This window comes from Ischnura elegans, chromosome 8 (assembly GCF_921293095.1).
Source record: "Ischnura elegans chromosome 8, ioIscEleg1.1, whole genome shotgun sequence".
NCBI lineage: Eukaryota > Metazoa > Arthropoda > Insecta > Odonata > Coenagrionidae > Ischnura > Ischnura elegans.
Genome location: NC_060253.1, coordinates 65,064,185 through 65,352,542, shown reverse-complemented (window position 1 = coordinate 65,352,542; position 288,358 = coordinate 65,064,185).

Genomic DNA, 288,358 nt, shown 5'->3' with positions numbered 1-288,358 from the left:
AACTTCGATATAAATTTTCTTTTCTACACCTCGTGAATTGAAATCTACCTCTCGGGCATTGAGAAAAAAACCAAAGAATAGGTAACATTTAATTTTAAAAAGCTATTTTTAATGCGAAGATGTCTTTCTCTCTACAAAAAATACAATCTTATGCACCAATAGAATATTTTTTTGCCAGTGATGAGATGAAGAAGACGACCGTTTCGCCATGCTCATAGTTTTTCGCGTGTTTCTCTTCACTATTTCGACCGTAGAAGCTAAAAGTTTACGTTTAAACACTGCACCCATATTTTACCAGCGTGCGTTTAAACACACGCCGAGTATGCGGAAATTAAAAAAATAATTTCTAGCCACTCTTGAGAGACAACTATTTTCTAATTACTTTGACTCATTCTTTGAAACTTATGAAGGTTCATTGCATCTTGCATTACAGCCTACTATCCCCAGGTTGGCCACCATTGGAAAGAAATATTACCACCGCATTGACTCATTGTTGTAGTGAAATAAAAAATGAGTAAAGAGATATATGACACCACCCTAAGGAGCTTTGGCACCCTAAGGAGCTTTTAAGTTCTGCGTTTGACCTTTTTTGCGCCAATAGTAGTGTTTTATTACTCAAATAGAGTTAAAAAAATTGTTTATGATATAATAATAATTGATATTAATGTATAAAAATTGTTTATTGACTTCGTGCATTGAAAATGCACTGAGGAAAAGTAATAGATACTGTAAACACTGTTAGTTTTTTCTACGAAGTTACGCGGAATATTATTGAACATGCACGAGAAAAAGTTCACTTGGGCAGAATATACAAGTTCACTCTGGCTGTCTCCGCTAATGGAGGCTATTAGGTCGAAGACTGCGGCAATGACCGTAAAAAAAAGTGGAGTAAATGTTCCTCACAGTCGGCATTAAATCAGAGTCATTTAAAATTAAGAAAAAGGATGGAATGTTTCATGGTGAAGCAAGAAACTGACTTATGAACCTCCAAAAAAGAAAGAAGACTTTGTTAATCAAACAGATACGCGGCGCTTGTATAAAAAAGGCGCTCATAATGCAGACATATCTCCCACTTAACCATCTACGTAGATGGATCATATAGCACCAAGTGTCTTTTTAGACAGTATCATTCCTTCATCCGGACATCGGAGCATTTTATTTTTGCAAAAACATATCCATTTCATTATACAGGCACAGTTATATCGCAACATACCCTTTGGGGCCGAAACTTGTCTCATTCAACTAGAGAAATCATATCACCGAAACTGAAGAACCAGTTTTGACAGAAAATTTGAACCAGATACGGAGGGACGAATGGTAGTTGGGTAGTAAAACATCCAACGCCAAATAATTTAATTTAAAAATAGATCCGTTTACTCATCAAGTAGGTATGAACATCATAAAGGACCAGCTATGAGAAAAACATGGTAAAAATGAAATCGGGATAAATTACAATTAAACTGTCGTGTTTGGAATTTCTTAAAATTTCAAATTGCTCTTTGAAATAGAAATCAGTAGGATTAGAATTACGATTTCAATTACATTAAAATTTTCTCCTGTACATGCTGTGGTCGCTGCTTACAATTTTTCAAACAGGAAATACATGCTAACAAACTTTTTAATTACGAGGGCCGTTTTTTTTTCAAGCTCCGATAGCACATAAACAGAAGACGAATTGATCTATTTAAAATTATTTCATAGCTAAATATTGAGCACACTAATGATGTAATTTCGTCATTATCGCCTCGGCGATAGTGCCTTGAGACAAGATTTACTATACCTTATTCATAGGATGTTGCCACCATTCCCCAATGACTTCCAATGAATTTTGAATTGCCCTAAATCGCTTGTTTTAAAATGCTTCCCTACTATTAAAATCTTCATTTAAGCTCAAAGATCGCACTAGGTTGACATTGTACGGCGGGTGATCGAAAATGCCCCATTGAAATTGCTCAAAGAGCTTATTAATTAACTAGAGCAATCATATCACTGAAACTGAAGAACCTTTTTTAGCAGTAAATTTGAACAAGGTACGGAGGGACGAATTACATCAGGCACAAACTTAGTAAAACATCCAACGCCAAATAATTCAATTTAAAAAGAAATCCGTTTACCCGTCAAGTTAAGGCTGCATCGGCGCCAAGATGACGGGCGTTGCCATGGATCAGAACACTTCCAGAAGTCAGTATGTCTCTTATTTTGTTTTGAATGGGAATGGGTGTAATGTTTCACACTGATGCGCTGCATTAGCGCAAAAATTCTCTTCGATCGGCATAAAAGTGAAGACATGTCAATGCTGAAGCTATTCGGCGAGTTTTTTGACTGTCACTCCGCGGTACTCACTTAACAAGAGAATCAATTGAGGCAGTGTAGTTAATGAGATGAGCAGTACCCTCCTGTCGCTTGTGTGGTGTTTTTGCCGAGCGATCGGAGGTTGAAAAAAAAATCCGCACTCGTAATATTTAATTTGATTGCACGTAGTAAAGATAATTGACTTAGCCACTTAAGGCATAAATAAATATACTCTTCCAAAACATTACACGTGTACATGAAGTCTTTCTGCCCATCGATCAGCGTGCATGTGATCAGAATATTTGAGCATAATCAAACGAGAGCTTTGAGCGAGCATCCACGATACAATTGCGCAATCTCACCCATTTTAAGATTTCTTTTTTCAGACAAATGATAATCGTAAATTTTCGTCCAACCATAATTATTTTATGCCCTTAAAATCCAGAGCATTAAATAAAATGTCGGAAAGGCTGGATACTCAAGAAAAGCCGTATTCACGGTAACTACGAAGTGCATTACAAATGTTTACGTTGCCATAGCTGAGTAACTAAGGAGTTCCGACCACATATTTATGGACGAAAAATGCTTACAATTATCTCCCCTTCCACCTCCTGAAGTATTGTAGAATTCTCATGACAAAACGTGTATATTAGATTTTAGCCAAATTCCGGCTTCTCCAACCGCGTTTGTCGTTTGTGATTGACGTCAGTTTCAAAACACATCCTGCTTTCGTCTTCAGGCCGGAGGTGTGACGCCTTGATTTTTCGCCGCCTTACAGCTGGGGCAGAAGGAAAGTGTAATTTTCTTTCTTCAAACACTGTCCTTTGCTTTAAGGTTACACTAGCAGCCACCTTGGAGTTATTCCATTTTCTAGAATTAGAATGTGGTTTCACATATCTGATGACTGCTAGGCTTAACCAGGATGCGTTGGAGGTATCTCATGTCCAAATAAATAACTGTTATGTATGAAATTTTTTAATAATAATGGAGGCGGATTATTTTTATAATGGTTCCATTTTCTTTTTGAGAGGTTCTTTGGCATGATAAGATCGGCCTACGGCTGCAATGACCATCCGGACTCAAATTTGGCTTTAAAAGTAAAAATTTACACTGGCCGTCTTTCCCCTGGGCGCTGATTGGCCAGTACTCTCTTCCACAAGTAGCTGATTGTGTATCAATTGTTTCTGTATATATTATGTGTTTTGTGAATTTTTAAGGCTTCCCTAATGTGTCTTGGATAATAGCGGCTCTGTTTTGCCACTATCTTCGCACTTTCGAAATAAATTTTGCGGCCTTCCCCACTCAAAGCATGTTCTGCAATGGTTGAAAAGTGGAGTATTCCTGATTTCTTCATCTTACATACTCCTCCATCCTTGTTACTATTCCTCGGCATGTTTCTGCAACATATGATCTTCCGCAGGTGCATGGCACTTAATAATCGTCCTCGCACAGATCCTACGGGATTTTCCTTTTTGGTCCAGATCCAATGTCTTGGATCTTGGTCACGCAATTGAACCTAGTGATCTCAAGATCCTTGCAATACTTGCTGGATGGCTTTTAAAAACTGCAATGTCAATCACAAACGACATACGCGGAATTTGGCAGTCATCATGAGTATCGCCGCAGAAGCCTACGCACGCATTTAACCTGTATATTTATTCTCAGGGTGAGAACAACCGTGGTTAAGCAACGGCCACAAAAATTTTAATGTGTAAACACGTACGTATAGCTAGAGAACGTGAGTCTGCTAACTGTTGCTTAAATGTAATCGGAGGAGTGAGGATTTTCAGTTTTGAGTTTGCTCACCCGAAAACGTTCGACGCCCCCGTTCGTGGGGGAAATTTCCTTTCACCTTAGCACACATCACCTACGTCCCACGCAGAAAACCTTAGGTGAGTAAATCAAGGCGGCGTGGGTGAGACAGAGAGAGAGAGGATTGGAGGCAAATGCGACGGGGGACGGAAAGTAGAAGTTTTGAACGACAAGAGGGGAGAGAAGGGAATGCCGGAGACAAGGGGCAAGTTCCCTAATTTGTGCTGCCGGGAGGAAAACAATCACGGGCCGAGCTTTTCCCTTGTTTCGGATGTGCACGACCACCGGTTCCAGGCCTTCTCCCGGAGATGCCTAACAAATGCATGCTTCGATGAGTGCCTCGTCTTCCACGAGAAATTTGAGAGGCTCGGCGATACACGGTTGTTAACCTCGGGACCCTTGCTAAAAAAATGTACCAAAATGTTAAAGAAAGAACTACAAACATTGGATAAAATTCGAAGATTCAAGCGTGGTGGAGTGGAGTTTTTCCATATTAAAATAAATACTTGCAATTTTTTTCAAGATTATGAAATTTCGCCCGAGGGTGCCTATAGCACTGTAGGTGATTCGTGACCATGAAAATCACAACGCGGACGGGTGGGTCAAACCTAATGCGAGCCTGAACGCCGCGAAAACCTACATCAGATTAAAGAATTTATTACGACCGAGGTTTAAATATTACTTACACGTTGAAGATGATGAAGTAATAAAATTGAATTTTGAGGGCTTTATAAACGTATATTTTTTTAATTTGGTGTTTCTTGTTTCTTTTTTGCTTTGGTCTTCGTATATTATTGTGTAAAAATGGATTTTGGGGGCAATGTAAATGTAGACATGTATTGTTTTTTGCTGATTTGGTGCTATGTGCATGGGGATATATATTGTGTAAAAAATGGTATTTTGAGGGCTTTTAAATTTTTTTTTGCACATAGTATTTTGTTTTGTATTTTGGTTTATGTATATTTTTGTGTGTGATGTAACCTATCAACCAGGCTGGTACTTTACATTATATATTTTTGTGTTATTGTAGTTCTGAGGCTATGTTACCACCCGACTTCATGGTCGACTTGTAACAATTTATCTAATAATAATAAAAACATTGTAACCTAGGTCGCACTAAATTTTATCATCGCGGAAAATTGCATAAACTTATTTCGATATGCAAACATTGGGTTTCATTATCGTAGGGGAGTGTTTTTATATCAATGTGCAAAAATTGTGTTTAATTATCATTGGGAAGTGGCGTTAGTTTCTAAGACGGTGGTGTTATTTTATGAAGACAATCGTCGAGGATTAAGTAGATGGCAAGAACGAAAAAAAAGACCTCGAATAAAATATATGGAACAGGTAAAGAAGGACGTGAAAGAGACGAAATAGGCAGGCGTGAAAAGATTACCTGATTGAAGAATTTGCAGAAGAGCTGCGTCAAATCAATCTTAGGATTGTTGACCGGTGATTTTGATGACATTTTTTGCTTGGAAAATAGGGTTATCATATTGGAAAGTGGTATTGTTTCATTAATAATCACTTAAAAATAAAATATTACTCAACAAAGTTATTCTAGAGTTTTCCGCGTTTAATAATAACCCGTTAGACAAAAGAAAAATACAATAGGGTGCAATGTGTTGACTTTTCTGCCTATTGCATTTCAAAACGTGACCTGATTAATAAGAGAGAGTTCTACTCATAGAGAGAAAGGAAAAATGAGTAACATGCAACACATTAGGCAATAAACACAAAATATTGGGATACACATATCTACTACGAATTTCGATGTTAAGATTTTCAATGTGAAAATCGCCAAGTTGTCTTCCCGTAAGTGTGTTTTTCTATCCGTGATACGATTCCACCACGATGAAACAAATCCTTAAAGTCAATGATTCAAGAGGCTCTATAGAGCAACCATGGTGTGTACATGAAGCAACGAGAGCATACAAGCGACAAAGAGTGGCAGGATGTTTATCCCTATTTTTCTACGTAATTAATATTGTACAAATGTACTTTGATATTGGATGATCCACGTAATTTTTACTTTTTAAAAATAATATCAATTTTGACTAATAAAATACTGTAATAGTCGGAATGACATGCATTGTGGGAAAATCAGTAAATACGTCAGTTAAATCAATGGATAAAGGCCAAATTTCAAAGAAATTATTACATTCATAAAAGGAAAAACACATTAATAAAACACTCCTGATACCAGGATTGGCTGCCAATAAGCCTACGCGGCGACCAATCACGTGCCACCAGCGTGTTTATTATCGTCACCATTACGGTCGCTAACTCAAGTTTGCGGAGAAAATAGAGACTGTCACCACGATTTTTGCATTTTCCATCCCCTGATGACCAGCTAACGTCAGCTGTATCCAACCCATAGCGACGAACGACGACGACCTCCAGCTGTGCGAGGGTATATAAGGCGATCAGAAATCAGTGGCATCTCAGTTCGATACTCGTGTGTTCTGATGACGGCACGTGATTCGCATACTGACACGTTGGACATGAATAACTTGACCCAATGGAGAACCCGAGATGGACTCCTTAAAACACCTAACTTTCCATGCAATTCCACTTCATAAAATAAAACTTATTTTAAACTTATATTTATTTTATCAAAGCCGATGCATGATGTTTTATACACATAGACGGTAGCGGTAAATCCAGGGTTCATACAGGAAATACCCAAGTGTACCATCTTTAAAAGATACATTATCATTTAAGTCTACTCCATTTGACTAAACTTTGCGTTATTATGGATTTAAAAACTCAAAAATAGCGTCTGTTGGTTGCCAAAACAACTTAAGATGGTATTCTTTGACTGGGGATTGTCATTATTCGAGGCAAGCTCCAATAGCTCTGCTCAATACATATGATTAATCAATAAACACCCATTACATAAAAGAGTTTTGTTTTTTGTTGAGAAAAAGACACTGTTTATAATCCTTTTGAATTGATTTTACGATTTATTCGCGGTTTTTGCTGTGACTGACAATGAGTGAATTAATTGGTCTGAATGATAGAAAGTAAAGCAACGCCAAGTTGTTGTGAAAGAAGCATAAAACCCGGGTAGTTAGAAATTTTGTATTCTGTTAAATATCGTATGCGTTATGCCTTCAATGAGATTTTGTTAACGATTTCTCAGAAAATTTATGGCTTTACATGAACAAGAATGTTAGGTTATTCCAGCAAAAGGATGGATACCCTTTGTAAACTTTGAGATGTCGAAGAGAACGATTGATAACTTCACAAACTCGGCTGTTCCAACTTCAATTGGACACGAATCAAAAGCCACGGGGCAGAATATCAAATACATCTCTTCTCTGCCTTGCTATCACTCGCACCTAATCGAGATAGCGAACTTTTAAGACCTATGATTTACATATCTCAGTGAATAACGGCTGCGTGGGTTATATCCGAAATGATGTACGAAGAACTTGTATTTGAAACAGTTTCGGTCGACATATCTGAGGTCCTAAGGCAAACTCGACGATTGAAATACAGGATGAGGAAGTTTCTTCCATCGCTGTAAGTTAAAGTCAAGAAATATCCTCTCAAAATTAGTATTCAGGGCATCAAATTATTCCTTGAAAATGAAATTGTTAGGGAGAGAATCGGAAAATGTAATGGGATAAAGTTTAATACGAAGAATATTTAGAGATAAAATATAAAATTATTGGGATAGGGAATACGTAACACGAAAGCTCAAAAATTTACCATTGGTAATTAACATTGGTAATATACCCATATTGATCATCTTGGGGCCGCTTTCTTGCAGTATTTTGATCCTAGGGTTGCATATAACAGATGAGGGTAGAACTCTCCCCGATCTACACTAATGACTACTAACACAACTCAGAGGGGAGTAAGCTTCTTTCTATGAAACATCAAAGATTTTCCGCGAAATTCATAGCGATCATTCTCTTTCGCCGTAAAGGATCTAAGAGTTATTTAAGATAGTTGAGATATACCATTAAATTTCATACCAACAAGGGCGAGTGCGGAAAATTCCTTTCCATCGACCACTAACGATTCTTCACGACGTCCTAACTAACAAAAATTCACTCCACGAGGATATTTGTGTTGAAGGTATCTCGAGATTTCACTCAGGTTTAATCTTGAGCCCTCCAAACTGAATCACAAAGTTTAGCATGTAATCCTTTACATTTCCAATGAAGGAGACGTAAATATGAATATGCCAAGGTTCGAATGCTACATCATAAAAAAACACATCTCTTATGCCACGAAGGAAATAAGGTTTCATTCAATTGTTCTATTGTAAAAAAATTGACTTTGTACAACATGATATATTTTATTAGATGAACCTTTGAACTACTTTTAACGCTTTCCGGAATATCCTATCACAAATTGTATTTTTACTTAACATGAAAATAATAGGTGCTACAAATTTAAACTACTAATTGTACCTTAAGATACCGCGAAGGAGTATAAATGTTAGTAGTTGTTTAAAATATATGCTGTGGAATAACAGCAAGTATTGAGCGTGGAGGTTTTCGGGGCAAGCTATCTATATACTACTATATACACTACTATATACACTACTATAGCAAGTGTTTATTTAGTCGTACATTTAATCATAGAGATGAAAAGTTACATTTTTGTCATATTTTTTCACTGCGCAACTTAATGACGTAACTACTTCGAACTTTTCCGCTTGGACAACCATAACAGATTAACATTTCACGGGGGGGAATTGCAGCTTTGGAACCATTTTGCCGCATTCGGGCCGAAATTTAGAATCCCCAGTAAGCGCTGATTCGTAGGGATTCGCGCTCCAGATTAACGACGTCGTGCTCAGAATTCATGGCCTATTTCATTCCGTCGTCTTTTCCCCTACCAGCAGCGGGATGGGGTCTAAAAAAGGGTCTTTGAAAAAAATAATAAAATTAATTCGGGCGCTCTCCTGCGCAAAATTTCACTTTCACTTCGGTGGTAGAGGGGAGGGGGAAGGGTGGACCCGGCAGAGGGCAACAATCTCCTTTCACCGATTCCCTCTCGATATCACTCTCTAGACACGAAGTGGGGTCCAACCGGAGTTCTCTAGATTGCCTTACAATAACTAAAAAAGTGGAGTCGTCGCGGTCCACCATTTTTTTGGCTTATCAATAATGGCGGAATATGTTCAAGCGTAGGCATCGATGTGTGTGGAGTTCTTTCATTGTCAATTTACTATTGGGAACTTGAAAAACTCCACACGGACTAATTCGACTGCAATAATCATTTCTTAGTAATCCATTTATGATTTTTCACTATTTATTTCCGACGTTGCCATAAATTTTTACTTAATTATCTATTTATATCAATAGGGAAGTGCACTAATTTTTTTTATTGCTGAATTCGAAAGTTTAGCCTTAAAAAGAAACATTAGTATAGTCACTTTTATTTCCTGCATCTGGGGTATGCACTTTAAAACGTTTTGAAAGTCGGAAAATTTCATGTTGCGCTGAAACACAGTGCTTCCATCTTGATTGAGATGTGACGTCACAAGGCAGTAGTCACCAGTGGAGTATCGCTGTATTCCGTCGCCTTTAGCGCGGCGTGAGTTTCCGGGAATCGGTGGAGTTTGCTTCCTAAAAATGTCGGCTAGTACGGAAAACATATATTCAAAAAAGAATTATAAATGATTTTTTGTTCCAAATTTCATCTCGACGTCGAAATAAAAGCCTGGTGAAGATATTCATTCCCGTGCCTTAAGAACAAGCCATACGGAATAAATGGTTCAAGGCTGCTCCTGACTCTTACCTATCGATGATATTCTGTTTTGAAGATAATTTGAAGGTATTGTAAGATCAAATTCATATTTATATTATAATAATTTACTTAATAGGTACCTCAGTCACATCAGAAAGTGTGTTGAGTCATCTTCCGCTTGACCTACGTAATTTATAAACTGAAAGTAGTTTGGTTAAAGAATTATGGCGCGACTGTTATTTTACACGATCGGGAAGAATGCGTACTTTGCCCATGATATGTGCATATATGATAACAAACGACTTTTGTTAAAGTTAATGTATATATGTTGAAATTAGTACATTCATAGGTGATACAGATATAAAGGTACACGGCAGGTCGCGCGGCGTAATTTATACTCCACCGGTGACGGGTTCATCTTGCTGATCTAAAAAAATTAGCTACAATGCCTCGAACTTTGAAAACTCGCAATATAGGCAGTCAAAGTACATTGTAGGAATACACGAGACTATTCTAGCCCAGAATGCACGTACAATGTTGAAATCCTTGGTTTTCAAAGATAGACGTATTTTATACGCCAGCGCGCCCGGTTCAGGGTTATCAACTTTTATTTCATCCTATTTGTTAATTGAAATTATATTTCGGAATGGTTCTTTTAACACTGCCCCTGAGGTAAACTGGTAGGTACTTCGAGTACAAAGTACTGAGGTAGGTACTGAGTAAATAAACTCCCTTTGGAGTAATGTGAATTAAAAGTGTTCGAGAAATATGGCATTTTATATTCGTTTTGTGTTCTTATTAATTATGTCTGTACGCATATTGTTGCTTGCCGCGAGCCTTTAATGGTATGTGCTCTTGCAAGAGTGGTTTTCATTTTTAATGTGGAAGTTGGTCAGTATAAGCAAAGAAAAAATTAACATTTTAGCGCACACCAACCCTTGTAGTCGTCGCATCTCTGCGTTTGTAATGACACTGCTAAAATACCTAAACGCCATTATGATGATAAAAAATTTGTTTCATGTCAATGATTGCTGCCATTAAAATTAATGATAAACTTGACGCCGTATGATCAAAATGAAGACAAAAAAATATATTGCCATAGCAAGGTCTCGAACCCCTATCCTCCTGGTGGAAATTGCACACGCTACCACTACCCCAACCAACGCGTCATATATACAATGATATTTTAAGTTCATATATATAACTTGTGAAAAGTAACGCATGAAAATTAATTAATTACAGCCTAACTAAGGCCCTAATTGAAAAAGACGGAGCAAAGTACGTGGTCTCCCCTTGTTAGCCTTAAAGCCTCGCATTTCTATGGAGCGTTGAACCTGTCCTCCTTTTTCAAAAATTCAGTGACCGTAAATGCATCAAAGTTTGATATACCATTTATAAATCGTTGGAATTTTCCTTCTCCCAACCAAGATTAACTTTTCTTGAACCCACCCTGGACAGCGAACCATTGCAACAACCAGCCAGCACGGAAATAAGGCTAACATCCCATGATTCTAGTTGCGAAGGGCGAACGTTCCGGCCGGCGTGAATACATACGCAACGAATAAGTCTTGCAGCAAACGTCTAAAATAGGTTTATTAGTTTGACTCAGTTCTTACAAAAAAGTTTTGGCATGATTAACGGCATTGTGCCAGAATATACCCAGCGAAAAATAAATACCATTATCTATTTATTAAAGATTCAATGTGCTATTCGCACTACTCTTTCTAAACTTGAAGTTGACACGTAAATGAATATTAATATATTACGCAATTTTGAAGTCATTTACTCAAAAGAGAAGCAGCCACAATTATATTCTGAAGATATTTTATGACAGCGAAAAACGGATACCCTCAAATTCTGCAATTCTTCTATGCAATAATAGTGGTAGAAGTAAACGGCGTAGAAGCTGCCTTCTGCTACTGCCTTGTGACGTCACGGCCAATATTCAACATGGACACCCGTTTTAGCGGCCTTTGAATTTTTCCATATTTCGGACGGTCATCTCGAATCAAGTATTCACTTTTAGGGTTTAAACTGTGGTTTTACGACATTATGTTATTCTGAACTGTAATTTTAAAAATGTCTTTGGTGCATTTGAAACACTAGTGTACTTCCCTATTACCCCCGAAAACAGCACAAGACCTTTACATCGGGAGTTTTATTTATTTATTTTCATCTCCCCGAAAACAGCTCATTTAAGGCCTTTACATCGGGAGAAATAACATCACACACAACCATTCCCTAGGTAGGGGAAACCTACCCATGCGGGACTCGAACCCGCGACCTTCGGTTTGGCTGGCGAGGACTTAACCCCGCTGCCACCGAGGCCGACAACAAATAAACAATCAACCACAGAAGATCACACACACCCATTTCCTGGAAGGGGCAACCTATCCAGGTGACCTTCGGTATGGTAGGCGAGGACTTACCCCCACCGCCACCAGGGCCGACAAAAGTTTTAGCAGAGCGTGGTTACGATCCACGGACTTCTGGGTTATGGGCCTTGCACGCTTCCACTGCTCATGTATTCCACATGCGCTTTATGTCGCGATGCATGATTTTGTTTTTTTTCCCGGCGTAAGATACCGGTGATCCCTTCTTGAGTTTTCTACCGGGTGCATTGATTATAGGCCGACGTTTCGATGCCCGCATCTACGATTGCTCTCAGTGCATAAGGAAGATGGGAGAGGCAGCCGTCGAAACGTCGCACAGTGGCTGAAATCGAAAAAAGCTGGACAAAACCTTGAAAATGGTTTTCTTGAGTATGGAAGTTGAAACTTTGCACAGTTGTTGCCAACACATTAGTGCATTTTTTGACGCAAAATGTTTTTCGTAGGTTAATTTTTTATATAAAATACATAGCCTCAAAGTTGAACAAATTTGACGCAAATCGCCCGCTTTGAATTTTTTTCGAAACTCAGCATGTTTAAACTAATGTCACACCTTTAGTAGTAATTCAGTAGCAACAGAAATTTACAAAATTGTTAAACGGTTTGTTAGCATTGAAGACCATGAACTTTCACGACTTATTTGTTGTATTTGTGACCAATACGATACAAAATGGCGGACCCTGTTTTTCGCGACGTTTCGATGCCCGCATCTGCGATTGCCCTCAGTGCATAAGGAAGGTGGGAGAGGCAGCCGTCGAAACGTCGGCCAACTAGAAACTCACCTGTTGGAAAACCCGAAAAGATTTAATCACCATTATAATGACATTTGAAATGTTTGTAATTTGGTTCTATCATGCCCCGGAAAACATATCGTCTCTTCTTGAAAATCTTCATACGTTCAATAAACCTTAAAAATAACATGACATTTACCAGTTTGCCCATTTGACTCCAGGAGCCCTATCCAGTATGCCTTGTTCAGATTACGATTGTTCCAGCAATCGTTGGGACTATCGTGCATCATAAAACGATGGTTAAGACCTATGCTGCCCTCTAGTGCTGACATCTAAAGTGAACGAGAAATTGACGGTTAGCAAAGCAGTTGAGGTATGCACGGTCAAGATATTACTGTGTTCGACGTGTATTTAACGAATAATTTGTCTTCCACCCATATTCTTCCTTGCTTGGACACATCCATGAATGAAATAGAGCGAAGGGAGCTTCACGAACTTTTCGTCTTTCTCTTGTCGCTTCCTCTTCCGGTCTCCCAGCGCCTAACCATCATAAAGTGGCAACGTTAGAAATTACGTGAATTATTGTCCAGGCATGCATTCCCACAGCTAGTTCTGCCAACTATCGTTAGGACGATCGCTCGGACAATCGTAATCTAAACGGGGCATAACTACGTCTCCTCGTTTCCGAGATTTCGGAATCGAACTTACTGTTTCCGTCTCCGATTCCATTTCCTTCTCTCGGAACTGCTTTTCTGCTATCCACTATACTAAATGTACTACATTGTTAAAAAGCGTTAATGCTTTTAAAGGCATTGAATCTTTCTATCGGTTTCACCTGTAAATTCATTTAATTCCTAACTCCGTATATAATCATTAGGGAGGGTTAAGCTCCCACCCTATTAAGTACCATAAAAATCCATAGGTGATCTTGCGTGAGACCAAAAGTGAATCGAATTTATTGCTGGCCATTTATAGTGAAGCTACAACACTTCAGCTACAGAAATCCTCTTTACATTATTCTCATAGATCATTTACAAAAATATTCATTCAACATTGCTACTTTCCAAAAATATAGCATATTTTACGGCATAACTTACAGTTTGACTTCTAAACACAAAATGAGATTTTCGGGACCAATGTTTATTGAAGAGGTTATTTAAAGGACGTTTTGATGAGAAAGGAAGCTGTATCATGCCAACTAGAAGGAAATGTAATAACGCTTAGCATGTTTTATAAAAAAATGTTCTCCTATATAGATTCTTGGCTTTGCAAATCGATTGTATACCTGCACACCTAAATGCCCGGTTAAATGCGATCCAAATGTTTCAGAGTATAATCACTCGAGACATGAATGAACGTCAGATCGAGGTATAGCACGCTCACCAAAACGCACTTGAGCCCTCCTCTGCCAATAGTAAATTAATTCCGAAGAGGTAATTCATCTTCTTGCAATACAGCTGCGCTTCTGCTGAGCCCTTGAGCTAGGATGATTACTTTGCTGTCACAGCAACATGACGTTTTGCAACGACTGCCGTCTTAACACAAGCCCTTTAGCGATTCAGAGGAAAAATATGAGCGCATATCCCCAGCAAAACCATTTGACGCGCTTCACATTGAACATGAAAGGTGGTTCATTAGGACAGCCATTTGAAAATTAAAGCAGTTTCGGTATTTCAAAGATATGTTTCCGTCGTTTCAGTTCCAAAGTTACCCACAAAGACTGACAGTACTTCAAGAGAGCTCTTGCCATTAATATTTTAAACTAGACTTTGATGTGACGAGTAATACTCAGATAGTAATGCTTATTTAATTTATGAAGGAATAAATGGAATGATATCGGAAAAAAGAGGTAGGTATTGGAGACAAAGTTATCTTTCAAACGATGTTTTCACTAGCAAAAAAACCACGTAGCATCAAATAAATTTCCTAGCCTGTAAAAATAAATAATTTCACCATATTTTTTAATTAAAACGCATCTATTCAGAAAAATAGTTTTTTCTCATATCTCAAAATAGCCAAACTTGAAAGCAGAAATTGGATTTGAATAGAAAACGTTGTTCTAGAAAATAACCAATTACATTGAATTACGCGTACGGATATGGCTAATAGATCATCATGAATAAAAACTGAACATCGTAACGAACACACCCAAATTACCCAGTGGGAAATCTGAGGTAACAAAAGAATAACTATGGCTGCATATTAAAGTGGACAAATATATCATCGACGGAAAATTCAATTAATCACATAGGTTCCTGAAATACGTTACATTTTTCCGATCACATTCAAGCAATTTGTACTGACAGGTAAATCGATTAGAATAGCAGGCAAGGTGGGAGAGAAAATATTTATTCGCCTAAATTGGAGCGCATGTCCAACAGAGGGCTTCAATTAACCTATTAAGCTGTGGCAGTAACAGCGAGACGTATAGGACTCCATCAACTCAATAACCCCTTCGTCCAATTATTGATAAATGAAGTCGCCCCGCAGTGTCGATCATATGCAGCGGATCGCAAATTGGTCCAGGGTTGACGCGGAAAGTTTTTCGTCATTAATTTCACAGCGCTAAAAAAAAACAGATTTTCACCATGACACACTATGACCGCGGGTAACATCATTCTACCCTCAACTTGGGCCGTATAGATATTCCTGGCGCTACAAATAAGCGAGGGTTTCAATTTTACAACACGTTCACGCCCAAACTTATAATTTAAAGTTCCTTAGAACTTGATAAATATTTTAAAAGAATATTATCACTTTATGATCAGAAAAATAATTTTCTTCTGAAGACTTCATCATATTTCATGGTATGAATTTCGTAAGTTAAATATTCCGTGTAATTTAAATTCTATAATTCGCTGAAACGACTAAAATCTATGAAAGAAACGATAAATAGCGGATGTTTGAAAATGAATCGCGGGGTATGAACGCTTTACAATATTTATTGCAGTTAATTTACAGTCCATCAAATGAAAGAACAACTCAAACAGTTTTGTTTGATGACAACAATGCGCTCCAATTTTTCCACAGCCATATTTTGGAAAGCGCTAGCAAAAATAACTCGAGATACACAAGCAACGTTGGGAACAAATCGAATATCACGTTGACGTGTACCGTGTGACGAAGGCAAACGTAGGCTGTTATGAAAAATATTTTGAGTTGATATTTTATTTAATGTATGATTTATAGCCGCAAGTTAGGATTTATAAATTTTAAAAAGCGTTAAAAACCTGCTATTTTTTTGCCATTTTGCCATTTTCACACACCTGGTAAAATTTGAAAATTTGCCATAATTCATCGACTCTCGGGGATATCTGGTGTTTCCATGGTAAAGTTTAATATGCACCATAAAAAATCAAATACCAAAATGTATTTCACCAATTAACTCTGTTTTTTTTTAAGAATATAGGATTTGACTACTACGACTTTGACTACAGAACTACTTCTGAAAATAAAAATGAAAAGATTTCTCTGAGAATACGGAAATTTCCTCTGTAAACGCTTTATCTCCTGATATGTGCATGCAAGATTATTTTCCGTTGACGCCATGGCTAAGGGAATTTCCCTCTCAAATTACTCCTTCATTTGGGAGAGAGTTTCTTTCTTCAGATTACCATTTACCCTGAACTATCCCCAACGGCGCAAACGATCTTGATTGTGGACCGTCTTCACAAAACAACCAACCACCGAAGAAGTGAAGACGGATAGCGGATCGTGGACGGCAGGGAAGGAAAAAGAAAGTGGGAGGTGTACAATTAAGAAATAAAAAAAGGCGAGGAAAGATAGTGTGGACGGATGAGGAAAGAAGCTCGTTAATCTTCTCGCGGTCTTCCTGACAGCAAGGGAAGGGTGAGTGCAGCGGTTAGGAAGACTGTAATGGCAAAGAAGAAGAACCAACGAAAAATTTAGAAAATAATAGAGAGAAGAAAAAAAGGGAATAAAATACGGTGAAGTTTGAGTTAGTAAATGAGGAGTTAACCGCAACATCATCACGTACTTCGGGCTCTGCAAATCAACAAATAAGCAAGTTACGTTAGTATTTAGATCTAAATCGTACATACTATCCCAGAAACCCCCACATAGACTTGTGGCGGGAGGTGCAAGGAATTTCTGTCTTCTGACAAAGAATTGTTGGGTTTTTGTTACTATGGATGAGACAACAACAAGATCAGGTTCTGCAGGTGAGCAACCAAGCCAGTTTTTAAAATATTTAAATCAAAATCTTAAATGATATTCCGTAAGCTTCCTTATAGGCGTATGGCAGAAGGTGTATGAAATTTCTGTTTTCTAAAAGAGAATATCAAATAATTGTTTGGTTTCGTTACTAAGGAGAAGACCACAACAGGATCACGTACTCTAGTTTCTGGCTTCTGCAGGTCAAAAAACAAGAAATTTTCGTTATTATTTAAATGTAACTATTTATCTTAATCTTACATGCTATTCCAAAAGCCTCTTTATAGGCGTATAGTGGGACGTGTACGATATTTATTTTTTTCCGAAAGAGAGTATCAAAGAATTGTTTGGTTTCGTTACCAAGGAGAATACCACAACAGGATCACGAACTTTTAAGTTCTACAGGTCAACAAACATACAAGGTCCATTAATATATAAATATATCAAAATATTACATGCTATTCCGCAAGCATTTCTATTTTCCGAAAGATGATACCAAAGCATTTAGAATCAAGTTGTGAGGGATTTGACGGCTAAAGTTCAAACGCTCGAGTGAAATTATTCGTACTATTTTTGATTAACTATAAATAAAACAAATCTTCTCTAGCGATCGTTTCTTCCCTGATGGGTACATCTCTCAAAAATTTCCACCCGGGAAATTTTAAGCAAGCAGTATGGGGGGTCAGAAGTTGAAAGCCTAATTTTAACCCACCAACTCATTTGCAAGGACCTATATCCTTTGGATTCCAACTATACATGTCCTCCACAGCTTATCCTCGCAGGCTGATTTAAATACTTATCCTAGGACTATGAGTGAAGTCAAATTTTTCGAGAGAGAGATCGAAGATCAGCATAGAGGAAAACATAAAGATATCGTCTAGTGTGCACATTTTTATTTCAGAAACATACTTGCAGCTTGCAGTCATCATCAGTTAAAGAATTATTTCATCTCCAGACATATGTGTATATGATTATAGATCTATATCTTTCTCAAGAGAGGATTCCTGTTCCTCTTTAGAGAGATGGGCTGCATCCCATGGAAAATAAGAGTACAATCTCCCCCGTTCACTCCATCTTTTTATTCTTGTTTATCTTTTACAATATGTTTTTGTGTGCCTACCTTAAGGCAAGAAGAAGAAGCTGTATATGTGTATACATGAAAATCTCTGTACCTGATGACGACTGAAAGCCTGTTGCAGCATGCTTAGTAGAGTTTCTCAAATAAAACAATTAAAATCAGTAGACAGTACGATATATTTTTGTATTTTTTTCACCAGTATTGTAATACTTAGTATGCATGCATACTCCCGTGGAGAACAGTAGCCATTACCTGCTGCTACACCAGGCCATGGCTTGCGAGAATGCCTATAAGGATAATGCGCCCGCTGAGATGCATAGCGTGGCTTTGTGTGAGGGAGAAGAGGAAGGTGGTTGATGATGGAGGAAGTGTGGAAACCTCGAGTTGATGAAGGAAGCCGGGGGTCGTTAGGGGAGAAGGCATGCGGCTCCTTCCAGCATCCCACTTTTCTCCAGAGAAGAATCCGAGCTCTCCGGGGAGCAGGTCAAGAGGATTAGGCTCTCTTCATATCAGTCGACTATGATTAATACCCTCCTCGAAATCTCTATGAGATAGCGCATGGAGCACGTGGGTCTGGCGGTGAACAAGCACATTTATCAGCCGGGAGAGAGAAAGAGTCCTGCGGGAGGACGGCTGAGCACGTTAAGGTATTGGAATTTCGTGCTAATTCTTCCGAGAGGTTTCTTTATAGAGGAAGCTTGATAGAGTTTTTTTAGTACGCACACCCCCTCAAAGATCCCAAGCAAATTCGTGATAATCTACGTTCTCCACTATATCGAATATCTCCTATAATTATTGATGTGGGACGGGTAGACACCCACTGGTGTGCTTCCATTAAATTGATATTTACCCTGGTGGCATGTAATGATTAGTATTTCTTTTGCTGAATATACGGCCAACCAACACTTGGAATGGGATAGAACAACTAACTTTCAGTTTACCACACTAATATATGTTCACAGAACTAGGATAGCCAGAATATTTCTCAGATTATAAAGATTTAAAAACCTTTGTCCCATTAGGGACATCAGGAATTGAACAATAATGAAAAATCGGCAGAAAAAAATATTTCTTCAACACAAACTTCAAGATAAAGCTTTAAATTGCTACCCTTGGACTATTCTGATCAATATGGATCTGCAGCGGTTGTGAATACAAACATTTAATGGGCGCTTTTCTATTATTATCATAAATAATATCAAAATAAATTCATTTTGAATCATACAGGGTAATTTCTGGCACCCAGTGCATACTCAAAGGGAAATGTAGAATAAAATGCATTCCATTATTTCCTTTTAAAAATATAATTTAGTGAGTTAACAGTGAGTGACGCTTAAGTTATGAGAAAAAATGTTGATATTCCTGATGATGCTAAAGTTATGTGCAAAATGCTGACACGCTACATACATTTTTAATGTGGAAGAAGTGCAAAGTATTCCTTTCTACATTAACAATGGCATTCCACAAAATAATGCCCTCCTCCAGTGACGCAACTATGGGAGTGATAGATCCCCCAAATGATTCAGAGAAATAAAAAATATTTAAAAATATTGATTAGTTTTGGTATATAATAACTGCATCTGCTGGAAGTTAAATTTTAGGTGCCAAAATGATGTAAAATGTAATTCCAGGTATGTTATTTTTCAAAATCTGCCCCGGAACCCCCTTACCAGGGGAGGTATCTCTCCCTAACCTCTCCATTCCCCTCCCAAAGGCATATTCCTGGTTATGCCACTGCCCTCAACATTAATTTCACGCATTTAAGTGATTTGAAATGACGCTAGTTATAAATAATGGGGTACACCTCCAAACGCAATGGCATTTAATTTCATAAAAAATTAGTATGTGTAAACATTGACGAATCTCCCTTTATCACTGCAAATTTTTGTTCGTACATGTGCCTAACTTCGCTGTATATAAATCAATTCAATTTAAAAACCGAAAAAATAGTTTGAATGAGTATTTCACAAGGTAAGATAAAACATTCAATAAGTATTAACAACCGCTACAGTCACATTGACCAGAATAGTCCGACCTTGTTAATATATATATATTAAAATCTAAAAAAAATTAACATGAGACCATATGGTGAAACAGAAACATTTACAAAAAAACAAGAGACTTATGAACAATTGATGGATAGTACTGGATGAATTGAAAGGTGACTGTGTGAAGCCACATTTAGCCTGACTTTTTACAACTTAAATTACATTCCCTTCACCGATGCTCACCGAAATCAACTGTAATTTTACATTTTAAAATAGGTAGCAATTGAAAATTACTTTTTCAAATTCTTGTCCCATCTTATATACATTATATTAATGTATGCGTGTCTGTTCCGAGGTTACCGATTCAATTTAAAAATGAAGATCAAAATTATAGATTTGATGCAGGGAGAGAATTAGTGAACGCAAATTGATTAAGCCATATCTATGATAAAACATAAACAACAAATGTAAATTTCCACACTTGAACATATAAATCCACTACCGACCATGTAATCGACACTTTATGTTATTTTCAAATTAAATATCCTCAGTAATTTTCAGAGTAAATGCCTTAAAATTACAAAGAGCGCTGAAACCGTGACCATTAGTGGAGTTAAATATATTTACAATTTACTATTTTTTGCTTGTATTTTGTTATATATGCATCTTATTCCCACCACGCCAAGCCTGAAACGATTTAATACCGATTTAGCTATTATAAACTCGATAGATTCACTAAATGTGGTGAATAAAGGAAGTAGCAGTGGATAATAAGAGCATTTTTCCTTCGCCAACGAACTTAAAGACGACCGTCCGCTCCCTCGGCTGCCGAAGAGGGCGCTTCTAATTAAAAGCCCACGGCTGCCGCATTGCAGTTTTTACGTGTGACACCTCCCATCCATTTCGGCGGAGGAGGTGGAATGGCCCGGCGGATGCCTACTCCAAATCCCTCGCGCGGTCGTGCGAACGGATAGGGGCCACATGTGACCGCCGAAAGGTTTTTGGAGGACCGAGTGATCAAAGTGTAGAACTTTATTGCCATCGTCGCACCGGGAAGATGAAGACAAAACAACAACGAAAAACGACTCGCAGCGATCGAAACTTGTTGATAATCCCTAGCTGGTATAGCCGGCAGCAAATACCAGGTTAATACTCATGATGGAAGATTCACCGCGGACTGACGGCTGACTACTACATCGAAATGTCGCGTCGCGGAATTATTTATTTTCTTTGATGTCAACATTGACTAAAACCTTCCGCTATTCCTCATCTTCTCGCAAACGCTGAATGAAATTGATATTACGACTCTTTTTGTCTGAACTACATACCGTTAATTTCGCGTAGATGCTAGCAATAGAACGATTGGTCTCGCCTACCAACTTAAAGCGTTTAATCCGATAATTTTGACCGCAGCTCATGTATCATTAGAAAACGAGTTCATTTTGTGCTTGTTAAAAATATTAGCTAATCGATACCCTGAAGAAAACTTCGTAGCCACAAGGGTTATTTCTTTTTACAAATATGAAATAGTTGCTACTATTAGCGAAACATTTATAGCTATACACAAAGGAAATTCAACTTCAATGCCACACACGATGATCATAGAGGTCCTGGCTTTTGAATAAACGTTGTTAATTGATTTTTAACAGAAAAAAACATCATGAGACCATACTATGAAAATTCCATCGTTCATTTTCCATTCACACACGTCATTCCCACGTCAAAGCATAAAAGATTCCCTCAATGGTTCATATTTCTCGCGTTCATACATTCAGACATTAACCCGTACGTGTTAATGCATCGTGTAACCAGGCCTTTATAGTATATATTTCTTTTTAAAAATTTTCGAATTTGTCGTATAAAACAGATTTTTTTACACTAATGATAAATTTTAATATGTGCGCCATTCCCAATTTTTCAAACGATATTCAACTTCTGTCAAAAAATTAGGCAACATTACTTCGTCATTGGTTATCATTTCTTCATTAATGTTGTTAATTAAGTGGTATAGATCGCGAATTTTCTATCCATTAACAACACTTTTGATGTACTCCAGAAGAGAAAAATCTCAAACAATAAAACTAATCTTTATTCCACGCATAATTACAATTTTTATTGGTACATTTATATTCTGGAACATAGGTACCCCATCAGAATTAAGACTCCGTTTTGGGGTTACCGACTCCGTACATTTAGAATTTTTTGGCTGTGTTGCAACTTATTTGAATATAAGTTATATCAATGCCGGCAGTCACGAAAGAAATCCACGTGTTAAAGAAACAAATTTGAATTTTCAATTGAATATTATATATGAAAGCACGAAACTAGGAAATTTGACTTTACACCGATCTACCTCGTTCCATACACTATCTACACAAATATGATGCATAATTAAAAGTAAAAAATCAATGTCTTACACTTTTGCAATACCTATATTCATTCTATGTATCAGTTATAAATTTAGGCAACGCACAATATATTTTGAATCCTAAGAATTGGAAACTTAAAAAAATTCTGTTCTACGATGGGGCACTCCAAGACTAATGGGCATAAATTTCCTGACACCACAATTCTTACTCTGTGCACTTCCAACTGATAGTGTGCATAGACAGATCCTTTCCACTTCTATTAAAATTTATTTGAACGCGATACCGTTCGTGGCGAGGTGACTGCAGTACTTCTATAAGATGGCGGATGCACTTATGCCCGTCAAATGCAACGCTTTGTATTTGAGTTCCTTTGCTGTGAGAATGAGATGGTCGGAAACATTCACGAAAGGTTCAAGAGGGGGTATAGAGATGATGATGTCGATCGTAGTACAGTTATTAAGTGGAGACAATGACTATCTGGTAAGAAATGGCACGTCAATGTTGCAGATCGAGGACGCAGCGGTAGATCGAAGAAGACTGCATAGAGGAGGCCCAACCATCCCAAAAAAGGCTGATTTCTGTTGCCAATTCGGTCGCTTTTTAATCGGTTTTCAAAATCCCAGTTTAGACGAATGTTAATGGTCACTTTAATCTCATTTGAAAAAGGCCAGATTGGCGCCCATGCGATGCCACTCCACGTGTCGTAACAGGGAGCTAGATGATATACGAGTAGTAAGGAGTTTTACGTCGCCTGAGATTACCAACGCGTGCATGTGGCACAGAATTCAGGGAAAAACCTCCTAATAATCATCTATTAAAATTGCCTACGGTCGGAAAGTTTCCTTCGTCTGATAGGGTATTAATAATCCCAATTAAAGTCAAGCACTACATGCTAGCAGCCTTTTTCGTAGCAGCGGCGCTCATAGCCTCGCCCCAAGGTGGCCTGACACAGCGGCAGCCGGAACCAGAATGACGTCACAAGAGCTTTTCCCAGCATTCATACTTAGCTGTCGCGGGCGCTTGAAAATTTTCACTTTTCATTTGATCGCGAAAAATAGATAGCGTCATTTAAAAATCTAAAAGCGTGAAATACGTACTCCAGGAGTAATGATATTTCGATTTAGACAATAAAAAAAGGAAATTCTCTTCTAAAGGATTCCGAGCCGTCAAGCCATAAAAACGCACCGCACCGCACACGCTCATCGAGATATATCGAGGAGAAGACGCATCCTAAAACCCTTCAAGAGGAAAACCCCTTCCACCCAAAGCACGCAAAATTAATTTCTCCGCAGGCGCCGACGACGACGCAACTCGCTCGCCTTACTTGACGACATTAACTTGCTGCCGTCGCCTGATACCGAGAATAAAGGGAGCTGGGTTTGGGCGTGAGGCCTCCACTGGCTACACGAACTTAAGCTTGGAGACAATCTTCCCCCTTTCTCCTTCGGAGCACGCATTATTTAAGGTAGGGGTGGGGGAGTATGTGGAGGAGTGCAAGTGGCATGCCGATGGATGGGACGCCGCATGAGACACAGTTGGGGAGACTTGAAAGCCTCCAGAGGAGGTTTTAGGGTTTATGTTGGAGGCCAGGAGGTCTATGTAAGAGCTAGGATACGAACAGTGACATCCGCTGGAACAATGTTACTGCAAAATATGTAGGTTTTTTGGATTTTAGACACAACTTTTCTACTGATTATTCAAGCATGTATTCTAAGTAGATTCTTTTAATTACTCAAATGTATACATTGAGTTTTTTTCGACCCAACAACCCACCACTACAGATAACTATTAAATTATGCCACTCAATCTTCCGGGTTTTCGCCGCGTTGGCTGTCAAATGTTGACGACAGTTTATGCGGGATTCTACCAGGCGTCTTTAGGCCCAAAAAAAACGACATAAAGTTTGACACAGCCAAAAAACATCGCCAAGGAAGAGGAAAATACTATCTCGGTCTGATAAGGGAGTCAATTGAGATCTCCAAAACGCGAAGAAACTTCTACAGGAAAGAGGGATAACATATGACTAACGCATGGAAGATAGCGTTGCTGATAGCGAAGATAGCATTAAGGGTTACTGTAAATATGTGAAGGTCGATTTAACGCCACACTACGTAATAGGCATGTGAGCCTCCGGAGGAGGTCATAGGGTTATTCTTGGACGCTTGAAGGTCTATACAAGACCAAGGATACGAGCACTGATATTCGCAGGAACAGTGATAAATTGTGAAGGTTACTTAAATATAATAACACCTAAAAAACTGGTAATAGTCTTTCAATTCACTTCTCAATAACCTTAAGCAGTCACTTTTAAACCGCTACATAGACATTTCCTTCTAAGTATTATCTAAAACAGGGTGTAAAGCAAGGTAAAACTTATGTTAAAAATAATCAGGGAAAAAATTCTATACTTCAATGTAAATGTCAATGGAAAAATTTTGCTTGATAATTGATTTGAAATTTCTTCTCTCCACCAACGTTGTTATAGCACCATGTCTACCTATCGAATACTGTAGTACCAGAATATAGCTTGCTCCTGAATACAGTAAAACTCGGTTATAACGAAATCCCGCCAATAACAAGGCAAGTTTCAAGTCCCTTGGACTTTTCTATGATTGCCAATGTTAATTTCCCCACATGTAACGAGTACGGATGATACGAAATCCCCGATATTTTGAACTATTCTTTGGTCCCTTGGGGAATTATTTCCTCTTTTAGAAAGAAATTACGTCCATCTTCGCTACATGACCGTTCTATACCTTAACATCAGTTGTTCTTAGGTGTGCCCATCTCCATGTAGTTCTACTATTGATCTAAAAATCTTTCCCTTAGCAGCTGTTTGATGGAAAGAGCGGGATTAACTGTTAGGATGGAGGGGATGGTTCAATTTTACGGATTTTTTGGCTTAAAAAATTACGATTTACGCAATATTAGCCGACAATCCTTTGATTTATGGTATCATGTCAATACGAAAACGGCTATTTCGTGACCAACATCTCGCAATCGACATGTCGTAAATGAACAGTTCGCAGCCATGACATCTCGTAACCGCGACAATTGGTAACCAGAAAAATCGTTATTGACTATTTCGTTAACCCGAGAGTTGGCATAAAGACGATCCGTAACCGGAAATGATGCAATCATCTCATGGAGGGTATGAGAAATATTGATACTCAAACAACGAAGTGTGCAATTACACGTTTTTGATAGCGTTTATAACTTTATTCTTATCTTAGATGCTGCCTTACACCTGAAAGATTATACCTAAAATGTTTCCAATGTATTTCCAATCATGATAATGCTCCTGTGCTCGTCGGGGATGGAAAAGCAAAGAGTTAGATAAAATCAGATTGAAAAGGAGATATGTAAGAGGATGAATCCGATATGCTTAACGCAGGGGGAAGAATCCTTATACCATTCAAGCTGGACGGGAAGGAAAGGGATCAGGAAACTGGATAGGAATGGCTTTATTCACTCCAGCAGAGGAAATAGGGGGTGAGAGATATAGATAGGGAGATACATTTGGATGAAAGGACAGGGTACGGGAGGTCGGAACGAAGGTTGCCGAAGTTTCCAGTTACGGCTGAAAGTGACAGATTACGCCGAGATCGATACGTAATTACCAAAGTCTGAATGTCAAGCTCTCTTGCCGGTCCAAAAGTTTCGAACTGGCTGCCTGCAAGTGCGCGAGTTTAAACGCGAATATTTTGATTCACTCGCGCACTTTACCGTTTTTAACCCTTTCTAACCCAGAGCTGCTTCAGGGAGAAATCAAATTTCAAGATTTTTCATTTCGAAAACTTGAAAATTTTGCACTCAATCGTAATTATCGTGGCTGCTAAATATTTTGGTCTGAATGTTTACACCACTAAATAATGCTTAGTTTATATATTTCCTAAATAGTGCAGAAAATCTATACATTTTTGATGTTGCTTATAAGCAACATTGGGTTATAATGGGTTAAAAGGTGTCTTGATCTCAGGGTAAATTTATTCATTAATTTAGTTTTTTTAACGTCACCGAGCCTAAAACAGCGCATAAAAAGGCCTTTACAGCCGGGGAAGCCAACAAATAACGAAATTGAAACATTAAAAATATCCGTAACTTACCCAGGTGGTACTCGATCTCGTGACCTTTGGTTAGGCCAGGCGAGAACTTTACCGCAAACATATGAAAGGACAATAATTGGCTACAGCGCATAATACCAAGACTGAAATGGATGTATCCGAGATCACGTGATGAATATAATGGGTCTTACTGGCTGACTACGGTGGTATCGATTGTTTAAATTTTGTTTATTTGGAGTGGAAAATTTATTCCCCTTAAAATTAACGATCACAGAAAAGAAAACGACCATGATTTATGAATAAACCTTTTTATGGGTATTACATTAGCTGAAGTTTCCCATTTCCTAAAATAACAACCGAAGTTGGGATTACTATGTTACCTACCGGTCGGCTTGGATTACTGCGTAGCCACTTTGAGCGCTCCAGTATGTATATTTTAGGTTATAAGCGATAATTACACATGAACTTTTACGATATATTCCGTAAAATATATAGGAATTTACATACAAGAGTAAGTTCACATTACGAAGCATAATTAGAGACTGGAATAAAGTTCAATAAGGTATGAAAACTTTAATCTCAAACAGCGTAAGAAGAATTAAAACTAAGTTCCCAGGTATACGATGCGTTCACCAAAGGTTAAAAGCATGGTGGCAATTTTACTCAAATTTCGATGAAAACATTTACATTTCAAAATCACGTAACACAGTATGTGCCCATTTAATTACCTTTTTTCAACCAGTAGCACGAGAGGCATTGCGCCATATGAAGACAATAACTTCCAAAAAATGTGAGTCATTAAAAAGGAAAAAGAAATACAACAATTAATCATAAAAATCTTCATTAAATTTACATTAAAAATCATAACAATCGTCATTAAATTTACATTAAATATCATCAGCAGTCTTTTAAAGTATCCAGGGTATATGAAAAACGTCTAAAGTAAAATACGAGAATCTGAACTGAATAAAGATGAGATATTAGAAGTAAAGGGTAATAAAATTTGGATATATAATAAATCCAGAAATTATTTGCGGAATTTTAGGAAATTGTAGTAAGGGTATCGCACAAAGTTTTTACACAAGGTAATATTTATAATACCACCAAGCACATTTACAGAGCGGCCGTATTCTCTTTTTTGTAAACAGTGGAGTAGCTGCTTCCACAAATAAAATGCGCAGTTACATAAGAGAAGGAAAAATATATTTTAAAGTTTTTCAAAAGAATTTAGGGTGGAAATGGAAACCAAACCGTATGTATCTAGATTATATTTCAATTGAGAAGTGCCTACATAAAAAAGAAAAATATAACAAAAAAAACCAATATCACCACTATTTTGGTTTCTCGCAGACCGGAAAACACAAATAAATAGTTAAAGGAAGGTTAAACACATTCTTGCACAAATGATAATGTGCAAACAAAATATTTGCTCACCATTATACCACCTGAATACCTCTGGATCTCAAAGGACATCGGCCGTACCAAAGCACTCCCCCTGAGTTGAAGATGCTCCACGCAAGGAAATAGTAGACAAGACGGAACGCAAAAAAGTCACGTGCTTATAAACGCAAGGAAGAAACAGGAACAACACTCCAATGGGGACAAAAATAGGTATAATAAATGATGATAATAAAAAATGAAGGAAGAGCTCGGCCGTGAAGTGAGTCAAGAAATGAATTTTTGTTCCTTGTATGGAATTGAATGAATGCACGGAGACATTAGTTAAACAGATAATGCTCAATGAATTTAAAATTATGAAGCTAAGCTATAACAACGATTTCAAATTAGGGCTGTCTTGCGAATGGCGCAGGAAGAGCAATTACTAACCTCATTCCCAACAAATTGCCTGGAAATAATTTCATATACGTAACCCAGAAACGCAATTAGCACTTGATGAGCAAATTATTCAAAGAAATTTCACCAATTACCTTTACCAGGATACAAATTAAAAGGTAAGCCTTTCTAAGTAAACCTGAGTCGACATAAAAACCAAGTCTTTATACCCACCCTAACTATATCCAAAGAGATCACAATTAGAGAGACGAAAACCACTTTGCGGAAGATTCACACTTTTTGATCACCACTACTGCTCTTCTGCGCATCAAAAGTTACTGGAAAGAAAAGAGCGGAAAGTAAGAGTAGCTCGGCCATAAAAAGAAAAATAGTTGCTACATTTATGCAGTTCAAAATTCGCAATTTGCGCAATTCGTAGATCACAATTAAATAGATGAAAATCACTTTTTGGATCTTTCTCACATTTAGATGACCACTGCTATTCTTTTGCGCCCCTAAGTGACCAGAAACAAAAGACCGGAGGGGAAAAGTAGCTCGGCCATAAAAAGACGCAAAATTAGTCGCTGGATTTGCGCAAATGTTTCCGCATAGTTAGGAGGGTGTGTGGGTTGGCTTTGTGGCGGAGGTTAGCAAACATTCTCGACCGCTAACTCGTGTGTAGAGCTGGCGGTATATGAAGAGGGCGGAAGTGGGGCGGTAAATTCCATTCTCGCACGAGTAATATCAACCATGGGAGAAAGCGGAGAGGAAAACTGTGAACTCATAAATTTGGAGGAACGCCGCTTTGAACTCACGCACCTTCCACCGCACGTCTTGCTTTCCGCGCCACAAAAATGCGCGCTATGCGTTAATTAGAATTGTAAAGAACGGATTACACACAATGGTATCCCATTGCAGACTAGGAAGAAAACTATTACGGGAAAAGGAAAAATTTAGCAGAAGATATATTAATCAGTAGATGTTGGCGGCGGGGTAAAGTCCTCGACTTCCAAAACAGAAGGTTGCGGGTTCGAGTCCCGCTTGGGAGAGTTGCCACTGTCATGGGTATGGACATTTGTGATTGTCCACAGATTTCATTTAATGATTAGGGATTTTAGGTGGTATTAGCCGTTCTTGGGGAGTAGACTTCACAATTTCCATGCATTTTTTAGATAACACCTTTTACAGCTATTTGATTCGACCGTAGCGATAATTTGATCATTGATTGTGATTCGGCATTAAGTTTTGTTATTCATTGTCAACCCCTCTGGTGGAAAGGCCTCATTGTGCTGTTTTCGTGTCTTATGGACATTAATCAATTAATTTGGTGTACATCTACATAATACCCCGCAAGCCGCCTAAAAGGCATGTGGCAGGGGGTGTTAGGACACCGTCTACATTTAAAGAGCATATGCCCAAACAAAATTACGACTCGCATTTATTAAAGTGCTTTATGGTTCGGGGGAGAGACGCATTCCCATATCTATCCGTTGGGTAAAAATCTCTCTTAATTTATCGCTTCTGCCGGACCTGGATGTATAGTGGGGTTCTAATATAATTTTTTCCGCGTGGCTCCTAAAGATATCTATTCTCAATTCTTCAAGCAATCTAAGCCTAGTGCGCAACCTCCGAGTCTCCAGCGGTTCCCAGCCGAATTCGCTTAACATCTGAGTGACGTTGAATGTACGCCCGCAGCAGATTTTGACAAATAGTGCAGTTTTCCTTTGTATTTCATTCAGTTCACGGATTAAGTCTTTCTGCAAACGTGCAGCCATACCAGAAAGGGGGGAGAGATCCAAAAAATATACTATTTCACGAGAGTCAAAATATTATTTATACTGCTGGTATGGTATGATATTAGGAGGAGGCGACCGACAGCTTAGGTCATTTGCGCCATGATGGAAGGGCAAGGAAGGACGTGTTGAGAGAAACCCAGCATCGGCATCAGCCTGCTCTTAACGAAAGGCGCCAAGGGGACCACGGCTTAACGTCCCATCCGAAGTACGGAGTACTACACTTGAAGTACCCTCCACACAACATTCAACCAGTCTATGAAAATTCGCTGCTACCGCCGCGATTGGAATCCGAGCCTACGGGGTGGAAAGCCAACACTCCAGCCACCTCATCAACCCGATCCCATACACTCCAGTGGTGAATCTAGGATACAAATACAATTATGCGTTCAGCAACGTTTAGCCATGACAGAAACGTGTGAGTGACCTACAAACAAATACTTTCCCAATAATCAAAATTAGTGATGGGTCGATTCCAAAATTTTATCGATTCCGATCCCGATTCTGACATTTCGATTCCGATTCTACCGATACCGATTCCATCGATTCTGATACCATGGGCTCCAAGAAAAATATCTCTTAATTCCAGGCAACAAGAAAACCACTTTAAAAAATATTACTCAGTGAAAGAGTCAGTCAAACAAAAGCATCTTACATATCATCGCTATCTAATTACAAAATAATAACTAAATTTCAAAACAGAACATACCTGAAAAGTGGTGTTACATGATAGGTATTACTTTAGAATATTAGCACTCATGTTTAAATGTAAAATAAAAGTATCTCCTTTAATATCTATCTTTTATTTAAAATATCTTATCATTATCAATAATGTCTCAAAAATTTAGTCTCCTTTTACAGACTTTAAATTTTTGCTCAGAAAGCAAAGCATCTTCACTCTGTCAGGATAAAGCCTGTTGCATTTTACATCTCATATTTTTCCTGCAGAACTAAATGTCTTTCACTTAACACAGTGGATGGCGGTATGGCAATAAACCTCTTGCTAATATTTTCAGCCTTGGGTAGGAGATATAAGTCTTCCAGTATTTCCCAGGGAAGGAATTATGTGGTGCATTCATCTCTGATAAATAAGCTTCCACTTCAGCTTCAACAGTGTTTGCTATGGTGACTTTGGGTACTTTTCCAAATGCATCACTGTATCTTGACCACATACCTGTTACAAGCTCCCTAGTCTGCATTTGCTCCTTCGGAATATAAAAGGGATTTCCAAGTAGCACTTTTTGATCTCGAGTCGAGTTGAAAAGTACTCGCAAGTATCGAGTCGAGTATGATAATTTCTGAACCAGGCAATACAGCAATGCATACTACAATATATTCTACTCCAATTTTCTATGATGAATGTCTAGCCTAATGTAAGAAGGAATATATAATGAGGATCGTTGATGGTTAATGCCAGAAGTAGGAGATGAATCAAAATTGATGTGTCTTCAATAGCTCCATAGGCACAGTTGAAATTAATTAACCCCAGTTAATATGTCGACCATTTAAGTCATATTTGTATCAAAACTACAAGGGAGAGCCCTGAGTATTGTAATTTTCACAGCTATAATAAAGATTACATACTAAGTATATGAATCATGTAATATTTGGCCCTTTCCAATTCTCAAGCAGAAAATCCAATTATTCTACATGTTCAGCCAGAAGGTTTTGACATCTCCATGTTACAGTATTACTGTCTGCAGGAAATTGGCTTTCGCTACACACTTGTGTGACTGGGCAAGTACTTTCCTACCAAAATTGCAAGATTTTTGAGACTTTGGAATATTTATTAAAAATTATATCGACGATTTTTTTTTGGATCTTCATGGAATTCAAGTGGACGAAGCGAACGAACTATAGAACTAAACTTTAGTTTTGTGGAGCCAAAATATTCTATACTTCTCACGTCATTTTATCAACCTTATAATCTCTTGCTTTTTTAAGTTCAAAAAAGAAACTAAACGCTACAAATGAATATCACATTGGACGGACGCAGTAATAAAAAAGGCTAAAAGATGCCTTGTGATATGAAAACTCCCCCTTCCGCGCAACTCACCTCGGCGAAGGTGGAAAGGGAAAAAGGGTATCAGTTGTTGCCTTTCTTGGAAACAGTTCATTTTTCTATCTCTTAAGCATGCTGACTTAATGTCTTCCCTTTAATTCAATACCCGAGCCATATTTCTTATGCGTGGGATGGTTCCGAAAAATATCCAGTCCTTAGTATTTTCACTCGAGTAATGCGGTAAATGGTCTAGTCGATCTATACATAATCCTTTTCAACATCCTCAGTTTAGTGTTTTAAGTCAATGAAGACGATTATCCATGCTTTAAATGACGATATTCAAGACTGATGTTTTAAAAAACTTGAAAAATCGGCCTCAGTTACCGAGCCTCAGAGGTCCGCGGCGCGTAGGTCAGCCTTGACGAGCGAATGAAAAATCGCTCTTATTTCCTTCGTCGCAAAGTTTTTTTTCCAATATTTCTATTTATTACTCTTTAAAAATCGCTACTTTATATTGTGGTTCAAATTTTCCGAGTTATATTTTTCGTAAACGAAAGATAATGTCTACTTTATGTCAAATTTCACGTGAAAAACGGGTCGACCATTTTGCGATGTAAAACCAGATAGATGAAAGCCAAAATCTACAAAAGTCATTGGAAACATAGGCAAAGCACCAGGTCAAAGGAATATTGCGTTTTTTATTCCATAAAACTCATACCAACGCAAAACCACCTGGAAAAATTCAAAGATTTTTTAAGGAAAAACGATATCTCGCGTGGCATTGAAAAATTGGGCATGTTTGGGCCACTGGATCTCACTAAAGGGTCGTATTTATGTAAAACGGCATATAAATCTATATTTGGTAATAAGTTATGGGTATTTACGCTAAGTTTCAAGTTTCTATCCCCAAAAAGGTCATTTTGGACTTTATTCCAGCTTTTTCCGATTTCGGACCAGTGTGCGCAGGGGAGGAAGACGATCGGCCGCTGCGGCTGGCTTAAATGCATTCGGCGCCCACGTCGACAACTATAGTGTATTCGGCTAGCTGAAACTACCAGGCCAAGGCATTAGATGGCTTATCGGCTTTAAAAACTGCATTATTACATGAGTTTCATTATGGCGCTTCCTGTCGGCAGATCGCTGGACCTACTAGCCTCGAAAGCTCTGTAACCTTAACTACTCGACTCGACATTCGTAATGCTACTTGAAAAGCTCGAGTCGAGTACCAACTACTCGACTCGGCTTTAATTTTCGAGTACTCTCACATCCCTAGAAGATATGAGTTTTGTTATTACGAGTACGTGGCGCGAAAATTCAAATGACTGTTGGAAACGCGGTCGTATTTTTGTGGTTTGAAGTACTACTGGAATCGGAATCGATTTTTTACCTTGGCAAGTACTCGTTTTCGATTCCGGTTCTTGGTCTAGAATCGAGGAATCGAACCGACCCATCACTAATCAAAATACATGTCTTCGATTAGTGATTGCACTACCCAAGTGCAATTCTGCGTTCACTAATGTGGCCCCCCTCAGCGATTGAGAAAAATCTTACACTGTTTCCCGTATTTTTAAAGTAAGCTAGTATAATAATGACCATTTAAAATATTTTTTAACGAAAAGAGCATGTTTCTCTCAGGAAGCTCGGACGTTGACAGCAGCAGGGAAGACAAGAGAGGAAACATTCGAAATGTAGTGCCACCGATGTATGGTGACGATGAAAATGGATCGAACGAAAGGTAATGAAGAAAAGCTAAGAAGAGTGGGAGAAAAGAGAATTCTTCTTATAGCCTTAAGGAGAGAACAGGAAAGGTTATTTGGCCACATTACAAGAAATGATGGCCTGGTGAAAACTATGATACAAGGACAGGTGGAAGGGAAGAAGGGCAAGGGGCGAATGATTAAAAGAGTGAGAGACATACGGGTGTATTCCGCGAGACATAGTGGAGATTCCCCGAAATTTCATAGGGGAAACGGGACGAACGGTCAAAACTCGACTAGAAAAGCATAAGCGGGCCATTCGACTGGGTTATTCTTCGAAGTCAGCCGTAGCCGAAGCCACCGGACACACGATCGATTTCGAAAACTCAAGAGTCATCCTGAGGGTAAAGCATCTCAAAGTCCGACTCATCCGCGAAGCCATAGAGATAAAGAAGAACAAGAATAATTATAAATGAGATACCGGATTGAGAATTAGCAGTAAATGGAACCCAGTCATCCGCAACATTTGGTCATCTTCCCCCTCCAGTCCTCACTCCTCACCCCCTTCGCCCACCTGAAATAAAAAGCCAGCAAAAACCAAATCCCAGCATCATTCCCTTGAAGAAGTGACCAGCAGTCGGTCGCGAAACGTCGCGAAACCTCCACCACGTAACGCGGCATACACCCGTTTGAATCTCTCTTTTAATCACCATAAGCCGTGAAAGCTTAAATCAAGAAAAAAGGGACAGATGAGTTACATAGTTTACAATAGATGTAAAAGAGAAGAAATACGTCAATATGAAAAGTCTAGTGGAGAGGAGAGCGGAATAATGAGCTGCGTAAAAGCATCATTAGGATTGTTGATTTATGATGACGATGAGCGAATGTACATGAATGTGAATTATTAAATGAGTACAGTACAGAATACAGTAAATGAGAACAGTAGCTCTTCTAGGCTTCATGTAATTTTGCCGCGTAAGTTCACGAGCGATTGGGTTTTCCTGTAAAACCGCTTCGTTACCACTGGCTGGAAAAGAGGTGAAGCTCTAACTTCCGTTGATTCACCATAATGCCTCATTTATGCATTAAAGGAAGCATACGAGCTATGTTATGGTATACGGAGGAGGCGACCGACAGCTGAGGTCATCTTCGCCATGTGGTCAGGGTGGAGAGAACCCGACCTAAAGGATGGAGAGAAACAGGCGGACGTAGTGCCTTCCACAAGGGAGAAGTGCTTTCCATAAGGGAAAGTTTATCCACAAATTCATGGGAAGAAAACCCGAAGGAAATAAAAAATGGAAGAGGACAAAGGGAGAAGTTTAGAATAACGTATTTCAGGAGTACACTCATTATTCGTCACATAAGGCCGGTCTCAATGCTATCCCAAGAATTCAATAGCTAAAGAGAAAAATAACTTATGAGACAAAACGAAAAAAGAAAAATAACGATAAAGAGAAAAATAACGTATAAGACAAAACGATGGTGGCTTTTTATAATCCATTGACACTAGGTAAGTTATTGTTTAACTCAAAAGACGCATATTGTAATGATAATAAAAGTGGAGTGTATGAACTGATTTGTGAAGATTGTGAAACCAAATATATTGGCCTGACAGGGAGGAGTTTTAAAACGAGAGTGAGAGAACAGACTCATCAGGAATTGCAAGACGTTTGAATGACGAACACCACTGATGCAAATTTGATGCAAAAATTTTACATGTAGGTACATACATGACAAGAGGCGGAAACTGGATTTCTTAGAACAGTTTGAAATTGTTAATTACCCCGCTAATTTTAAATTATGTAACGGCCACATGTTCCCATTCCACTCACCCCTCCTGATCATTACCCTACCTCCCACCCATCGCCCAATGACGTCATCATTAACCTTGGAATAAAAACACCCCAATAACCCCCCCCTCCTGAAAAACTCTACCAAAATAAAAAGGCTGTCACCCAAGGCTATGTACCTTGATAATGGTACGATTTGCCGAAACCATGGTCGGTTTAAATAAAAGTGTGTGGAAACAGACAAGTGGTTTTACTAAGCTGAAGAAAAGTAACTACTTCCACGCTTAGTTCATGCAGAACAGCAAGTGATATCCATGTGACGAGCACAGATGTAAGACATGCATTAAAACTGACAAATATTTCATTGAATATAATGAAAAGCACCCCCTTGGAATTTTTGGAACGCCTTTGTTTCTCCAATGCAACGCGTGCCAGTGTAATTTAATCATTGAATATCTACGCATACTCGTAAAGTACTGCAACCAACTTTCTTCCTTCTATAACCAGTCCATCTATACAATTGTACCTTCTTCCTGCTAAGATCTCCTCTAGGTATTCTTTCCTTGGTCTATCTCTTGGGCTATCTCTTCGTTTACCACTCCTTCCATTATGACTGTGGTCCAATTAGAGTGACGTAGGTGGGCAATTAATGAGTTTCTTCTTCTATAAACTCAATTTGGGTTGTTTTAGTCACACCCCAATTCTTCTGTGCACGTCGGAATCGGTAACACTTTCTCCCAATGTTAATTTTTATAGTCTTTTAGAGCACCAAATTTTAAAGGAATCGAGTTTTTTTCCTCACTTTCTTTCTCACAGTCCAAGTTTCTGAGCCGTAGGAGCAAATACTGTGAACATATATTGATAAGGAGAGATTGTTTGATACCAAGAGAGTTTTTTTTCTCGATATAAGCTTGTTTTGTTTGTGCCATTATTCTTGTCACATCCGCTAGTACCAACCATCTGGTAAGATATGGCTACCCATATATTTTAATGTAATGACTAGCGAGTTTATCTTTTCAATCTCAACAGGCATTTACCAGAAAAAAGAAACTCGTGTCCCATATCATGCGCATTGTTTGGATGATAACACTGTAAGAATAGTTTCGGCGAGATAAATTGGCAATTTTTAGCCGCTGAACAATAAATATGCGCCATTAAGGTCCAAATAAGAAACTAAAAATAGGAATAGTACCTGTTCTTAAAAATATGTTAAAAAAGATAATTCAAAGTAATAGCCAATTGATAAACCTTAAAGAGACATGCATGGCAAAATTGTACGATTGTAATCGTAATTAATCTCTCTATTGTACATCTGAACAAAATGATAAGGACAGCTAGCCTTCAAGGAAACGTACATAGGATAATTCACATCTAAAAACAAAAAATCACCGTGAAAAAATGTACTACATAGCATACGTCAACCTGAATTTAGAAATCGTTATGTGAACAGATAGTCTCCACAAAAGACTGTGAGGTCATCTGTAGAAGATTCTCAGCAAACTAGGGCTCATTGGAGGCTCTGTTAACTAAAGCTTAGTATACAAATTTTTGTATAAAAATTGAGTAGTAGCAGTTGGTGCTAACTCGAAAAATACTCAATATTTGACACAATTTATATTACAATACTATAATTAATTATAAAGTAATATATTATAATATAATATTACTTTATATAAGAAGAGCAATACAAATATTGCATGCTGGTGCCCTAATTAGCTGCTACAAGTATTTAATTGACTCCGAAGAGATTTATTCTCTCAGGGAAAAGCTGACCTAGTTCCGTAAAAGATGAAAGACGTATTCTACACTCACGCCAATTTAGGTCTTCGTGAATGCTTAAAGTAGGTACGAATTACGAAGATTAAAGCTTGGAAACCAGAAAAAAATTCGGAGTGGGAATAAGCACGGCCGAAAATGATAATCTAGAAAGGTCGTGTCGACGACATTTCCTGACTTCTTGAGCTAATGTGAGACGAGGCGATAAAGACGTCGACTGAAAATTCATTAACTTCTAAATATTAAAAAATAAACATGCATAAAGGAACTTTGTTCATTCTAGAAAACATGTAAGAGGTTATTGGCACTCATTTAGGCTATTCTTAAGAATGCGCACTGCTTCATGGGATTTTTGAAAAAATAGGATTGGAAAGAAACCGCGCCTTGTCGTTTATGAACGGAAAACAGAGGACAACAGATAAATTTTTGACCAAATTGCACGTTACGTCACCGATAGATCAGGTACTACATGAACATATTGCATTTTAAGTGTTAAATAAATGATAACCAGGGATAGAGGGCTTCTCCGGTTGAATACCAATCCATATGGGATTCTCGTCACGTCGAAACTCTTCTTTGATGTGAAACAATATTTTTCAATTCCATCTAAAAAAAGATGAACTTACATTTTGAGTATGCTTCTATACGGAAACTAGGTATGACAAATGACAGCCGCGGAGAAATCAAGGATAGAGCCTTTAGAAATGTGGCGCTACAGAAGAATCATGAGGATCAAATAGATGAAGAATGATGTGTATGGACCAAATAAGTAATGAGGAACTCCTAAGAAGTGTAGGAGAGAGGAGAAGCCTCATGAAAATCTTAATAAGACGACGGAACAACCCTATAGGCCACATCTTGAGACATGATGGCCTGATGAAGACATTCGTCGAGGGACGAGTAGATGGCAAAAACGGAAAAGGAAGACCACGAACAAAATATATGGAACAGGAAAAGAAGGATGTGAAAGAGAAGAAATACGTCGGTATGAAAAGATTAGCCTTCTTTTATCCTATTCTAGATTAGCCTACTTATTCTGATAGGAGAATTGAATGGAGAGCAGCGTCAAACCAATCTTAAGATTGATGACCAATAATCCTCATGATGTGAATGTAAGGATTAGAGTTCTACAGCCTTGAGTAGAAATTGTAAGATGAAGCGCTCCAAAAGATGTAAGGCATTCTAATTGCCCGTTTTACACTTACCCAGATATTGCTATACTGGTTTGCGGGGATAGATTAAAGACCGCAGGGACAAAAGACAGCCCTCAACCGGCAAGCATTGACAATCACTAACTCACACAAAGACACATATGCTAAAAATACCAGGAGAATAATAATACGCACCAGCTCAAGATGAACGGGTTGATATGTGTAATGAGACAAGATAGGTGCGAATAGCGCAATTGATGATGATGATGTACAAAAATTATTTGTTTTGAATCGTGTAAATGCAAGTACACATCGTCAATATGCGTCGCATTAACAAATACCGCATAAGTCGAACGAAAGGCTAAGGTTACCTCGTGCTATATGCACTGAGCTATCCCTTTTTAGGCGTAGCGTCTGTAGGCTAATCTCGGATTTGAATGTTTTCGCATTTCCATCAAGTGCAAAAATTCACGGAGGTGAGCCGTCCCCAATTTTAACACTCTCTCTCCTGTGGGCAAACTCTTCTCGGGATTCCAACCGGGTTAAATTTTCCATTTCAGTCAACGTTTCAAGCTTCAACTCGGGGTTCATCCTCTGAGCTGCTGAATGTTGTTTTATAAAAAATTCTATTCTTAGTTAATTATTTAATAAAACGACATTTACGAGCACTGAGGATAAGCCACGAGTCGGATCTGGAAACGTTGGCTACTATGGATAATTGAACCCACTGGGAATCCCGAGAGGAGTTTACCCTCATTATTCGCCGGGAAAGCATCAAATCATATGACACCTACCTGTTTTCGCATTTCCATCAGGTCAAAATTCACGACGGTGAACAGTCCCCAGTTTCAACACTCTCTCTTTTGGGTAAACTCTTCTCGGGATTCCTACAGGATTAAAGCCTGCATTTCAGCCAAAGTTTCAAGCTCTGACTCGGCGCTCAACCTCAGCGCTACAGAGTGTTGTTTTATTAAAATTCAATTATTAGTTAATTATTTAATAAAACGACATTCGGGAGCACTGAGGATGAGCCACGAGTCGGAGCTCGAAACCTTGGCTAATATGTATAACCATGAGAATAAAATAAAATGGTAAACTTTCACACAATTTTATTTACAAAGTACCGACTCGGTTTCGACACGCAGGTGATAAACCTTGATAATGACACTACGTGTCGAAACCGGGTCGGTACGTTGTAAATAAAATTGTGTGGAGGTTTACCATTTTATTTTATTCTCATGGATATAAAACATTTCCACCAGATATCACCGGACACTGTGAATTAATATGTATAATTTAACCCTGTGGGAATCCCGAGAAGAGAATCCTTTTAGCAGCCACTTCACCGGGAAAGCATCAAATCATATGACACCTTATCTGTTTTTGCATTTCCACCAGGTGCAAAAATTCACTAGGTGAACAAGTCCCAAATTTTAAATCACTCTCTCTCTAGGTTTAATTTACTTCTCCCTAGGCTCCGCATTAATTACTAGCGGGACGTGTGCACTGGGATGCACTGGAATGAATCGATTTTGGAGGAACTTCGGGGGAACTACAATGATTATGCATGACCCAAGTGGCGACGTAAGGGTGAAATCGGCTCGAAGGCGATTAAAACTTTGGTGCCGTCTCTCTCCCTTGGAGGAGGAGCGAGACAAATCCTTTTAGCAGTCACTTCCACGAAGGCCTGGGATCTCTAGGGATTTCTGCACCGAGAGAGAGCAGGCGTGTGCCTTCCAGTGCGGCAAACCGTGAGTCCGAGAGTCTTCCACGGGCAACGAGTGCGTCCCAACTCTATTCTCTCCTTCTTCGGAGTTTCCCGAGTGGATTTACGAGCCTCGCGTGGAGATGCTAACCCCTTGACCAACACCGTGTCGGCGGGTTGATTCTTGTTCGGGCAAGCCGTCTTGTCACTGTCTCCCCCATTGCACCTCGTTCACGGTTTAAGAAGGTAGGTTGGCGTAACTAAGTATGTACGGATCATTCCCATGAAAATATCAAAATATGTTCACCCAATTGTTCCTCATTGAATGTCACAAATATAGGCTTTCCCTCTTTTTCATACTAAATATATATTTGAAAATCTATATTTTTACACCGGCTTTTATTTTTATACATGCCTAAGCACTAGATATATATTAATCAATGTTACAATTCAATTTAAATGCCACATTTTCACAAAAAACTGACGTAATTTTCGCCTTACCATCACTCAATCAACGTTGCAACCATAGGTTGGTTAGGGTAGACGAGGATGGAGTTCACCCCTGACTCAACCACAGGGGTGCGAATGTCAAGCTGTGGGGTGGTCTTTCCTTGGTCAACAAGAACCTCGATGATTTTATTTGAGGATGCCCAAAGCTTCAATCGTGATTTGTTCCCGGGACTCTATCCCTATCATCATCCAATCGGTCTACCCAGTAGGCCTAACCATTAGGATGGTAACAAATTAAAACCGCAGCTCGCCACTTGACTACTTTTAAATTTTTACGAATGCTCTAATTCAAATCAAATCACGTTAATTAAATGAAAATGGCACTATTACCGGCTCAAGTAGATGGTGAAAGTGTTAGCTAAAAACATAAGGATTAAATTATCAATATTATCTCAGTACTTATTGCTTTCCATCCATGATAAATGTTTTCTATAATGGAATATAATTTTTTGACATTCGTAAAAAGCAATTGAGTATCGCAGTCAAGGTACTACCCTCTATGAAAAAATTGTATAAACCTGAATAACACTTGTATTATTTCTTATGCAGTTTCATGACAATTATATAAAAATGTATACAAATTTTATACAGGTTTATACAATTATTTCATAGGGGACCTCCTTACAGCGTAGCAGAGAGGTACAAAAAGATTAATTTGATTTACAGGGTATCATACTTGAAAATTTTCAAACGACAGCGGATGGGAAGAATTCTTGAGATTTGTTCCATTCACCAACAGTTTTCCCGGAAATGGTAACTGCACAAGAGTGAATACAGTGTCTACAGCGATAGCGAATACATACTATTACGTGCTTGGGTGTAAAAACAATTATTCCTATTTCCGAAACGCTTTAAACACATTCATGTCCCTAAAACTACATACACAATAACATTTAAATAAAGTAGTTCCCAAGCAAACAATTTATCGAATCTCCTTGCTGATTCTTCTTGCCACCGTCAATGACCACCGTTGCCAAGGCTCTCGATAATCCCTCCGCTAGAATACTATCACGTGTAAAATAGGCCATTTTTTATGATTTTGACTGATATTATCGAAGTTAAATGGAATTTTTGGGACGTGGTTTAAAAGAATATAATTTCAAAACAGTATAAACATGAAATATTATTAAAATAATTGTTTCCAAAATAATGTGGCCGTAACAGCGCTTGAAATGAGATGCTTGAACATAAAAGATAAACCGTAAGTCGAGAGTCTTCCCATGGCAACGAGCGAGTCCCTCCTACCAGCTTACACACCATCCCCCTATCCAACCAACCCGCTGTCTCTTGAGTGGATTTACGGCCCCCAACGGAGAGAGCCGTCGAGTCTTATCCATTGACCAACACAGTGCCCGGAGAGGCCCTACTTTGGTCGAGCAGTCTTCTTGTAACACAATACCCCCCGTGGCACCTCGTTGGAGACTTTATATCTTGAAAGCGGCGCTGTTTAACCCCTCAAGCGTGACTTTAAATGCCCGTGGTCGTTCTCTCAGCGTGTGCGACACAGCATTTGTGTCGTCCGATTGCCATGCCTCAAGCGTGTGCGACGCACCCTATGCGTCCGAATGTTTCATTAGGCATTCCTATCTCTTAAGCTTCCATATATGTACTTTTAGTGAGTATATATGTGAGACACATCTGCCTGCTATCGTTCTGTGCCCCTGTGTGGTCTGTGTTTGCGTTCTCGTATTTTTTAGAATATTTTTTTCTAGCTGATGTCAGGAAAGAAACGCTTCCTCTAGGGTCAGCGTCTGGTTGATGCTAATGAAAGATATCCTTCCACTCAAGCTCTGGTTATGTACTTTCTTAGCGATTGTGTGTGACGTGTGGGGATGCTGAATGCTTTCGTCTCGGGTTCGTTATCATCTGCTTCTCTGCCTCATCGTTTCCTTTCTCTTTCATCGAGGCAATGATAGTGAAGGCATGGTCCGTCCAGGCATTGTCACTCAACGCCTCACGGAGCCTCGAAGACCGGCCAGCATCCCCGCATCTTGGTATCTTATTTACGACGTTGAGGCTAAGGGTTGGGGTGTTTTCATCCCTACGCTTGCTTTGGTTTTTTTTATTTTTTTTTCGGCCTTGAATCCACTCCATATCTGTGCCCCTCTTTAGTTGACCATGGCTTCTAGCTCGCGTGAGTTGTGCGATGAGCAAGTGCTTGACGCTTTGGAAGAAGAGAGCGCAGGATGCTCGGATACTACTTCGGAAATTTCAATTGGATACTCTCTGGATTCCAGTTCCGAAGAGAGCGAAGGACCTTCTCATTTTTCTGTGAATCTTCAAGAAAATAATTGGCAAGAGATCGACAGTGCTGACCCTCCTCAACCTTTTGCGTGTGAATTAGTGGGAAAACAAATATTGCCTGTTCCGTGTATAGATGATCCCATGGCATATTTTGAGTTATTTTTTGATGATGAAATAATTTCAATTATAGTGACTGAGACAAACCGCTACGCAGCACAGTTTCTTGCTCGTGAGAAAGAGAAAATTACGAAGCAAAAAAAGTCGCGCTTCCAAAAGTGGGTCCCCACAACTCTGGGGGAAATAAGGGTGTATTTAGGTTTACTGATGTTGATGGGAATAATTCAGAAACCAAGCCTCAGAATGTATTTTAGCAGAAAGCATTTATTAGAGACTCCATTTTTTCCCAATGTAATGAGTGAGCAAAGATTTTCATTGCTCACCAAATTTCTCCATTTTGTAGATAATACCGATGAGGAATTGGTAAAAAAGGATTCAAAACTGTATAAAATTTTACCAATTAGTGAATATTTGAAAAATAAGTTCCAAAAAGTGTATATACCCGGTAAGGAAATCAGTGTAGATGAGTCTTTGTTGTTGTGGAAAGGTAGACTGTCGTGGAAACAGTATATTCCCATGAAAGCTTCCCGGTTTGGGATAAAATTGTTTGAACTTTGTGACTCCGCAGGGTATTTATGGAATTTTATTATTTACTGTGGCTCAGGGACAAAATTGGGCTGTGAAATCACAAAGGACACAGATCTTTTTTCAACTAAAGTTGTTCTAAGTTTGTGTGAGAAACTATTAGACTCTGGTAGATGTGTTTATATGGACAATTTTTACAGTAGTCCCGATCTTTTCCATAGGTTAGTTCAGAGGACAACAGATGCTGTTGGAACCGTGAAAATCACGCGTAAAGGTATGCCAGTAAATCTCAAAAAGAAACTAAAGAGAGGAGAAGTTGTTAGTGCAAAGTGTGGGAAATTGGTTGCTTTGAAGTGGAAGGATAAACGCGATGTTGCATTGCTGACTACAAAGCATTCAGACCAAATGCAACCCGTAAGTCGAAAGGGCGGGCTAGAATGTGTAAACAAGCCTATGTGTGTAACAGAATATAATAAATATATGGGCGGTGTAGATTTAAAAGATCAACTTTTAGAATCGTTCCTGCTGGAAAGAAAAAGGACAAAAGTGTGGTACAAGAAATTATTCAATCACTTAGTTAATACGGCTGTGTTGAACGCGTACATTTTATACCGTAAGGCTGGTAATAGCAAAGATCACCTATCATTCAGAATGAGCTTAGTGAACAAAATAATTGCTAAGTATCATGGGCAGAATTTAGAACAGCGCAAAGGACGGCCCTCGGATATCGATACGGAATGTACGCGATTGACCGGGCAGCATTTTGTTCAACAAAACCCGAAAACTGAGACATTTAAGGTTGGAAGAAGAAAGTGTGTTGTGTGCGCATAAAACGGAAAGAGAAAAGAGACAAGATATAGATGCAAAAACTGCCCAGGAACACCCTCACTCTGCTTAGAACCCTGTTTTGAGCAGTATCACACGCAGGTCAGCTATTAACCACCGGATAAGAGGAGCAGGAAAAAGTTAATGGGTCTGAAAATTGTAAGTACGTGTTCATTATGATAAAATTTAAACAATTATTTATATAATATATTTTTTTGGATTTTTTTTGCATTATGATAAGATTCAAAAAAATATTTTACTTCATGTCTGCACAAAATCTGAAGTGCCTCTAAATTAAAGCACCCTGGGTGGTTTAAATGCCTACGATTAAAGCACCGTATAGGGACGGAATAGCGAGGACGCATATGCTGTGTCGCACACGCTTGAGGGGTTAAGTAACGTATTCATTATGTAAAATATAAATTATTTGTGGCGTGACTACCAAGGGAAGTCCCTCAAGTGTTTCCACCAGATCTCGTTCAAATGTTACTTGGTGATAGGAAATAGAATCCCATGAGGTATATTTTTTTTGTTTCAGCCACCAACGCTAAACACTTTTTGAGATATTAGCGACGAAAAGTACCAGGAAAACGCCTGAAAGTATGCAACCCAAATCACAACAAAACACCATCAGTGCTCTTCGTCCTGGCAACAGAGTATAAGGGCCTATTGTTGTGCTGTGGGTTGCATATATGTAGGCGTCTTCCTTGTAATTTCCGTCGCTAAAATCTCGAAACATATTGAGCATTGGCGGGTAAAACAAAAACTACAACTCATGGGTATCCATTTACAATCACCTTGCAAAATATGAACGAGATCTAGTGGTGAAACTCGAGGGAATTTCCCTGTATGTAAAATAACACATACGGAATAGATTACGCGCTTAGATTTCCAACAATATACGCCATTCATTGACTAAAACCTCATTTACAAATTTTTACGGTGAAAATTCGATGGCGGAATTCCCAACGGAAAAGAACACATAATATTGGAACTACCGTCACTGAACATGTTTGGTTAAAATGGGAAGTGGAGCAGGAATAGCCATATTGTTTGTAAATTCAAAAGCTTGACCAGGAGGTAAATTTTTTTTCTGACTATAAACGAGTCCTCAGTGCGTCTACCAGTAGAGCTGCAAAGGAATAAAATTTTACCCAAAAAATGTTCAGTTATTTAAATCTCCACTTAAAAGGAGGTATAGGCTTCTGTACATATGAGGCCATGAATTCCGAAGCGTGAGTTTGTGCGAATTGCATCCAATTTCCGATGCTAAAGCCAGACTATGAGCACTGCGGCGTTCGTAGTAGATATGCTTTAGGAAATAAACGGGGACTAGTAAGTAACTCACCATTACGGAGTCACTCGCAAGCGCACACAAGGTTCGGGAAATAGGCTTTGACCTAGAATCCTACCAGAATCAGCCAAATTTGAGTCAATAGCTCCAAACAATAAAACTAACATGACATTATCTCCCCCAGCAGATATAATTGGTAGCTCTATTTCTCTATTTGAACATTAATCGCATTTTGTATTCGGAAAACACGTGCGGCTCGAAAAGAAATAGGTACCTACACTCATTTTTTAAGCAAAGAAGACCGTCATTATGAAAAAAGTTTGAACTTCGTTTTTACAATAGTAAGAATTTACAAATAAAAATGGAATTGTTTTTAATATTCCTTTCTTACTTTCAACTCTTAAGCTCCGGGCGCTAGCTCATTACTATTTAAAATCGTATGCATCGTAAAATCGTATTCGAAGGAAGCCAAACCTCCCGAGGGTAGACCAAGAAGACTACCCTTTAGCAATCTCCACCCGATCCTTTGAGCGAAGTTCTGCGGGAAATACCTTACCGTAAAGTGACAGGTTAATGGATATTCAAAACATATGATCAAATATTTTAGCAGGCACATAACTATGGAACAATTATTTTATGAGTTGTTTTCATCATTTCATGCTTGATTCGAAAATAAACGCCAAGATAATGCGCTAACATTAAAATCATATAAAACAATAAATATGCAAACTCAAGTAAGACGACCAGAGCGCATAGAAGATAATTGGAAGAAAGGTTCTCACCCCGTCGCAATGAAATTGGCCACCGAGGGTGAGTAAGAGAGGTGCTTTTCTGAAAGGAAAGCCACTATGCCCATACCATACTGATTTTGCTGGAAGTGGGGATCGCATTTTTGATTTCCAGTGCGTTTGCACTTTTCAGAAAAAAATGGCGCCCCACTGGAAAGTTCTAGAACGCACGGAGGGGGGGGGGGGTGGCGGCGGTCGGATGCCACGATTCCTTAAAAACTACACGCATCATTCATTCGAGGTCATTTCGTCAAGAGTCGGGAGCCCACAGGGCCGAGGAAGAGAAGCTCTACGATTGACCCGGAGTACCCGAGGGAGGAGATCACTCTTGTTCAACAACCAACAGTCTCAAAATACAATCTAGCGATTTGTTCGATGGATTTTTCTTCCTCATAGGAAAACCCACTAAAATCGCTGGCACATTAATTGCGTAAGCTTGGTTTCGTTAGTAGTAGGACCCGCCCGCCTTTGTGACGGTGCGGGATTCCTCGTCCCTTCCCTTCCTTTCCTATCCTTCCCCTGGAGGTGTCGTCGGGCTCTCATCGCGGCGATGCCTCCCATCCTTATCCTTCCTCTGTCCTCCCCCTCTCGAGGTGGCACGGGCGTATAAGTCTCGGACTTGGTTCCCGGCCCTCGAGAGCGTATCCATTGCGGGGCCCGCCCTGGGACCCCCGAATCCACTGTCTCAAAATACAATCTAGCAATCGTTGGATTATTCTTCCTCATAGGATATCCTCTAAAATCGCTGGCACATTAATGGCTTTGCCTGCTTTCGCAATTTAGTTGAGACCTTTTCGCTTCTATAGCGTTAATGTGTTTTTCCCATCCCATCCCTTTCAACCCTTTCCCTACCCCAGAGGCGTCGTCGGGCTCCTGTCGCGGCGGCGCCTCTTTCCTTTTCCCCTTCTCTCCTGCCCTTCCCCGGGTGATTGGTAGTATAAGTCTCTGACTTGGGTCCCGGCTCCGGTGTGTTGTATCCTCGAAGGGCTTCCATTGAGCCCTCATTCTCTCTTTGTCTCAGAATACACTCCTTGTGGCAAACTCCGTATCTTTCATTTCTCACCGATATTGTTCCTCCGAGAGGACCACCTTCGCAGTCCGGAATCCCTCAGCGTCAGTCAATGTCCCAAGTCTAAGTCGCCCCTTGTCCAGCTGTCAACGAGAGGACACGACAATATTTAACTGGAATACCCCGATTCTGCTTGCCTACCTGCCTAAATGCAGTACCTTTTATGATCTCCTGATGGTATATCGAGAGCATCTAATGAATTTGATTTAAAAAATAAGCCATGCTCACCCACTCACCCAGTTGTAAAACCCATAGATTGATTTGGATAGCTAAGGGAGGGATGACCCCGCACATTCTTCGTACGGCTTGACACGTAAGCTAAGAAATGCCAACGGAAGACCTCATCGTTTCAAATTTTCCATAAAACCCAAAAATCAATTCAAATTTTATCAAAATTATCAATCAATCCTGTGGAAATTCGCGGGATATTCTTCGATCTGTATTTACTAATGTAAGAAATAAAAAATGTACGTTGCTTAGCCTGATAAAATGAGGATCATACATGGCGACGATTGTTCACGACGAACTGCTGCACCTAACGAGATTGATATGATGCTAAACCATTATTGATTCGATGTTACGTTTTTTAATCTACAATATCTACACGAATCTAGGTCGCATATGAAGCCATGCTCATGTCCAAGCATAAAAGATTCGCTCACTACTTTATATGCAATCTAATATGGAGAGAACCACCACGACAATGGGCGACAATTCCAGCTAATTTATCTGACGACTTAGTACTATATCCATCTCATGACTCTTGGTGTTACACTAACCATTCAGACGAACGAAACGAATATTATACATTTGGGGATGAATGATCACCGCGAACCACTGCATCTTACGACACCAATCTCATGCAAAAATAGGATTTAATCCATCAAATGGTTATTTATCTACAGTACCGACATGAATGTAGGTCGAAAATGAAGCCATTTAAAGGCAAGTATTAGCATTATACGACTTCATTTTTGTTCATTTTCGCGTCGTAAAGAAGAATTCATGTCCATTATTATTTGACTCCCATTATTCCATCCAGTGGCGCAGAGGGGGGTTTAACCCCCCTCCCAGAGCTCAGAGAAATTTTTAAGTTTAATCCATTTTACTTAATTGGATTGATATTACTTATAGAATGGTGTAGGGATTAATAAAATATCCCTCACAAAGCCGTAAAACTCACAATTTTGAACCATATGTCTTAAAATTCCGCAATTTACTAATCTCGCACCTACCGCTTATCCTGGTGGGTATCCCATACCATCACACACCCCAGTATTAGTTGCACCTTAACCCCCCCCCCCAGCCTTAATTCCTAGCTGCGCCCCTGATTCCATCATCATACGTTTTGGCATGGGGTCACGAACGGTCACCGCGAACAACTGCACCTTGCGAGACTGATATCATTCTCAACTAGGATTTAATCCATCAAATTCCTATTTATCTACAGTACCGACATGAATCTAGGTCGAAAATGAAGCCGCGCCCATGTACAAGCATAAAAGATTCGCTCACTAATTTATACGCAACTTTCCTGGAGGGGGCCACCACGTCAATGGGCGACAATTCCAGCACGTTCCTTCAGCACTTTGGCATGCAGATGTCGAGAGAGAGAGGAGTGTTTGTCGTGTTGGCGAGACCGTCGAGGGTTACAACAGGGGTGACGAGTAAACCCTCGCCCCGCCCATGAATTTTCCCGACCCTGTCGTATGGGAAAACGGCCGCCATCCTCCTCCTTTCCTCCTTCTCACACAGCAGGGCTGTTTGCCAAAGGCAGCTCCGGGAGGAGGATTAAAAACAGAAACGGACCCCCGTAGTGTCCACACATGCTGATAAACATTCAATTTCTTCCCCTTTGCGCAGGAAGGAAGAGAAGGCGGTCGCCTTGGAGGAGGGTCCAACGCATAGTAGGGTTGTTTTTTAAACTCTCGAGAATATTCTGAGAGAAATAAACTTTCAATCTGAATGGTATTTTTATATGCATATGATACTCTTCGATCAATCTACATATCGATATCTAAGTTCTAACAACACGTATCTCAAAAATAGCAACTTTTCAGGAGAGAGAAAAAAAACGATTAATTTGTTTTACTTGTACGCTGAAATCAAAAATCAAAAGTTCATAAAACTGAAAAAGAAGCATTCATTGCCATCAAATAGCTGTTTATTGCTTATATTTTATTAAAAAAAATGTTATTACACTTTGTTTAAGATACTTGTCTCAAACCGGCTGAATTTGAGATAGGTGTTGTTAGAACTTAGCCATAGATTTATATGCCATAGCCATATAGCCATAGCCATAGATATGAAAAAAAGATCTGTCTGTTTGTCTGTCCGCTATGCGTTTCCATACGGCAGCACGGATTACGACCAAAGTTAGTATGTAGGAGCATCTCATGCTCCCAAAGCCCATTTTGCTACTTTCGGTTGCGTCGACGTGTCCTTTGCGTAGTTTTCTAATTACCGTTTGTTACGACATGTCATACAACTTCTGCGGTTGGACATACTTCCAGGTAGGCATGCCTCTTGTCATGCTCAAAGAGAAAAGACAAAATTCCTGTCATGTGATTATGAATTCCAACTTCCAAGTTTCCCACTTCTGTGGATACTATCCTTCCACAGCAAAGCCGGGTGGCCTGCTAGTTCCTAATAAATTAATAGGAGTAATTGCTCTAGTAATTTATCTTGCTATTTTAATTATAATACTAGTATATCAAAGTAAATTTCGAGTATTACAATTTTATTAAATTAACCAAATATTTTAATGATTAAAAGAAAGTACATAAATATTTTTAACATGGATTCTTTCATGATAAACCAGTACTTTGCAGACTGCAGAGCGAATAATGTGTTATATCTCCAGCGAATTACTTTGCTAATGTGGTTGATTCATTTGGCAATTTTATTGCTGAATTAAATCGAAATTTTGAAATTAAGACTTCTCCTTACATTTGTATGCTAATGTCCCTCTTTCAAAACGAGTTATTTATCGGTATAAATTATCTCAAGATCATATTCCCCAGGAGTACGGAATGGCAATGTCGTAGCTAGGTTTTCCGTGGCATCGAGACAGAAAAAAGGAAATCAAATCCTCCTCTTATTCTCATAAATTAAGTAATATAGCCCATTAAAGAAATCGCAATAGAATTTATTGCCAAGCGGATTGTCTTGGGATTTTCAAACACATGCTGTCGCACATACAATACCTAAGTCTGATGTAGGCACCTCAACATTTAGATACATATAGCAAGTTCTCGATCCCTCAATTACATGTTACTCTAAAGGCACCAAAGGAAAATAATTAAATATAATGAAAAAAAAGCCAGAAAAGAATTTTTGCGCTGGCTAAAATTTAGAGGTGAATAATTGCTGTAATAGATAGGAAGTTAGTTTTCGTGTAAACAAAATATAAATAAAAAGTTCTTCCCTAATTGTACCAATTATTCCCATATTTTACTGATGGCGACAGAAGATATATGGCGATGTGACACATTTTAATTATACATTCTAATGCGTATTCGATTCTTTTGTGATATCTTTTTGAACTAAAAACAACTATTCAGTTATGGATACAAAATCAACATAATGTTTGAAAGCTAAACCACTTAAAGGCTGGAGAAAGTTTCCCTTCTATAATAATTTATGCCTTGTTCCACCACAGGGCTGGACCCAAGTTAGGCCGGAAACAGTGTAAACTCCAGGATCACTTCTCACATTTCGAGACGGCGAGACCTTGGATCTCAGAGGGTCGGTCACCCTCTGCCCGTCTTTCGCCGAGGCAATTGACGCCGTGCTCGAAAACGGTGGGAATTACAATTTAGCCAGGAAAACTTTAAGCGCGAGATGGGCACGTGGCCTCGCCAGATGGTCTGCTACGTGTTGGCGGATACCGTCCGGAAGTAAAACCCTAATAGTTCTTCCACCACACCCTACTTCAGAACAAGACCCATTTTTGAAAAAGGCTTGCTCTCGTGTTTAACACGTTGCGTACCGGGGTATTTAAATTCCTAGGAAAGCCGAGATTGGAAATATGTGCCTATTAGGGCGTAATGCATTTGGTTTAAACATGGTTAAAAAGATAATGTTTAGAATATTACTTTACCCAATCAAACGTTATGACGCATCAATTCATCTTGAATAACGAACAACAACTGAAAACGTACTAACGAATACGTATTGTGTCCTTTAAAATTGTTTAGGTTGACGCGCCTAAATGACGAGAATCTTCGTCATCCGTCCGGAACGTTTGGGAAAAAAATGACGAGAATTCTCGCCATCCGTACGCAACGTGTTTGTACCCTGGCTTAAAGCCATAACAGATTTAGATATTTGAAATAAAAGTAAAACCATAATTAAGTTGTCCCTAGATTATAGATTTGAAATTGTGATGGAGCAACTAAATTCCTCAAGGTTTGGCACCTTTTATTTGCCGCTCATATTGAGAGAAAATTTCGATTGCTTTTTAATGATGGTCAAGGTTGATTGCAACGGAATTTCCAAGTAATCAAAATTTCATGTTTGACTTTTAATGCATTATATTGGGGAGACTATGCAGTACGGAAAATGTATTTTCTAATTCGACTTTAGGTATGCTTTGACATTTAGGAAGACACAAATGACAAAGCCGTGGGTGGGCGTCGATATTACAAACTGGTAAACTGCCAACCTTTGCCAAAGTATATACTCCCTCATTCTTTTCCACCACAAAAATTTATTCTATCGATTTTGTGTGATCAATATCTGCAATTTACATAATTTGTCAACACGCAGAGAAAGTGCGGTAGGTTAGTGATTACTAAATGCAAAAGTATCGGTTAATGTAATACTAAAAAATTCTCATTAAAATTGCTTAGCAGAAATCAATAAGCTTCCTTAATGAAGATAAACAATGAGCGGTGCAAATGACCCTAAAACGCATTTCTATTAATACTGAAAAACTCACATTCAAATGCTATGCACAGGGTTGGTGGTGCTGCACATCAATCACTCATTACCAATGAAATCCTTCAAAACACTGAAATGCTGGCGGTTCGATGGAACATAAAAGTAAAAAAAAACAACGGAATGAGCCTTGATACACCAAAAGTTTGTACATATTATTCACACGAGACATGTGAAAGTTTTTCCGCCAACTTTCGCTTCTTTTTTTCCCCATTCGAGGAAGAGAAAGTTTCTTTTCCATCCTTTTTCCTCGGTTCCCGACCGCCGGTATCGCTGCAGCGGCAACATAATGTGGCTCATGGCAACCTGATAATCTATTATTCACGTCCCTCTTTTGATGAGTGATTCAGGCAACGGCTTATAAGAGAGACAGAGACAACATTATAGCGGCGCCCACCCACCCGTAGCCCTCGATGCATTCACTCATGGCGTCCTATCTCTGGGAGCACCTATCTCTACGACCGCGTAGCCGTGAGTGCACATACCGAGGCCGTTCACAAGCTTCGCTCCTGTGTGCAGGGTACACTTGCGAGAACAAGCATGCGTGGATGTGAATATACCGCTTCCTTTCTCTCCTCGCAATGGACGAGTTGAATGCACACACATTTATGCGAGGTATAAAATTATTGGGCCATCCAGTCTTATCCATTGGCCAACACCGTAATTGGAGCGGTTTGGTTTTTTTACGATACTTTACTCTATGAATCTATGTAATAACCACTAAGTTTGAGGCACTTTTATTACCTAAGCCATTCAGTACTCAATAATAAACCTTTTCCGGCCACATTTTGATGATTCCCATTCGAGCAAAGCACAATGTTTTAATGTATTTAATTACAATGGAGAATGAATAAAGTAGTTCTAATTTGGCCCAGCAGTGTTCTTGTAAAAGTGCGTACTTCGTCGCAACTCGTTTGAAACTTAACATTTTGAACGCGGAAACATAGATAAATAAAGTATTCATTAGATTAAAAATGAATTATTTTTATCGTGACCCAGTAAATAATACGTATAGATAAGATTACGTAATTAGGATTACGTAACTACATAAACCATTCAGTGACTGAAGTCTTATTTAGGAAATTTGAAAATGAAAATACGATGTTGGATTTCCGACGGAAAAGAACACCGAATATTGGAACTGCCTTCAGCCCAAATTGAACATGTTGAGGTGAGAGAGAACCTGAGGGTTGAATTGGATAGATTAAAACTTACCTTGGACTTCGGCCGCACGGGAGTGCAATTTACATATCGATGGTAGAGGGGACTTTCATTTCCTCAGGATCTCCATCACAGCGAGGACTTTAATTTGGTGGGTGCTAAATGAATTTAATCCGATGTGAAACCCTAGTGCCAGCGGAATGGTCTCCAATATGAGCCCCAGCGCTCCCTTAATACGACGAGGTACTTGAAAATTCCTACCTTACGAGCAGAAATTTTATTGAATGACTTTAAAAGAGAATAATTTACAATATGTAATAACCACTTAAGTTTAGGTTATTTTCGTACCCAAGCCTTTGACAACTCAATTTATCCGGCCACCCTTTGATAATTCCCATTCGGTAGAAAGTGGGGCATAATCTTGCTCGGAACAAGACTTTAGTCTTGCTCCAGCAAGATTACGGAACCTGTGATTCGTTGCTATTCTTATTAATACGTATACAAATGTAAACACGAGAAAATGCAGAGTTCCTTCACTTTTTTTCCTTCAAGGTGTCTGCCCACCCTAAATTAACATAAAAAAGAAAGGTGCCAACCATCTTCTTCAATTGATGACATATTTTTAAATATTTGTGCACTTAAATTACCGCCTGAAATTGATAAACATTATATATATATTTCCTCCATTAAACAATAGCAATTTTATTGATAAATATCGCATCGGACAATTGATTTCAAGCATTGAAATCCTAGCGTTAAGATTAATATTAAAACTATGGCACAAAGTTTTCTTCATCTCATCTTTGAAAAGCACGGAGGATTTTTATGCTGCCGCTAAAGCGGGTGAGAGGAAAGACAAACTCAAGAGGAACTCAAAGCATACAGTAGGAAAGAGGAGGGAACACGGAAGCGGTGGCGTTGCATATGTTGACCACTCTATCCGTCCGCTTCCTCGTTAAAAAAAAAAACGCAAACATGGGGATACCTATGCAAACGTGAAGCAAAAGCGGGATGAGAAGTCGTGGGGGTCACAGAGAAAGAAAAGCACTTGAAAAGCCTTCGCACCTTTTGTTTGCCTTTCCCTTCCTTCGTCTTACTTGCACAGTTTCCATTTTCTTTCAACCCCACTCCAGACGTCTTTACCCGTGCACCTCATCCCGCATCCCACCCCTGAGGCTTGAATCTAGCTAAGTTATTAACCTTTCGTCAGGCGCAATATTGGAATTGCTGAGTTCAGGCGCAATGTTCCTAACAGGCACAGATGTAAAATAACGTAATTAACTCTTAGCACGGCTCAGTGGTGCACCTTTAAACTTTAAAGCACCATTATTAGTGAAGTATATCACATAAGTTATTTCTTATCTGCTATATATGTACACATATACACACCGTCAACCTACCCCGGACCGATCCAGCAAGGTGCGATTTAATCTGCTCTTTAGGCTATTAAGTATTATTATAGGTGATGAATTTTAGCATGTGAATTCTATATGATTAGAGTTTATTATTTTTCTATATTATATATATCCAATAATGCTTTTATTTCGCTTTATTTTACCATTATTTTCCTCTACTATGCTAAATAATTCGCCACTGATCTGTCGGCATGGATGCGAAAAGCGAAAGGCTGCATATAGCGTGCCAAAACAAGCATGTAGTATGAAAATGTTAGTCATTACGGTTACAGTTTTTACTCTGACCTTGAGATACAAATTGACCTTTATCAACTAACGAGTGGTAGGAATTGGTAGCGCAGACAGTTTTATATCGGAAAAGACAGACAAAGAGAGTGTGTAATGCAAAGGATTCTTCGTTAAAACTTTCGCGGGTGCTCGTCATTATGATCATCAGTCAGTGGACAATCCCTTGAAAAAGCGACCAGCATCGGTCGGGAAACGTTGGGGCCACCCAAGAATTGACGCGGCGACATAGCCCAAAAGTTTTTAATCATAAAGGGATATCTTAGTTTGTCATTGTATTCAGTTGTTAGGATACTGCATATTAATAGATAATAGACTCAAAGACTAGACAGGAAAAACCTACCGCCTTCAAAATGCTGCGCATGGAGAGTATGGGCACGGTACCAGGTTAGGCAAAGACCCGCAAATATAATGTATACATTTTTAATATTTTAACTTACAAAAGGTCATTCCTTTCGTAGTTGAAGGTACACTTGTGCTTCCCAAAATTCTTGATCCCAATTCTTTCGCTCTCCCTTCGTTTTCCCCTGAGGAGACCAAACATTCTCGTTCACCCCCGCACGCTATTCCGACACCACGCCCTTCTGCGGCAACTCGTGAGAGAGCTTCCGAAAAACCCTTCCGGAAGACGTCGACGAGGAGAAAGAAGGGTGGAGGGCGATGGATAACGGGGAGGGACCAGTGGGAAATGTACGTCAGGGGATGGACAGAGGAACCCTTAGAAAGAGAGAATAAAGGAGAGAAGTTTTTTCCCACCATGACTATGGAGAAAGAAACGCTTCCATTCCTGCCAACCCTCTTCGTAACGCTGTGACCAAATTCCTGTAGTGCCTGTACGGCAAAGCATGACGGACAACACTCCAAAATCTCTATCATCTCAGGCTCAACTTTGTTGCTTTTTTAAACGATAAAATGAAAAAAAACTTAATTTTACTCCACCAATTTTTTGAATGGCAACTATAATAATATCCAACAATAAGATTGGTGGAATAAAACAAAGTTTTTTTCATTTTATAATTAATCCAACATGTTATTAATATTTTTGTGCACGATACCTTCATTACCACATGTTGTGTGTAACTTTCATGCCAGATAAACTATAACCAATATATGATGGATCCAATGCATAGTAGGAAGAAATAATAAGAGCATTCTTTCGCAGTTGAAGGGGCACAATCTCCACCATTTGAGGAATTGGTGTTGAAACTGAAATAACAGCATGTAGCACTAGCAAACAATACTTTCTCAAGCATAGAATGAAAAGTAATGTTTTATTCGAGTTTTTTTTAAGGCAATAACCGCATATATGTACCTCATTTTGGAACAAAATGTCAGTGGGAATATTCTTATCATTTTTGTTACATGCACACGAGTATACAGATTTACTCTCGATTGCCAGGTTATTCTTTTAAGGGTTCTCTTATCTACATCGAGCTCGCACTCTAGATGAAGATCTCTTCAAAATGATCAGGATCCTCTAAATTATCGCCCCTTACAATGTAGGCAAATTTTACCACGTGGTCGAATTTCCGAAAATTTTATACACAACAATTATCAGCTGTTACATAAGCCCTAAATGAGTCTATGGTTATTGAGAATACAATCGAGCAGATATGGAACATAAATATAGTACGGTGGAGTATTTTTGATGAATCTATTATCAGATCAACACAAAAAACTTTTTTGATTATTTACAATGAGGGTAAAATAGATATAATTTTTTAATGGAAATGTTAAGACATGCCGCGGCGGCACAACATATCTTACTGTTTTATACATTTACAATAAGGTAATCCTTTCCAAAACTCACTTTCGTTGATCATCTTGAAACCGCGATAGCTGAATTTGGAATTGTCCAGGGTCAGGTCTTCAGCATTAATAACATCAACGAACTGAACGCCTCACCAAAGAACGTCGAGATATAATTCAAGAATCTCAAGCAAAATATCATTTTGTACAATAGGAAGTTAGACGGTAATTTTCCTCCATATTATTATTCTTCAGTGAACTGCTTAAAAAACACTTATAAATCGGTAGTTCGAAGAATGACTTTGTGAAATCGTTTCATGGTAAAACAAAAACCTTCGTTAATTTCACGTAGATATCTGTAATATGAACCTGTTTCGTCGCTAGGCGAAATCGTCAGGGACAACTACAGGAAAGGCATGACCTTAAATACACCGCGTCCCTAACTTTAGATGCCATCGCTTCAACTACGGCGTAGAAAAATAAAATGAATGTTCAGCCGAACGCATAATTGTTAACAGTACATCATTTACATCATTTATTTAATTCCTTTCTAATTTTAAATAATATGCATAATGAGGTTCACTCATAATTATGGAAATACATCAGATGAGTTAAATGAAGCCATTCCATTAAGTTTAATGCAGCGAAATAAAAATGTAATCACATATTCCATCCCTAAATCAGCCTTCAATAATTATATTCGAACTCATTACGCAAATTACGCATTTATACAAATATGCATTACCGGAATCACATTGTAAACCCTGGTAATCAGATGCCAAACTTTAATTAACTCGCAGCCGTGCATGAACTCGCAACATTATCCAAATTGCATCCAATTTTTATAATTTATATTCGATGAGGATAAAAAAAAACTCAGGACAATATAAATTAATCTCAGAGGAATGCGTCCAAAACTGCGCAAAACTAATTGCACTATTTCATTCGCTGAAAGGGTAAAAATGTGTCCATAGATAATATTCTAGTAAAATAAAAACATGATAGAACTATACCGTACACATTCAAGGGATATTTCACAAATATTATACAAATTTTGTAACAATAAATAGTAATATAGAGTATTATTAAAATACTATAGTGTACTACACTCATTTTTAGGTTTTAGGAACGATTTACCCACCAAAGAGAAATTAAAGTCCATGGGACGCGTGTGTATCAGGATTTTAGACTAGCTCAATATAAATTGATATTGACTAGTATACGTACGAAACAAAAAGGTTGGGAAACGGTCCATTAATCTGACTAAACCTGAAGACAGTGTAATCCGTCGGCCAGTTAAGTCAACGTCACACCAAGAGCTTTTATAATGGAGCTCCTAGAGAGATTAATATAAAGCCAGGATTCGTGATTTATAGGTGCACTTAAATAATTAGAGAATGGAATACTTGTATCCTTTGCACTGGTTACAGAGGGAAATAATAAAAATGCATGAATTGATTTGAAACAAGGACTTAGCCGCTTGCATGATGGACGATGGCCACATCGACCAACAATTGTATTCACAGATGCTTCCAGAGAGTGTGTCAGGTTATCTGAACCAGCAATTTTTAGCAAGAAAAGAGACCATGGATAACAAAACGGATTGACAGAGCAGGTCTGAAGCGTGATCGGGAAAAGTGAAAAGCAGGGATCACGAACATTGGGGGCAATACCTCATCATTACATGCCACATACCTAAACATACGACTGCGTGGTATTGTCTGGCGGAGAACCCGAATACCTTATACTAATTACACATATGAGTCTTCTATTTCTCAATGCATCAGGGATATAAACAGATGGAGCGTATCTTCAGTGGTAAGCCTGAAAGGTATTTCATTGACGGAAGAAACGCACAAAAGAAAAACCTTCACACAACTGCTAATAATGTAGTGTTTATGATTTTGGAGTATAGGTACTGACCTATACTCCAAAATCATAAACACTACATTGTTGTAATAATAAGGAAGGTCAGGAGAAGAAACTGTATACAACTGCTAATGATATGCAGGATAGTCTGACGGAGAACATAAATACCTTTAAACACAAGGAGAAAAAAATTCCTTTCACTAACGATGCACATGACAGTGTTATTTGCACTACGATCTAATATAATACATTTATTATAGGTGTTTAAAAGACATGGCATGAAAATGGCAGAGAATACTGATGTTTTGTAATTAGGTGTTAGATAAGTAATTATTGAGCAGGATTAATGATAAACTTGGAGACTGTGATTGAAATAAAAGTGATGAAGTAATTATTTGAATCAATGATTAAACTAACGACGCTGATCAAGATAAAGAGGAATAAATATGATAAAAAAATATTTGCTAATGCGTCAAATTGAAATATATATAAAGATCAAATGGTAAAATGCAATTTAGGGTACCAAATGAAGAAAATGTGATATCATGGAATAAGGAAACCTGAACTTATATAATAATATAATTATATACGGATCCAAAAATGTCCAAAACAATTATTAAGCTAAGATTTCACTAGCTCTACCTAATAATTTGTAATCTACAATTAGAATGAAGCTAGGGAATGATTCTAACTACAACAATCGATATGGCTCTTCCTTTTCTCGATGAAATTTCTTCTTATGTGGGCGTTTTCCTGCAGTGGGTTTTTTCCAATAAGGACGACAGTCAATATCCGTAGGGTTTTCCCACGTTTACTAACATCTTTTTGCACTTGGTAAATTGTAACTTTAACTTATAATTTTATTTTTTGATTGAAAATGGAACTTCTATGTCTCTTTATGTTATTTCTCTGCATGTAATTTTCATGAGCAACTTCATTTTGTATTAAACTGCATATATTTCTTGTTTGACGAGGGGTTGGGTGGAAGATGGGACTTTCTAGTCCCAATCTCGCCCAATAAAGACGTGTTATCATCATTATTATTATTGTGAAATAAGGATATGAAAATATGGAGCGTCGTTTATCAAAATCAGTTCTCTTCCGCTGGTAGGCCTGATGGGTATTTCATTGAGGGATGGAATGCATAAAAGAAATACTTCCACACAACTGCTATCAATGTGCAGGATCACACGGTGGAGAGCCCTGGCATATTTCACTAACGATGCATGTACCTCTCTTTATTCTCTAGGCACCGCGGATACAGACATCTGGAGCGTCGTTACTGTGGCCTCTTCCGTACATCTTTCATGGCCGCCTCTCCCCACACCACACACGGAGCCAATTTCGTCCTGGCCCTGGGCGCCGGAGTCGTAAAGGCCACCTCTCGCGCCCCAATTCGAACAAAAGATTGCTATCGGAGTGTTTCCATCTCTTCCCATCGCCCTTCGAACTCTCGGGTTTTGCCAACTCGAAAGAATTACCGATGGGAACAGCTGCAATTCTGCGTTCTCTGGACGAGAAACAAGGAACCGGAAGTCACGACCACAAAGATTTCGTCGCACACTTTATAAATCCTGGCAGAAGTCGACTGTATTAAATAAAAAAACGAGTTAAATGGGAATGAGTACTTTCATAAAGGAGTCTTTCTTCAACGAGATGATTTCACATTCTTTAAAGCGCAGCACATAACGCATGACATTGAAAATTCTATATTTGAGTTATAAAATCAAAAGATAGCTGATAAAAGATGATTGTTTGACCCATCGAAGCAGAAGTACTCTAAAATATTGAATACAGAATATTTTGATCATGATCGTAATGCTAAAAATCTAATTAACGCATAATTAACCTTAGCGAGGTCAGGCACGATGAAAAATTGTACTTGGGCAGTTTTTCTTCCTTTAAATTATTAGGAAAGCGCAATTTCAGAGAGAGCCAATGAACAATGAGCATGTCTTAAAATTAAAATGATCGTCGGACTTTGAGAAAATGATGGAGTCTATTTTAAACAAAATACTGTTTTTTCACAAACTTTTTTAAATACAGATTTACACATTTTGTCATATGCCAAATAAAGAATATAACTATTTCTAAGTACTTATCCGTAAGAAATTTAAATTCTTCACATTTTAATAATGTTTCCAAGAAAAGATTTTTTATGCCTCATTTGACATAAGGAAAATACATCTAATACAACTAAAAAGGATAAATTTACTGAAAAAGAGTAATTTAGGGAGAGAGAAAGGGAGAGCTATGTCCATCGTAATATTAGTATTTGAACCTTGGATATATTTCCTCTTCACAACTTAGTTTATACTATAAACATTTTGTTAAACTCAAAGTTATTACTCTTTAACTTAAATATCATTATGTAACTAACGTATTGTATTTTTAATTTCAGGTAAGTGCATTTCATCTGCCTTCACCACTGGCTGAGGATTCCATTACCTGAGAGGTTAGTCAATTTTTTGAGTGAAACCAGGCATCTGGTCATGAATAGGTAAGAATAAAAATTGTAATGTCTTAATGTATTAAGATACATAAGATCTCCGATGAAAATGTTTCTTGCACAAAAAGAATCCTTCGGACCCCCTTCGATTACTAGATGGCACTGCACGAGGTGTATTACTGCTTGAGATTCTTTCTCCATGTGTTTCATGATAAATGTAAGGTAATTTAGAGTTAGAAAAAGCTTAGGTCAAACAGTGAGAGATGCCTAAAATCCTAATAGAGGCTCAATGGAAAAAAAATATTTCAAACGCATTACCATAGAGATACGCGCTCAACATTACTAACCTGGACTAACTATTAGTGGCTACTGTGGAGCCATATTCGAGAGAAAAGACTTTAGCCATGAAGGCAGAGAAATTATCTCCAACATGATATTTGCCTCCTGAATTTAATCAAGATCGTTGAATATTCCACTAAAATCACTTGAAACGGCTGAAAAACAACGGGAATACAATTGCCTACTACTACTAGTTTTCTACAATATAATTGCCAAAAGTCGATTGGGGAAACATCAACAATACTGGAAAGGCCTGCGTAGAGAAATCGATGTATGAGTGTTGGAGTTGTTTTCCAGCCAATGGCCTTTCGGTAATTCTCGTTACTCATCATCCATTTGGAAAACAAGTAGCTATGATGCACGAAGCCGTTTTTTGCGGCAAATTACATGAATCTTCCCGGGGTAATCCTCCCAACCAGGATTACCGAATGTTTTTTTCAGCATGCTCAATGGTCCTGGGTACATCGATGTAGCGTGAAAGTTGAGTGTAAGTCAGGCTCTGAAATCCAGGAAGTGCAACCATTATTACACAAATGGAAGACCAAATACGCGTCGTTCATCAGTGATTTTTTCAAGAGAAAGATAGAACAAATATAAGAAGTTGCGAGATAAAAGATATCCAGCAACTTGAGAGAGAAATAGGATAATGAAAACAGGTAGAAAAAATTCAAGCGATACGTATGAACTATGAGGGGAATGGCGCAATGCAGTAAGTAGTAAGCGACTCCGTATGGGAAATCCGCAATTAAAAGATTTAATATTGAACGGTCATGGAAAAGATAATCGTAAAAAAAGGAACAATATTAAAATATACTGGCAACACTGTTATCTCGGTTATTATCAATATGAATATGGACATTTCCTCGGAAAAAATATGCTGGTCCATAGAACGCGAAATAGGAGGACTTGCGTGCAGCAGATGCTCCTATAAAAGGGCTATATTTCATTACAGTCTTCCACTAACAGCAGCATCTTCAGAATAATGCTTAACTAAAACCGATTTTTAAAACTCTGCCAATCCACAACAGCAGAAGACTAATGAAAATAAATGGCAAGTAATCGTGGTGTTAATGGCTAACAGTAAATAGCAATCTCTCACACCATTCCGTTGAATAACACCCGATATATCTAATTTCATCTCATTAACCTTAGGGCTTAGAGTAAGATAGAGGCAACGTCATATGAAAAAAAACCTCGAGTCATTGAGAAGAGAAACTCGAGAGAATTATAACAGGCGGCTATTTTGTATTACAACAAGACTTATAACAAGGCATTATTAATGCCATCATTACCATGTATTTGTAAATAACGTACAAGCAAATATCACCAAATTTGAACATACCTAGAATTAAAAAGTAATAAATAAAAATCATAAATAGTTAATCTGTTAAAAGTGCTTAGACACTAATTAGCATGACTAAAGGCGAGACGATTAATCCCTTAATCTTCAAATATTTCCCATATTTTCTGTTTCACCTTTGCCTTCCAATTACCGCCATTTATAACTGACCTTTTCTTCGCTTAAATTCAGTGTTATAAATCTGACGTTATTATCAATTAAGCTTTTGCCCTGGTTAATATCTGTAAAACAATTGAAATTCTCAAATTCCTGTGTTTTATGACCATTATAAAAGGTTCTTACAGAACCTAGGAAATAATAAGTCACCATATCACTGATAAAGGTATGTTCAGAGACCGTACCATTATTTTCATCCTTTTGTAAACAATTGTACCACAAAATTGCCAATCCAGGCTTAAAGAATCTTATATTCACGGGAGAATTGTGAAAATGAAGGTATAAATAGTCGTAATTCAACAAGTTATTCGCTTAGTGAGCCCCAAAACGGTAAAATATGATATGAAGTTGTTTACAGGCCATTAATTAGTATTAGTTACACAAGCATGCATGGTGAACATGGAGAAAAGGAAACAAACAAACAATTTTTACTCATACAAGCATAAAATGTACTGGGTGGTAATTACGATACATGATGATTTAACAAAACAGAACCGGAGTTCGGTATTTCAGGATGATTACCATTGTAAACGAAATGAAGGCTCTCCATAATGTTTGTCTTTCAGCGACGCGGTGATTCCGAGGATTCTAATGACCACGAACTGAGGATAAACCTGTGAGTAAAATATCATATGAGTCCGATAAAATAACCAATAAAATACAATGGGATCTCAGGTTTACGATAACAATTCTAACGACCTGTAATATCTCTTAGGGAAGGAAACGAGCAAATTAGTGAAATGAAACGGCGCCATTTTACGAATTTTAACGAGTAAAAAAGAGAGGAAAATAGGAGTGAATGGGAAAACCAATGGTCTATACTGGCCGGTTTCTGCCCAGAGAGAAATTTAGATTCGCGCATAAAAACACAATACCTTTCATGCAAATGGTAATGTACTTTTTCTTGCGGACATATTTCCTCAGTAAGTTTTCAATGACAATTATCCTCATCTATTGATATGTGATAAAATATTCTAAATTAATTTTATTTTACGATAATCTAAATTGATATAATTTAAATTTCCGGTCAACGCGTACTTTTAATCTTGATCAGTGCAACATAGATCGTCCGGCTCATAACAAACAAGGCCGTCAGAAGTTAACAAATTTTCTGACAATCTTTTGCATCGTAATAAGAGCTAGTGAGAAGATAAATCAATGGCATATAAATATTTAGTGTAAAGTTTTTTTTAAGGAAATGAAGAAGTAAAAATTAGATAAAATTTCCTAGACGTATTCTACACCCAAGGTTGCAAATACTCAATTAATTGGTGGATTTATAAAATTATTAGATTTCACACAGCACAATTTTTATTTTTCATCTCAGCCTTTCATAGGCACTGAAAATATTTATATCAACAACACACCGACTTTTTCTTATGCTGACGCTCGCGCGCCCTTGACAATGCGCTCGCAAACGCAAAGAATCACAGAGTCGAAAAAAAAGCGATGAAGCGCCTGCAAACAAAATAAAAAAGAAAACTCTTTCCCCAATAGTTTTCGGAAGGCGTCTCCTGAAAAGGTGAGGGTGGTAAAAGGTTGGAAGGAGCTCTTGAAAAGGGAAATGGATAGGAATCCGTGGACAAGAAAGGAATGTAACGGAGAGGAGTTTTTTTTTCTCTCCCTCTCTCTCTCCCCGGCAACAAAGGCAAGAGAGGTGAGAGGGCGAAAAAATCTCTCTCTCTCTCTCGCCGAGTGCATTTATAATTTAGAGAAAGAGTCGGGGAGGAGAGGATTGTGCACAGGTGGGAGGCCGTTACAGGTGACAGGCAGAAGAGATGGCTGGACTGAGGGGTAAAGGAGAGGAAACTCGGAATGAACAGGAATCGCGTGTTTTACGAGAAGGCCCATTGTGGAATGCCGCGCACGTGTGTGTACGAAATACTGAAATGAGATAGGGACCTTAGTTGGGTTGAGAGAGGAAAATAGGGCAACGGTAGAAAGAAAAAGGTTTATAACAAGATAAGAGACCTACCTACGTACGCACCTCGTCGGCAGACCCTTAACGCGAGGCTTTAAGAGGGGAGCGCAGGTACTATAATACTCGAATAAGTGGTAGGCCGCACGCTGAGTTTGCGCAATAAACTCCTGCATTTACCCAAGGCAAACAGTTCGATATCAGCGATCACAAATGCAGGGAAGAGGAGGCAAGTATGTACACGACCAGAGAAGGGTAGCAAGGCTGGGAAACTCGTTGAATCCCCGCTTGACGAACGATACGGTAGCAACATAATTTTTTTTCTATCCGCTCAAGAAAAAGGAAGAGGCGCTTGAGTTCAACAATCTAACTCAATTTCTGGCATTCAGGACTATTGAAACGTAAAAAGAAATAAAAAAAAGAGCAGGATTCTTCTCTCTAGTCACCAATAATAGTGGTAGGAAATTTACCTTTTTCTTATAAATGAATGAATCCCAACCACATTCCGAAAAACGTTTTTGAAAATCAATACGTAGGTACTATTAATTCTAAAATAGATTTTAAAATCATTTCCATTGTTAAAATAATTTAAATCTTTCGGACGGAGCACATTTAGAACTTTAAATTGACGAAAAAACACCGAATTAAATGACTCGTGAATTACAGGAATAGAAGGCTCAACAACTTTGCTATTTCCACATAGTAATTTATTGACACCGACCATGGTTTCGTTACAGAGTAATGATAATGTTACTCTGTAACGAAACCATGGTCGGTGTCAATAAATTACTATGTGGAAATAGCAAAGTTCTTGATCCTTCTATTCCTGCGATGATGGATTTCCACCAAGTTACGTCCGCTACTATTAATTACTCGTGAATTAAGCCATACATCTGCAGCAGTTAATTACTAACGTATTTAGAAAATTAGATGTCAGAACCAAGTTATCAGGGTTTGGTCGCGGACACGATGTCTAGAGGAAAATTAGGAGGATGAATGTTCAGGAGGCAGTTAAAAAATAAAACTAAGAAGGACCCGAGACTGTTTCGGAGAGATAAGATGAGGAAAGAATTTTACTGAGTCCTCGCTGATAATTTGAGATTCAGTGGACGAGGACTATTCGTCCATTGAAGGTGGAGGGGTGTCGGAGCGGAGATAATTATTTAAAGAAAATGCAGACAATCTTTGCAAAACTTTGTGATGATTATCATATCCTGAGAGGCCAAGAAAATATAATCGAACAACCAGGCATATCAATTAGAATCATTAAACGTTAAACACTAATGTATTAAATTAAATCTGCTAGGGTCTGGCATCGGGTAAAGCTGTTAAAGGCGACAGAGACTAGTGGGGTAACAGAAGAAAATACGACAACAGTATAAAAATTTTATAACAAGATTTATAACAAGATAAAAGGGGCATCTATGTACGCAATAGTCGGCAGGCCTTTAACATGAGGCCTTTGAGGGGACCTAAAACAGCCTCACCCGCTGCCAAATCCTAGAAGATTTTATCTATCGTATTCGCCGGGAAAGCCTGCTATCTTTCACCAACTTCTTCGGCCTAAAAATAAGACTAATTCGAAGCAATAAAGAGAAAGCACAAAACATTTATTTATAAAATTTAAATTTTTTAGGCATGTTAGATTTATGTGATAAAATCAAGCCGTTAATTATCCCTCATTTACTCGGAGGAAGCGCTCTACGCTTAGATCCTTGAACAATTAAGAATAGATATCTTTAGGAACGACACTGAGAACATCATCTTTGTGCTCCACTATATTTCCAGGTCAGACAGAAGCGATAAATTAAGAGAGATATTTCGCCGAACGGTTAGATACGGGAATTCGTTTTTTCCCCTAACCATAAAGGAATTTAATAAATGATAGTCGTATTTTTTTAAATTTGCTTTAATGCGTAGATGGCTGGTTTCCTAACACCCCGTGCCACACACCTTTTTAGGCGGCTTGCGGGGCACTATGTAGATGTAGATTATTAATATGGTTAGATGATCTCGGTGAACAGTTGACGAGGTGAAAGTATGACGATGCAACGACTGAGATCAGGTAGGTAAGATTCTTTTGTTTCCCAATATATCCTATAGGGACGTTTCGAAGGAGTGAAGTGACATGGGAACCCCAACGCGTGGCGGCCAATAAACGTCAACGTGAGACGGAACAGAGAACCTCTCCCAAAACGGGACAGTGACAAGGTTAAATCACCTCGACAGTGACTTTCCCGGCCATTCACCCCATAAGCCACCGCTACATCTTCAAGTGAGAGTTTCCGAATGCCCTTCAAACGTTCTATCAAAAATCCACGATGATATCAACTTGACAGTTAAAACAGTAAACTCACTCAGTGCGTCAACCCGAAAACGAATGAATGTGTCAAGAGAACTACATATGAATAAGAGAATACGATACCTCCTCTGCAAAAACACTCAACAATGGCCCACCGAATCAAATCCGCTCATCTAGTAGCCCAACAGTACGAATTCGCTCAGCTGGCAGTGTCTGGAGCATAAACTCTCACCTCCAAGCTTGGAGAATAGGAGATGAGCGTTTATTCTTCGGACACTGCTAGCTGAGTGGATTCGTATTGTTAGGCTACTAGATGAGCGGATTTGATTCGGTGGGCAATTGTTGAGCGTTTTTACAGTGGAAGTATCGGATATAGAAATACTAATTTATCAACTACAAGACGTTTCTAATCTGCAAATTGTATCAATTAAGCACTCCATGTAAATACGAGAGAAACAACGCTATTTTCAACCGTATGATCTTAGGTTTTCCCGGCGCATCAGGTGCAGAAAAGTTTCTCGGGTTTCCCACCGGTTGATGCTCTCCATGTCTCATTGTGACATTTAACAGTGCTCAAGCAGTGCTGCGGTATGAATATGATAGGATAGAGCTCAGCCCATACAAACCCACAAGCGTGTGGATTTAACACATTCAGGGAAGGGTTCTGGCGTACTCACCTAAAGCATTTTTGTTTAGGGATGTCCGAAGGCTGAAATTGAGTTATGTCCGGGTGACCGAGAGACTGATGTTTCGGCTATGTAGTTCTTCCCGCAGGTTGGTTTATCAAGGAATGCGGTAGACCCCTTCAACTTGCGGTACCCCTTGGTCCTCAACGCGTTTTACTAGATGTTTTATCTGCCAGTGAAACGAAAAATATACCCTTGCATAGAATTTTCTAAGAATATATTTATAGGATATAGAAATAAATTGTAAAAGTAACTATTCCTAAACTGGGCTAAGTACATTTCTTATATCTATAGAAGGAAATACCAGGAAATATCATTCAGAGTTCATTTCATCTTCCATAAACGAAGAGAAATTTTTATTTCAACGAAATAATTGCTGTATCAATATTAGAGATGACATAATAAAGGTCATATAGCCAATTCTCTCACGAATCCATCAAATCAATTATTAATGAAAGGAAGAACAACATTCATTCTATCTTTCTTTCGTGCTCTTATATATAAATTCAGAGGTAACACAACACCGTTGTCCTCGTCCTTTTTCTATTATATGTTCCTATCCCTTTCTTTTCTTACCTCTGAATTTATTTGAATGTTTACGCTTAAGGCGTCGTGTGAATGAATGAAGTATTATATATAATTAGTTGTTTTTTTAATTGTGAACGATGTATTATATATGAATGAAGAAGAAACTATCCCTACCGTATATTTTCTTCGCATGTGCGAGCATATTTCAAAGTAAAACACATTTACCGTAATAAGTTTCCACCGCGTTAACGGAAAGTGAACGCATTTTCTGTATCATTCATTTGCATTGATGAGACAAAAAAGCTGGCTGGGAATATGGGTTAAGCATGAAATGACACTTATGCGTACTCGGAAACAAACAAGTACCGGATACGAGAGCCTTAAGCCAACACTGAAACCCTCCATTCTCGTCCGCCACAGAATGCAATACTGAGAGGCTGGGGGCAAGAAATGGAGACGATTATCGGCTTCATCCCTTTTTAGCTCACATGCCCTCGAGTATGGGGGCTTGATGCCTCGTACTCCGACCCTCTACCATGTGGAGAATATTTCCTGGGGTCGCAATTCAATAGGCAAAGGAAGAAAAGCCACGTCGACATAAGGCCCACTGTCCTTACAAAGGATATTGGCTCCAACCCTTTGGTGCGACCATATTGTTAAAGGCCGTTTTTCGGGACTCTTAAGTCGGTATTGAAAATCGAACCTGCGTCAGTATTCGGACAGCTGAAATTCTCGAATGATCTCACAGACCCAAATCCTTGATTAAATGACTTTAAGACCGATGCCCAACTTGCGGCAGATGATTAGCTGTGTGTTTGAGGCGGAAATCAAGAAATTAATCCTAATAGTACAAGTATCGAGATTCAGCCAAGAAATATGACACGGAATATTACATACATTTTCAGTTAAAATAACATACGCTAAGCAAGTAGGACAATTACTTCAGCTGGCAGAGATATTTTGGACGTTAAATCGAATTAAGTCATAGAAATTGGCAAACATAATTCATTGTTAAACCAATGAAGGTTAATAGTAAACATTTAAAGCCACTGAAGTCATAAGTAAAAATGCTGTTGAGAAAAACTTCGCTCCCACTTATTCGAGTAAAAAAAATTTTCTGTGATTAAATAGAGAAATTCAATGAAGGATATGCTAACGAAGTCACTTAAGTAGCCTTTCTAAGTTGATGAAAAACCTATGAATTATTCGCAGAGGAAAGTAAATATTGCAGTGTGTAACCTCCAATTGATTATATTTTTATACTAAAACATATTTTTTTCAGCAAACTTACTCTCTCGGGAGAGATACCTCTATCCTCAACTAATTTTTACTTTAATAAGAATTTCTATCATTCCAAGCCATCGGCTTTACACATGACCATGTCACCTTTATTACCTACTTTGAGTAATGAATACAGATATCAAGTTAATTTTTCAAAATGTTATTCACTTGAAGCTTTTCTTCCCTTTAACTAGAGTTCCACACAGTTTATGTCGTAATAGGATCTTTAAAATTCAACTTTATTATTATAGAGCTAGTTTTGGAGTCACAGAGCTTGTGATGAACACAAGAAAATAAAATAGGTTAATATGGCGTGCATATTATCTTATTCGGGGCGAAATGCGGCAGGGTTTTCCACGAGTATCTATAAAATACGTGCATCTCCAACAAGTAGCCCAAGATCTACTTTTCGTGTAGGCCTTCACCCAAATTCCAGCTCACGATCTCTGGGTGACGCCGAGCACGGTACAATCCCCCTTGTCCTATTTTCTTGCAAGCATTATCCTCTTTTCCACGTTGTATAACACAGGCTTTCTTGTTTTTCCTTCCGGGCAAAATCTTGCAACCCAAATTTTGACCACTACCTGATTAGGAAGAGCGCTTAAATTTTCAGGATAGCTCAGAACTGGATGACAATGCAATGTTATTACACAGTGAAAATGGGATGCTACAATAAAATTAATATTCAGATTTGTGTCCTAGGGAAAGCGAATATAATATTACATACGCACCACGTTTTTCGTTTTTGATAGCTGAAATGGTCTTCTACAACTTATTTTAACTTTCTCATCGATCATATTTGAATTTTTCAATAATTTAAGGGGCAGTAGTAGGCCGTTATTTTCTTCTTTCAAATAAAACGTGGTTTTATAAAAACATTATTTTTGACTCCATCGTTTTTACTCTCCTCCTTGAGGCATTATTACTTCTCGGCACTTTTTCCTACCTCCACTCCGCCTTTCACTTAACCCTTTCTAACCCAGAGCTGCTTCTGGGAGAAATCAAATTTCACGATTTTTAATTTTCAAAACTTGAAAATTTTGCACTCAATCATAACTATGGTGGCAGCTAAATATTTCGCCATTACTATTTACATTTAATAATATTTCTTGGAGTTTAGGTCAATGTAAAACAAGTTATAGCCAACGTTTCGATTTATTTAAAATCATCCTCAGGGCTATGAAAGAGAAAACATGAACAATATAAAATACAAAGATGACTACGATATACAATATTTTTACATAAAAATGTAACGATCGTGTTTTTTATACAGTAATATAATTTAAAATATACACATATATATACACACATATATATATATATATATATAAGAACAGAATAGAATACACAAAAAATTTTGACATACCTCTTAACTTTGTACATATTTATTGATGTTGTGTTACTAAGGTATTGCCACACCTAGTTACCATTAATTTTGATTGAACTATTTACTCCACAAAATAATGAGTATTTTAGAGATTTCCGAAAAAGAACAGAAAATTTATACATTTTCGAAGATTCGATTTAATCCATTATACGTAATCCAATATTGTTTAGAAGCAACATTGGGTTATAATGGGTTATATAACTTACAAGGGAATTCCCCCTAGTGTCACCGCCAGAACTCGTTTAAATTTTGCTAGGTGATAGGAAATGAATACCTATGAGGTATAAATTTTTTTCAATCTTCTACGCTTAATATTTTTCTAGGTATTAGCGACGGAATGTACTAGGAAAATGCCTGAATACATGCAACCCGAAGTGTAACAATAGGTCGTTTCAAACTCCGTTGCTAGGATGAAGAGAACTGACGGTATATTTTAATTCTCTCTTCAATGTCCCCACCTCAGAGACGAATTTCAAACACTTAGTAGAATACACGACTCAAATACAAGGGAAAATGAAAAACTCGTTATACGTCACCACCGGACAGTCAGATTCAATAAATCGTTCATTGTTACTGCATGCCGCGAATGGAACAACATTGACCTACCACTACGTAAATCATCATCACTCGCCTCCTTCAAAAAGGCACTACACGTAAAACTTCTTCGAGAACAACAACGAGACATGTAACATCACGGGAACAGTACGAAAGATTCATCAATTTTCCTTTTCTTTGCAGGTACTGGGTGACATTTTCCATGTAATTCATTGTATTTGTATACTCAGGTTACATATACATTAGCTCTCTCAGTAGGTTTTCGCTGGTTTTTCACGCCCCCCTTCTTGTGTGGGCGTTTTCCTGCAGTGGGTTTTTTTCAATAAGGACGACAGTCAATATCATTAGGTTTTTTCCACGTTCACTAACATCTTTTTACACTTGGTCAATAGTAACTTTGTTGACTTAAAATCCTAATTGTTGATTGAAAATGGAACTTCTACTTATTTTTATGTAATTTCTCTGCATGTAATTTCACGAGCAACTTGACAATGTATTTAACTGCATATACTTTTGACGAGGGGTTAGATGGAAGATGGGACTATCTAGTCCCAATCTCACCCAACAAAGACGTATTATTATTATTATCATATTAAAAATAATAATGGAAGTTTTAATAAAAGTCCCTCATTGTAGTACCAATAAACATTGATGGCCAATATGTTCACACTTATCATACAGCCAACCGTACTGTCAATCTCTCTGGATTTTTTAAATGGACAAACCTCATGAACCCAATAGCTTCGTCTGTAGAGACAAATGTGGACGTGACTACCAAGGAAAGTCCGTCAAGTGTCACCACCAGATTTCGTTAGGTGATAAAAAAGGGATACCAATGAGGTGTATTTTTTGTTTCAACCGCCAAAGATCAATAGTTGAGACTACGTGATTGGCTAGTATATCAAGGGCAATTATGAAGAGAGGCAGGAGGAATAACACCCTAGAACTTTACTATTTTTCCAGGTCCCCCAGGAACAGTAAAAAAGATAATTTTCCGGAGGGACATGCATAAGAATTCGTTTTTACCCTAAATAAAAAACAACAACAATAAATACTAGGCCGAACTGAAAAAAGTGCGCCTCTTCTCACATTATTTTGTGTTATCTCACAGGTAAACGGCTAGTGACATGACACCTCCTGCCAAATGCCAATTGAGATTAGTATATCAAGGTCAATTATGAAGAGAGGCAGGAGAAATAACACCCTAGAACTTTACTATTTTTCCAGGTCCCCCAGGAACAGTAAAAAAGATAATTTTCCGGAGGGATATGCATAAGAATTCGTTTTTACCCTAAATAAAAAACAACAACAATAAATACTAGGCCGAACTGAAAAAAGTGCGCCTCTTCTCACATTATTTTGTGTTATCTCACAGGTAAACGGCTAGTGACATGACACCTACTGCCATATGCCAATTGAGATTAGTATATCAAGGGCAATTATGAAGAGAGGCAGGAGGAAAAACATCCTAGAACTTTACTATTTTTCCAGGTCCCTCAGGAACAGTAAGAAAGATAATTTTCCGAAGGGGCATGCATAAGAATTCGTTTTTACCCTAAATAAAAAAACAACAACAATAAATACTAGGTCCAACTGAAAAAAGTGCGCCTCTTTTTACATTATTTTTGTGTTATCTCACAGGTAAACGGCTAGTGACTTGACACCTACTGCCATACGCCAATTGAGATGGCTTACGGGGTAAAACATATATGCAGATGGCTGACATTAGTACTAGAGCCACTTAGCCCAAAGGTTGCTTCCCTTGTGGGGAGAATGCATCCTCCTCTAGTTGTGTCAGAGCGAATGATATGCATGCCCTCGCTTGAATAGATACGGCCGGTTTCCTTGTGTTACTAGCCCACCCTACGGCTGGATGAGGGCGTTGTTACCCGTCTCGGACCCTTATTCCCTGAGAAGCAGCGGGATAGATGGCCACTAACGTCACCTCTTGTAGCTCATGTCCATCCCCCCTGGGGACTAGAATATTAACCTCTCTCTCCCATCCCAAAATCCCTGCTTCAATTCCCACTCCCTTGGACCCGGCCACCGTGTTTGCATGCGCCTGAACGTAACGTCCTCAGCACGCAGTTGTACAACTACCTACATCCAACTGCGCCTCGGAAGCTAATGAAATATTCCGGCGCAGGTCACCATCTTGAGCTCTCACTCGCTCTACTACATGTACGGAAGCTTGCACTAGTCATAATGAAAAAAATAAAGGAAAATGAATAGTACGGCATAATAGCAAGGCAATGATAACCTAACAACTTCATCCTGTGTGAAGGTCAAAATAGATGTTTAAAAAAAATTCCGGTTTCGATGGCGGCGGGGGTAAGTCCTTGCTATACGTAAAGTCGCGGGTTCGACTCCCTCCTGAATAGGTTGCCCCTATTCAAAGGCATGAGTGTATGTGATCGTTTAGTGTTAGCTGTTGTTGAAACTCCCGATGTGAAGACCTCATTGTGCTGTTTTCGGGGGTGATTGTGATAAGTAAAAAATGTAGAACATAGGACTGAGCGCGACAATGCGACAATGTGGTCGTTAGCAACTTTTCTTGTCGACAAAAACAACATTCCACAGTTCTGCCAACAGTCGATTTCAAAGGAGACTTAAAAAGAAAAACACCCTTATATGACAGTTTTTCGATCTGTCGCCTAATTCTCGGGCTATTCGCGGCGAAAAATCGGTTTTAATCCTCTCGCAGTTGACGACGTCATTTAACCCAGTCGAGCGGATCTCGGCGTCTCAGCTACTCTTCTTACGCCTCGCGTGGTTCATTCACTCTCGAGAACGATTCCTCCCCTCAATGAGCGCATCGAGTAAAAAGGCGAAAACTTTAATGACGTCACCAACTCATGTGAAGTGGGAGTAAAAGTTTGCATCACCTTATTTTAAAATTTTGACGGAATGGCTGGATGTGGGAGATTTAATGGGGGTTTAATCGTGGTTTTCAATAAGAATTTTCTTAATGCAAACATAAAAAACGATGTTTGTGGGGCGTACTCACACTAATCACTCTAGTGTCTAGACGCAGCTTGAAGGCCTAAAGACGCCTGCCGGAACGCCGGCAAAACTACCGCAGGGAGATGAATCGACGTGGAGGACAACCCGGAAGTTAAGCTGCGCCGAATAAACCACTCCGCGGAAGCCATCCATCAACTATATTGTCTATCTTACAAGATTTGATAAAACATACCGAACTGATTTTATAACGTGTTTGTTTCGGCGGATGCAGTTCAATTGAACTTGTCACCATCAAAGTACATGCCTCGGCTGACAATACACCCTTGCCAACATTTCTTCCAGCTCTCGAACCCTGCCTTGGAAGCCGCCATCGGAAACCCTTTCAGGTTCGCCGCTTGATGAGTTTTAATTTTCGCAGTAGATCTGAATCGGTGCCCTTTCAAGGTTGATTTTAGCTTTGGAAAGAAAAACTAATTCTGGAGAGTAGGGTGTCTGCGGGATCACGGAAGTTCTGGTTTTGGCGAAAAACTATGTTGCCTTTGCTAACGTTTCTTCCAGCTCACAAACCCTACCTGGTAAGCCGCCTTCGGGATCCTCTTCAGGTTAGCCGTACAATTACTTTTTAATGTCCGAAATTGAGTCGAATCATTGCCCTTCAAAGGTTGAATTTAACTTTGGAAACTAAAAAGAAATCTGATGGAGTCTCGTCTTGTAAGTGAGGTGGATGCGGGATCATGAAAGTTCTGGTTTTGACCAAAAACTCTATCACGATCAGCGTGTGAGCCGGCGAATTATCGTGGTGGAAACGCCATCACGAGGGACGAATTTTGATGCGCCGCGCGTCATGCCCAAAATGTCTATCAAATTGACTGACAGGATCCAAAACTAACGTTCAATTCTTTGTCTACCTCCCTAACATTTAAGAGGCAATTTCCATGCACCAAATCGTTCAGCAATTTGACACGATTAGTGTCTGACGGTGTGGATGTTCGCGAATTTTCATCTGTCGAGGTTCTGTCCGATTTAAAACAACTGTACTGGCAAAACATTGGCAACGACTCATAGCTTCTTTTGTTTCCAAATAGGCTTCCGCGGAGATTATGACGATATTTAGTGATTTTCCAGGTATTCTTCCGCGTTTACCCATTTTTTAGGACAATATTAAATAGGATAAACGCGGAAGAATACCTGGAAAAATCACTAAATATGACTCATAGCTTAACAAAGGTTTAATGAATCATTCCAAATGTCTCCGTAACACTTTTGCCAAGTTTTAAACAGAATTTCACGTACACACGCAGTTCCTCTAATTCCTTTCATTGCTACCGTTGCACGCGTTAGGTTAAGAGACGTACCACTGCTTCCGCGTAACCACTCGACGTAAAAAAACGCGACGCCTCTCGTTAATGATATCAGATACGTTTTAAGATGGCGCACTTTGTTTCGTTTCGATCCGTCCAACGATTTGCGCAGAATGAAGTCAGTCGGGTCTTTTTTGATCATACCTCGTTAAGTACCGAAAATTTAATCTTTGTAACTCCTATTTTCTTCAATGAATTAAGATCTACGGACTGAGTGAACGACCAAATTCCAACTTCCTTGGCCCAGACTACCGTGTTTGGCTCGAGTATACCGCCCTCAGCAACCAGAGCTACTACATCTCACTGCCCTACGAACGCTTATGAAATATTTCGGTGAAGCTCTTTGTTTTGAACCCTCACTCGCCCTACTACGCGTACTTGCTTCGGTTATTACGAATAAGGGTCGAGAAAGAAATATTAACGGAGCGCTTGCTAAAAACTGAAATAGCCATTCTGTTTAAATGTTAAATTATCCGTTTTCCGAATTCATAGGGTTCGTAAATTGAGAAAAAATATATCAATGTTCGCATAAAAGTGCATAGAATATGAGGTGTTCCGTAGTCATAGTGTTCATGCAACTTTTGAGATATGAAGAACTAGATTAAATGATATGCGACGTAATTATAAAAATATTAAATATAGAAAATAAAATGACCAATTTACCTAATTTACGAGCGGACAATTTACAAAAAAAAATTAAATGTATAAGTAATATTTCAAAGTTTTAAAGAATTCCTAATTCCACCCAAATTCAAGGACATCAAATTAAAGTTGTTTACAGGAAATTTAAATGAACTATTTCGGTACTTAGAGAGAGAGAGTAGAGGGATAATTGAGAAATTATCCCCTACACTGGTACGAAAGTCATTGATTTTGTCAGCATTAAGATAATCTTTGTTAACGACTAAAAATAAAGCCGTATTAATTGAAAAGCACATTAAATCTAATGCCGCAGAAGGTACATTTTAAAATACAGGAGTCAGCTGTATTTGTTAGGGACAGTGGAAAACTCGTCTGCCGCTGAATAAATTCCTAAAATATTTCAATCAACCATGTATTGAGTTTGATTCGTAATCGATAAAAATATTCGTATTGACCTTGTGTATTTACGGCATGCGTCGATAGAATGTCAAGTGTCTCGAGAATAGATTAACTAGATTTTATCAATACATGCTTTTAATAAGTGATAAAATACCAAAAAATCATTTGGCTGGCAGTTACTTTAACAGTATTAATCGAGATGTTATGCTACGCGTTATAAAAAATATAAATATACCATAAATTACGTAAAATATTATCGCATATATCCAGTTGAGCTCAGTAATCTTTTATATTAAAATGATTACAGGTGCTCCCCCCAAAAAATTATGTAAATTTACATTATTATTACTCCTAGATTTCCAGGTTTCCTATGGGGATGAATTTTTTTCATTGGTTCTATCCATTTCTAAAATTTATTTTTGCAAAAATTTGGTCATGGGTATAAATGAATGACCACAAAAACAATTGACCAGTTCTCATGCTGTAAGTTAAAGCAATAATATAATAAGAAAAATACTATACAAGAACCTACGAAACTAGAAGCACTAGGGAGGATTATCAAGGTTGACGTACATTTGTTATAATTTCATAAGATTAATAAACATCGAGAATTTGCGTACATTTAACAAAGGTCTCCAATAAGTACTGGGTAGAATTCAGAGAGCCAGATCACCTATAACGCTCAACTACTTTTTTTTTTAGTATTCTCGCCCGTGTAAATGGGTGGTGTCCTAACACCTCCTACCATACGCTTGTTGAGGTGGCTTCCGGTGTAGTATGTAAATGTAGGATATAATTTCATAAGATAAATAAACATCGAGAATTTGCGTACAGTCAACAAAGGTCTCCAATAAGTACTAGGTAGAATTCAGAGATTCAGATCACCCATAACGCGCAACTATTTTTTATGGCATTCTCGCCCGTGTAAATGGGTGGTGTCCTAACACCTTTTACCATACGCTTGCGGTGTAGTATGTAGATGTAGAATATGCGTCGTGTCTGGACCAGGGAACGGACGAGTCGAAATTTTTTGTGTACCGCTCGGAATTCCAGGTAATTTCCCCTCGTTCTGCATTCCGGTGGCGCAGCTTCTTCAAAATCGATTGTCGGGGTTGGGGGTGGCTCACGTCCATCGCCTCGGCCGCTGTCGACGGCGTTCCCGGCATTCTGCAGTGGTCGTTCCAAAAATCGGCCTTCCTCAAAAGCGTCGCATCAGTGAAGGGGATGGGGGTGCGCTTTTCTCCCGCCCCACCTTTCCCCCAACCACTGCCTCGTGAATTCGTCCGCAATGTTATATCGATTACCTTCAATGTCGCTTGCAATAAGTAATAAGGGAAAACGGATCGAAATTAGCCCTGAAGAGGTCCCCGGCAGATAGGAAGAATCGACGACTTTTAATCCACTAGACGCGGGTTAACCAAAAGTTTTATCAATTGACGAAGAACGAAAGTTTTTACAAGATCTTAGATTCTTTCCGGCGTATCAGGAGCAGAAAATATTATCGGATTCTTCACCGAGTAATAGGGTAGTTTCCTATTATTTTTTTATTACCTAAATCGAAAGATTATTACTCCTGGAGTACTTATTTCACGCTTTTAGATTTTTAAATGACGATATCTATTTTTCGCGATTAAATGAAAAGTGAAAATTTTCAAGCGCGCGAAAACGCGACGGCTAAGTATTAATGCTGGGAAAAACCCGTGTGACGTCTTTTCTGGTCCCGGCTGCTGCCGTGTGAGCCCACCTTGGTGCGAAGCTATGAGCACCGCTATGATTCAGGCTGCTAGCAGGTGGCAGAGTACCCAGCTAGCAGGTAGCGCTTGGCTTAAATAAGGGTTATTAATACCCTATCAAAGGAAGGAAACTTTCCAACCTTAGGCAATTTGAATAGGTGAATATTAAGAGATGATTCCTTGAGCTCTGTGCCTCATGCATGCATTGGTAATCTCAGACGATGTAAAACTCCCAACTACTTGTATAGCATCTAGGTCCCTGTGATGTCACGTGGAGTGGCATCGCATGGACGCCAATCTGGCCTTTTTCAAATACGGTTAAATTGACCATTGCCATTCGTCTGAACTGGGATTTCTAAAACCAAATAATTTGTGTATTATGAATACACTAATGGTGGGGAAGGAATCGCAATCAATGCCTTTCGTTTTCTTTGATGAAGGAAACTACTCTATTGACTTCATGTCTCGCCACGTTTTGGAGAACGACATGTACTTCTTTCTCAAGCGATCTTCTGAATGATCCCCATGTGGGAATCTTTCAATGAACTGAAAGAAGAATATAGAATTAGAAACAAGTCACTCCTCAACAGGATGGGAGATATGCAGCCAATTACCCGGTTAAGAACCCGATAAAACTTTTTGCGCACGAAAAATTTTGTCAGACACGAGGGTAAATAACATGAATTCCGAGATATACGCAAAAAATGTCGACTCGTCTATTCCCCGGTACAGATACGCTGCATAGTCTACATAAACATACTACCCTGCATCTCAACTCAACAAGCGTTTCGTGGGAGACATTGACACACCATTCATTTACCTGGGCGTGATTATTTAAAGAAAATTATTTTACACGTCATGGGTGATCTCACACGCTGAACTTGACGCAGCAATTATCGAAGGCCTTTACTTATTGTACCCTATTATTATCGGTGTATATTTATCCATAAGAATATTTTTACACTCGTATTAAGAAATAATAATATATGATGAGCGTATACGATCACTTCAATTATAATCACTAGTACTACTTCTAATTTCGTAGGTTAATGCGTTGTCTTTAAGCACTAGTACTCAACTGAGCATATGCGATAGTGTTTTTATATTATCCCGTATGTTTTGTCTGGTGTTTCAAAACATCTCACTTAATACCTTCGAATTTACTCCTAGCCTTATGTTTTTCTTGCATTTTATCTCTGCATACGCTGAATTCTTTTTTACGGTAAATAGTCTATATCTACGTACTACCCCACAATAGGCGTGTGGTAAGGGATGATAGTACACCGTCCATTTACCTGGGTAAAAATAAAAAAATCTCAGTTTCGCGTTATAGGGTGACCTGTCACCCCGAATTCAACTCAGCATTTATTGAAGTCCTTTATTGTTCCGGGGAAAAACGAATTCCCATAGCTAACCGTTGGAAAAAAATCTCTACAACTTTATCATTTCCATCGGATTTGGAAATAGTGCGGGAGTCACGCTGGAGAAATTTGACCTCAGAGTATGCAGCCAACGGGTAACACAGGTAAATAAGAGCTAGGTCACTCAGTCGACGAGTTCGAAGAAAATTTCGTACACATACAAGGCATAATAATCGTGAAAATAGAGGATTTGAAAAGGGAATACTTATAAGAGCGAAGATTAACACGCGTTTTAGCCCAGCACATGAAAGAGAGAGGGTGTTAATGTTGGTACTCACAATGAATATTTGTCGATGTATCAATTTTATCTAAAATAATCACAAATAGAAATTGTGAAACGATTGAATACGCTCGAACTTTGTTAAATAAAAATGTTACCTAAGGAAATTTTTTGTGAGTGTTCTACCCTAGAATTTAACAAAGGACAACCTTATATTACTCTTCAACGACTAACAAGCGCGAATTAATATTGAGCATTAAGATGATCCATAGAGACAGGTATCTATCTTATTGAGGCTAGATTTAATAAGAAACTATGATTAACGTCTTTTCTTCCGTCTGCTACGCAAAGAATCCTGCAAAGCTTCTGCCGTAAATGATCACAAGTTAATGTGAAATTGTTGCATAAAATGCAGATAAAATTTGCAAAAGTAAAAATAATTAACCAAAAAAATCACATCTCTAAATAAGTCAATAAAATTATCTCATCCTAAGAACCTAAACCGTAACTTCATAAAAATAACTGGTATATCTTTCCAACAAGTCATTAGTTACTTTGATATTAATAAGATATTCCGGATGTTGCAAACTCTTGACCTAATTAAGTTCATAAAATTTCTAAGCCTTCAAACTTTAATATTTCCCCCGTATTTTCTCTCAACGATATTCTCCTATTCAGGTTGTGTAAGGAAATTCTGATTCCAGCTCGCGAAATATTACAGTGTTGAGTTTAAATGAAACTTCTAAAGCAGATGAATTTTAAATCAACGCCGAACTCATTAATAAGACATTTTTTAAATCCCTATCTGCTTCAAAAATTCCAATTCAACATTTATGAGAAGGATTCACATAAAATATTTTAAAGTGTCACACAATTGCGGAAAGTGTTAATATTCATTTGCTATTTGGTAGTTGGGTTCCCTAAGGTTCATTATGTGAAATGCAGATGGCAAAATGATCCTGCAACTCCGAATTCTTCTGCATTTTTCAGCCGTGTATTACCCTAGGTTATATGTGCGGGTATTCCTATTTTGTTCACTACGAGTGTCTTGGTTTTGGTCCTGCTTAACTTTAGATTGTATCTATCCAACGTGACTTCCATCTCCCTAAGCACTTCCTGTAGTTGGTCTTCACTTTATACCAAGACTGTTAAGTCGCCTGCGAAACATAGCTTATATATTCTCTGCCCATGGACCTTAATTCCTGCTTCCGGTAATTTGTTCTCTGCCTCGTCCAGTGCTCATTGTAGGTAAAAGTTTAATAGCGCAGGTGACAATGAACATCCCTGTCTCACTCCTTTTCTAATATGGGCCTGCTGTTCATATTGTCCACATCTTAGCACTGCAATTTCTTCTCTATAGAGACTCCAAATAATTCTCCTGTCTTTGTAATTTATCTTCGCTTCTTTCATTATCGTAAAGAGCTGCATCAACGCTGTCAAAAGCTTTTCCAAGATCGACAAAAGCTATGTGTTCTTGTCTTAACTCAGTCTTTTTTCTTGTATTGTTCCAATGGCAAGTACTGCATCTCTGATCCCTCGACCTTTTCTAAATCCAAATTGGTCTTCGCTGAGGAGGGTTTCAACCTTATCTTCAATCCGGCTTAGTACAATGTTAGTCATATTTAAGAGGCATGTGAGACAAGGCTCAATGGGCGGTATTGCTCACATCTGTTGGCTGATGTTTTCTTTGGGATTGGTATCATTATACACCTTAGGTAGTCTGGGGGAATGTCACCTGTTTCGTAAATCTCACTCACTAGTTGATATAGTGATGTAGTGAACTTAAAAGCTGCCAAGCAGAAATGATAATGTTGACAAAAGAGTTGCGGCACATCTCATCACCGGAACCAAAGGAATTCCGCACTCAACAGTTTGCCAGGAAAATCATGCCTAATCTTTCATGGAATGAAGAGAGGGTAGTTTTAGAGTATTAAATGAAAGAGGGAATGACATCAACTATTATAATTACTATTATTATTAGTCGTGTATGATGAAAAATCATCTACACCTTGCAATTAGGAGTAAATATCGAGTACTGTTAACTTCTGAAGCAATGCTACAGCATAACAACTCTCAACCGCATGCAGGTTAAACAGTTAAGAGAATATTAAATGTTAACGAATTATTCATCAACTTTACTCACTAGACATCGCTCCTAGTGACTTTCATGAGTTCATTGCACACAAAGACGCAATGAGATACACGGATGACGAATAGGTGAAAGCACGTGGTATCTATGCACTCCCAAAGCGTAGGAAAACTTTTCTTGAATATCAGAGAGACAATGTAAAAAATGCAGTTGTATGTTGCTCCTCGTTGAAACAATAAATGATATTTCAGTTTCAACTCTTTGCGGTCCAACATCGAGGCTAGCTCGCGAGGCCTATCGCTAGCATCAGGTTTAACGTCAAGTTGAGCTCTACATCATAAGGTGCTGCGATTACACAAGGGCAAAGATGTAAGAGATATCGCCCATTGAAAATAATCCAAAGAATAAACTCCTTGATTGAACATGCATAATATTTAAACAATTGTATTTTTACTTTAAAAAATAAAATGAGAACATTTAAAAGGTCAGCAATCAATCCTGTCAATTATTTCTTTTTTCCTAAAAATAATAATTTGGACCTGAATGAAAATAAATGGATCACAAAAGGGTTAAGATTTTCAATCGAATCGAACTCATATTTTATTCATGACCTGTTCATCAAATGATTATATTATTTAACAATAGAGTAATTTTTTGCTATCACATTCAATTGGTGGAAATAAAATTTTAAATGGTAGCTCAGAGAACGCACATCCTTAGGATATCGGAAATTGGCCTCTTGGTATAAAAAAATCTGTAAGTAGCTACTTTACGGTCTATCATTACGCCTTTCGATGTTTCGGTCAGTTGAAATAATGATAATTTATATTATTATAACCAAATTCTTGAATGCAGTAAACAGCAATAATTGAAATTAATAGGCATTAAAATACATTATATATCCTTTTTAATGTGACTTTTTCACTACCATAAAAAAACATTCAGTACAAACGTAAAATTAATTTTAAATAACTGCATGAATTTTGAAAGATTGCGTGGAAGAATAAATAAAGAGTATTAAGTCACAGTAAAACGTATTGAACGTATTCTCGCCGCTTTAATATCTGAAGCATTCTAACTCGAAAAGCTTCCACTTGGTCGCTTACAAATTGAGCAATCTTTTGCGCCGAGTTTTAAGGTCAAACTGCTCGGCCCAATTTTCCAGTCAAGACGACAGAGTAAACTTCGAGGATGAAAAAAAATATTGCCGGACCTTACTCTTAATTAAAAGAGTTTCTCAAGAAATCGAGATAGAACCTGGCCGAAAAATTGCGAAAGATCAAATGAAGCCATGATTATTCCAGTACGTGCCCGTCAGAGGGAAGTGCACTCTTATTTTCCTTGGAAAAAAATTAAAACGTTTATTAAAACATGTAAAAAAAGAAAAAAACCTTTATTTCCATCGAAGCAAAGTTTGGTCTTCAAAACATCTTGAATTCTTTTCATGTGACGACTATAAATAAGAGCCGATGAATTTAACCCGAAAAAGTATCGTATATAGAGCGATATGTTTTCTTAATTCCAGCAAAATTTCTAATCATTCCCACCTAAATGAGCAAGGAACGTGCCTTAAGTGCAATGATAAACTAATTAAGCGAGTTCTATATCGAAGCGAAGTGAATTTTCTCCCTGTGAAATTGCATAAATCTATCCATATAGCCATTTCTCGCTGTAGATTTTTTGGTCAGATGAAACAATGATAATTTACATTATTACAGCCTATCAAAACCTTGAACGCAATTACAACAATACATGACATAACTACACGTATAAAGAGACATTATATATCCTTTTTATTGTGAATTTTTCATTTCTGTAAAACATTTGGTGACTACGGCAAATTGTAAGAGTCTCAATTTTGACATCCACGAACAACAGAATTTGACTAGAATAATGGGACTTGAAGGAGTCGAATTAGAAAAAATATAATTGGAGGGCACATCACTTAACTAATTCCGAGATATCACACGAAAAATCGTGTTATCGTCGTAAAAAACATATGTTAAATACAAATAGGAATATAACGCGGTAGAAACTTCTGAAATAGTTTACCAAAAATACATTGGTCGATTGTCGAGGGGTAATGGTATTGTTTCACATGGATTGCATTATCAGGGAAAGCAGAATTTTTTAAAGAAAATTAAAGACAAACTATGGAAGTAAGTACTTCTTTTTCAATGCATTATCGCGGTGGAACTCTTTAAAAAACATAACTCGCTGGATAATTGTGCCTCTTGCTCCTCCGTAATATCCCAGTGGTCGAGATTTCCGGGAAGAGCATTGAATGCGAGGCTGAAAGGCGCTGGAGCAGTGAGTGATCTTGGGCAGAGCGGGAAAAAAGGAAATGCAGATTTTCACCTTTACCATTCATTTCCACCGACGGAAAATTGCCGAGAGGAAAAAAAATACTAGTTCAGAGGTCGAGTTCTGGAAAATTCTGACAGCGTCCAGGGAGCATCCAAGTTCAAGCGTTGTTGCACAAAGTAGCACTTTAAGTCTCGCTATTACCAACAGATTTCAGCGCAAAAAGACGAAATATTTAGGACAATTGTAAGCGCCGCGCCGGTGCGCACGGCAACAATTTTCTTTTGGCACAGTCAATCATTAGCGGGTTATGGGGTTGAATTGGCCAAAATTCCGTCGGTTATCACATTTTTGGTGCCTAATCATTGCCTTTCTCCGTCAATATGTATTTATATTTATAGTTTGATTTCAATTGAATTTTAGTGAAGTTAAAGTAGATGATAAAGAACGACATAGTTCTGGATATGATGGGTGAGGAGAGGTACCTTCTAGATGAGATACTTAAGAGACAGAAGGAATGGATGGAGCTAGTACTTAGCGGGGAGGGGATGTTGAAAACAGTGTTAGAGGGTAGAATATTAGGTAAACGAGGGAGAGGAAGGAAGAGAATTGGATTTTTGGATAGAATGAAAGGGAATAGGTCTTATTGTTAATTGAAGAGGAAAGTACATAAAATAAGGGAAGGCTACTACAATGCTTCTAAAGTACCAAATCCATAGAAACCAACATTAACAGGTAGAATACTTTAATAATGTCAAAATATATATTTATCACACACTCAGCTATTCAACACAAAGGTAGGTTTGGATAGAAGTGGGTAGAATTCACCCCAAATTAAAAGACAGGCGTATAAATTACACACATTCAGGGTGAGGGCGCCAGCTTCTTTCCCTTGGTAACCTCGTATTTTGAGAATTATGATTTGAAGTGCACGATAGCTTCACCCAGGAATTGAATTCAAGGGGCCCTCGAGGGTCCGCAAATCGATATTGGATTTACAAAATAGAGATCCACATGGAATGAAGGGTGGTAGTACATATTTAGCAGATGTTTCTGGTGATCTTTCAAAATAAATCGTAGCCCACCTCATTATATTTTTCGTCATAATTATCACTGATCCAAAATCCTAAGATTAGTTTGACTCAGTTCTCCACTAAAGTTTACTATCAGCTACTCTTTTTGCACCTGCATATTTATTCTCTTTCACATCCTTCTTTACCTGTTCCATTTAGTTTGTTTGAGGTCTACCGTTTCCGTTCTTGCCATCTACCTGTCGCACGACGATTGCTTTCATCAGGCCATCATGTCCCAAAATAAGGTTGCTCCGTCTTCTTATGATGGTTTTTATTAGTTTTCTCTTTTCTCGTACTCTTCTTAGGACTTCCTTATTACTAACTCGGTCGATCCATTTGATCCTAATCATTCTTCAATTGCACCACATTTCGAAGGCCCTTACCCCAGATTTCTCCGCGGCTATCATTGTCCATGCTTCACTTCCGTAGAGAAGAATGGTCTACATACATGTTCTATTAGATGAGAAAGTAGGGATCCACTAGGGATGTGGAGCCCTTGCAGAGATATTTATGATATTTCTATGATATTCAAAATGTAAAACCACAGCCATTCCAATTATCTTTTTATGCACCTGAATTTCTCAGGACCGCCTTTATAATAACTGACTTACAAAAGCAGGAGATATAAAAAATATAAAAATAAATTAAATAAGCATGGCCAAAAAATTGAAGGATAGCTCTGCTCATAGGTAATTGTGCCCGATGCTGAGAGGCACGGATATCTCTGATCTGCCGACGGATTAGACGGGAGGAGTATTTCATTACACGCCGTCTAAATCAATTAATGCAACCAACGACGCGTGATATGAGGCCTCAGAAATCGCCATCTCGGATTCAACCTCAAAGCCTTATCTGTGATGCAAAGCTTCTGCTTTGTGTAGGAAATATAATGATTATCCCACAATCGCACGGAGAACATCAAACGGCGGCGAAGAGCGACGATCATTTTGCATGGCTCACGAAATACCGACAGATTGCAGACCCAACCATAATGTTTGGCCATTGATATGCTTATACGGCTAACGAACGACAGAGTAATCTTCAATGCATACGGATATAACATGTCTGCCATTTTTTTACGTAGGTACAAACGGTAATAGTTTTCCTCGGCTCTACAAAAGATGCATATGTCTTTGACGGGTAATTACGCCTCCTAACTACGAAGACAAATTTTCAATAAAAACAGAAAAATAAATAGAAATATATTCCGTGGAAGGTTATTCGGGAATTCGGTTCAGGTTCTCTAACTCCATCTCGGCCGACGTTTCGATGCACGAGTTTAGAGGTCAACTCACGACGGCCAAGGATCCATGCGGCCTTCAGACTCCGGGTATCTATCAGATACCATGCACATGCGGCCTGGTGTGCGTGGGAGAGGCAGGGAGGACCATCGTAACAAGTTTAAAAGAACATCAGCGACATTTTAGACTCGGCCAGACTGAAAAATCGACCAAAGCATTTCCTCTGATCACGCCGTTTGCTAGGAGAAGACCAAGGTCCTTTGTCGGATAGGCAAATTTTGGGAAATTCAGGCAAGGGAGGCCATTGAAATTCAACTGAACATCACCATGAGTTACACTGGCTACACACTGAGCGCCACATGGAAACCAGTGCTGAGGAGCCTTCGTGAGGAACGGGGGAGAAAGGGGGTAAATCCTCGACCAATCACGTAACTCCTGCCCCGGTTGATACCGCCGTCATAAGGAAGATGATTTTCAAGATTCGACATGCCCTATTGACGATGGACAACTCGTACATCGAAACGTCGGCTGAGATGGAGTTGTAGAACCTGACCCGGTGGAATTCCCGAGTAAGCTTCCACGATTCGATACGCCGGAAAAGTCTACGATTATTCTTGAAATATGTTTCACTATACAAAATATTCCTATCCCACCTCATTTTAATCTTTTTATTCCACCTCTCAATATTAATTTGAGTTGAAATTATGCGATCGTTAATGCCAGATGCAAGGTTAAAGATGGATAAATGGGTAGGTTTACTTAAGTCAAATGATATTTGAATGTTAAACTGTCAATAAAAATCAACGAAATATTATTGAATATAAATTTATTTTTTAATTCATGAAAATTTAAAAGGATTAAGAAATTTGAGATGCCCAGGAATGATAATATTCAGAATATTATTTAATGAATTAGGGGCGATAGGTTGCTACTCTAGCTCTAAAATATCAGTGAAGGCCTAATCCTGGAAATGAGCATTTTCTGAGGAAAAATATTTTTGCTGCTAAAAAAGACATAACAACATTCGGAACATATATTGATTCAATATCTATTTATTAAATCCCACAAATGAGAGTGCCCCAAAAATTCTGTACATGTCTATATTTTAAATACTTTATATCTCGAAAAGTTTTCCCCCTGAAATATATCGCCCTAACTGCGATATTATCGTACCTGAAATTCAGAGGCTTGGAAGAAGGCTGATACTCTGCTTATAATTATCATTAATTTTGGAGCTAAACTTTGCTAAAAGCCAACGACCTTCGAGGTGAGCTCACAGAAATTAACGCCATTTTCTTGTAATATTCTCATAAGTCGCTGTAAAATATGGGAACAAAAGTTTCAACAGAGAGGTAAATTGAATTGAGAGATTTTATTCAATTTTAGAAGCCGATATGCTGTACTTAAACAAGAAGTAAAGGGCTATAAAAATGTCAAAGGTCACAGCTGCTCCTTTCTTCGCTCAATCGTGACCGATTATTCGGCCTACAGATGGCGTTATAATTACTGGAAAGAGTGTTCAGCATAGTATCAGAGCCTAAGTAACTTTCAAGTACTTAAAGTAGGGAGAATCGAGACGTTCAAATATTTAGGCAGCACTACCGAGGAGAACGGAGAAAAAAGCGTAAATATTAGGAATAGAATTAAGTTGGAAAAGGAGGCGTTTACAAAAAGGAAATGAGATGATGAGGGCATCGTTATGAAAGAGTTAAAAGAAAAGGTTACTAACGAGTTTTGCACGGAGTACGGTGCTTCGCGGTACGGAGACATGTATAAAGGTGACGGAGATATAAAGGCGATTTTCAAATGTTTTACAGTGTACAAGGTGATGGCTCAGTGAGCCGAAACGCGTTGTACGCAGTAAAAAAATGTGGAAGAGTGCTATGATTTATTTATTTATTTAAATAGACAATTTAGTATTTTCACAATGTATCCTAGGGTTTATGACCTTTTTAGATGGTTTCTTTTCTACGACATTTTGTCGTATCTCGTCTCGTTCACCCCAAACATTTGTATGAGTCAGTGGGTTTTAAACAAGTGGGTTGTAAATATCTGAAGGAGCTGTTTCTGAGTTTTTAGCGTGGTCAAAGTTCCGTCATATTAGTTTCACAATTTTTGTACTCAGTCGCCGACTGATATTTTGAGGTGGCTAGGGTTTGTTCTGAAAATGAACTAAATTAAGTGAAAAATGCAACCAAAATCATTAGCATTTCGCCGGTGATTGACATAGGATTTTTCTCATAATTCGCGATACTTCTATTAATGTAATGACTCTGCCTCTGTTAGCCACTTTACTGGTGAGGATATCCTTGAAAATATACTTTATTACTGCATTTGATAATTTCCGTTGGCTATTACAAAATTCAATATCTGTACACTCGTAAGAACAGGTTAATGACTAGTTTACTCTCGTAAAATTTTATTTTCAGCTGAGCTGGTTGTAGAACGTAGCCGTTGTGACTGATAATAATTTTTCCCTGGAAAAAGATGTTTGTGACATATATTCGCGAAGTCTACCACTGAAGTAAGAAAAAAAGGTTTACAGTGTGGGTTCCATAGTTAATTTCAATGTATTAACGAGTTATGACCAAAACTTTCACCAAATAGTTAGCATTGACTCCAATGGGATTATCAATGTTTTGGTCAAAGTAGGCGTGGCTTTCCTACCCAGGCACCCCCATTCCAGCCACACTTCGCTCCACGCTCTAAACCAGTGGTGCCCCCTCCATATATTTACAACCTCCTTGGTTTTAAAGTATTCGTTATTTTACAATTCATAATATTCATGAATTTAATTCATACCCAACCGTCACGATTATCAATTTTAGACCACTTATCGGACACATATATATATATATATTGATAAAATAATACGCAATCATGAGTAGGCTAAAGCACCACATAAACTCACTCATCGCTCTACTCTAATTCACTGTGTGCTGTAAGATAACACAGTCTTGAATCGACGAGTTCTTAGGCCGCGAAAGGGAGGGGGTTTTTTAAGGCAAGATAAAGAATAGAGAGTGTGGGGTAGCACGCATCTCACGAGCAGACCCTAAGATTAAAAGTTCCAAAGAAAATAAAAATAACGAATAAAAAGATTTAAGGAAGACTTAAGTGGTGGAACAAGGGGACGCGAGGAATACGAAGGATTTCGTTGGAGCAAAAGAGAGCGATCCGATATGGAACGTTGAGGCTTGTGTACATACATAGGTTGTATCGGAGGAATGGATGTGTAAGTGGCGAGGCGAAGTTTGCCCGGGAAGTAGTAGCAGGCAGAGAAGGGTTACGTGTAGAGGGCCTCCGATGGAAGCTGGAGCGTTTACCTCACCCACGCAAAAATGTTCTCTCAAAGAGCCTTGATGTGAGGCAGCTACAAATATACGACTCTTTATTCAACCTCGGCAATATTATATAGACAACAAAGTCGTATGACTATTTCATTAGACAATTTACCGGCTAAAAGTCAGCTAATTAGGGAAGATCTTAGATGCTATTTGGATGAAATGGGAAGAGGAAATAAATTAGTAATAAATAAATATGGTGACTTTTGTTCACATTTTTTGCGCTAAATGTACATTTTTTCATCAGATATATATTTTTGCATATGATTGAGATGGGGTACAAAAAAAATTCTTGGCCGAATTTTTATAGCCGGTGAATAAAGTTTGTGTGTAAATGTAAATCGTGAGACATTTGTTTTCATTATATTGCGGAGCTGATACTTTTTTAGGTTAGGTTGCTGATATAATAACACATAAAATGCGTAATTGATTCACTAGAGCACAATTTTTGAAAAAGCATCTGGAAAACGTAGAAAACCTAAAAAAAAGTGAGCATAATTTTGGAGCTACCTATCGCACTCTGAAATTGACTGTCTCAACTGAATATAGGTATAACAAAGCGATTTTTATCGACCGCAGGTTTAAATGCCAAAATTATTTGATAATTTGGTCCCAGCATATGAACCAAATAATTTTTATCTCTACAAGCTAGGTAGAGAGAATATTGTGACTACGTAGATTTCCGCGGTGTTCAGGTTCCAATTTCTCCATATTTCCGGTGCAACCGCGTCGGTTTGTTGGTGATGACAACAGTTTCGCTGGCACTGCTGCCAGCGTCTTCAGGTCGAAGATGATGCCGGTCCACGATTTTCGTCCTCCTTATATAGGGGGTCAGTCCCGCCAGTTGTGGCTGCCGCTCTCCTATTGGTCCGCCTAATGAGCCTCCTCCAATGGGCATCCAGATGGTAGCCGTCGTCTCTGTTAAAATTGTCCGTCCGGGCTATCTCAATGGATTCGCGGATGAGTCTGGGAAAATATCTGCCTTCTTTCACTATTATCTTGGCGTCGTCAAACTTAATGTCATGTCCCGGGGTCCAGGCGTGCTCCGATATGGCAGACAGCTGGAATTGCCTGTTTTTCGTTGCCCTTCGGTGCTCTTGCATCCGTATCTTGAGTGAACGGCAAGTCTCACCGACGTATGCTTTTCCACATGAGCAAGGGACCTTGTAAACACCTTCATGAAGGTCGTGCTGTAGTCTGTCTTTGGCTGTGGGCAGCAAGTCACCAATTTTTGTCGTACAGTTAAACCTGGTGGTGATGCCGTGCTTTTTCCATTGGAGGAGGCTCATTAGGCGGACCAATAGGAGAGCGGCAGCCACAACTGGCGGGACTGACCCCCTATATAAGGAGGACGAAAATCGTGGACCGGCATCATCTTCGACCTGAAGACGCTGGCAGCAGTGCCAGCGAAACTGTTGTCATCACCAACAAACCGACGCGGTTGCACCGGAAATATGGAGAAATTAGAGAGAGAATATTTATCACGGCGGTGGACGAGTTTTTTTTAGGAATACTTCTTTCATAGAATAGAACCGTAAGCGAATTCACATTTGTTCATAATGGATGTCGGGAAGATTATCCTTTAATATTCTCGCATGCATATTCTTAATATGCATAATTCGTTGTTTAGGGCGTGACTTCGTGGAATCGACTTAATTAAATGTAAAAAAAACTCTGTTTCTCCACATATATTTAACAATGCATCACCTACGTTTCGACGAGGCACACCATCATCTGATGAATGACCACATGGATACCATGGATTATAATGCACTATGGACTATAATGAATGGCCTTATTTATTTATCTATTGTGTTTAACGCGCATCCAACGTATATATAAAATTACAGGATGAACGGTTGTAGGAAAAAAAAATACGAATTCTATATTCTATAATCTGACTGGTATTGTGCAAACATTATTTTGATTTACAAGGTCATTTTGTAAATCATTTCCATCAACTCCGAGAAAAATTTCCTTCGATACTACAATAAATTCAGGTCGTTACAAAGAGTATTAGTAGAATTACAAATTCCATTTAAAGGGGCACTTTTACAATAGTCAAATTTAAAATTCATGAAATAAAAAGTTCTCTTGAACCTCACTTTGATTTTGGAACATTCATACATATTCTACTAGTCGAACTATTGCTTTCACACTTATTTATAATGTCATACAACAACAATAAATCTTTATGTAATCTCTTTACACATAGTTTTTGAAACTCAAATATTTGCACTTAGCTGTCATACTATATGAGATTATCAATTAAAGGGTATGTAAGTATTATAACGGACGTAATACATGTACCTCAGAAACCTTTTTGCACTCTCTCTATCATATCAATGTTCTTTCATCATGTACGTCATCACTAGGTGATGACGTCCCACGTCGAAACCTATGTAAGTCGCACCATACTATGACATTCAGATGTGGCAGTTCCGTTCAAACCCAAGACTTTAAATTGAGCTAAATACCAACTTTGGCGAATTTGTTTATGGCTTTTCAAGATATGCAATGGTATATCTACTGAATTGCTTGAATATTTCAAGAAATTTTAATGCAGGGTGGACTGCCTGCATGATTGAAGTCGCACATTTATGTGAAATAACAAAGTTTTTTTTAAAATATCATTATTTAATATGTAGTTGGTTTAATCGCTTTAAGAAGATGGGAGAGAAATACTTAAAGGAATATCGGCTGAGGCGAGAGCGGAGGACGAATTACCTTCCTTGGAATATTCGCGTCGCCGCTGGCGGGTGGCTGTGGAGCATGCACAAGGGCGGGGGAAGAATGGAGAGCAGGTAAACGGAGTCGGAAAGAAAAAGAGACCGCTCTTACGACAACATCGCGTGCGTGTTCGGAGAAAGGAGGCGAGAGTACACGGCCTGAGGACGGGGATACAGGGCTCGGGGCATCGCTTCGATCGAGGCTTATGACGCATGTGCGAGCGATGGTAACAAATAATGCCTCGTTATTGCTGCAAAAGAAACATATCTCGACGATATCCACGGAATAAAATTCAATAGAATAACGATACCCCATCATAGGGTGATCCTGAAAAATTGCGCATATGGAAATCACGCCACAAATAAATACAAGAGATACTTACACTGAGTCATAAGTTTCCATTTATCACATTATTCTGGCTGTAGAGCAATTTGAATCGATGAATGATGAAAGCAAGACAATTTACTTTAAAATTTAAATATTAACAACGGAAATCAGTCACACTTCAGTCATAAATATATTCTAATTAAAATATTCGAGACTCATAGTGTGAAGGCAGATACGGAGGCATTTTTCAGAGGAAAATATAAACACAATATTTCGCTCTATGATATGAATTAAAAGGGCGCGCATATAATTCCTGAAATGACATCGCGGCATTCTCCATTTTAAATTGTACTTACTCAATGCTATTCTCAGTAATAGACAACCTTTATTTAATGCTATAAATATTGTCATTAGCAAGCGCTCATTTTTTTACAGGTATTAAGTCTCAAGTCGTAGTCTTATTAATCCTTGTCTAATCTATGTATTTTATAGTTCAATGAAATTCACTGCAACATGTTGCTTAATACTTTTGTGCTTCTGGTGCACAGTGGAGCGAAAAACGTTTTCGTCTGCCAAAACCCTGAAATTCTTAATGTCCGGATTTTATTAAAAAATAATTTCTTAGGTATTATAATGTAAAGAGGAATAGAATCTGAAGAAATATTTCCCTTTCAATCATTGATGTAGAGACAGCAACCCTAGAAACATGAGTAATGCAGAGATGTGTCGCCTGCACGCACGGATTATGGTTTTATTCGCCAAGTTCTTCTCAGCCACTGTTAAGTACCGGCAGAAAGTGCTTCTCTCCACGAGATTACCAATGCTTGATGACCACAGCCTTTAAATATCAGGCTCTAGTACATTTTAAATAAGTCATATTTTGGGTCTTCATAACATGTGCTACAAATTTTAGAATAACACAAAATGGCACATCAGCTACAAAAAAATGTCTAACGATGTCGGATCGATGTACAACTTGGAATCAAATGGTTGTTATGTGCTCTAAGTGCTAGGAATTGGGTTCCGGTTCGCGAAGGTTTTCGAAATGATTGCTTTACAATGCAACTATGTATTGCTCAGGAAAGTGCTCCGCGGCGCACGACGCGGCATATTGGAGGACAATACCTCTCACCTACCACCAGCGTGAATATTTTGTCGATTACTTTTCATACATTTTCGCTGGTGATTGATATAGGGCAAGTAGTATTAGGGTTCTTCGCGGTGTTCTAAAACACCATGGAGGATGAACATCAGATTTATTCAAGCGACAGTGAAAAATTTCAAATTTGGTGTCGTAATTCCGATGCATGTTATTCACAGGAGATACTGCATAGCAAGTCTTCCTTCAAAAGGCACAGAAATAAGTCAGCCCTAGTAAATATTTTCATGATGGAAATAGGAACAAAACAGTAGTTAAAAGCTTCCCAGAGTGTCAAAGTTGGAAAAATTAACAGCAAAGCAGTTACCTTTGTTGCGGATTACGTCAAAGAAAAGTTCTTGGTCCAAGAAAAGAGTATCGCATTATCGTTTGAGGGTTTAACCGCAAAAAGATTGCAGTGTTCGATAACGCTGGTTAGAAAAAAGACATCCTTCACGCAGGCGAGGTTTAACGAATGGCGATAGCGAGAGAGAATTTTTTTCATTCGTATTCACGCACAACAATTGCATTAAATAATTGAAGCCAGGAAGAGATTCTTTCGAAAAACCCAGTGAAAATGCAGGCTCGCGGCACCTACTCCAGCGCTTCAGCGCAAGAGGATAAAATAGCTTAACGACCGCAGTGATTGGTCGCAATAGCTGCCATGAAAATTTCTTCTTTCGCCAGGCGCCGCAGAAAATTTTTATACTCCATGATAAAGTGATCCCGGAAATTTTTAAGAAATGGCAATGTTTTAATCGAAAGAAAAATTTATTGGAACGCAAATAAATTTTAGCCGTTTTTGAACGTAATTTAATAGTTATTGGCGATATTTTGTGGACCCAGGTGGCTGGTGATATAGTACTTAGCAAACAATAACTTATTGTTAGTGATTGCTAAACTTTCTTACCATGCACAAGTTTAGTGATATTCATGTTTGTTCAAATTTGGGGTGACCAAAAAATATGAATGGAAAGCGCAGTTAAAATTTTATAACCTATGTATTTCACAATCGAGCAGTGATTTAGCTACCCGCTGTGACATTACCGAAACGAAAACTGCCTGCTGATGGTCTAAAAAAACATACCAAAAAGCCGCAGCAAAACAGTAACGCTGGGAAGGAATGCAGAATACTTTCCAACAATTGGACCTAGTAATATCTAAATACCGCAACTCACCCATACTACTGTGAATCTCGTCTATTAGTACGATATTACTACTATGATTTAAATATCGAGGCAATATTCCAGGTATTCGGAGGTGGCAAAAAACATATCATAAGAAGAAAACGTAAGCACGATAAGAGAAAAAATAGGAGCATACAAGATAATACAGAAGTGTAACTTTTTAGACCAAAAATATAAATTTTTTAACAAAACAATGTAATAGTCAAATATCAAGATGGGATAACAACCAATGTTTAACCTTTTTTGCAAAAATGTTTTTTTACTCTTTATTCGTTCAATTGAACTAGGTAAGTTAATAAAAATTTTAGGCCCTAAATAAAGAAATTATCATTTCAATAAAGAAAGATTACGCTGAATTAAATAAAGAATGATATAGACATAGATGTGATGACCAACATCACGTGATTTCCTCCGATTTTCCTCAGAATTTGCACCTGAATTCCACTTTTGACTCCACCTCTCATCTCCCACCGAGCGAGGGGTGATATTGAAGCCTTTTGATGACGGCGGGGATTGTGGATGCATCGTCATGTGCGAGATATTCAATTTCCATTGCGCATTTATAGCAGACGTAGGATGAATGGGGTGGAAAAGAGAGAGAGGTCTTTGATCCTCCTACATCGCTCAAATAGGCGTTGGCGGCGGCTGTTCTGCCGAGCGGGCTCGCGGGCCTTGTCTGTTCGTGCCAGCCTGCGATAACAACTCCTCCTTCGGCAAACACGTTTTGATCTCCCTCAATGCTACAACGGTCTCCTCACTGTAGCTCTTCAGTTCTCCCGGCCTACCTCCCACTCATCTCACGGCGACGCCTTCAACCCAGTCATTAGTGATTTATAGCCCTCGCTCCAACTCCTCGTGTACTTGGTGGAGCATTGAGACTCACCTCCACCATGCCAGAGGTGTGCCTATGCAACAGCCGCCTGGGGCAGATGGTAAATATCCCACCCCTAATAAAACGAAATATGATAATTTTAAGAAGAAAGAAATCTTCGAGTTTTTTTTCCCCTTACCAAACTCCTGAAGCCGATTCGAAAAAATTTTTAGTGTTCAGATGGATAACTTTAATCTCGACCAGTTTCGTAACCATAAAATACGGGTACATTGTCTCTAACAAATACAGGAAAAGCGTGACCTTATGCGACCTGTATACGTATATAAGATCATGCTTCCCTTTCTTTTTTACCTTACGATGTCTCAAAGCGACGAGACTGGCCGAGATTATTACTATCTATGAGTAATCTGTAAATTTTTCATTTTTCGATTCAAAATGAAGCAGTTTCACGAAGTCAAACCTCAAACCATTCATTTAATGCTCCTGAAGATTTAGTGAGTAAGCCATTTGTAGTAACAAACAGACCAAAGTTAACATTATATAACGATGTTTTCTTTACATGGGGCCAAAGTTATTTCATTTACTGCCCGCTAACATTAAAAAAAATTGATCCTCAAATAAAATTTTAAGACTTTCCAAAGACTGTCTTTCTCAAAAGAAATACTTGAAAATTTATTTTGATGTTATTTCTCTGAAACACTCATGTATTATTTACTGCATTATTAATTTCGTTTATTGGCATACATTTTTGTTATTTGATGTTGGCTCAATTCTGGTCTTATGACCTTGGAGACCACCTAAAGATCCTTCTCTTTGTTATGTTTGTTATTCAGATGTAAAATCAATATGTAGGAGTAAATAAAAATTTTATTATTATTAGCGTCTTTTTCCTTAAGTTAGCTTCAGTTTTCACTGAGTTTTTTTTAGTGTAAAGAGCACAGGTTCTCACCAAAGTAACTCATTACTCTTCTATTGTGTTGAGAAACTTTCTCGTGACATGTCAGGTTGAAATTATTGCAGCCTTTTGCAACTTGATGAATGCATTTGGATGAAGGTTGAGTATTTTGAAACTATTTTGTATATGTTTTGGGATGATACCGGTAGCAAAGATGACAATTGGAGCTGTAAAAACCTGTTCCATATTCCATATTCTTTTTATTTCTATTGCAAATTATTGGTACTTATTTATTTTTCCGGCAATTTTCTTTTTGATGTTATGCGACAGTGGTACAGTAATATCACCTATGCAACAAGTTCTATATTTCTTGGCAATCAACATCATATCTGGTCTATTATTGACAAAAGTTTTATCTGTTTGGATCGTCAAATCGTAATAAAGTTTCAATGAAGTGTTTTCAAACACAGTTTTGGGGCTGTATTAATAGTATGGGGTCTTGGTAGCCATTAACTTGTGTTGGTAGGCCAGTTTTTGGTGGATAATTTTTGAATCTTACGTCTACTTAAAATATTCTGTATTGGCTAACATCTTACAACCAGATATAATGTGTTGGATTAATTTTATTATTTCAAATTTTGGGCGTTCTACGGCTGTGAATTAGCTGAATAACATACGTAAGTTCATCAAGGCCGTACCCAAGAGCGGTAAAGTTGAGGAATGAGGTAGAAAGGAAGACAATGGAATAAATCAAGCGATTCTTGCGGCCGTATTGGGTTCGTTGATTTATTTCACTGCCTTCCTTTCCATCCAATCCCGTATCCTGCACACAAAAGAGCACACCCTTGGAGAAGTTATGAGCTTACACTCCTGAAGGTAATGATTTTGGTTTCCATCGCTTGAGGTAGAGAATAAAATTCCTTCATTTCATCATGAAAAATAGGAGTACAATTGTTTCAATTTCGTCTGAAGTCATTCATTGTCTAAAATGCTCACTTACACCGAAACAGCCATATTAAAGACAAAATTCTGCAAACGAAAAGGAAAATACAATTTTTATAAATGTTTCTTAGGCATAAATAAATGCCCTACCAAAAATATAAATTATAGCATAAAAATTCCTAATTGAACAATAATTTTAAGTCTTAGTATCCATGTATTTTTATAAAAGAAAATATCATTGGCTAAGAGAGATCTATTGTAAGTAGTCAACGAAAGTAAATATTAGGTCAAAAGACCACAAACTGGTCGATACGCTTAATCATCAAGGTATACCCTACTTAGTATCAAATGAGGGAAATAGGTATTTAGCTACCATTAAATGATGTTTTGCAGAGGACACCACGCTTGGATGGCCCGTTGATAATGTTGGTTTACGTCGCTAGAGGTGGATGGTAACATTTCATCACTTACCTAGTGATATAGGAGTACAATGACTCCGATTTCGTCTTGAGTTACTTATCACCCATTGAATGCAGTTTGAACTTAACAGTTAAAAATTGTATACATTGAAGACACTACACACCAATTTGTACCTTTAAGATGGATACCAGAATAAATTTTATAATCGCGTAAAATTGCAATATTTTATTGCAATATTCGTAGCATAAAGTCGAAGATAGGGATTTTACCACCGCCAACACAGACACCGCCCCGTGGCAGGAGACTCCTTTACTTCCTTCCCCATGCTATATACCACAGCCCCCTCTCTCAACTACCCAGCCTCAGTGAGCAAAGGGTGAGAGTCCGCTCGATGGCCTATCTTTTGATCTCAGGCCTTTACTCTCCCGCTTCTTGCCATTAAATATGGACGAAGCTCGGGGAATTCTGGGGGAGGATTTTGTAAGGCCTTCATTTTTCCTTCCTCGACCTCCCACCACCTCGTCTCACGATGACCACACCGCTATCAGAAGAGCCACTATATATTTAAAGTGGAGCATGAAAATTGACGTAGGATAGGCTATGCTGCGGAATCACCTTTCTTTTTTTTTAAGTGCCGGAGGAAGATGGGCGGGTACATTTTAAGCGTATTGCCCTCAGGCAACGTCATCCGTACCGGCTATCTTACCGAGATTAGTTGATGGGGGAATTAAGAGGCTCGTCGAAGCTGGGATTAGCGTGTTGGGACGCGAAGGTTCCTCTCACGGCTATATTTCGCCGGTACAGGATTTTCTGGGCTCTACAAATCTTTGTTTGGGCAAGGAATATCACATTAGATTACCATAGATTTTTGCTGCATGTTATATAACTTATCAAACGTTCTCGAGGAGATTCTACGTCAATTACTGGATTCAATCAACGTTATTTATGGTCGATGATGACACGTGATGTGAATAAATTGTCTCTAGTGTAATTAAAAACCAAGGCGTACTATTATATTCAGTAAATCTTGAAGAAGTATAAAGTCCAAACTCTAAAAAAATAACGCATGGTGAAAAAATCCACCGGCAAGCAAAACTCTTGATCATTGAGGAATATGACTTAAATAAACCCAACCCAAGTTATAGTCCGAAGTTATTCCGCTAAAGAGAGCTCACATGGAAACAGAAGGACACATCTGAGAGATGAGAAGGAGCACAAGAGACGAAAAATACTGTGTTACAACTAAAGGTGAGAGTTAGTTTTTTCATACCTGTGTTTTTCAAGTGATGAGAATCCTACAAAAAAAGCTTAGTTTCTTTACTAGCAAAAACGTAACCGTAATATTTTGTGCGGGATTCAGACATTTACTAATGCTGCTCTTTCACCCGTCATGCGCTAGGCTGAATTCCAGCAAAAATATTTTGAATGCATGAAATAAAAATTATGCCAATAAAAAATACACGTTCCATCACATGAATTCAAACTTAGTTCTACCAAACATTAGTTTTTCGAAAGAAAAATTTTCCGGGAGCAGGCATGTGCTATGGACTTTTGAAGATCTAATAAGAGAAAAATTGTTCTCAGATAAAGGGTTATGAAATAAAATCATGATTACAGAATTAAATAGAAATAAATAAATCAATGTGACTTATTCATCACTAACAAAATATAACGCTTTTGATCGAAATGAATGCGACCTTCAACCCTCAATTCACTATAAAAACGCTTTTGGAAAAATAAAGGCAAACGATTTCCGCGGTATTTGCCTTTTCATTTAATACCATCCGCATATACTCGAAGGTACTGAAAGCGGCACGATTTCAATTATTCGTGGGCACTTTTAGAGGGGTACATTTTATGGAGACAATTTGTTTTCAATATGTCCAGACAATTTATTTCAATATGCCCAGAATTACTTGCAGGAAAATGTCCCCTACATCTAATACAGATAAAGATAGTTAAAGAGATTTAAAACTGAGCTTTCAATAACTCATTCTGATGGCAAAAGTACGATGAGAAAAAAATAGTATCCTAATAGGAAGGGCGCGGATATTAAGCTTCATTTAAATCCTAATGATATGAGTACTCTGCGGTAATGATCATAAAACTGTTATGCGGAGAAGATTGGAACATTTCCTAAGCCTACAGAATGGATTTGGCACAATCAGGAGAAAATATATATCATTTGAAGGAAATTATTTTAGATACAAATGCCCACTGGGAATATTAAAAGACAAAGCCACCATTTATTCCCAGTCAGGCTATTGCGACAGCTAGTAGGTATTTAATTGGTGTGGCATAATTAATAAGCTTTATGATATTGTTGAACATATTTCAGCAAAAGTACAGAAGGCAAGTACGCTTAGTGAGACTAATGTTGGGTAGACTAAAAAACCATATGCATGATTAATCCAACTGCCTTGGCGAAGTTCTATGTCAATGAATCGAACAAAATAACTCCATCAAAGTAATTCAGACAATACAAAAAAATCAAATTTAAGAAGCACAGACAAGTAAAGTTATAACGACACGGATAAATATAATGGTATTTATTATGTGCCTTACCAATAATTGGAAATTTACACATACCTGAAATATGCACTTAGAAATTCCTAACAATAGCTTACATTTACATCTAAATTTAAGTTTTGTGATTGCAGGATATTTCAAAATGGCATAAAAGCAGCTGGAGTGTGTAATGACGAGTGTAGCCGATAAGTACGGTTTATAACGTATTCGGTAAAAAGATTAATGTCAATTATTTCGTTTTCATGTATGAGATAAAAACTAGGATGCTAGGAGAATTGAATGGATAGGTGCATCAAAGCTATACTATTATTGTTGATAATAAACGATAAATTCGAGTACTATTCTTAGTGCTCGAAAACATAAACACTCAACTGCCTATGAGGGTTATTCCCTAGGGTTAAAATAAAAAAAATAACTACGGCAATATAACCTTTCAGATTTTCGCGACTTCTTATGCATTCCCTTGAGTGGTGATGATGCTTAAATCTGTATTAGGTGTTAAAATGTCTTCTTCTGTAGAGCGATAGTGGAAGACACTATTGACCTACATTATTCTTTGGGAAATAAAATTTCCTGATTGAAGAAAGTACAAAAAAATGAAACGCCCAATACGCCATAGGTATTAAAATCACTTTAAGGTCCTACTTTTGAAGAAAAAAGCAAAAAGAAGACCTTCGCGTTCAGAGCGTTAATGAATCGGGTATTTCAATCCTTGATTGCCTGCATGTCATTGATTGCCCGGAATATTCAGCTGAAAATAAGTAAACGCTTAACATCGAATTCCTGGGACACCAAACGATAAATCCCGACCCGAAAAGATCAAAAAGAGCTCTTCAAATCTCAAAATAGCCAGTATTTTCGAATCCTAAGTCTGAAGCACCAATTAAAACACCATTATTTTGCCTCAGACGAAAATGACGAAACGCTGACAACAATCTCAGTCCGTTTCCTCTTGAGTATCGTCTTACGATTTCCATCAAATTCACTGTCTCCTCGTATTTCAGGAATATAAAAACAGTCACTAGTCTTTCGATGTCTTAATTCGAATTATACAAAACTATTGACCCGAAACATTCTCTTGCCACTGCTTTTTATAGAGAAAAAAAATGCCAAGAGCGTACCCTCAGCCGCCGCCTCTCTTCCTCATTTCTGCTCAAACAAAAGAAAGGTGTATTCAGAATGATGAAACGTCATTATCTCCAGAGATTCAGCCCGATAATAAATAATTAATTTTCAAAGGAACGAAGATGAGGCCTCGCAACATTTAATTCAGTTACAATATGACTCTCCCGCTATGAATCACGCAAGAATGTCAAAATACATTTCTAATTTAACTTTAAGCAGATGTAGTTATTATGTGTCAAAACTAGGCAATAGTTTTAAATAATTAAATAATTTTTTATTTATCTGAGGCTTTTGGGGGGGATCTATCCCCTTATCCCCCATAGTTACGTCACTGTATCGTACGATGCGACCATCATCACTGGTCAACAATCTTAAGATTGCTTTGACGCAGTTCTCCACTCAATGCTCCCATCAGCTAATCTGTTCACACTTATGCATGGGAAATAATCACCTGAATACTGTAAAGAGAGGCGATATTTGTAAAGGAAACTGCAAAATTGGAGAGAGTCAACCATGCCAAAGAAAACATTGACTCTTCTGTCTTTTCTTTCACATCCATATTTACCTATTCCATATATTTTGTTGTATTTCTTCCTTTTCCGTTTCTTCCATCCACTTGTCCCTCGACGATTTTCTTCACCTGGCCATCATGTTTCAAGATGTGGCCCATAACCCGCCGGATAAGTGCATCACGATATCATTCCTCCATTAGCTTGACTGATAATATTGACATTGAAACTCACCAACAGCTCTGCATTCCTCGCATTAAACGTTTTAATTTCTCTCGTTAGTAATTTTTTTCATTTTCATTATTATGTAATTATATTTCCTTATTTAACATCCTCCCAATGTTTATTATAAAAGAATCACCAGGCGCTACACACGTTCCGACAAAACCATCCAACTGTCGGGACCAACTACGTTGGCACCGACACGCACAGTGGGGCCAAATGCTTAAAAGGTGGTCATAATTATTAAATATCATGTAATGTGTTTGAAATTTGGAGTATATCAGTTTTCGAGGTCACTAATTCCGAATATGATATTGAAATATAAAGAAAATTTATATTTTGCCAAAAAATTGGAATTTTTGCTAAAATAAGACAGTAATTGTTCCTTATGTCCAGTAAAAAGGGGGGAATATTTTTAATTATATTATATTACGAATATGAAACTGGTTTAGAAAATTATATGAAATACATTTCAAAGCTTTAAGGCAATCGATTAATAATTTTATGAATTATTTTAAATAAATATCATCATTTTATGGCTATTTTTAATTTTCAAACATTCTAAACGAATTAATTTCCGATATTGTTACATGTATCTTAATGTACACGTTATAAGCATGTATACATACTTATGGCTTAAAAATATCCTGGAACATAATAAGGTAGCAAATAAATTATAAAACATTATTGTATAACAGTCAATCTGCGTAGAATATGAACAGGCCCGCGACCACTCACTTCAAAAAATTCAAACACTAAATATAATCCGTCTCTAATTCGTCCCATGAATAATTATCTAAGCACAAAACTGCATTATTGAATAAACCCACTTATTATTTTAAATACTAAATGAAAACTAATAACTTAAATGTTTTTATAAGAATATATAAAAAGTTAACAAACACATTTACATCACACATTATTATATTTAGTATACATAGTAGGTTTTCTACGTTGAATATGAAAAGAGCTGCGCACACAGGCCTAAAAACGTAAACACAAATTTCAATCAGACTTCGTTCGATCCAAAGAATCGTCTACCGACTCCGATGAAGATCCTGATTCTATCAGGTAGGATTCATACAAAATATTCATGGCTCCGGAACATAAAACTGTCGATGACTTGGACCGCATCACAATCTGACTTACAATAATCGAGCCGGAATGTAACATCAATCTCACGACCAAGTCCACAACAGTTTTTTCCTCGAGCACTTTCGGGTAAAATCTTCCCTGAATTTCCTCAAAAATTTGTTGTACACTTCCTGCGCTTCCTCTGACATTTTTCCGATTGGTAACAATGAATTTTGTATGGCATTCCTTTCGTGCAACAGTATTTAGGGTAAACATTGTTGGCATGCAAAACCAGTGATATAATTCAACAATAGCCGTGCTGTTTAGATAGAATACACTTTGCAGATATCTATATTTATTCTATAGCCAGAAGACAGCTTGTAAAACAGCATTAAATCTCTGAAGAAGCTCCAAATTGAGGCCTGTTATATTGGCGGAAATTTCAGAGTTCTCGAGCTGTGTTGTCGTCATTACTACTACCGTACACCTGCTTTGGCCGGTTTAAACTAAGCTCCTTTTTAAGTCCTTCTCCTTCTTAGGCTCCTCCACCATTTTTTTAGCGTTTGTATTGCAGATCTGCCAGGTTTTAACTTACATTCTGTAAGCCACTTACAATCAGCATACGAAATTTCGAATCCATGCATGCAACGTGGTTAAACTACATTAGGGATATCATTCTTCACTGGACGAGATATTATAGCATCAATTTTGTATATAATTTGTCTTGAGTCTTTGTTGCGTCAATTTATTGCAAAAGAACTCATTTTGTTACGCTGATTATAAAGTAAGTGCTCCCTCCTGCATGCAACGTGTCAACGAGCTGCGCGCTTCGGCGTCCATATGGTTGGAGGTTACTTACGTATTTCTTCATTAATTCACGAAGGGGCGGGTTGGGGCGGTTAATTTTTTTTTGTTATGATAGCCGAGAGTTGTGGCTACAACAATATAACTATATAAGAGCACTGCAGAGCACTGCTATGTAACTTAATGATGTTCGTATTTTTATTTTTGAATAAAAGTTGTGCAATTTATTGGTTAATATTTATGTTAATAATAATTTTAATTTTGTTTCAATGTTATGGTAAAGCAACATTTTTTATCTATGCACATTGCTGCGTTTATTCTATTTTTAAAATTTTAAATTTAGCCAATTGGGTAGCTGAGGAGGAGTCTAGAAGATGAGGGTATTTCGAAGCGAGAGGGAGGCTATGTATCCCAGCAGAGCACCTGTCACTTTGAAAGTGATTTTTACGAAGAGGTGCACACTTACCTGCTTCTCGAACTTGTTTCTCAGCAGCTCAAATAAGTGTCTTCCCAACCATGTAAAAAGAAATCATAACCCCGAAATTTTATTTTTCTAATTATGGCCACCTTTTATAGATTTGGCCCCACTGTGCGACGGTTGGAGGGTGTGTAACACACTGTGCAGGCCTGTCGCCCGACGCTAACAGTCGGACCCGACGGTCGGTCGGTTGGTTCGCCTTCTTATTAAGGTTTTCATGAGGCTTCTCTTCTCCCCTACTCTTCTTAGGACTTCCTTATTACTAATGCGGTCGATCCATTTGATCCTTATCATTATTCTGTAACACTACATTTCGAAGGCCTCTATCCTTGATTTCTCCGTTGCTGTCATTGTCTATGCCTCACTTCCGTGTAGAAGCATACACCAAATGTAGGTTCTTAAAAATTGTTTATTCACTTCCATGCTTTAGTTTCCCGTTGTAAACAGGCCCCTATTTCGGTGGAATGCTCTCTTGGGATATTCTGTAGATTATTTCTTTCTCGCTCCTGGTCGACAAGCATCGCAAGAGTGTGCAATGAGATCCGCTTTTTCCAATATTTTGCATTACTATATTTTTAATTGCGAGGAATAGTGTTGAAAAGTTATGAAATTGATGGATCACATCGTCATGTGTACAAATTTTGGTTTACACTTTAAATTAAACCTTATTCCCCCGTTCAACTCGGATCACACTGTCCGTCAGCGACGCGAGTGGCGACTTCTGTCATCCCATTTAAATGCGCGGTTGTTGATAACACTTTTAGACACCTACTTCAGGATCGTATTTCGTAATTTCGTGGAATTAGGCCTCCACTATACAGTCCCCTTTGTGAATTAATACTGTCTGGCGTAGGATTGTTGGGTAGTTTGAAAGCGAGACTAAACTTTTGGCCACTTTTACCTTCAAATTAACTGAACAAACGTAGATAGTAGACTTATAAACAAGAAAACACTTTCGCCATTTATTTTAGCACCATTTAGTCTGAAATCTATCAGTAATTCATAACAGATAACACTCGCGATGTCAGGTAGTCCTTGTTCTACATTAATGCACCTAAGTAATATTACGTAGCACTATTTCAAACACGATTTCAACGATATTTTCTGTTGAAAACTAGTACCGTTACACAAACTTGTGATAACAACTTAAAGGAGAAATTCTGAAGGATTTTGAGCATCAAGAAGGAAATAACCTTGCAATCCTACGTAGAGGCACGTCGTTCCCTCCACACAACGAAAAAATGCGTCCATCGACACTACATGGTCCTGAAGAGTATCAAAGGAGAGTTAACGGAGGTTTCTGGAATTGTTTGGTGACCGATTTCATGAACGGGAATATGTTTTCAGCCTAGAGAAAGAAACGGAGTAATATTTTAACTGCGAAGAAACGAATTTTAATATTTGAACTAGGTATATCGCAGGAATACTAATATATATAATATCCTATGAATTATAATAACAGCTAATAAGGTAAGTATAACTTCGGGAGAGCACAACAGAAGAAACTGAGCCTGAAAAACATTGCACAATAACACAATTAGTCTTCATCTCTAACTAATGTTGTTCCTGCTTCCACCGCTTCACGCACATGTCGCAGGGCAAGCTTGAAACCTTACCCAGCTTGTTGTGACAATGGGAGTCTTCCATAAGCAGTGGCACGGACTCCATGGGGCCTGAGGCGGCCCGAGCCCCATCAAAAATTCGTTATGGGTGTGAGGAAAAAATGTGTCAGGCTTTTCGATTTTCCTCGGAGTGTCCAGATATCGAGATTCGAGTCATCAGGGTTCTAATGTTGATCATACGACTCTTCTAAAATGCTTATAAAACTTTAAAATCACTACTTATAAAATTTCTCGGGGCAAGATCCCCGGATTGCGCCCCCCAATATTTTTTGTAAGTCGGCATCCCTGTCCATAAGGTTACTTACTATGCGTCTATAAATACCGATTTCGTACTTGACAGACTTGTGGAAGCGTTCTGTCGCTAGAAGGCTCCAAGAAGCGGACTATAAATACGGCCCTAAATGAAAAGTGGACTCTCTCCGCTTCCTCAACACCCTCACTCCCACGCTTCTGACCTCCACCTCCTTTTCTTTCTTATCCTCCAGTTATCCCGAGACGTCAGCTTCAGGCCATGCGCTCACTTTCTCCTGATGAAAAAAATCGAGCTCGGAGTTACTCTCTCGTCCTCCAGAATAATGAATCAAGTTTTTTTTGTTTCCTTGCCGATGGATGAAACGCGAAAAAAAATTACGTTTCCATGGGAAATAATCACCTGAACAGTGAAAAAAGAGACGCAATATTTGTAAAAGGGACTGCAAAATTGAAGAGAGTCAACCATACTAAAGGAACCATTGAATTTCTTCGTTCATTTCATCTTTTTTATGACCAGGATGATTTCACGACTGTAAATAGGTCGACTTTAACATATAATAATCAGTATGATCGGGTGTAATATTTAATAAATGTTTATTACTTTCAAGAAATATGGTAGTAGGCATCAGTGGCGTAGCGAGGGGGTTTGGGGGATAAAACCCCCCCAGGAGCTGAGAGAAATTTTTAAGTTTAATCCATTTTACTAACTGGATTAGTATAGTATTAGAATAGTGTTGGCATTAATCAAATATCTCTCATATAGCGGCAAAACTAGTCATTTTGAACCATTAATCTTAAAATTTTCCGGAGGAGGGCCCCCGCAACTCCCACTTACCCTGGTGGGTATGCAATACCCCCACACCCGTAAGTACTAGTTGCGCCTGAAACCCCCCCCAGTCTTGATTCCAAGCTGCGCCCCTTGTAGGCATAGTGTTTGAAGGAGGGAGTAATTAGCTGAGGTCATTTTTAAGGTAGGGGCAGGAAAGGAAAGGCGGAGTAAAACCAAAGCCTATTCTTAAGGATAGATTTTATGCTGAACATCCTATTTGACGTACGAATTCTCGTACCTTGAGATACTGTTACAAAGTACTGAAATAAGAATCGGAAAGTATCCGAATAATTTCCGCCATCATCACGGTTTTAACCTCGGATCACACGTTGGTTTGTTAAGCCACCACAACAACCCAACCCCCGACTTTGAAGCCATACAACCTTAATTATCAATGATATCGCAAACACGCAAGCTAGAAGTGACGAAACATATCTCTAAGAGCTTATGTATATTAGTTTTGCACAAAATGTTTGATTTGTCGCCACTCAAGAGCTGGAAGGCAAACGAAAGCAAAATTTGGAAGTTATGGAAAATTTAAAAAGTTAGAAATCAGGCCTTTACGAAGTCCATTTGGATGTCATGCGCCTATCAGCAGAAGCCATGGTGAGGGACGCAGACGTGAGATTGCAAGAGGCCTACGCAATACGTTTGCTCGGGGATCCGAAATTTTCTTGGGCAGGCCTGCCAACAGCTAAAATCAAATTTTATTGCGAAGCCTTATCGCCCAAAAAATTAAGCAGCAATAAACAGTAGTACCTATTCACAAAATATTGAGGAACCAATGATTAGGCCAATAATACTGCCTATATTATAACTGCGGTGAACGATGGCGTATGGCAAATAAGCCATTGGTGAAAGAAGAATACAGTTAAAATTTTTACGTGCTGTACCACGACTCGACCACTCACTGCCCTGACACAAACTGATACTTAATGAGCCAATTGCCGAATTTTTCATTAGGTCAATCTAAATCAGGGTATAGAGTGAAACCTCCCTCAAAACTGTTTGCTTATCAGAAAGACAAAAGTCTAAACTATTAATCACACATAATATCGTTCAGTGTCTACTTACTCGGTTCCTTTTTTTCAACACTCCTTTTTTCGAAAACTTTAATAATTAAAATTTCCCTTTTGCCGTATAATGGGCATAATTTTAAACTTATGCATTATTTCACAAATGACAAAACGACTGCGTTTTCTTCCACGGATTTATTTTTTTGGTACAACATGTGACAGCCCCAAGAGGTCATTATCAAGTACAAAAAGTTTTAGCATGTCGCGTAAATTTATACCCAGAGGGGAATTCAGAACATTGGAGGGGGAAGTGGGTGTAAGGAGGGGGGGAAACCAGGGAGAGGTGAAGGTTTTGGTGAGAGATGAAAAAACCCAGTGATGGGACAGCGTTAATGACCGTATGATGACTTGGAAAGGGTCTACCTGGTCAGTGGGGGATCAAGGTAGTTGTTTTGTACTTAAAAATGACCTCTTGAGGATTAAACATGTTGTAGAAAAAAAAGTCCGTGAAAGAAAACGAAGTCGTTTTGTTATTTGTGAACTTCAACTTCCACAAAGTTGAGCCGGAAATCATTGAACGTATTATGTAGGGAAGAGTGGCCAAAATAGCACCGCTTCCCAAAAAGCACCACCGTCCTAAAAACCAATGTATTAGATAAATATGCGATCTAATAGCTGCATTTGGAACCTCCTGCAGCATCACGCATACCACACTTCAATTGTGGCCACCAGTATAGTGACGAGTCAAAAGCGCAGGTATTAAGAAAAGAAGTCTCTTCTGCTATTTATTTCGTCTTTTTACAAGAATTTTGAATTTTAATTGAACCGTTTCATGTTAAGCAGCGTTAACAACTTAAACTGCGTCACATATTTTTGAGTAAATTCTTTTTTTCCAAAATTGATGCGATTTAGGCAACCTTTCCCTATGATTATCTTTCCATTCTATTCGGGTTTTTCACCGCGTTTGTTGTTTTTTAAAGACAACAGTTTCGCTGGCGCTACAGTCAGCGTCTTCAGGTCGAAGGTATGTGAAAAAAAGATAAGTATGATATTAACTATAAAAATTCTTGTACTTATTAATACAAAAAATAAAAAACTTATGTAAACTTATGTATTACGATACTTATAAACTTAAATATGTATATACTTATTTTTTCACATACCTTCGACCTGAAGACGCTGACTGTAACGCCAGCGAAACTGTTGTCTTTAAAAAACAACAAACGCGGTGAAAAACCCGAATAGAATGGAAAGATCATCTAACCAACGCCGCGAAAATCTTCGAACCTACATTCTTCCCCTATGATTTATTGCACGTATTGGAGAAGCGCAAGAATCGAAGCACACATTAGCTTCTTCTTGCTCATGAACACGGAAATAGTTTCATATAGAAGAATTAAGCCAACTCAGTAAGAACCAGATTTAGTAGTATTAAAAAACAGTGTATGTGCTCATAGTAGGCTTGACTGTTGACTATGATAAGAAAATTACGATAAGCATATAAGGCTACGAAAAATTAACTGCAGCAATAACACAAAAAACGACCAAAAAAGTAAAATATCCTGATGCAGACGAAGCTGAATTAATTTTCCTTTCAAGGGTACGAGTTAAAAAAGTATTAGTTAAATAATTCAATGCAATATTTCCACTGAATATATTTGGGCACGATGCGTTTTGTCGTCTCAGCAACATTCTCAATGAACTACATCGCACGAGGCGTATAGATACATTACAAGATATCTAATGGAATATACTATTTGTGCTTCGGGTTGTCAATCATATAAGCTATGGCGAATGACTGCTTAAGAAGTCAAGACTTTTTTTGAAGACAAATGTTTTTTTTTCTCGCAGAAATTAGCGAAGTAATACATTCGCCATTGAACATGAACTCAAAATTTACACCCGCACTGAAAGAGTAAACTTATTATCATCATTCACCCCGTCATGTAACATATCACATTAGATTTAAAAAAACGTAATTTTTGAGATTCTATCGAATAAGAAGATTTAATGGATTGATGCCAGACGGAAAAATATTCTCAAGATGTGGTGGGTATATAGAAAGGAGATAGGAGCTGATGCACTAAGAGTGAACGACCCGGTTTGAAATTTCTTCACACCCATTTTATTTTTTACACCCGCAAGACCTCCATCATCTTCCGGGAAATATCCCTAGGATGACGTAGAAAGGCGCACCTGATATTGAGTTTCCCAGCTGGGCCGAGAAGAACGGATTTTCATACCTCTCCGGGAGTTTATATTTTATGCATCGCCTCAATATTTCCTCCGTTTTTGTCGCCAAAAGATGGGGATAAAAGAACTCCACGCGTCCGCGACGAAGAGATAAAAAAATCTGACGAAAACGAGCCGCAAACTTCTCCCGCCGTTTATTAAAATTTCTATTTCCCTTTTCCTTTCCTGTGCCCGAAATTTTTTGTGCCCGAATTTTTTGTCAAAACCTTCATAACTTTTTCCATCTTGAGGAATGGACCTCAAGTGTTGAGTGCGTTAATAATTTAAGCAATCTTCAGCGAATGAAGGCATTAAAAAAAGGCAAATGAATGGCGAAATATGTGACCCCGACCTGTTGCCTCGACTTAGCATTTCACAATTCATACACAGGTGTCCAAATTAAAACCTTAAAAATATATTTACGATGATATCATTAGTTTTCAAGGGAAACCATTACATTTAATTATTTAAAATTGCAGCTTATAATAAGTGCAATTGCATACCAGAGTTATTTCACAAACATTTTTTCCAGGTGCATGTTGAACACTCATATAAGTATCCGTTTATTTCTTACATCTTATTCCTAAACCTCATGAAATATTGAAAACCCCTAATTTTTGCGTGAACCTGAACCATAGGTTAATAAAATATAAATATCCGACCCTAAACGTATGTATTCGCTTCTTCCAACACGTGTTACAATATAAAAAGGTGCTGCGAACGACAGGGGTCGAGAAGCTATAAAATAAGGCAAATTACACTATGACAGAAAATATTTACCAAATTTAAGTTGGGACGTGGTTCAACTCTTCTCGTAAGCATTGTGCAAAAGGATCATAAAATACGAAATATATTATGCCTTTAGTTACTTGGAGGTGTTATTAATATGCTTATTAACAAGGCAGATGCCATTAAAATGTCTTTTTCTTTCTTGAAGGTCTCCAAAGGTGCTAATTAAATCTCCGTAAAAGCAGAAGGCAAGTTGATTGCTTTCACGAAACAGGCGATTGTTAAATACCATTATTTACTGGAGATCTCACGATAGATACTAAATCCTAACAAAGCTTATAGCAAAGGAGAGGAAACGCAAGATCTTGAAAGGATGAATACATGGTGAATCAGGGATGCCGACTTACATAATAATATTGGGGGGCCCAAACCAGGGATCTTGCCCCAGGAAATTTTTTAAGTAGCGAGTTTTTAGTTTTTTAAGCATTTTATAAGAGTCATATGATCAATATTAGAACCATGAAAACTCGAATATCGACATCTGGACACTCCAGGGAAAATTGACAAGCCTGATACATTTTTTCGTCTCACCCATAACCAATTTTTGAGGGGGCTCGGGCCCCCTCAGGCCCCATGGAGTCGGCGCCACTGTGGTGAATCGATAAACGATAAGTTTCACTATGAACAGCGGCATTTTATGTTTTGAAACCTTTATTTATGGTATTCCATAGGAGTATATTAGTAAATTATTCTTCGTGGTCTTCAAAACACCACTTTTTCAAGTCAAAGGCGCATGAGTTGAAGCAGTTCCAGTAAAGATTTTGGTTCTATAAACTCTTATCTGAAGGGCGTACGGGCATATAAATCTCTCGTAACTTGCAAATAAAGCAAAAATTATGGCCTATCCGCGGTAGTAAAACAAAATATGCGCACTCCCTACGCTATCGCTAAAATATACAAAGTCTCCCACTAGAAGATATGTGAGTCCTGAGGGACCAAATGTGATAAATCTCCTCCGACCTTGGGAAATGAGGATGTTTATCGCTTCGATTGGAAAATGTTTACGATTCTTTTGCCCCTAAGTGTCTTTATCGCCAATCGAGCAGGGAAAAATGATACTCTTAATCTTGGGAAATATCGAAGAATATCAAATTCACAAAGCCTCCGAGATGGATATTTTAGCGAAATTCGATGGAGAATAATCTCGAGTGACCTCGGTAATCCCATTAACGCTGAAAGCGCCGCCCAGCGGTCCAGATTCGGAAAAGGGCGAACAATATTTTCGACTTCTCTCAAACTCTCTTCGACTATGTAGGTTATGTAGCAATATGTCTGGAGTATCTTCTTCACACTTCCTTTTTCATAAGAAACATTTTTATACAGATATATAGCTACTTTTTACGCAGCAGAACAACTTTTTACGGAAACGCGCTTTTTCTTTATTTTTCGATTAGTACCTCTAAAATTTTTTGTTGACCTTCAAACGCCAAAAATTCAGGTAAACTCACTCCTTTTTTTAATTATTTAAAGATTAAGCTGTCAGAGAAACTAGATATAAGTCTTTTAATGATGATAATATGAGTTGGTGCCAGTACTTTTCAACAAAAAAAATAAATGTTTACTCATGAAAAGTGACGTCGATTAACACGTTGCAGAATAGGAAAGACAATAGTAAATAATTTAGCTTTAAGCTTTTGTGAGGATGACAGCGATATATATGGCTCTCCACCGCAAACGTGAGTGACGAAACCCGGCTCTTTCCGCAGTGCCTACCTCCAAATAATATTTTTCGATGAAATAAAAATAATAATTTCACGGGTGCAGTTTCGCCACAATACATGAGTCACCATAAAAGTAAATCACAGAGGTTCCTGGATTATACATTCAGTTTCCACCAAATTACTCGCCAAAAAAAATGTACTGCCAACATGAAAAATAACAGCAAATGAGTAATGGAATTGGGTCACAGTGAGAAAAATTGTTAATTTAAAAATATGAAATGAGTATCAACTCGACGCCATATTCCTTGATTTCTCCAGAGCCTTCGATTCACTTGACCATACCCTCCTCTTTCACAAGCTTAGCCAACGATTCAACGTGCATGGAACCTTTCTCAATCTCGTCAAATCCTTCCTTACTAATAGATTCCAAAGAGTTATATTTTCTGGCACCTCGTCCTACTGGTCCCCGGTAACATCAGGTGTTCCTCAAGGTAGTGTCCTGGGGCCATATGTATTTAGCCTATTCATTGATGACCTAGCCACACTTTTGCCTCCATCCCAGACTCATACCCTTTTATACGCGGACGACTGTAAGCTATTTAAGCAAATTCAAACCCCCTCGGACTGCAAACTCCTTCAAGATTCTTTAAACCTGACTGCAAAATGGTGCAATACTTGGAACCTAAATTTAAATTTCAGTAAAAGCAACTCCCTTTCGATTTCTCTTAAAAAAGCCCATATTTTTTTTCAATATTCAATTAACTCCGAGCCTCTTCAACGTGTTTCGGCTGTTAAGGATTTAGGCGTCATTACTGACACCAAACTTAACTTCTCGGAACACATTAATTTAATCAAGAGCAAAGCTATGTCACTTTTAGGTCTCCTCTACCGCTACACAGAAATAGCCGATCCCACAGTTTTAAAATCATATTTCTCGGCATTTATCCTTCCAGTCACCGGATATTTTTCTCCCATATGGTCCATCGCAGCCCCCTCTAACCTCACCTCTCTTGACAGTATAACAAGCTTCTTCGCCAGAATCGTAAGACGCAGAGTTCCCCACTTACGTGACATGTCCACCAGCTCACTCTTATCTTCCCTATCCATGACTGATCTCTCCCAACAAAGGATTAAAACAGACTTAAAACTTATTCACAATATTCTAAATTCACACATTGATTGTCCTGATTTGCTTTCACCCATTAATTTCCGAGTGCCTTGCCGACCCACTCGTACACATTCCTTACTCCATACGCCTATCCCTAGACTATCCCTTGTTAAGCGCTCACTCCAACACCGCCTTTGCTCCTTGCTCAATTCATTACCAGACAATATTGACCAGTTTTTTCTGCCCTTAAACTCATTTATCAAACTTGCCATGTCCCATTTCTCGGCTAATAAATAAACCTCCCTTTCCTCGTGCCTTCTATTTTGTTCTTTACTATCTTATGCTACTGCTCTCTGTTCAAATTTTTTATGTTAAAATTTTATGTTTTTTACTGCGTCACTATAAATTGGCAGAAATGCTGTATGTGAGCAACTCCTTGAATTAAATTCAATTAAATAAATTAAATATACGACTTAATGCTCATAAATTTAAAACTTAATGTTTGGGTACAAGTAATTCTGGTTCTAACATTATACATGGTGTTTCAGGAGGAGTCAGAAATTCTTCAGGAGATGGTAGGGAGGCAATTTTAAGCAAATTTTGTCCATAAACATGGGGTCGCAACTCCTTAGTTATAGAGCAATGGCAAAGCAAACATATTTTGGATGCTTTTAGCAGTAACCATGAAAACGGTTCTTCTTGGGTATCCAGCCTTTCTGACATTTTATTTAATACTCTGGATTTCGTAGCACATAAAATAATTATGATTCATTCGTCATGTGTTTAAATTAAATTTAGAAATTTAAAGATTTAGAAATAGAATCACGTAGTCACGACGGAAACACCCTCACAAATACGCATCTACGCATATCCATATAGGTAAAGGGAGCCTAACATTTCTCAGGGTAACGAAGTTAATTCGTTCCTCGTGAAATGATGCAAAAAAAACACAAGGGGCGAAGGTAGATATGGAGTGGTAGGAAGGAGTCTGTTCCTTTGGGGTCACCATACGGAATTTTGAAATCCCATCGGATGTATGCATAATGAAAAAGGCGCCTGCGTCGTATTTCCGGACGATACACGCCGCCGTTACGTCGAAACGGGGACACGTTCAGGGGTTTCCTGAACATAACTCGTGAAATAAAATTCACGGACAAAACACAAAGCTATCTCGCCTAAATGCACAGCAATATAAAAGCTCTAAACTCATGGAGGTTGATGAAATTCCTCACATTTACCTAAAGCTCAAAAATATGAGCTGACAACTCGTTCAAAGTTACCCTTGAATGAAAAGGGTCGGAAAAATTTAATTTTAAACAGGTATTTACACATGATGTTTCAGGAGGGAACTGAAATCACTATAACAACTACCTCTATTACATTAACCACGTAACCATGATAAAAATAATACAACGGTTTAAATACATCAGTTTACATTTGATAATATTATGTTGGTTAGAATCTTAAGTGACACGCAAAGATATCGCACTGTCTACAAAATTTTAACCTCAAAAACTCTACTGCACTTGTTTCGACTGACCTGCAGTCATAATGTTCGAAAACGTGTCAATTATATACACAGGGTATTTCAGGAGGTATCTTCAATATATTTCCGGTGGTGGTACGGGAGACAATTTTAAGCATTTTTTGTCCATAAACATGGGGTCACCACTCCTTATTTACTGAGTTATGGCAAGGCAAATATTTTCTTTGATGTTCGTTCCTGTTACCATGTTACAACGGTTTTTCTTGTATGGTATGGTATGGTATTTGGAGGAGGCGACCGACAACTGAGGTCATTTGCGCCATGAGGGAAGGGTAGGTAAGGAAGGGTGGAGAGAAACCCGGCGTCGGCATTAGCCTGCTCTTAACGAAAGGTGCCAAGGGGACCACGGCTTAACGTCCCATCCGACGGACGGAGTGTTGCGCTTGAAATGTCCTCCACACAACACTCAAGCAGGGATCGGGCAGTCTCTGAAAACTCTCTGCCGCTGCCGGGATTTGAACCCGGGCCCACCGGGTGGGAAGCCACACAGCAACCACACCAACCCGATCCCCGGTTTTTCTTGTACATCCAGGCTTTTCGACACTTTATTTAATGCGCTGATTTTTTTAAACATTAAAGGATTAAGATTGGACGAAAATGTGTGATTATAATAGTATGAAACAATTTATATTTGAGCTTAATTAAAGGAGAGCTTTGAGCAATTTAAAAAATTAAGATTGAGTAATCTCACCCATTTTAGGATTCATTGTTTCATAAAATTATAATCGCATGTCTTCGTCCAACCTTAATTAAGTTGTATCCTTTAAAATCCATAGTACATAATTAAATATTAAAAAGGCTGAATAACAACAGAAAAACATTATCATGGTAGCTGCAAAGTGCATAGTTTTAAATTGTCATCTCGGCCACCTCCTGAAATATTGAAGATTCCTCCAGAAGTAAGAATGTCGTAAAATATTAATTATCAGGTTTGCATTTCGCACACGGCTTACCGCAGTGACCTATTTAACGAAGGCAAAATGAAAGCAGGCGATAGCTCTTGGAAAGTTAAGAAATTGCAGCAAGCGATACTTTTCAAATTGGACTATAACTCGTACACTTCACACCGAATCTTGCTGCTGGACGCTATGAAACTTACAGGCTACACGGAGCTTGTGACCTCAGATCGCATTCACTCGACCACTGCGTCTACTGCCTTCTGCGTCATATGACCTTAATCCTATGAGAAAAGTTTCAGCTACGGCCAAGAGTGAAAAAAATACTAAAGCATGAATTTAAGGTTGAACATCAGAAGTCGAATAGACCTGAATTTTGGAGGCTAGGGGAAAACAGAAGGTTAGGACCTCAAAGCAACGCTTGGTACAACTTCGTGAAAAAACTAAGTGGGCAGCGGCGTAGCCAGGAATTTCGTTCGGAGGGCGGGGGGTAAAAAACCAGGAGGAAAAGTTTTTGAAAAACAGGGTATTAAGTAATGGATTTTAAACTAATTTAACACTTTTCATAATCGGAAAAACTTCATTTGTTAAAAAAATATTTTTAAATTCATGATTTTTCAATATATTGTTTTCTTTTATGAAGAAAAATAATTGTGTTTTTATATTTCGGGGGGGGGGGGGGGGGGGTTGGACCCCCGAACCCTCCCCTGGCTACGTCACTGTTAGTGGGAACCTGTAATGGCATGTAAGTTGAAAAACATTTATTGAGCATTATCGAATGAGAGTCAATAAACGTAGCTGGCACAAAAATTCAATCACTTCTACAGCGAGTGGATTTAAAATTTTAAAGAATCACTAAAACTAGATTCTACTAAAATAACAAGCAATTATGTGCATAAAACCACAAAATGGCTAGATTTAGGGCAATAACTTTGTAGTAAAAAAATAAGATGGTGCTAAATACTGCATTATTAATTACCATCAATAATCTGTTGAACGAAGGTATAGAGATATCGGTATAATGAAAATCATAGGAGAATTCCTGAGGAAGGAGACATTTTTTTTAAATACCCACATTTTAATAGATAATTAATGCAAAAATAAAACGATGAAAATTCTGATTTTGGCATTTGGACTGGATGGTAAAATAATTTTGAATGAGGATAAGTGTTTCATACAAAAAAGTCTGCGATTAAATAGATACAAAAATTATTCTAATTTTATCAAAGCATAGGCACAACCAATCAGCACTAAATTTGGTTGCCTATCTTGCTCACTAACCTCAAGATATAGCTCTCCCTACTTCCTTATTGGATGAACCGAGGTCGGAATTTATGTGATCTGAATTCCCGCTGCAGGTGAGGTTACGCGTCCATTAAATATCCGAACAGATGCCCTCGCACGGATGTGGCCAGGGGCCCTGGTCCAAGAATGGGGACGCTGGCTGCTACTCAGGGCGGAAGAGCCAGTTAAAAGGATCGCGCGGGAGAATGAAGGATTCAAGGCTTTCAAGGTCGAAGGTGGTAGAAATGGCAATGATTATTTTATGGATAAAAATATCGATGGGAAATTATCCCAGGGAAAGTATCTCTCACTCATTCCCGACTTGTGTAAAGGATATCATACCTCTGTGACAATGGCGCCGACTCCATGGGGCCTGAGGGGGCCCGAGCTCCCTCAAAAATTCGTTATGGGTGAGAGGAAAAAACGTGTCAGTCTTGTCGATCTTCCGCGGAGTGTCCAGATATTGAGATTCGAGTTATCAGGGTTCTAATGTTGATCATATGACTCTTCTAAAATGCTTATAAAACTTAAAACTCACTACTTATAAAATTTCCCGGGGCAAGATCCCCGGTTTGGGCCCCCCAATATTTTTTGTAAGTCGGCATCCCTGCTCTGTGATTTACAAGGGGAGTGTCCGAAATCCAGCATTCAGAATTCAATTTAACTCCAAAGCGTTATAGCCCAGTGGGCATTGTCCCCAAATCATCCCTCTCATAGTATTAACCAGTAGTTGAAAAAAAACGTATTCAAAATTTTAAAGGTCAAGTGCATTCCTTTCAGTAGGGCATTCTATTGAGCCTTCTCAAGAAGTAAAATTGTAAACAACTATACCGTAATAATGCGTCGTTTTGCGAAATGGACAGAGCCTTAGTCAAAGACGGGCAAAAGTATCTTGCACTCCTAATCTAAATGTGTAAATTTTATACCATATCGGATTATAGAACCAATAGTTTAAACAAAAAACGCGTTTAAACACGCACAGGTCAAATTCATTCCCATCCGAACGGACTTCTCACATACCTCGCTATAATTATAAAAAGTAAAGGTAAACAACTATACAGTAAAAATGCGTCGCATTACGACACGGACATAACATAATTCAAAGAAGGATTTATAATTAAAACATTGGAAAGCAGCATGCGCATAAAACATTCCACGCATAAAAGAAAATTTCAGAGAAATTCATGTAAATAATTATGAATTGCAGGCTTCTGTGAAAGGAGAAGTAGAATGAAATGTTAAAAAAAGGCTATCAAGGCCTTATTTTCCTCCATCTTACGCAGCGCAGCCGCCGGTAAGTAAAACATGCAGATATATATAAAACCATATTGGCCATGCGTTTCAAATTTAATCTCAATTTTTCAATTTCCCGCATTGCTTTAATTCCACGGTACACATAGGTACCAATTCATTTTCGATTGAGTCAATGATTTCGAAATTTATATAGGTATGCGTTACTTACCACAACTTCTTCAATTCTGTCGATGCAAACTAATTGAATACATGAATCTAGAGATAGAGATATATTTAGCTTTCTTTCGTCAAAACAGCGAGCTATTGTAACAAAGAATCCCTAAGAAGATCAGGCATGAAATGAAGGGGGATTTACTGCCTGTGAAAATCGCTGTACCCTAGGACGGTGATCCTATTGTCCAAAAAAATATACAATGCCATTTACGCATATAGCGGAAGAGAAACTCCTCTATTTTACGGTGGATAATGAACTTTAAAATATACTCACTGCCCCAAATTACCCCAAGTTATTTTCAGGCTGAAGTAAATATAAGCGTAATTTGATTTGTAGTTATGGGTGGAAGTAAAATTTGGTGTTAATCAGATAAGTATCTCTTATCAAGTACTTAATGGAACAATTTTCGTCATTAAGTTTCCAAGTATTAGGTGAAAATCCGATTGCTCTCTCTTTCTGCCTTTATTTGAGTTTTTAGCAGTAGTTTTTAACCAGAGTTTTCAGGCTAAAATAATTATAAGAGCGAATTTTTTTAAATATATCGAACTTCCACTATACCACACCCGAATCGGCTGAACTATACTTCTCTTATTTGATTAACCCAGCTTAAAATGCCGTGGTTCGTCCGAAGGGCGGCTCAAGAACAGACATGTAGAGCCTGGAGCAAAAGGGGTACATTATGGAGCGCAGAAGGATCGGGGCAGTAGACGGAATGGAGGAGGTTTTCCAGCAGAGAGCTGGAGGATGAGACTCCAGTGTGCGGTAGCAGCAATATCGAGTGGATATGCGGACCAAGCCCCATGGCGAGGGAGACTTCCAACACTTGTGAAATAAGAAGAGCGTTTATCGATTCCCCACCCTTCATACATTTCTGCTCCGAGTGAAAAAAAAGAGAAAATATTCAAGAAAGGGAAAAGGAAATCTCTATCGAATCTTTGGCCTCTGGCGTTATTATAACGGGTCTCCCTTTCCCTATCCCATCTTCCCAGAGGCGCAGGAGATTGGTCGCGCAATGCGATTGGCATTTGTTCTCCTTTCTATTTAGATTTGCTTCCTCCTTGCAATTTTTTTTCCTCTAAAAATTTTCTCCGTTTCCCTCGCAGAGAAAATAACTTGGGGTAGCTGGATATAAATGCTTTAAGAGCGCCACTCTTCGTCATCTCTTGCCATTAGAACTTCAAGCATTCTCTTTTCCTCCTTCGTTCTAGCTAACGGCGTGTAGAAAATTCACATTTCAACTCTTTAAGTTATCCACTTCAACCTAGAAAACGACATTAAGTACATACATAATCCATTGCAGTTTTTTATTATTACAGTTTTTATTGCAGTAGTTCAATTGTCGTATATAAGCAACGCGATTCTACGTTCGTTTTAATAGTCCTGAAAATTGAGTTATAGTGGAAGCAAATTTCATTTCTTCCCACGACTGGTAAACAAATCACGCTTATACTTACCTCAGCCTAAAAACACTGGTTGGAAACTGCAGCTAATTCCAGTAAAGGAAGACCCAGAAAGAAAGAGCAATTAGATATTCACCAAATACTCGGAACTAGAACAAAATTAGTACCATTCAGAACTTGATAAAAGATATCTGTTTAAAAATTATTCATTTCTTTCATTCCACTCCTTTTTACCTCTTTGCAGGGAGAAATCATTCAAAAAGTCCGTTTTCTTCTTCTCGCCCTTCAATTTGCATTTGTGGTCGATTATTTTTATGTGGGAAGGGTGAGTCGAGCTCAGCAGATCCAGATACCAACCAACCTCTTCCACTGTATTTGAATACTAAAACTCCGAGCTTTGATGACTAAAAGGTAAGCAAACGGAATATCGAATGGTAATACCTGCGATTGCGGTGCATCACTTTGGGTTACAGGAGTAAAATTGATTCACTATTATGGAAATTAATAATTATTCTGTTATAGATCCTTTACACTAAATCACCAAAGCGTGCATTAGTAATATTTCATAACGGTGAATCTAAGTCATAAATTTTTGCGTACCTAATAGTTTAAGGGAGGTGTTAATTTCATTATTCTGGAATGGAGTCTCAAAATAATCCTTTAGCGACGAAATTCAGACCTTTTCAGCGGATTTCTGTCTCCAGAAATAGGTAATTAGTGACGTGTTGATGCTTCTTCGCTACTTTTCAGAAAAATAAAGTACTCAGCATGGAAAAAACACACGATTTGAACGTACAATAGTGTAACAGGTTTAACCTGATAGAAATTAATGAATTCAATGAAATTCCGTTTTCAGGAGCAGTGGTAACTTTAGAAACAAATTTTACTAATTAATCAACCGATTCAATTCCAAGACTTATTGTCAAGGTCCTGAATTTGCCTTTAAAGTTACAACTAGTTTACATTTAGTTTTTTTTTTAATATTTTGATCCTTGGTCGTGGTCCTTGAGAAGCACCTGGGTTCACAGAAATTTCCCAGGAGATAAATACGTTTTATGGCACACCGAACATGATAGTGTCTTTTCTCCTCCCTCTTTGTCTGTTTCCTAAGGTTAAGGCCTTGGAAAAATTTTTACACTTTCCTCCATATTTTTCGCCCACAAATATGGAATATTCACCCTTGGGGAACACTAATGCTCAAACCAATCCTGCCGAATACATGAAAATTATAACCGGATTATTTTTTTTTATTAATTTTTTTCGAAAGAAGCTGCGTAAATGACATCCTTTAATCTCGCCGTCACTCAAAGGGCTTCGTGTTTCCTCCTTTTTATTTCTTTAATTTCCTGAAAACGGTCATCTCCTCTTTTTCCTTGATTCGTTATGACTACGGAGATTACCACATTTTTTTCAAATGTGATGGGAGCCTGTGGGATGTGAACAAGGTGTTCACAGCTACGGTTTGCATTCAATGGGTCCTCTTATTGCCTCAGAACATCAACGTCGTAGCATTGATGACACTATTACGTTAGAATCGCGGAGGAAGCAGCAACCCATGTTTTGAGTATTACAACACTTTGTCCCCGAGAAAATTTTTTTCTGTGATTATCTTTCTCTCCCAATCCGCTCAGATGGTATAATCACGCCAAGTTCACACGCAAAAGCAACAATTATTAACTCAGAATTCACTTCAATGGCCAGTGATAGCGAAAACGTCATCAGGCATGCGTATTATCAACTTCAAAATTCCTTTCTGAAAGATTTTGTGATGTGTAATACATAAATATAGCAACAAATTCCGCCGCAAGAATAGTTCTATAGAAGATTCAAGAGTCAGCTACCTTCGGTTGACGGTGGCGGGTGGATAAAGCTTACGAAATGTTCCGTATTTTTTCGTGTGGCCTTTTTAAGCGTCTGTGAAAAATGATAATGAAATGACTCCAGTATAATGAATACCATACGTCTTTATCCCAAAAATGAAATTCCGAATTTGCCATATTATCGACATTGTGAGGGATTCCACAACAAATTTGAGAAGAGAAACGTTTTACGCATGATTAACTCTGAATTATTAACATGCACTACGATTATATGCTTGTATTTTGGACAGTATATGTTTGTAAAGCCTGAGCTAAGATGCTTTACAAATAAATGAAAAAAGCACCAAATTCCGACAATTAATTTTACTAATTGTTAAATTAAGAATTCATCCATAAATAATTCACAGCAGAGGCATATTAATATCGGAGACCAGGGTAAGAGGGTTTGCTTTCTCATCTAGGACTCTTTGCAATTGGAGAATTTATGAACGGGGTGCTCAAAGGGTTGCTTACCGACGGTCTCAATCTAACGAGGGGATGTCCGAAATCCGGGAGTCAGAATTTAATCAAACTTTGTATTGTTATAACCAGAGGTAACTGTTCACGCATCACAACCAAATTGGGTTATATAAATAATATAAAAAAAGGAATTTAAACATTTGCAGGCCAGATAAATTCCCTGGAACTTCATCGTGAGAATCGTGACAATGTCACGGTGACATATTACCTCTGCACTACGGCGGAATAATTACTGAAGACATCGAAATAAATATTTAGAATTTTCCACGATTATAAAATTTATTACGGCCTAGTTTTCAAAGTTACTGTGTCATCTTCAAGATGAATTACCAAGGTCCATGATGGTTCAAGATGGACCAAGGATGGTGCAAGGAGGGACCAAGATGATGTATTAATATTGAAACCTAGGTCGTAAAAATTTTACAATCGTGGAAATTGCAAACATTTATTTCAACATAGAATGAATTCCACTCCAGCACGCTTTAATCTTCGGATTTTATTCAATAAAGAGATTAGGAAGGGAATTTATTTGACTTGAAAATGTTAAATTCGTTTTTGGTTATATATACACTCTATTATGGGGCGATCCGCGAACAGCGCCCGATGGACTATAACTTGAAAAAAATTGGTTGAATTCTGAGATTCGGATTTCGGATACTCCCCTTGTAAATTCTCTATCAATTATTTTGCCACGCTGTCCTTGAAACACGAACCACTTTCATTAAGTATAAGGCGTTATGTATTGCGAAACGGAATATATAGGCTAATAATTGAATGTACGTGTCGCGGCATTTCCAGATATGTGGCATAAATTACGCTCAAGCTACACCATCGGACTTCTAAGGCGACAGCAAATTAAAATTTCTTTTCCCCGATTAGCGATGGAATAGTAAAAAAAAAACACGACATTCAATAGGGTTTCTTTAAAATAGGTGGATAAATTGATACCCGCACATCACTTGCGTAGTTGGCACATCAAAATTGGTGCACATCACTTTCAAAGACAGTTTGATTTCTGTTGTAAATGTGTCGACGATTGAAGTCGGCTTCCATACATTGTTGTAACTTTTCTACTAGAAAGCGGGTATCAATTCAGCCACCTACGCAATAGGAAAGTTATTTAATGTCGTTTCGCTATGAACTCATCTATCGCTAATCGGGGAAAAATGCTTGAAATTGGCTGTCGCTTTTTTATTTATTGCCATTCCATTGAAAACAGGGCTATTTGGCCTTAGAATCGGGGTTTTCATTCCATTTAGCAATTAAGCGTATAAGAACTTCCATGGCCCGAATAGAGGCAACCTACTCAGGCGGGAATAGAAGCCACGGCCGTCGGTTTAGCAGGCGACGACTTTACCCAGCCGCCACCGAGGCTAGCCGGCTTCGAAGTCCGATGGGGTAGCTTGAGAGTAATTTATGCTAAGCATCTATTCTTGTAAATACCGCGACACATACATTCAATTATTACTCCATTTATTTATTCGAATTAATGCTTTTACTCTCTTGGGAGTCTGAACGTTGCCATATTTCCTGGACTGGACCTGAATATGATTCCGCGAATCCATTTGTCGCTCATGTTTATTTTAAAAATTTTCAGAAGTTTTGAGCACATTTTATCCATTAATTATCCACGTGAGTGACACATGAGTGGGGGTACATAATAATTCAGAGCCGTTGGAAATGCTGCTTCCAGCTGAAATGAATTTCCCGGGTATATTTGGACGAGTTATTGGGTTAATTAAGCGAATTAAAAACGTACAAGAACTTAATTGGTTCATTTCAATGGATGGCTAACATTCGCCAGTTAATATTGGGAACGTCAATTTGTTCATCATCTCCCCCGGCAATGAAATTGGATGCAAACTGGAATATAAAGAATAATAGATTTGCTGAATAATTTTTTTAAGCGTAATGAATGATAATCCCCACTCCCGAAGGGGAAGCCACTGGTAAATGCGATGATATATAAGCTAATAACACCCACTTTTTGTAGCAGTAAATTTTTATATGCGTAGATAGCAACTTCCACGCTGATACGTGCGTGTGACATGATACTCCCTCAAACTAATAATTTTTCCCATTAGTAATCAAAGAGAACCTGTTCAGGAGTCAATATGTACAACAAAAATGAAACATTTCATGATATTGGCAAAAAAATGTGAAGAGATAAATTATATCGATAGCTATTTCAACTGTACTGACACAATTTGCTTGAAATATATTTGAAAACCGAATTCCATTTAAATATATACACTTAATAAGCTAATCTATGAGAACCATTATGAAAATCAAATCAATGTGGTGTTGAAAACTACATGAGCACGAGCATTCTAATAACATTTGATTTTATTGAGCACAATATAAAAGGTGTTTAAAAATGAAAATGAGAATTTAGATGATTCATAAAATTCGTACGATATTTTTCGAAACTGTAAGTTATGTATCTTAATAAAATGTAATTCAAACAGTTTTTATTAAGCTACTAATGCTCATTATGGGAACCATTAACAGTTACATGCCACACATGCAGTTTATAGGCGAGTTCTTCCCTTACCGAGATCGGTTTTTTATGGTGCCACAGATAGAACGGCTGATACAATCCAGTTTCTTAAGCGGTATTGGATGGCCAGTAATAAACAGAATGGTTTTTGCTTTTTACAGTTTGCAAAGACGGAATATGTTGTAAATGTGCAACATGCGTTCCGTATTTAGTTCGGTTGTGAACCTTCACGTGATAATAACATCCGTAACTCCATTACAAGCTGAATTCTCTGAATTAAGAAACATGACTGAAGAACCTGTTGCAACAGGCATACAAATCAACGTTCGAGATGAACTCGCATACCGTCTTGACGTATGCCACGTGACGACTGGTTCTCATATTGAAATTTTTAAAGTTTGGATGTTAAATTGCTTGAGTTGGTCTTTCATCTGATATACGATTTATAACCCTAAGGTTAGTGTAATATATATTCTATTGAGCCTCAAATATTTGCACTAAAACAACCTGTATAAAAATGTAGCGATGGATGAAAAATTCTCAGCTTACACCGCCATTAGATATGAGCACTCCTCAGCGCAAATAAATTTGATCAAAATTAAGCGTAGGAAATAATTCTCCGAGTAGCAAATGCCCTACTGCTTCTCCCAATCCTTCCTCCTTGCGCAAGCAGTAGCTACTTCTGCCAATCTCTCTCCCTCTCGCAACGTAATGACGCCAATCTCACTTTTCTAAGCGTACGGTTTCCACCGAGGAAAGCAATTACCTTCCCTCCCTGGAGCATAATTTTGAGATTTTGGTGAGATTTCGGCCGAAATTGCTCCCCCGACCTCAATTGCTCCACGACCCCGAAAAGATTTCGTGATTCGAAACATTTCCTCGAACCGACAGGGGAGCGGGTCCAATCACAAATCAAATGGATGTTCCTTCCAATTGGAACCATCAAGGCGGATCAGGATTTCCTCTCAATCTTTATCACTTGGCCGCGAAATGTTAAACTTGATGTACTTTCTCAGTGATTCATAATACGCTGATATATTAAGGTATATAATTTTTAACGAGAACGAAATTCACCATGAAAAATCATTCGGCTTAATTGAGAATCGAACAAGGATAGTCTGATTGCAGGTGAGGTATGTCACAAACTGTCCCCGTATATACTGCTAGCATTCCCTACCGTTGACCGGGAGATCCGGGTTCCAATCCTGGATCATTCTGAAGGTTGCAGTGACACCAAAATACTACTATCATTCCAGACCAGCAATCGATTTGGGTTTGGATCCCTGCTAAGGCAAATGATTTTATTCCCGGTGGATCTCACTCTCAGTGCAAATAACTTTCCACTTGAACGCGTAACTGCGATTTTATAAAAAGCTCATTAATATAAAAAATAAGGAATTCACCATGATAGAATCATTCGGCTTAGTTGAGAATCGAACCAGGATAGTCTGATTGGAGGTGAGGTATATCACCAGTAACATCAATATTCTGCTAGCATACGGAAAATATAGTATTAAATATACTATAATACGTAGTATACTATATAAATTTCTCTTCAAATTGAAGGTGCGTTTACACTATGTAACATGTTACAAAAAGAAGTTACATTAAACATATTGTACGAAAAAGTTACAAATCCGTGTAACAAGTTACATGTAACATTAAATATTCGTGTTACATAACAATTTTTTGGTTTCCCGCACGAAGTGGGAAAATGTGTAACATGTTACAGAGAAGAGGTCAGGCGCACGGTGGGGATAGACAGTTGACGGGTGGGCTGCGACGGAATCTGTAACATGCTACTTGTGCATATTTGGCTCCGCTGGGCTCTTGTTATAAAACAAATGTTATACAAAACAAATGTTACAAGTAACTTGTTACATGCAACTTGTTTATATAACATGTTACATAGTGTAAACGCACCTTAACCAGTAGAAGTGTTTTCTATCGAGAGATTTATAACATCGTAATCCCTCAGTAATCGATTTCGCGACTGGGGTGTAACGATTGAAGGAATATTTCACCAATCGATCTGCTTCATCATAAGTCAAGTTAGGTTATGTAGAATGGGGCTATAATCGGCTTAACCTCAGTTATAAATACCCTGGTATTTCATAATATTCTTTTCGTGGAGCAAGGAGGAATGGTTAATAGATGGATGAGAGAGGAAGATAGACTGGTGTCGAGGGAAAGCAAAGGGGATGGGGTGTTCGCAAATGGAAATGGATCAGAGACCGTTGAGTGCGCTATTAGGCGTCCGGAAACGGAAGCAAGATGAAGCCAAGTCCCCATAGGAGATAGATGGAGAGGATCTTTGAAGAAAAATATGGACGGGGCCTGGAAACACCATGTGACCGAAATGTGAAAACGGAGATTACCCTCCGGTAAATACGTGAAGCTTCCAGCTTGCTCGTGAAAAAATTAGTGAACCAGTCATAATGCTAATGGGATTCGTTCATTAAGCCACGATCGCCCGCGATAGAAAATTACGTGGCTGTTATATTGGTTAATCTTATTTCTTACCCTCTGCGAAGAATATGGCAATAAACTTCCCCGAGAAAGTCACTTATAACTAGTGATTCGAAAAGTTCACCATGCCATTTAATTAAGTATCCTTAATTCATGAAATTGGGGCAAAAAGAATTTTGAGGACTCAGATTTTATTGGAAGAGCGGTAGCATTGAACTTTAATTAACCTGAGGAAGAAATGACGATTATAAGTATAAGATTATAGAGTTAAAAATAAGCAGAAAAAATACAGAAAAATACAATTGCTGGAAAATTCAAAATTATATGGCAGCCCAAGAATGTAGAAGATCGTAAAAGGATTCATTTCCCGAATCACTTGGACGTCACGCGATGAATATAGAAGGAGGAAGGGTATGCGTCAAAAATTTTTTTCATGTTCTAATGCGAATTTTGGTTCAACAATGATGGGGAATGGGTTAAAAATTTAAAAACACGACCAAAAAAATAAAATTTGAAGGTAAACACAGTAAATCCTTAAAAATGGAGAGTGGATATTGGAGAGTAGTTTTTCCAAACTGAAAATGCGTATAGTAAACCATGAAACTCTGGCGCAAATATGCCCTCTTATATCTTATAAAAAATATGTGATCGGTGAAAAAAGACGATATCAACACGAAAAAAAGAAATTGCAAGCTAAACATATATCTTTTAGCAAAAAATATGACTAAATTCCGCAAAGAGCAAGTTTGAAAACATTCTGAGCAATGCCACACTACTGAAGCTCGGTAAAATTATTTCAAACTAGGTTATCAATATAATACGTAGGAGATGAAAGTACCCAGAAAACACCACGGATGGTAGAAATAAGCTCGCACGACCAAAAAATGCTAGAATAAAAGTCGGCAGCATAGTAGTACATTTTGTATGAGATTAGGTTTGACCTACGGTGATACGCTTTTCATTCCGAGGCCGTAATAATGAAAAATTCTCTCGTCGGATGAAAACACAACGAAAAAAATATGTCCAGTACCTCAGGTGGGTTTCGCCGTGCTGAGAAAAAAAGACATAAATAGCTGGAGGCATTTGTTAGGAGCGGTAGCTCATCAGAAAACTGCAACGGGGGCAAGCATGAGTTTTTGGAATGGGGCAACGCGCGCGGTTCCCCCGAAAACACTACCATGCGAAATGCTTCCTACTACCGCGAATGCATCACGGCGCGGAAATTTGGTAACTTTGTCATTTCATTCCGGCCGCGCCTTGCTCGTTTTCAAACGTAACCCGCGTGAGCCACGGACTGTTCCCTCATCTAATATTTCGTAGCAGCCAGGACGATAATGTCTCCCCAAGGGATCACACGCGGAGGCCTGTACGCAGAGGCGGAAATAGCTACGACACTAAGCAATGGGTAACGGTGTCACAGCAAGAGTTGTTGTGGATGTTAAGGCATGCTTCTTCCTTTCGGTTGATGCATTGCAATGGCTCAAAAATCACGCGCATTAACTCCACGTCCACATATTGGGTCTTTTACTTGATAATTTATGAGAAAAAGGAGTTATCGCCCTTTTTCAATTTCCATTTTAAAACAATGAAATAATACCTCTGCTAGGAAAATTCTCGTTGCTTCAACAGTTCGCACTGAGCAATGGTTACAGTGTCACAGCAATAGTATGTAAGGTATTCTTCTTCTTTTAGCTTGATTCATTGCATTGCTCGGAAATTACGTGCATTAGAGCCACGTCCACATCTTGGGTCATTTACTTGATAACTTATGAGAAAAAGTAGTTCTCGCCCTTTTTAAATTTCCATTTTAAAACAATGAAATAATACCTCTTCTAGAAAAATTAACTCTGTGACCCACACAAGAGGAATGACTACCAGATTCACGGGCAGAGGTGAAGACATTTGAAAATGGTAGAGTAAAACCTGCTGTTCATAATAATATATCCAAAAAGAACGTAATTAAATTCCATTTCGATTAATTCCTAATGGAAGACTTACATACAGAGTCACTTTTCGAATAAGGTTTATTTTTACAAGTGGTGATGGAGCCAAGGGTTGGTTTTATTTATTATTTCCCTCCCCGGAAAAAATAAAGTTTTCGGCAGAGGATTTCCTGAGGCGCGTTTCCAATGAACATAAAATTTCTTCTTTAAATTATTTGAAAATTATATTGAGATTATCAATATGATAATATCAATGTGATCAATTATCAATTATTCTAATTGTATAGATTATTTCATATATCTAATACATAAATTATCTACTTACAGCAAAAAATGAATGGGATAAATATTCAAAAATACATAACTGATTTAATGTTGTTTATAGAACTCTCCTTTTGGTTAAGGCACCAATGAAAAAGTATTGAAATGTTCACGGTAAATATAATCGCATATTTTAAGCTTATAATGAAAGGCTTTCAAATCAATTGAAATAATCCACGCTAAGGAATCATTTGATTAATATCAAATGTGCTCTATCTTGGCCATGGCAATCATGGGCAGAAATTCCGTTTTAATAATAAAACGTAATTTTTCCGTTTCCTCATTACTAATTCAATCGATCCAATTGATCCTCATCATTATTTTATAGCGCCAAATTACGAAGGCCTCTGTCCTCGCTTTCTTTGCTGCTGTCGCTGTCCATGCCTCGCTTCCATATAGGAGAATACTCCAAATGTAGGTTCTCATAAATTGTTTCCTTACTTCCATATTAAAGTTTCTCGCTGTAAGCAGGTCTCTCTTTTGGTGTAATGCTCTCTTCGCTTTAGCTATTCTGCTGATAATTTCTTTTTTGCTTCTCCCGTCACTGGTGATCCTTCTCCCCAAATAACAGAATTCCTCCACCCTCTCCAGTGTTTGCTTCCCAAGTTTAATTTTAGTCTTGACTTCTTCTCTTCTGCTGCATACTAATATCTTCGTTTTCTTGGTATTTATTTTCAGTTGATGTGAACTCATACCAACCAGAATTAAACAAAATATTTTTCAAATATTTTCTGTACTTACATGCCTCATTACCGCAGAGAAGTACACTCCACTTCGCTCGGGCTATTTCGCTGATAATGTTTTTCTTGCTCCTCCCGTCGCTGATACTACTGCTTCCCAAATAACAGAAATCATCCACCTCTACTTGTGTTTGATTCTGTATTTTAAGGATGTTTTGATTTACACATGCCCTAGAGACGAAAGGGGTGATCAACTTAAGGCTGGAAGGCGATACTTGGTGGAACTTGGTGACAGGAAACATAATGAAGATACACTTTTGTATGTTCCACAGGAGTTTTAATTACCGACCCAGGTTTCGACAGTACACTATGTCATTATCAAGGTATAATGACATAGTGTACTGCCTAAACCTGGGTCGGTAATTAAAACTCCTGTGGAACATACGAAAGGGGTGGTTCACAAACAGAATGGTAAACTACGGCTGGATTTGCCTGCGCCTGGATCCCTAGAGGTTCGCATAGAGCTGGATGCAGGATGTAAAAAAAAGTTCCAAAAACCAAGAATATATAGGCCACAGGGTATGCAAGACAAGAAGATCTTGGCGCGCAAATGGAGGCTTGGCTCCAGGGTATGAGGAAGGAAGACGGGTTGCAGTAGTGCAGATAAGGAGGCCGAAGCGGGGGACGAATCTTGGTGCTTTTGGGCTGGAACGGGCGAACCGAGTTATCGCGACGGAAGGATTTCGAAATTGTCGAGGGGAAAAGCTCGGAGGGGGAGCTTCGGAAGGAATGAATGTCAGGAGAAGAAGACGGGGTGACGGTCTATCTCGCTTTACATCAGCCAGGCCTGCGGTGAATTCCTTTTGAGCATAAAAACTGGTTGGTTTAAAACAAAAATAAAACCATGGACTAAAGGAGACTCGATAATTTCACGCATGAAAATTCATTCTCTTTTCACCTAAACTCGCAAATAAAACCTGTAATCTCGCCATGCTTTGTGTGCTGTATCTAGATAACGAGGTTGTAAAAAGATTATATAAAGTATATTTTGTGAAATTGCACCGACAATACTTCCTTTCCTTGGAATCTAGTGTAGAAAAAATCACATACTTTGATTGTTTTCATACTTGTTAATTAGTTCGGAGGGCAACATAATACGTGATGTTGGATTATACAGCGCATATGCAATATTAACGTGAGCATGGGTACTCGTGAACAAATATGACGACAAATGTAATTTATGAATTAAGGGCCGGCCACTTCTCTGCATAGTAGCATTTTCTGAATTTAATACGATTTTTCCTTTTCTAGATTGCTTTAATGAGATCACTTGCTCTGACGTCACAAATCATATTCTATTCTATTATAAATTCTATCCTTTAGCGATACATTCGCAAGTAATGACATAAGAACACAGTCAATCGTTCGTTATGTAAAATTCAATCGATTTTATGTTTAGTATTGGCTCATCATTCCATCGGCAAATACAGGTGTTTTCGAGTGAAATAGTTAGCTGTTTGGTACTTAAAAGGAGGCCTCCTTCCGATTTCAATTGGGCCAAAGCATACTCTGCCACATGTGGGCTAGCCTATGAACCACCAACCATGTGCGAGCCCTGGCGAACAGAGAACTGCTCTCTATGAAAGTAATATCTATTCAATTTAATGAGTCTAAGCACCTTTATAATTGTATTGTCTTGGAGCTCCATTCGCAGACTCAATCTCGATAGATGTTCTTTTTAACGGAGGAATGCTATAAAACACCCCTCCAAAAGGACATGATAATTATATTCCACAAGGGAAGAAGACAATACCTACCTACAATATCTTTTCCCCTTAAAGTTGAGGTCAAGTACTTTCAGGCATAATAGAAGAAAAATATGGCACCAATCAAGAAAGCTTTTACCTCGAGACCGTATCGTAAATGAAATGGAAAATGATAGGATAAATAAGAAAAACAAAAAACGAGTATATGTTCCACCGATTCTGGCGTGATGCAGCGGAAGTACATCACATTGAAATAAAATTTTGTTGCACTTTTCCAATACCATTTAATGCATACGATGCGTTTCGGCTCACAGAGCCATCATCCGTAAAATACTCTGCACCAGATGATAAATCGGTGAGCCGAAATGCATTAAATAATTGTGGATAACTGCAACTACCTTTTATTTGAAAAAAAAACGGAAATGTGATCAATCTTATATGTCTCACCCACTGCTATGATCATTAAATAGTCATCTTACTGCAGCAATGGTACATTGAGCAGATACATTAATTCCAATTGCGTTCGTTCACTCAGTCGATAGATTACCTAATGATCAATCTCAATGGAAATGGCTCCATTTCCCGCAAACCTGCAGATATTACTTCATCGATTGGGGACTCGGCGTCGACGGATATGAGCGAGTTATGGAGATGAGCAGGGCTTCTCCGGTATGTTTTTTCACTCACGATAGCTGGAGATATTGATCTAAAGACTGGGAAGTGAATCATCATCATGTGGATCAATGCCGACACCGTTTGCTATTCTGAGATAAATAGGATACCTGGATGTATAAAAGAAATATATACGCCTCGAAATATTTCTTTAACAACTATTAATATGAGGTTTCATTAGACTTAACTAATAATTTTTACTCTACAATATTTTGGGTGGTTTCCTATTATTTTTTTACTGCCTAAATCGAGAGATTATTACTCCTGGAGTATGAATTTCACGCTCTTACATTTTCGAATGACGACATATACTTTACGCGATTAAACGAAAAGTGAAAATTTTCAAGCGCGCGAAAACGCGACGGCTAAGAACTTTCAGGGTTCAAGGCGAACCCTGATGAGGGTACAACGCACCGGGGCCCGGAACCAAGCCAGGGGCTTATACGCCAGGAATCCCGGGGAGGGGGAGGAGAGAGGAAGGAAAAAAGGATGGAGACGCCGTCGCGATCGGAGCCCGCCGGCGCCTCCAGGGAAAGGAAAAGGTTGGAAGGGAGGGAAGAGGGATAAAACACTCCAGTGCTATGGAAGCAAAGGAGGCCCAATCTAGCGAAACCATGCCTGCGCAATTTCTCTACCACCAACCCGAGGAGATTTTTCTATGAGAAGAAAAATCCCAATGAGAGGGACAGTGGGAAAAACAGTTGCCAACGGCCATACCACGTTGTATACACCGGTTCTCGTCCGCGACGGCTAAGTAGGAATGCTGGGAAAAGTCCGTGTGACGTCATTCTGGTTCCAGCTGTCGCCCTGTGAGGTGACCTTGGGGCGAGTCTTTGAGCGCTGATACGACGCAGGCTGCCAGCAGGTAGCAGAGTACCCCGTTAGCAGGTAGTGCTTGGCTTAAATAAGGATTATTATTACCCTATCCAACGAAGGAAACTTTACGAACTTAGGTAATTTTAATGGGTGATTATTAAAACAAGTTTCCCTGAGCTCTGTGACTCATGCATGCATTAGTAATTTCAGACGATGCAAAACTCCTGACTACTCGTATAGAAACTAGGTCCCTGTGACATCACCTGGAGTGGAATCGCATGGGCGCCAATGTGGCCTTTTTCAAATGAGGTTAAAATTGACCATTTCCGTTCGTCTAAACTGGGATTTATAAAACCAAATAATTTGTATATTATGAATACACTAATTGTGGGCAACGAATCGCAATCAATGCATTTCGTTTCTTTGATGGAGGAAACTACGCAATTGTAATGTAGCCAGGGATGACTTCAAGCATGATCAAAATGAGTGTCCGTGACGTTATATAATCATCAAAAAAATAATTTGGAGCTTCAATTACGGGTGCTTCAAGTTGGAGTCAAGATGATAGCGAAAAATTTAATGACTGAAACCAAGAGAGACAAATTCTAAAAATACGTCACACTCAACTGCCGCTACGGAAATATAGAGGAAAATTTTTCCCACCAAAATCAATGTGATCCGATTAGACCAATCCAGACATAAATCCCGTCAGCAATTTTCGGAATTCATCTGCCCAAGAGGTTTAAGGACGTCATTAGGAAAAGATCGGAAAGGAAATTGACTTGGAATAAGATGTCGATTTTCTCACCTGTTGTAAATCGGGAAAGGAAGACGCATTATTGTTTTGTGACATTAACGTTGGAATGAGATCAATTACGAGGCTGAAATCAAACACTTATGGAGAGTATGAGCAGTAATAGTTGGGGAAATGTGAGGAAATTAAAGATGAAGCATGAATAGAGACAGTTTCAACTACCAGGAGTAGTGATTGTGAAGATATTTTAAAGGCTTATTGGCAATAGTCTGTCAAAACTTAAGTTGAATTTTTAGAATTCCTTCCATGAATATGCAAAAGATAAATAATAATGTACCCTAACGACCTTATAAATGCTTTTCATTCATTATTATTCCACATAATTATCCAATGTACAAGTTTCTTCCGAAACCAAAAACCACGCGAACGCATTCGTGAGTGGCATACAGACATCATCGAACGTCTAATGCGCAATACAGGTTTATAGATTTTTCTATGGCCTTCCATTTTTTAGGTTTTAAAGTATAGCGATAATCATTACCGTTACTTCCGACTTACGTGCGAAAATTCTGTGATATACATGATGTAGTAATAGTAGTTATCAATAATTTCAAGTCTATTTTCATTAAAACGATAATTTTTCTCCAGTTTACCAAGATTAGATATGCGTTTCAACTAATTATGTGAGAAAATAGTTAATTTTAAGCATAAACGTTGAAACACGAATTAAGGCACGGATGTAAAACATGTTCAAGCGTGGTATCAACGAAATAAAATGCTATATTAAGTTAAAATACGGTATAAATATGCCTTAAAACGAAATTTGAACGAAAATTCGGAGCAAAGAATAACAAAAAATGATTGGTAAAAGCACTACCTACAATGCCTTTAAAAATAGACAAATTCCATCAAACTGCTAAAAAATAAATTCTCACGACCTCTAAAGTGGGGCATTCTTTACGATCTATTTCATTGCTTTTTCTACCTCCGAAGAAATTTTTGACGCGATGTTTCCGCGTTTGTTGAATTATAAAACCGGAAAGGTACCAGAGTGCCGGGGGAAGGAATGGAATTCAATGTTCTGCGCTAATAAAAAGAACGTCTTACCGGGCTTTTACGGTGTAAGTGCTCAACTAAATCTTCAATTCGGAAGGAAAAGAAGCACCGTGCCTGGAATTTATACGTGATAGATTACACAGAAGAGAAGAACACTTGGAGACTCAAAAGCCCATCGATGTTCGCTCCACAGAATTTATTACCCCACTCACCGGAGGCTCAAAAAGGAATAGATACCATTTCCAAGTATTCAAGGCAGTCCTCATTAAGGCGACGGAGGAAAAGATTCTTCATGTCCACCTGTTGGAATGGATCCTTTGGAAATCTTTGAAAAAAAAAACACTCTTGAATTACTTTTATGGGCCTATAGATAAGGAGATTGAACAAAAAAAGGAAGTTTCTTCTAACTCACTGTAATCTCTCTGCTTTTACATCGTAGAGAAACGATTTGGCAAGTGTTAGAATTATTGCTCCTCAACGATACATTGGGTGGAAGGGGGCGATGAGTGACGTAAATGACTTTCCAATCCGCATCAATAAAAAATAAAGGTTAAGAAATTTGATTTTCCGGCGCAAGGAACTAGGAAGAAGAAACGGAAAGATACGGATGCGATATTTTTGCAAACAAAATATAAAGTGGCAGTAAAACATCATAGATTAACCTATTCGATTTGACTAATTCTTGCTACGAACTTCGACCAATGTACTGTAGCAGCAGTACCTACGTACTGTTATTTAATCAAGCCGATTAATATTTCTTAAAAAAAGGTAGATATGGGTGCAATGTTTATGCAAACAATATCAAGACGGGCAGTAAAACAATAAAAATTAGCCCATTCGAATTTACTTTTTTTCTGCGTCATATATTGTACTGTTACACCTATACCTAGGAACTCTAATTGTATGAAGCCGAATTATTACAAATTTCTACGTCTTGTTTGTCATTTTGATAGTTTTATCAAATTCGCACCAAGGTATTTGCTTTCCTTTTGCTCAGCTTCAAGTAACAGCAAACTATATACTGCTATGATTAAGTGAGAACTGAGAGGTCTAGTTCACTCTACACTAATATAGCGCTATGAATAGTATGCCAAAGTACGGCCATCCTCTTCGTGCACCATAACTGCGATACACATGTACAATATTTTAATCCTGCATTACAATCCAGGCGACGGAGATGAAATCCACAGGAATTGCCGTCAGTAACATTATATGTCGTTGACGTTTATGCGAATTTCACCGCCCTGCACACGGAAGGATTTAAATATTACACATGACCGACATGCGCGCCTTTAGCGCAGGTTTAAGGCTCTTAAACAGTATTTAGGTACTATAATTGTAGGAAGCCTGACTGTATTACTTAATTTTACGCCTTTTTGTCATTTTAACAATGCTATCTAACGCGCATCATGGTATAAGCTTCGTGGAGAGTGGTGGCTATATTAAAGTCCTTCCTCTCTCGCGTTGCTATCTTGGATAGACCGCAAGGGCATCAGTTCTAATAACATGAGCCTCGGTTCAGTTGCCATGGGAAGTCAGGAATATGGATAGCGTAGTGGTCTGCGCAGTGACCCTGAACTCAACGTTCGGTAGTTCGATTCCCGGTTGATGGGAGCTTTTCCTCATGGCCATCTATCTAATTTACATGTCTTTTCTTTAACCGTCTCCTACTTCACATAAGCCAAAAAATGTAACATAAGTTGCGACTGGGTTTTCATTCAGAATGATTGAAACTTGAAAACTCTTCTGAAAAAATCATTTTCCTGGAACGGAATCAAACTTAGACCTCCTAAATCTGCAAATGAGGGTGTTCCGAGTTCAAATCTTGGCCAAGACACTCAACGTTATTTATAATAATAATAATAAAACGTCTTTATTGGGCGAGATTGGGACTAGAAATTCCCATCTTCCATCTAACCCCTTATCTAACTCCCATTTACGTGTAAACGGCTAATGTCCTAACACCCCCTGCCACACGCCTTTTAGGCGGCTTGCGGGGTGTTACGTAGATGTTTACCCTGCAGAGTTCATTCAATATTTGCATACCTTCGAGTGACTCTGAAAGGGTCACCGTAGGCTGGAAAAACAATATGACCGAAACTTACCCCGAGCATTTTCTTACTTCCACAGGATAGTTGCGGTGGAATTACGGCTGTCCTCGGGAATGAACTGACCGATGGCGATGGACGGCTCCGAGAACCGAATTCTCCTGAACGTCGGTGGCATAAGGCACGAAACGTACAAGACAACGTTGAAGAAGATCCCGGCGACCCGGTTATCAAGACTGACAGAGGCCCTTGCCAACTACGACCCTATTCTTAACGAGTACTTCTTTGACCGACACCCAGGGGTCTTCGCACAGGTTCTCAACTATTACAGGTGAGTAACACAAGTGACATTTCTAAATATATAGACTCCACTTGAGCACAGTATACTATTCTTCGTTACACCAGCAGTTATTATTATTAAAAATTAAGCTATCCGTTGGCAATTCGGTCGGGTGGTAAAATAAATTGGTTTTACCTAATTTAATAAGCGACGTTGCTATTAAAAGAAACACAAAAAAAGAATACAATATAAACTTTTCCCTAAAAATTATTAATACACAAAAATGAGAAAGACCCTAACAATTCAATATGAATTAACCTACTCATGAAGGTCTTTAAGGGTTAAAAAAACTAACCTTTGGTAGACCGTTCCTATCCTCTATCCCCCGATGCATGAAAGAATATTTTACAGAATTTCAAAGCTGTTTCGGAGCGTATATTTTGTGCTTGAGGTCTTTTCTTGAAAGATAGCGCGGCTCTTTAATTCTATTTGTGATGTTTATCGACGCAGGATCGCCAATATAGTTCTAAAAATAACAAGGAGCATTGATGTACGAGAACTATTGGTGATTTTAGAGATGCCTGAAATTACAATAAGAGGAAAGATATCTCTATTTCCCATAATTTGATCGAAATTCCTGGATATATCCCCACTAAGCAATATATTTTTTCATGGTGAATTTCATCTTGCTTTATATATCGAACATTTATCTTCACTGTGTTTTCCATTGAAAAAAATATCATTTAAAAACAATGTATATCGGATTCTAGTTTTTTAAGGAATTATAAGGTAGTAGATTGAATTGAATTTTGACCAAAAACGCCCATATTTATATGCGTCAGTCTCACTGTAGTTTTCCACAAAGAACCACAGATATGCAAATTTCGGGGTTCTGAACATATCGCCATAAAATATATTATAACATTTCACGCTCATAAATTAAGAAATGAATAGGTATATTTAATTCTCTTCTGTTCGAAAACGAATACTGTACTAGAGAAAAACAAAACTTTGCTTTCAATTATCTTTATTTGTTTATTCAAGATGGCAATGGGAGTCAAATTAAAAATTCATATAAGGACGAACTATTATATATGAAAATTTGTTGAAAGTAAAAAAAAAACATGCTTGATATTCTATTTAGAAGCGAAATTTAGGAAAACATCAGTGATCAATAGAAGAAAATATTCAGCTAGGGGGATAAAAAAATCATATATCTTTCAAACAAATGAACGCAGATATAAATTCATTAATGTCAATTACATTTGGACAACTCGTATACTTTGCTTTAGGCTACGCTTCTGGCCTAGCTAAGGTTATTTACACGAATAACAAGTCCTCTCTACTACAGGTGCATTCGGGATTTAAAGATGGCCTGGGAACATTTCACTGACAAACACTTAATCGATCTAAGAAATGATTTGTGAACGTGATATACCTTTTGATACTAAACTATTAAAGGATTTAATTACAGCTCATATAAACACACGAAATTAAAACAATATATTTTAAATAAAACCTATCGTATCTCACCAATTCTATATATTATTGTGTAAAGCAAAGTAGCATACGTGGTTATGTACAAATCTCATCCTTCATAAGGCCTGTTTACACGGTACATAAGCACGTACGGGTTAATGTCTAAATGTATGAACGCGAGAATAAACACCAAAATGCACCGTGTCACCACCCAACTTGTGGGAATGCATGAACGGAAAATAGAACCTGCTCTAATTTGGTTCATGCATTCGTACATGTTCCGTTCCGATCCACAAAAATCATTCATGCAAACAGACATAAACTCGTGCGGGTAAATGTATCGTGTAAACATATTGGGGTCCTGTACAGATCGTCAGAAAATGTTCTATCACATTCCATGCTGAACAATTAAAGAAATACCAATATTTAGTTCTCCTCTGCTCCTAAGATATTCTGCATAAGTGGAAAACAAAATCTCGCTAAAAATTTCTTTTCATCCTTTTATGTAAGAAATTAATAGGAATTCAGGTTAAAAATTACCATATGGACGACCTTCCTTTTACCTTTGATCTCTTGTCTTCGAAACATGATTCCCTGTTGCAGTCTTCTACGCAGTGTGCTTCAAAAACCGTTTGCATGAAAGTTAAATTCATTTTATTAATCGATTTCATTAATCACGTAAATTCTTAAACACTGCGTCTTTAAATTTTTAGAATTGTTTGAAGAGATATGAGTGGATACCCCCTTTATTACATGGCTGAAAAACTCAGCTCGTAAAACTTTGAAGTCAATTTCAATTCTTGCTCTGAACAACCGGTAGCCTGGGAACCTGACCTAATATCCGTCTGTTTTCCTCCGTAGGACGGGGAAACTGCATTACCCCACAAATGTGTGCGGGCCGATCTTCGAGGAGGAATTGGAATTCTGGGGTCTCGATTCAAACCAGGTGGAGCCATGCTGCTGGAGCACATACAGCGTTCACAGGGACACTCAGGTACGTGGATCTAAAAAAATTTGCCAAGGTCATAGCAGAATAAGAGGGTGAAAAGTCCGCCCTCCGGGATCAGTCCCGGGAAAAATCACTCCCTGTGGTGGGTATTACAATCGGAATGAGAGTTTGTGTTAGTGAGAGGACGAAATGCTTGTAAAATGGTCTGTAAAGGGTGTTATGGAGGGCCAGGGCACAGAGAAAACAGAAAAAATCGGCCAAAATAGCAAATTATTCTTTTTTGCGGTGTTAAAACATTTTATGAAAACATGCTTAAGTAATTTTCAAATCGACGCCATTTCTCCCTTTCTCACTGAAAATTCTTTTAAAAATTGGACTTATGCTCCTTTAAATAAACTTTTAAATGCAGCAAACTGCATTAAAAAATATGCTTTCTTGAGCGAGATATCTCAAACAGAGTTAAAATCGTATTTTCGAGCTAGCCGGCCCTGGTGGGCCTCTAGCGGGCTGGAAGTGTGGGGAGGCTGGTTCTTTTTGATCCCAAATTGCATGACTAAGTACGGCAAATATTCCGGAGGAGGGAATTTTCACCCTCTTATTCAGCTATGTCCTTTTGGGTAATTTGATTCATATTTTATTACTTATTAGTGTGATATCCGTACAGTTGAGGACCAAATGGATCGACCGTATTAGTAATAAGAAGTCATAGGAGAAGTAGTAGAGTTGAGAAGACCCAAGAAAACCTTGACACGAAGAGGGAAAAACTTATAGGCCATATTTGGAATCATGAAAAATGCAAGAGAGAAATATTCCGAGGCCGAGGCGATGAGAGCTATAAAAAGAAATATTTACTGGCAGCGGGAAATTTTAAACTTAGAAATAAGGAAACAATTTTTCAGAACTTACCTTTGGAGTCGTTATGTAAGAGTCTAAAGAAAAAGTTAGTGACGAGTTTGATTTGAAGTGTAGCTCTCTACGGTGCAGAAACGTGGACACTGAGGAAAGAAGACGAGAGAAGATTGGAGGCATTCGAGATGTGGGTATGGAGAATAATGGAGAGGGTGAAAAGGACGGAGAGGAAAAGGAACAACGAAGTGGTGGACATGGTGGGTGAGGAGAGGCAGCTTTTAGATGAGATACGGAGGAGACAGAAGGTTTGGATGGAGTTAGTGCTTAGCGAGGAGGGGATGTTGAAAATGGTGTTAGAGGGTATAATGTTAGGGAAACGAGGGAGGGGAAGGAAAAGAACAGAATTTTTAGACAGATTGAAAGGAAATAGGCCTTACAGTGAATTAAAGAAGGCAGTGCTGGAAGGAAAGGGAGGCTCCCAGATCACTTCATGAATACTCCATGGAAACCTACCTTAATTGGTAGAATACTTTAATAATAACCTTTGGAGTATGCTTCTCAATATAAGTGAGGCATGGAAAATCTCTATTAAATATATATCGAATCTATTGATCAGATTTTTTGTCAAAAACGGATTTGCACTCTCAATGCAATCAACATTTTGACTCGGTTAGGCCCATCGGAGAGAAGTCTTGAACTTTTACAAAAAAGGCCTCATGAAAAGCTTAATGAGAAGACTTAAGAACCTTATCAACCATATGTTGACATATGATGGTGAAAATCGTCGAGGGAATAAATCCAATTTTAATTATCATAGAAATATCAGCAAAATCTCTGCTAGAGCTCCATATCCCGAGTGGATTCCTACTTTTTCATCTAATAGAACTTGCATTTGGATCATTCTTCTCTACGGAAATGAAGCATGGGCAATGATAGCCGCGGAGATATCTAGGGTATAGGCCTTCGAAATGTGGTGCTACAGAAGAACGATGAGAATCAAGTTGATCGACCGAGTTAGTAATGACGAAGTCCTAAGAAGAGTAGGAAAGAAGAGAAAACTCATAAAAACTATGATAAGATGACGAAAAATCTTATAGCCCACATCTTGAGACATGATGGCCTGATGAGGACAATCGCCGAGGGAGAAGTAGATGGCAAGGATGGAAAAGGAACACCTGTAATTAAATGCATGGAACAGGTTAAGAAGTATGTCAAAGAGAAGAAATACGTAAAGATTGCCTGATAGGGAAAATTGAGTGGAGAGCTGCGTCAAATCAATCTTAGCATTTTTAACCATCGATGATGACCAGTTTAGTGCATTTATTGTCCCCTTTATTTGATCTTATGTGGGCAGGAACTTCGTTCATTTATTTTAATTCTCATGTTACCATCATTCGTCGATCGCTCACATCAACAGTGAAAATGTTGGTATGATTCAAATAGGTAATTTTAAAAAAATGTCACCACTTAGGTTAAAACAGCGAAAAATATACTTTTACAAATAAAAAATTGAACTGACAATTGAAAAAGGTTTCTAGAGAATTTAGGCTACGCGTCTCGACCATCATTCCAGTTGGCAGCGATTCTTTCGGGTTTCCTTCCGCGTTTATCCATTTTACTGGACAATATTCATTTTACTGGAACATTCCAGTTGATTGGATCCTAATGAATTAGAAATGAACTCCTATCCATTAAAAAAATAGGTAAGTAGAATTTGTAAACGCTAATACCATTGCTAATACTTATATTCGGGATAAATCTTAGAAAAAAGGATAGGTAATAGAACTATAAGAAATAGGTGGTGGAAAATGCACTGTCATCACTGCGGAAATAAAAGTACTTTAACGTCAATTTTCAACTTATGAAAGAAACTTCACTATAATTTTCGAGAGAGTATATGCCTCGGAATAATGGAGAATACTAACGAAGTGGATGTTTGGGGGATTCTCGCGCAGTGAGCCGTATAGAAACGCCATTAATCAACCCAGAAAATAAGCCTCATGGTTTTTTATCACGAACAAATGAACGAATAATTCATTAAAAAGGTGCAATATTTAGTCCGATCTGAAGAATTATTCTTTCCACTGGAAAAAAGCGAAAATTCCATTGTCGCAGCTAAAGTTTAAAACTTTCGAAAGCGTTATTAGAAAAGGCTATGATACAATGACTACGAAGAATGAACTGGCTCTTTTCCATAGTCGTAAAATCGTTGAAACATTCCCTAAAACGTGGACGCCCGAGTGATAAATCCTTGACCATTTCACACATGTCTACGCCTCTTTCAAACAATTGAATCATAAGGAGCGACAGCAATATGAATCATCAACAATCACGAGTAAAAGTTTTTGTGGCTCATAAATCTGTACTTCATGATTTATTTGCATTTTTAAGGCAGCAGGGAAAGCGGGAACGAGTTAATTGACTCAAACTTCAATTTGGATGAAACAAATCAAACCTTAGTGAAGCGGATTGAGCTGCCACGAAGAAACGAAGTCGTTATTTATTTGCATCTCACTCATTCCTCAATCAATGTTTTAAGCAAAGGCAAATTGCTGTGATTAAAGCAATGAATTTTCAATCAGGATTAACGACCAAACCACTCATTGCTCTGAAATTACGTAAGACCCATACTCATCACGGATTTGCATTATAAATTTCGGGGAACGGAATACAAATCCTATAATGGGTCTTACGCTCATTAATATCACTAAGTTGTGATGAGATCATTATATGATAATCACTATAATTTAATCAATTCTCTCCCGGTGACTGCAGTGATTACAATATATAAATGGCATAAATTTCCATTTAATATGACATATGAAAAAGATAACATGACAAATCCCCGCGTGACTGAGATAGAGATTATAGTAAGTCACCGCAATGCATTTACTAAGTTAGCTCGTATTTAATTTTGAATAAAAGCATTATCCTCCTGACCTTATAGACTGCTTGACATATGGCATAAACCTTTCGCCTTCTTAATAATTTTTGCTTATTTTTGTTGTGATCCACGAAAGTAATTATATATTTTACTAGCATGAGGTATTTTGAAGTGAATAGTGAGGTTTTTAATGTTACTATACTAACCTTACTGCTGTAAATCATACAATGAGAAACTCAAGCAGTTTCACATAAAAGCATACAACTGCTCAAAGTGAGCAAAATTTGTCATACGGCGCACCTCAAGATCACGCACGAATTCTTCCTAAATGTTCTTGATAAGGTTCTCTAGAGTATTTTTTTTCTACAACCCTGTTTCTTAATTCGGAAAGGACAGCTGGTGGTAGAAGCACGGATGTTTTTATCACCTGCGGATCAAAAAGAAATTTAACACGGAACGCACGTAGCACAATAATTCAGATTTCTTTTTCCCAAACTGTGGAACACCAAAATCTTTCCGCTCACTAGTCGCCATTTTTTATACCAGCGCTTTCCAACGGATGGGGGCGGAAAAATTGAGAGCAAATGCCGAAAAACAAAATTGATTGAGTTGCTCTTTCTTGGCTGAATCGTTTTTAGCTGTAAATTACGTGTAATAATTATTATTATAAAGTGCTAAAACCACGTCATTTATATTAAAAAACGCGGAATGATACTAGCATGTGGTGACGCGGTGAGCACAACCTGAATAATTTGACGGATGGAAGGTATCATGACTTATAGCTAGAGATCTTTATGTTTACTGTTAACGTGCAATGGGACCTAACATTCGAAATGCATAGGGTTGTTGAAGCTTTCACGGTTCAATACAGCCCCACGTACATATTGGGTTTGTTACCGACGTGGGATCCTGCTTTTCAGCTACATAAAAATGAAATGACAATTGCTTCACCCCATCCTATTCCTATTGCTAACCCTTCATGAATCCTTATAAACACTCTCCACGAGAAACTATCCTTATTACTTTAGAAAAAGTGACCAGCAACGGCCACGAAAAGTACGCGACCAGGAAAAAAAACCCAAAAGTACGCGGGGTGCACCTATCAAACATCATCAACAGAAATGTAAAGGTGCTAAACATAAGTTTGACCAAGGAAATTTTCACATATTTTAAAACTCAAGTGATTATAAATGTGTCGAATACAACACAACTCGCAAACTCTTTTCGTTCTGAAGAGGGCGCAGAATTCCCTAAGCTGCCACTGACATCGCCACATCCTACAATACTCGTTTGAGGAAAGCTGAGGTTGCTGTGATCAAGACGATAAATGCTCAATGAAAATTAACGACCAAAAACTCATTACTCTGAAATTACTGCTGTATAGCTGCATGTTATAGCTGTAATTACAAAGTGTTTAATACAATTGGGTAGTTTCCTTCATCAAAGAAAACGAAAGGCATTGATTGCGATTCGTCACCCACCATTACTGTATTCATAATATACAAATTATTTCGTTTTAGAAATACCGGTTTAGACGAATGGCTATGGTCCATTTTTATCCTCATTTGAAAAGGGCCAGATTGGCGCCCAAGCGATGCCACTCCACGTGACGTCACAGGGACCTAGTTTCTATACGAGAGGATAGGAGTTATACATCGTCTGAGGTTACCAATGCATGCATGAGGCGCAGAGCTCAGGGAAACATGTCTTAATAATCACTTATTAAAACTGATTAAGGTCGGAAAGTTTTCTTCATTTGATAAGGTATTAATAATCCTTATTTAAGCCAAGCGCTACCAGCCAGGAGGGTACTCAGCTACCCGCTAGCAGCCTGCGTCGTATCAGCGCTCAACTCGCCTCAAGGTCACCTCACAGAGCGGCAGCGGGAACCAGAAATACGTCACACGGAGAGATTTCCCGGCATTCATACTTACGCGTCGCGTTTTCGCGCGCTTGAAATTTTTCACTTCTCATTTAATCGCGAAAAATAGATATCGTCATTTAAAAATCTAAAAGCGTGAAATACGTACTCCAGGAGTAATAATCTTTCGATTTAGGCAATAAAAAATAATAGGATACCACCCTATTATTACATGTAATAATTACAAAGTGTTAAACCCCCGTTAATCACATCGAATCACGCGGTATAATAAATAAAGCTACTTCCGTTCCGTCATTGCTGACCGTTTCAGGGTTTGAACGATGAGATAGCGAGAGAATATCGGAGCCAAAAAAGCTCCTATATGGCAGCTACCAAAATATAATACGCGCGCATTTTAGAACACTGGAAAGCAAATATAAAACAAGCTTTCAAGGATGGACTGGGACCTCTCTACGTTGCTACCTGGGAAACAAGATTGTGAAGTAGGCAAAATAGACTTTTTGGAGCGCTCACCTTAAACTTTTGCATGTTCTTCTTTGCAGGCGACGCTGGCCATTCTCGACAAGCTGGAGCTGGAGAGCGGGGAGGGCGCGAGGAGCGAGGAAGAGGAGGCGCGGAGGTTCGGCTTCGAAGAGGCGTACCACGAGGGACGCCTCACTCGCTGGCAGCGCCTCAAGCCGCGCCTCTGGGCACTCTTCGACGAGCCGCATTCCTCGCACGCAGCAAAGGTAAGGAGGAACGAGCGAAAGCTCCGAAATAACAACTCATTTCAGCATCTGAAAATTAAAAAAAAATATCCTCGGTACATGGTGCTTCAGGAGGACTCTGCAATACTTCAGGAGGTGGTCGGGAAGACAATTTTAAGAATTTTTGTTAACATAGTGTCGCAACTCCTTAGTTACTGAGCCACAGCAACGTAAATATTTTTAATGCATTTTTCAGTTACCATTTGAACGATTTTTCTTGTATATCCATCTTTTAGAGATTTAATTTAATAGTCTGGATTTTTTAGGATATTATTTTTAATAAGATTGGATGGAAATTTGCGATGATTATTGCTTGAAAAAAAATCTTTGAGCTTAATTAAACGAGAGCTTTAAGTGAGTATTGGCAATACTATTGCGCAATCTCATCCATTTTCAGATTAATTGTTTCTTAAGACTCTTGAGAGCTGGAAATCTGTGTGGTCCGGAACAAACTCCTCATGAAAATCTTTAGATATTGGTACTAACGCTTAGACAGTAGTAACACATTTATTTCTTACGTAATTGAAATAATAATGATCAGATTAAGAAAATCAAGCTTAATTTCAAACGAAGAGACATTTAACATCTTTTGAAGAGATTTCACGATGGGTTTGAGTGCTATGAGGTACCTTGACCGCGAACAGGTTCACACAGACATCTTCAAAGTCATATTTATCTTTTATAAAATTGCTATTAATTCACGAATCGATGGCTGACAGAGATTTCTTTGTTGAGTCAATGATTTTACATTACAGCAAAAAATGACAGTAATGGATTAAAATATAAGAGAGATATAACGTTGGTACGAAGGCATTAGAGCTAAGAATAGTGTTTTTACAGAATAATGACCATGAGTACCGGATTGACAATGAAAGGTGTCCTGAATGTAATCTGTAAACGTTGATGGAAAACAGTATATTTTGGTTGAACGCAAATGCAACATGTACTAAAAACATGACATCACAAGTGTCACTTCCGTCTCATGAGTCAGATATGTACGGTAATTGAAGGGCTACCATAGAGTAAGTTTCATCATTTAAGTTTCTTCTATAAAAACTCAAATCCTCTTCGACGATTTCTTTGCCATTATTCTAGACTGATGGCGTTTTCTGTAACTGTGGTTACATCAAACTCGTTTGCTTGCACAGAAGTAGGTATACTAAATTTGGCAAAACTCATGATTGTAACAATCTGTCAGTTCAATGTTTTAAGTCTCACTATTTTTAACTTCAAAAAATAACTGATATGATGAAAAAATGCCTACCTCGAATAATGCGAATACTTGCCCAAGTAACTGACCTCGCACACTGTGGAGGAAATATGTTCTCTTCTTCCAATGTCCCCAGTGAGGTTTGACTGGTTTGAATTAGTCACTAAGATTGAAGCGTGACATGTTCTGACGCCGTGAATATTCCCCGTTACCCCTACTTAAATTTTGTCTAGTTTTGTATTAACTTTTTATTCCTTCCGCGCTACAGCAGTGTGGTCTAGACACCGAGCGGTGGGCCAAATTTTTCTCAGGATTTTCCATGAGGGTAAGAGCTCTTTCTAGAAATGGCGTTGACAGAGGGAGTTGACGGCATGGTAGGAACAAGATATTAAAACACAGGAAACGAAACGTGCCATTGCTCCTTCTATCTCTCGGACGAATGCCGGAGGCTTAACTGTGTACCTCTTTCGTACGCCTTAGTACGTACTTTGTATGCCTTTCTGCGCGAACTTTGTACACGGTCAGCTAAAAAGAGGCATAGGGCCATGTGACATTCATAACAAGTGCCGAGCAAGGACTTTAACGAGACGTTTAACGGCTTGAAAAAGCCTTCCTTTGTCATGGACGAACTGCTGTGAGGCAGGTAGAGAAGAGATTTTTTTTCCTTCCAGCTTACTTCCGCTGGAAACTCCGACCTCGACTACGCAGTTCAAAACAAATACGTAATTTTAGTCACTACAAAAATTTTTTAAACTATCAGTCAGTGGCCTTTCCCCAAGAGAGCTTTGGTAGTTGGACACATAATAGTGACACAAGTCCAACGTGAAAAATATATCGCACGTGTATGATAGAAATTAAGCATTGGAATCGTACTTTATGCTATAAAACCTACTTACGAACACTTAATGACTGAAACACTTACTCAAACAAATTTTTAGGGAAAAAGAGACAAGATACAACAAATTTTTGTAGAATTTACTATTTATGACAGAACCGCCAACTGCCTCTGTTCCTCTAATTTTTGGCGGTATTATGAGTGAACGAGACGAGATACGACAAAAAGTCACGAAATCGACCCACTCTAAAAGCGCCTGAAACCCTAGGAAACATTGACGGTGTTGCTAACTGCATCTATGTCTCTTCTTTTGGGGGGTCAAAAATTGATTTTTTTAAAATATCATTTTTCGATTCTGGTCCACGTGATACGCCGATAAACTAATTTTTAGATCAATTGGAGCTCTTTCAATTCTAGCCAAATCTTGCAATTTCATTACTTCGAGAATTCTTATCTCATTATTATTCACATCGAACGAAAGGGAGTATGATCTTGTTATAAATTTAAGGTCTTGTTTTTTTTAGACGTTGTTACTTATATACCATGTACCTTTTTTCACGTTGGGCTCGAATTACCCTAGGGTCCCTGTAGCCAAGGTTGACTATAGTCACTTTCCGTGGGAAGGGTATTTTTCACACTGCTTCTAAAGTTCAGAGGCTACAAATGAAAAAAATAATACCAACCATAATTTTTGTAGTTTCGCATTTTCTTCGCCTATATGTCACCTTATCAGGAAGTAAAAGAGAGTAAATTAATCTAAAAAAAACATGCGCGACTTTCATTCCTACTGAAAAGAACCGAGCTAATAAATAGAAAAGATTACGAAAAGTACATTTTTATCGATGTGAAACATAATGAAAGAGAGGGTTCACTCACAGGTATGTGCCTAGTTGTGAGATAACTCTATGATTTCGATATTTTACAGAAAAATTGGCACTATTATGGTTGTCCGCAGTCCAAAATAATTTAAGTATTTGTGATTATATTACGAGTAGCAGTCGTAATCCTAGTTCAATTGTTTCAATATTCAGTTCAGCTGATAATATGATCACAAAACAACTTACGCAAATAGATCACACGTTAAGTAGAATGGGCTTATTATCCTCGTTTTATAAATGAAATAATATATTCATAAAGAGCACTTGATCTCTGAAAAAACCCCACAAATGCAATATAAATTGCTTTACATGTTGCCACATTGACTATTTATTTTTATTATTTATTCAGCTTCATACAAATTGTATTATCCCCAGAGGAATAAATATCCGAGTATTTATGCGACTACCTCTTCTTTATTTTATTCATTTGGAAAAGTAGAGCTCCATTTTTATGAGATGATAACCCCATGTGCAAGTAACTAACGATTAATGCAGTTGACTGGTATTTAGCAATAGCCGTTTAGGCGAAAATAATGATGAATAAGGCATAAAAATCATCCTGTGATAAACCTCTATACTCTTGTCTTATATTGGGAATTTATTACCTTGGGTTTTTATTACCTGACCGTATAGTCCTGCAAAGGAGTGCAAATCTCAGAGTTTATTTGCTGCGAGTCATAATTTCACGTTTATATCACAGCAATCGACTATTCTAGAAAGGACCGTTCTTTTAGGATTTTTCACCCATGCATGAAAATCAGAATAAAATCTTCATATTCAGCAAAGGAGTAAACAAACTAAGGCCTATTTTTATATTTGTTTTTGCCTTGAAATTACCGGCATGATAAAAGACAGTATGGCAGCTCAAATACTGACGAGAACGAAATGGACGTATGAAAATGTATTACATTAAGAAAGAATCGATCAGCCCAAAGCATATTGTCTACGCATTCAATTGCGAAATATAAGTTGCAACAAGAAATGACGAAAAGCTTTATATTGTAATTACACTAAATATTTTTAAATGAAGATAGAAACCTCTAGGTAAACAATCCCATATCTGCTAACGGCGAATACTACAGATATGTAGCACTTGAAATTTAATGTTAACCTGGAGAGAGACATTTAAACAGTGGTCTGATATAGTTACCGTCTATGCTGCTGGCATTTTTCCATACGATAAAGTTATCCTAGACAACATTTGTAGAATATATAGCGTGCAAGTCCAAATGCGGAGTATATGTTGAATTCCAGTGAGACTTTTTGATCAACTCTCAGCTATGCAACAAATATAAAGACATGGACGTTAATATATTATTGATTGGAATACGCTCTGAAGCCAAGTATTCATATAAATCTATTTGAATTTAATTTTCAAAGCCTACTGCACGCTCCTAGCTTATGGTATTGGAACGCATTATTTTAAAGTCATAAAATATTTACATTCACTGTTTTTGGTCTAATACAGCACATAATTTGCCGAATTTTTCTATTTTCTGTGAACTTTTATTTAACGAAGGTCGTATACAATCAAGGTAGAATTATCTTATAATAAGCAAATTAAGTCAATTCTAGGAGCTATTTCCAGGTGGTCTCCATGATTATAATGAATAGAGAATTTAAGACCCACTTTTACCCACATTTTAATTATTCAAAGTATCTTTCAATGCATTGTTAAACCGTGCATTTAGGAAGTTAAAAGAAAGTGATCTATAATTTTTTTGATTTGTACCACAACAATACACATAACTTTCAGTTGCCGCATAAAGTCAGTTAAAGAGCAACAGGTGTTCACCCTGCCAGCCAGCTTTAATTTGTTAACAACTAGGCGCGACCAGGATAAAATGTTATTTAATGTAAGGACCATTGATTAATTTAGCAATAATGTTGTGTATTTAGACGTTGAAAAAGTTTTTGATGTTTTAATGCCGTTTTACTTTTAACTAATAACTTAGATTTTGTGATGAAAAATGACGAATGATGATTCGTGTTTTCCAACCATTAAGACATTGTTTTACAATTACCTCACAACGGTGCCAACAATTATTACCACATGGAAATATTCGTTCATTAAATATAGCTGAGGAAGTTAACTTTAGCAATGAGTCCTTCGACTATAAATGATCAATAATTCAGCATTAGCAATAATTTTTTTTTATTTTTCGGCCAACGCTTATTCAAACTCCCCTGTTCGATAATCTGTTCTTAGTATTTTTGGTGCAGAACGTTAACACGTAAACCAGATTTTACAACATCAAATACTGGGTGCAACGAAACGAACGGGACAGACGATACGAAATGCATCTGATATTGCGCTAAGGTTTTCTCAATGATCATTTGTCCGGTCGCCTTCTATGTAGAATTACGAAAATATTTTTTTTAATAAATTAGTAATTCACTTTAATTAGTTCTTTCTGTAACTTCTCTGTTCATGTTATATGGTTGATATATCTCATACTTAAGTACACATTTGCAGTGCTAACGGTTAACAGCAATAAAATGTTTTCAAGCTACCGTAAGCATTCCTATTGAAACCTAAAATTATTATATGCATCAACAATTCCTGCAATCGGCAACAGTTTCTAAAAAGAGATTTTTAAGATTATATTTTATTAAATTATCCGACCGATTAAGGTAGGTTTCCATGTAGTTCATAAGAAGAGTTTCGGGAGCCTCCATTTCCGTCAAGCACTTCCCTCTTCACTTCACAATAAAGCCTAATCTTTCATTCTATCTAAAAATCATATTCTATTCCTCCTTCTCCTTCGTTTTCCTAACATTCTACCCTCTAACACTGTTTTCAACATCCCCTCCCCATTGAGGTGAAGTACTTTTTTTAATAAAGCAGATTTTGCGAATGCTAACCGTACACGGCCATAGAAAATGAAATTGTCCCGTAATGGGTCCTCTTTCAACCTTACATATCGGCAGTGATTTATTCTTTCGCAATATACTTCAAGCACCAATTTTCTCTCATCAACGACGTTTCATTTTATCGGCAATTACTTACAATCAGGACACGGTGAATGAAGTCATTCACGCGAATGAAGAAAACTAATTTCGTATTCGAAGTCAAGGGAAAGTTGCCCAAGTGCGTCCTCCCCAGAATAGATCTTTTATTTCCCCAAGAAAAGAAAATGAAACGCTAGCGTCGTCTGCCAAGCGACACAAAAGAGGGACTTTTCACTTTTAATACATATATATTCCCGGCCCATCCTTCAGGCCCTTGATTCTATTTTTTTCCTTTACGCCTCCCTTCTTCCTTTCTTCTCTTCTAGAATCAATTCGCTTTCTCCATTCTTCCGCGCCGCCTCAAACCTCATTGTGGAGGAGCGCACTGTCCTAACTCGTCTACTTCAGATTTCATTCACTTCCCGCTAAACTTGGCGGTCTCACAGACTTCTCGGATCGCCGCTGATCTTCAAACTCAACGTCTTGAAATTTAAATTAAAATTTGCAACTCTCATTTTTACCCATAACAGGTATATGGTATTTGGAGGAGGCGACCGACAGCTGAGGTCATTTGCGCCATTAGGGATGGGTAGGTAAGGAAGGGTGGAGAGAAACCCGGCGTCGGCATTAGCCTGCTCTTAACGAAAGGCACCAAGGGGACCACGGCTTAACGTCCCATTGACGGACGGAGTGTTGCGCTTGAAAGGTACTCCACACAACATTCAAGCAGGGATCGGGCAGTATCTGAAAATCTCTGCCACCAACGGGATTTGAACCCGAGCTCGTCGGGTGGGAAGCCAACACTTTAGCCACCACACCAACCTTTACCCATAACATCTCGGGAATAAGACAAAGAGTCGATTTGTTTTTATCTCTACCTTTGGTATAAAAGTCACTGATACAGGCGAGAGATAGTAGAATGACGTCCTAATTTAATAGAAATTTTTCCAAAAAACTATTAAAAAACGCACGACGTGTTTCAACCATCAGGTCATTATCAAGTACGATTTACATTTATGGGCTATATTTAACTAAGAAAACAAAATTTTGAAGAGGAGGGAAGCCGAAAAACCAAATAGTTAGACGAAGAGTACAGAGGAAAAGGGCTTCCTACAAAAAGAGGAATACACTTACAGCTAAGAATAAAAGTGCATAAGGAGTGATCCAGTTCATCAGGCGGTAAACATGGAGCATCTTCATCTACAATGTACACGCATATTTTACTTGAGAATGACCTGACGATCGAAACGCGTCGTACATATTTAAAAATTGTGAAAATCTCTCTTTTTTCAATAAATATGCCTTCAGTATTCGCTCTTTGTGTCTATAATTTCCAGTGGGGAAGATTTGTGGCCATATGGGCAGAGCGATGTACTATCGAGCGGATACCTATTATTATAGCTTTTCATTCAATAGAACTCGCGCGAGAGGTTACGTGGATGAGACGAAACAACACTTTATATTTCCCGGTTTCAATGGTGTATTTAAGTCCGTATCTGATGGTTATTTTACCTAACACAGGGAGACCACGAACCTTGCTACGCTTTTTTCAATGCCATATTTTTTTATGGAACTCGGAACACTTCTCAGAACCGGTGGTGGTTTCATTGAATGGGCCTTTTTCATGCGGTACGCTTAATATGTCTCACAATTTTTTTTAGGTAGAGTGGTTAGCGACGCCGACTGTCAATGTATAGACCAGGGTTCGCGGCTCTATCACGGCTTTATATTTCGTAATATTCTATTTGATCATTTTTTCCCGGTTTCAATGTACTTTCAAGCATAGGTAGGGGGACTTAATAACCTAAAAGTCCTATCCTAAAAATTTTTTATCGTTGATATTGCTTTTAGGAATGTAAGCAGTCTTCTTCCGAACGCGAATATAGGAAGACTACTCTAGGTAGGGTTGATGAACGCTCAGACTTAAATGTTTTATAGAGCGTACACTGATCAACATCGAGATAAAAAATGAAGACGAATTTTTGCATAAGCACTTAAAAATAAGGATTTAACAGGCAGTAACATGTGTACTTATGTAATAAAGAAGAACAAAAAAAGTAATATTAATTACCTCTTCTCTTCCCTACTCTTGTAATTCAAAGTCAAAATGTGATTTTTATTCCTAAGACTCACAAGCGTTAGTAAATGATGCAATGCATAAAGATGGAATTTTGGAGGAACATGAAGGTGGCCTCGTTGAATTAATAACGCAAGCATGATCGAAATTCAAACGTCTCATGGAAGAGAACGAGGTCAATTAACGCCACAGTTTCGACCGCCGCTTTCAATCACAACGCCAGAAGCGGTAGGGTAGAATTGTAAGTACACGTACCGGTGAGCCGGTGAGGGAACGGTGTTGGTTGCTGTGATTTACGGTCAGCCTTTCAGTTATGGATCGTAAAGGCCACGCCAGCGGTTGGACTCGTAAGGGAGATGCTCCCACCGCGAGGTAATAATCGAAGAAGAGATACAAACTCACCGAGAACTGGATGGATATAGTGTTAGTGTTGGTCGAGAGGAGCGCAAAACCATAACTCGTGGATCTAATTAAATCCGTTTTTCATGCAAAGTCTGCATTCCCGCTAGCTCCATCGAGGCACGTATATATAACCTACTTCATATATGCATCAAGTCAACCCTGTTTCACCGTTGATAATTTATGCCCTGATGATAAACTTACTGGGTTAAATTTCAAATAATCATCATCATAAGTCAACTATCTTAATATTGGTATGATGCAGCTCTTTATTCCGCTGTGCTATCTGCTAGCCTTATCGCAGAGACGTATTTCTTCTCTTTTACATCCTTAATAACCTCTCCTATGTCATGAATTCTGAGCTCTACCTTGCCCTTATTCCCATCTACCTGTACTTCAATAATTGTTTTAATCATGTCTTTATGCCTAATAATATGAGGAACTAAGTCTTCGTTTTCTCCTTCATCGTTTTAGAAGAATTCTCTTTTCTCTCAAATTTCATAGCACTTGCTCCAAAGAACACTCTTTGTTCTAAGTCTCTCGAATGCTCACGTTTTGCGCATTCAGTCAATCTTTATGGAGATGAAAATTCATTAGTACCATATCTATTGAGTATATGCAAGGGCCGCATCCCGTTAGTAAGGAGCCCAACGCCCACATTCCGTATTTTCGTGCAAAAGCTTCCTTCCTAGTCCATCGTGTGGTGTGCAGACGGTGATGAGTGTAAAACTAGTCCCAGCTCAGAGAAAGCACGGGCGAAATTAATACATTAAGGCATTTAAGATTGTTACAATGTTTCTTAACAATAAAATAATGAAAAATATAAAAAGAATTGAGTTGTACATTGAACGTTCACTGCAACAATCTTTCATGTCATCATGTATTAATTTATTACAACCATTATGAATCATAGCCCTCGAGAAGGTAGAGCAAATATATCGAAATGTTGGCAAACAATTTTACATGTCGTAACCTTAAATGTAAAACCTCGTAAATCAAAAATATCAACATTTACAGTACAAACAAAAAACTGTTCATTTTTATTGTCATGCAACATTAAATGACTGTTTTGGTTTTTAAATCAATATAATTTAATTTTAAATAGATTTTACAGCTGCATTTTACGAAATATGAAGTTTTACAACTAATGGCATACGAATCTAATTCTTGCGAAATTTTTGATTGACGAGGTTTTGCATTTAAGGTAACAATATCATTCTCAGACCCTTACTCCGAGAGGTTAATCATCACTAGAAACCGGCGAAATTAAGTGGCCCGAAGAAGCATTGGAGGAAAAAAATCAGTATTTCCGTGCAAGAACTTCCTTCCTCCTCTCCCCGGGCAGACGGGAACAAAATGGTTTGCGGTGTGGATCTTGAGGAGACGGAAGGAAGACGGAAAGCCATCGTATGGTGTGCAGACGGCCGTGAGGGTAAAATTGGTCCCGGCTCCGAGAAAGCACGCGCGAAGGGATTTGGTGGCGCGAAAGAATGAGTGAGGATATCCACGGAGATTGGGAGGGAAGAAGAATGTGGTTTGCGGATCTCGTCGAGAGGGGTCCATTGTCAGGCGACATTCGAAGGGGAGAAAGTGTACGTATCAAAGGAGTCGAAGGAAGAGGAAGAAAACGACGGAGAATATAAAAAAAAGAGAAGGACCAGCGTTGAGGAATATTATTTTCCAAGTGATGCCGAAACATGGTCGTTTGTGACGATGCTGAAAGAGTCAGACTATTTTGGTTAGGGACGAAGAAAGTATGGAAAGTAACAAAATAATTTTTTTAAGGCCCAGATGTACATTAACATAGGCACGACCCGAGTTTCATAACATAGTTATCTTCAGCTTTGGACTAGGTTTTACTTAAAGGAAAACAATTTGTCGGTATAACTGAAAACCTCAGGCTGAACTATGTGAAACCTTTCCATTATGGAGAATGAAAGGGTAAAAACGTTTTAGGCTCACTTTTATATTTAAATAGACAAAACCCGGGTTTTAAAACATAGTTTCGGTGTATGACCACGTTCCTCACTTAGGAAAATAGCGAGGGTCGAGATGTATTATCTTCCTAGTTATGCCGAAAGTGGATGCGAAACATAGTTGTTTGTGACGATGCTAAAAGAAAAAAATTTGTATACGAAATAAGTGTTTTTCTTTAAATAAATCCATCCCATCACACGAGTATGAAGGTCAGGGGCTCCTTAAAGTTCAGCTTCTTAAGTCTTGATAAATATTAAATGCTCTTTTTTTTACCAATATTTCGGTACATTTATGAACTTTCATTAGGAAGTGGAATGGAAATGAGTTCATTATTTTGATACACAAATGGCGTAAAGGGATTTTAACAATGCTCTTTACAAAGATAAAACAAAAACGTAAAGGAATTTAATCGTAAGTTAAGCAAATAAATTTTTAAAAAATTACAGCTGAATTTCTTTTTTTATTTTTTTGTTGTTGTAAAACCCAATGTTAAAAACCTATTAATTCAGCTATAAATTCATTAAATAACAGCGATTGGGAGGGAAGAAGAATGTGATTCCCTGCTATCGTCGAGGGATGACTATTGTGCGACATTCGAAGGGGAGAGAGTCTATATATCAAAGGAATCGATGGAAGAGGAGGAAGACGACGGAGGAATATTATTTTCCAAGTAATTACGAAGAAAAAGATACGAAACATGTCGTTTGTGACAATTACAAAAAAGTCAAACTATTTTGGCCACAAAGAATGTATGGAAAATGAAATAATAAAACTTTTTTAGGTCCCTCTTTATACGAATAATACCAAATAAAAATAAATCTTTGCAAAAAAAACTACGTTTTTTGCGGTCTAAAAAGAATACATGTAAATTTCAGTTGAATAAAAAATTCAATGAAAATTGATTTTTGACAATTGTTTTTACTCTGTATCATTCTTATTCCTTTAAATGATCGCAGCGCTGCCATCGGATTTTGGTGGCCATTAAAAAAAAACTATGATCATACTTAATTATAAAGTCTGAATGATGATGAAAACAAAGTTTAATCATAATAAAATTGTTATTTTATTGAATTTTAATCTCGTTCTTTGTCATACTGAAAATTTCAGATTGATAGGCAATCGGAAAGTGGGTTAAATTTGAGTTGCAAGATTTATCTCGGAAAAGATGACGAACAACAAAACGAGTTTATAAAAACGATATAAAATAGCCACGAGCCGGTTTTCGTAACATAGTTATATCTTCAGGTGCCTGACTAGGTGTCTGACCAGGCTTCTTACTCAGGACAATGGCGTGGGGTTGAAAAAAATAATTTTCCAAGTGATGACGAAAGAAGACGCGAAACATGGTCGTTAATGACGATACTAAAAGAAACAGACTATTTTGGCAACCAAGTAGGTGTTTTCCTTTAAATAAAACTAACTATCTATGTAGACGAGTAGGAAGACCAGGAAATCCTAAAAATATTACACAAAGAATGGGAGTATTGATATAAAGAATGATAACCAAATTGTGTAAGTATTGATATAGTATATTTGTTGATAGATTTAGTAGTACATTGTTTTTTCTATCTTGTCCTCTGTATTCAATATTAAAGCAGAGTATAAGTCTTGATGAATTTTAAGTGATATATTTTTCCGAAGTTTTGGTACATTTATACACTTTCATGAGGGCTTGGAATGTTAATGAGAACATTATTTTGTTACTATAATAAGCGTATAAGGTTTTAAAAATGTTTTTTTAATTATACAAAAAAAGAAAAGATTTTCATTTGTAAATAAATAAAATAAATTTACAGATGAATTTCTTTTCTTATTTTGTTTTTATTTATTGTCATAAAAAACATAGTTGGACCCTATAAATTCAGCTATAAGTGAATTAAATAAAGGAGATTCGGAGGGAAGAAGAATGTGATTTGCGGCTTTCGTTGAGAGAGACCATTGTGCAGCATTTGAAGGGGAGAGAGTCTATGTATCACGGAGTCGATAGAAAAGGAAGAGGACGACGGAGAATAAAAAAAGGGAGAAGGGCCAGCGTTGAGAAATATTATTATTCTCCAAGTTATTTCGAAAGAAGAAGAGAAACATGGTCGTTCGTTACAAATGCTGAAAGAATCAGATTAATTTGGTTACAAAGAAAATATGGAAAATAACAGCATAAAACTTTAAGTTCACTTGTATATTTCAGGAGGCACGTCCCAGGGTTTCATAACATATCTACATCTTAAGGCTCCCGGATACCTAGTCCAAAAACTGCGCTGCAGACGTTTGGGCAGATTCGTCTGAGGCCTCTGTTATTCTATGCACATAGCATTTGAATGCTTATTTACGAAGAAGAAACATGGATATTTAAAAAGATCGTCGTAATTTTTCATTTCTCGTTTTTCATACTGCAATATTGACCACGGAAAAACACAAAATTCGGCAAAATTGGCTGCCTGCTACGGCGTGTAAAATGACGGAACCCAAAATGTTTTACAGTCTTTTTAAACGATAATCCTTTATCGGCGTCTGATTGGGTGCCTGACTCAGGCGTCTGAGGTCACCTGAAGATATGACTACGTCATTATATCTGGATCGTGCTTTTTAAATATACAAGTGAACGAAACAAAGTTTTCTTCTTTTATTTTATATAATGGAAATGTTACACACAGTTACGCATACAGGTATTCGTTATGCGATAAAAGGGTATCTTTAAACAAAAGGGTATCTTTAAAGGGTATATTTAAACAAAACTATCCCGTTACACGAGAATATTCGAACATGGATATGGTATCTTTTTATATTCACCTTTAAAAAAATATACTTTCGATATGAAACAAATATATATAGGGTGTGGTTATTGATTCCGAAAATTTTGTGTCAAATGACTTGAGAAACAGTTGTGAATATTGTAACTTTTTAAAATCTTCGCTGCTTTATAAACAAATAATTCCAATACAATTCGAAACAAACTCTATATTTTGAAACTTAGAGCATAAAACCAACATCAAAAGCCACCATGAAATCACAATTCCATTTATATCTACCACCACCACTCTTCTGAACCACCGCCATGAACTTCATCAGCGTGGATCCTGAGTTCCGCCGTATTCCCCTCCTCCCGCTCTCTTCTCCTCTCGTAGGCGCCTCCCCTTCTCTGCTTTCTCTTCCTTTCTCTGCTACACCGCCACCTTTCTTAGTCCCTCTCCCGATCCTTCCTTAAAACACCTCTGCCTCCTTCAACTCTCTATACACCACTTCCCTTTTCCTTCACAACAATCCCTCACTACCATTGTCAGTTTTAAATTATATAAAAACAATATGGTGGCTTGTTTATGTTATGTTACAATATAAAGATTCATTACGTAAGCAATGAATTTACACTATGCTGAGTAGCAAAAGTCAAAAGTTAAATATTCGATCTTAGTTACAATTATGTCAGTACGGACACAAAAATAAATTATAATTACTAAATACCCGACTGCGAAAGCCGCGCAAAATTTTAATAGTTAAGTTGAAGAATACTTAATGACTATTAGGCTGCAAGTTTTCACAGTAACATTTAAAAATGATGAATATACTGATTTAATGGAGAATTTTAAAACCTATGGCATTGAAATGACTTTTTATCCCGATATTTAAAGAAATTTTCGATGTAGCCAAGATATCTCATTCTCTTTTACTCATGTTCAGGCAAAAACCCTCTCTCCACGAAAAAAATCACACCAATTGGAAAGCGCAATGGAGTAGAGATTTCCTTTCCGATCCACTTCATCTCCATTACCCTCCCCATTCTCAGTCTTTTGAGCGACTTCATTCACTTCCAGGTCCGGAATCCCTTTGAAAAAGTAGGTTCCATTCTTCCCCATGATCGACTAAAATGACGTTATCAAAACATCACACATGCACTGAGTGTCACTAATTGATACGCAAGCTTCGAAATGACACAGCCTTGCAGAGAAATAAAACCGATAAAAATGGATGGTACAGTTGGTCTATTCATAAATAACCAAGTTGAATTTTTATACGAATGCAGATAACAGCTATCATTTGTAGGAGATAAAATGTAAAAATATTTATAGTATGCAGAGCAGACTTCTTTTTTCTTGCATTCGAAGAGTATTGTTAAAATCGCACTACGAGTTTATAACGTAAACGATTTCAGGAGATGTAAGAAAACTAATCTCACCTGGGAAATTTATATACTCTCATGGTTTATCCTATAACAAGATCAAAATAACACAGGTCTGTGGAAAAACAAAGACGCTAAAAAAGATAAAACAGTTGGTGTATTCATAAATAAACAAATTAAATTTTTAAATGAATGCAGAAAACAGCCATCATATTGTGAGGCATAAAACTTACAGTTTATTTATTAATTAAACGTACAGTTATTTATCGTATGGAGAGCAGACTTCTGTTTACTCCCATTCGAAGAGCATTGTAAAAATCGCACTACGAATTCCTGTGTAGATTATTTTAGGCAATGACAGAAAGCCATTCTCACTTGAGAAATGTATATACTCTCATAGTTTATCTTATGGAAAAATTCACCGATGTAAATTAAAAACTGCTTATTCAATGTAGAGGGTTATATTTCAAAATTCCATTTATTACATAAATTATCTTTAATCCACTCATGTTAACACATGCGGTCGGTACTATCATATAGAAGGCAAGAATCTAAGCAAGCTATAATTATAAATACGGCAGATTATGTCCATTAGGCCTCAAAATTCCAATGGAGTTACTGCAACTCGCTCGCACCATAGCCAATGTAAAACAATCGATATGAAGTTTTTTTTTCGATATCAGCATTGCATTAAAGGCATCCATTTCGAAAGTACGCCATTAGTATTAATAATATAATTTAAAATTATTTATCTCATTTTACTCAGCGCAATGGACCATTAAGATATTCGTTGCTATATTTATATCGCGGTTTTATATAGTAAAGATGGAAGCAGTCATTTAGAGATTATTTTGCGATTACCATTCAGGCCCATGATTGTTTCTATCAGCGCCATCCTATGATTCTCAAAAATCATGATTTTTTAAAATAATTTTTTTTATTCACCGATTGTTTTGATAATAATTTTATACATTTGCACATAAGGAAATTCAAGAGCTCTGTATGATTATTTCACAAAAGCATTTATTCAGTGGATTTAATAAGAGGCGGTATAGGTTAGGAATTATATTTTAAATGCTCTTGAATGGAAAAGAATTCTGTTGAAAGGCTTGATCCATCTACTATTTTTATCGGGAACATACTCATACTGCACCAAGTATTAGGATGTTCTGCCAAAAAGAGACATTCTCGCTATTATTATCATTTTGACTAAGGTAGACCTATTGTCAGAAAAGTTTAAAAAGAGAATTCTGGAATTTTTAAGACAAAAAAAAACAAAGCAAACAAAACCTATTACTATGAAAACGGTTTTGCGTTTCTTAATATGAGGATTATATGGGCATTGAAAAGAATAGCAGGCACTTATTCCATTAAAATGGCGTGGAAATAGCATTTTAATCTAATACAACGGTCAAGTGGGACACCTTTGGCCCCTTCCAGGTAACTTTCGCCCAGAGGCGTAAAAAGATTCATATTTCTGTATTTTGCCATTTCCTTTGCGATATTAGCTTAGTTCTGGCATCAGTCGACAGCTAGTAGAACTGGCTTCACTCCTGATTTAGCTGGGATTTTAGTTCCATAGAAGGAGGTTTGAACATTAACTGGTTTTATAAACATTGATGCAATTCAATTTATGATTTTTCCCAGCAGAAATCTTGTTTATTTATTTTTCAGTCTTACCCGAATAAAACAAATTTAAAGGTTTAAAGCAAGGAACACTTGAAAAGAGTACGCTAGGAGATATTTTTGTGGTTTATCTTTGCTCCAACTTATGGTTTAGAACTATATTTTCATGCTTTTATTCTGATTGGGCAAAATTTACCCCGATTCAAGAAACCTTTGGCCCAAATTTTTGCTAAAAAATCCTCGTTGTTAAAATTTTTAGAGGTACAGAAACAGCCATAAATTGAAGGAAAGTATTAATTAATCGTATTAATTAATGGAGTCTTTCAAAAAAGTAGTCAATACGATGAATGGACATGAGCATAGATATGGAGAATCGAGCGAAGGTGAAATGCTTGAACAACAGGACAGATGAATAACTAAAAAAGGTACCCGTCAGTGTTATAGTCGGGGTTGAGAAGGAAATCAGTTTGGCCGCATACAAACGGCGGATTTTCCCGTAAATAAAGATAGAGGTCCGCTCGGATTACGGTCCGTGCACGCTAGCTAGCCACATTACTTGCTCCCGCAAAACCTAATCCCATCCTCTAGTTTCCCTGAAAAGCAATTTTACCTCCTTCCCCGAAAGCCGTGACGGATTACAACCGCTGGCCTCGCTAGTGTACCAGGGAAATCGCAACGCTGTGTGCGCGCTAGAATTTTGCCCCGGTCAAAGAAACGGTTCACGAAGTTAATGAGTTCAACTAAAATAGGACCTTTTGGATCTGCTGTGGGAAAAGTGCATTTGTAAACAAACCAACTATCACTCAGCTTGCAGTCTCATGCTTTTAAAATGGACAATTACAAGTGGAAAATAAAACTTATTCAAACTTCTATCATCTCTCAGTGGGGAGGATTGCTACTAATGATCAGTTTATATCCGCTACAGATATCCGATACACGACTTTTAAAGGTATTTTCCTTTGCCTTTGATTTATCCAACAAAGCCTTATTATTTCCTTTTAATTTTTATTTTAAATAAAATGGTACATCAAGACTGCCAATTCAGAGCACACTAATAACAAATAAAATTGAAACTAAGGTAATCACCATTACATAGCAATCCGTAACAAAACAAATCAATAACAACAAACAGATTGAAATGGCCATAGCCTCAATATTTAGCAAGTTATATTGTCATTTTGCTCTGAATGAAATGATTTCAAGTGAGTAAAATTTAAGTATTTCAGTAAGCAAGCATTTTGATCTATATCAAAAACGGGTCAATGTTAATCGGGAGAGAATTAATCATGACGGAAAGTCCGAAGAATTGAGAGCGCTTAGTTACAGATAATTTCTGTCATAACTGCAATATGAATTGAATCTATATTCCGAGTTACTACTGGAGTTATATACTTTCCACTGATCTCACGCACCATCGATTTCATTTTCAATTAGTGTTACGCTATCTTTATATTTCTTTCCTATGTCATTAACTTTGAATTGAACTAATTCTTCCGACATGCACGTACAGAGTCTGACATTAAAATATCGTAAATATAAAAGGCTTTTAAAAATTTAAACCTTTCCAATCATTTTCGCCAAAATTTAATAAGAATTCAGCTGGTGAAGTGACAACTTTTTTTAAACTAACTCCAACGACGTCTTTCAAAGCGAGAACATATACTTTCAATTAGTCTCAAAGTTTACAGATCATCCAGCGCTAATGAAGTGTAAATTTTCATGATGAGGTGTAAATTATCATTCCTAAACGACAACGATATCTTTCAATATACATATTCTTTATAAAAAAACATTCTTTTCAACAATGTCAAACTTTAGAATACATTAGGAAACATTTTCCTCCTTTTCCGCAAAATAACGTTTTCAGGACAATTTCAGAGAAGCCTTAAAAGTCTCCACTGCCAAAGAAACGGGAAATTTCCACTTCGGTATTCAGCATTTTATCTCGGCACAGAGCTTCGGAATCCATTTTTGGTAGCGAAATATTTTTAGGATGAAAGGGATCTATGTGAGGGTGATATTTATTCATTTTTTTCGTCGCTGCCAACCTAAAAAAAAGGTAAACCTTTGAAGGGGAAGTAAAGTTGGATTCACGCTACACAGACAGCTTTTATACCCAAAAATTTTGGCATGGACCGAGGAGTCCTCTCCGGCAAAACAAATGGGGATTTCAGATTAATGTGAAAGATATCAAAAGTAGTAGGGGGATGCGGTGATGTTACCAGCTAAACCTTTTGCCCTTGTCATAGCAACGGGTCCAGAGACAGGATACTGGGAGAGAGAGAGATGGGAAAAGAGAGAGAGAGGATCGTTTGAGAGCCGAACTCTTCGCCCGTGAGAATATGTATCATTCGAGATACCCCAAAAAGCCGTTTATCCATTCTCCCCCCAACTTCACGTATACACCGTTGTATCTTTTAAACATTGGCAGCCCACGGGTGATGCGCTATCCTACGTAATATCATGTGGCCAAACCAAACTTGGAAATGACAATGGATGAATTATAGACAGTAGCAATCGATTTGAATTTAACTAAGGTCTGTGATAATAACAAACTGATCTTTTAATAATAAATTTAATTTTATATTCGTATTTATAAGACAAGGCTAATGTTAATTAAAAATTGGGAAAAAAAATCTTGACCACGCAAAATGTTTTTTCTTTTTCTACTGGGAACACAAGATCCGAGCCAAGGGTGAAATAAGACAAAATAACGTGGTAGCTCAGGCAAAGAAGGAATTCTGCATGATAAAAAGTAGTTAAATGCCACATGGCATAAATGAAATTGCGCCATATTTAATCGTATTAAAATACACAGGGTGAGCATAAAGTCTTGCGCTGATCATATAAACTTATCGTATAATAACCTTTTTGACATATTAATTTAAATTTGATGCTCATACATAGGTCAGTGTAACTAGTTTTTTTAAAGACCGCTAACTTAAATAAGCTTCAACGTGTGCCCCTTTCGTAGCTCGGAGAATGGCGAAGCTATATTCCAGTTCCCGCTAGGTGTTTTGGAACATGTGTTCTGTAACAGCACTTACAGCAGCTAGTATCCTAGCCCTCAGTTCGTCGACGTCAGCAACGGGTGTGGTGAAGACTCTATCCTTGATATAGCCATTTAAATTTTAATTACTATGTCAAATGCAAAAATTAAATTTAAATTATTCTGCAATAAATTTTAATAATCAGGGCAATACTTTATGTTCAACGTGTATGTAAAAGGTAGCAATGGCAAAGTAGGGAGAACATAGAGAGCAAATAAATGATAAATATAGGATATGTTTTTGTTTCAAGCTAGGATTGGTAATTACTGGAGCAGAACGGGGGGGGTTGGTCAGGTGGGTTGCGAGGGTGGGAGATTTGGGAGAGTGATGAATATACATTGCCCACATGAGCCCACATATTGTCTGTATTTGATAATGGTGTAACAGCCGACACCGGTAATAAAATAGAAAGTATTCAGAAAATTGAGGAAGAAACAAAGTGTCTTCATTATTAATATCTTTCGAAATGAAAAAGTGCTTCTCGCACATCCCTACATGCTTTCTATGATGTCCTGATGGCATCTTGATGGGGTGTACGCTACTAAAGAATCCTCAACACCCTTCTCACGATACAGCAGCGGAGTGGGCCGGAGGAGAGACTCCAAGTTTTCAACAATGGTTTTTCCCAGCAGCTTTATCTCTCGCGGAGCCAAAAAAAAGAAGATAAAAACAAGGGATAAGTATTGCGCGAAAGAAGGGAAAGTTATCGATGCCGAAGGTTCCAACATATTTGAATATTTAATCGGATTTTTTTTCCGAAGGAAAACTTTCCATCTAGAGTGCTATAAACTCTCTTGACACTAAAAATGTTCCTCAAAACTTTGGATACACTGATACAGTGGAGAAAAAGTGATAGTGTGGTTCAACTAGAAACTCCCAAGGATAGTGATTCCAAGAAAGAAACTAACTGCGGTGAATATGTAAAATTATTCCCTTTATTACCGAGTCATGCAATTTGATAAAATGGTGAAAAATGCAATAGCGTGCCTCCAGTAGGAATTTCCACGGATAGCGATGCCAAAAAATATAGAACTGTGTTGAATAGGTAAAAATATTGCTAATATTTCTCAATTAAGCAATTTGATAATCTGGAATTCGGAGATATTTGCCCTTTGCCCATGCGAATACAAGACATGATATCACGAAACGGCATAAAATTTAAGCTTTGAACCTTTTTTTGCGCATACCTGTGATGCATTAGTTAGTTCAATTTATAAAGACTTCTTACTCCCTAAAATATAGCTACGGTAAAATCGATAGCTTTGCTCTCTAGTAAACGGGATAAAACATTCAGAATGTCCACAGAAACGAAGTAAAAACCACGCTTCGAGAGACATTTAAATCCTGTTAACTTCGTCGAAACTTCCAGCAGGCATAGAAGCAGTTGCAGATGAGTCGTGAGTTTTGGAAGTCTTATAATGTAAAATATTGTCAATGCTTGGAAAGATGGTAAATGCTCCACTGGGCAAAAGGCCGTGGGATAGGAACTGCAACTGGGTTTGAAGGTTTTGAGGACGATAAGGAGGGCACTAATGAGGAAATTGTTGAACTTGCAAAGGATCAGAAGGAAGGCCAGGAAAGGGCATAACCGGATAAAGAGGGTGAAAAGTCCCCCCTCCCGGATTTTTCCCGTACTTGGGGTATGCAATTTGGGATCAAATAGGACAAACCTCCCCACATTTACAGCACGCTAGAGGCCCACCAGGGCCGGCTAGATCGAAAATACGATTTTCAATCTTTTTTTAATATCTCGGTCAAGAAGCCATATTTTTTAATGCTGTTTGCGGCATTTGAGACCTTATTTAATGGAGCTAATTTCCAATTGTTTTCAAGAACTTTGAGCGAGACAAGAAGATATGGCGATGATTTGAAAATTTCTAACGCATGTTTTTATAAAATATGTTTGAGAGGGCCAAAAAGAAAAAACGTTTTCTGGAGGTGTTTTTTAATACCTTTCGGCTCTATGCTCCGTCCCTCCACAACACCCCTTTTTATTTATTATAGTATTCTACCGATTAAGGTGCGCACCACAGGAACAGAATTGTATGGATACTGGTGCCGAAAATGGCTACTCTGCCCTTGAAAACGCCTGAGTATGCCAAAAAGAATTTCCCGGCCTCCAACCCCCTTCGTCACTCCTTTCAAACGTTAGAATTGGTTTGATTTTACAGTATTAAACGCAGCATGAGAATTTATTGAACTTTTTCAATGTCCTCCTTATCAGATATAAATTCATTGAAATTACCTCGCCTATGCTAAACCATTGGGATTAAATCATAAGTTGATGATAGCTGTTTGCTGAAATGAAAAAAATAATGGGTTTCAACTTTTTTCCAGTTGACATACAAATAAAAAAATCTGGTGAACAGTATCTAGCCAAACAGATGAATTTTCGGTGAATTTTCACTACACAATTTTATATTGACTACAGGATGTCAATGAAAATCGGTCTAAAGGTTATTCGTCGTCCTCTGACTATTCATTGATACATGTTATTATATTGTCCGTCAAAACAATTCTAGTTAAAATCACGGCCGGTCTTGCGATTTTATATTGGTGCGTACCATTGGATAAATGATAAACTGTTGCTGCTATATGAGCGCAACATCGTATTCTTCTATTTCCATTACCACAATCACAGCAATATGTCAATATGCTGCCTCATACGATGCCATTCGCTGTAATTATATTCTAAATAAAAATTATAGTTCGTTGTATTTCAATAATATTTTTCCTTAATATTACCATTAACCAACCCGTCTTAATTTAGCCACGAATCACAATTGATTCAATTCTTTCGTCGTTAACTGAGCTCGCTTGCCTTTCAACGTTGGCATCAGCACGCTGAACTCTAAATCATCTTCTAAATATGACACAACATCCCGAAATCCTCTATCCAGAATCAAAATGTCACCCTTTTTCATGAAATTTTTCATTGGATATGCCGATTGCAAGATTGATTTAGAGAATCGGCATCATTTTGATTGGCCAAAAAAGGTCCGGGCATATAAACCACAACCCATCAAGGGTAAAAATAGGGAATGTTTACAAAGGGGAATTAGTACTGCTCATGTTTCCGGTTTGCAGCTTGAAAATCAAAAACTATCAGCCCTTAAGTAACTAACCAAACATCCCAATTCTAGTCGACGTTACTCAGTTACTTGGTCCCGTGAAAAACCAGTACTAAGCTTGCGGACAATCAGTTCTCTGGAAAATGGAAGTCACAAAGTTTCGCCGTCAAACTGCGGTTAGATAAATCTGCGACTTTGTCCACAAATAGACTAATTTTAGAAACATGCAAGGAAAAACGTATGCAATAGATACGGAATTGGTAATTTAATAGGTAAAAACCACTTATCATGTAGATAATCTTTACAGACACATTTTTGAAAGGAATTATCAACCTCCTCTCACCTGCAATCTAGCTTCTACGGTAAAAGGATGAAGAAAATTTATAGCGGTACATCCACAAATGATAAAACACTTGTTCGTAGATACAACGTGGGGTAAACTCAAATCGAGCTCATTTTCTTAATCTATATTCTTAAATTCCAGCAGTTTTTGAAGGCCCTGAAGCCATTTTTAATCGCATATTTTTAATCGAATTTTTCGCGATGTTCCACCACCTAAAATTATTTTTTCAATACGCCAGCCGAAAGGTATTAAAAAACACCTCCAGAAAACGTTTTTTCTTTTTGGCCCTCTCAAACATATTTTATAAAAACATGCGTTAGAAATTTTCAAATCATCGCCATATCTTCTTGTCTCGCTCAAAGTTCTTGAAAACAATTGGAAATCAGCTCCATTAAATAAGGTCTCAAATGCCGCAAACAGCATTAAAAAATATGGCTTCTTGACCGAGATATTAAAAAAAGATTGAAAATCGTATTTTCGATCTAGCCGGCCCTGGTGGGCCTCTAGCGAGCTGGAAATGTGGGGATGCTTGTCCTATTTGATCCCAAATCGCATACCCCAAGTACGGGAAAAATCCGGGAGGGGGGACTTTTCACCCCCTTTATCCGGCTATGCCCTTTCTCATGATCATGTGGAGGAGCGGAGAGGAATTGTCAACAGAGGATCTGCAAAATCTTGAAAGACAGGGGGATTTGGAAGAAGCCAAGTAAGATTTCGAGGAAGTCGATGTAAACCAGTGAATGGAATCTATTAGTCATTGATGGGATGAAGAATAGATAGTAATTCTTTAGAGTGATCAGAGGAAACTTGATTAAGAATAATAGATAAACTTACTATCATGGGTAAAATTTAACTCTGCGACGAGGAAAGACAGGGAGCAACATGGCCACCCCACGGGACTCAACAGAAGGACCAGAGAGAAGATGGACTCGGGTGGAATCGCTTGAATAAGCCATCGTCATCCAATAAACCCAATGGCCAAAGAAATTGCTTCGGTTCTTCCAGCTCATTCCCCGATCCCGGTTGATGGTATTAAAGGCGCAATGGAACTGAATGTAGCTTCGGTAACCGAAGCTCTAGACCTTAAAACGAGAAGATCAAGATTTCCTTCATCGTCGCATTTGGAGCGCGTGAAAGCATCATATTTCTCTACAAAGTCCTCAATGCTTTTTAAGGCCTATTTAAGTCTTTACTTGGTACTTCGATATTAACGAAAGAGTGGAAGAATAAAGAACGAATATCTTTATCTGCGTAAGGGTGGATGGCGATATTTGATAGAACTGTGTAAAAAGGAAACTTAATCATAGATAGACTAATACTGTATCTGTGATTATGTTTCCCGAAAATATTTATAGTTTCCAGAAGGCATTAGAAATTTTTAGCACTATTTTTCCTTCAGCATATTGATAAAAAACTTAGAGTAAGTGGATACGAGAAACTTTAAAAAATATTGGTAAGGTGGTGGGGGATTTGAATAGTCAAGATGCTTGGTAAAATCTGGGCTCAAAGTGAAACGTAATACCTCATTACTGATATAACTACAGGCAGGCGCAAAAATGATAAGTGCATTCATTAATAAAGAAGACAAACTGAAGCGAAAGTTGTCCAATCCAGCACAATAAGGTAATTGACAATCTATATTTCGGTTACCCAAATCCTACTCTCACAACAAGAATTTCAACTTAGAATGAAATTGATGTACGACATAACGACAGGTAAAATTTGGTCACAATTATAAATTTTGTCCCTAAAAGTCATATTTTTGAGATTATCAAATGCAATATTATTTTATTTATGTAGTTCCGGGGGAAATTAGTTTCCCAAGAGTTCTTGGCGATGTTTGATTTTATTCATCATTTTACTGGGAGAAGTTTTTGCACATTTGCTGCGTGATATTTTTCATACTCATCAAGGAAGAAAATTTTGGAAACTCCTGCCACTCCACTAAGTTAAAGTTGATATAAGCTCAAAGAATACATGGATATGGGAATAATTTTGAAATTATATGATTAAAAGTTCTTAGTCACGGCAATATTGGTGAGGTGGAAAAAGTCGAAACCTCATTCATTTAAGTTTTTATGTACCAAAGTTAATGATATAAAACAAACGATATGTCAATATAAGAGAGGGCCAATCTGGCATTAACAGGCAATATCATTTTAAAATTACTACACAATTTTCGTCCCTCACAAAATTATTCATCTCTGTAACAGCTAATAAGGTTAATTCTTATTTAGAATAATGAAGAATGTATGGTGTACACTGATCAAGTGCGATAATTTTTCCATGTGCATCAATTCCATCCACTTATTCATAGAGATTGCAAATATAGGTCCAATTAATTAGTTGAAGAATAAATAATGTATTAAAAGTTCCAAATAATGTGTTAAAAGTGGAAATCCATCAATCATGTGTCAGCGATCACAAGGTAACAACAGTTACGTATTAAATCAGGTTTACGTAGGATCAACCCAGCACCACTGTCAGTGCAAACTAAAAACACCGTTTCTCTCAGCACTAAAGGGGACAGCTCCTAGCGCGAGCAGGGGCATAACAGCTCCCCATTAATTGGAAGCGTTCAGTCCGGTCACAAAACAAATCGATGCACTCCTTTTAACCAGCCTAACGAGGTAACGGCCAGGACGACGTGGCACGTTCCATCACCCTTTTTTTTCCCCTTCCTCTACTGCATACATGACGGGACAGTTTTGAGAGGACCAGGAAATAATAATGGGTGATTCTGCGGTCTCTCATACCCTATGTCGACAAACAAGTTGCGCCAAATGATTTAATGGCACCTCACGCAATTGGAGCCGGCCTATTTATGATAGTTGACAGACGATGCATCCACAGGCGCATGCGCAGTGGACCGGCAAATGGGGTGGGTGCTGTTTTGTACAATGTTATGATTCAATTAAATCTCCGGAAGGCATCGGAAATCACCAACAAAACTCGAGAGCTTGGTCTCCTGCAAATGGCAAAAGAGAAATATTTCACAGGAACGGTATAATGAAAAAAAATTCCTCGAGTATAGGCCATATAAAAGTTTTTTTTGCCAACATTTCGGTTTATTTGAAAACCTTCCTCAGGGCTATGAACATAAAAATGAGAGGACAATAAAGTACAATAATATACAATGTTGATACATAAATAAAGGTTACAAAACAGTAAATTTTTTTGATGTGAGCCTAAAATTTGGGATGTTATGACACAAAATATTTTGGTGGCACCATATGGTACCGCTAGGCGTTACTATTAGTCGTAAAAGAATAAATTTTGCACCTAATGATTCAGAATTTCAATGAAATTTAGATAAATGATTACAACAAAAATCGCGCAAACTTTTTAATCCAGGCGTTACCGGGTTAATGAATTTGTATAAGTGCGAGTGAGGTAACTGTCATATAAGAAATTATCGTATAACTCAAAAAGTGTACTGGTTCTTGAGACCTGAGGGAAAATTCTTTAACGGAAATCAAAAACTAAATTATTCAAATCTGCTACTAAAGGTACCGAGTGGGTGTATATTTTTTCCTTTATTGTACTTGGTATAGTGCGAAGGCTTCCGCGGGCATTCCAGCGGGCATTCCAGCAGGCGTCTTCGACCTGAAGACGCGTGCTGGAATGCAGGAGAAGCTGTTGTCACCAACGCAACCACTACGCGGTGAAACCCGGAAAATGCAGCCTACTGTACTTGGTATATTTTGCACATAAATTTAAATATTCCTTCTTTTCTTGCATTATTACCAATCACCTTCTTAAACCAATGCCTTATATATGTATCTAAGATTGCGTCCTCGGGTTATTCATATTATTCAACTACAGATACAGATACAACAAGATTGAATGTTTAGTAATTGATATCCAAATGAAATCCAAAATTCTACCTAGCCCACCAATATATGCAATCCAATACCAATAGTTGTTTAGTAAATTGAATGAATTAAAATTCATAAACGACTTGAAAACTTTTTATTTGGATAACGATTCCTTTATTGAACTTATAATACACCAGCTAGGGTGCAAATTGCTATAATTATTTTACTAACTATACTTATGAATTATGAGGGTAAATTTCAGTAAATTATATAATAATACGCTTTAACGAAAACAAATGTAAGAATTCGTCCAAAGAGTCCTGAAGTTTGTTGTTACGAATGCGAGATAAATGAGGCTGGTATTAAATGGATAAAGAGAATCTGATGTGGAATCGCGACTTCTATGAAGAGACACTGTACGGAAACTGAACCGTCAGAGAAAAGCGGGTACAACGAGGACTGTACTCGTACACTGCATGAAAATCAAAACATTGCGTTTCGAAAAAAAGTATATTGGAAGCACCTAACTATAAGACTTTCAGCTCCAGGATGAAGAATATTCTCGTTGACTTCATTATTCTGTACTCCCTTTCCCAGAGCTTCCCAGAGTGGTCAATTAAGGGGGCCATAATTTGATCAATATCCGAACTTCTTTCAGGCTCAGAATATTCTCCTCGAAGGCTGCCTCTAACATCTTTCCCTTTAGATACTCTGCCCACGTAAGGGGCTTTTTGTTTCATATCCCATCCACTAAGTTACGAAGCTCATCGCTACGATTTAAAGAGATTCCGCGGCATGATTCGAGACTATTACTCAACGGCAAATGCTTCGCTTACCCTAAATTTGATGGCATTGGAATAGCAAAGAGCACTCACTTAATGCTAAGTACGAAAAAATTACTTTTTATGGAGAAAAAATTTCTCCAAGATGGTACATAGCCATCAATGCGGACATCAAATAAAGTTATAGCCAAAAAAAGTTAATATAGTGGCATTAAAAGTTTGGAGCGCTATAAAGAAAAACTTTTAATCAGAGTACGACCTTATTAAAGCATATGCATTCGATTTGTTGCATTACATATAACATTTAAAAGAGGCATTGTTGAGCACCCACAAAGAATTGATGCAAACGAGGGGCTCCAACATTTTTCCTATTAGTCGTTTAACGTCGACTCATTGGAAAAGGTAAAATGTCCTTCATAACTCATCCCTCTCGGTCTACCGAATTCGTATTTAATGACCTACGTGAGGAAGGAAAAAATAGCGATTCGCAATGTTTCTCGTGGTTAAATAAATATTCAAATAAACTACCACGAATGAATGCATATAACAGTTACACCATAAAAACAGATAAAATACATTTTTACCAAGGAAATGAATAGGTATTAAAATTGATACGCAAACGCGTTTGTCTAAATATGCAAAAAAGGTTGCATACTTTAAATTACGATCGTGAATATCTCAAAACATCCGTAATTAACGTTTGTGACAAAATACGAGGCATATTCATAAAGAAATGGCCGTTTGGTCACAGGAAACAATATGCTCATATGAAACACATTTTATTGGCACTTTTAGTTAGCTACAAACCTACTTCACTTCTCTAAATAATCGCCGTTCACTCATAAGCATTTTCGTACCGCTGCACCAGCTTCTTTAACCTATCTACATAGAATAACGCCGCCTGAGAGTTGATACAATTGACAATGCCGTTCTTGAGTTCCTCTTCGGTTTCGAAACGTTGTCCACCGAGCCACTGTTTCGACTTGGTTTCACGGGACCATTGTCTAACATTTCCTTCACTCATAACTGTAGGTCCATAAACTAGGCATAACTACCGATGAATTTCAGCAGCCGACAATGGGGAACATGCATGAAATTTATTCATCAAGCTAGTAAATCTCATTGAATAGACAATTTTCTCACGAGTCCAAATATGTAAGTCAAAGCTCTCCTAGCCCTCCACAAACGTCATCAAATGCTTATTAAAAGTGCTCGAATATCGCTTGATGTCACGTGACCTGAAACGCCTTCTGACGTCATCGCACGGTACACCATTCAATTTGCTAATAGAGTAGAAGGGCAGTGTCTTGATTGCAAGATATCGAAGTAAAAATCATCAACGAGCTTTGTAGAAGTTCCTCGAAGGAAAAATTGACTAAAGAGGGATGTAAGAAAGCACAATACGACAGTTTACTTTTGGTCGACTTCCATATGGCGGCTGCTTTTCTGAAAAATAGTGATTGCTTCCAAATCTCACCAAACAATCCCCTTCATTTGTTTTAATAGCGCCTTGGCAACAATCTGCTATTTGACGTTGAAACAACAATTATTTTTGCCAAATTTGCGTTTGAGTACCTGCATAGATCGATGTTCTATCCACTTCCTCATTCTGTCATCAGTGGATACCGTGCCGTGACGTCACGCCCCGATGACGTCGTGTTTTCAAGCAGCCGATGAAGATTAATTTTCAAAGCCTCATAACGCAGCTAATAAACATTGTTCATCCGCGAAAATTTCGGCGATTATATTTGAGGTATGGACCTTTTTATTCTAGTACTTTTAAAAAATTGTGCATGTTCCCCATTCTTTTTCGTGCAAGAATCGTAAGATAGACAGAACGCACTTCACAGCTGGCTGGATCAACGATTGTCGCGTACTTTGTTATTTGCATGCATGGGCAAGCAAACGACTTCTGACACAAAACAAATGCTGCTATATTTTCTTAATGAATCAGTATATGGCATTGCGGGAGTAAATGTGTTCTTTAGAGCCAATATTTAAATATTATTACCATTATACAAATAAATCCCGAGGTAAGGAAAGAAAGGGATAGGAACATATAATAGAAAAAAGACGAGGACAACGGTGCTGTGGTAGATGGAAAAAGCCAGAAATCGGAGGGTAAAAATGCTACCTGACTGGGACAGTTATTATTATTATTATTATTATTAGACATTGCTGCAAGTAGACTATTGCCTGGTGGCAGCATTAGATGTATACGCATGAATAACAAATGCACCTATCTAATACAGAGTTTAGAAATGGAAAAGACACCCATGGTATAAAATAATACATTAATTCTAATCTCACTTCCACAAAGAATTTAACATTTTCCCAATACAAGCAAACGGCCCTCTTTTTATGAATATGCCTCGTATAACTTACAAAGGGAGACCACGAAACTTGCTCCGTCTTTTTCAATGCCGTATTTTTTATGGCCTTCGGAATGGTGAACACATCCCTGAACTAGTAGTGATTCTGTTGAATGGGCCTTAGTTTGGCTGTAATTAATTAATTTACATGAGGTACTTTTCACAAGCCAATTATAGTTTCATAATATCGCAACAGCCAGTAGATGGGTCAGGTGGGATAGTGGTAGCGTTTCAGGCTACCACCCAGGGGACCAGGCCCACCAACAAATGTCATTTCTTCGAAAAAAGCCACTGTTAATCTCTCGGTATGTTTTTGAGGAGAGTAGCAAGTGGAGCCTTCACTTCTCCACGTTGGAAATGGCACTGCTTAAATACCTAAATGCCATTATGATGATAAAAAATAGTCTCATATCTATGCTTGTCACAATTGAAATTAATGAAAAAGTTGACGCAGTATGATCACAATGAAGACAACAAAATATATAGTCGTCACAAAGCCCCAAACCCTGGTCCCCTGGGTGGTAGCATTAAACATTGCCACTACCCCAAGTGACCCATCTGCTGACTGGTGCCATATTATGAAACTATATGCGGCTTGTGAAAAGTACCTCATGTAAATTAATTAATTACAGCCAAACTAAGGCCCATTCAACGAAACCACTACTAGTTCAGGGATGTGTTCACCATTCCAAAGGCCATAAAAAATATGGAATTTAAAAAGGCGGAGCAAGTTTCGTGGTCTCCCCTTGTTAATGTTCCAGTGTATATTTGTAACCATCGTATAAAGATATAGTGTCAATTAGATGAATCACGACCAGAAAAATTAATAACTGCTTCCCTGCACAACCAACATTTCAAGAGCAACACCAACATTCACTGACGCACTAACCGATTCAGATAAAGTGTTTGAACTTACCCCAATGAGGTCACGAGCATGCTATTCCCACCCCCTCCGCCGAAACTTCTTTTGGCTCCGACATTGTTTTAGGGAAAGAGAAGCAACCCCTACTTCCTCGCCTTCCAAGCGAGATAAGCCTTCTAAACATTGCATAAGCCTCGTTTCTTATTCCAAGGGCGCAAAGTATAAAAAAAAGAGGAGAGCATCCACTTTGACTCTCGAGAAGAGAACACAAAAACTACTCCATCCGAGATTCTTTAATCGCCGAGGCGGGCCGAGGCGGGTCAAGGCGGGGAATTTTTCCAGCAAAAGTTTTCCGAAGCTGAAATCTTCGTGAAATATGAAGCATTTATACGCAGGGTAACGTCGCACTTAGAGCTGTAAAACGGCCCCAACTTATACTCGATTTGAATCGATTAAAAAAATAAAACACATCAACGATGAATTTACAACAACAATCATCCATTTTTCTATTAAAAATGAATAATTTCCCCATTAAATGTTTATCCAAACGCGACGAACGGAAAAGGTTGATTTTCACATGATTCAAGATTTACGAAATTTTGAAATCCGACAGTAGCAAAATTTTTTTCGGCAAAGGCCAAAAAGAAATCTTTTTCTACATATGATCATTGGGTTTTGTGCAAAATTAAATTTCACTCATTCCAGAGCCAATTGCAATTTAAACTAGTTTAGTCAACTGTTGGATTTCGTTGAACTAGATACGGTAGCTAAGGTTGCTTGAAACTAAAGGTTTAACTGATTATGAGGAGGTTGAGTTTATCCCAGGCTATGCCGAAGATGTAAGAACGGCAAGCATAAAGCTTTCAGTTCCCTGGGTCCTCCAAACAGTTTTCTTCATAATGTATTCACTCGGTACAAAAAAGCGGGACTCAATGATTGATAGCCAAACACTCTACCCACAAGGATACCATGCGCACTGGTTAAAAGAGGCATATGTATAAATAATACAAATTAAGATTACCTATAAATTACAGGCTCAATTTCATTAAATGCATGAGGGGTAAGAAATAATCAGCTTGAATTGTTAGCATGTACTTAGAATCATTCTCATATTGGAAGTCATTGACCGACCTAAAAGTATTTCAATGAAAAACATCCAGTTGAACTTGTAATGGTACAGAAAGAAGTCATGGAAAAGTCACTTACTTAGTATACATTAATGAAACATGTGTCATGTAACCTTTTTCTTTACGGGAACTTTTGAGTCAAGCCTAAGTATCAGCTAGCAGTAAATTCAAAATTGACCCTAAGCAGCTTAAAGAAATCACTCTCTCATAGATACCATTGTATGTAATATTTATTAGTTTGTGATCTTGTTGATAGTATTATAAAAATAAAATATACACACATAACTCTGCTTAAAAAGTCCCATGAGCCTTATTGTTATCTAGAGAGTGATTGCTAAGTTTGGTATAATGAGATAGGAATTCGTATACATTTTTTCTGCTATTTGAAAGATGACAATGGTATATCAGAACACAATTTCTGTGCCATAAACATTATTTATAAATTAAATATTCCTTAAAAGTTCTACCCCCGGAAGAATGAGAGTAGCACTGCATAAATCTATTTAAAACATGTCCAAAAGTACAAAACTCCACCCATGACCACATTTTTACTCCTTTAAGGTAATACGAATAATGTATCTGTTCCTGTGCCATAACATTTATCTATGAATTAAAAATCTCTTAAAAATTCTTCTCCGGAAATAATGAGAAAAGCACTTCATAAATATATTGGAAACACGTCCAACAGGAAATGACTCCACCCATTACCACATTGCTACTCCTTTAACGTAATATATTGACGAGTTCTGTGGAATACCTTTAAAACTAACGAAAATTTTTCCAGATTACTAGAATTATAGGTCTATGAATGCATTCAGAATGTAAGCGGAGGAGATGGCATAGAATCCCCTTTTTGTCCCGGGGGGAAATGACCGAGTGAAAAAGAGTACCAGAAGCTAACACAGGACCCAATTCATCTTCTCAACCCTACACCGTTCATGCGCCACTTTCCGTATCTTCACCGTTTCAAAAAATGAAGAAAAAAAAACAACAGCGCTCTGCAGAAATAGTGGGTAGGGAACTCGGCTCGGGATTTCGTTTATTTCCATTCATCACTCACCGTTTTGAAACAAAAATCGTGGCCAGGGAACACAAAAGCATGAAAACAGAGACCATTAGTTCTACTTTAAACTTCGACTTTTCCTCGTCGTGAAAAAAATATTATGTGACGGCCATTACCATGAGGAAGCCTTAAGACTTCCTCGTTTCGTCATTATAGTTAATGGATCAGGATGCTATTTTATTTTTGAGGAATAATAAAAATTTTGACTCGTGGGGCACAGAAGGAAATCCTTGCACGGAGGAAAAATAAATTTGGAGACAAGCCCAAGAGGTCTTATAAGTTATCATGGAATGAGGGCGTGAATAAAAATAGTTCAGGACAGATTAAGAAAGGAAGTAAATTTCCACCATTTATCTTCACTAAACTTTAATGGCAGGAACGGAGAAAATTACAAACATTTCTTGGATGCAAACTGAATTTGCTTCCCCTTGAGATAACAAGCCGCTATTTTTTAAGCGAAAATATTTAAATACATCAATTGTATTTCCACACCTTTTGTTGTTTGAACCTTCACCTAATTTTTTTATGAGTAGAGCACCTGACACTAAACACGCCGCATAAGGGTTCTCATGCGGAATTAACTAAGTCAATAACTACCGTTGGGCATTCAATCGAAAGAAGTGGTGGGATTTCTAAAGAAAATATAACATTACCCGATTTGGCTGTATTTGAGACATCAATTTTGCTTAAATAAACTTTATGCAGAAAAAATCTTTCACATTAACCTGGACTCGAAACTGGGTCCCGCAAAATAGGAGTCGAGTTATTCACAGATTCTTAAAATAAGGTAACGCCAAACGTAGATAAGGTAATTAACTTAGTTAGACGCGCATTGCAAATACAATGTATCTGGAAAGAGGTGTTCACAGAGAGCAAAAGTTTCATAAATGTAGTTTTTATTTCAATGTACCAAACGAACTGTAAATGAGCAAAAATAAGGAAGAATTGAGACAAGGCTTCCAAAATTATCGGCATTTTCAGCGAGACCAAGGATTCTTGATGTTGATAATCATGATACCTAAAGTGATACGCGATAAATAATACCTTCGTAAGAAAAATTCTTCACCAACTCAAGATGCTAATTAATGATACTTGGTTGGATTAAATGAAAAATGGCGGTCATTTGTAGTTCATGAAGCTAGAGATATCCACCACGCAAGGTATAGTATTTGGAGGAGGAGACCAACAGCTTAGGTCATTTGGGCCAAGAAAGATGGGTAGGTAAGGAAGGAGGGAGAGAAACCCGGCGTCGGCATTAGCCTACTTTTAACGAAAGGCGTCAAGGGTACCGCGGCTTAACGTCCCACCCGACGGACGGAGTGTTAAACCTTAAGCTATCATTAAAACGGGTGGTTTAAACATGGAAAATGAATTAATGATGGGATGAACTCATCACAGTTTATCGGAAAAACTTATACATAAAAAATAAATCGTTTTAACATGAATTTCCGATCCAATTTCGACTCCAAATAGCATTCAAGTAAGGATCGAGCAGTCTCTGAAAATTCTCTGTCACCACCGGGATTTGAACCCGAGCCCACGGGGGGGGGAAGCCAACACTTTAGCCACCACACTAACCCGTTACCTGTCTACCACGCCGCATCACTGAATTACCTTCGCGATTAGCCGTGCTAGGACGGGATAAGTCGGAGCAAACAGAACTTCACCCAACTTCCACACGCAGAAACTTTCCACTTGCATCAGTCCTCTGACCAGGCACAAAGCTATACAGAACACTCCAGCGAAAGAACACCCACTCCACTATCCACTTCATCTCCTTGCTACTTGGTAATTACCAGCACGAATTGCGCCGTGTAGGTATGCAACCTTCGTTGTTTTGCCTAAGACAGGTGCAAAAAATGCAGTCCTTTCCCCAGGCGAAGATTCTCCGTTGAAACACTTCATGCTCTACGTGAAACTCTAGACTTTTCTTACCTTCGTGTTCAGCGCACTTCGCCATTTAATATGCTCTCATTCTCAAGGGTCCACCTAAGCCAATTCTAACATATATGTCTCTTAATATGTCAGATTGTCAGATCCACATCATCATCATCATCACTGGTCCACAATCCCATGATCGGTTTGACACAGATGTCCACTCAGTTCTCCTATCAGCTAATATTTTCACACCTACGTATTTCTTCTCTTTCACACCCTTCTTTATATATTCCATACATTTTGTTCGAGGTCTTCCTTTTCCGTTCTTGCCTTCCAGTTGTCCCTCGACGTTTGTCTTCATCAGGCCATCATGTCTCAAGATTGGCCTATAAGGTTGTTACGTCTTCTTGCTAAGGGTTTCCAGACCCACATACAAAAGAAAATGTGATAGCTATACGAATGGTATGCTACCTGTTTTCTACAGATATAGGGAAAAGAGCGTATTACTCATTTCTACTAAGCTCCGTCTAATTCTCCCACTGCTTAAATATATTCTTCGATCGCTGTTAAAAGAGCTTTCATAGGGTTTGATCGATGGCTGTCTAAGCTATTTTACGCTTTGAGCAGAAGTTTGACCGCGGCGTTATTCATCCCTTTTTTCGTGAATAATGTGTGTGTAATTTTACATAACATCAACTTGAACCTACTTATCAGAGAAAATAACCATATCCAAGTACTTTATCATTGATAATCCAAGTTAAACGATATGGTCATTTTCGTGAATAATTTTTCGTGTGATGACAAAGAACTTTCTTTCCAGTAGCCTCCAATCCTCCATGGGTAAAACATGGGCGCCATTTAAACAAAGATCTTGCATTTATCCTCCTATTTTTAGAATAAAATAAAGCAGCAGGCGTACTTTTACATCAAAGCACCTCATTTTGCTCCTGTTGTTGCATAATTTTGACCATGCCTCACACCATGCGCTAAAGCTTATTTTTTGTCACGGAGAAGAGATTAAGGAGTTCTTTAATGCCGTCAATTACGAATTCTGAGCAGCGTCAACTTGTGTGCGGATTCAAGATCTTCTTTTGTCTCCACCCTCGTTTTTTCACCGAGCTTACTTTTTGTACCATTGTGAGACTTCACGCTTATCGATTCCAAAGTCCGTTGGCGACCCGCATCTTCCTGTACACTTTTATTTACCATTGACGGGAGAAACCACTGCATACTTTCCGCTGGAGCGCCAAATTTATGTCCAAAGTCTTCATATTAAATGAATAAGGATTATATATTCTACGATGACTACTTTCACTGATTATCTATGTATCATAGTGTAAATTTTGGGCAGTAAAATAAACATCAGTATAGTTATTAATTATTATAATTATTTTAAGGAACCATATGAAATGAAAGACCTCGAATGAAACGCATGGAACATGTAAAGAAGGATGTGAAAGAGATGAAATACGTAGGTGTGAAAAGATAAGATGATAATAGAATTGAGTGGAGAACTGTGTCAAACTGATCATAGGATTGTGGAAGGTTACACGGGATTTCCACCGGGTCAGGTTCTCCAACTCCATCTCGGCCGACTTTTCGATGGGCGAGTTGCCCATAAAGTCGGCCGAGATGGAGTTGGAGAACCTGACCCGGTGGAAATCCCGTGTAACCTTCCACAATTCTATACGCCGGGAAAGCCTACGATCATTCTTCGATCATAGGATTGTTGACCAGTGATGATGATGAAATGGTAACGTTTATGTTTGCCGGAAAATTTTCAACAAAGCCAGACTAGTGCAGTGATATTTACTTATATCACAACAAATCAAAGTATTTTGGTTGGCTAAGAACCAGTCAAAATACCATAAGGCGTAGTGTCATCAAAAGAGGACCTCAGCCTCTACATGGAAGTAAAAATTAATGTAAATATCGTCATAAAATTTGTGAAATAAAAACTTTATTATTATTATTATTATTTAATTCCATCTCTACTCACAAAAGTTATGATAAATTCATAAATACTTAATACATTTATGAATAATATTATTCGACTGTTAACTTAAATAGCGCAACAGTCGACGCAGATGACTGGAAAAGTTTTATGGAAAGACATTATCCAAATTCGGTGAGTAAATTTAATGCAGTGCAGTCCATTTAAAGTTTAGTACCCATGAAAAAATTGCGTGAATAGCATCACAAGCGAAACTTGCAAGATATTTATTTTATTAGAAAAAGCCCGCTGTGGCCGCGTTATATAGTGACCTTACATTTATCACACCATGGAACACCAAAGGGAAGCGCTATTGTTATTTAGTCACACTCTTTATCCGATGAAATTCTATTCGAGTGGAAAATTTATCTTGGCGCAAACGAAGTGGGTGATGCAAATGCACTCCGCAAAATAAGCACCGAGAAGAGAAGAAAAACACGCCCAAGTCCATTGACCATTCCCGCAAAGGCTTTGCCATGAATTTGGGACGTTTTTACTGGGCACATTGCATTCATTCAATTCCTTCCTTGAATTAGCAGCCCATATCCTCTTCCCATGGAGAAAATCTGAGTCTCACTGGAATTAAACTAAGACCCCATGCATAAAGAGGGAGATAGATTGCCTAGATTCTCAACCAGACAATTGTCCTGCCCTTATTCTCATTCGTTGCCATTGTATAGTGTTTTGCCATCTTGAAGAGAGCTACTGAAGGAATGGTTTATTTTTTATAAAACCTAAATCCGTGGCTTTATCATGGTCAGTAGCATGTCAAGGGTTAGGCTTCATGACACAAAAAAGTATCCATTCACGCGCTGTAAAAATTGAATGTACGAAAACTTAGGTTCTAGACATGAAATGAAGGTTTACTAACACACATCTTATATGATGTGTCACTTTTACGTCAGTTACAATTGAGAAAATGAATGAAATTGTTATCAATCTGTGAATCCATCTTAGAAATGTAATTGTTTCCGGAAAAATACTTAATTTCAAACAAAAAACTTAATTAGACTGGACCTTGACCAATGCCGCTGTAAATAAAAAATAACCTTACTGCACACACGCAGGTATTTAAAAAAACGAAGATAGTAAATCCCAATTAAGCTACATATATTTATCTATCTTACGTTAAAGTGATAAATGCTAAAAACCTTAAAGCTGATAGTTTCCATGATTTATCAAAAATAAACTTTTGAAGTTTAAATTACATGAATCATTATTTTTTTAGCTTTTCTTTGTGTAACCGATATTTATAAATCTCCCATTGCACATTACTGTGTGTTCTTATAACGAGTTTTAAATATTTTTTCACTCGACTGTTGAAAAATTTGCAGGCGTGGATAATCTTCATCTCAAACGTCTCATTGTTTGCTGCTATGTTCTTTACCCAATATTTTTTTCTCTACTACTTCCAACACCCGGAGAGAAACATTTAAAGTAAAGGCGTGAATCCTTTCCATACGAAGGGGTAAAAAGAATAAGAAATGAGAAAGAGCCTTCGTGAAGGAAATTTTCAGAAAAGACGGAGGAACAACCTAAAAAAATTGCTCAATTTTTTCTTTTATTTCTAACTCCAGAAAGAGATAATTCATTGCTCCGTACATTCTGCATTCTGATTTTAATAGGAGTGCTGTCAATTATCATCCGTATGCATGAGTGCACAAAGTTCTTTTTTTCCGTTTGAATAAGCATGTAAACATTTCACGAGATTACATGCACAGTAATCAATGTAGCAAAGCGCTCTATAGAAGAATTAACGACATTGACAAAAGAAAATTATTTAAGATTGAAATAACATTAACATCTTTTGAAACCTCATCTGCAGAAGACCTCCATGTATTGACAAATAAAATGCAAATAATTGCGGAAAGCTGAGCTCCAAAAGATTTTCGGAGCGCAAATAAAATGAATCACAGGACTTGCTGTCGTTCCTTTGTTCTTTTTAAGGATAAGCCATGGGTAATTTGCTCGAAAAAATAAGTAAAGCTCATCCCTACAACGTTTTAGTATTTGCTTTCTCATTCAGCCGGTTTTCTCTCCTCACATTCGACCTCTCTCTTTTGCTTTAATTCATTATTGGAACCACTAATAAAATGCCATTTTATAAGTTATAACTTTTATATTCATCGAAATTTTATGGTTAATTTTTTCATCTCCCGTGAAAATGAAGATAAAAAGGAGCAATGATCATTTCATATTACTCTAGGCTGATCCGGTGAATGCCAAATTTTAGCACATACTCCGGTTGATCATTATTATCACAATTATGGTAAGTTTTTCCATACCTTTTCTTCATTGACGACCGTCAGCAATGAATGAATTGGACCTCCGCGGCACCTAAATGCAATTTCATGAATTTCATAAAGGGGAGAAAATATTGTCGTAGCAGCAATTTTTGTGACAGATACGTTTGAGAAGAACAGTTGAGTATCGCATTCCGCCTAATATGACAATTAGCGGCCACTAATTATTGACCGGCTCGATTAAATTGCGATGAGCAGGCTGAACTTTCACCATGACTAAATAATGGCTTTCGGCGAAAACAGCCAAGATCCGAAATACTGCGATGGATTTATTTTTCGTAATTAAGTCCTAGGTTACCTTGGTAATGAGGGTGAAAATTTGGCATGGCGATCTTTCCACTAAGTGAGTAACTGGATGGCTATATCTAGTTCTCATCCTCCCTGACAGCAAAATTCTGTCCTTCTTCTTCAGCCGAGAGAACTATTGTAATCCCATGGGGATTTCTCACGATTGTGCCCAATGGCGAATGCATTCTAGGGACAAAGGAGGTTAGTTGGAGGAGTCTGGGGGTAATAGGGACCTCCCAATAGTAGTGGGGATCCGAACAAAATTACTATTTCATCTATTGTAAATCTAGGAGGCTATAAACCCCTCCTAGCCTCTCCCTGGATCCGCCACTAATAGTGGCCGAATATATAAGCATCCTTGCTCTGTGGCAACCAATTATTCCCTGAAATGGCCTGAAATCCTGGTATACGTCCCAAAGATCAGAACGTGAGAAAGAGGACTTAAGGTTCACATAGCACTCATCGGACCAATGCAATTGCATCAAAGCTAGGAAATACCCCACAATATCTCTAGGTATCACTCTCAAAGTAACATCATTCCAAAAACGCTGAAGAATTAGGCTAGATTCGATTATTTAATAGAATTATATTAGTTGTAAAGTATGCTGTTAGTATGCACTTAACTATGCTTAAACTAAAAAGTTCAAGAATTTTATTATTACACATAATATTAGAGCCACACTATATTTCCAGGTCCGAAAGAAGCGATAAATTCAGAGAGATGTTTTGCCGAACGCATAGATATGGGAATTCGTTTCTCCCCCGAACCATAAAGGACTTCAATAAATGCAAATCGCAATTTCCTTAGAACACTTCCTTTTTACGTAAGAACTGCTGGTGTCCTAACACCCCCTGCCGCACGCCTTTTAGGCAGCTTACCATATTTTGTAGATGAAGAAACACTTTGCACCAATATGATATGAGGATTAGATGAATAAGGCAATTAAAAAACGGAATCTGACAAGCAGGAAAATTGGATGGGAAAGATACCGATGCAGTTGTTCTTCCAGCTGCTGTTCTATTTCCTAACATAAAGAACACTAGAAAGAAGTTTGAGTTTGTGAGGAAACCTATGTTTCGCTCAGCAACATACCGTTAGCTTCATATAAAATTTACTTTTAGGGTGAGGTAGTCGCCTTTCTCTCTTGAGGACAATTGTTGAGTATTCTGGCGATAGCTATTTCCCGACGAATACCAATTTATCACTAGTAAAATTATGAAATTTACACTACCAAATATAACATATGAATCTGGTGGAGGGAAACTTTCAACCCAAGAAGATCATCACACAACTTAAGAGTCGCAGTCAATGAATTACCAAGCAAGATGTGCTTTAACAAAGAGGGTCAATCAACTGTACAGCACATCTTGATCGGTACCGGTATATCCATCGGTATATATATGTATGATGAATCGATAAATAACACGATTAGAAAGCGGGATCTGACAAGTAGTCAAATTAGATAGGAAGATACCTCAATACACGATAAAAGCCAATGAAATTTTTTAAATAGATGGTATTCTCCTGCTGCCATCAAAATGAAAAAAGTACATTGTAAAGTACAATCTTTAAACTAAAGATTATTTCATGAGTCACCCTCAGGAAAGGACAACTGTATCAATAATTTTTAATGTGGTTAAGGAGTCCAAATACTCTTCCGGCTACACCACAGGGCCACCAGACTTCAATGAGATAAAGCACGAATAATGTCCAATGGAAACAAACGCCAGGATAGGAGAGTCCGGGTCATATTTACACGGACACAAGTTTTTGATTTTTGCATTTTTCTCAACTATTTTTTTGTAACAGGTACAAGAAATTCCACCATTCCTTGTTCATTTAATCGCATGTTATAGTTTTTTCAACGTTTATCAATTTTATTTCAATACCTAAAGGATTAGGACTCGGTTATAGCTTCAAATATTCGTTTTGTTTTCAGAGACCAAAGGCTTTATGTAACGAGGGGTTACCTTCATTGATACTTCATATTTCTTTATTGCTTTTCTCGGGCTTATTTGATGCCTACAATCTTAACTAACAATTTGATCTACAGCATCCATCAGAAAGTTTTAACGGTACTAGTTCAGAGTAATACGGGAATATGGGAAAGAATGACTACGATGATGCTAAAAAAATACAGTATTGGTGGACCTTACAGCTTTTTAAAGGTTTTTCATTGAATCAATTACATTTGTATTAAGGAAGAAAAGCAAAAAAGAAAAACATGTTTTCGCTTTATTCTTTCAAATAACTCATATTTTTATCTCATTCAAGATACTTCCTGTATTGTGGGCGGATAATATTTTATACCGTTCACTAAAAAACTGAAAGAAGAAAAATGTGAGCGTGATTAATAGCGTGAAAATGTTATTTTTGGAAATATTTTTCAGTAAAATATTCATCACCGGGACAACAAAAGGAATTTGATCTCCCTTACGACCTTACACAATGGGTAAACCGATGGAATTTTATTAAACGCGATGCCTCCACTATTGTTCCCCACTCACGTTTGATATCCTTTCAATTTTTAAACAAAAGATACTTCTTTTTATTCGCTAAATGTGTGAAGAATCTCACATGAGACTATACTGAAGTTATCTCAATCAATATCGTTTGTTTTCTGGGTTCATTCATAAATGGCCATTGAATGATGAATATCAAGCCTACCAAATTTCTACTTCCAAAATTTTGCACTCAGCATCTACTCATTCGCCTTTTTCAATGATACCAGTAAAATTTAAATTTGTAGTTTGTTTCTTGACGGATTACTCTTCCATGTCTTTTTCTACGCAGTAAATTGTAATTCTTAGTCATCAACTAATATTATTAAAATTTGAATAACACACACTTATGGCTACAATTATCCGCAAAATAAGAGTAATAATCCACAAGAGTAATTGTTACATTTTATAAGTAAGTATTTACTGTGACACTTTTTGTGCTTTGATGTAAAAGCAGCTGAAGTCATCATAATAATTGCCGTAAATGTATGGTAATACTAAAAAAAATGTTTGTGATCATTTTCCTGTCAAAAAAGAGGCTAAAACAGGACAGCTATTATACAATTATACCAACAATTCATCATGAAAATTTCCCTGAATTTCTAAACATGCTTCTAATTTTTTTATAAAGTAGTTTTTTATTCCATTCATATAAAGGAACGTTATTTATATCATATATTGGTTTTCCTGCCTTGATAATAGCAAACATATTTTGAAATTTTTTTGCGTTCGCTTACAAATAAAACCTTTCCTAAATTAACCATCCATACAGATACACAATAATAGTTCTTCATGATGACTAATCCCTTTTCCAGTCCTATCACAATTTTTTGCTGCCTCGGTCATTCTGGTCGTGTTCAAACCATTACCTGCTACGGCACCGTTTATTTATAAACTCCATAAGCGTTTATTATAACACTACAGAGAAGATCACTACAAAAATTATCGCCAGTAAAGAGATTTAAGGCGGTATTTTGGCGGGCAGCTGAAATCAATCAAACTAAATGATACACAAAGATATCGTGGTGTCCATTTAATTGTAATTTCACAAACACTACTATACGTGTTTCGATTGGCTAGCAATCATCATCTGGTATCTGTATCAGAGTATGTGAAATTACAATTAAGCCGGAAAAACGATATCTAGGTGTATCACTTAATACTATCTTCTACGATATCCATCTGGATAGAGTTGACTTCAATCAAACTAACTACATCATCATGGAGGAGCACGAAAATACATTACAATGCTAATACGACGAATACAACTAATCTTTATTACAACAATCTACTCAGACCACATTTCAGGTCGTGTTCAAACACATTCTTTGGCCAAAATCTTATCCTTATGGTCAATATTTAGTTTTTCACGTTTATTTTGTAGGTATTAGTTCATTTGTGGCAGAAACTCAGCGTACATTCCTTTTTATGCAGCTGCTAGCATTTCAATTTTGGTACCTAGTAACAGACGAATTGGGACACAGATGACGTTGTCCGGCTCGTCGATCAAAATAAGAAAGGAGGAAAAAGGACCTAGGGAACACATATCCCTTTCCAAGGAAAAATACTTAGATAGTGCAGGTCGAGGAAAACCACACCATTGAAGGAAGCGAGTGAGGCGTAAAAAATGCGGCAAGCAAGGAATGAAAAGCTTGAGGGTGACCGAATTTTGCGGAGTGGACCATTATATTTTCCTTTTCCTCTTGAGGCAAAAAAAGGTATTGAGAGGAGGAATGTTGGATATGATATAAAGAAATCCTCATGCCATTCCAATCTATTAGAGAGATTAGCCATTAAGTGGGGATTCACAAAGAGATCCTTTATTTGTAATGGAAATGAGGGATCTGGCAAAGGAATGGATCTCTATGGAGAGGGAGGAGGTTTGGAGGACCACCGAGGGTCAAAAGGGTATCACTCGGCTCATGGGACCAAAAGGACCCGCCCGAGGAGGGAGGGCCATACCGCAAAGGGTGAAATTGAGGTTGGAGAACGAGAAGGGAGGAGAAGTAAGGCATGAAGGACGTGGAAAAGAGACGAAAAGGAATGAGAGATGCGGGAAATGGAGAAAGGAAATGATAAACGTGTGAAGGAAACAGAGAAATGAGGAAAGCGGGAACAAGAAAAGGCAAGGTATGTTAAAAAGCAAACTTTTTTGCATTCCGCACAATATTTTATTTAAAGACACGACCGGTTTCGACTTTTTCAGGTGATTATCAAGAGGTCAGTAAAACCGTCTGTAATGTAAGTTCCGAAAAGGTTGAAACCGGTCGTATCTTTCAAGAAATACTGTGTGGAATACAGCTAAGTTCATTTTTAATCTATCATGTCACGATTCCACAAAGTAATCTCGCATGCCATTGATTTCAAGGTAGGGTAAATTAGGAGACTTAGATTTGCAATAGTATGTAGACTCGATCCCTTGATTTGGGTACGTATTTCGGCTGTTCACTCGGAATTATTATCAAATGAAGTAAATATCGGGAATAAATTGCACTCATCATCGTCATAATGCGTAGTTTTCAAACCAATTTTTTCACAAATTTAACGGCGACAGATAAAAAAGCCGAACAAGTATAGCTTGAAAAGAATACTATTAATTTTTTACTGAAGAAAAGAAAAATATGATATCGAAGAAAGTTTAAGGACTACTTAAAGCCTTTTAGCAAGTGCACTAAGTTACTCACTCTATCATGCAACCCAAAAGTAGGTTTGAGTAGGTGAGGATAAAGATCACGCCCAACTAAGTCACAGGATTGTGTATTTTACAAATTAAGGGTAAATTTGATGGATTAGGAAGATACTTTGTGGAGATACATTATGAGATATGAAGTGAAACACTGAACTTTCCACAAACAATTTATTCAACTACAGTCGACATGTTTCGCTGCACTGCAGAATTAGCAAGACTAAACCAAGAAAATTTATGGTTGGTTAATTTATTGGTTTAGTCTTGATAATGCTACAGTGCAGCGAAACATGTCGACTGTAGTTTAATAAATTTTATGGTTGGAAGAAAATTACTTTGCTTTTCTACAAAACACACACTTTATTGCCGAATAGTTTCGGTACACTGTACCATTTTCAAGACAAGTGATACACATAAGATTTTGCCGGGATATATACTCTGTGGTCGGGTGATTGGAGGGGAAGGGGAGGGGGGAGGTAAGTGACGGGAAGGGTGAAGGTGGGAAGGGATGGGGGAAAACCAGAGGTAGTTACAGAGAGGAGCGTGGGTTGGCGTCACGGGGATTTTTTGGGGTGTAATAGTGGAATGTCTAGGAGGGGGGAGTGGAAAGGGAAAAGGTGGTCATTAGCAATGGGTTCTTTCCTCTTTACAATTTTTAAAATTTCCAACTGTTCCCTGATATCCAGCTGTGTTCCTTTCTTGACTCGGTGCAGCAATTCCGGGGTAAAATCCGCTTGGTGGCCTTCCTCCCGAAGATGGGTAGCGAATTGGGACATCTCGGTGTTGTTGCAGTAATCGCGCCGGTGTTCCTCTGCTCGTACGGTCAGACTCCTTCCTGTTTGTCCTATGTATTTGGAGTCACAATCACCACACCTTAATTGGTAGACCCCGCTCTTGAATAAATTTTATGCTGAAAGTACAGTCTTTCACTTCATAGCTCAAATTAAGGGTAGTTGTGACAGTTGCTTTCCCTCTTTCGCGCTCCGAGGGTTTTGTTAGAGTGTATCGGAACGTTTAGCGCATGATTGGAGGGCTCAGGGCCCGTCAATCAGCAGCCAATCACCATGATCACTAAGCTACCACGCTCTCCGAAAATCATTTTAAACACTATTTAGAGTAATGGATTATAAATTCATTAAAACAATCATTTTGAGCACACAACCTTGCTAAAAGTACCAGGATATTTTTTATAAAGATCCTATTCACAGAAAATTCTCATCGGTCTCGGTAGTGAGGGGGTAAAATGCTTAACTTGCTAAACCTGAAGGTTGCGGGCTCCATTCCCGCTTGTGTAAGTTACCTTTTTAAAGGCATGGGTGTTTGCGTTGTGCGTCGTTAGTGATTGAAAGACCCCCATTGAGAAGACTGTTATGAGATGTTGAATCAAAAAACGTAAAAGATTTCACATAAATAATTTTAATATCGTCCAGATTCATCGCTGTGCGACATCGCCAGGTGCAAAAAATGTGCACCTGCCACTTCTTTGCAACTGTCGATGTCGTACAGAGACGAAACTGGTCGATATTAAAATTATTTATGCGAAATCGAAAAGGTTTTTTTAATCATAAAGGAAAAAATAATTGAAAAATAAAGCAAATACACGAAGTCACCTCCCAAATTATCCAATGTTGCCATAATGAGATTTTTACGGGGGAATTGGAAATAAGGATAAATAAAATTAACCTTGCTAGCATCCCTTCTTCGAAACCTATCAATCAGTTTAAGTCGTCGAATCTCGAAAGAGGAATCGCCTATCGATTGCGCTAATGTGGAAGGGAGCAAGGCACCACTTCACGGGGACGGATACCGCCTTCGAAATTCTCTCGAAGGGTGTCAAATGGGAGAACGCCGGACAAGTAAATTGAAGACCCGGGCAGAGCGGATAGCACGGCGGTGGAGGTGGCCTCTAATGATGCGGATACGGTCGCCTTTAGATCGTACCTCGCTCTCAGGGGCTCCAACTCTTCAAGTGAAAAAGGGGAAGTCATTTTGAAAAGACGAAGAGAAAGGGTTCAGTAATTCCAATATAAAAGGAATAGGTGGTGCCCAGTTCCTAGCACCTACGCACTCGGCCTCCGATGCCCGAAAGTGAACGCATGAAAATTCGAATTGAACGCCTTATGATTTTTTATTCTTACCGACGCTGAACGCGAAATTTCCACGGGGTAAACGGGAATGACCAGTACCAGAGAAGCAAAACTGTTTGTTTAATGAGATGATGGTATTAACAAAAAACCTACCATTAGTCTTGAGAGGTTTTTCCTGCGTAATAAGTATACCCAGATTGACCTATAGAAATCTCACCAGAGAAGCAAAACTGTTTGTTCCATGAGATGATGACATTAACAAAAAAAAACATACAATTTTTGCTGAGAGGTTTTTGTCCTGCGTATTAAGTATACCCGGATTGACCTATACAAATCTCACCAGAGAAGCAAAACTGTTTGTTCTATGAGATGATGGCATTAACAAAAAACATACCATTTGTGTTGAGAAGTATTTTTCGTGCGTGATAAGTATCCCCGGAGGTTCCATGAAGTTTAAATTTGAGTCGGCTCACAGTTTTCTTCGAATTCTTGGAGATGAGAGGAAAACACAATCTGTTTCCTAAATTTGTTGACAGTATGAAGTAATTCTGTCAACATTTTTAATCAATTCATTCACTGGTTAATTAATTGGCTAATGAAATAGTAAACCAGTGAATGAATTGATTTGTTAATGTTTACATTGATAAATTTTTGAATCATCAACCTACAAATAAGAGGCTTTTTATTAAGGATTATTTGAATCAAATAAATGAAAGTGACGAACCGGATGAGGATTTAAATATATAATGGAAGGAAGTCTACAAATGTAAATTTAGGAATCCGGTGATTCATAATCGAGTATGTCTTTCCTCTTCAGTCGAAAATGGTTTACTTCCTGTACAGAGGATATACTTCCTTATTCCCTTATGTTGACGAAATAATCAACTTTCTTGCCCTCCCTAACTGATAAGCAAAGCACCTTACCTTCATTAAGACTTAGTTTTCTCCCACTTACCATTACTGTATCAAATACCCATTCTGTCTTATTCTTATTTCGTTCAAAGATTTCTCCCTCCGCAAAGCATTTCAATAATATCCTAAGCATACCTTTACTCTGTATATCTTATAGATTTGGCCACTATAAGATTAGTTTGTCGAAACATTTATCGTAGGAACTGCTAACATTCATTTTCAAGTCAGTCTGTCGCAGTCCCACTTGCAATGTCTCGGAATAATTTTATACCTGCTTTGTGCATAATATTTTGGCAATCAAGATAGTGAGATAGCAGGGTTCTCGAAGCAGGGACTTGGTCAAAAGGTTCAGCACTTATGAGTCTGACCAATCTGTATTATAGTTGCTGTACTTAAGCAAAGCTCAATCCAGGAAATAAATATCTCTATAAATACGCTCAATTACTGGAATTATAATTTTAAATCAATCATAATAGTTCTCTTCCGCAAAATGTTAATTACCTAGTAATTATAATTATAGATATTAATAAAATCGTAAAATATGTTAATTACTTTAATAATAACTGTACATTACTATCTGGAACTACTGCATTATTAATAATTTATTATTAAAATTTTAATTTTTTAAATGAAAATTCACCAATGACGAAATTTTCCGTGAAAAAATCATTTGGCTACGGATTTGAGATCGGATCTGCCGATTGTCAGTAAGGTATGCTACCAGTTACACCACCAAGCCAGCAACCGGGATGATTCGGGTTCGAACCCGGCTGCGTCAAATGTTTTTTCATGGCGGATTTCGTCCTTGATGAATATTCGTAAAAAATTAAAACCATAATGATAATTTTTCAATAAACGAATAGGTCTACATTGTTATATCCTATGCAATTTTAATATTATTATAGTATTTAACATCTTTTGGGAAAGAAAACTATTTTTATCATTATTATTATTGATATAAAATTTAATATAGGATTTATAGGATAATTTTATGTTTACACACTCCAGCCGGCACCTGCTGACAAGCCTTGATTGGCTTAGCAGGACCGTGAGGATATATTGCTGCTAATGTTATAAAAATCTTTTTTTTTAGTTATATTGGTTAAAGCAATTGTTTTGAAACTACTGCTGTTATCATCATTATAACACATTATTTATTAATATGTTAAATCCTTGGCAATAAAGCAGAGTTTGTAAAAAAAAAAAAAAAATGAAGCATTTATTAACATTAAAAAAAAAAAATCTCCATTCATTTAAGCGTATTTATTGACACATTTATTATAACTTTGCATAAAACTTAGCAACGGTGTGCCTGACTGCGAACAAAGTCACTATTTCACGCAGTGTTTTTCAATAAAAACAAAACTTAATATAACCCTAAACCTAAATCCATTCTAGTGCGGGGAGAAGATGGGTTCAACGCATAAAACTTTCAATGCCCAATACCAGCTTAACAATAATTACAATAAAATTTACCATAGTGAAGTCATTGATAAATGATCAACAAAATAATATATTTAAATTAGCAACAAATGAATAAAACATAATAAAAAAATGCAAGTAAAGAATCTTGAATAATATGTACGCATAGAGCGAATGGGAATACAATTATACAAAAAATACAGCAATCAATTTCACTATTGATTAAAGGTATTTGGAATTCATTAAATTGAAAATTTATCTTTTAAAACTTGCTATGGATACATGTTTTTGATTCTTCCGGCAGTGAATTCCAACCGTGGGAAATGGAAACTACGAACGATATATGGCATATCTCTGTGCGTGGGATCAATAGATCCGAGAGATGTGATCTTCTAGAACGCTGTAGTCCATTTACTTGAAATAAAAAAAATTGTTGAACAAATGAGGCGAACATCAAAGTCAGAAGAATTTTATACGTCGTAATTAGGAAGAAATATACTCCTCTTTCACATGCTTTTAGTCATTTGAGTTTTTAAGAGTTTAGGTTCTTTGGTCACCATAAAGGCAAAAAACGTCACACGAGAAGCGGTGGCAAGAGTTCAAAAAGCTGCCCGCACGTCAGACCTCATTTGCGTTTGTTCTTCGCTCTTGAACTCGACCCTATGTCATCCGCGTGGAGGTTGGAGATGAGAAGCTTGCATTCTACTCGGGAGAGAATCGCGAAGACGCTCGAACAAAGCAAATGAGTCGGTGGTATGCAACGACGGTGCACCCCACAAAAGGGTTTACGAGCAGTGGTACTCGCCCGCTCCCATCTCAGCTCCCTTTAGCACATTCAGGTGTTCCACCACAAATTCGAACCCCACCCCCCTTTGGAATCGCATGCATATCGAATGGCTTGAAGACAACGGCTGGCCACCTCCAAACGCCCATTAATGATTCACATCTGCTTACCGCAACGGCGTCGGGCAAAGAGAATCGGCCTAATTTGCGAGACCAAGAGAGGAAACCGAGGCAAATGACATAGGTAAACTAGAAAGGGATGAAGCGATGATGCTAATTAATACCACCGCCGCGTTTGACTTGAAACAAAGGAGAAGCCTGCACAAAAAATGTCTTAACCAACGATTCATAATCTAACCAATATATGAAGTCTTCTCCACAGTGGATAAAATAGTTGTGGTGAATCTATTCAATTCCACTCACTATATATTTCGATCGGAAACATGCATTTTCTCGAGGGATTCGACCTAGGTATTTACAGAAACTCTAATTAAGAGAACTGTATAATATAACATATAACAATATAAGAATATTATGTACCAATAATATTAATGAGTAATAATTATGCATCCTTAATTTGACACCTGTTGTATCCCATATGGATTGTATTCATTGAATCTACGCCACAATTTAGTTCGCTATGTAACATATTCCAAGAATTTACACGGACTTTATGACAGGCTAAATATTTGCCATCGGTGACTAAAGCAGATGATCAAATGAAAAAAACCGATTCATAAGATAAATGTTACTGAGGAAATGAAAAGCGAAAAAAATATAACTATACAAATAGTAACGAGGTCCTCATAATGTAATATCATTTTACTCGAACCTCCTCTGCTATGATCTCGCGACATCAAATAATATTCCTTAAGCCTAAATCACACGATCATTTCTTTCGTCTATTTCGTCGCCGGCAATTGTTTTTCGCGATCACTCCAATGATGAGGATTCCAATCCCTTTTTTCAATACTCGTCTGGTCCCTTTTTCTGTCGCTGAAATCGTCACTGAAACACCATTCAGACAATCAGAACGCATGCTCGTATGGAGCGATTGCAGCGTAACGTTTGGCAATCCTATCCTATCCTTCCTATCTTTGGCAGTCCTATGACAACGAGCTGTGATATCGGAAATGATGCCAAGAGCGACGGCGGGTGGGACCGTGTGATTCAGAAAAATGATCACTCGAGCGATCCCTCTTTCGGTCGCGAAAAGCGATCACTCGATTGACCACTTTTCGCTGCGTAAAAAAATGATTGCGAGTTTAAGACTTTAAATTGGTTCCCTTATAAATGTCATTACCGTAGTTTCCTCGCAAATACACCTCACATTCACCAGCACCGCTAAATTTCCAAAAATTAAGGCATAAATGATCTTCCTTCGATCCCTGCAATTATTTATATTCCCTATATTCCCTAATACATGATACTGTAATGTAATAGCGGCTTTACTTGTACATATTAGCACCTTTCACCAACTCCTGGGTCGCATTTACAAAATTACATTTTCCTTGAAGCCTCCAAATAGGACCCAGAGTCAGAAGAGGACTCTTTACCAAGAAGAATCTTAAAGATTAAGGGATGGACGGATAGGGAAACTCTGAGATTAACTTTCGGCAAAGTCCTTCAAATCCCTTCAGTCATTAAAGACATGAAGTTGACGGAAAACCCAAAGGGAAGTAAATCTTCCATTAGCAACCTCGATAAAATCAGAAAGCATTATAGGTTATAGCAGGCGGCAGGTCTCTTAGGACGTACTTGTTTTATTTATGTGAAAGTAAATTTTCCACATTGCCTAATGTATACAAGCACTTCAACTCAGTCGTAAATATATAATAATATGCCGCTCTAATGATAATTCATTGTACGAGAGGAGGCAAGGAAATTATTTAATTCTCAACATCAACGGCATAATTCAGTAGTTTATCTACTGCAGTGAAAAATTTTAGAACGTTTAATGATGCTTTAAGAGGTCAGTTCTACCGGCTGAGAATCTATCATAGGGATCGTATTGCTCTGTTGAAAAACGTATGCCTCAAAATTTGGAACTTTCTTTTCCAAGATAAAAATAAGAATGCATCAAGTACTCTATACAATCTATGATACTTTCCAACTGAATAATAAACACTGCCTCATGTCATTGGTGTTCGGAACCATCATATATCCTCTAATTATATGTAAATTAAGCAAATCTATTCTATTATTTAAAAACTGAACTATGATAGTAATATATTTAAAACTTCTAAAATAGCTATGAGTTGGAAAAATATCTGAAAGTAATGCCGATCTAGAACTCATCCCGAAGGACTAGTTCGTTTCCTTTTCGGGATCGCTAGATTATCCCATTTTTAATCAACAGTGTTAATTAACCCTGCAGGACTCGCGCCCCTTTTTGGAACGCGAGTACTCGCGCTGAGCCTGTCAGGCTCAATTTTCTTTTTCAAGTCCTCACATGTTAAAGTCGATTATTTTTACTCTTCTTTTGTTTAAATCTAACTAATAATGCTGAAATGGTCCAATTCATGAAAATCAAGTCCATTTACGTCTGATAAAATATGTAATTATTTCTTCATATCGAGTGTGATATAAGATAAATTACCATTGCTTGTTATTGATTTATTGACTCGTAAAACCACTACACAGTGTTGGTATTAGGACAGAATGAATATCATAAGGCAAAATTAGCTATGATCATTATTCTGCAAGTATGCACTATACAATAAATGTGTATGCTCGAGACAAGTACACTTTCCACTATTTTCGCAGACATACCCGGTAAATATATTTTTCGTGTATCCACAGTTTGCACACATTTTTCAAATTTCAATGAACTTTGGGTTCTCTGTTTTTTTAGTTGCCTTTGGTTAATCTATTCTGTTAGTTTTGATAGGCTCGTCTTATAATTAGCCCTAACTCTTTGGGGAGCGATTTTATGGTTCCCCTTCTTTACGCGTGTTTATCTACGAGCCCAGCTGACAATTGCCTAAATAACGCTCTCCGAGATTTCACTTCTAAGTTTTTGTTTCCGAGGTAAAAAATGTAGGAATTTACCATAGCAATATTTAGCATTACGTAAATATTTGGCATAGGACAACGCCGTGCATTACTTGATACATTGCATGCCGTGCATAACTGATCTAGTGCACCTATCTACTCCCGATTTTGTCATGTCATAAAAAAGGTATCATTTCTGGCTTTCTTTCATCTCAACTACATCAATCATTTTTTTGTTATAGTTCATGGTTGATATCATAAACACAAATTTATTCTTTCTTGGAGTGTATGACGCAAAAAAACAGGTCTTGCAGAAATCAAATGAACTGGATTTCTTATTTTTTTGTTTCAACGAAAAAAATAGGCAATTTCCGCTTGTTTTTCCGAATTGTTCCAATCACGGCAAGTCGGAATTTCAAGAGTTCATTTACTAAACAAAAACTGGCAAATAAATTGTCAATCAAAGTATTTTTACCAGGCGCAGTTGAAACTTCAGCAAGAAGTGCACCTCCAATATCTGTGCACTCTCTAGTCAGAATGACCGTGTCCTCCGAATTTTATGGCCGACGAGTGGCGATGTGAATACACTTTTCGAAAAGAGGTGTAATTATAACGAACCGTAACTAATAACATTTTGTGAAATCAATACAAGTAGCTTACTTTGTGTCAACTACAGCGCGCTTGTAATTACAGTATGAAGAGCAACAATGGCTTCTCAGACATACATGTAAATAGTTTTGACTTTAAAAATATCAAGCCGATTTGGCAGAAAAAGAACCTTTACTAGGAGTATAGTGTTAGAGGTTATCCATAACAGCCTACATTGTGTCTATACAGGCAATCAGAGAAAAAGAATAGGCTAAGGGTGAGAATCAAAAATGTAACGCGAGCACTCGCGTTGAGCCTGAGGGGCTCACACTGTGTGCATACGAAGCAAAAGTATCATATCCCAACCTTATGATCGGTTGATCGGGATATTCTGCGCATGTAAAACGTAGCCAAAAGAGTAAGGAAAAGGTAGAGAAAATCTAAGCGCATTATTGAGAATTGGTCAAGAACTATTTAGAAAATATCAACAATGTGAGCCTGTCAGGCTCAGCGCGAGTTCCGGAGGGTTAAAATAATACCATATGATAAGCATAGGGACAATGATTATCAAATTGAATAAAAAAAAGTCGATTTTTAGTATTCATGACTCGCCATGAGAAAAAAATCCCCTGTGCCGGGAATCGAACCACGGGCCAATCGCTTTCCGGGTCACTGCGCAGACCACTACGCTATATAGTAGTTAATTAATTCCCATGGCATTCTGCGCAGTGGCCCGGAAAGCTTAAGGTCCGTGGTTCGATACCCAGTCGAGGGGAATTTTTTTTCTCATGGCAATTTTCGAATATTTCACGCGGCAGGATTTGAATTATTACACGTTGATTTTTAGCTTGCCTTCATATTAATTATCAGTTTTAACGAAGTACCGACGTATATTCCAAATCGTTAAAAAAACACTTTATTCAACTAATCATTCTGACGACGTGACTGACATGCGTTGAGGGGAATGTGGTGGATGAAACGATTGCATACGAAATAATTATCCACAGGTTACCATGAAAATGACAAAGGGTATCGAAACCATGGAGGTTAGTGGAGTTATATATTAAAAAATAATCATCATCGCGTCGTAAGAGCGGCTCGGTAAAAGTTACAAGAATATTATTAAACTTTGGTCACATGTTCTTAGGAAGACACGTTTTTCATTGATCCAAAGAAAAGGGTATTTTGTATCGAAATATATTTATCGAAAAATTCGCATGCATCGTTTTTGTGATATTTGACGATAAATACCAATACCAATGGTGATACCAGTAGAACATTACAAATTCATTTTCCACGTTTTTTTTTTGGAAGATCGCGCCGAAAAAAATTGAAAGAAAACGGTGGTGCGGGAAAAAGGATGACCTTATGCAACCCGCATCACGTATCTATTTCACTGTGCGGCTGACATGATGTCACGTCATAAATAAAAAAATTCATGGCTAAAAAATAAGAGGCAATAAAGTTTTTTCATTATTTTTCCCAGCTCTTTTATCATCTATGCATGCGTTTTGAATTAATGATGGGGATGATTTTGAAGTTTACATGGTCAGCATTGAAAGTGCTAGATTGTGTAAATTACCATTTGTAGCTTATATTTTGTCATCGATGGCATTTGTACCACGACGAGACTGAAACGATTTCATACGGGCAAAATAATTAAATTATTAACACGAGAGTATACTAGGAAGTCACAGTTTAATGGCCTGCTACGTTTGGATGGTTAAAAATTAAATTTCTTTGCCTCCGGACGTATTCACCCGCCGAGCAGCTCGTAGGCATTGTGCCTTCATGAAAAGGAAGGCCAGGGATAGCCCATCGGCACGAAAGCGAGGCTGCCCGAAAGAAGATTGCACGCTTGCATTATGCGACGGGAGCGACTTGCGTTTCTCAACCTCCCGAGCGAAAACTTCTTTCGTCCGGATTAGTTTCTTTTGGCCGTGGAGGAGGAGAGGCGGGAAGGTCACCGCTCTAACGGATCCGTCCTCTCTCATTTAGGGAATGAAATATTTAGAGGAGGACAAGAGGGCACGATGGAACTTTCCAAGATAATGCACCTTAAAAAGAAAAGAAAGCAAAGCTCGGAAAGAATAGGGTATCTCAGGAAACAAACAAAGGGAAGCTCCCGCATCAAGCTGCAAAAGGGGGAGGGGTTAGAAAAAAAATTGGCGAGAATTTATTAGGCATCTTAAAGTGAAAAAACTGCTTTAACTAAGAAAGAAATTCATTCGGTTGAAATTAATTTATTATTTTGAGAACAATTCTATGATTTTATTTCAAATATAATAAAAACTCGGTTTGGTAAAATCAAGAAAATCACAATGCAATCAACAATCACAATTGTGATAAAAAATTTGCATACAACTTGTTGTATACGAAAAAAAACGGCGACAATTTATTAAGCATCATCAAGTGGAAAAATTCCGTGCAAAAGTAATTCATTCGATAGAATTTATTTGCAATCATGAGTTGACTCGAGATTAATTCTTACCGGAATTTTAAATATGCTCAAATCATTGGTAAAATTAAGGAAATCACTATATTAATACTAAATAAAAAATTATTTCATGTTTAGCTGCTAAGTAAAGCTACAAGTGATAAACAATAGCAAATTCAGTTAAAATATTTATCATTTATGTATAATAAAATCTAACAATGTCTAAAAACGCATATTAATTAAAATTTTTCTCTTAAAAAAAATTAGTAAAAATTATGATTGCGATGACGCCATATGTTTTTGTTTTTACGTATCTAAAAATTCATAAGAACACTTAATTTTATGTTTCTCAACGACTAAAATATACATAAATTTGCTAAAAATACAATCAGCGATGTATCAAAATTGAGCAAGCAGCCCTGTCCTCTCCCATTTGGGGAATGAAATATTTAAAGGAGGACAAGAGGGTACAATGGAACTTCCCAAGATAATGCACCTTAAAAAGGAAAGAAAGCATAGCTCGAAAAGAATAGTGTGTCACACACACAAGCAAAAAGAAGCTCCCGCGTCTAGTAGCAAGAGGGGGGGGGCAATATCACAGGATATGAAACAAAGCGGCGAGAATTTATTAGGCATCATTAGGTGAAAAACTCGCTTAAAAGTAATTTATTCGATAGAATTCATTTTTGCTCAAACTATGGTGGGGTAAAGTTAATAAAATGGTAATAGTAATGCAGTTGTAAAAATTGGTTCAACGCTAGTCAATCTACAGGAGCTAAATTATGGAAAATATAATATTAAAAATTTATTTTATAGATGATGGAATACAAATATCTCTTAAAATGCAATGGGATTAAAATTTCTCAACGAAAAAAATAAAATTCAGTAATTACGACAGCGATAAAAAGTAAATGCCATAAAACGAAATTTGATAAAGCGGTTCTTCTCTAGTATTAGGGGTTACATAAGCTGCGAAATACGTCCTCAAAATGTGCATCTGCGTTTTAATCTCTTATGAATTTAATTGAATTCTTGATATTAAGTTTTCTGGCCAAAAAAAATAAAACGTTGAAATCGGTAAATCTAAAATTTGCGAAGAAATAACGTTGAAAGCGCGGAGAAAAGACTATTGAAAATGCATTATGCTAATTTTCTAAGTTATCGGGGATACAGAAACTCCTACGTCATGTTTTGATGAAACAAAGTATTTTTAAGCCATACAATTCCATAGAAATAAAATATTTTTCACATTTTTTACATTTAAATTTTTTTTTATCAATTCGATAAAAATTAAATAGGCTCTAAAACAAAGTTGATACTGCTGTAAAATTAAATTTGAAAATGCGATTCAATCCTTTTACCACATATAATCGATATTCCTAAGGTGCAATACCACTGAAAGAGCAAAAAGACATCTTGTGAGTAAAAACGATAACGAACATACAAAAAAAGACACTCCCGTATCAAGGGGCAATTGGGAGAACTTGCTCGCATAAAATTAAAAGTGCGGAAAAAGGAAATATGAAGATGTGATATACTAGTTAGCCAAATTATCGCAGATTCAGAAACTGCTATGTCTCCTTTAGATGTAACAATATGTATTTATACCATACAATTTCATAGAAACTAAAGATTTTTCATTTTTTTACAAGAAAAACATTTGAAATTGTTAAAACTTAAATACGCCATCGAAAAAGGTTGACATTGTTCTGTAATTAAGTTTAAAATGCAAATAAAGCCTAGATAATAGCGATATACGTATGTGGCAATATCTTTGAAAGTGCAACAAGAAATCTTGTTAGAAAAAAACAGTAACGAGCATACAAAAAAAGACACTCTCATATCAAGGAGGCACTAGGGAGAACTTGCACGAATAAAGCGAAACGGCCGGAATTTCCTGGCAACCTCTTAGCAACGGGTAGGGAGGGGCCTGTCGCCCTTATCTCGTACGCCATCTGCCTTCCCATTCATTTTTATCTTCCTCTCCCTACGACGCGCTCCTCCTTGGAGAACTCTTTCATCTTCCCCATTTACCCTTTCCCTACCGCTCTGTCCATCTCTCCCTCCCTTCTCTTCCTTTCCGCCACCTAGCGGAGACTGCCGCACTCTCATCACGGGCGCCTGTAATGGAGCAGCCCCAGATTACATCGCAGCCTTCTTCCAAAAGGTTCTCGCTCTTCCTTCCGCCTCAATCCTGCACTCTGCTTTATCCGGTTTATTTTTCCGAATTGGGCTGGCCAACGGCTGTCGCAGCACTTGATTCAAACAACAATTTGCGCACGGAATGGTGAAAATTCGTCTCCCGGATAATGTAAGATAATTTTTGCTTGCGTCACTATAGTGAAATGAAAATATTCTTGCATCGATTAATTATATGTTTAATACGAAGTATTTTGTGCCACCCGCACCCGGTCTAGTATCAAAACCAGGAAAAGAGATTTTTTTAAAAATTAGGTTTATACGTAGGATATCTATCTACCATGTCAAATAATAGCCTTTTCCAAATGTTTCATAAGGCACAAAAAATTTCAAAATCTGTTCCGAGGGTCGCCTGTACATGTATATGGAAACCCGGAATAGCGATTTGTGTATAAATTCTAATTAATTTATCGACCCTTGCTTTATCCGGTTCATTTTTCCGAATTGGGTTGGCTAACAGCTGTCATAGCACTTGATTCAAACAAGCATTTGCGTAGACAATGGGAAAAATTCCTCCCCGGGAAAATATAAAAAAATTGCTGCTAGCATAACTAGAGTGCGATAAAAATATACTTGCATAAATTATTGTTCAGGAAAATACGAAGAATTCTGTGCCGCCCGTTTCCGGTCTCGTATCGATACTCGAAACTGAATTTTTTTACGATTGCGTTCATACGTAGGACATCCATCCACCACGTCAAATATCCTTTCCCAAAAATCTCATATGACACGAAAATTTCCCAAAGCTATATTCAAAGTCTTCTGAGATTGTATAGGATACGTAAAATAATGATTTGCGAACAAATAATATAACAAAATTCGCCATAACTTAAGGCATGAATGATTGCTGAACACATTCATTAAGGGACAAGAGGATGGCAAGAACGGAAAAGAGAAATCACGGGATATATAAATGAAACAGTTAATGCAGAGAAAGAAATTAGAGGCAAGCATACTTAGGAGTAAAAAGACTAGCAGATAAGAATATTAAGTGGAGAAATGCGTCTAACCAATCTAGGCATTTTTGACAACTAATGATGACGGCACAAATTTACACATTTTGGATCCCAGAATGCCTTTTTTCCTACAGATGTCACTTTCTAAAGAGGTATTTACCAATATAGATACTTCTAACCTATCTAATTATAATGGAGGTATTTTTAATGACATTAAATAAATGCAAATATGGCTAGTTCGTTGCGTAAAGTAAAGCGATTAATTGTTTCACACAAAACATTAGCTGCGGACGGTTGTCGTCACAATAGTATGATATGTTCATACTTATACCTTACATAATAAGATAAATACGATGAATACTAAATAATGATTTCAGGATTTGTCAAAAGAATGAACTTAGGGCTAAAAGTAAATTAAATTGGTAAGAATTACTTTTTCGTATAATATCGCTTGCATCTAACAAAAACAGTTTGATGCATTGTGTACATTTATTCAGCTGCCTAAGGAAGTTTTTACTCTTTCCTACTTTGAAATTTGTTATAGTACTTCAACAGCACTTTTCCGTACTTAAGTACTTCCTCTGTACACTTAAAAAACTTTCTTTTCCCAGAATATCCGCTTTTGAAACCTTCAAACGAGATTTAGCGAAATATAAAAGATAAAAATAAGTAATGCATTATTTTCTATTTTCAATTTATAGTACTTGCCTTTTTTATTGAACAACTGGCTCATGTCTTGTAAAGTAACTCTGTGTCCGGTGCAAATTATATATCCCTTAACTGTATCTCGATTAATCACACCTATCATATTCTCAAATACAATGTAAGCAAAGCGTAAGAATAGGGAGAGTGACGATTTAGGTACGATTCAAAGCTGGCAAGTTCCTTGAAAGCACTGCCGACTTCAAAATCCCCTAATGGACTATATGGACTAATTAATTTTTTTGTCGGATTCGCTTCGATCCTGCTCTGAATTAATCGTGAGATGGATCTTTTTTTCAGTGGCTATCAGGGGTGTCATGGTGCCGGAACGCCGTTAGGACACTAATTAACAAAATACATATTAGTTAAATAACACTTTTATCGATTTTGTTACCTCAAAATATCTAATAATGCATTGGAAACAAAACAAAAAATTTGCAATAAAATGCAAATTATAACTTGCAATTAAAAGAAAACATAGAGTAATATTTCACTTCCAAAAATAGAAGAGGGAAGTGTCTTCCGGCACTGCTAATTTTACCATGACGTCACTAGTAGATATATGGTAATTTTAAACTAAAACCTGTGAAAATGTTACAGAATTTCAATGAGGATGTCGTTGAGTATCAAGCGTGTTTTTTTTACATCAAGTAAATTAAAATAGGGAAAATATTTTGATATTTTCAAAACAAGTCCAAAGTGGTAGTTTGAATATGATGATATTGACATTTCATTTTCAAAATACACATGAAACTGTTTTATAACATTAATGTGCCCAGTAAACCTGCAAAATATTTCTTTAAAATAAGTCTGCTAAAAATGTCTGCACCATGTGTATCGCTGTAAATGTTCATTCGGTTTCGTATAAATACTAGTACTTACATGATATTTGGTTACCCACATTCGGATTTTAATATTTAAGGTAGCCTAGAGATTCCCTATTTATGAGCTGTTCTAATAATTGTACATGTTTGAGAGCATTACAATTATTTTTATTAATTAAAAATTAAAATTTTCACTCTACTGAACTATGAAAACGGTGACTTGAATTATTGTTCTTTTTCTTTCTTCCTCTCAGGCTGTGTCGGTCATCTCGGTGTTCTTCGTTGTCGTATCCGTCCTCTCCTTCTGCCTCAAGACGCACCCGGACTTTCGCGTCCCAACGCTGCGCAACATAACCTTCGCCTACGTCTTCGACGAGAATATCCCCCCGGACTCGGTGACCGGTGGGGACCACGCCGATGGCCCCGACGGCGAAGCGGGGCCCCAACTACCGACCCTCGGACCGCCCACCACGGAAGGTCAGCCGCTCAACACGACGAGGGGTAAGAGGGTGGCCAGGTCCGCCGGGAGGTCTCCCGGCCCGACCGCGGCTTCCACGGCGAAGGCGCGTCCCACCACCGTCGGAGGATCGTCCACCTCGTCAGAGACAGCTTCATCGAATGATGGGAACGATTTCTCGACGGGGACGACGACCTCCGCCCCGACAGTGCCAGTCGCCAGGCTGAAGACGGCACGGCCTAAACAGAAGGCTTCGACCCCCGGCCTCGCATCGAAACTGGAAAACGCGAAGGTGAGCCTGTTACATTATTCACAGTGGAGAGTAATTTTACGATATTTTTTCGTGATTCAATTCTCGCTCTCCCCTCCTCCACTTTTCTACTTACTCACCCCAGTGGCGCAGCGAGGGGGGGTTTTGGGGGATAAAACCCCTCCCAGAGCTCAAACAAAATTTTAAGTTTAATCCATTTTACTTTTTTGGATCAGTATTACTTATATAATAGTGTTAGGATTAATCAAATACCCCTCAGGAAGCCGTAAAACTTGCCATTTTGAACTATTATTCTTAAAAACATTTCTGGAGGAGGGCCCCCGCAACTCCTGCTTACCCTGGTTGGTATGCAATACCCCCACACCTGTAAGAATTGGTTGCGCCGAAAACCCCCCCTAGCCTTAATTCCTGGCTGCGCCCCTGACTCATCCAACCCTACACCCAACCCACCGACAGTGACGCCTAACCCAGCTCCAAACCCAACCCCTACCTCCCCCTAACCAATGGCTCCCGAAAATTTCCCTACTCAACCTTCTGCTATATCATCATCATCACCGGTCAGCAATCCTAGGATTGGTTTGACGCAGCTCTCCACTCAGTTCTCCTATCAGCTAATCTTTTCGCACCCACGTATTTCTTATCTTTCACATCCTTCTTTACTTGTTCCATATATTTTGTTCGAGGTCTTCCTTTTCCGTTCTTACCTTCCACTTGTCCCTCGAGGATTGTCTTCATCAGGCTGATTGCCTGTCTCAAGATGTGGCCTAAAAGGTTGTTCCGTCTTCTTGTTAAGGTTTTCATGAAGCTTCTCTTCTCTCCTACTCTTCTTATGACTTCCTCGTTACTAACTCGGTCGATCCATTGGATCTTCATCATGCTTCTGTAGCACCACATTTCAAAGGCCTCTGTCCTTGCTTTCTCCGCTGCGGTCATTGTCCATGCTTCACTTCCGTATAGGAGCATAATCTAAATGTATGTTCCCATAAATTGTTTCTTTACTTCCATATTTAAGGTTCCCGCTGTAAGCAGGTCTCTCTTCTGCTATATACACTAGTCAATTTACCTGTAATTCTTCACCTTAAAAATGTTACGCTGTAACGAAACCATGGTCGGTCTCAATAAATTACTATGTGGAAAAAGCAAAGTTATTCCTTCTATTCCTACAATAATCACGAAATTGTAACCATGGATAACTGATGCTAGTAGGGACCAAAATTAATGAAGATGTTTATTCGAAAACGCACCATTTTTGAATCACAGAAACATGGAGCAAAGAGCTCCAAATGTCCGCTAGTTTTACCTGTTGCCGGATGCTCTGGACAACTTGTGACTTCCAACGCCGCAGATCGCGAATCATCCAAGGCATCCGGAAACAGGGCATACTCGCGACCAATCAGAGAGTTTGGCTCAAAGTTTCTAATGTTTAAAAATCATGCGTTTTTGTCACCTTTAGTAATTTTAGGTCCCACATGCATCAGCTATTCACGGTTAGCGTTTCGTTAAACAATTTTCTCTATCCTGTATGGATTGAATAGAGTCCTCTATGAACGTCCGATAACATCAAATTTATTCAATATAAATATATCTAATTCTAAATATCTCATCATGAGTCAACAATCCTAAGATTGCTTTGTCGCAAATCTCCATTCCAATCTCCTATCTGCTGCCTGTTTCATAGTAAGGTAATTATTCTACTTTGCATCCTTAACTACCTGCCCTTAGTAACTCATTCGGGGCCGTTCCTGGCCTTCTTCCCTTCCACCTTTCCTTCTAGGATTCCTTTTATCAGGCCATCGTGTCTCATAGTGTGGCAAACTATGTTTTCCATCTGATGAAAGAGTAGATAGAAAATGTCTAGATAGATAATTATGCCATATATATAGGGGAAATTTGTATCAATAGATAACAAAGTGGATACATGGGAAGATCATTATGATCATCATAAGCAAAAAATCCTCGTATTAGTCTTATGCAGTTCTCCATTCCTACTTCACTCCCCTATCTGCAGACCTTTTCATGCTGACGTATTTATAATCTTTCACATCCTTAATTGTTTGCACTACGCAACTCTTTCAGGACTGTTCCATACCCTTATTCTCTTTTTGTTATTTATTTACGTCCCCCTGTCTTTCTGGGATTGCTTTCATCAGGCCATCACGTCTTATAACGTGGCCAACTAAGTTGTCCCGTTTTCTCCTTAAGGTTTTTAGGAGACTTCCCTTTTGTACCACTCTCCTCAGCACTTCTTCAAGACTTACTCGGTCGTTCCATTTTCTCCACATCATTCTTTGGCATACCACATTTATGCAATATGTCTCGACACATCGGTGTCATCAGTAGTTACATAATTAGGTGCCATTATCGGAATCATAATCAGTTCCTAATTCATTTCTGATCCTTATTAGGCTTAAAACAGCCATTGAAACAAATTCCTTCCGTCTTTATTACAGCCGACGGGGACCCCAAAAACGGGCAAGGCGGCAGAGGGCCTGAAGGTCGACGACGACGGATTGGCCGCCGACTGGGCCGTGGGCCTCGGCGGCTACGCCGGCCGCAAGCCCTCGGGGGACGGGGAAGCCAAAAGCGAGGGCCCGGGCCCAAAGAGCGGTAAGCGGAGGGTCGTGCAGAGGGCCTGGACCATCTGGAAGGAGGGCTCGGAGCCGCACCCCGCCTTCCTCTACCTCGAACTCGCCTGTAACGCGTGGTTCACCGTGGAGCTTTCGATCCGGGCGGCTGTAGCGCCAGACGCCGCGGCTTTCCTCCTCCGATCGCCCGTCAACGCCATCGACCTTCTCGCCACAGTCTCCTTCTACGCGGACCTGCTCTTCCGACACCTCTACTACGGGCAGCACTCCAGCTCCGGGCACCGGAGTGGCTCGGATGACGGCCTTGTCGTGGTGACCCCGACCTCGACTCCTCCGCCGCCCCCTCGGCAGCCCTCCTACTACTCTCCGTTCTTCTCCTCGTCCTCCCCGCACTTGGAGAATGCCGACCTGCTCGAGTTCTTCTCCATCATCCGTATCATGAGGCTGTTCAAGCTCACGAGGCACTCACCTGGTCTCAAGATCCTTATACACACTTTCAAGGTGAGTAGTTGACAAATTATTTTACGAAATCGTTTCAGGATTGACTTGGTGGATATGTGATATAACCAATACAAAATGGAAACTACAAATGATTATTTCCACACAGTAATATAACACTCCAATACCGACATATTTTCGACTTTCGAAAACTCTAACAAACATTCAAACTGTCAAAACCATGGTCGATAGGGAGTATTATAGTGTAGTGTGGAAATTATCTATTCTAGTTCATATTTTATCATGATAACAAATTAATAATTTAACTGCAGTGCGAGGAATCTCTGAATTTTTTAGGCTTTTACCTTCTAGAATTCTATTTCGAGATAAGAAATTTAAAAAAAGCTTTCTTTCTACAACTCAACTTTATATCGTCGACTAGTTTCGATACACTATCATTTTCAAGACTGATGCCATTTATTTTAGAATATATTTTGAGTACTAGTCTTGAAAATGATTGAGTATCGGAACTAGTCGGTGATTAAAAGTTGTAGAAAGCAAATTTTCCGTATTTTTCCCAGCCGTGCAAGGAATCATTTTCAAATAAAGTTTTAGTCTTCTATTATTAATGTTTTTCCTCCTCTTGGCGCCATTAGGGTATTGCAGGTGATATTTATCCCTCCGTTAATACTGTGAGGTGACGCCAATTGATAAAAAAATACTTTGGAGAGAACAAAATATATTCTAAAATCAATTAAACTTGCTTCTACTAAGTTAATCCTGAAACCGTTTATTATATTTAGTTAATTATTAAAATTTTAATGTCCCTATTTCGTACCTACTCCTTTGATTAATGAAAATTTCTCAGCAGCCCCCGCCCAAATATACAGGGAGTTCAGAGTTGTAGTTTATTACCCCAAAGAATGACGCAATAACGTGAATTCTAAGCGAATTTATATGGGAATTTAAGATCGCATTTTATAGGGAGAATTATGTTGCTGCTTCTCCTAATCCTCCTCTTCCTGGCATTGCGACATCATGTAACACATTCCTTAGGTTCGCATCTTTATATCAAACGTGAAAATCTGCATCCTTTATTCAATTAATCCCACTTCTACCCTTACGAGGCTCAGGAATTGTATAACGGCCACCGCAAAAAAAAAAGGCTGCTGTGTCTATTGTAGGAAGAATTTCTAAAAACTTAAATGGATATTAAGTGGAACGTACTTGTATTTTATAACCGTTTCTTGTCATCCACAACAATGCCGTGGCATATTAGGTCTTCAATATCAGTCAGTTCACAAAATGACCAAGGTGATACCTTCGAAGTGTTGACCACCTAAGTAGTTAACTCCTCGTAACCTTTTTGCAGGAGAATCAGAAATCTTCCACGTCACAAACCGAAGAACATGAAAAAAGGTCATGTTTCGCTAGTAAAAACGAAGAAACATAGATCAAATTTTATGTTGGTATTTGATATATTATAAATACATGCCTGAAGCAAAAGCGGATCTAAGTTTGAGGACGACTAAAATAGAAATAAAAAAGAGGTTCCGAAATAGGAGACAGAGAAGGATAATACCCAAACGGATGAACATCAATTTCATACAACATAATGTAAACATATGAGGGGATATTTTCAGTAAATTCGTTTATGCGAGCGTGCTGCGCCCGCTCCCAGCGGGCTTCCCCCGCTCTTTACAATGCAGGCCCTCAGAGGGATGGGCGCGTTTCTAATTTTAAAATGTAGAAAAAAAGGCAGGGTCTTAAGTACAAATTTAATTGGAATGATCATGTACAAATTGAGGTCAGAGGACCTCTTTAAACACAACATTGAAAGTAATTACACTATCCTCTATTAAACGCACATGATGACTTATCAACAGGAGACTTGAATGTAGAATCAGCCGCATTTTGATTAAGTCATTTAAAGAATGCGAGATATTGTTGCAAATGAACAAACGTATCAGTTTGTGCCCCGTTAATGTCAGGAATATTAACCGGTTTTTGACTTTTTTAATTTTTTTGTTTTTTTTTAATTATTTAAAAACCAATTTTAGGAAACAATAGCAATATTTAGGAAGTAAGATATGCCGTCGCATGTTCTCTGATAAATTCTGTGCATTTTGGTACCTCATTTGTATGGTTTTCTTGCGTATAAGTTGAGGAAAAGGTATCTTGTAGAAATAATTCGTTTATATTTAGCGAAGTTTAATGCAGCGAGAATGGATTCACTGCGAAAGTAAATAAAATGATAGCAGCTGCAGAAGATGTTCAAACCATCGTTTTCCATGAAATATTTCACCGCTCAAAACTGAACGAATTTGATATGAGTAACTGCAGTTTCTATCCTGGAGTTAACGACTTTTTTCTCCCTTCCATGGGATATCGGAGTGAAATTAAAAGACCCTGTGCCAGCAAAAATCACCGGACGAACGAAGAACCGAATTGGAACGAAAAGACAAGCTCGTTGCCGAGTACTTCCAAATTGAGTTGCGGGATTTCTTTTTTTTCCATCGGATGGGTTAAAAAAAAGGTGTTCTACGGGATTGAAGATGAAAATAAAACAAACAACAGTCAAAATGAGAAATAAAGGAAATATAAAGCGCGCAAGAAAGCCTATTCTCGATTTGAAAACGAAAAAACGAAGAACTTTCAAGTGGAAAATGTTATTTTGATACTGATGAAGCAATTTCGGATAGCGTTGTATATGCTCCTATGCTCCCAAATGGATCTCACACGCAGTTTGATGAAATGGTTTTCAAGAATTCAATAAATAAATCGACGATTTAGAAATTTTGAATATAGCCTATTCGGGTGGAATGCAATTACTTTTAAACTATAAGCATTCAAACTGCTATTTTTTGGTGATGCCAAATCACTTGGCCGATACAAAGGTTACTGGGACCAGATAACTAAGGAGGCGATCGAGACAGAAATGGAAAAAAAATTCAACCATAATACCGGCTTTGGGTGCCTTATTGAACCGAGTACTACGAAAAATCAAGGAAGAAAGGTAGAAAATTCTGTGTGAGCCATTCAGAAGGACTAACTTTTGGCGCGAAATAGATCGATATATAATAAGGCACCATTTTCGGATTTTCATGCTCTGAGGACAATGGCAGAGGCAGAAACGTCGGCCTACAACCTACTCACCCGATGGAAAACCTGAGAATATATCACCAATTCAAACAGCTATATTTCTAAAGAATTTCTAACTTCCTAAAACTTAACTTTGAGGCTTTGAAGCATAAAAATACACCATTCATTAGCGTGGTTCGTATTTAAATTATACCTCGTTACCTCAGCCACCTTCTGAAATGATCACACCAATTTTCAGGCATAAATACCTAAGGAATAATTTTCCAGAGCCCTCTCATCATAAAAATATAGTAATATACCGCGCCGAGGGTTTTTCGTTGCTGCGACTTACAAGCAGCATCGAAGTGAGCGAACTATTCACTCAAAAGGCGGCACGAGGCGGAATGCTGTCATAGAGTTTAAAGACTTATTTCAGGTTTAATCTCGCGGAATTCTAAGATTATATACATTAAATCGAAACTTGAAGCATTTACCTGGTGGAAGGGCTCCGTATTAATAATGAAAAACAAAGTGTAGTGATGGGGCTCCATATTAAGAAGTAACAAAGTGTTTCTCATTATTAAAATTATATAAAAATTAAACGATTCTGACAATTATCCACAATCACTTTAACTTCGCGACTACTTGTTTAGGGTATGTGTTTTCAAGTTAAAGGGTGAAATTCGTATCTCATTGGCTTGATATTGATTGGATGCATGCTTATTTAAATCAACGTTCAATCGTCGTTTTGGCAGAGAGCATTGCCGCGGGGCGTTTATCGTATTTTTGGTATATTTTAAGCAAGAGGAACAATATATACATTTCCTTGCATGAAAAGTTTGGAAACATTTTTTACATAGAGCATACGCAACTTCAACATTCATGTATCCTTCTATACTTCGGAAATTGAAATCTACCTTTCAGCCATTTTAAAAATGAAGGAATTGGTAAAATTTAACGTTGAACAGCTTTTTGTAATAGGAAGACGTTGTTCTCTCCACAAAAAATACAATGAAATGCACAAATCTAATATTTTGCCCGTGACGAGATGAAGAAGACGACTGTTTCGCCGTTTTCATAGTTTTTCTCGTGATCTTCTTCATTCTTTCGAACTTAGAAGCTATACTATTACGTTTAAACAATGTTTTATGATTCATTGTTGTAATCGAATAAACAATGAGTGAAACGATATTTAACACGACGCTATGGAGCTTTCGTACAACAGCTTAAAGTTCAGCGCTCTACCTCTTTTGCGACGACAGTAATTATTTTTGCATTGCTGTACATGATTATTTCTTATATTAACTATCTGTTGATTGATGAGATCAGATTTTTCTGATTTTGTGTGTTTTCCTTGTACTTCATGGATATATTTAGCATATTTCCTATGTATCTTATACTAGTGCGTTGTTTCGTAAATGGTGGATCCTTTGAAAATAAATAAAGAAGGACATTTAGTATACAAGAATTGCCATGAGAAAAAATTCCCCTGGACCGGGAATCGAACCACGGACCTTTGGCATTCCGGGCCGATGCGCAAACCACTACGCTACCCAGGTTCTTTAATTCCCACGGCAATTATACCGAGGCTCATGGCACTAGGTGTTAGGCCCTCGCGGTCCATCAAGGATGGCAACGCGATGCCATCCTTGCCATATATATAATTGCCATGGGAATTAAAGAATCTGGGTAGAGTAGTGGTGTGCGCATTGGCCCGGAAAGCCAAAGGTCCGTGGTTCGATTCCCGGTCCAGGGGAATTTTTTCTCATGGCAATTCTTGTATATTTCACCGCCGTTCACGCGGCAGGGTTTGAAATATTGCACATACCGCATTGCGCGGCTTTATCGCAGGTTTGAGGCTCTCAACCGGTTGTGGCTTCTTGGAAGTCCTCGCGTTGCCATCCTTGATGGGCCGCGAGGGCCTAACACCTAGTACCATGAGCCTCGGTATAATTGCCATGGGAATTAAAGAACCTGGGTAGAGTAGTGGTCTGCGCATTGGCCCGGAAAGCCAAAGGCCCGTGGTTCGATCCCCGGTCCAGGGGAATTTTTTCTCATGGCAATTCTTGTATATTTCACCAACGTTCACGCGGCAGGGTTTGAAATATTGCACAAGGACATTTAGTGTTTCAATGCATCAGGCCCTGTATGTAATTCAAATTTATTGAATAAGTGGTGAAAATAAAGTGAATGTGGAGAATATCCAGCAACGTTTATTTAATATTGTTAGGATGAAAAAATATAATTATTGGGTTTTAATTTCCCTCCGAAATTAAAGCATCGCTTTTTGGACAAGTTAACAAAATCTTTCCCGATAAACACACTTGAATTCTAAAAAATGCGTGATATACTTATACCTGAAGTTTTTTGCTAGGGCAGCCTAACGAAAACAGATGAAGTGGGGAGGTAATTTCAACATTAATTATCAATCCTACCGGCACAAACCGTTTTGAGCTGCTTTTTGATTTCATGGTAATTCTGATTATGAATTATCGAGCTCTACTATTTGAATATTAAAAATAAATATCATTAATGGGACCTACTATTTTTCCGGCATCCGTGTAAGAGCCTGAATTATGTATTCTCCATAGTTTAGTACTGGAGAGATAATAGCAGACAGATTTTTCAAACGCTATGTGATCACGAAAAGGAAATCAATGTGGAGTTTTTTATCTCTACACTTTTTGGAAATCAGAAATTTATCACAGCTTGATAAGCCACGAGGGTGGTTTGAAAAATTCTCGGAATGGAATGTAAAAAAAGTATTTACATCACTGAAACTTTTTTAGTTTTCAATGTAGTCTCCTTGTACATTAATGCATTTGGCCCACCTATGTTCCAAAGCCTTGATCCGATCTCGAAAATGAGATTCCTCGAGGCCTGCAAAATAGTTGTCAACTCCGGCAATAACTTCTTCATTGGAAGTGAATCTTTGTCCGCCAAGAAAAGTTTTCTGTTTTGGGAAGAGATGAAAGTCTGACGGAGCCATATCAGATGAATAAGGCGGGTCTGGCAACAATTCATACCTTAGTTCGTGTAATATTGCAATGGCGACGGCGCAAGTGTGCGGGCGGCATATTGTCTTAATTGCAGATGACTTTCTTCCTTGCTAAACCTTGTCTTTCCGGTGATTCCGAGAACTTTTCAGTGTAACTTAAAACTTTCAAGATGATAAATTCATTTTTTAACGAGAAAAACTTCTCCAAGATATATAAAATAAAACCGATTGAGGAAAAGTGATGTGCCCTCTTAATGAAAGGTTCTCTACCAGAGCCAGTGTTGAAGTTTACAAAAGACTGAAAGTGCAGCTATTTTTAATTCATTGTACAAGGAAACCAAAGAAACAACAGCGAAATATAGAATCATCATCCCCCTTTATCCCCTCTTCATCTCACCGCCTTTGGAATTTAATTAGTTAAAATTCGTTTTGTCTTTAGCATGGAAATTAATGTTTCATCCACAGGCGAGTGCTAAGGAGTTGACGCTGCTGGTGTTCTTCTTGGTGCTTGGTATCGTCATCTTCGCCTCCCTCGTCTACTACGCGGAGAGGATACAGGCCAACCCCCACAACGACTTCAACAGCATCCCGCTGGGTGAGTATCCAAACACTACATAGTTATTTGATAATAAATTTAAAAGTGCGGTAAACGATATTAAGTCAATAAATTCGTCGAATACGTCAACTTACTTAATACCGCGCTAGAGTTATGCGCGTAAAAATGTCGGGGTTATGGGTCGGGTTATGGGTTATATTCATGTGCCGCATCCATTATGAGTATATGTGCGACCAAAGATTTAAAATAACGATGCCCCAGTCCAAAGTAATACTCGTTGATTGCGACGGAAGCAAAAGTATTTCTAGTCTACAAGAGATGGTAAAAGTTTCTTTAAGTAAAAGGGGTAAATTCAATGAAAATCGACATACATTTTTGAAATTGAAATGAAAAAGTCTGTTTCTTCATTATCAAAAGAATTCTAATTTCCGAAAAATTTATTTAGGAAAATAAAGATGATATTGATATTAATATCTAGAAGAAAGGAATTTCCTGACTGAAGGAACACAGAATACGATATTATCATAAAAATTTGCGTACATGCATTACTACTTCAACTATAAAGTCCTTGAAAATAATCGCTGAAATAATATTACGTGTTCCGATGAGTATGTTATGAGTAAAAATACTTACTGCTGTGGTTGCGTAATCCTTAAAATATTGAGTTTCGAAACAGAAACATTTCCATCTCGAAGGATAAAAAAGCGCACTACGACATACTTTCGATTTCTATAGAAGATATGAGAACATGTAACCGAAACCATTCCAAAGCAACCTCACAATTACTAGAAGGGTATGACGACGTTGAGAAAGACAAGGAGTTAAATGGAGTCACATTTAACGTACACACAGTTTCATTCAACCCAATCAACAGCCTAATAGATCAATTAATTTAGCAAAAAAGTTCTGAAGTATTTTAATCGAGGAAAATTATGGCAGTACCCTCTAAAATGGCTGCGGGGGGCAGGGCAACTCAAAAAGCCATTTTGTGGCCTTTAGAGCGCGCGAAGCTGATAAAACCGGGGTTGATTACCGTAATGAATTTTTAACTGCATGAGGGACAGCTTAAATGGACTCATTTCCGTGCATTAAACATATTTCCCCTCCCCCCTCCCTTATTTGCAACCACACCCCGATTCCGGCCGGCGACGTCACGGCCTTTGTGAGAGGCACCGCCAAAAGCACCCCCCCTTTTTGTGGGAGCCTCCGTCCTGACTAATTAATTTGTCTCCTTTGACATCGGGACCAAATAAATAGTTACAAATGGCACAGTGTTCCACGGTGAAAGGATAAAAAAAATGGGACGCAATTTCGCCCGAGGTTTCATCCTCCATTGGTGAACGTGCCTCTCTCTATATCTAACGGAGAAACTAAGGAAGAAGACTTATTGGGTTATTAATATCATTGTACCTCTAAGAAGGCCCGGAATAAGATAGTGAGCTCTCAGTGGATGTTTTATGTTCCATAAATATATAACCCTTATAATCTTATAAGAATTATAACATAGGAAATTTTAACCGAGAAAAAGAAATAAAAATGAGCTTACAAGCCTTTTGAGTAAGTGTTGGTTCAAAACCACAGGAAAACCATCATTATATCACTAAGAAAGTTCTAAATGAGATAGGAGGCTTTCAATGTTTTTTTTAATGACCCAAAATAATAAGTAACCATTACTATAGCTTACAAGAATGAATGTGATACATTGAATAGAACATAATTTCTAGGTATAGCTGAAATCGACCTCGTTGGTATGAAGGACTGGATTCCTTAAGGAAATTATAACCAAGAACGAAGAAATAAAGATGAGATTACGCGCATATGAGAACTTGTCGGTTGAATAACACAGGAAAGGTATCATTGTATCGCTTAGAAAGCTCTGAATGAGACTGAAAGCTTTCCAAGGGTGTTTTATGTCCCAAAATATAAGTAACGCTAAGCTTATAGGAATTATTGTGATGCTTCAAACAGAATGCCATTTCCAGGTATAGCTGAAATCAATCTCGTCTGCTTAAAATACTGGGTTTCTCAGGAAATAATAACCAAGAATAAGGAAATAAAGATCAGCTAACACGCCTTTTGAGAACTTGTAGGTTCAATACCACTGGTAAGTTATCATTGTATCGCTTAGAAAACTCTGAATGAGACAGAATGCTTCCAAAGGGTGTTTTATATCCCAAAACAATAAGTAACCTTTCCCCAAGCTTATAAGAATTATTTCGATACTTTGAAAAGAATACGATTTCTAGGTATAGCTGGAATAAACCTCATCGGTTAAAAGGTAATTATAACAAAGAATAGAGTAATAAAGATCAAATCACACGCCTCATGAGAACTTGTTGGTTCAATACCACAGAAGAGTCAGTATTTCGGTCAGAAAATTTTTGTATTAGGACATGATAAAATGAAATGACTAGAATAGAATACAATAATTTTGATAAATCAAATTAAGATAACACCTAAATTTAATACAGTACTCTGAGGTACTTATCAAGATACTCCGAATGATTTAATTTTGCACGAGCATATTTTTTTGTGGGGGTCTCTGCAGAAAGGCCATTGCCTGACGCCAGCAAGAAACTTGATACACTTAACCTTGCTGATTAAGGAAATACGATTGAAATACCTATCAAATAATAACCGAATCGAAAAAAAATGTTTTAAATTTTTGTCAACATTTGAAAATAAATGATCATAGAACCAAGAAGAACCATTAAAAAATCAAATGCTTGCCAAAAAAAAAACCTAAATAGTTCCTTCGGGTACTATACACTGAACAGCAGTGGCGGATCCAGGATAGGGACAAGGGGGGGCTAAGTGGGGTTAAAAATTCCAGCAGTAGTGGGGGTCGGAAAAAAATTACCATTCTATCTAGCGTAAATTGGATACCCAAGGGAGGCTGTAGCCCCCTTATCCCTCCCCCCAATAGATCCGCCACTGCTGAACAGTACCATAAAACACTGCTTAGGGCTACGCAATGTCGATACACTGCTTCCAATTCTGTTTATCTCTCCTTTGGTGAATTATTTTTACAGAAAACAATACCAAAGGCAGATTTACTTACCGTTGGCGCTGGGTACTCGAAGTCATCAAATTCAGAAGAACTGACTATCACCGTGCTTTGACCCGATTTCCCTTTCCTTCCCCAGCACTTTGGTGGGCGCTGGTCACCATGACGACCGTCGGATACGGGGACATGGCGCCCAAGACGTATGTGGGGATGTTCGTGGGGGCACTCTGCGCTCTCGCCGGGGTCCTCACCATTGCACTGCCCGTACCCGTCATCGTATCCAACTTCTCCATGTTCTACTCGCACACTCAGGTATGTGCCACGTCTGAGAAATAAAATTGAAAGTTCGTTTCAAATTGGAACACAATGTTTTTCATTCGGTAACAAAAAATTTTCTCCTAGGATGACACACGCCATGAAAAAAAATTATCTTGCACACGAGAGGGGGATCCGGGTTCGTAACCCGGGCAGTGGGAAGAGTAGCGAGGGGGAGGTACGGGGGTTCCAAAACACTTCCCCCCGAAATATAAAAACACAATTACTTGCCTTCATAAAATAAACAAGCTATTAAAAAATCATGAATTTACAAAAGATTTCTCTGAGAAATACAGTTTTCTGGACTATGAAAAGTGTAAAATTAGCTAAAATCACTCTACATAGTACCCTGGTTTTTGTAAAAAAATTTCCCACCCAGTTTTGGAACCTCCCCCCCCACACGAACCCAATTCTTGGCTACCCCACTGATTCGGGGTAAGCCAAAAGGTTTTTTCACGGCGAGTTTCACCCTTTGTGTAAATTTGCTTGCGTCAGTACTACGTTACTTGTTCCATGCAGAACTTAGAAAAACAACCGTCGCAAAATAGCGATAAAGTAGGTTTTTTTCTCAAGCAGTGACTTAGTGAAAACGACTTCCGTCTACTTTGCTACAACGTAAACTTGAGACGTCAACACTTAACTCGGTAAACCCAGTCTGAGATTCGCCTTGGAAGAAAATGACTTGATGGTGTAACTCGTAGCGTACTTGACTGGCAAATCGGGTGATCCGGGTGTGAATGTAAAGATAAAGTATTTTTTCATCGGGAGTTTCATCCATGGTGTAAAGTTTCACTCGTACAGTTAACTGCGAACGAAGTTACTCGTTAGCGTCAATATTTTCGGTCTGCGTCCGCGTATGTTGTTGAATACGTAATCCACATCAGTTTCGCCATCTATCCAGCTGGCGAAGGTGAAGGATGGCAAAAAGTGTCACTTACTGGCAGCGGAGAAGGCGTGTATGTTCAAACTGTACGGGTGAGTCAATCTCACGTCAACCAGTCAGAAAACAGAGGTACAAAAGGTGACGTGCTCCTATGTTCTTTTGTCGTCTGTAGTGTGGTTTGTGTGAAGATGAAACTTAAAAACTGAATAAAACTTGAGAAATTTGAGTTCATGAAGAAATATTAAATGTTTTTTGAAATTGCTATTATTGCTCTTTTTTAATACGATTGTTCAATATTTTATTATTGCTATATATTTTTAAATTGTATATTTTATTAATTTTTTTGATTTTTTCACTTCTCTTTCATTTTGTTTCATTAATTTTATGATAAGTTCGCAACAGCGAATTCAAATATTTGACAATGAGGTGCAATTTTGATAGACCTATGATTTCAAGGAGGCTTAGACACAGGAAAAAGCTCTTGGTCTTGTCTTATATTTAGCAATTTGGCGCCAAATCCGGGAATTATCTTCGGCCAATGAGAAAATCCTCAAATTCGCGCGGAATAATTCGTTTCCATGCTCAAAGAAGTGGATAGTTGCATACTCTTCTCCCCTGTAAAAGTTGTCCACCCCCAGAACTTCATGATGGGTTACACGACACGTCTATAAGTGCTCCCCGATATTGTTTACGAATCATCATCATCATCATCACTGGTCAACAATCCTAGGATTGGTTTGACGCAGCTCTCCACTCAGTTCTCCTATCAGCTAATCTTTTCACTCCTACGTATTTCTTCTCTTTCACATCTCTCTTTACTTGTTCCATATATTTTGTTCGAGGTCTTCCTTTTCCATTCTTGCCTTCCACCTGTCCTTCGACGATTGTCTTCATCAGGCCATCATGTCTCAAGATGTGGCCTATAAGGTTGTTCCGTCTTCTTATTAAGGTTTTCATGAGGCTTCTCTTCTCTCCTACCCTTCTTAGGACTTCCTCGTTACTAACTCGGTCGATCCATTTGATTTTCATCATTCTTCTGTAGCACCACATTTCAAAGGCCTCTATCCTTGCTTTCTCCACTGCGGTCATTGTCCATGCCTCACTTCCGTATACGAGCATACTCCAGATGTAGGTTCTTATAAATTGTTTCTTTACATCCATATTTAAGTTTCCCGCTGTTAGCAGGTCTCTCTTATTAATAAATGACCTTATCTCAATTTATGCAAATAACTAGGATCGAAATCCTAGAGATCGTGGATGATTCAGATTGAACGATAATTTGATTCGCATTGATTGGATATGCTGCAACTATTTATACATGAAATCGATGATATTTGCGAAGAAGACGTAATTTGATGGTCAGGCTATATAACCAAAATATATTTTTGTAAGCTAAATTTTATAAACGAAAGAAACCTGCGAGACCACAGTAGTTGTGAAAAGCAATTGGGATAGGTGCATTAAAGTCGCTAATATTTAACGGGTGAAGAAATAATACGATAATAACCAGAGCAAAATTATAGATGTGTCAGTTATTAATTCATTATTAATATTTAATAAATGCCAATAGATAAGTAGGCACAGCAAAGCACTATGTCAAAAGTTTCCTACAGATGCATCGCGAAGTAACTCTTGGATACATGGATAGAGGAACATTTCTTTCGAGGACGATGGAGGATAATGGTGAAAATTGAGGCAAAGTTATACAACCATATATTTTTAATATTGCGTACTAATTTATCATAATGACTACGGTTTTATGTGCCGAAACAGGGGCGGTCTGACCCGGCCGGCTGGTCGGCAATCGCCGAGGGCCCCCAGCTTAAGGGGCCCCCGCAACGCTATTGTCTATGGTGAAGCGTCTATAAAATGAGTAATAAAAAAGACTTAGATTGCTTGAACCAAAGTTTTATTTTGCTATTATATCTTTCCGCGTTTTCGTTTTCACTTTATTTACAACATACTCAGTGTAAAAGTATTATAGGTATAAAAAATAAATTAAATAAGGGTGTTAGAAGGTAAAAGAGAACATGATACTTTTTTGAAACGGGGATTACAAAGGTTATTTCAGAGGTCTTTTTCAGATTTCAGTGCAGTTACAAGAGAAAATTCTCTAAATAGAAAATAGAGCCAGCAAATTCCATAAGTTGTGAAATTCTCACTTTCCATAGTATTTTTTCCTCGGAAATTGCTATTTTGATTAAGCTTTATGCAGTTTTCAAGAGTCAGAATAGGTCAAAATCCATTTCTGGCTATGCAATTTCCTAAAATTTCCTGCAGGAGGATTCCCTTATCCCTCGGTAAGGAGGAGGCAATCATAGGGCCCAGCCGAGGGGCCCTAATCAGCCTAGACTGCCCCAGTGCCGAAATCTGGGTCGGAAGACATAAAGAAGTGTGGATATAAGACACGGTCTCCGGCGTTACTCTGTGGAACATCTCCATCATAAAATAAAAAATAAAAGTACTTTGTTCTATTCCACACTTTACTTTAAATAGTACGACCCAGGTTTCTGCATATCATGCTATCACCGGGTGGTGATAGCATGACATACAGCATCATGATGACAGCATGATATGCAGAAACTCGGGTCGTACTATTTAAAATAAAGTGTGGTATAGAACAAAGTATTTTTATTTTTTGTTTTATGAAGAAGTGTGGAATTAGACAAGTACTTTCATTATTTTAAATGTCAAAGATTTCCACCAAATGAAACCCAAAGCTGCATCTTTTACGTACTAATTCAAGACTATTTTTCAACACCCACCATGTTTCCTTCACTCGTTGCGCTGGCTGACGGGGAACTGGGATATAGAGCACCCTCAGAATTCACATCACTTTGAGGTAGTTTCTCCATCTCCTCTAAAAACTTACCACTCAGGTAGCCACTCCAGAAGAGGAAGTTTGACACCATGAAAACGTACGATGCCACTCACTACAGCGCAGAAAAGACGGATGTTCTCGACGAATTTCATTCCTGTCAATGCCTCGGACAGCAACTTAGAGCAACCCAAAATTGGTCTCCCAAGTTAACACCTTCACACAACGACATGTTTTTCCCAACCTGCCGTAAAATTGAGAATAAAATGTCTTAATTATGAGAAATGCCTTACTTCATAAATTTTCACAAAAAATATAAAAAATTCTCAGCCTATTATTATTTTTTGTACATTCACGCATGCTTTTCTAATATATAATGCGGAGATAATAAAGCATATTGTCATATGCGTATAAATTAAATTGATATTCACCGAAGATGAAATAAAGTGAATATAAAGGTAAATTAATAAATGATCAAACTTCGCTATATTTCTGATAGGTACACCGGAACAAAGTGTATTTTTTAAGCTAAAACTTTCTGACAAAATCTAGAAGGCGCAGATGATGACGTTCCACGTCGAAACCAATATTCGCCGAGGAATGACGAAGTTATAGCTTTTCATTAGCAATAATTAGAAAATTCCACCAAGTCATGCCGGAGACAACTACGTACTATTTTTATATTGAGCTACAAGCAAATCTTGGAAGGGGTAAATATAAGTAAAGGAAAAGAAATTGTGTGAAGATGCGAACGAAAGGGAAAAAATGACTCGACAAGTTTATAGGGAACAGTGTAACCTTTCCCGTGTAAGTGAAGGCATTACCAGGGATTGATATTATATACGATATTAGTTGGCGCCAGTCACCCCTCTAGACGATAAGTCGGCCGGCACCAACGCGACAGCTAATGTCCCTGAGATATCCCCAGTAGGGATGTCTCAGGAACATTCCCCAGCCGCCCTCCGATGACGAATCGGCTGGCGCCGAAATGACAACTATGTTCTTGCGACACTATTAAGAAGAATATTGCAGAAAGTTTTCCATAGATGTAGTGACAACAAATACGAATAATGTATACTATTCTCATCGCTTTCATCTCTTCCTGAAAGGCTCGCTCCAAGCTGCCGAAGAAACGCCGCCGTGTGCTGCCGGTGGAACAACCACGGAGGAACCGCGACAGGGTGACTGGGGGAGGCGGAGGGGGCGCGGGAGACAACCCTCCGAGGCGCGTCAACGCCCTGCGGCACCCGGGACAGCTGCTCCTCGCGCCCCCTACCACACCCCTCGGACCCATGCCACCCTCCGTGCTCTTCAAAGACTCCACCTCCTCCGGCAAATTAGGTAAGGCTCCTCCGGACGACCCCAAATATATCCGGACAAAAGGACAACTACCTCCGAAAAATTCACACTAAATGCCATGGGAATAAGAACCTGCGAATCGAACTGGGGACAATATCTTTCCAAGCATTGCACAGACCTCAGAGGAAATACATATACATGTATAAGAGAGCGCGTGACCCAGAGACCTAAGAATCGCCCCAATACTTCAAGAACTTGAAGCTAATCTCAACACATTCAGAAATTCACTCCCCCGGACCGAAAATACCAAAATCATCAATCTCTGGAACTACCAAACAAATCTAACAGCAGAGCAAGGAACCCCTAATTCCGCCTTTCTCCCGAACCATATCCCTTCCCCCTAAGTCATAATCTACCTGTCATTCTTTAAACTGGGTAAACTATTTTACTGGGAAAAACTAAACCTGAAATGAATATTGCAAAACCCACTGGAGACAGCTCAAACGGCTGGGACTAGTGAAGCAAAACAAACCAGATATTTCGGCGAGGCGAAGGGGACAGTAACTAACAACCGAGGGCAACTTTGAATCCTCAATTTTCGCGTTATTATCACTTATGTCATGGTGCCCGAACGCCGCGCCGTTCCGGCACTGACTAAGAAAAGACATAATGGTCAAATGACACTTTATTTAATTTTGTTACCTGAAAATTTCTAATACACACATCCGTTATCGAAATAAAAAAATATTTTAAAATACGCAGACGTAACTTGTAATAAAAAAACTGTCATATTTCGCTCGAAAAAAGAAGTCAAGGATATTGCGTTCACGCACTGCTAATTTTGCCATGACACTACTGGTTATTATGGGAAATGGAAGCAGAAAAATCGATACATAGAATTAGCTTTTATAAAAAATCCTGGTATTTCACCTTTTCCAAAGGGGTTCATTTGAATGGAAATAAACTGGAACTAAAATAAGAAACATTTTAACAAATACTATCGTCGTGGTCAGGCATTCGAAGCCATCACATCGATCGCGTAGTCTCACATTTTGTTATTATTATCTCGGCCGCATACTCAGAACCCGCAATATCAATATTATGTATGTATTTCCTCTGAATAGCAGACAAACACTTTATCTAAGGTCCCTATTTTCCCGTTGTAGCCTATTTGACACGGCAACGGGAAATTTTGTCGAATCAACGAAGAATTTTTCCCATGGCAATTAGTTTGAATTTAAAAACCGGCAGATTCCGAATTGATTATACTTCAGCAGGAACGAGATGTCAACTTGGAAAACCTTGAAACCATGACTAAATATTTCCCGCGTCTTTCAAAAATTTTATAAAATCGGCTGAGACTGACTTTGCGAAAGTAAATAAAAAGTTGATGCCATTTTACAAAATTATAAACATTTCCATACCGTCACCACGCATCGCGAAGTGTTGCCATAATCTCTAGCTAACAACCGCTACATCTGGCATCTTTTTTCTTACTCTCCAAAATCTTATAAATTATGCCTAGTAGATTTTTTAAAGAAAAGACGTAATGTAATCATGGCATAATTATTTAAATCGCTTTATTCAACTTTACTTTATTTCATTAGTAAACTAGGCACATGGGAATAAAACTAAATATTCCTTGACGATGTTTAAATACCTTCTATGCTACTCTAAATCGCAAAATATCTCGATGTGCTTCGATAAGAGAAATTTTAAATCAAAATATGCTAATTAATGTTTTTAATTATCTCTAAAAATATAATAATTGGTTTTTCGGTAATTTTTGCCGATTAGGTCCCGTAAATAAGTTCACAAAAATGTGCTTCAAAGTTGTAGCAATAATTTAAAGTCTTTTTTACAAATGAGAATCGGTCTCAGTAAAAAGTATAATTTTTGATTAAAGAAACACAAAAAATTGAAGGAAATATTTGCAATAACGACGAAATTTCGACTTTATCATCGGGTCATCGCCTCGAAGGTAATTTTAAATGCATTTACCTTTTCAATATTTCTGTCGTAGATATTCTTAAAAACTTTCAATCATAAAGGCATTACTGTTAATAATCTAAGTGCCTGGTAGTAAAAAGTTTCATCTTTTTATAAATTAAATATATATTAGCACTTATAAACCTGTATTTATAGTTAGAAATCAATTTAAACATGACAGTACCACATAAATTCACTACAGAGATGTAAACCTGTAAACATTAACTGCGAAATAATATTCGAGATACTAGATCACTAATACAAAAAATCATTAAACCTATCTCACGCTATAAATAACGATAAAAGGAATATACAAATATCACCTATCGTAAACTTTTTTCTGTTGACAAATTTGCCTTCACAGGAAAACACCACCTGGACAGCTCCACTTCTCGCGAAAACTTACACCCTCAAATGCGTGGAACAGATGGGGGTAAATGCGTTGGAGGGGTAAGGGAATTGAGGAAAGTTAGCTCATAGAAGCCAGAATGGCCAACATAGTATGTTAGCGAAAATGTGGAATTCCGAGTCGCACCGAGCAATTCAACACCTCGTGGAGCACTGTTCATGCATGCAGTTGGGTGTTAGGAAAGAAGGGACGACTAGTCATTACTGTAGGTCCTTTCCACTTCTCGCTACGGACATCAGCCTGTGGAATGAAAATTTGTTGTAAGCATACGACAAGTTCCAAAGAATATTGCAAAATTGGAGAATCTAATAGAAGACAATTTCCATGTTTTACAACCGGTTTTTAGAAAATAGACGCATCCAGCCCCAATATCATCCGCTACGGAATGTCGTAGGCTTTCTGTGCTAAAAATGATTGCTTACGAACAAGTTAATTTGTTTATAAGTGTACCCGTTCATACATTTGGCTGTGGAGGGAAATATTAGCTAAAGACCTTCACTTTTGGAACATGTTTTTCATGTAGTCTCGGCACAAAATAATAAAATGTCACATAGTAACTACACACTTCAAATTCATTGTCAAATTTAAACACGACAAAATGCCTATTTATGAATAAAAAGCTACATTATATAATGTCCTTAAAGATATTTTGATATTGCTCGTTGATTTATGGACGGTGATGTCAAAAGAACTCTGAATACACGTAAACACATGCTTACTTTTGCAATTTCTAGCGGTTTCTTCACGGCACAGTAGGAGATTGCACCCTTGACAAGCATGCATACGTCGCGTCGTAACTAGCTTAGTAGCAATCGAAAAAGAGGATACCAATGCATTATTTATACCATTATGAAGATATGCGGTATAAGATATACATAGTATAAATAAAAATTAAACAATAATAGAAATAATGTGATTACATTTAAAAATTCGATAAATATTTCACGTATTAACACTAGAAACCCCGGAGTTAGACCATAATAAGTGAAGTGATGCAGTTTTTGTTTCAACTATTGTTTACCGATTGTTTCTATTATTTTTCGAGCCTTACGCTTCCCGCCGACGTTCTAAGGCCTCTTCAAGAGCCGTATGGCAGTATTTGGAGGGGGCGACCGACAGCTAAGGTCACTTGCGCCATGAGGGAAGGGTAGGTAAGGAAGGGTGGAGAGAATTCCGGCGTCGACATTAGCCTGCTATTAACGAAAGGCGCCAAGGGGACCACGGCTTAACGTCCCATCCGACGGACGAAGTTTTGCGCTTAAAATGCCCTCCACACAGCATTCAAGCAGGGATCGGGCAGTCTCTGAAAATTCTCTGCCGCTGCCGGGATTTGAACCCGGGTCCACCGGGTGGGAAGCCAACATTCTAGCCACCACACCAACCCGATCCCCCTGCAAGAGTCGTGCGAGAAAGAACGGTGAGAAGGTCAACAAGGCGGCACACGGGAGAATATTTTGTCCGGAGGCACCGCGCCGCGGAACATCGCTTCATGATGAAAGACGCAGAGGAGAATGCGGGCCAGGACAACAACGGGGCGGGGGGGAATCTTACAAAGTGAGGGGAAACACAGAGACAGAATTGACTGAGTGAAGAGGGCGCAACAGACGGTGAAATAGAGAGAGGAGGGTAACAAAGCGAAGGGAGGTTTTGCGACGCACAAAAGGCTTTTTCATCTACGCCATCCAAACAATTACCGAGCAAGAGGAAAGAGAGGTTCTGGAGAAAAGGGGAGCTCATTATCACAATCCATTCACCTTGGTTTTCCACCCACCCACCCTCCCTCCCTGAAGCTTTCTTTTCGCCGCCGCGGTTTACGGGAAAATCCTGAATGTTATGGGAGACGAGAAAGTGATAGCATCCTCCAAATTGTATTTCTTTCTTCCGCGCGAAAATAAGAGCGAAACGAAGATATTTTCAAGAGATATCCACCTCCGGCTCCACTCAACGTTTTCGAGGATTTCCTCCAACCTAATCAGCCTCCTCGGTTTGCCATTCCGCCAGAGCCAGGGATCTCGAGATCTTGACCTAATTTTTTTCTTCGCTCATGGTTTATACTGAGACCCCGTTTATTTCTACTTGGCAGTGGAGAGAGATATGACCGAATTACTCATTTAGCAGAATGATTCTACCTGAATTCCAAGATTCACAAAAGGCGTTCATATACTAATATACAGGGTGTTTATAAATGAATATCGGGGTTTTAAAGCTTTATAATACTTATTACATTACGCTTACAGTTATAAATTATATGTCAAATGAAAGAGCAACTCAAACAGTTTTGTTTTTTTAGCAACAATGCACATTTGCGTGAAATGTTTCCGCCGCGATCCGCTAGATAGCGGTAGTAGCAAAGATGGCGACTAGTGAACAGAAAGCGCTTTGTGTTTTACAGTTTCCAAAGACTGAATCTGTAGTTACTGTGCAACGTGTGTCGCACAGTTACCCCAGATCCGAAAATTATGAGTGTTTACATGTCTACTGAGGTGAAAAGTCCATTCATCACTGAAGACAACATGATCCAGAAAATCATCATCGTCATGAAACAACATTTCTATTGCGAAGTTGGGAGGTAATCCGTGGTCTGTAGGCTTTAGAGCCTGTAATAACTGTAAATGGTAAGGACGTAGTTGTAAGCGTTTCCTTAAAACTTTCCAAGCAGTCGACACAGGAAATTCTAATGCACAACTAGCCTTCCGAACTGATTTTTTTGGGCTACGAGTGAACGACTCTCTCACTCGCTCAACAGTCTCTTCGCTAACTCTTGGTCGTCCCGTGCTCTTCCCTTTACAAAGGCAGCATGTATCTTCAAGCTGATGATACCATCTACGGATGTTATTGTCAATTAGAGGATCGCAACCGATTTTAATGAGGAACGCACGTTGCACAGATTCAGTCTTTGCAAACTGTAAAACATAAAACGCATTCTGTTCACTAGTCGCCATCTTTGCTATTACCGCATTCTAGCGGATCGCGGCGGAAACATTTCACACACATGTGCAATGTTGCTAAAAAATAAAACTGTTTGAGTTTCTCTTTAATTTGACATGTAGTTTATGACTGCAAGTATAATGTAATAAATATTATAAAGCTTTAAAACCCGGGTATTCATTTATAAACACCCTGTAGATAAAAACTGAGGCACATGTATGAAAAGGACTAACTCTCTTTGTTCGATAGCAAAATCACGTGACCATGACCTTTACATAAACGTAACAGATGAGACTTGTTTAGCCACATAAAAGGATATCATTAAACTGTTTCAAGCCGTAGTAATTATAGCAATAATGGAATTATGAGAGAAATGAATTTCTTTATTATCTGTATATTTTGTTTATAGCCATGCGGTTTCATCACGGCACCGTAGGAGATTGCACCCTTGAGAAAAATGCATGCCAACGTAACTGGATGAGTAGAAATTAACAAAGAGGAATGATAGTGCCTCATTTGCACAATTATGAAGATATATGGAATATATATGTATTAGCCATCCAGATAGAGCGTAAATTAAAATAAAAATAAGTAGAAAATGATGTGGTAGTATTCTAAAAGTCAGATGAAAACTACACCTATTTACGCTAAAACCAACCACTTGAAGCTCCGCAAGGGTCTAAGTGATCCATAAGCCGTTCCATCATCCATTTGAATCAGTTTTGGCCATGCCATAAAAATGTTGACTCCTTAGCTCTTTTAATATAGAATACTGTTATTAGCTACTGCATAATTTTTGAAATTATTTTTTTCATATCCCTTCACTGATTCACTCCCATTTCACATGCACAGAAACCAAAGAGAAATATCTAAAATCCTTATTGCTTTGATGGATCCTAGAAAATTTAAACATTTCAATATTTCATTCATAAACAATTATTATTTAAACGCACAATGACAGATAGGAAATAATGAGTAGAGGGAAAAGCTAAATAAAATTCACTGAGGTTCAAAACGACCCATTCGAGGGTTCTAAGTAAATAAATTTTCGTTCGATTTCTATGATAAGTGAGTAAAATATAATGTAGTCTACATATTAAAGTGTATGAATCTATAAAATTCACGGGATGTTTTCTTCTAAAAAATATTTTAACTCGAATAATGATGAGGGAAACTTAATGGATCAATATGCCCCCCGCGGGGCTTCGAGTGCTCAATTACCTTTAGTGAAAAACCAAGATTTTTAGCGAACATAAAAATCTTCTTATAAGAAAAGAAGGGAACTGGTTAGCGCAAAGAACTTAAACCCGTCGCTTTCTTCCTTTTAATTCTATTGACCGCGGTTTAGAGACTTCAAGCAGCGGCTAACGAGGGCGTCGAGGAGGTACCAAGCGTGAACGTCGAGACTACCAATACGAGCAAAGTTCAATGAAATAATTTTTCTCAGATCCCTTCCAACATAAGACATGATTCACTCTCATTTCATACATACACAAAATATTAACATCTAAAATCCTTACTGCTAAAAACGATCCCAGTATATATATTCATTTCAATATTTCATTACTAAAAAAATATTAAAACGCAAAATGGCAGCCAGAAAATGATAAGAGTGGAAGGAAAACCTCAGTAAAATCCTTCGTGAGTCAAAACGACCCATTCAAGGCTTCCAGAGTAAAGTAGTTTTATTTCAATTTCTACAAGGGGTAAGAAAATTACAAGGTCGGCTACATATCAAAATCAATGAATCTATGAAATTCATTTCTTCTCCTGAAGATTGCAACACGAATGGTGATGATAGAAAAATAATCAATATGATCCGAGTGGGGCTTCAAGAGCTAAATTAGCTTTGGTGAAAAACCAAGAGTTTAGGGAAAATAAAACTTTTCTTTCGAGAAAACAAGGTAACTGCTAAGCGCAATTAGAGTTTAACCCTTACTCTCCTTCGTTTTAATTCCGTTAGCCTACTCAGGGCTTCTTGGGTAAATTTATTTTATTACGATATCTATCAGTGGTAAGTAAAATATAAGGTATGCTACATATTAAGGTCCTTGAATCTATAAATTTCACGGGAGAATTTTTTTCCCCCCTCGTTTACAACTCGAGCGGTCTGAAACGTGAGAAACTTGTAATGAATCAACATGACCCATGCGGGGCTTCAACTCTTCAAGTGCTAAATTTCCTTTAGTGAAAAAAACAAGATTTTTGGTGAAAAAAAATTCTTTCAAGAAAAGAAGAGAACTCTTTAGAGCAATAAAAGTTTAACCCTCACTCTCTTCAATTTTAATTCCGTTAGACGTGGTTTTGAGGCTTCCAGCAGCGGCTAACAAGATCTTGGAGGCGGGACCAAACCTGAACGTCGGGGGCTAATAATACTTGCGGAGTTTTGGGGCGTGAGGTAGAGAAACACGAGCTCAGGCGAGCGTTTAACTAGAGGCATAGGGAGTGGGAAAAAGATTTCAGGCAATATAAGTAGAGAGAGAGAGAGAGAGAGAAGAACACTCCGCCGGTTTAGATATGCAGGCTCGCCTGGGGAGTAATCCAAGAACACGGAAGAAAAAACGTCGAAGCCATTCTAGTTCAAACAAGAAATGAAATTTCACTTCATTACGAGGTTCCGCACCAAAAATGCGGCACACAATGCAGCAAGGTGGGAAAGAACTCCTTAAAGTTCTACTCCTTCTCGCGGTAGCCATTTTATCTACCACGCTCCAGAGTTGATTTGTTCAAGTTGTTCTAATTATCAAGGACAGAACTCCCTGTGTACAAAACGGTATCCAAATTTGAATAATTAACTGGCCTTTGTCGTAGAAACTCGTCCAAGTAATTGAGATGGTGGCTATTAGCTCGGTGTACCATGTGTTATATAATATAGGCAGTTCTTGATTTTCAACAACCGTTCGTCATCAGTTTACAAAGTAAAATCGGGAGAAACGCCTAAAAATAGTATTTTTTAATACTTTAAGGGAGAAATAGAACTCTTAAATATTAGTAGAGAGAGAAAAAACACTCCTCCGGTTAAGATATGCAGGCTCGCCTGGGGAGTAATCCAAGGACACGGAAAAAAATCGAAGTCATTCTCCTTAAAGTTCCATTCCTTCTCGCAGTTCGAGGTGGCAAATTTTACTTTCCGCGCTCAAGAGTTGATTTTACGAGTTTTCCTAATTATCAAGGAAACAATCTCCTCCGCACAAATTAGTGACAAAATTTGAGTAATTAAGTGTCCTTTTTCGTAGAAAATCGTTCAAATAATTTAGAAGGTTCCTTGTGAAGGCTTTCGCAGTGTGGCGAAGATACAGCGTGGAGGTTTACAGGATTTACCGTAAACCTCCCCCGCTGAATTCAGAAGGTGGCTATTTGCATGGTGTACGATGTGTAATGTATAGTTAAAACCATTATATAACACGTGATAAACAATTTGAAATGGTGGGTTGAAATCGTAGGGTCTTGAGGATTCATTTAAAAATTCTTTCACCAATCCATGCAAAAATAGACCACTAATCTTCAAGCTCCATTATTGAGCTTGTATTGCTAGATAACGTTGTAAGTTATTCGCCGAAAAGTTTCAGGATCTAAATTGCCTCAAGCGCGAGTAAGTAGAGGCCGAATCTATGGTAACAGCTTATGGTTCCTCGTGTAAATCGAATTAATAAAGGTCAATGAACACAAAATTACGAAGCAAAATGATCTAACATTTTTTTAATGAGTGCCATATGAGGATAAATAATATACCATAGAAGTCAGCTGCTAGAGCGTAAAGATAAAAGTATCTTATCTTTACGCTCCGCTTTAATCTGCAGGAATTTTCAAATACATATCTTTATCTTCCAGGAAGGTGATAATACAATTTCTTCTCTAACCGTTTCAAATTCAATATGCCTGCAAATACGACAACGAATTCAGGGCCTCGAACCGAGAAGCAAGCTATGATCAAAATCTCAATATTTAGGGTATTTTACGAAAGCTGATTATCCTTCGCGGTTGAATAGCTCTCTAGATATCCCGATGGATCTGTGGTATTTCTTTGTTCGTGGTAAAAGGTGGGAAAAGCTCCCTAGGAATAGTTGGTCTATATTCCAGTCTTCTCCAAAAGGAAAACCCCTGCTCAGGCGAATGGAGGCCCTAGGGTGGGTCGCTACGGGGCCCTTGGACACAACCACGATGCACGTGTCCCCCACAGAAATCAGCAGAAAAATATAAACCTAGAAAACAAATGTTTTCTTTTTTCAAAAATAAATTTTTGCCAAACAGCATCCCGACGACCCATCAAATGTGTAATTTTGAGTAACGAAATGGCATAAAATCTGATTTTTAGAGATAAAAATGTTCACATTTCCCAACGAAGGTAGTTCCACCCACGCCCGGACCCCCGGGTTGTGCCCCTCCAAACACATCGTCCTGGCTACGCCCCTGGTAAGGATATGGTGAAAAGGAATGGGATGGAAAAATCCCACGCCGTCGTTAGGGCGAAATGGGGTACCATTGGCTAAACCATAATATGATGTAAGTCCCTACAGAAGGAAAAGTTTTTTCTATGAAGAAGATAAATCCTACGACACTTCTGAAGAACCCCTAATTCAGGCATCCATCTTCTCCTTTTTCTTGTCTCTTCCGCTGGTCTCTTCAGGCAACGTCAACGGGATCAACGTGATAGCCGGCCTGGCGCTGCAGCCCCCGCAGCTCCCCCCCATTCACACCCTCGCGCCCCCACCGCCCCCGGGGGGGCTGTGCCCGCAGGCCGGCACCGCCGCCTCCCTCTTCGCCGCCCCCGGCCTCGGCATCTCCTCTGCTGCAGCCCTGGGTGAGAGCAACACGATGTTTGACGCGCCACGCCCCCTTCCGTTCATGAATACATGTGTGGCTTACCGTTGTTCTTCTCGCTTCTGATGTTCTCTATCTCTTTGTGCTGCTGTGTCTCTGCATCTGCCTATGCGTCGAGAGTACATGCCTAGTTCTCCGATCATGCAAGTGTGTAGTAGATGCGTTACCTGGGAAAATGAATTGGTGCCAATCTCAGAGTTAATGAATGTATACAAACGAGCTGGCAGTGTCTACGCATTGCGGGCTGTTTTTTTTTTGGCCCAACATTTAGGTCCGGTTTTGTAAAGCTTAGTTAACGCAAACCATAAGAAGACATAGCCTTTCAATTTATCCAGAGGTGGTTGAAAGCTCTAGTTAGCTTCTCCATCAGACTTTAACAAACCTGAGCTAAACTAACCAAAACTTTCGCCCACCACCAGGTAAAATTGAAGGCTGCTTCATCTTATGGTTACGGCTAACCTGGCATTACAAAACCGGAGTAGAAACCTGATAGTTGTTATGGGAAATGAAAAAGAAATCGCAATTGTAAATAAAATTTATTAAAACCCAGTCGGTAAATTTTTCTTCTTTGAGAACGCTGAGTTAATTGGAAATAACATTTTCAATGGAAATAAACAGCATGGAAACAAGCGCTATTCCAAGCCCCGCCCCCCTTCCGTTCTTATACATGGGTGGCTTCCCGTTGGTTTTCTCGCTTCTGATGCTCTCACTCCCTGTGCTGCCGTGTTTATCTGCATTTACCTCCTCGTCGAGAGTACATGTTTAGTTATCTGATCACGCAAACGTGTAGTATATGGTTTGTCAGGGAAATATAATTTCGTTCCAATCTCAGAGTGAAAATACAGGGAGGAGAAAAAATTATGTCACATCAATTTAAACCCTGGATAGCTGATGCCATTGGATGAGGACAGGGTGGGTCCTAAGAAGGCAACAACTCACAAGGACCGGGAACTAAATACCAAAAACTTATTCACCCAATCATCCTCGAGAATGGCGCCGCGATGTGAGCCCGACGACGCCCCCGGGGTAGGATTAGGAACGGAAGGGATAGGGAAACCCCTTGCTGCCATCAGGGCGACGTGAGCTACCACTGACGAAACCATAATTTGATGTATCTACGGAAGGGGCAGATATCTCTATGGAGAAAGAAAATGTTGCAAGTCTTCCGTAGATAGATAGCTGATACCAGCAAGAACCAAAATGGCTGATGATGTTTATGTCGAAAACGCACCAGAACGATCGCCAACCGCTCCGATCGGACGAGAGTTAAAAATATGGTGCATTTTCGACCTCAGTATCAATGGTAATTTTTTTTCCTACTGGCATCAGCTATTAAAGTAAGCAAATGATATAAATATGAGTAAATCATATAAAACTCCTGTTTGGTACTTCTTCCTCTAGGTCAGGGGTCTCCAATTTACTAGGCCACGAGGGCCACATTCCAAGTCCCAAATCGCCCCGCGGGCCGGATAGCAAATTTTCCAATGACTGAAGTATTCGATACCAACGTCTACTAAAGTATCCGGTGGCATATTTCTCATTTACGAACAGTTGAAGGAGACTTTGACGTGTAGTACAGCGCTGCAATACTCCTAGCGGCGTCTCACAGAGTTAAACGGGCGAGAATCACGCGCAACTTGAAACGAGTGCGCGGGCCGGATGAAAACCCATAGCGGTCCGGATCCGGCCCGCGGGCCGTAGTTTGGACACCCCTGCTCTAGGTGAACATGGAGATTTTTAAAAATAACATTTCCAATCGAAATAAGCATCAAGAAAACAAGCGCTATCGTCTTCGTAGTCAGCCAATCAGTCCCATTAGACTCATCACGTGACTTCCATTTTGCTGAAGAGTGCTTCCAATTATCATGCAAATTCGTCTGATAATATTACAGGTAGTATTCTAATTTGTATTTTCAGCTAATATTTATACCGATAAATCAATCAGATCAGTAACAACCAACTTCAGGGTAATGTAAATATAACACAGAATAAAATTTCGGAAAGAATGAGGGAGAATAGTAATACCACAATGGTACATAATTCTTCGTCATATGAGTCGTTCATTTAGGACCGTAACGGACAATTAAACTGGCTATGAATCTTTTAAATATTAAATAATAAGACCGCGGATACACAACACCCAAAATTATCGTGAATACTTGAACACATAGCTTATAGGCCAGAATGTTGCCAATTTTAAAGTATATTGCAGAAAGACTTTTGTGGGTGGAGTTAAGCTGATTATGGCACTCACGATGATTCTCTGATTGTCACGATTCAAGCGGCAAGACAAAGACTTACTATTTCAATCGCCCGTAGACTTAAGCTTAGGTGCAACGTACCCCGATCCCATGTAATTGTCGTGGCTATATGGCGCTACGCTCTACCGCTGATGGAAACCATAAATGTGTATGGCGATAGGCGATTCGTCCAGTGGTAATCGACGGGGATCACTTCAGCAAGGCCCTCGCACCGATCGTGTTGTTCGTGGACAAATCGGAGATTGATCAGCGGTAGTAGGGCGACACAATGCTCCGGTATACTTAGCCATCTAGGTCGGAAGGAATAGCCATAGGTCGGATAATGCGTCCATTTCGCCGAGCGACGATTTGCCATAAATCTCACCCCCGTCTCTCGATAAAACGTAACGCCAATGCTTGAGTTACGATACATGTCTAGATGGTCATCAATTCCCACACATAAAATAATTAAGCTCCAGGTTACTAGAGCATAACTCACGAGAATGTACATTTTACCCAAGTTTCAGCTTTAGCCAAGGAGCAGCAATAGTTTTAAACCATGCCAGAAATCACCAAAGGCTTTTTTTTCACTTGGAGTAATATTCCTTTTGATGCTGTATCGTTCAAAGTTACTTTTCAATTCATCGCTTGGCTGCAGAGTTCAAAAGAAAAACTTAATGATTTCATCGTTTAGTTGGCACATAGCAGTCTTTCTCAAATTATGCTTTTATATTTTAGTTATTACATTCATTTAATGAAATCTTATTCACCTCGTTTATCCTTTCCCTAAAATCCTTTTTTTTTAACCTATTTAGTAACACCTCAGTAATTCCTATTTGAATACCCATAATTATCCATCTTACTGTCTTTTGAACAAATATAGGAGCAAAGAAAAAAATAACAATATACGATAAACAACGAAAACATCTGGATAAAAGGGAAAACAGAGATAAAGAGAATTAGCGGAAGATAGATATTTATCCGGAGAATTTATCTATCTTCCGATAAATAAATGATTACGCGGAAAAATCATATACGGTGTCAGTATTTATGACACGATCATCTCAGAGGGAAGATGGAAAATTAAGACATCATCTGGTACAGATCAGCAAAGTATCGATGCATTAAATCGATAGCCCCCGTCTGTAGGAAGGAGGGACAACTGTCTCCCTCACTACCTCAGTTCACGGTGGTGGTGGTTCAAATGTGAAAACCCATATGCCACCGTGCAAACTAGAAAATTTACGTTGACGGATCTTATTCTACCAGCCACATTTACAATTTTCATCCACGTCCATGATAACTACATAAAAATATCCATATCAAGAAAATGAAACTCCAACCTAAACAGTTGAAAGACATAAAATCCTTTCCCACACATTCACAGCGTAGTGAATGAAAGTGCCATCATCAGCATCATTAGCGATTGGCTTATGCATGAATGCTTAGCTTCCTTTTCAAAAGAAAGAGCATATGTTATGTTAGTTGTAGCCTAGTATATGAAGTACCCACTTTGTCTAGTACTCCATGGCAGCCATCCTGGTATTACGTGAGTAAACAAAAATTATTTCTTAGTATAACATATTATTTAAGGGTAGATATCGGACTTCACCATACCGGAAATTAAAATAGCACATGTCGTAAGAAGTGTAATTTGTACCGTTCAATAATTACAATTTACTCATTCCATAATTACAATATATCTTGCTCCACATGTTTCTGGGGAATTTTGCAAAGCATTGAAAGCTTCTCAGAGCAGTATTCGGGCACGTAACGGTGCCTGATTGAAAAAAGTTTTGCAAGCCATCAAAATATCCAATTGTCTTCAGGCGAATTCTGGCCTGAATCTAAATACATATTTAAACGGTCAAATATTTGAGGCTGCGAAATTTGTTGCCCAGAAAGCAGAGCAGTGTTTTGGGCTAATTTACTAAAGGTAACCAGGATCAAAACCCCAAAAAATCCTCGAAGAGCGGGCCCCGAGGCCATTACATGAGTAAGGAGGCTAAAAAGTCCTTCACCGCTTGTTTTATTCACGGTACAAATTGGAATATTTTAATTTCTGGCGAATTTGAAATGAGAGGGTTTGAATCTAATAGGTGCAAGTGATATTGCTCTCTAAACATAGTTATCTTTATAAATTAGGCAATTAAAACAAACGAGATCAACTAGATACTTGGTATGGCACCTGATTTTCCACTCGATGTCAGCACAGAACTTAGACTCACTCGTATCCCTTAGCCATCAAGTTTGTGTGCATTAATTCTATCAATTTATGTACGTACCTGTGTTTAGAAAAAAATCACTTGCACTCCTTGGCCTCCTTCCCTCTCAAATTTCTTTAAAAAATTAATATGTTAAACTAAAGGTTTTTCTTTGTGTTTGTGAGCGCATGGCGACATCTTATGCACGGTATGACTCTCGCATGACCGAGATCCTCTATTATGTTGCACGTGCTGCGGTTTGCTTAATCGATTATAATCCATCATTGTCGGCCTCGCTTCCCATCCCACACCGCTAATCTTGTCCCTTGTCACCTGCAGCTGCCAGCCGTGCGGACTGGGGACCCTGCTCCTCTGGAGTGAACCCCAGCTTCCCCCTCTTGCCAGTGCCGCAGTTGGCGCCGCTACAGCCGAGGGCCGCGACCGTTGGCGCCGGAGATCACCTGCTCCTCCCCGTACAGGTGAGTACTTACGCAAACGGAATGATTTCTCTACTCGGATTACAAAACGTTAGTAACAGGTGACTAAATATAATTCGCTGTCTCGGACGTGACCTCATGGAATCGACTTAACGTAATGGCATGTAAAAACTTTATAATTCCGCATATATTCAATACTTGGTGTCAGTGGGGTAACCAGGAATTTCATGGGGGGGTGGGAGGTCCACAATCAGGGGGAAAATTTTTGAAAAACAGGATACTAAGTACAGTAAAGTTTTCTCGGGTTTCGCACCGGGTCAGGTTCTCCATATCTCCTTCTGGAAGATTGTTTTGGTCCTCATTGAAGAAGATTGTTTTGTTTCTCCATATCTCCTTCCGTAGAGGAATTTGACCTGGTGGGAAACCAGAAAAACTTTACTAAAATTGTTCCCGGAAAAAAAACAAATATCATATCAGGGTACTAAGTAGTGGGTTTTCAACTAATATTAAAACTTTTCATAATCAAAAAACTTCTTCTGTCAAAAAATATTTCGTAAATTGATGATTTTTCAATATTTTGTTTTCTTTTAAGAAGTAAAGTAATTGTGTTTTATATTTCGGGGGGTCCGAATCCCCCGAAAACACATCCCCTGGCTACGCCAATACTGGGCAGGTGATGACGGCGTCGTAACCTAGGCCGTACAGTATTACATTTATACGGGAATTATAAAATTATTACATTTCATTCGGTGACTAAAGCTACTCTAGTACCATAGTACAAAATCGATTTTTTGAATGATAGTATTATCATGAGTAGGTATTTACTAGGCTAAGCAATATTTAGAAGTCTCGATATTTTAACGCGAAAATGTCCCGTACGATATTTGAGCATAAAAATTCGCGTATCTACGGTTGATCAAGAAAAATGTCGATATTCTCGCACAAAAACTATTCCAAGGGAAAGAAGACGTAAGACAGTTAAGATAAAAGACATAATAGTTCCAAAAACAAACTTTTTTATATTCCACATATTATTTTTAACCTCAGCCGGTTTCGACCTTTTCAGGCTATTATCAAGAGGTAAAAGAACAGCTTTTTAAACTAACATTCTAATTTGAAAATTTCCAAAAAAAAAATAAGTTTTATTGATACTCAACCATAGTACTTCGTAAATACCACCCTCTGAACAAAATCCTTATTTTATCATAATTTTGTTCTTTTAACTCTTGATAATAACCTGAAAAAATCGAAACCGGTAAAGTTGTTTTTAATAAATATTGTGTGGAATACAGCAATAATTTACGGCACAATTTAAGCTTTATTCGCAGTCTGGGTAAATATTATAATACGTGTAACTCACGCAACATGGTGCAAACCCTTTCTATTATGACAGTTTCAGCTCTCCATTATCATAGTTTAATTTATACTGGAGTACTACATCCGCGAGTACTGTTTGCTTCTCTAAACCGAGTATATATGACAATTTAAGGTTGGAATCAAATACCATAAATGGAGCTTGTTTTAGCATTTAATTCAAACCGTAAATATTTACTCTACCCGATTGAAAAGTTAATATAGGCCATTGATTAAGTTTATTTTTTTTGTATCTGCTGTCCAAAAAATAGTAATAATAACCACTAAAAAGGAGAGAGAAATGTAATTCGTCGCAGTAGAAATTATTCTTTCCTATAACCCATTGTCCAATGGGTTACTTTCTTTCCAATTTGTTTCTTTCTATCAGATACTTTTTTTCTCTAGCCATGAGTCTGGAAACGAGCTCCCATGCTCCCCAGAACGAAAATGCTGTGAACCATCTTTCGGCTACAGGCCATGAACCGAGTCATATGGAGAGCCCAAATGTTCCAATCTACCTTGGGGCAAGTCCGCCTTGCGTCGGATTATTGCATTACATTGCCATTACCACACTGTATAAAAGTGCTGACTCCACACGTAGAAGGAGGGCAATAAGAATCCGTAAAGTACCTCGGATGATGGTAGCCTGATCGGCCATCAGGGCCCGTTACTTGATAAGAAATCGACTACCTAAAAGATTTCCCAACTCAACTGAGAAGAAACAGGATGGCCAATGGGAAAGCGATAGCAAAATGTTCGTTCGAAATGCGTTTTCTCTGCCCCTATCAGGAAAAGATTGGCCCGATTGAGCATAGCCAGCCAAGACTTGCCGATTCAGAAGAGAACTCCAACTTTTAAAAAATCTGAAATTACTTATTGTTACAAGGAATACCAAATATTAAAGTGTCAAATTCCAGCATTGGAAATGAGAAAGATGAATGTTTTCTACCGAGAATGAAATCTGTTCTTTCAAAAAGTACAGCATAAACCACGAGAGAACAATCAAGCATGTAACTAAATAGCTATAAAATGGAAAATTATTGATAATGATTTTGAATCACTTTAAAAAAAAGGCACATTAAATACACTAACAATAAAATGATTAAATAGCTTTAAAATAAATAATAATGGGCCATTTTTACTTGACTCGTGTTTAAAATTTCATTGGAAACGATAATTAATTAAAACGAGATTTTTTTCTGCAAGACAAACAAATGTGTGAATGCTGGTTCAATATTCCCGGGTTTTCCACCGGGTGAGTTGATTGTAGACCGACGTTTCGATGGCTTCCTCTGCCATCATCTTCAGGGCATGACAAATCGAGAGTGGAGCCTTCCTATATACCGGTCAGTCTCGCGCAAAATTCTTCAGGTTACTTCTGATTAGTTTGCGCTGATTTTTTCGCCTTACCTCCTTGAGTTTTCTTTGGGCTGGATTCCAGGCGGCACTTAAAGCGTAGCCTGGGTTCCGGTTGAATTTTTCCACACCATCCGGATTTTGATCGCCTCCTTCGTTAATCCAATCCCAGTAGCCGTTGGATCGGCTAAGTAATTTAGCGTCGTCAAAAAGTTTCCGTTTTCTTTTCTATGCTATGCTTCGTTAAATTTTTGTCTATGCCATGCTTTACTATGTTGCCTATGCTATGCTATACTATGTTGTCTATGCTATGCTATACTATGTTGTCTATGCTATGAATAATTTGGTGAAAAACTGAGCAGTATATAGGAAAGCTCCACTCAGAACAAGATCTTATTAAATATGTAAATTTCAAATATTTATTCGAAGTTCGAAGTTCAAGAGTGACATCTGAGCTAAGCTAGAGTGCATTTTTAGTGGATACATACCGCACGATATTGACAAGATTGTTTGTTAGCTACTTATATTTTGATGATACCAGAATGACCATGGACCTAATGTGGATGTAGTACTATACATTGCATACTTATATCAATAAAATGGGAATTGTTTAGAGTTTTTTATTCTCAAAAATGTTTAGTTGAAAGATTTAAACTATTCTTTGAATGATAAGTCTTAAAATTTAATTTCTTTTAGAAGCATCTCTGGGTTAGAAAGGGTTATGCGGTTGGAATTGGAGTATAGATACATTTGCAAAGAATAGATAATTATAGTTAAATCGCTTTGACACTTTTTTATTTTCACTAAACGTTGTTTAGTTCTAATTTTTGACTACCATGGTATTGGACTACCATAAAAATGATTAGTTAATGGGGAAGCGAATTTAGTTTCTGAGGGATATCATGTGGGGGAGTTAGAGGTGGTTGAAAGGTCGAAGAATCAAGGAGAATGATGGGACGGAACAGGAGGGCGAACGTCACTCAGGCGGAATTAAGACCTCCCAAATCCTTAATGTCGCCTCGCAAAGTCGTCCATTCGTGGTACGACAGCTGGGGCGTGGCTTCTCTCTCGGTGTGAGCAATATCACTCTTTACATCGCCCGCTTTCCGAGATAGCGGGCCCTTAGCTTGGATCGATTCGAGGAAAAAAAATTCACATTTATAGTCTCCTCAATGGCAGGACTTAGTTGTTTGACAACTAAAGGAAAACACAGGTCCATTGACGAGTACAAGTTAATGTATGAATGCATGAACGCGAAAACTCACCCTGTAACCACCCCAAAATGTACTAATGCGTGAACACATGAACAGAAAACAGAACCTGTACTAATTTGGTTCATTCCTTCGTGCATGTTCCGTTCCACCAAAATCATTCATGCAAACGCGCATTAACTCGTACGTATTAATGTACCATGTAACCAGGCCTTAATGGCGGCCAATTCTTGTATCGCGGACATTGAAGAATTTTGTCGCCAAACGAGAAATTTAGAAGCCTTGTACATCCCAAAAAAAAAGAACTTGCCTTACAATTAGCATTTTGAAATCATCTAATAAACTCCTTTTCATTTAATGAATGATGCTAAATTATTGTTCGCCAGAGAAAAACTTGCAGAAAAGGTTTCCTGATAATTTTATATCGAGCGTACCTGTTCATTTTCTAGACTTATTATTCCAAATGTTTTCTGTTCTCACTTAATATTACGAAAACTTTTCTATTTTTGAAAAGGGCTTTATAATGTTCATAAAATATTAACAAGTACGATATTTATTCAAGAAAAATTATTTTCCTCACAATAAGTAGAGTGGTCTCCTCATCTGTCTAGGGCATACGATCTATTAAATACTCTAATACTTTGTCGGAGATACAACAGATAATTTCAGGTCATCATCAACTGGTTTTCTGCCTTTCACTGGCAGGTCCCAAACATCAAAGTCGTCTCCACCGCATTCTGTCCAAGGCCTCCCTTTTAGTTTCCCAGTAGCTTCTTGCGAACCTCACTGCATCTATCATCTTCAGCCTTCTTTTTGCTCTTCCCTTTTCGTCTTCCACCGTTCCCTCGATTGCTTTATTTAAAATTCCCTTCCCTCTTAAAATTGGTTTACATATTCTTATTGCCTAATTTCAGGCAGGAAAATTAAAAGTAAGTAAAACTTTCCCAGGCTCAATAGTATATTTGAATAGGCAGAATCGGGTTGGTGTGGTTGCTAGAGTGTTGGCTTCCCACCCGGTGGGCCCGGATTCAAATCCCGGCAGCAGCAGAGATTTTTTAGAGACCGCCCGATCCCTGCTTGAGTGTAGTGTGGAGGACATTTCAAGCGCAACACTCCGTCCGTCGGATGGGACGTTAAGCCGTGGTCCCCTTGGCGCCTTTCGTTAAGAGCAGGCTAATGCCGACGCCAGGTTTCTCTCCACCCTTCCTTACCGAACCCTTCCCTCATGGCGCAAATGACCTCAGCTGTCGGTCACCTCCTCCAAATACGATACCAGTATTTAAAAATACAAGTCAAACTTCAAATTCTTCGTCTCCTTCTGTATCTCGAGCGGCGGCAGAGTCAATTGTATTGATTCTATGCTCTGCTCAGTCATAACTGTTAACCCGCACAGATGATGAAAAAGAGTTAACAAAAAAGAAGACATGAAACAGTATTGCGCAGTTTCTTTCGTTATTTACCGATAAGCTTGAGGCAAATGAAAGACAATAACGAAGAGGGGACGCTTAGCTGTTGAGAAAGTGGAATCTTGAACTATGGGATGATTCAGGGGTGGGCACGCTTAAAAAAATAGACAAGATTTTAAATACTGTTATCATTACGTTCATAGGCGGATATAGAGGGGGTACGGGGGCACGTGCCCCCCCCCCCCCCCCCAGAACCTTAAAAAATATGGAAGATTTTAATAAAGTCCCATTATCATTGCGTTCGTTTTGTAATACGAGGTAACCTAGTGCCCCCCCCCCCCCCCAGAACAAAATCCTGAACACGGCCTTGAGTGTGCCCCCCCCAGAAAGAAATCCTAGATCCGCCCCTGATTACATTCGTTTTATTTTTTGTATTACGGAGCCTCAATCATTTCATTTTAATATTAATGAATGTCATCTGCAAATAAAGAGAATATTTTCTCCAGTAGTTGTTGTATTTTGTTTTTAATCTCAAATGTGAGAAGACCCCCCCAGAAAAAATCCTGGATACGCCCCTGTCTTGAACTGTGGTTTGGAGGGGAAATCCGAGAGAGAAGGGAAAAGTGAAATCGTGGAGACAAAGTGAGGGTTATGTAGAAAATCCGCGAAGTGTACCCATGGGAGGCACTGAAACGACCCCACAATCGACACGGATAAAGGGTTATAGGGGAAACGGATAACGGAGAGGAAAAATTCGGAAGATAGCGCAGGAAAAGAATATCGGTACCAGTTGATTCAAAATGAATAGCGGGATTTTAACGTTCTACGCCATTTATTAAACCGCGATTCTCCACTATTCCGTTTTTCCATCTCTTAACGCTATCTTTATTAGTGAATCCACTCCTTGTTTATCTCCCTGGCTTAAAAATATCCTTTCCTGGACCTCTTTTTCTCTACCACTATATTCCCTAAAATGCCACCTGAACATGTTAGTAATAGTAGCGGCCGTAATATGATACTTGTACCTTAATAATGTTACGCTGTAGAGAAAACCATAATAAATCGGTCATAATAAGGGCATAAAAAATCACAATGTGTAAAAAGCCAAGTTTTTATTCCTTCAACTCCAGCCGCCTGAACAATTCACCACTGTTTTACCCATAGTCCCCCTTCTTATGTTCAAACTTTATGTTTTGTTTTCTTTTATTAATATTTTTATCTTTTAGCTGTTATTTATTCATTGTGAACAGCCTATATAAAATCATTTGTGCCATTTATTGGTAGTGATATAAATAAAATAAGTTAATAAACTTAACTTTCAGCTATGAATGACACATCGATGAAAGAGAAACTCATACAGTTTTGTTGGTAGGCAACATTGTGCGTGTGCATCCAATGTTTCCGCCGCCATCCACCAGGAAGCGCTAGTAGCAAAGATGGCGTAATTTTATATTTTTATTTATATCATTCATAAATATACACGAAATAATATGAATCTTAGCATGGATGTTAGGCAAGGGCTTTAATAAAATTGATGAAGGATATTTTTAACCTCGATGTGTTATCTGCTGCAAGCCGAAACTACTATGCACCCGTCCGGGACCCGAAGAAATTCCCAAGAGTTTCGTTCATAAGCTCACACTGAAATATATTGAAACAGGTAAAGAAGAATATGAAAGAGAATAAATACTTAAGTTTGGAAAAATTAGCTGTTAGGAGAATTATGTGGAGAGCTGCGTCAAAGCAATGTTAGTAATAACAGTGAAAGGAAGGGTATCCAATTGCCGTAAAACAATTGGCCGATGGAGACCGTAGAGAAGTGATGGGCGAAGTCGATCATTTTAGTGATTCAATCATTTTGACTCGAGTCACATAAATGATTCACTCAATTGACTCAATCATTATGATCGAAAAGACTCAAATGAATCAAGATCGAAAAGACTCAAAGGAATCAAGATCAAAAAGACTCAAAGGAGTCATGATTGAAAAGACTCAAAGGAATCATTATCGAAAAGACTCAAAAAGAATCAAGATCGAAAAGACTCAATCAATGGAATGTAATAAATCACTTTGAATTATCGAATAAATACCTACTGCCTCATCTGCGAAGAGCATTGGTAACGCTGATTGCTATCCATATACTATTTTGATTGTGAATTCCTAGATGAGTAATTTAGATTGCAAAAATTAAGGAAGTAGTGTCCTGAAAATATTTGGGAAGGCAAAACTGCCACAGTTTCTTAATACTGATAGAATAATTTCTAACTATATATCCCAAAATATAACACAAAACACACCACACACTATGCATGAATCTGATGTGCAGGATAATTTTATGAACGGCACAATAAAATGTTAACAGCTGCAACTTATACTTCTTAACATTCTCCTACAAGAGTCATCTTAATATTTTCCTTTTACGTGTATTGGTGTTATTAATACTGATAACCGCTGGAAAACATATAAGAAAAAGATTAGACAAGTATTCAGTTCTTTATAACACAGCATTAAATTTTCTCACAACTATTTTCTGCCCTGTCGAAAAGCGATCAAGCATCGATCGTTCCAAATTTTGAAATAAACCGGAAACCGGGATGATTGATATGAAACTGGAAGTCAGAGTGATTGATGATCGACTTGTTTATGCCTCATTCACATTACGATCGTCCGAGCCGTCGTCCTAACGATAGTTGACCGAACTAGCCGTGTGAATGCAAGTTCTGACTATAGTTGACGTAGTTCCGAACGTTGCCACTTTACGATGGTTAGGCGCTGGGAGACCGGAAACGGAAGCGACAAGAGAAAGACGAAAAGCTCGTGAAGCTCTATTTTTTCCATGGACATTTCATGGATTTGTCCTCGGAAGGAAGAATATGGGCGGAAGAAAAATTATTCGGTAAATACACGTTAAACACAGTAATATCTTGTCCATGCATACCTCAACAGCTTTGCTAACATTCAATTTCCCGTTCACTTTAGATGTCAGCACTTGAGGGCAGCACAGGTTTTAACCATCGTAATGTGAATGCACGATAGTTCCGACGACGGCTCCGACGATCGTAATGTGAACGAGGCATTAACGAAATGAATCATGAGTCATTTGATTCACCTAGTGATTCAATCTTTTTGATCGAATCGTTCATGATCGACCCATCACTACCGGAGAGCTTATCCCATTCTTAGGATCGTTGACCAGGGATGATGATGATGATGGGTGCCCTGGGGTGAATGGAAAACACCCCAGGGGTAATGGGGGTCATCCCCCTGAAAAATTTTTGATGCTGAAAACATGATTTTGAGGCCTCAAAACAGTAATTTTGAGCGAGTATTTATAATAAGTTTTTTATTGAGGCCATCTTATTCGTTTTTGACGCCAATTTTATATTTATAGGCTCATTGGGTGGGGGTTTTAACTCGGAAACACCCCCCCCTTCCGTTACTAAGCCACTGGAATTCTTACAATTAAATCCCTCTCTCACTAAGCACGCGCAAAAAGGCCACATTTGAACTTCTTTCATCATCATCATCATCACTGGTCAACAATCCTAGGATTGGTTTGACGCAGCTCTCCACTCAGTTCTCCTATCAGCTAATCTTTTCACTCCTACGTATTTCTTCTCTTTCACATCTCTCTTTACTTGTTCCATATATTTTGTTCGAGGTCTTCCTTTTCCATTCTTGCCTTCCACCTGTCCTTCGACGATTGTCTTCATCAGGCCATCATGTCTCAAGATGTGGCCTATAAGGTTGTTCCATCTTCTTATTAAGGTTTTCATGAGGCTTCTCTTCTCTCCTACCCTTCTTAGGACTTCCTCGTTACTAACTCGGTCGATCCATTTGATTTTCATCATTCTTCTGTAGCACCACATTTCAAAGGCCTCTATCCTTGCTTTCTCCGCTGCGGTCATTGTCCATGCCTCACTTCCGTATAGGAGCATACTCCAGATGTAGGTTCTTATAAATTGTTTCTTTACATCCATATTTAAGTTTCCCGCTGTAAGCAGGTCTCTCTTTTGGTGGAATGCTCTCTTCGCCTGGGCTATTCTGCTGATAATTTCTTTCTTGCTTCTCCCGTCAGTAGTTATCTTGCTTCCCAAATAACAGAATTCATCCACTTCTATCAGTTTTTGCCTCCCTATTTTAATGTTGGTCTTGACTTCTTCTCTTCTGCTGCATACTAAGATTTTGGTTTTCTTCGTGCTTATTTTCAGTTGATGAACTTCTTTATGCCGGTAAAATTCGAGACCTTGTTCCAACCTAGGGCACAAACTCCTCTTCCGAAAACATGAAAAATGTTCAACCGTTTGGGAGCCTGTGTAGTTATTTTTTTATGAGATCAAAGAAACTTTTCCATTACTTTATAAAGAAAAGCAGGAGGGGGCAAGAAGAGGTGGTGGGTAGGTTTACTCACAAAGAAGGGCATGTAGCCTAGTCGTGTGGGCTGCGGGTATTCGCGAGCTGAAGCGAAAGGTGAAGACTAACGCAGGAGGCGCAAGGGATCGTCATTATAGTGGGCTCAAAAGCCGTGGGAGGGATCGGGGTTGATTTTCTTCTCGATCCGCGGAGGACAAAAAGAAAGATCTTAGCATTTGCGTAGTTTGAAAGGTGGCGGTTTGAGACGGAGTTTCGCAGCAGTGACAAAATGTTATCGTTATTATCAACGAAAGAGAATACATAAATTAAATAAAACAGTGAATTATATTTGTAATGATTTAACTAGAAATCATAGTTTTTCAACCAAATACTATTTCCTAAATTTTTCATTAGATATTTTTCAATAGCGATATCCGAAATTATTTCCTCAAATAAAAATATTGCACCATTCTAAAGCCGTCGCGAGTCATTACAGCTGTTGGTGATTTCTTTAACGGCTGAGCACCGTGTACTTATTGATTTTGTTTCCCGACGTTTCGTGGCCACTGCTGATGACTTTTTCAGAGGGAATAAAAAAGTGACCAGCAAAGGACACGAAACGTCGGGCAATGAACCCCGTAAGTACGCGAAGCACACCCGAAAAACATGACCAACAGCCATTAAGCACATGCACATGATAATTTAAATTGCAAATACATGAGAAATTAAAAAAAATGAGCATCACCAATTTAAGAATAAATTCATCAATACGGTAATACTGGTACAACTGGGAAGTACCCAGGGACCCAAGGTACCCAAAGGGAGGTAGCAGACAGCTCAAACGGTAATAACTCTCTTCATTCCAAAGCAGGGTGATGCCGAGCCCCCTGTACTCCTCATATATACGCCCCTGGGCGCGAGCGTACACTAACGGAGAAGTGCGGGGTTAGGGCGGCGCGCAAGATGAAGCGAAGAAGAAGACGAAGATGAAAGGAGGAGGCGGAATGAAAACTTGCAGGAGGCGAACGCTTTTCCTTTTGAAATCTTTTGAAGCTCCTCTACGGGTTTGCTGCCTCAATCACAAGCGGCCTCCGCTTGAATGGAAAAGGGGATCGGTAGCAATTTCACCTCCTGGAATAAATAAATCCTTTCACGTTTCCCCTCGTCTTATATCTTGAGCTGAATAAGTCCATCGATTCACCAAAAGTGACGCTTAATCAGTCTAGACAGACGTGGGGAGGTTAGTTTTATCCCCGAGAGATTGAGATTTCGATCAGTTTAATTCGTAGACATGCTCTTGGGACACAGCTCACGTTCACTCCAGTTGCTAATGTTAAACACTACGAAACTGGATGAATTTCCCGTTAATCGAAATGTGCCTTCTATAATACTCCTTGTGATACACGTTATTATGGCTTTTTATTTTCATAATTGTGTGGCTCAAAAGCCAACAAATTGCTTGCTGTCATGAGCTGATCATTAATATTAAAGGGATCGTCAGGCTGTCAAAATGTTGAGATCAATTGTAAGCCTTAGCCGAAAGACTGCCGTTATACGTATACTTAACATGTTACCCCTCTCAAGTTAGTTAGTGACAGTAAACAAAAATAAAAATACTTTCGATTTCAAAACTGTTTACTTATACAGCCTATACGACTTAACAAAGAGAGGATATGTGGATCGGAGCATCCGTATTGTATCATTCCCTATTATGCTGGTATAAAATGCATCGTGTGCTTACAATGGAATATTTTCTCTACGAGTACTCCCAAGAGAGTCGTCACGGTAATTCTCTTTATTCAGCTATATTTCTTGCAACTTCATGATCCATTCCCTTTGTTTAAGATAAATAGACATTCCAGTTTTTGTAATGTGCTGTAGGAGTTGTATAAAATCCAAGGCGTTATGAAAGTTCTTCCGAGGAATTATGAAAACTCTGCGGAGACGTTCCTTGACGTAAGATAACTCTGCGAAGCATTTTCAGCCGAAGGCCGGTTTGATATATGTACAGCGCAGCGAATGCTTATGCTCAATGGCCTGTGAAATTAACACTTCCCAGCCCAAATCCTATTCCCATATCTCCAGTGGGAACAGAGAACCCTGAAAAAGTCTTATTCTAAGAATTCTAAAAACTTTGGCCGATATTAAAAGAAAAGTGAAAGAATGGTTAATAAGTGAAACTATAAACTTGTAATTTCCTTAATGAATCTGAAATGTACAAATTCTCTCATTATTGTTTCAAAGTTCCTAAAACTTTTTTGCCGTGTTATCGTTTTTTTAAATGAAATTGTTACTTGTAATGTAATATAAATTCTATGCTTTCAATGTTGCCAATATGTAGGATAAATTAAACCCTCTGACAAGCTATATGGCTTAGAAAAAACAAGTTTGTATATGGCAATAAAGGCAATCTATATATTTAAAAAAATAAAAATAAATAATGTAAAATTATTAAGGAAAAAAATGCTCATTGCAAAGTAGGACGATCCGGTCAATTTTGAAATCCGGAGAGCACTTTTAATTTGACACCCACACTTACTTCGATATCTCCCAAAATAGAAACGATTGTACCATGGTATACCTACGTAGAATACTAGATTCAAAATTTAGTTTAGCAAAAAAATAAAATAAAATCGCAAAGAGCAGGTAGATCAAGTATATGCAGTAATATATACATTTCTCGAAGATGAAGCGTGTTATCCTTAATTAATTTCAGTAACTCGTCAACTTTGTAGCCTTTAATAACCAAAAAGAATGATCTCAACAACTGTTTTAGAAGGTTACAAACATACCCGTTTTTGTAAAAATGACTTGAGTCCAAAAAGATTTCCAGAGAAAAATCAATGGCCTTGACCGGGATATCGGACTCAATAAATGTACATCGCTGGTAAATCAGCTGGTATTTCCTTGAAAAACATCTAATAGAATTTCGATTACGTCATTACTTTTAAAAGATGTCCCTTGGTACATATGTCAATTTATTCTACATAAATTATAGCTACGTATTTGTCTGTTTCCTAACTTAATTTTCTGCTTTCAAAGGGCAGTATAAAATTTAATTCAGAACGCAAGAGCCAATGGAAGCAGTATTTTTTCACCAAAATGCCATCGGCGACGTTTCCCCTTGCATTTGCCAATATCTCCGGTCGCGATGTCGAAAGATACGGCTTAGTTTCAAGTAATATGCTGTCTCAGGAGGTATCCCGCAATAATGAATGCAGAACTTCGTTTATGCTGCAAAGTCTGTTTTTTCCGGCTAGCATTGGCAAGGAAGATTCATCGGGTCACACACCGGGTAAGGTTCTCCAAATCTACTTCCGATGTTACGATCAGTCCCCAGAGATTCAGAAATCCAATCCTGCTGTTCATTTATGTTAGTTGAAGATAAAGGAAAATATTATTACGCAATAGGACTGAAATCTATTGTAAATTGTGAAATCTTATTATAGGTGTATGATGAGAGCATATTTTGAAATGTTCTCGAAATGATGCCTAGGCGTCTGCGGTAAAACTTTGAGCAAGAGAATATTATTGATCCGTTTAAATAGTGCAAAACTACCTACTAATACCTACTCAACGTTCGCAATACTATGCCGTCGTCTAATATGAAGGAGCCGAGATAGTAAACCCTTTTAAGTATTCGGACACAATACAATAAAGTCGAGCTGGATATAACCTCCAATGTAGGCCTAGGGATAATCTTAGATTTCCATTTTTTCTCTAATAATTACAACGCGTCCATCGTCTTAAAGGCCTTCCTTCGCGAGGGAGTGTTAAAAATAGAATTTCAACAAAAGAGGAAAATAGAGGCAAAAAAAAATAAATTGGATGGAACGGATTTTGATCAGTGAAAAGAATGTTACACGGATTTCGACGGTTCCCGTTACACCTTTACAAAAACGGTGAAAATTTCTCAGTAGTCTATTCGTCTTGGAAAAGTAAATAAATAACAAGTGGGAGTGCAGTTATGTTTGCAACTTAATGTTCGGCAGTCGACAAGAGTTCGTTTCACCAACATATCATTAGGAAAAGTAAAAATTGAATTGGGATAATATGAGCCGATATTTTTTAACGCTTCCGGTCGCTGGCCATAATGAAATAACTTAGTACAATGACATTTTAGGGCATACATTGACATTGACTTAATTAACAAACTGAGGATTTCAGTGTGATAAATCTAAGATCACCGTGCAACGGAATGTAAAATATCTACCCAAGAAACTTGATAAATAGCATCAAAATCCTCTCAGCGAAATGCAAAATAAAATAGTTGGACACCCAGGTATTTCATAGGCATTATCCTTGATTAACAAATATATTTTTTTTGAGAAAGCTATGCATTGCATTTGCAACAAATTCAGGAATATTCGTACGTTCACTTGAAATTCCTTAAAAATGGGAATGCATTGAACGAGTATGTATAATATTTTGAACCGCGGGTTACAGAAAAAAGCTATGGTGACAAATAGATAAGAAAAATCGTCCTTACGAAAATATCGCAGTTTGCCATATTGCAGAGACCTCGAGATTTCTGTGTCTCAAAGGCAATGAAATGCCACCGCAGCATGACCATAAAGGATCGAAACTTTGAAATCAAAAGGCGGGAAAGAAAATATAAAACCACAAAATACACGAAATTCTTGAGCACATCAGATATGACAGACTTCAAAGATAAACCTTTACAAATGCACTTAAGACAGAAAAGGGGGGCATCAACCCTCGATATAGATGATAAAAATTGAAGTTCATTTTAATCCTCCGTCAGTCGCGTCACATTTTGGAACGCTCTATTTCGGGCGGCGTCTCACAGACACCATTTTGGAATATTAAAAAAAATGCATGAAAGTAGAAATAATTTTTTTAATGCAAAAAAGTCTTTCATTAAAACCTTAATTTCACGAATGGACAGCAAATTTATGCGTAATAATGATGTAGATATTTGTATTAATAAAAGACTGAATACTACTATTTTGACGTTTCATACAGTTTTTCTTTCATCGAAATTATATCAAATCGATTGCAATAAAAATTCGTAGCAATTAGACGCATATCCAAAATTTAATTCTTTAGATAATTAATAGTTTATATTACAAAATTAATTAAAACTTTGCGATGAATATCACGAAGGTATTATCATGTAACGTATTGCAACTCAAGTTGTCGCTTGGCGTCGACCAGATTTAAAAAATAACAAAATATCAAAATTTATTCCATAATTGCGACAAAGCATATAATGATATTGTAACGAAACTCACCTTCCACTTTTTATTCCGTTTTACTCTGGGGTACAGAAATACACTTAATTAAGAAATAACATGCATCAAAATCACTTTTTACAAATCATATTCTAAATGTCGTAAAGAAGACTAATTGGGCCCAATTTACAATCTGATATTATACAAATATATTGCGTAATTTCCATTCTATTCCAATGTTCACAATCAAAAATTGTCTATGCATACAACTGAACTCCCGCAACGGAAAGCTTTGGTAAAAGGCGAAAGATTTATAGTTCTGCCGTATCTCTTCCTCCGCGATCTTTCTCTCTCGTTGGCGCCTCCTTTTTCTTTGCGTCCTTTTCTTCTTTCTGCCGATCTTTTTAGAACACGTCTCTCTTTAAGCTCTCTCAATACACCACCATGTTTGCTTTTCTCCTGATCTTTTTAGAATACGTCCATCTATTAGTTCTCTCCATACACGACTATGTTAGTTTTTCTTTCCGCATCCCTCACTACCATTATTGCCACCTCACTACGATTGTTAATTTAAATTTATTATTTAAACAAACAACATGGCGGTTTGTTTACAGATATTTTTGACTATTTCAGAATCATAAAATAATAAGATACGAGGAATATGAGTTTCCTAATTATGAAAATACGCAAATAAAAGAATACGAGCGTGATGCGCCCGCTCCCAGCGGGCTTCCCCCGCTCTTTTCAACGCAGGTCCACAGAGGGATAGGCGCGTTTCTAATTTTAAAATGTAGCAAAAAAAGTCAGGGTCTTATGTACAAATTTAATTTGAATGTTCATGTACAAATTGAGGTCAGAGGACCTCTTTAAACACAACATTGGAAGTAATTACACTATCCTTTGTTAAACGCACATGATGACTCATACTTACGTATCAACAGGAGACTTGAATGTGGAATCAGCCGCATTTTGATAAAAGTTATTGGAAGAATGCGAGATATTGTTGCAAATGAACAAATTTATCAGTTTGTGCGCCGTTAATGTCAGGAATATTTACCGGTTTTTATTTTTTTTTAATTTAAAAACCAATTTAAGGAACAATAGCAATATTTAGGAAGTAAGATATGCCGTCGAATATTCTCTGATAAATTCTGTGCATTTTGGTACCTCATCTGTAGAGTTTGGTTGCGTATAAGTTGAGAAAAAGGTATCCATACAGTAGAAATAATATAGAAGATGGCCTGGCGTCTGGCAGACGTCACGCGACCAGCGGAGGGTTAAAGGAAAACTGGATAAATGAGCTCCCTCTCCGTTGGGAAAGAACATCGAATTTTAGTGAGTCGAAAAGAGAAGGCCGCTTCGAAAATCAGTGGGGAGGAATATTGAGCATGGAGGGGGAAAGGTGGAGGAGTAGAGGAGGGAAAGATGGGATGGAATCGAAATCAAACCGCCCCAGAAACGGCAACACCGCCTCCTCGCTTTTGATTTCCCGCCGTATTCCCCCTCCACCAAACTCCCGCCAAAAAATTTCGTTACCCCACTTCACCCGTCTGCCCCTTCGTCATATCATCTCCCGGCCATCCGCGCCAATTCCGAACCCATCAAGTGCCCTTCAATACATTACTCGGTATTTTTCACCTCCATGCCCCCTTCGTCCTCTTTCTCTTTCATTTCCCATAATTCCCTCTCCTTTTATTCATATCCTTCCACTTCATCTCGCTTATCATATCGTTCTCTCGTCCCTCATCGCGAAGAGAACTCTCAGGCGTCGTTGTTCAAACGAGTGCTTACGCCACGAATATTACGAAAGAGGATTCTCAAGTCGGCCTCTAAATATCCTTTCACCCACCGCGCATTTAAACGGGTTTACAAAAGTCGCCACTCGCGTTGCTGACGGACAAAATGATCCGAGTATCACCGGAAAATAAGGTTTATAAAAGGATACTAACGGAAACTTAAGGACTTTATCGTGTTATTTTTCAAATTCGCAATTATTCAATGCTATTCCTCGCAATTACAAACATTTTACTGCAAAATATTGGAAAAAAGTGGATCGCATTGCACTTATCACCTCGCCGCGGACATTTTTGAAAACCGATCAAAACGCAACCGGCGTGGCAACTGATATCATTGTAAAAATGAATCTTTGGTGCTTGAAAAGTTCAGCGAAAGGCAGCCAGGTTTACTCTTGGGAAACATAGAAGGGGGAAAGTGTAACAGCTACGCAAAGGTGCTCAGGATTGAAACCTCTAAAATTGAGAAATCAGCCTTCTATGGAATGGAACTGGGCCTCCTCTATGCAGTCCACTAGGCTTACGCGGATATGAACGGTTTTGTATCGGCAGCAACCAAAATATCGAAGCCTTCTCAGAAGAAGGCTAAAAAATCTAAAGTTTTTTTTTCCAAATTTAGATATCCAGCCTCATTGCAACTATGCATGCAATCAACATGCTAAAATAACATGGGAGAAAAGTCAAAAGGATGACTATCAACTCATAAGCTTATGAAAAGATACGTAATTCCGCCTGAGCCAGAAAAATTCCACCCAAGAGGACAAAACTCTCGAGGAGACGGTCCAAGCAAAGCAATGGAGTCATTCTAAATGGAATACTTGGCTCGACATATGCTCAAGAGATTCAAGCGCAATCCCCCAGATTTACATATAACTCCATACATTTTCTCCCACTTAGTTGAAAGAAAACTAAAATTCAAGGTTGAATTTTAGTCTTATATCACCAAAGTAAACAGTAGGATATATTTGTGCATCTTTCCACCGGCAAATAAGTTGATTATAGTTCATTAAACAAATATTACATTTTATTTTTGCCCACAGAATGCATTCAATGTTGCAAAAAGGCTAGATATGAAAATTTGGAAAAATCTAATTTCACATTATTTCAATCTTATTTCCAATTACTCTATCAAATTACTTCTCTCAAGCTTCGCGTTTTAAACACACACAGTATCGTAGGCAGTTTTATTGAGGTTAGATTTCCTAAATTTTTGATGATGTTCCCAAGAGATCGTATAAGTCACGTGATCAGAGATTTCACGCAGCTACAAGGCCCAACCTAACCGCTCCCACGTACACCAACACCACTAAGGAGCAAGCAACCTCAGCCCTTAAACTCTCCCATCATGCCTCACGATCTCAAACTAATATCCCGTCTCTTAACAAGATGAGAGGAATTCCTCCGAACGGCGGCCCTACCTCCGCCCTTTCCCGTTCCTCCGAAAAATCATTCCAGCGGCTTCAAGTGGCGGGAGTCTTGGATAAGCCCAGCTAATTAATTGGCCTCCTCCCTCTCCGCGTAATGGGACACTGAGGAGGGTAGCAAGAAAAAAGTAGAAATCCAATCCTCTCTTCTTTTTTTATACTATTACTTCCGCCGTCGTCATTTTGAAATTTTCGTCAAATTTAACGGTCCTACCCAATTTCGAGCATATCCCCGTGGGTTATATATTTCGCCAAAAATAACGGGCGCTAAAGGCTAAAATTCCAAAAATGTATTCCGTTACTTAAACGCTGGAGATATTCTTCGAAAATATGATCACCCTACTGAAGCGTCAAATTAAAAAAATAATAATAAATTAAGTAAATGTTAATTTAGCCGTACCGGGCCACGAGAAATCTAAAACTTAAATTATGTAACTAATATGATTTAAGGTGAGGGGAAATAAAAATAACTGCTTTACGAAAAATAACCATTCCTCCATTTTTCCATTACATTAGCTCTAGAGCGGAAGTATTAAGGCTAAAGTTCCAAAAATGTATACCGTCACTTAAACGGTGATGATGCTCCTTAAAATATGATCACGCTAACAAATCGTAAAAAAAATTAAAAAATAAAATGAAATAACCCATGCTGGTCCACAAGAAATATAAAACGTTAATGATGTAACTCACAATACTTAAGGCGATGGGAAATAAAAAATACTACTTCATGAAAAATAAATATTCCTCCATTTTTCCATTACATTATCCCTTGAACGGAAGTGCAGAAGACCACCATAGCCATAGTTTAATGAGTTAAGGAGTATTAAGTACCTGATATCCGATATAATGTCACACTACTTAAACTAATGAGCAGAGGTTTTTCCCATATGAAGCTCGAAATAAGTTTAAGTTTTCAAATAGAAATACACCTTGCCTTTGAATTTTTTAATCAAGACAGAATATTAGAGGGTATTAAGGACCCGAAAATCAGAAGTATACCTACAGCAGAATAATAGTAAAAAATATATTTGAGTGTTTTCGACTAACATTCGCATCTTGCGTCAAAAGGGACCATTATGCATTTATAAGAAAAAACCTAATGAAATAAAATAATAGTAGATTCGGAATAAATTACTATTTTAGCAAATGGTGAACGAAATAATCATATAAAGTAAACCTTCGATCTCTCGAAACAGCTTGGTTTCCAGAATTAAATGGCCACGAGGAAATGGATATTTTATCAGCAACTTGATTTCATAGACAGGAGGCATTTGAGAAATGTGTTTGATGCGAAATGAATTTAATTAGCCGCGAACAGAAATGTATCATATTTCATTTTAAAGAACTTACAACGATGGATTACATACAATTTTTAATGTGACAAAATATGTTTTATCATTCAATAGCACTGCAAAAATGATTAATATGAAATCGTCCAACCAAGTCATTTATGAATAATAGCCTGCTTCAGCCGTAATATTATAATTAATTTGCTCATTTAAAACATACAGGATTGAGCTGTCTTCCGCAATAAAATAGCTATTAGAGCATTTAGATTGAAAGTTGATTGGTATTATTCCAGGGAGCCCACGAATAAGTAGAATTTTGAAATTACAAAACCAGTAACGGATATACTATTCTACACTGGGGCTCTAACTAATTATCTTTATATCTATATATGTCTGGGGCTATAGTTTTTAATTTATTTTACGTATAAATTACCTACTTCATCATTCACGGATAATTTAGTTATGATGATTTATATTTAAAAATCTTGAATCGTTTTACTTTGAAATCGAAAAAGGATCTACCTAGTTAAATAGGATAGGAAAGGCACCATGCTAGGCTAAATGACGCACCAATTTCTTTATTTTTCATCTATATAAAAAATGACATTATTTACCACATGTTCTTAAAGGAAAATTGTGTTTAGCTAAATTATTCTGACATTTAAGCTCAATCATTATATGAGGAATATCCAACGTACCAATACAAATATGAGACATAATTTGGTCAATAATACTGTCAACAGCGAGAATAACAATACCCGTGAAGCAAAACTGCTAGTCCACGAGACTTCAAACCCCCTGAAATGTAAGAATTCTTATCAATTATGGCGACCGTATATTTAAAGGCAACCCTTGGCATTTCTTGGGGACAATTGCATTTGGAGAGTTAATAGCGAAACTTTACTGGAAGGCGTGAATAGTTTCCGGCACAGCTGAAGTCGATAGCGCAGATTCTTAGAAATGTGACGATCCTCGAGAAAAGGTCACTTGATTGATACTCAGTACCACTGCCCTTATGTTGAAACCATTGGGTCAGAGGTCATGACATTAAGTCCCGCGCAGCAAGAATCGTATAACTAATGAGGCTAGAATTAAGCAAAAAGAGTAACATCGATGTATGATTCAAATTTGTTTTAAAATTGCAGAAATCCATGCACCCTTACTTAGAGATATACACGCACACTTATCGAATACATCGAATGAAATAAAGGAAAAAACAACAATTTTCATCATTTTGAATTTATCATTATCACATTTATTATGCTGCGAATAATGTAATGAATATTTATGGTAGAGAAATCAAAATGGTCTTAGATTAAAAATTAATAACGTATTAGCCAAATAATAATTCTTTTGCGGAATAATAAATGAGCAAAAAATGTGACAAGCGCCCCAAACATTTTATTTAAGGTCCTTTCAAATTCGGTAGCGTTCGATTAAAAATAACTGGCAGTTCAACTAATTACCGGAGAAGGTAAATCAATTGTACGCCGAGGTGTAATGCTGGCACTGTCCGGATGTAAAAAATTAATTTTCAAAGCTTACAATTAGGATAACATAAACGGTCTCGGGGCAAGTATTCGACTTTCAGGCGCGGACAAATTAAGACATACCCCGCGATGAAATTATTTAGCTGCGCAACATTATAGATGATTTATGACGACGCAAAGGAAATAATTTTCATTTTCCTATGCATCACCATCCACAAATCACCTGAATTTATAGCTTCGCTAACACCCGGGTGGTTGATTTATGAGGGACATTAGAGTCAATTAACTTTCGCCACTACATCTAACATCGTGAAAATCTGAACAATTGCCATGTAAATTAAAAATTAAAAGCATGGAAAGCGTAGCAGACTGCGCGGTGATCTGTAAATCCATAGGACGTGGTTCGATTTCCGGTCCAGAAGATTTTTTTCCATGGCAAGTAATGTGAATTACATCGTCGATCCCGTTCCAGGATTGATATTTACCACAATATATATCAATAAACCTGTGGTTAATGCTCTATTGGGGTTCACTTTTGATTGATGGCTTCATTGAAGCCATATTTTACTGCGTAGCGATTCTCAAATAAGAAAAAAGTATTGGAATTAAGGAAATAAAACTTTGTGAGGTTCACTGATTGTTTAATTAAGGGCACGACCCGGGTTTCGTAACTTAGTTACATCGTCAGGTGACTAAACCTGCATGTAACTACATGCAGGTTTAGTCACTACTACAGGCATGTAACTACCTGCATGTAAACATGTCACCTGACGATGTAACTAAGTTACGAAACCCGGGTCGTGCCCTTAATTAAACAATCAGTGAACCTTACAAAGTTTTAATTCCTTAATTCCAATATGGAGAGGTTTCACAAAGTAAAGCCTGAAGTTATTAGTTATATTTTAAGAAAAAAGTACTTCGAAGCACACAAATATAACCAAACGAACCTTCCCCACTTTATCCAAAGGCGGTAGATAGCTAAAGTTTTCTCGCCAGGGAATCTTTACTAAAAAAATCTTTACCAGGGAAATCACCCGAAGATTTCATCCCGTTCTTATCTCTTTAAGGGCTTTTAACTTTTTTGTCACCACTTCACGCAATGTGCTTCAAATGCCAAAAGCCAAGATTCTTATGATATGTAATCGGTGTACAAAGTCGTATTCATATTTTAGTTTTGATATCAGTTACTTCTTGCCATTTTCAGAATCAATTTTACCGTATAGGCATACTTATGCTAGGGTAAATGCTATATGCATATTATTATAGAGGAAATGACTTTTCATCCTTCTGCCGCAGGTAAAGGACTGCTTTTACAATGCGATTAATAGCTATTTCATTGCAATAAACAAGCGACGATGACAACGAAGGCTAGAATAAGATTTCCACTAGCATTTTCGGTAACTTTACGCTATGACTTCGCCATTACCTACCACTATGTGAGATTAAAAAAATTTCTAATCTTTGGTGGGTACAATTGGACATGGAAATTCAGCTAAAGTTAACTTCAAAACCCACGGAAAAGTCTCATTTTGAATTGATTATATTTACACGCCTAACGCCAATCATCTACAGTAGATCTATCTACTTTCCAGCAACTCGCGGCAACTGCTAGGGAAAACGATATCGATACAAAAATAGCCACCACCTGATCACCGCAAAATAAATAGCAAGGAAATATTACGCTGTATGGGACAGTATATTTATCTCAGAAGATTAAGAAAATTGAAGCGTTATTTCGGGAAAGAGATTCTCAACATAGGCGATGAGCTTAAATAATAGAGTAGTAATTACTTCATTTAAATTTCCGAAGGATAGAGAGACAATGAACACTAGCTAACAAGAGCTCCTCAGCTATTTCGGTCCCTTGTGTTACCTGTTCCAAGAACAAAAGGCAACCTTATCTCCTTCATCAAATCACGAATGATATCTCTGTGGACGCCTAACCGCTTGGGAAAGCGACCCCTCAGGCAGGAATGGTCTGGGGATATTTACGCAAGAATATTCAAGTAGCGAGTGTGGGTGCATTGTACGAGCAGGTAACGTCTCATGTTTTACTACTTCCCTATCTTCATAATACTTTGAAAGTCGGTTACTTGTATCTCTCCAGCCCCGCAGATTTACATTTGGTTAAAAAAGTTCTTAAAAATGAGACTTCACTATCTGGAGTGGTCTTTACTCTAACTAATAAAATAGATGATTTTAACTTCTACGTTTAACGTGCATTTTTCTTTTCCATTATAAATTTATTTTCTATGTGTGTCAAAACATCCAGATTTTAAAAAATTGACGGTAACACAGTCGTGAGAAGGGCAAAGCGAGGTTTCTTTGTCAAATAAGCTTGAAATACTTATGGCATAACCAGTTCCGCGGCCAGTAATATCGTTCGGGGGGTGGGAGGGATTCCAAAACCCCGAGGGGTCTGGGGAAATTTTTTTGAATAACAGGGTACAAGTAGAGTTTTTAAGCTAATTGTTGCACTTTTCACCATCTAAATAACTTAAATCTACAAGAGATTTCTTTGAAAAATTAAGATTCATCAATATTAAAATAAAATATGATAAAGCGAAGTAATTGTTTTTATATTTTTGGGGGGTCCGGAACCTCCTGACCATCCCCATCGCTACGCCACCGGTAGTACCGATCAAGCTTAGTCGAATATCATACGGAGAAGATAATATTACATTAACCGGTTCAAGTTTTCATTGCTGCCAACATATATATTAATAAGGTGATGTAATTACCTTGAAGCAAGATTCTCATACCACAAAAAATTTGTTTGAAATTTGTTGTGAGTGAGAATTTATTAGTCTTATGCTGAGCACTAATTAATAACAAAACTTGGCCGGCGAACAGAAGTCGAAAGTTTTTGGATGTGTGTTCACCACCTCATGATATTTTGGTTCAGATGGAGGATAACTTGGAATTAAATCTAAGTATCAAATATTTTAGCTATGCCTAGACCTGGATTGCAATTCATTTTGAATAAGGACACGGGTAATGAAGTTGGGTTATGGCCAGTATACACAATGGAGGTCTTTTGTTGTAAGCCGTTCAGTTTAAGATGGTTCGCCAACCTATTTATTTATCAGCTGATCAAATTACCTTGAAGTAGGATTCGCATGCCAGATCAAATATAGGCAAACATCATATGAGAGAATATAATATTAATTAACCGTTTTTCATTTAAGTTTTCATTGCAGCCGACATATGTATTAATAAGCAGATTTAATTATCTTTATATTTAAATAAATAAAAGATTTTACTTTTCCACTTTTCCACAAGATTTTTTACTGCGTACAACGCGTTTCGGCTCACTGAGCCATCATCTGGTACAAGACACAGCAAAACATTTGAAAATCGCCGCCGCAAAACATTTGACAAGCCGCTGATAACGTAGGCTAGAATAAGATTTCCACTTGCATTTTCGGTAACTTTACGCTATGACTTCGCCATTACCGAAAATGTTTTGCAGTATCTTGTACCAGATGATGGCTCAGTGAGCCGAAACGCGTTGTACGCAGTTAAAAATCTTGTGGAAAACTGCTACGATCTATTATTTATTTAAATATGTCTAAAATTCCACCAAATGAAGCCTTAATCTTTTGAACTTAATTATCTTGAAGCAGGATTCGCATATCACATCACATTTGTTTGAAATTTGCTGTGAATGAGAATTTAGTTCTCTAATCACGGGGCTGATCAATAACCGAACTTGGACTCCTCATAACACAGCCACTCTTTTCATCCACAGATTCGACCGACGGTCTTGGCTATGACGTCCCTCAACTCATCCGGAGGCGGAGGAGGCATGGGAGGAGGGAACTTGGGGGGGAGCGGGGGAATCGGAGGCGGAATGGTCGCGGGGGGCGGCGTGTCCATCGTCGGAGGAAGCGCGATCCCTCCCGCGGTGGCGAGCGGGGGCCGGAGGAGGAGCCTCTGGGGCGGCGGGGGCGAGGAGAAGAAATCTGGGGGCAAGGCGGCCGACGCGGCGGGACGGAGGGGACGCGGCAAGTCGGAAGGCGAGAGCGCCTCGTGCGGCCTCGGGGGCGGAGGCGGCGCGGTGGAGCGGCTCTTCCTCCAGCAGCAGCACGACGGCAACCGGACTCGGAGGAGCAGCGGGGTGCTGTTGAAACCCCCCACGGTCGTCGTGGTGCCGGGAGACGCCGACGACGGAGGTGCCGCGGCATGGGGCGAGGAGGACAAGGGGGGCGTGGTCGGGTGCGACTCGGGGGCGGCGGTTGTGCTGGTGGGACCCTCCTCCTCCTACGGGGGCGAAGCGGAAGACGATGGGAAGTCGGAGGGGCCGTCGGGGGCGGAAGAAGACGTCGCTGCCCCCGGTGTGGGAGACGGAAAAGTGGCGCAGGAAGAGGTCGGGGGCGAGGCGGGAACTTTGGAAGGGGAAGAGCCAACGTCGACGAGGGAATCAAATCAGTGATTTCTGATATCGAAAGAGGTGGCGGGGAGGGAAATGGAAGATGAAAGAAATCCATCGCTTCAACATCGGCGCTTAAAAGAGAAGGAATAACATCCCATCCATTTGCGTCACATCTAAATATTAACGCAACTTCATCTATAACACATATATACAGTGGCGGATCCAGGATAGGTTGGAGGTGGGGGGCCTACGGCGTAACCTCCTAGCAGCAGTGGGAAGTTATCTCCCAGCAGTACCATTTTATCTCATGTAAATTGGATACCCATGACCAGTGGCGGATCTGTGGGGGGGGGGTGCTAAGGGGGTCCCCACGCCACTCCCCATGGCCAAAGCCCTCCCTAGTCTTCTTCTGGATCCACCACTGTATACACACGCACACACGAAAAATTTAGGGGGTATTTTGAGGTTTGAAGCCTATCCAGAGCCAAAATTGGCTATTTCAAATCAAGATTCAAGAATATCGCTCTCATTCAAAAGCTATTATTTTTGCTTTAATGACTGATTTTGCATGAATAGGCTACACTTAAAAGGCAGTGATCGTGATTGAAAATATATTATTTACATTCGATTCATTTCATTGAAAAGAACTCCTTGACTCGTTCTCTGACTATGCCACAAATGCTTCAAACGCACACCCACGTTGCAAAATCGCGTCAGTGATATAGACGAAGGGGGGGCTAAGTGGTGGGTCCGAACAAAATACAATTCTAACTAGTGTTAATTGGACAACCAATGGGGGCCCCCATCAGTGCTATAGATCCGCCACTAATGGACTGGATACCTCAATCCTACGGAGTGCAGACTTACAGGAAATCAGTTAAATGATTGAAATCCCCAAGTGCTAGACTACTCATTCCGATTACGATGCATGTGCTGGATAAGATCCATAGTGTGCGTCAGAGTTGATGTGGGACTCCATTAGCCACATTATTGACTCTAATCCTATTAAAATGCCACCATAATTTTCTCCTAGGAAACAATTTATCTGCAGAAAAGTCTTGATGTCACCAACGGTTTAATTATTTTAGTTCACACGTTTCGCCTTTCGAATGGTTCTCACAATGCCTCCCAAATATGTTGCAGTGAATCAAAGAAACTAGGTAGGCTAGGAGAGCGCTGATGGAAAATGTAATGAGATACCCGAGATAGAAGTACTTTCAGCAAGAGTCGACGTAAAGCAAAGACTATCAACGAACCAAATAACTCGTTGGTGAAATTACCACTGAATCATAACAACTCGGCCACCAACAATAACACTTTTACAGGAGCTTCATGCGATTCAGACATGATATTATGCGCAAAAATGCATAAACTTGATAGAAGAAACATAATTAAAGTAGAATCAGTTTTGAAAGTGTAAAAATAATCGCATAGTGAAATTTCAACAGACTAATAACTACTCTGTCGTCAGCAATAGGCGTATTACAGGTACTTCAATTCATGGTATAAAATGGGCGAAAAAAACCTAAGATGATACTCAAGCCAAGTAAAATCAGATTTCAAAACGTAATCTAACCCATTGAAATTAGAAGTGTTGGAGTTGAGTGAAAAAAAGGTACCCACATCATCTGACGAGATGAGAATTCATTTAAGATATTAAAGGCATTGGAAATATTTATCGACTTTTGGGGTTGGAATCTCTCTATAAAGGCTTCGAATCGATCCATCACTTTATATAATGTATACACGTATATATATGTATATGCATCAAAAGATGTGATGGGGACGCGTCGAGATAAAATCGTCACCAAGCGCTTTCCGACAAAAAGGGGAAAGGCGAGATGTAAAAAAATAAAAGAACGGCGAACTGCGTATAAGGACTTGAATCCGAGGGGGGGAAAATAAGAGGAAATTTCGAATTTTCGAAAAGGAGCGAATGTTCAAGTGCGCGTGTGTATATGTGTGTGTTGTCTGAGAAGAAAAATGAAATATCGCTCAAAATCTCTTCATATTTGCTCTCGAATCTTTTTTTTTAACACGGCTTTCTTTAACAACATTTGCGTTTCGATTTCTGGACCTCTTTTATCATCTATCTCACCGCTAACGTCGAAGTAAAAAAAAATAATTCGAGTCGTTGAAATGTGTTTTCTAAATGGACCGCTTCTCCTGAAAACTTACTAAATGTTTATACGGATGTTAGTCTCACTCTCTCTCTCTATTTTTGGCCGATTCGCACGCATTTCAACACAGATTCATGACAGGAATCCACGTTTTCAAAGCAGGGATGGCAAAGGAAACTAAACAAAGTCAAAACCAGTGAAATTTAAATAATTTAGTTCCCGGGAGGGAAATGTGAAAAACGAAACGAAAATTAATTAAAACCAGGGGAGCTAAACTCGGGGTCGAAACGAAATCGGAGTCAAAACTACATCGGGTCGAAACTAAGCTAAACTAAAACTTTTGGGACGAAACAAAACAATTATGTTTCGCACCGGAAGGACCACGTGCTTCACCTTCTAACAGTTTAGTTTCTACCCAAACACCGAGTACGAAGTATGGCAGAATGAAATAAAGGTTCGGCCTGACGAAATTAGATGCATGGGGTAGCTACAGATATTTTGTACCACAAACAAGAGAACGGCGAATGCAAACTGGCCATTCGGTTTTTAAGCCCAATGTTTTAACCTCTCCATATTCTATCATGAAATGGGTCGAAACTATTCCCTCTTATCCCCCTCCACTCAACCTTTGGGATCGAAACTTCACTATGAGTAGCGGAGTTTCGTTTAATTTAGTTTCGCTCCTGGGAGTAAAGTTTCGTCCCGGGTCGAAACTAAACTCCTGGGTGGTTTTAATTCCGTGCGGGTACGAAACTAAACTTAGGCCTCGTACTTTCGTTTCCCTTCGGAACGAAAAGAAACGTTTCCGTTTGGTTTCACTTGCCACTCCTGGTTCAAAGGGCCATTTCTCGTCTTTGATCACGAAAAAATGGCGCAAAAAACGTCGGATATCATATCACAATCAATTGAGATTTTATATTGCGCACAAACTTCGGTGTCTTCAAATAAAAGTATTGATGTTATGTGGTAGTCTTTGGAGTCGACAGTCTCAAAGAAATATTCATTCGTACTTACTCATAGCCTACCATGTTAAATGTGTCAGATTTAAAGATGATCTTTCACAATAAAACCACAAAAAAAAGGAAAACCGTTAAAAACTTGTCACGCCAGTGGCGTGAAATGCATACAAAGGTTCCCATGTGAGTGTCAATTCAAAAAAGTAGAAGCATTAACCGGATTCCAGGCCATTAAGGTGCCTTACTTATTGTTAATGACAAGAAAATAACTCGAGGTTGCAAGAATGAGATGTCAGGCGAAGCTTCGATAAGCAGACAAAAATGATTTATACGAATACGTTTGCAACGATACTATGACGACGTCAAGTTTGCATACCGATTCTAAAATGCGGAATACTGTGAAACGAAGTTATTGGATAATAAATAATGACGCTGGATCCCATACATTTTAAGGAAGCAAATTTATTTCCTCTTTTTCAAACGCTGAAATTGTGAAATCAGCGAATGAAGTGAATATTTTCAATATCTTTGAAATTAAATTGACGTAAATAAAGATTTTTTCCCGGAAGGCATTTAAGTTACAAAAAAATTAACCCGTTCCTATAACCTGAGAACGATTTTTAACATTGGAAAAAGGTAGAGGAATTTCGGAATATTTAAGAATTCGAGCGAAGTGATGATCGCAAATCAATTAGTACATAATTCACGTGAATGATTTATATTTGCGCTATGATGAAAAATATAGTACACATTTTCATTTCATAGTCGAAACGTGGGATGAGCAACTGGAATATCGCCATTTCTTCTATGGTGACTTTCGCATTCCGCGCGCATTTGCACACAGATTCATGACCGGAATCCATGTTAAAAGGAGGGATGGCAATCGAAACTAAACAAAGTCAAAAGAAGTGAAATTTCAATAGTTTCGTTCCCGGGAGCGAAATATAGAAACGAAACGAAAATAAATTAAACCTAGCTTTCGCAATTCCTTGGCATCGGCAGAATTTGATATACGCATCTGATACGAAAGAGAAAGGACGTCACGGAGATTGGACGTTCCTTCGTTGCTATAAAAGTCTCCGACGCCAAAGAAATATTTTTTTTCGCCAGGATCCATTTCGAACTCCAATTGACATCATGCAGGATAGGCAAATCTCGTCGGAATCCTCTGACTTTCTACTTCAACATGTTAAGGTTGGAAAAAATGTATCTTCGTTTTGCTGCAAGCTATCTCCAGCTTCATTTTAGCGCTAAAGGATTGTAAAAAAAAGACTTGCATTTTAAATTCCTTTGCTTTCGATGATGCCATATGAAATAATATTAACGCGCACATGATAAAATAAAAAGAAAGGATTGAAGGAGGAAATATAGGAAACCGTTTAGTTTTTATGAAACAATCGCAAGAGTTACCAAGAGTAGGGATTCAGAAGTTAGGCTTCCCAGGTGAAGATGCATGGTGTCCCATAAATCACGTTAAGATGGTATTTTAGTACTGAAATTGAGTTTCAAAACTTGCTTGCTGGCTATCAGGATCCATTGTATGGCTATAGTGGTATTTTAGACGAACAAGATCTCTGGCTCCTATAACTATATCATAGATAAAGGGATACAGACCTTTGCAAAAATTACAATTCTAAGGCGAGGACGATATTTGACGTCCCACAGTTTTTTAAGCCAAATATTGCCATTTTCATCCATTTTGAGGGGAAGCACATGATGATAACAGTCTTTTTTGCCTCTTTTGCCTGAGAGGCAAACATTTTCAAGAAAATTGAAACGATTATTCTTCCAACCGCAAGATTCATATAGCGGGAACAATGCACGTACAATCACGTACCGCATATATTCGAATTCAAAAGAAGTAATTCAAACGATGTAAATTTTTTAAATTTATGTGCTTTGAAATTACGGTTTTCAAGGCCTGATTATTTTTTATTTGTGCGTTTCTAGGTAAAAAGTTAACTCTCGGTCTTGTATGTTCTTTTAGGAGAAATACTTTCACAATATTAAAGATTCGAAAACTATTTTAACGCATAATACGACAAAGGCAGCTACGTAAAACAGCTGCCTTTAAAATTCGCTGTCTTCCAATCGATAGTGTATAGAAACTTGTGCATCCTATAGAGGAGAAACAATCCACTACAAAAGGTGGATAGAGAAAAATATTGCATAGAAATAAATATCGCATCTCAGGCAATAATCAATGGGTGTTTTTTGGCCTAAAATTTTAGCTGAACCACAAAATCTTTAATTGCTCCATGCTGTTGGTGTGTGCAACGAAACCTGAATTTTTATTTACCTGCAACCATAATTCGATCGTAATCACCCGTCGCACAATGGGGAGGCAATTTTTACCCGAATTGAATGAAAATATAATTCCAAATGTCTCAATTCATTTCAAAGTAATTGGCTTAATTTACATAACTCATCATCATAGAACCATCTGACTTTAACATAGGCTGCAAATATAGCGAGAAATACTCAAACCAGTGCATCGCGAAGCTCAGCCGATTCAGTATTATTATAGACGAAGAGTAAATTTACTTGATATTATTCGTTATTAATAGTTTCAATAATAAAATGCAAAAGCGGCGCCCTAAAATACAAACAAATAGGTGCAACACAAGACTAAGAGTTGAAACTCAAACAGATTGAAATGCGTTTAATATTCCACTGCAATAGGAGGGAATGAAAGTTAGTCTGGTTCAAAATACAATTGTTAAGCAAATGGAATATTTCCTCCTATTCTACTGTTGTATATTTTGGTTGCCTAAATGGACATACTATTTATTTACGGCAACATTTACGATTGAAAACAAAGCATAATGTTTTAATAATATCACCGAGTATTAAGCTAACTAAAAATCTTGAGATCTACGATAAAAGAAGATATTAACATTTCGATATGAGACCATAATCGACCAGTTTCAAGCAAAATAAGCGTGAAAGATCTGTACATGCATGTAAGAGAAGTGCCTGCCGATGGTCGCACGATAATGCTGTCTACCTCACTTGAACTCCATTGTGACGTAAGACCACACCTACATCATGATATGTCTACGGTTTAAACTTCCATAAATATTTCAAATTCGAATTAATGCCCACAAAGAATATGGCAAATATTAAATAAGCTTTCGAAATGCAAATTAACTGCCAGGGCATAAAGCTTGGCAATTCCTTGCCGGGGATATGTTTTGCTCTAACTGCCTCAATTAGTTACATAAAATGTTAGTACCAATTCTTTTTAACGAGAAGGAAATTTAATGAAGTAATCGCAAGTGGTTAGCAACATTGCAAGTCTCAGTGAATGCTAAGATTTCTTATAAAATAAAAATTAAACTTTTCTACGCATTATTAGCACTGAATATGACTGATCTCGTCTAAATGACAGAATGTGGTAAATTTGGACATAATTCGTTGTCCCAAATGAAATGACAGGACATGAATAATTCTCTATTTAGTACTGCTAGGTTCCTCTCAGCTTAAAAAAATATTTAATTAATAAATTCCAATCATCCTGTTGACTGTGTTATACCTACATAGCTTACGTTAGGCAAGATTCAAACAGGGCTGTTCACGTTTCATCATTCAATGTTGTATCAGTGGCGAAATTAAAATTTATGGACGCCCTAAATAAAAAGGTATGCATAAACTCCATTTTAAAATCAAAGCAGAGAAAGGTTAACTTACGACGTACGTGTATAATTTGCTTAACGCATTGTGAAATACTTAAACTCCTAAAAGTACGTATGACCCATGAAACGCTTAATAAACTGATTGAAAACAGGGAAAAAACTATGAGACACTAGAGCAATGCAAATGGTCCAACAAAATACTTACGCTATAGTGCCTGGAAAAATCAGCTAACTAAAAACAACCATTGCCTCACATAGCTTCCCCCACTCATATGGCATATCAGAGCTTCATAAGCGAAGAAGTGAGACACATGATACGACAATCTTTTGGAAGAGAGATGTTACGGTAAAAAAATATACAAGACGATGCAAGCACTCCCAACTTAGAAGTACTTAAATCTAGTTCATTTTCTCGGGACAAGAACTATTTCTCACTTAGATGGTCAAAATAATTGGTGAATTAGAAGATCGAAATTCCTTTCGATTTCAGTCCACCTCGTGCTGAGCGTACATTTTTTATTCCTTATTTTTTTCCAAAATAGTTAATGAGTGTTATAAAAGTTAAGGATGCCTAGATCATACGCTAAGAATTGAAGAAAAAAATGGTTGTGAAAGGAAGCGTAAGGCATAATTAACTCTCAAAAAAAGGACAAGAGTAGACAGTGTGAAACTGGTGCGGGGAACGTGTTGCTTGTTGGTTTCTCGTCCCAGCAAAAAAAAAAAAATTTCCATCACTCCCATTACGTGAAAAGTGTACCTATAGATACCTCCTTTTACTACGGTCCAATCTTTTAACTAGCTGTAATTTGTACTTTATTCTTCTAGAGAACCATTAAATGGCCAAGTTTGATTAATAAAAAAGAAATATTTTGAAATACCTACTCAGCATTCATTTATTATGTGCTCCCTTTCAACCAATGTGCATACACTGTACTACTTACATTGTACCGGGTTTCCAGGTAATCAAAGAAGAAAAATTACAGCATAACTCTCGGTTTTCCATGGAAATTATACAATATAACAGCCTAATTTTACGTGATTACTGCGATGGATAAGAATTTTAAAACACTCACAATTACTTGAATATCTTTAAATAACATTTTATTTATGTATAAATAAGGATTAGGCTAGTTAACACGCAATGTATGTAAAATTTAAATTTATTTAATGCAAGCTGCTTCGACCTCCTGAGTAGATTCTGACGTCCCCTGGAATGGTATTATTCGTGTTTTTGTATCTTACTTTAGTTAAGAGTGCTAGAAATTTCAATTCCCTCGTCTTGCCTGACATTCATCTAAAATTCAAGTGTCTGACAAAAATTATACTCAGCTACTGCTCTTAAAATTACGACAAACACATTTTGAACTAGCAAAATTTTATGTGAATGATGTATGATCTTGGGTTTTTCCGGCGTTTCAGGTGCAGAAAGGTTTCTCAAGTTTTCCACCGGTTGATTTTTTCCATGATCGAGGATGAACAGCAAGTCGCTGCTCGAAACGCTGGGAGACATGGTAAACATCAACCGAGGGAAAACCCGAGAAACCTTTCTGCATATGTGAAATGATTGAGGATGAAAAGCAAGTCACTGCTCGAAACGTCGGGAGACATGGTTAATATCAACCGGTGGAAAACCCGATAAACTTTTCTGCATATGTGAAATGAAATATTTTGATACTCCAGGTTGGAGCTAAAATCCATGAATAATTCATGCATTGTTCCAGGGACTAAAAATTTAAGCACAATTCTCGATTTTACCGTCGCTGGATACCCTACATGTATGAACTTATGACATACGTTAGTTTAAACAGGTTAACACAGCTTCAGCTTACTTTTTTTTTTACTGAATATGAAACCATCTTTTCGCCAACATTCCAAATTCTGCCGTAAGTATGGTATAATACTTTCTTAGTTTCCTAATTCCCCGGCAAGGCCTCAGATAAAATGGGCATGGGGAAAAACTAAAATTTTTCATTAATCTTCAGATGTGACATTAAAGACCAAATTTTATGCATGGGTAAACCTCCTCCTCATTGTGCTACCCGTGTCACCATTGCCACCAGCGACATTTTTCTCCTCTTACCACTAGCATACTCAGGCAACACTTCCCTACACGCTTTCTGTACACTTTATTTTCAGCAAATAATCAATAACTCAAACGAATGCGATTGTAAGAAATGAAAAACATCAGACATAATATTTTTGTCCGATAGATTAATGCCGAGAGGCAAACCTGTGGATAAATTCATTCCCCTGCAAATAATTTGTGTTGACAAAGAGTAAAATCTCCCCTTAGTAGCGCTGTTATAACACTTTGGGAGAAAATATTTGTTTATAGGGTCAATTATCATGTCACTGATAATTGAATTTACTTCTAAGAAACATGCAAAACTAATTATACAATGAAGCAACATCAAAGAGGATATTATTGATAAATATATATGATTTCATAAAATTCTGCTACAACACGTTACCTGTAAAGGATTCGGGGAAACTTAAAATACCTACTCCTAGATGATTTACAACCAAATTATGCTATAGTATCACGAACTGTGAAGGAGTATTCCGCAGTATATTCACATTAAAGAAGCGTATATACTTGTTTAGAATGTAATCAGTAAGGAAATATAAATAAAAATATGTTCCATGCTAAATTCAAACTGTTTTTACCACTCAAAGTAGGTACGCAGAGCGTAAGTAATTGTGTAAAGTGAAACATTGTATTTATAACATAATTGGTATTAAAATTGGGTAAAAAAACAAATAAAAATAATACTTAAATACTAGTGAGGATTGAGCGGCAAACATGAAATATTATCGCATTTTTTACAACAAGAATAACTTTTACTACGTTCATAGATGTTGTTGTTGGCGCTCGGCGAGCCTTCTGCTATACCTAATACCGAAAGGTAAGATAGTACCAGTGGATTAATTAGGTCATCATATCTACCCTCACCTATCTAAATCACCAATTGATAGTTGAAAGACTGAGTAACTACCTAGTGTCTTTTCTAATTTTAGTCTTAGATTCTGAAAACCATATATGATTCTTAGCTTTTTCACTGAATGAATATTCTCTTAAAAAAAGATTTCCTGCAATGAATTTTAATCAAATTGGAGAAGATCTACACGGTTAAAAAATACCTTTCTCAACGTGCATTTACATGTACAATATATTACAATATGTATGTACGTATGTTATATGTATGTACAACTCGCAGGGTATTATGTGCATTGTACATAATACCCTGCGAGTCACCTCAAGGGTGATCAATCAACAGCATGCAACATGAAAGAGGATTTTCACATGCCCACCACAAGGTCAAAAATATGTTACGATGCTTTAATGCGAAGGTAAAGTTTTACAACCACTTATGAAGACAATCTACCAATGAAGCTAGAGCACTAAAAATATATTTCAGGACCAAGAAAGAACTAATTAAAATGAAATAATTTAAAACCATTATTGACGGGAAATCCACCGAATGTGACAAGAGATCTAACAAAACGGATTACTGGGCACCGAAAATCGTTGAGGCTTATTCAGACATTATTTTCCGACCCCAATCCAAAACCTTGCTTAGCAATCAAAGGGGACCTGCGGGCTAAACTAATCACGAGTGCGCCAATGCCCATTCCAAATGGCCTGATTCAATTAGCGCATGTTACCACCAACGAGTATAATCAATTAGCGGCGACCGTATCTCAAGAGGCAATTTAAATAAACGTCATCGTGATTCAGGGTGTCTACTCTAGTATCAAGCTAAAATTCTGTACCTTTACCGACCATTTTCACAAGTATCCATTATGATTGTTAATGAGTATTTCATGAAATATTCTTCTTTAAGGATGGGAAAAGATACGTCATTAATTTTTTCTTCCAGCATGTCGTTGAGTGGCTCATGAATAACACATGAATGCCGGTATCACTTATGAAGATGGGTAGGTCACCCGTCGAAACGTTGCAACGTTGAAATATTTAAAAAAATGCAAAATATAGATAAAGTATCATTTTACCGGAATATAATGTTTTTCATTTAATTAAAATCTCACCAAAATTATACCAGCAGATTTATTCCTAAGTTTTTCGAGGATAAATGAAATCGGGCCTGTTTTTGGAAATTTGGTCATGTTTGGTCCTCTACATCTCAGTAACGAATGAAATATATGAAAAATTACTTATTAACCCACTATCATCAATTGTTTTGTAACATAGACGCCAAGGTTTAAGTCTCCACCTCAAAACTGGAATGATAGACTCTAGTCAGACCACTGTGAGTTGAAAGAAAATATGGAGAACATTACCCAGAGTAACGCACTTTAAGTACTAATAAAATTCGCCGGGAGAGCATCAGGCATAGAATGACAAAATTAATTCGCCAAGGTGGAGAGTTGTGAATAAGTTGTGTCTTTGTATATTCAAATTTGGTAGTATGCGTAAAAAAATTGATTTGCTATCCTTCCCCTGGGCTCGACCATGTAACTTCAAAATACGATGAAATATTACCTACCACTGACCTCTAATTGCGGTTGTTGTAGGTCAAAGCCGAGAGCTATTCATTACAATGACAGCAAAGTGCGTCATATTCCGTAATTTCTATGCAGTAAGACCGAAACATGACGGAAATGTTAAGTTTGCATCAGGTGGTCGACAGATAATTTACATAAGACTTGTGCCGACAGTCGCAATAGCAATTCCAAGCGTAAGTGATCGTCCTGTCCCTCCCCTACAAATAGAGAAGCACAATCACAAATATTACGAATCGAATTGTCCAGTTGGCTACCTGTGCTAGTGTTGTCACCCACCTCGAATTTGAATGGGGTTCAAAAAGTCCCCATTCCCAGCGCTGACAATGGAGCGATACCAATTCCAAGGCTACATTAAATATACTTTGTGTTGTAAACAGGAATTTTTTACTTGAGATAGTATCTGAATCCATAACGATAAAATGCAATCAGTAATAACAGCAAGAACTCTATTGAAAATATTGGAAATAAATCTACTCACCCATCCTCATCGCCGCGCTGCGGTCATTTTTGAAAACAGATTGCAATGTGTTCCGAGTCAGCGTAAATCAACCTCTACAAGTCAGACAGGGTCCTTTTGTATGCAGTCCCCTTTCATACAAGATTCACACGGGAGGAGAATCAATGATGAGAAAAAATCTTTAAAAAATCGTAAATGTATGGCGAGTGTATCTCACGAAATGAAAGGGCCCTATGCATACAAAAACCTACAGCAATAACAGATAGACCTTCGGCTGTAAATTTTCGTTGCTCAACCATGTGTAAGCAAATATACTTGATGAATTACCATACACCATATCTGTAGCAAATTCACTACAACTCCACTACCAGAGTTCATATTCACAGATTCCATGTCCTTACTGTCGTTTCTCAATCATATTTAAACAAGTATACTTGATGTATCGCTCCATACCTGTAGGAATTTCACTCCAATATCAGGTGAGTACTTGTTTTGGTTTCAATGTATGCCTGGTCGATTCTCTTTTACCAGAGATCCTATTCCCAGTCCTTTCTTTCGTAAGAGGTCAAGGATAGTTGGATTATGAAAAAAATAAAATCAAGAAAACGAATTGAGCCCTTGGATTCGTGGTAGTGGCTTAAGGAGGGCTGAACGCTCGTGAAGTGGCGGGAGAGAACAAAGGAGTGTGGGAGAACAATTTCCGCCTTCGCTAATTTCATCCCCTCCAGTCTCTCACAGAGAGAGCCTCTCTTTTTTTTTAATTCCGACGACCCCGTCCCGCTGCTCCGACCACGCCCTCCTCGCCTCTTAGCTCGGTCCAAGGGGTCTAAGAGTCGAGGAGAAAAAGATAAGACGAATGAACGTGGAGAAAAAAAAATGCAGCGCACACAAAAACTTGCAGGAACAATATTAATAAAAATTTCCGCTTCAAATTTTCGTGGCTCAACCGTATTTAAATCAATATACTCGATGAAACATTCCATATCTGTGGGAAATCCATTACAATGTCAGGAGAGCCGGTATTTTCGTTTTAAAAAACGATGTTTTCTCTTTTTTGCCGAAGACTGGATTCCCGAAGTCCTTATTCTTACTTTTATTTCGGATCATAGATAGTGGAATTATAAATTCCTTTCATTCATCATCATTTGAAGAACCATCAGTGATTTATGTAATATATCAGCAGCCAAGCTCTGTACCCACTATGTTAACTGAATTGAAGGAGAAATGTAATTCGGGAAGGCAAAATGGATAGGCTAGCTTGCCAAATGCAACATATAATCACCTTAAGTGGCAGAATAATGTAATGGTAGTGATAAAAGCATTTTACTGGAACAAAAAAAAAAACAAAATATATTGAAATCGAATTCATAGAAATTGATAAAAGCACAAAAAATGTAAACATAATTTTGCATCATAGCAACTAAAAAAAACTGGACAATCACATAAAATGTACGTCAAATCAATTTACTTACCATAATAAATGGATGAGGATGGTCCTGGTAAGACATTTAAGGCTTGTCAGCATGCACCGTTTTTAACCTAATTAAGTGATCGGACGTCTGTAAAGGAATAGTAATAATTAACAGTTGATGCAGCAGTGCCACTATGATTTAAAAACTGTTGTTAGTTTTAAATGATCGTAGTTTTTCCCGGCGAATTGAATGAATAAAATCTTCTCGGGTTAAGCACCGGGTCAGGCTTTTTGAGGCCAACGTTTCGATGAGTACCTCACTCATCGTCTTCAGGGCTGAGACTGAATGCCGAGCTTGGTCAACGCCGTCTGTTGTTAGTTTTATTCTACAATTTCAAGCCTTATCACTATTCGTTGTATAATTGTGACCACTCTGCTAGGTTGAGCATCAATTACAGCAGGTATCATTGGTCTCCAACTGGCTGACATAGCCCTTATTCGACAGGCGCCGGGTGACTGACACCGTAGGAGACCAGCGAGAGGAAAATAGCGAATTAGCTTCGTAAGCGAGCTTTGGTGTAGCGCGGGTTGTCAATTTATAAAGAATATTATTTTTTGCAATTCACGCGTATCTGTACCTTTGTAGAAATTAAAAAATTGTGTATGCACAGTGTATAAGATAATAATTCCCTTTAAAATCCTTAATTTGCAACTTGTCTAAGGCGTATGAGACTAAAATAGGGTATCCTGTTGCTTAAAATTTTACAAGATAGATAAAAAACTGAGGCAATTTTCTTATCCGGAGGATAAAAGTTAGTCAAAAATAGCTCACAGATATAATTTCAAGACAGCAAAATGGCTGATCTTCAACGTTTATTCACCTCGGAGAGAAGATAAGGAAAGCAAGGAGGCATAACATACGAGTGAATGTGCGCGTGAAAATTTATTATAGATAAAGCTATAGTAGGAGAGAGCTGCCTAGAAGAGAGACACTACACAGATTTCGGGAGGATATGAGAGAGTTTGCATATCCTCCCGAAATCTGTATAGTATCTCTCTTCTAGATAGCTTTCTCCTCCTCTAGCTTTACCTATTGTATACTTTCACGCGCACATTCGCCCGTATAATTGAAAGTTAGAGGAGGAGAGAGCTACCTATAAGAGAGATACTACACAGATTTCGGAAGGGTATGCAAACTCTCTCTCTCTCTCTCTGCCGTGGGAAAAATTCACGACGCATGGCGACGGGACGCGGTAACACTTTCTATTTCTTCCTCGTTTTTTGTGCGAGAATAAGTGAGCCCGGATCTTTCAGCGAGAACACAAGTAAAAGGGACCTTCGAACTTGAACGTTTCGTTTGCTCTGTTCCATTGTGAGGCCGAGACATATCGAACGCCCCTTCGGATATGAGATTAGACTTCGACAGAGGTTAAACATTCAAAGCTTCCGAATGTTTATTCTCTCCACAAAGGAGCCCGTATGGTTCGGTCCTCATTCCGGAAGCAGCCCTCCGAAAATAGACCTCATCAGAGGACGGTTGTAGCAGATATACCGATAGCATGCACATATTAGGTTTGTTCGAACATTTTCAAAAGGATGGATTTTTTTCTACTAACGAAAAAAGAGAGTCATGTATTAATCTAGAATGACATCGTAAGCCTTTAGATAGCTTGTTCATTCAATACCTGGGCGTACCCAGAGCGGGGGCAACTGCCCCTCCCTAAAAGAAAATTTAGGCCAAAACCAAAGTTTTGAACACATTTTCTTTAAACCAAGAAAAGTGATATTAGTATAAACCACGTAATTTAAATAAAAATACAATTTTTTCGAGCAAGTAATTTTAAAAACTAATAAAGCACAGTTAAAATTTTCTTAAAATTTCGGTTTCCTTAACCTTCTCTGCGTTACAAATTGAAGGACCACCATGGCTTTCTCCCATGTAGTTTTGATCCTGGGTACGTCCTTGATTCAATAGTAGGTATATGCATTAAAGCTTCCATGAGTTGTCTATTTAAAAATGGTTGTGAATTGTGTTGAGTTGATGTTCGACCATTGTCAAAGAATGGATTTTTTTCTGATAACGAAAAAAGAGAGCATATTTTCATATAATAATCTAAGTTGATAGACTCAACTAGAAAGAGAATATAGAGATCTAAAAATATATTAAGCCTGCCTTTGCACTTTGTGGATAGTTGGGAACATGAAGAAAACGATTACAACGAAAAAGTATTGGTCGCTGAAACTTAATGTTACAGAAGAGTTATCAGAGCTACTAAACAAGTATTTTAAAATATATTTTTTTAATTCTAGGATGGATAAATACCAATAATCTCTATTTAAAATACAAAATACATTCACGTATTTGAAATACCTAATGCAAATTACTAATGTATTTCAAATACGTATTTAAAATTCTTGTATTAGAAATACTGCCCAGCCTTGTAAATGATGTGTCAATTTTTAAATACATAAATGGAACTTATATGCTTTAGTTTTTAGGCAGATAATTCTAAATTTTAGAGAATAAATTTAAATATAGTCCAGCCAAACCAAATTCTTACAGCGGGATGCCATGTTACTATGCCTTTAAGGAATTACGCGTGAGCTGGCATTATCTCCACGCATACGTGTCTCTTATCTGAAATAAGACAAAACAATGCTGGGGTCCGGGAACGGGTGTTTGCAAAAGAAAATAGAATAGAACGTATTCTTATTCCCTCATTCCAAGGCTTCCTTTATTTCCTTCCGAGCTTATGGCGCAGAAGTTCCCCCAGAAACACACGCCAGTCGCATTTCACGGTCTGACAACAATGGCGACAAGCCGCTTGGCAGTTACACCTCATACACCCCCAGGAAATATATCTTGTACGGCTTGCGTGTGGCCTCTTCTGAGAGCGTTCCCCACTCTATTTTCCTTTGCTTTCCTGATTTTTTTCTCTTTTCTATCACCTTTTATTGCCTTTGACTGCATTCTGGCAGATATGACGACGTGGTTTCAGTCAGCTATAGTAAGCGTGAAACCACGTCTACTTTGAGACAGTGACAAGGCTTTACGCAATTCTCATAAAAATTATGATCAAATACAAAGACTTTAGAATTTCTCATATTCATGTCGAAATTGGGTCTGACAAGGAGACATCTACTACCAACTTCTTCGTCATAGGAAAATCTAATCCAAAAACCACATAAGGCGAAAAGAGGATATAAATAAAGGCCTGCAAATTTTAAAATTTTGAATATTTGAGGGCAGAAATTTGTAAATACAATGACTTTTATTTTGCCCTGAAGTGATTCATGAATTTTTTATTTTTCAAATTATAAATTAGAACTTTTATGCATTAGCTTTTAGGTAGATGGTTTTAAAATTTGGACGCATTAGTTAAAAAGGAATATTCATATGCAATCGTTCTGGAAGTTGGTAAAGAATAGTCATAAAGAAATCTTCTGGGTATTTTCTGACCTGGCCTTAACCATTTTACTAAGATAATTAGGGGTTTTACTCCAGAAAATAGTGAAAATAATGGTTCCAAACAAATATTTTCTTCGGTTACCAAGATTTTTCCACTCTATGATAGTTTATACAGCGATACACGAGCGTTCCTTCTAAAATTTAAGAAAAATCTCACTCATTAATTTATTTATATTATTTTATTTTTTGTCCAGTCCCATTGACGTGTCATTGAAAACAAGGTTACGCTTATCAAATGAAAGGCATGAAGTGTTGAGATAACCATTTTACACGTTTTAGTTGGAAATATGCGAGAGAGGAAAGCATGAGTCGTTATCACGTATAGCAAGCATGAACAGATTATTAAAAATGGAATTACAACTGCAGATTGGTTATAAATTATATGTATCATAATTACTAAATTATAATTTATATATTATATAACCCACTTACGTACACTCGCTCACTCATAAAAATGTTCGGGTATGAACGAGACTAGATACGACAAAAAGTCATGAGATCGACAGCGTCTAAAATCGTCTGAAACACTAGGAAAAATTGTAACTCTATAGAGTTGGCCATTAATAACACTGGACGGCAAAAAATAATTTGTTCTCGAGCCCTGGTACCATTCCTGCTGATTCTTATGAAAACTGACCTCTTGAAGCCGAATATGACATTCGTTTTCCTCCATCACCCACCATTTTTGGGGGAAGCCCCCCTTCTAATTTTCATCAATTTTGCTTTAATTTTGATGAATGAAAAGGTTTATATCAGCATTTATATATTTTATTAGATTTTTGAGAGGTGAAAAGTTCTAAAACATGATAATTAATGGTAAGGATGTAGATTTGGGGGAATTAGTTTCCGTTAATGATTTAAAAAACGCATTAAAAATTATCAACCTTTCCTTTTTTCGCAATTTTTTCACTTACAGATATTTTCTTCATTTTTCAGCTCCCATTCATCTTCCCCGACCCGAAATATCCCAGAATGATGGAAAAATATATCAACAGCTCATATTAGCAATAATAAAAATATTTAAGAACTCGGCATAGAAAAAATAATGAAAATTAGTGCCAACAGTTCAGAAGGTACGCTACTACGCTGGCGCACTCAATACCACACGCGCATCAATAAAGTAAAAATAAAAAATGTGAAGAACGATGAACAACATAAGTAATTTGGTATTTGATTCCCCTTTATACGCTTAGGTAGAAGTTTCTCATATAAAAAACAGCAGTAGGCCTAATATACATACCAACATGCCCGCATTCAACTTCTCTGAAAATCTCCTTTCCTTTGGTGATACCTTCATGGAAACGTTCCCCATGTTAATTTGAAACTGCTCCAAAATATTCTATGAAAAGGTACAGGTGTGAATGTAGGAAATGCATTTTTAGTGATATGTTACACCCCATGGCCTAATACGCTGACAGCTATTCCTCAACATGGGCGACATAATCATCACTTCATTGTCACCCAAAAAGTTCTAACACACGTTCAAGAATCCAAGGCAAGCTCAATTGTCTTTATCATTCAGGAGTTTCATAAGCGTCGAAACTTGGAAAATTTTCCTATTCTGGGGGCCCACGTACTTCTTCCTTGGTTTTAGCCTCACTAAAACGGAGACTTTAAGTTAAAATTGAAATTCAGCTCCTGTCTTGTCAATTGCTTTCACAAAATATTTCATCTCTCTTAGTTTGATGTGCAATGGTGGCAATTGAACATTTTCTGTGGGAACCAGGGAAACATGAGCGACATTTTTATAACCAAGAGTGAAGCTTTCTCGCACAGGCTAGTTCTGTAAGATGTTATGTTTTTCTCGGGCGCGGCTGTTGTATTCACAAAGGAAGCAGTTCAGAAGCAGCAATAGTGGTTTGACCAAGTATTTCGTCAAATTACTGTAACAAGTGGTACAGCAAACACATAGAGCTTAATCCTATCCCTGACCGCCAATTTGGCAGCTAGAGTAAAATTTATATGCAGTTTTAAGAATTAAAGAAAGAGGATATTGTTGCGATGTTTAAGTCAATTCACCGCAAACATAGCTGAAGCAATGAGGATGATTTTTACACACGCGTAACATAATTACACATCAAATCACGGTAATAATCACAACTTAAGCCCACATACTGACATTCACCTGTAAAAAGCCGGATTAAAACAACTTTTACTGTTTTGCACAATTTAAACTACTTTGAATAAAGGATCCTTGTCCAGAACACCGAAAGGGGTTTGGGAAAGGATCACTAGAGGTATACCGAGGGAAAGTGACGACAACTTCAATATACATAATTGATTTGAGAGGCTGATACTTTGTGGAACTCCATGATTAAGGAGAAAGAATAATTTTTAACTCCAATGAGAATATAAAAAACTCAATCTTATATGATTCGTATAATGAGAAATTATTACTTTTCCTTTTTTAGCAGCGAAAGCAAGAGAATTGCCGTCCAAGTCTGAGCGGGACAGGCGGGAGAGGCCAGCGTAGTAAAGCGAATCTTCCGAGCTATTGCTACATATTTTAATTATTGTTGCTATGCTATGCAGCAAAACATTTTTATTATTACTGATGTTTCTTGCTGTTATATATTTTTATCTTTCGGGGGAGGATGATATGAAATGGAAGCTGGAAATTTTTAAAAATACGTAAAAATTTGCGAAAAAAATGCAAAATTGATCATTTAAAATGCGTTTTTACACAATTTACGGAGACTAAGTCCCCCCAAATCTACTTCTATACCACAAATATTATTTCTTTTAGAATTTTGCTACCCTCAAAACCCCTAGAAAAAATTTGAATGCTAAAATAATCCTTTTAATTCCCCCAAATTACCGAAAAGTGATAAAAATTGGAGGGGGGGGCTCACCCGAAAATGGTGGGTGATGGGGAAAATTGGAGTTCATATTCGGATTTAGCAGGTCATTTTATATCAGAATCAGCAGGAATGTTGTCAGGGCCGATTTTCATGCCGTCCAGTGTAATCGGTATTGGAGGACGCCAGGTACTATGTACCTCTTAACCAATAAATAGGTATACATATTAAATTGGGTATTTATAACAAGGTTTATTTTTATACCATTATTTATCACTAGAAGAGTCACCTATCCGTAGTGAAATTATGTAATAAAATGTGCACGTAACATTTTTGGGGATACAATATTAGTTATATACATATGGATGAGTACGGGAGGAAAAAATGTTGGGAACCGCTCCTCTAAAAGTATTTTTTCCAGTTTTCCAGTTTCCAGTTTTCCAGTTTTATTATTCATACATATCCAATTACAGGGAAGAGTAAAAAACCACTTTAGGCCTATACTTAAGTATCAACTAAAGTCGTGAAGTCAGGAACTTTTCAGCGTTTCGCCCGTTCTTCCTTCCCGCGGGCAGCGAAATTTTGCTCGGTTCCAGCCGCGTCGCATTCGCAGCGAGAACAGTTCGTCACCATCGCGAGTTGTTATAGCAATCACATCGCTAATATGCAATGCGATGTTGCAATCCACAGGATAACTGCACTTCTCGCTCCCTTGCTTGTATTTTTCAACCTACGAACAAGGCCTCAAAACACCTTGATATGCCGAAGTCTTATAGGTCTGAATACGGCAGGGATCTTCAATTTTTTTAATTCAAGGGCCAAAAAATCGATTTCACATCGTTCGGAGGCCCACACTGCCCCACGTCACTTTTAATTTAATTTTAAATCTAAAAAAACATAATTTCAAAGTGAATTTCATTTATTGATTAAAAGGTTCAATCAATCAATGCGATTTTTGAAGTCTTCTATATTTCACGATTGCGTCGATATTTGGTTCGCGTTACTATTTAAGTATACCGGGACTATACTCTGTTCATATTATCTCTGCGGGTGAGTTGCTGTGACCAAAGCAAGTGGAGATGAGGGGAGGGAAAGTTTCTCGACATGTGACTTTGCCTTTGCCAATCAGCAAACCGTAGGCGTGGCCTCAGTGAGTCCCTCTCTAACCTACGCCGAGTGAACAACGTGAATCTGCTCGTGGAGTAGTGTTGCCAAACCTCACGCGTTCTCCTTGTATGTGACTAAGTATGCCTTCCACGCAACGGTGCCCTATTCAGCGCGGTAGCTGACAATGTCATGGGCTTCTGTG